Source organism: Pagrus pagrus, assembly GCF_965226575.1.
Source record: "Pagrus pagrus genome assembly, chromosome: 1".
NCBI lineage: Eukaryota > Metazoa > Chordata > Actinopteri > Spariformes > Sparidae > Pagrus > Pagrus pagrus.
This window is the reverse complement of record NC_140185.1, coordinates 5,905,612-6,175,648: the sequence shown is the minus strand read 5'-3', so window position 1 is coordinate 6,175,648 and position 270,037 is coordinate 5,905,612. Positions and strand designations below refer to the sequence as shown.

The 270,037-nt window shown below is 41.9% G+C and overlaps 4 protein-coding genes and 1 long non-coding RNA gene across 6 annotated transcripts; 3 read left to right on the top strand and 2 right to left on the bottom strand.

The window, feature by feature from the left end:
- The first annotated feature begins 26,939 nt into the window (after positions 1–26,939).
- On the top strand, positions 26,940–55,816 carry abhd17c (abhydrolase domain containing 17C, depalmitoylase). The gene is made up of 3 exons (XM_084359769.1): positions 26,940–27,792; positions 42,951–43,130; positions 52,782–55,816. The coding sequence occupies exons 1-3, from the start codon at positions 27,308–27,310 to the stop codon at positions 52,999–53,001; spliced, it is 885 nt and encodes a 294-aa protein (XP_084215895.1). The 5' UTR covers positions 26,940–27,307; the 3' UTR covers positions 53,002–55,816.
- Positions 55,817–80,887: 25,071 nt separating this feature from the next.
- Positions 80,888–241,392, top strand: cemip (cell migration inducing hyaluronidase 1). Of its 2 annotated transcripts, none has more exons than XM_084361131.1 (29): positions 80,888–81,019; positions 152,157–152,341; positions 163,609–163,746; positions 165,771–165,909; positions 167,951–168,187; positions 173,602–173,781; positions 178,338–178,408; positions 178,513–178,608; positions 181,958–182,079; positions 185,690–185,837; positions 189,003–189,194; positions 200,472–200,641; positions 203,453–203,662; positions 204,236–204,441; positions 213,197–213,266; positions 213,811–213,939; positions 217,619–217,704; positions 219,531–219,662; positions 219,937–219,972; positions 222,627–222,782; positions 224,979–225,159; positions 225,476–225,691; positions 227,994–228,205; positions 232,497–232,682; positions 233,615–233,819; positions 234,884–234,970; positions 236,916–237,073; positions 237,166–237,266; positions 238,243–241,392. In XM_084361131.1, the coding sequence occupies exons 2-29, from the start codon at positions 152,287–152,289 to the stop codon at positions 238,368–238,370; spliced, it is 4,047 nt and encodes a 1,348-aa protein (XP_084217257.1). In that variant the 5' UTR covers positions 80,888–81,019; positions 152,157–152,286; the 3' UTR covers positions 238,371–241,392. The 2 variants fall into 2 exon arrangements, with proteins under 2 accessions (XP_084217257.1, XP_084217258.1); XM_084361132.1 differs by lacking the exon at positions 80,888–81,019 and adding an exon at positions 81,533–81,836.
- Positions 241,393–243,328: 1,936 nt separating this feature from the next.
- Positions 243,329–247,576, bottom strand: mesd (mesoderm development LRP chaperone). Its single transcript, XM_084359496.1, has 3 exons — positions 247,386–247,576; positions 245,358–245,590; positions 243,329–244,179 (listed from the first exon to the last, which is right to left on the bottom strand). The coding sequence occupies exons 1-3, from the start codon at positions 247,539–247,541 to the stop codon at positions 243,912–243,914; spliced, it is 657 nt and encodes a 218-aa protein (XP_084215622.1). The 5' UTR covers positions 247,542–247,576; the 3' UTR covers positions 243,329–243,911.
- Positions 247,577–251,572: 3,996 nt separating this feature from the next.
- tlnrd1 (talin rod domain containing 1) lies at positions 251,573–254,829 on the top strand. The gene has a single exon (XM_084356346.1). The coding sequence runs from the start codon at positions 253,191–253,193 to the stop codon at positions 254,253–254,255; it is 1,065 nt and encodes a 354-aa protein (XP_084212472.1). The 5' UTR covers positions 251,573–253,190; the 3' UTR covers positions 254,256–254,829.
- Positions 254,830–264,748: 9,919 nt separating this feature from the next.
- On the bottom strand, positions 264,749–266,353 carry LOC311255991. Its single transcript, XR_014622427.1, has 3 exons — positions 266,193–266,353; positions 264,923–264,996; positions 264,749–264,826 (listed from the first exon to the last, which is right to left on the bottom strand). It is a non-coding gene; the product is annotated as an uncharacterized lncRNA (long non-coding RNA).
- Positions 266,354–270,037: the final 3,684 nt, after the last annotated feature.

Below are 270,037 nucleotides of genomic sequence, written 5' to 3'. Positions count from 1 at the left end.
CAGACGTATGGATTGTTGTACAGAGCCTTTGATTAATGTTAATAACTGACAGTTACTTTACACCAACACTTTTATGAGAAAATGAAATCTGTAAACACAAACGAGTGATGCTGGAGATTTTCTCGACCAGAGGAGCCCACAGAGATGAACATGTCCTTCCTTCACAGGACGTTTGATGGATGTCAGGAAGACATTGAGCTGCCGTCAGGGTGAAACATTCAAGGGCCTGTCTATTCAAAGTAAAAAAAACTGAGCTGTAATTCAGACAGAATGCCAAGACAGCTTCCTGTTCCTGTTTGTTTTGGTTTGAAAGTTTCCCCCAGCCATTTACTGTCCTCAACTGATCCTCAGATATGCTGTTTAATGGCAGCCAGCCAGAGTCAGACCCTGAATGCTTCTGTCAGCAAGATACATGTTTTTTTGCCAAAAGCTCTCAGCAGACTCAGATGTACGTGTGTGTGTGTGTCTGTCTATCTGTCTATTTGTGGTACTGCCTACTCAGTGAATCCCTCTGAACAGAACTGAGTGGTCCCTTGGCTCAGATCAGCTGTTGTGGTCAGCCCACATCCATGTAAACCCTCCTGCTGTTGCAGCCTCTCTCAGATGACGTCTGTTCAAGTCAAGTCAAATTTGATTTATATAGCCCGACATCACGAATCACAACTTGCCTCAAAGGGGTTTACAATCCGTGCAGCTTATGCCTGCCTCTGTCCTCGTGTTGTGATGGGATCACACCAGCAGCAACACCTGGAAACATGCTGACATTATTAGATGTAGTGCTCAGTACTCATGGTACAGCAGAAACAGGCCTGTGCTGGAATTGAACCGGGGCCACTTCAGTAAGGACCTCATAGTGTTCACTGAATCATGCCTCTGCTAGACTCAGTGCTGGAGCTGGAGGGCTTCTCTTGTGTATGGGCAGACAGAAGGTAATAACCAGTGTAAACAATACACTACATGCAACACTCACTTGGAAAATTGGTTACTAAAAAGACGTTTCACACTCCCCCAACATTAAGCTACACAGTAATAAGGAGCTTCAAGACTCTATTAATAAAATAAGCTGGCTTTTAGGACCAAAGACGGTTTGGGCGTGACACAGCACAAAAGTATTCAATCATCTTCTGAGGAGGGACTCTCTTGCCCAGCTCAATGGACAATAAAAGGTAATGGGATTTCTTGAAAGAACATAATAAAGATGAACTTTGTATGAGCAGAGCTAGCCCACTGGATGACTTTTCTCAGGAGGGGCTGAGGCCAGAGACTCGTCACTTCTGCTGACGTTGTTACAGACTGACGTTGAACCACAGCAGGAACAGATCGTTTTTAGCAAAGTTCGCCATAAGAAAACAATGAGGCTGACTGGTTTCCTGCCTTCGACTTAAAACATTCACACTGCTCAAGCTCTCTTCAAAAAGTCCATTATTATTCCTTATACCATGCCTATCTACCAACAATGACTTTAGACAGGTAGATGTAACATCAGCAGTTAGCAGACGACTAACTCCAGCCAGCAAATGTGCATTGTTTGAGAGTCATGGAAAACAAGGCTTCAAGCTGCTGTAAGTGATGTATTTTTATGAAAACAAGTGTTAAATAGCTCCAACAGTAATGACTCAGTGTTGGTCAGTAACCATGTATCCTTCTGCTCATGCAGTAAAAGAGAAAAGACATTTTCTAGTATCCCTGCCCAATTGATTTATTTATTCCATGTTTATTTGTATAGGGACATATATGTAGTGTTGGGACCCACAGATGAAGTCGTTCACTGTGGATTTCAAAATGGGCTCCGAACTGTACTCAGTTTCCCAGAATCTTCACACCTAGGTGCAAATTCAGCTTTGAGCTACTATTAGTCAGGGTGACAGGCCCCCCTCTGACCAGATAGTCAAAACTCCAGCTCCTTTCTCTCTTCTCTCTTCTTCTCTTCACTCTTCTCCAAGTGCTTCTTCACCTCTCTCCCCACGGGGCTGCCTGCCCTCAAGTTCTCTTCTTCTGGATTCTTCTGGGCCTAACAGCTGCTGAGAGCTGCAAGCTACATTCCCAGCAGGCCCAAAGAACTTCTCCTCACTGCAGTGACACGAGGTCCTGCTAGTATTCCAGATCAGTTAGCACCAGCAGCTGCGACGCAAAGCTTGCCAGCTAACTCCACAATCTGAGGAACACCAAGCCAGCTAGCACCGAGCTGCTATCCCTGCAAAGGAAAGGAGCGACCAGTTTCCTCCACCTGCAGTCTTTCATCAGACCTTGCACAGAAAGAACAGCATTGTTCACCATTGGAACAACAACCTTCTCCTGCTTGGCTTGTCAGCCAAGGAACCACCAGCACCTTTTCTTCAAAGACTGGTAACATTGAACTGGGCCTAGATAGCACACAGCATAGCATAGCACGGCTAAGCACAGTACCTTTTAACTCTAGTTGATGTAATGCACATGTGTTCAATCTATGTGTTTGTTCACTGTTTGGGTGTTATTGTGATCTCAGGTCAGGTTATTGCTAGTTTGCTTTGCTACACGGTTAATTTGACGTCAGTTGAATTTATGCAATGATGCTTCACACAGACTCAGGGTCTTTGCATGCAACTAACTATCTTCTATAACCTGGCATCATGTCACACACACACACACACACACACACACACACACAATCCTTCAGCCTGGAGCATATCACACCTGCATGTGATATCATTGATGGGAGAACCACCATTGTTTTCTATGTTCTACCAGACAGCCACACACACACACACACACACACACACACACACACACCTGTATATAGTACATGTTAGTTAGATTGTGTGTTTTAATTTTGTGTTAAATAAAAGACTTTTGAACCTTTAAGCTGCCTATTTAATATTGTACAAGAGTGAATGTTGCCAACCTCTACTCTGTCAAGGACTCCAAAATCCTTTGACCATTAATTCAATTCAATTCAGCTTTATTTATAAAGCGCATTTCATGCACAAGGCAGACTCAATGTGCTTCACAACAGGTGTACATAGTTCTATAAAAAACAATTAGAAATCGAATAGAAAACAAGAAGAGTGCTAGTGCAAGTAAACAATCATATATGTCATTTTCAGCACATACACACTAGACTCACACATGCGCACCCACTCACACAATCACATATGAACACATGCACACACACACATACACACACAGTTCAACAGAATGCTGTTGAGAAAAGATATGTTTTTAATCTGTTTTTAAAGATGGCTACTGATGTGGCATGTCTAACTGTGTCAGGCAAGGTGTTCCATTTTTGTGGGGCATATACACTAAAAGCTGCCTCCCCTTCTTTGGATCTGGTGCGAGGAATGAGTAAGTTGCCACTGCTTGTTGACCGAAGTGTTCTTGTTGGGTTGTAGGTGATGAGCATGTCTGTGATGTACTGAGGTGCAAGGCCATGTAGTGCTTTGTAAACCAGGAGTAGTATTTTGAAATCAATTCTTGTACTAACAGGTAACCAGTGCAAAGATTTAAGAACAGGTGTGATGTGTTGATATTTCTTGGTACCAGTGAGAATACGTGCAGCTGCATTTTGAATTAGTTGTAACCTCTGAATAATTGATTTTGGGAGTCCAGTGAATAAACCATTACAGTAATCTAGTCTACTTGTTCTAAATGCGTGGATTAATTTTTCTGAGTCTGATTTTGACAGGAAGCCCCTCAATTTGGAAATATTTTTGAGATGATAGAAAGATGATCTTGTAATGTGGTTGATATGACTTCTGAAATTTAGATTGCTGTCAATGATTACACCCAGATTCCTTGCTTCAGTTTTGCTGTCGAGAGAGAGAGTTGAGATGTGCTGCTATTTTCTGTCTCTGAGCCTGTGCAACAAAGATGAGTATTTCTGTTTTGTCTTTGTTTAGTTGTACAAAAATTTCTGACATCCATTGATTAACGTCTTTGATACACTGAGTGAGGGATATTATGGGTGATAGGTCATCTGGGTGTAGTGAAATGTAAAGTTGCGAATTGTCTGCATAATTATGGTAACTAAGATTATGTTTGCGTATGACATGTGAGAGTGGAAGCATGTAGAGATTGAACAGCAGTGGTCCAAGAATTGACCCTTGGGGTACCCCACATGTAATGTTCATAGTGTTGGAGTTGAATTCACCAATGGAGACGTAAAACTGCCTATCATGAAGGTAGGTTCTGAACCAATTTAGAGCTGGACCAGACAAGCCAACCCACCTGTCAAGCCTTTCCAGTAAGATTTTGTGGTCAACGGTATCAAACGCAGAACTAAGATCAAGTAGAACAAGAATGGAGATTTTTTTGGAGTCTGCGTTTATATGTAGATCATTTAAAACTTTGATGAGTGCCGTTTCTGTGCTATGGTGGGGCCGAAAACCAGACTGATAAGTATCTAAAAGGCTATTTGATGCAAGATAATTCTTGAGCTGAATGTAGACTGTTTTTTCAAGTATTTTGCTGAGGAATGGTAAGTTGGAGATAGGCCTATAATTTGCAATGACACTTTGATCCAGATTGTTTTTTTTCAGAAGTGGTTTGATGACAGCTGTTTTTAGTGATGTGGGAAATATACCTGACTGTAGAGACCGGTTAATGATATGTAGAACCTCTGATGCTAAGCAGTTAAAGACATTTTTGAAAAAAGCAGTTGGGAGAGGATCCAGGCAGCAGGTGGAGGACCTGAGCTGACCAACAATATTGTCAAGCTCTGTCAGATTTAAACATTTAAAGTGAGACATGACACAGGTGGAATTCCTGGAGAGAGGAAGGGCAAGTTCAGTTATCGATTTTAGAGCAGTGATGTTTTGTCTAATAGTAATGATTTTGTTATTAAAGAAAGAAGCAAATTGATCACATTTTTCTGAGGACAACATTTCTGAAGGAATGGTGGATGGTGGGTTAACGAGTCTGTCAACAGTGGAGAAAAGCACTTTGCTATTATTAATGTTTTCATTGATGATTTTAGAAAAGAATGATTGTCTAGCTTCATTCATTACAGCTGTTAAGGTAATTTTGGTTGTAGTTATTAAGTTAATTATTAATCAGAGTTACAAAATGACAGTTTAGTACCTTTTTATGAGACTTGGCTCTTTTCCCTTCTTCAAGGGTGGTGCCCCGAGGTGATCTAATGTAAATTGGATCTTATTATAAATCATAATAAATAATTATCCCTGATAATCATTCATTATTATTGATAGCAAATTTAACCCAAAACTCCCTTTTACTGTTGCATGACTACATAATGGTGCCTCGTGTGATGTGAGTACAACAGTAGCATAACTGCCACAACTACAGCATGTATAGCCAAAGCTAATATGTAATGCCCGTCCCTAGATGGTAATTTTATCAGTAAATTTTAGTCCAGCTTTGAATACACACCAACCACACCTGCTCATCCTGAAGTTAAATGACATGCAAGTAAATCCTTTAGTTTTTAATTGGTTTTATTCCTTCTGAACACACAGATCCCAACAGGTAGAGGTTCCCTCCTACAGATCAAACGCTAGTACAGGCGTGCCACAAGGCTCCTCTTCACACTGTGCACAAATGACAGCCAAATAATTACATCAGCAAATTTCAGATGAGTTATATCAAGCCTGCTGCGTGACTGCCCCTCAGGGTATCACATGGAGACTGCTACCTTTAAGAGCTGTGTGACAGCAGCCACCTCATTTTGAACATTACCAAAACCAAAGACTTGATATTTGACCCCAGGGAGGTGAGAGTCCATGAGCCTGTACTCATCGGTGACACTGTGATCCTCCCCTCTCACTGAAGTTACATAGAGCAGAAACAAGTGACAGAGACACCATTCACCCTGTTACAAGACACTGTGCCATTAAACATGACTCTGAAGCTGTTATTTTGAGGTCAAGAAGCTACATAATGTTGCTTTAATGTCTGTCTTAGTTTGAGCAGTTTACGTCTGTATGTGTAGTCACCAGAACTTATATTTGTACAGAGCCTCTCCCATGACAAACACAGCATGGTGTTGGATGTGGTCAGTAGGTTATTATAACCCACTTTCACTCCCTGCTAATTAGTTTGGGATGGCCCTTAATGAGGCTGACCCACTGCAAGAATGCTCAAACAGAGATGGGCAGGGAGAGGGTGTAGGGGGTAGTTTGAGAAAAGTTCTTGGTGACTCTTGTCCCTGAGGGTTAGCTGGATTCAGTACATGAAATTTTTCTTATAAGCTGCAAATGCTCACTGGCCTTTCTGCTCAGGACGGGCGTGTAGGAGGGCTTAGTTACATTAAAGAGGAGATTAGCCGAGACTTTTGATGTTGCACTCTGTAATGTGAATGGCTACAGTCTGAATCCTCCATAGGCAACAAGTTTAATCTTAGGGGGGCATAGTTGTGTTTTGCCATGCAGCGTTTGATCTATGGAGAGTGTTAGCGCATTCGCTTCAGCTCTCAAATCAAGCCTGAATTTAGGCATATTGTTGACACTTCAGTGGACCATCCATTATCACCCTCACACTCCCTGTGAGCAGTGAGTCTGGCTTGTGTCTGTGTACTGAGAGTTCATAGGTTTTCCAGCACCAAACACTCTATCATAGTGGTCATGTTACCCCACAGGTGTGACACGTAACTCTGTATGCTGGACAGTGATGTGGCTGATACACTTTTCTTATTCTTTTACACAGCGCAGCCTGTGGTGTGTGTGCTCTCAGACTGTCACTTTACTGTCCTTCATGGCTGTTTTTGTGACTGGGTTTTTCCTGCTGAATAGTGTAGCGTTCTCACCACATATATGAGATGTCATTACGCACTTGTTAGAAGGGGCAACACTGCAATGACAACGACTTAATTCAAGATAATTATTAAACTTCTTAGGGACGTGGACGATGAATAAGGACCACTAATCATATCTACATGTATCCAGCGAGAGTGGAGGAATGAAAAGGCATGGATTAATTCTAAATGTAGTTAAACTATTCCAGACAGAATTAATGAATAAATTGTTAACAAAAATTATTCAAAAACACAAAAAGGTGAATAGTTCACTTAGATCAATAAAAGCAGACAGAACACATGAAGATGGTTATTTCCTACTTTTCTCTAGTGATGGATGGGCTGATGATGAGGCGAACTTTCTGGAAAGCGACAAGCATGGTGAGCAGGCTCGATGATCCTTGGTTGCCAGGAGACAGCCAGATGATAACTGCTGTACAGCAGGTTCAGCCAAGCAGCTGGTCTCACTTCTTCAGGATGATGAGTCCAGGCTCAGAGAAGGCCTATCTGAGGCCGCAGAGGAGACTCGCAGCATGTGTTCTCCAGTCTAGTTCTGTTACCTTAAGTGCTAGCTTGTATATTTCTCTGAGTTTGAACATTGCTGGAAACATTTGGGAAAATGTAAGTTCACAACTTGCTTTTTTAGGAATAACAGTTCTATTGAATGCATGAAAGTACATTTGTCTCAGTGATGTAAAAAGCAACATTAGAACAGGGGGGATGTTCATATAGGGCAGATACTGTATGTTGACACAAGGACTAGACTGTTTTGAATAAATTGTGTAGAGATTAAGTTTACAGGATCAGACAACAAAGCTAGAGGGCCCCTCATCCCTGCTGTGCACAGACATGTTCAGTAATCCATCCATGACACTATACACGTGGTTATGATGGTAATTATACAGGGTTGTGGTCTGGTTGGTACTGGGCAATACAAATAGTGCAATAGTGCATTAAGAGAGTTCGCAGTTGCTCACACATTCAAAACGTTCTGTGGAAGACAAACAGCTCTGATAAGCTCTGGTAACTTACAGAAAAAGACAAAAAGGTAAAACTCTGTCCGAGCAGGTGCTGGAGATCAACTTTGGTTTTCTCCTAAACATCAGTGCAAACATAGCTGCTATACTTTAAATGTCTTGTAGCACTTCATCTTCCCACTCAGCCTATACCAGCTCCACATAAGCCATGCAAACTTCTCTAAAGCCTGTCAAGTATGTGAGGAATGCCAAAAGCTCAGATCTTTTTTTACTCATAAATACAAACTGGCAGCTCTTGGCATCTCTCCTGCTTGGCACTTGAACACCTTTCTTCAGTCTGGGTTCTTGAACAAACTGGTAGGTGATTTGAAAAGAAATAGTTTCCCACATTCCTTCCTGACATGACATGCACTCCGATTAGCCTCTTAAATTCCCCTCTGACATTTGCTAAGCTCTGCAGCATTTGTGATGGACTGGCAGGGACCGGAGAAAGGAACATTTCATTCTCAGGATGTCTTCATTCTGCATCTGCATGCTGCCGTCGTCTGGCTCCGCTCCACATCTCCTGCCTGATTGTCATTAGCTGATAACTGTCGAGATGGTGTTTATTTGAAAAGTCTCAACTCAAGTGTTGTAAATAGCGTTCGAATGGCATCTGCTCTCTTTACAGTGCCTCGCCTCGGGCCCCGAAACCATCACCGAGACGCTGTGCTGTGCTGTGTGTGTCGGGGTGTGTGTGTGTGTGTGTGTGAGATAGTGTTCAATTTGCATAAGCCACTGAGATGTAATGCAGCGCGTGTATGTGTGTGTGCACATTGTGGTTGGCGGAGCATAGCTGCATGCTTGTCTGCAGTCAGTGTGTCTCCATGCTGACAGGTCTATCTTAAATCATGCTGCTGTGAATCTCCTCCAAACACACTGACAGCAGCGTTGAAACCGCAGAGGGAAAAAAACAACCCACTGTTTTCCGTTCAGCTGCCTGTTTACCTGCACTTACACACACAACGTAACTTTATGGTTTTCCACCCAGCTCCATCCTCCCTTCATATTCCCATCATGCTCAGGCAGCGCACCATGTTCACAGTGTGCAAATGGGACTGGATATGAAAGCTAGCTGAGTGTAATCTGTCTGACCACAGGGCCTCTGGAGGTCAGGTGCTGTGAGGACTGAAGTGATGCCACAGATTTCAGTTTAGGGTTCAGGTCCCCTGTAACCGCCACAGATAGAAATTAACTGTACATAGAGTTCAGAAAGCAAGTATTATCCTGTCACATCCAAAATGACTACCCGAACAGTACTGACCAATGCAGATGCTATAACACTATTATACTTACACTACTCATAAACAAGTAGTCCAGTGTTAATGTTATGTTAAAGACGTATATTGTGTGTACTGAAGTTAGCATGCTAACTCTCTGTACTACACAGTGTAGTAGAGGTACAGGTAGATTGTGTGACGGCACCGATAGTTTCAGCTGGGAGACATGCTGGTGTAATAAGTAAGATGAACTCAGGTGCCTGTTAACACATCGTAAAACACACTTCATTCCATCCTACAATAACCTCTGGTTGAAATTATTCCTCAATTAAGATGTGAAACATTCCAGCTCTACATACCCTGTTATCCCCTGTCTTTAAACTGTAGTGATGTGTCGGTTGCGAACGAAACGGCTCTTAGAGCCGGCTCTTTGAAGTGAAAGCTCGGAGCCACTTCGTTTTTTTTTGCACACATACTATGTAAGAGATGCTCTGAAGGTGACGAAGCCCACTGTGGACAAAGTGAGGGCGATAGTGGAATTCTTCCACAGGAGCACAACAGCCACAGAGAAGCTCAAATCTACCCCACGACAGATGGGCATGCCTGAACTGAGGCCCAAACAGGAGAGTATTACAAGGTGGAACTCAACCTTTCATATGCTAAAACAGATTCTGGTGTCCAAGGATGCAGTCATCTCTACCCTGGCTGTTAGCAATGCACCTGTTGATCCTCTGAGCCAAGAGGAATGGGAGGTACTGCAGGAGGCATGCACTGTTCCCGAGCCATTTGAGCAGGTCAGAGTGAGATCAGTGCAGACAGGTACAGTGTACAAATGTTATCACATTATTATTATTGTTATTATTATTATTATTCAATTAAATTATTATCATTTTTATTAGTTGTTGTTGTTGCATTATTGGTATGAAAAGCAGATTAGACATAAATGGAAATAATATATACTGCTAAATAAAACAAAGCATCATTTTAACAGTTATTGTTTACTCTTTTTCAGCTGTTACAGCCTCCACAATGCTGATCCTGTGCAAGGGTCTTCAGAGAGTGACAGCTGAGCATCAGACCAGAGTAACCACAGGGAAAGTGACAGAGTTAGTGGCTGCTCTCCCCGTGCATCCATGGACAGAAAGTTCCACAGAATAGAATAGAATAGTATTCTCTCAGAAACCAGCATGCTTGACCCAAGATTCAAAAAGCTGGCCTTTAATGACAACAGAGTAGCTGATGAAGCTCTTCAGAGAATAACTGCAGCAGCAGCAAGATACGGACATCAGATCAGTCCCCTCAGAGAGAATCTTCTCCAAAACAGGGCAGATAGATGGGTATTTGTTTTTGTACTTTAAAATGTATTTTCTGTAGCACTCTGTTGTGCATAATAAGCCATATAAAATAATAAACATTTGATATAATGTATGTTTTGTACATTAGTAATTCATTCTACACATGATTTTACATTATTTTTGGTAATAAATTAATTTAAGCTACAAAAAATCTGAGGAGCCACTTGGGAGCTGAAAGAACCGGCTTTGTTAGTGAACCGAGCCATAAGAACCGGCTCTCTTAAAAGAGCCGGAATTCCCATCACTATTAAACTGGCATCTGAGGGTCTCAGAAGCTGTTTAGTTCCACTCTGGTGTTCACTGGTAGACTGCGGAGCTGGCTCAGCCCCATTGTCTGCGCCCCACAGTCAGCTAATAGGGCCATTTAGCTCCATGGATAGCTGAGCTGCTTCCTAACATCAGCTAGTGACTACAGCCAAAGATAGTCAAGAGTATAGTGAGCAGCAGTTAGCAGTGAAACCGCCCCCTATAGTTTTGGAACTACCTTTGAATTCTGGCCATTTCTTAGAAATTACACCATTAATGCCAACAGCCACAGAGAAGATGGCGTCGCAAGATCAGCAGCCAGTTCCTGCAGCTCCGTCTGTGAATTTCTCTGTTGTGGGATAAATAAAGACAATCTTAATCTTAACACATTATAAATGTATTGAACAAAACGACTGCTATAAATAAAGCAGAAGAGAGAACTTTTGGCAGCATGTTGCAGACAGCTGTGAGCTCAGGGCTGACACAAGTAGAGATGAACTGAACGTCTTGAACTCCTGTGTTAGCTCAGTACTGCTGATGTAATCATCTTATCCTGAGTTCCAAAGTCCTGTGCGAGAAATGTGAAGTACCTGATACAACACCAGCTAATTTTACGGCAAGAAAATTAAACAATTAGTATTTCAATAAATCCTCTATTAGTTTAATTGTTCTTCTTGGTTTGTAAAATTAAGGCAACAGCCTCTGTATGATGGAATATGATTTAAATTAAAAGATGCTGTTTGGCCCTGTTTGGATGTAGATGGGGCCACAAAAATCACAAGGCGAAAGTCCAAACAGCTCAGTACTCATACTCCTAAAAGCTTAATGCAGGTTTGTTTTGATGACGTGGATGAACAAAAAACCTTCTGGAAGAGAGTTTTGTTGTCAGGTGAAACAAAGACGGACATTAACATTTAGATTTATCTGTGCTATATCGTAGGCAACTGTCCTCAAAGGAATGATTTGTCTTCAAATGTAACTGGACAGCAGTCTTGACCTGAGGAGTTGGCCCTCCTGTGGTGGCCATATTTGTTTATGGAGAGGTCGTTTTGTCTCGATCAGATAACCTGATGAAGGTCTAAGTATTGAGACATTGTTGTCAATAAACTTAATCGCAAGTGAAGTGGACAGTGTGCAGGAGTCCTTTTCCTGATTTTGTCGGCCTTCGGTCTTCTCCAACGCACCTGTCGACCCTAAGGTGTGCAAAAGCTGCACTCTGTGACTCCCCAATGTACAAATCTGTGCAGTCCTGGCTGCATTGAACAGCATAAACTACATTACTCTGCTTATGCCTGGGTGTTTTGTCCTTAGGATGGACAAGTTTCTGCCTCAGTGTTGGTAGGTTTGAAGTGAACCGGGATATGATGTTCATTGAAGATCCTCCTGAGTTTCTCAGATGTTCCCGTCATGGGAAAACTTAACAACAGAGCAGACAGAGAGGAGACAGGAAAACGTAACATCGTCATTCCCTATGTGACAGGAATGACGATGTTGTCACGTTTTTCCTGTCTCCTCTCTGTCTGCTCTGGATCTTGTAGAGGTTTTGACAAAGGTCCAGTTTGGGCAGCCACAGGTTTTAAGTGCTCCCTGATGTGCTTCTTGTGCTCCAGTGGGTGATGAGAGTCAAACAGCAAGTACTGATCTGTGTGTGCAGGTTCTCTTCTTCAATGTGTACAGCACAGTCCAAGATCAGACTGTCTCCTCTGACATCTTGCTGTGTGAACTTGATGTTATTGTCCACAGCATTTATTTGTTCTGTGAAGGCTTCCACTTCCCTCGTTCTGATTTTGACTCTGGTGTCGTCCACATACCTGAACCAGTGGCTAGGAGCATTTCCTGTGAAGGTAATCAATGCTCTGCTCTCAACTTCTTCCATGTAGAGGTTGGCCACTATTGGGGACACTGGTGAGCCCATGGCACGGCTGTGCTTCTATCTGTAGAAACCTTCACTGTACTGGAAGCAGGTGGTCGTCAGACAGAGGTCAAGTGAGGCACAAATGTGGTCTGAGTGAAGTTGGTTCTGCTGGACAGAGTGCTGTCCTGTAGCAGGCGTTTCTTCACCATCTTTACCACTTCTTGAGTGGGAATGCATGTAAAAAGTGATGTGACATCATAAGAAGCCATTGTTCCGTCTGGGTCCAGTGTTATTTCTCTCACCTTGTTGGCGAAATCCTGTGAGTTTTTGATATATACATATAAACATATATGTGCTGAGCGTTACCGACCGAAGGAGCAAGGATACCGGCTAAGTGCTTGGATAGCCTGGCTCCTTTGGTCGGTAACACTCAACAGAGTTTAACAGGTTTAGAGATTGTGCCATTTCCAAAAATTTGGCTCAGATCAAAGGATTAAAAATTAAATTTGTAAATCTCCCTCTGAATTATCCACAGGCCTCACTGTAAACAATTCAGTATTTTTTCTACCTTCCGCAGCAATTAGTCTTCAGTTAAAATGAAAAGCCTGGGAGCACTCTGTGAATGTACATGCAGGGTTTGAGAGGTCTTGACTGACTGACAGCCATTATAATTGATAATTACAAAGTGCAGCTAATGTAGTGCAGCAGCGTAAAACAGCATCAGTTCCTTGTTTCTACCTCCGTCCCCAGAGCTTTAGGAGCTAATTGGCTGTGATAAATAAGCCTCCTGACAGTCGACTTATGGTTTCTGAAAAGAAAAGAAAGCCTGGCCTTGCTCACTTTGTTCTGACACCTGCTGTAAAGCTCCTACAGTCCTTTGCACTCCTGGCTGCTCCTCAGGCCTCCAATTACACCCAGTGTTACTGACTCCATCATCAGCTTCATTATGGTGCGGCTCTCTGGTGACTTTCTGAACTGAGAACTGTGAGGCTGTCACAAATAAATGTTTCCTTTTTAGCTTCTGACCCAGACTAAGCTGACCACTGTCACATGTGGCACCATTCAAATGCTGCTCAAGTAGTCAAGTAGTGGTTCTGGCTCATCAGTCTACATGGATGATGCTCTGCCGAGCACACCAGCTGGAGACAGAGTGTACAGTACCTGCCATGGGGGCTGGTACTTCAACCATGTCCCATGTCACACAGTGCTTTGTGTGTGTGTGTGTGTGTGTGTGTTCTGGCTCTGTCCAGGCTAAGCAGACAGCCTGCATGGAAGCAGGTGTGTGAGCTGGCACAACCAAATGGAGTCCAGTCCTCCTCCTCTGCCCCTCTGTTAAAGCTCTGCCTGCCCACACTGCAGATGGTTGCTGAGCGTTCGGAACTTTGCGGTACATGTGTGCTAGATGTTGGGCGGTCTGGCTCGGGAGTTAGAGTCAGTCACCTGCTGATCACAAGTTTGTCAGTTCCTCCTGTCCACATACTGAAGTGTGTTAGGTATTAACCCTCCTTGGTAGTTTGCTGCCTTGCATGAACGGGTGATTGAGCGGCAAAACCCTTGTAAATCACACTGTATGAAGGCAGTCATTCACAATGTATGTGTTGTTCCAATCGTCAGACATGAGAACACAATGATATTGTACAGTCATCAATTTTGCATTGGCTGGGATATGTTGTAATTGCAGTTTGATATTCACAGCTTTGTTTACTATGTTTTAACAGAACATGCTTATTATCGAGCAGATTGGTGGAGAGCCAAGAAATATCTTTCGGATGTTGGTGCCATGTATTTGTAGGCCCGTTCCCCCCTAATGTACACGGGGAGTGACTGATTCATGGTGTGGGATTACAGAAGGATACAAAGGTAACTTTAAATAAGGCTTAAATTGGATTAAGACTTCTGCTTGGAGGAATTACACTGTAGCTCTGGTGGTGTATATGATGGTGTGAGGTGTATATAGGCTACGACATAGCTGACACGCCTCCTCAGATATAAACTACACATCAGGGCAGTGTTGGGTGTTATCACATAATATGTTACTTATTCAAAAATTGTGTTGTTGCTTGCGTTACATGAGTTCTCTAATTATCTGCATAATGGATGGATAGGAATGAAATCATCAAACGCGTCTTTCCATGCACCTGAGCTCTCCTGATATCCATGAAACTCAACACAGCAGCATCGTCTAGTGCGCCCGAGGAGAGGCTCCTCAGCCTGGGCAGTGTTGTGCTGACTCTGAGGAGGAGCAGGTGATTTAGGAGGCTTCTCCTCGTGAGGTGTAACCACCGCTGAGCGATAAACATGTATAATCAGCTCAACAAGTCTACTATTATAAAGCCATGGTTTGTCTGAGTGCGTCGGGCTCTTAGTTCATTTGTCATTTAAAGAGAATACAAGAAAGACCTGGCATATGTCTCCTCATGAGGACAGGGCTGACATGTGGGCATATGTCAGGTTAAACCTTACATTCTTATGTGACAATGAATCTCAGGTGATGTTGTGGAGTAATGAAAACGTAATTTAACAAGTAGTGGAACAAATGACTTTATACAGGAAGCAAATAAGTAAAGTGATGCATTACTTTTAAAACAAGTAATGCGTAATTCTTTTTTTGAGCAACAACACCAACACTGCGTTAGCTACAGAGATGCCATGCGGGTACTGCAGGCACTGCGGTTGGTCAGCAGTGTCTGTCATGTCCTGTGTTCTCCATGGCTCATGAGTCACATCATATTCTGATTACGCTGTGAGCCCACACAGTCTGCAAAGTTAAAGCTCTGAGATCCAAAGAATCAAAGTTCACGTTGGCACCTGCTCAGTGTGAAACCGCCAGTTATCATCAGCACACTTGTCTCTGACCGCTGTGAGGTACAGGCTGTCTGACGCAGTAATGGGCTTTCAGTGTAATTATAACTCGATTAGCTGTAACAGTACAAAAAATCAGCTGGTCTAAAGGTAATGATACTCATCTTGCTGTGATATTTACTCATAGATTTCTGGCCCGCCATGTCAATGTATGTATCATATGACAACGTGGGCTTTCTACATGTGAATGCAGTACTGATGTGTCGCACTTCGGAGACTACAATTAATGGCACTTAGCAGCTTCTTGTAGTCACAGCCCACACATTCAATATAAATGCTCTCTGTTTGCTCTGAAACTCTTATTCGGAGGAGGAGCGTGAGGCCATTCCTACCAGCCTCAGTAATGGTCGCTCTCAGGAAATGAAAAGGCAATTTCATTTCCACCTTATATATTATCTAACCATATGTATTTTCACAGCGGGTGAGTTTAGATAACCTTTATTCGGCATTTCATAAGGGTTTTGCAATTTTTCCGTCCTTTTGGTATTTGAAAAATATTATCTGAATGTACTTGTAATAAATAACAAAGATACGGTCTGTGTGCGTGGGCTTGGACTAGCACAGGGTTTCTGATATCTACATCGATTCTGTTCAGGATTCAAGCTGCTGATAGCTGCAGCTTCACACTGCACATGATATCTCAAGATATAATACGTCAGAATTCTGCATTAAAATGTCTAATAAATGTTCTGAGAGAGCCAAGAAGAGCCCCATCATGCTGAAGTTGTGAATGTGAAATATTGGTAATATATTATTGGTAGATTATAGCTGCTTTGAACACATAAGACTTCAAAATACTTAGAACTCATCATCTCAGTACAGTTTGAATGTATAGAGACAGAACAGAGCTGAGGGGGGTTCAGAAAAGACAGCAGACTTGTGGCTCAGTGAGGACCTTTCTTTGTGTTGGACTCCACCTGTGCACAAACACTCCACCTCTCTCTCGGCCTCCGTCAGGTGCAGAGTAAGCCTTCAGAGAGGACCGTGACTGTAAGTCACAGAAACAAACTCTGATTAGATTCACAGCAGTTTAACAAATGTCTTCCTCTCATTGTCAGTGATGCAGAGGAAAGACTGAGCTGCTGGTCTTCCACTGAGTCATGTATATTTGTTTTCCCCTGTTGTTTATCTAAATCAGGAAAATGATGACTAGGAGACATTGTTATTGGTGTGTGTGACTGTTGAGAACAAAAAGAAAAAAACAGCGAGCCTGGCTCTATTGTGATGGTAAGCTGCTGAGTGCCAAGCTGCTATTTATGTAAAGCTACTTTCATTGCAGCATCTGGCTAACTTGGCTTTTATCTTATTATGCTAATACAAGAGGCTGGGGTTATAGCAATAAAAGCTGATTTACTGTCCCATTGTTGTAGACTGAGTGATGGGGAGAAGTCGTCAGGTTTGAGAGGGGATTGTCTGAGTGGGGAGCGCACAGCTGCTGACACGATGATGAAGATAAAAAGCACTGAACCAATTGAAACGACCGTCCCAGTGTGTTTTCATGTTTCACGTCTGGTCCACATTTTCTGCATGAGTGGTGCGAGTGTGTGGCGGAACGTCTTGCTTTTGATTTCAGCACCCATGTAAACAGGTTAGAGCAGACACACGGTGAGCAGGGCAGCTTTGCATGTCTCATGCCAAAATATACCTGAAAACAACATGTGGACAGTCAACACCAGCATTTCACTGCAGTGTCACGGCTGTATGTGTAGAATATGTCACAGGCATGAAGAGAATACATGCAACAGGTGAGGGGCAGAACTCTGCCTGTGCACTCTCTTTTTCTTTCTCTCTCTCTCCCTCTCTCTCTCTCTCTTTTTCAATGAGGGTAAAGGAAAATCAGCTCATCATCTTTACTGATCATTATCAAAGGTAAACTCCATGTAGAACGATAAGGCTGGCAGAACATCGCTGCAGCAATTCTGTCTGCGTGGACCCACACACACACACACACACATGCACATGCACAAGCACACTATATACTGCCCAAGCAGGCAATGTGGACTGGGCGTTAGCCCGACTGCAACCATGGTGTATGTTCATTACACCTCAATTCTAAGCACCCACTGGTGTTCAACCAGGTGATGTTGTTGCAGTCATTTGAAAATATACATGATTTCATCATGCAAAAACACACATGATCATTTAAATTTGGGGAAATACTGTTGTACAGGTTATGTACTACTTCCTGAAGTCTCTGCTGGTTGCCTGGCAACCTAACTGTGTAACCAAGACATCATTGATAAGAAGTAGTCTGGCACAAACCCCCTGACAGTACCTGAGCCGTACTGCTCCATCTACTCTATGCATGTACGAAAGGGGTCCTGTTAGTCGAAGAAGGTTTCTACAAATGTGCCTGTTCAATATTGCAATTATAAGACAGGAGAAGTATATGCTAAAAAACAAGATTATTATTTTCTTGAGGAAGTATAAATATAAAAACATATACGTATATAAAGTTTAATTCTTTGTTCGTTCAAAGCAACTCATTCTATAAACTGCTGTAAGTGTTATTTTCTTGTATGAAAATAATCTATTTTAAAACAGTCCTTGCTATTTTTCTTTTTAGATAACTAATTGTTAAATTGGTTTATACATTTCAATTTACAGTCAATACGATTTTTTATAATTTCATTCAATTCAAAATGACATATTGTTCTGCTTTCTGTATTAGACATAGACATAGTGTCCTAGTGTGCATTGAACACATGCAAAGGGAATCTACATTTGTTTTGTTTGTGAGAGGCTGTATGATGTATTCTTGATTTCTGTCAATCTCACATGTTGAAGATGTAAAAACAGAGAAACTGTCAAAACATTGGAGTCTTTGTATGAATGTTTTAATTTTTTACTGTGTGCCTCAGAACCAGGCCTGAAAGTTCTGTCATGTTGCCTTAGTGTGAAGTGGCATCAAAGCAGATCACAGCACTGCTTTATTTCTACTTCTACTCAGAATCCTTCTAAACACTTTCAAAGTCATTTAAATAACCTTTTGCTTGCTGTAGTCTTGGATTTCATCACCCACTTGCTGGTAATAGGACCTAATAACAACCTGCTCCAACTTCTCACCCAACCACAGCGTTTCCACTAACCTCTCATGAAAACAAATTCATCTTACATACACACATAAATACACACATTCATACCAACATAGTAAACTGCAGTTCCTAAGATTTTAACAAAATACTTGGATTTTTTAAATTGTTTTCATGACTGGCAGCGCAACCCTTTCAGTCCTGCACCAACATTAAAGGGACTAACAAGTGAATGGAATAACATTGATCATCATCGCTACAATGCAATGTTCTGCTGGGAAACATTGGGTCCTGGCATTCATTTGGTTGCCACTTGACCCACCCAAAGTGTGCTGCAGACCAACTACACCCCCTCATAGCAACAACACTCCCGATGGCAGTGGCCCCCCAGCAGGACAATGCGCCCTGCCACACCACAAAGACCTCTCAGGAAGGAAGCTACCGGGCCTCCACATTCGATTGAGCATCCTTGGGATGCGCTGTAACAAGTCCAATCCACGGAGGTCCCACCTCGCTAACCACAGTACCCAAGAATCCACCATCAAACCACAGGCAGAAACCACAGGCTGCCCCCAGGTGTCTTGTTTCCGTGTCTCAGAGCCAAGTCTAATCCTTGGTGGGACCTCCACCTTTTCCAACACATCCCAGGAATGCTCGATCAGATTGGGACCTGAATAATTTGGGTGCCAGGTTGACACATTCAGCTCTTTGTCACGGTCCTTGGGACATTCCAGTGCAGTTTTTGTGGTGTGTCAGGGTACACTGTCCTGCTAGGCGGCCACTGCCATCGAGGAGTGCCCTTGCTATGAGGTGGTATCCATATAAATACCAGGACCCAAGGTTGTCCCAGCAGAACATTGCAGTGTAACAAGATGATCAATGATGTTGACATCACCTGCCAGTGTTTTTTATGTTTTGGCTGATCGTTGCATGAACCTCGCTGGGAGGTGGTCGAGGTGGATGGCAATCAGACATTAGCCAGGAGTTCTAAGTGCTATGTGCTTATGCTCTTGCAAGCAACTGTACTTGTTTCAGTTTCTTGAAAAGAAAGAAACTGAAATACAATATTGTTTTCACATAGCAGCTCTAAGACAGGGTACTACCTGAATGTGCCAATCATCACAAATACTGTATGAGTCACACACCTGCACACACCTCTCTCAGTGTTGGATGGCAAAGTTGACAATGCCTCCTCAATACTTTGCTAATTAGCTGTGCCACACAGTTACTCACAGCATTTGTCTTATCCAGTTTGTGCTTCCCAGCAAGGAAACACACACAGAGAGAGAGAGAGAGAGCGAGAGAGAGAGAGAGAGACAGACAGACAGATAGACGCACACACACACACACACAAACCAGTGTATCAATTTGAACTCTACGACTCTCGCTGTTCCCTACAGACTCTTCTGTTTACTCGTTAATGACAGATGAACTGAAGACACACTTTACAATGATGAATGTTTTGGCATCACTGTCAAAATCATCTTTAAATCCAGATTACTTTTCACCCCTAGTTGGCCTTCATGCATTTGTTCATGCAGGAGGACTGAAACACTGTGACTGCAGTGAAATACTTTAGCTGTGACATGAGCGCTCAGGACTGCTGAGACTTCCCCTCCGGAATCAAGAGACGGGTCTAATGGAAGAATGTAAATATATTCTGCTTATGTTCAGTATATCCAGCTTGCTCTGATTCTCTCTGCTCGTTTGAATTGCAGATTTAAATCTCCTGAATCACAACTACCACTGCTATGTCTGTGAGTTAGGAACCACAATTCCAATGCTGCCATGTAAAAATATTGTTTTTGATTGTTAGATCGAGTATGTGGCTCCAAAATGACTGTTCACACAGATATTTGATATGGCGAATGTTTCTCTTGATTTCAGCCTTTATTTTATCAGATAGTCTTCCTGAGATCATGATCTGTGGTTCAACACAGTGCCGAGAACAAAAAACATCCATAAGAATAACAATGGAAGCACACAGAGCACTTGAGTCTGATTACAGGAAGCAATAATATCATGAGCTACATGTTAGAGTTGAAAGCTCTGCCTGCTGTTTCCCAACCAAGAGATAGCATAAGGTCTTTGTTCACAATTCAGCATTGCTTATCACACATTCTGTTTTCTAGCAGCCATTGGTATGAATTCATTTCATGTGACTATCCTAGAGTATGTATTAAAATGGAAAATATGCCCTCTGCACTCACTTGGTGTGAGGTGTTTAATTAACAATGCATGAGAAGCTGAAATGATGTGTTTTTGCTAATCCTCAGCATCTATCAGTTATCTTTTTTTTTTTTATCAAAAGCTGAACTCTACAAATAATGTAAATGTATTAATCATTACAGCTGCTGTCAATATCAAGTCATTTCTTGTTGGCATGATAGTTTAGCAGCTGGATTTTCAGTGCAGGACACCTCAGTCAGTCCAGCAATGAGTTTATCTTACCAGTAATAATAATAACACACATAAACAGACATGTCTCTGATAACAAATATCACCGTTGATTGAACTGGCAACCATTCATATTAACTTTGTCTCATCTGACCTACCTTAAACTACACTTAACACAAATACAAATGCAATACTTTTGTTTTAGCTCTACATGTTCACGAGTTAAAGTAAAACCCCTGTTAGTGAGCACTTCTCCTTTGCCAAGATAATCCATCCACCTGACAGGTGTGTCATATCAAGATGACGATTAGTGCACAGGCACTGGTCACAATAAAAGGCCACTCTGAAATGTGCAGCTTTATCTCCAAACACAATGTCACAGATGTTACAAGTTTTATAAGTGTGCTGTTGGCTGCTGACTGCGGCCAACAGCACACTTATAAAGTTGATCAGGTTGTTGATTGTGGCCTGTACAATATTGGGCCAGTCCTCCTCAATGGCTGTGTGAAGATGTTGGATATTGGCAGGAAGTGAAACATGTTGATCCAGAACATCCCAAATATGCTGTCTGTGACACGTGTGGTGAGTGTGCAGGCCCTGCAGAACTAGGATGTTCTTATTTTTCCAGGAATTGGAAACATATCGTTGCAACATGGTCTCATGGCATCGTCACACTGCACCATGAGGTAAATGGTGGACAAATGGCACAAACTGCACATTTCAGAGAGGCCTTTTATTGTGACCAGTCCAGAGCTCACGTGTGCACTAATCGTGCTGTTTAATCAGCGTCTTAATATGACACACCTGTCAGATGTATGGATTATCTCAGCAAAGTGCTCACTACTTCCTGCAAAAAGACTAAAGGACCTTCATTTCATGAACAATAGATCAGTTGACTATTTCTCAGCAAATTGTCAGCACCTCTGCAGTTCTCCTCAGCTCTAAAGAGCATTTTAGCATCTTTAGCTCATTATATTGGGTTTTCTGCCCACAAACTTTGCTCCCATTAACCAGCTGCTGCGGGGAGATGTTTCCAGTATAAAGGTCAGAAAACAGCACGTAGACAAAGTTAGAAACTAGCTGGTGAACATAGTGGAGCAGCCATCCAGGTCATGGTAATTGTGTTGTATCGTAGGCAACTGGAGTTGTTTCAGTTTCTTGAAGACGTTCAGTTCAGTTCAGTTCAGTTCAGTTATACCACTTTTCCACCCAAATTAGGTTTTTTTTAAACATGGGTACAGCCACTAAAAATCGACTGTTGACCCCATTCCCACTTCCTGCAGGCAAGGCAGCCCGTCTGTGATTTTTATCTGAAGCTTTGAGTTTACTGACATCATGTTGCACATCACGAATGCGCCAGAAACAGTTGTAACAGAAGAGAAAACAACAACAGACCCATTGTGAAAGAAGCGTCTGTAAAACAGTGGATAAATTCTTTGCCATCACCATCTGGCGCCACCACCAGATGTTAAGAACACGCCATCACTTCACGCGGTGGCATTTAGCGTGTTCACCCGGTCTTACGTTTAGATCAAAGCAGAGCCGAGTCGAGGTGAAAGAAACCTGAGTCTACTGCAGAGTCTACACATTCCCATTGCACACAGAAGTCCAATCTTAACGGGTTTAAGTGTGATTTTTGCTGTGCTGATGGATGACTTCTACATTTTTGTACCATTTCTCTTAATGTGTTTCAAAGCTCAATGTGAGCAGACAGTCCCGCTCCTCCAGGAGATGGTATGAATGAATGCCAACTTGTGCTGTGCTTCGGTCTCATTTAAAACCCAGTCTAGATGTGAGGCAGACAGGAAGCTTCAGATGTAGTCATAGTGCTGGAGTAATTGGCCTGCCGCCAGCCCCTGGTCCCTGCCTCCAGATAAACCAGTCTCAAGGAGTCCAGCATCCTGCCTTCCACTGTCCCAGCTGGGACCCTCCTTGACTGGATCTAATCTCTTAGCATACTCTTCAGATACAGTTTCTCCTCAGGCAGTCTGTGAGGAAAACCCCTAGAGATGGATGAACCTAAACACACCTGAGATCTGTCAGTGCACTGATGTCATAATTGACCCTCAGGAGCAACAGCTGCCCTTGTCAACCCCCCTCTTGCTGAAAGTGTAGCATTCAGCAGGGTTCATTAGCAGATCATTCATTGAACAACCCCAAACTATGTGTACACTATTTCATATGTGTGTTTTAAGTGCAGTCATCTTAAGTAATGCACTGGAAGCAGCACTGGTTGCAGTTACCACAGTTTTGATGGTAGTATATCTGTCACTCCCTGACCTGAGCTGATATCAATAAACTACAGTTCCTTTCAAACACTTGCCTTTTACATTTCTCTGATGGCAATTTAACACGTCAGTCTCACGACTGAATAAGAACCCTGGTTACTTTTATATAGAATTACAAGAGCAGTCTATCTCAGTCTGAATTGAAGATTAACGTAAATACTACAGCAGATTAACATGGAAGTCAGAGAAATTACCATCTCAGTCATCTGCTCTTTTGCACAATTTAATGATTTGTAAAACAGTGTTAAAGAGGTAGTTCTGAGAGAACCATGATGACAAAAATGTGCTCAATTTTTCATTAGAACTCAAACTTTTTACTGTTCCTTTTCATGTTATGGCTAGATATTTTTATGATGACATATTTCTCTTATCGCTACAATACCAGCACCAGTACCAAAGGAAATGGCTTATGTCTTTTAAAACAAAACTATTCAATTTATAAACCACTCCATTTTAAGTAAGGAGGGCCATTCATAGAGATGCTGGCATAACACAGATGTTAGCCAGCTACTTCATCGTCATCAGTGTCTCTCTAAAATGTCCATGTGGAAACAAGCACCGCATAATACCCCTATCATCTGCATTAATCAGCCATAATCTAAATACCAAAACATTCTGACAACACATGGCAAAAGTTCATACAAGGTTCATATGGTTTCCCAAATACATCCCACAGAGCAGTGTGTGTGTATCATCGTCCACTCTTATGAATGAATGATTCTTATGAAGCTGTTTTCTCATATTAATTTATCTCATTATATCTGCCGTTTGTTTTCTCGAGATAATGAGATACATTTACCCGTAAGCATCACTGGTACCATCTACAGAGCATCAGTGACATCAGTGAAGTGAGATGTCTGCACAGAGCCCAAAGATACTAAAAGACAACACCCACCCAGCCACAGTCTGTTCACCCTGCTGCCATCTGACAACAGGTACAGAAGTATCTGCTGCCACAACACCAGACTACAGAGCAGCTTCACTCCCCACGCTGAGACTCCAATGCTCCACCATGGATAGTTTATTTTTCTGACTGATTATTATGTAATTATTATGTATTAATTAGTCTGGAGTTTTGGGGGGTCGTGTATGTAGCTACTAACAGAAATGTCATTATACAATCTTGTATTGCATAAAGACAACTACATTTATCTTGAATCTTTGATCTCTTGAACCTTGTTATCATGAAAAAACAAGTTTTGTTGTCTCAACATAACAGAATAATTAACTTATGATTGGTTAGTAACATTATTAAAAACACACTTGCACGTACGCGTTCTTGTACTGCACTGATCATATCTAGAGTGACTTAACACCTTGGTTTTCACTGTAAAGTACTACTGTTGTGATAAACACCATAGACTGTGACAGTGTAGTAAAGTGAATGTGCATATATTTGAGTAACTGTTTTAAAGCTTCTCTTTAAATAGGCAAAGAAGTGAGAAACAGGGTTGACTTTGTGTTCACCATGATACAGAAGAGGAACTGACCTTTTTCTGTCATCCTAAGGAATCATATGTTTTCAGCTACACTTGCATGGACGCAATGGGGGCAAGGAAGAGAAAAAAAAAGCTGTTCAGTTCCACATTAAAATGAATCATCGGGTGATAAGGCGAAAGGCTGAATTTGATTGGACTTCCATGTTGGCAGGTTCATGATCCCGTATTGTCTTTCGTTCCTTTCCTTGTCTGACAGGCCTAAAACATGTCTGTGTACAGGCTTTGTAGAAGGCTCTGGTATAGAAGACATTTGTAAGTGTGAGGATTCTGAGGTTAGGTATCCAACTCATAAATATTCTACTTAGGCTTGTAAAAGCATAATTTTACCCTATCTAATCCAAATATCAGACATATGGTGCTAGGAGATTGGTACTTTTTTTCTGCAGTATTTGTATTGGAAGCTTGGCACAGACCTCATCTCTTGCAGTCTGTTAGTTCTGAACACATTAGAATATCTAGTAATGACTTTCCTCCTCCAGGCTGTGACAAATGCAGCCGACTGCTGTCTCCATATGGTTATTAGTGACAATGCTGAAATGTGTATGTGGAGCCGATCTCGTTCTCCTTCTCAGGTGGGTTTGAAGTTCTTCAGCTATGTAAGGAAAGACGTTTCCCCTGTGACCGCAATAAAGTAATGACATCCTGTGTTCTGCATTGTGAGTGCACTGCCTGTCAGGTGTCTGGGTTGTGAAGCAAGTCTCCAAATAATGACACTCATGTACCACTAATTTGTATTTACAAATGTGTTTTCTTGGTAACATACTGTACAGTAATGCTGCCTGGATTATGTTTTTTAAAATCATCACGACGAATAAATCAAAAGATGCAATGCATTTTTACAGTATATGCTTGTGGCAAGGATGATTAATGGCTTTGTGTTTCGGCAATTAGAAACACTTGTTTAAAGGATGAATAAAAACTGTGAGCTGTCACGGTCACAGGTTCTCATTTGTCATTGTTGATAGGTTGTCACTCTTTGGTGACTAAGTCTCAGCTAGCATTGGCCAAATAGAGGACGGATGGATATTTTATGTTTTGGCAAATAAAAGCACTTTGTTACTGTATAAATCTGGACTTTTAACAAAATATTTCACTCACTGTCAACTCTAAGGCTACTAAGAATTGAATTAGCAAGATCTCCTAACTGACGATGTCTACCTCAACATCTGGGGAGGCTACAGATGGTCAGTGTTTAACACCTTGTAGCAGGTCATTAACAGCAAATGTTGCTCAGTCAATATTCATGAGAAAAGGCAGTGACCACTGTGATGGCACCCAGTTGGCCTAAGAGGATCCAACCCAAGTGCCAATAGCTTCTGTCTTCATTAGGATGAATGCTGAGTTCCGTGTTGAATGTATTCAATGCAGCATGTTTTGGTGAAGGTGGAATTGCCCTTCACCATGTTCTCTAAATACAGCAACATCAAATTAATGGGCTGGATCTGAACCGCCTAAATGACAATGGCTATATAACATTCTTCAAAGCTGTAAGTCAGGAAATGAAGGATGAGCTTGCAGAGAAGCTGAAGAAGGCCCCAGTCATCCTGGTGATGTCATACCCAGTGTGGGCTGCTCCATTTAAAAAACAATGCCGGTGAGCCAAATGACAGGAAGGCAAGTGTAAGTGTCTGTCCATCAGAGCCTCACACAGCACCAGAGGATGTTTATTCACCTGATGTTGGACATCCTTCAGGAGCTGAAGGAACTCAGTCTGTTGTTCCAAAGGGAAGGGTTGACAGTACAGATGGTGCCTGGTAGTCTACAAAGAGCACCACTGTCACTTGCTGCTGTGAAGGTCAGGAATGCTTTTTACTGAAATAAAGTCAAAAATATATTTTAAATAAATAAATAAAATTAAAAAACTGACGCTTTGGAATTGTAGTACAGCCATCCCAAAGCATCAGGTTTTTGTTGTTTTTTTTCTTAATATTTTTTTTTGCCTTTTCAAGGTTTTATTGACAGGACAGCTTGAGCTGGGCGAGGGCAGGGCCTCTGTGCATGGGGCTGACGCTCTACAACTGAGCTACTGGGGCACCGGGAAGGATGTCATGGTTCCACTCATGGAAGCACTCATGCCTTATTGACGACTTGTGTGTATTTATGTCCTCACGCTCCTGAGGGCTGCTTCAACCCTGTTTGATCTGTGCAATTGGTGAGAAGGTGCACAAATGTAATTAAATGTCAACACAAGTTAAAAGATGTTGCAAAAAAAACCCTGAATTAGTTAAATGAATATGATTTGAATTAATTATATATGTAAGAAATGTTCCAACTTGTTTATACTCCAGTCATTTACTCTGTCTGAAGTAATGAGAAAACATAATAACAATTAAAATGAGGTCTCATATGCAATCAATCGATCTAAAATACACAATGAATAAAATAAGTTGACATAAAAAAACACAGCAGGAGCCCAACAGGATATCCGGTTCCGCCGGAAGACCGGCTTGTCTCCGTCCTACAGAAATGGCTGTTCTCTTTCTCACAATGCATTAGCTACAAACCCTGACGGACAGTGAGAGGTATGTCACAAGGGCGGAACTGTTGTACCGAGACCAGTCGCCGCACGGTGTTGTGATGCTAAATAACATATCGCTCGTTGTAACTTCGTAGTGAGTCTCTAATCTTCATGAGGTCTGAGTTTTGTTGTTAGCTACCTGCCAGTCGGCTAGCGCGTTAGCTGCACAGCCACCTGTCATTGAACGCTGCTCGTTAAAGTCTGTTGATGGGACATAAGTAGGAGCTCAAACCAGAGGAGAACTGCCTTTGTGTTTCAATAGCGGCCTATTTACTGGTAAACCCGCGCCTAAATGCCCGAGCAAGGCCCCAGGATGAATGGTTTTTCTCTTGGTGAACTGTGCTGGCTGTTCTGTTGTCCGCCCTGTCCGAGTCGCATCGCGTCCAAGCTAGCTTTCCTCCCACCGGAGCCCACGTACTCGGTGCACAGTGATGCTAACGGGGTAACTAGCTTACATCTGACCGAGCGGGCAGACTGGCAGTACTCCCAGCGGGAGCTCGATGCTGTGGAAGTGTTTAGCACCAGGAGCAGCCGGGGTAACCGGGTGGGATGCATGTTTGTGCGTTGCGCCCCGAACAGTCGGTACACGCTGCTCTTTTCCCACGGTAACGCCGTGGACCTGGGGCAGATGTGCAGCTTTTACATCGGCCTCGGCTCCAGGATCAACTGCAACGTGTTTTCCTACGACTACTCGGGCTACGGAGTCAGTACTGGCAAGCCTTCTGAGAAGAACCTGTATGCGGACATCGAGGCGGCCTGGCAGGTCCTGAGGAACAAGTGAGTATGAGCCATGAGAGAAGTGGATCAGCAAATGTAGTACTGTAGTACTAATACATGCTCACATTGTGGAAGATACACACACCTGTAATGTTTAACTAATTCTACTAATTACATGGCTGCCTTCCCCCTCCAAACATACACTCACTGTGCAGGTGCACTGGAGAGCTGTCACACACATGAAGGCGATGGAAACGTGAAACATGTTTTAAGCTGTAAACAGCAAAGAATTGATAAGAACTTCAGAAGGCCTGTTTCAGAGGAGCAAACCTTTCACACTGCAAGTGTAGTTTCTGCGGGTTAGTGCTGCCATAACCGTTGTTATATGTTGAAGATATTCTTCATTTCAGTTCATTTAAAAGTATTTTTGGTGCACAAGTGCAGTAGTCACATTGCCAGATGTGCACTTTCAGGGAAGGCAAATCCACTAAAAACACGCCAAGCTGCAAGTTTTTTGCTTCAAGATTGGCATTTCTGCTAATTATGAGAGAGGTTTGTATAGTTTAGTCCAATTGAAAGGTTCTTGGCTATGCTGGATTTTGTTTGCCAGAGAGTGACATGCAGGATCTCCATACACAGCGAACCACCATTCACAGCCATTGTTGATTTAATTTTTATTGACTCATCAAACAAAGCAGGGCGTACTTTGGTAGTTTGATAAAATACACCCTGATCATTCTAGGATGTTTAACTATTTCATAGAACTATTTTCTCTTGTGAATATTACTTAACTTTATCGTATTGCAATGTATATCGCAGAAACCAAAAATATTGCATTGACACTTTTTTTTTCATATTACATTTTAAATCACTCTTTCAACTCAGAAATGGACGAAAACAAGAAAGTTCAGAACAAACACTTGCTGCATCCCAATTAACTGATGTTAACTGCATCAAATTTCTAATTTCTTTCATAAGGGAAAACAAGCTAACCACAAGGCCCGCTCAGTTGCAGGGGTGGGACTGTTTGGGAATTAAATTTAAATCTAGTTTGTATTGTCAAGATTCGATTAAATATCTCGACCACTATTGGATGGACTGCTGTAAAATCTTGTACATTCATGGTCCCAAGAGGATGAATAGTAATCACTTTGGTTAATGACCAAATACCTGAAGAACTAATGACATTTCCATCAGCCACAGCTGTGCTTTGTGTTAACTGCTCATTAGTAAATGTTAGCATGCATGGCTCTTTTAAGTGTCCTCGTCAGCATCAGCTTCCAGGTCAGGTGCAAGTTAAATTGTGACTTTTGAGTCTGTTGTCAGTCTTTTCAGAGTTTCTGTGCAGATACACTGTTTGGGTGTCTCGGCTTCATAAATGACACAAAAATGCTTCAGTTAACTGGAATTAGTGAGAAAAGGTGCATTTCACGGTGATAAAGACATCCAGTGTGATCACCATCATTGAGTCTGCTGTAGGTTGGAAATAATATTGGGATGATTTTTGTAAATTCTAATTACAAAACCTGACTTTGAGCTTTCTATTATAAATATTGTCTTGGCATCAGGTCTTATAAATGTCACCAATTTCTGTAAATTGCTTTTATGTTTCTGTTCCTAATTTTCTAATCATTATTTCCTTGTTGTGATGCTGGGTTTTAAGCCTGTTTGGCTCAGTTTCGTCACAAGTAAAAACAAGTAGGGAACGCTGCTCCACCTGGGTGTCTCGTATGATGTGTGACTGACAGTCAGTCTTATTACCATTGACAGCAGGTCAACCGTAATAAGCCGATGTGATCTTCAACCAATGTGAAGTGTTGGATTTTGCATGACTGTTTCAGGTGAAACATGTACATTACATCTAGTGAATCCCTCTCCATACAATTTCCACAGAGTTTATTACAAGTACCAGAGAAAAGAGAGATTTGTGTGCAGTGTTGATTTCATACTGAGATGTAAAATGTTCAATTCAGGAGGCAGTACTGCATCCCTGGCTGAAATTTTGAAATCTGGTACCCTGCAACAGGTGAATTGTTATCTAAAGCAACAATATATTTGTATTGCTCAACAGCTTGTTGCATCAGTAACTTGTCCCATTTCTCTGATACTCTGCAAGGAAGAGTTTGTCATTTTTTGGGATTGTCGAGGCTGTTTGGGTGTTCTGATTGTTAGGAGCTCATCTTGGTCTCACATACAGTTTAGAGCAGTGACCTTTATACTGTCTTTTTTCCCTTTGTGGTTATCAACTTTATTTGTTTCTAATTGTAGCACCACTGGCACACCCATACTGTACTGGTATCTGGACTTCCATGCGAAAACTATAAAAATCACTGGCTATTAGATGTCTTCAGTAACATCAAATGCTATTAATGCAAAATGTCCATCACATGTATTTCTTTTGGATAGATTCAGAGGAAACGTGATTCTAGATCAAGTATACTGTAACTTTGATTAGGCGATTAGCCTTTTTTGAAAAATGCAACAGAGGAGTGAAGGAGCAGCTCATTGCTACCTAGCCTTTGACATGTAGCAGAGGGGAGACTGACTGACCACTGCTCAGTATAACATGAACCGCAGCAGTGCTACTCTGCTTTAAAGACACAACCCAGTGGAGGTGGGGCACTGTGTCACTAGAAGACCCTTTACGAGAGTGTGTGAGTACATACGTTGCAGATGAACTAACTAAACATAGAAAACCAAACAGACTACGGCTGTCAAGGGATTATAAAATGTATCTAATTAATTACAAGCTATGTGATTAATCCATCCAAATTAGTCGCACATACCACTATTTTCCATAAGCATTCAAAAGTAGGGGTAGATGGATTATCAGCTCCAATATCCAGCATCTTGCCAATTATCTGTATCTGCGTTTTATCTTTCTGATTGCCAGTAAGAATTGATTAATTTGCGCAACCTTGGCTCTGCTGCAGCCTCTGCCTCTCTGTCTGTATACAATTATGTGGTCTCACTTAATGTCCTACCCACAGCACTTTCTGATTGGCTATACGTCACACAAATAAAAGCCAATCAACACTGAAGTCTCTGTGCCACTAACAGGCACAGAGACACGGCAGAGAAAGGGGAGAACCTCTGGTGAGCTGGTGGAGCTGCATTAGGAGGGTAAGAAGGGTATTTCGGAAGTTATAAACATCACAGTCCTCTACTGTGACGTCCAAAAAATGATCAGTTTCCGTTGTGACAAGCATGCCCAGCTACCCAGTTACACCACTGAAAATTCCCAATTAATGCACTTGTAATGTTAGTGATAACATTAGCCTGTCTGGAAGTGATTGCTTGCCCGTACGAGTTGGTGTTTTCCCATTTTATTTGTATCGTTAGCCGACAGGGATGCAACAATAGACAACACTTTACAATATTGTGTTTAAAAAAATGCTGCAATACTGTGGGGCTATGAAAATCTCTACCGACATATGACCTGGCTATTTTGCTCGTGAAGCTCATGGATCTAACAAGCATAATCAGTAGGGCTGGGACGATACACCCATCTCCTGATACGATACTGTCACAATACTTGGGGTGCTGATTCGATGCGTATTGCGATTCTTCTTAAATATTGCAATTCTACAAATTGTGATTCGATATCATTAATGCATTGCTTTTTTAAATTAATTTATTTTTTTTTAACCACCAGATGGTGAAAGAATTTGAATCATACTACTGTATATCATGAGCTATACTTCCAAAAACACTGAACACATCACACCACTCTTTCTAACTTTTATTAACAATTTAGCTGCTCCGCTCTGTACATCTGCAATGTAATAGGCTGTTATGGGGATGTAGTACTCTGTGGCCTGTGAGGTCCATGAGTCCCAGGTAAGCGTGACTTTTTTTTTTTTTTTTTTATATAAATCTGTTTATTGAAACACATCACGTCATGTTACATGACCTTTACAAAAAGATGCATGATTTTTTTATTTTTTTCCAAATAAACAAACAAGTAGAAAACATACAAAACATTATCCTGTCCCCAACTTCAGTTGGTCTTCCCTTTTCAAACAGAATATCTCATCAACCACCTTACATTTGTACATTCATATTGATGTAAGAGCACAGCTGGACAGAAAAAACAATGTGTTGTTCACTCCTACACCGTAGGAGTTGTGGCTATATTATCGAAATATGAGATAAGAGGCTGCCATGTAGTATAGAATTTCTCAGTTGACCCTCGGAGTGAAAATTAGATTTTTTCTAATTTAAGGAATGACATTAGGTCAGTCTGCCAAGATTGTTCTGCTGGGGGTTTAGGCAACTTCCAGTGTAGAAGGATACGCCTGCGGACAATCAGAGAGGCAAATGCTAAAACATTTAATGTCTGCTTACTGAATTCTGAATAATTTGAGGGAACTCCAAAAATAGCAATGAGCGGACAGGGAGTGATAAGCGTGACTTGTTTGGCTCTGCTGAGCAGTTCTTTTACTTGTGACTTTACCTCGTTGTAGATTATGGGCACGGCTGACTCATGATGTGATAAGATCCACAAAAAGTTGCTCTTGATAACGACCGTATCAAGAGTTGAGGAATGACGTGCAAAATTTGGCTGCATGACAGCAGGTTTCAGCTGTGGAAGGGTTTAGGAGTCAGTAGAAAACAAAAATAAGGACGCATATCATGCAGTACGGCCTTTATAAAGAAACATATACCAATGTTCCACTCTAGGGTTCTACAAAGACTAACTGACTCTCTCATGCAAGCTGCAGTGATGTGTATGAAAACCTGAATCAGAGAGAAATTGCAATGCAGCATGAAACACTGAATAACATGATGCATGACACATTTCAGATAAGATGAATTTACATGCATATATAAAATATCACCAGAATCAATTGCTGATAAAAATGTCACTTGAAATCGTTGTTTCCATGCACCAAAAGAAAAAAGGTTTAATGGAAACCAACTTCACTCTGAGCTTTTCAGTAAGACACTCGATGTGAAGTTTGAAAGACAGGTTTTCTTCGTGGATAATCCTTGCTATATGTAAATTAAGACTCATTCAGTCAGCTTTTTTGTCCAAATCCAAACCCCAAGGTATACTTGTTTATTTTTAAGCAGAACAGCAAAGAATTTTGTATTTTGCAAAATGTTTTAGATATTTCAAAGGACCACAGGTAAGGTGATTTGTGTAGTTTGCATACTACTGAAAATGTGTTTCAGATGTATAAAAACAACAGAGGAAGAAACTTGCCTGCTCATCTCTGACATTGCAGGTATGAGTTGGTCTGATTCCCAACTGCTTTTGGTGATACAACTTTTTTTCATTGATTGAAGTCTATCCAGATGTATTGATGGAGATACATCAGTGTAATTGTACCATCATTATTATCACCTTGCTGTCATAATATAAGCCAAAGGCTGATCATGTTTTCATATAAAATTTAACAGCCCAGTAGATTCTGAACATGCCTCTGATTAATGTTCCATTTGACAGATAATCTGAAAAACCCTGAAAGGAAAGTGTCTCTTCCCACCTAGTATTAGACACTTTATTGTTCGTTGACCCTTTGGAGAGCGACCTGCCCAAGCATAAAACAGTGTTGATCATTAGGCCCTCCTTGGGGGAGAGAGCTAAGCACCTGAGGAGGAGGTTTATGTTTATTCAATATCTTTTTAATTACATTTTGTAGAAAATCATTAAGACGATGCCCTTAAACAGCAATTTCATTTCATAGTGGTTTTCCTGTTGCTCAGCCTTCAGGGCTCTGCTGAATTGTAAAAGCTCGAAAGACATTGAAGATAAAGATTTGTTTACACAAAGACCAGCTGGCTTAACATTTTGATAATTGCTAAATGAGTTTCGTACTTGTTTTTCCTCTTTGAAATTACATTTCCCCGCACCGAGCTTTAAAGACACACTCCTTTGATTTGTTGTGTCCCCACAGCTGCTACAGTTATAAATATATAGTGTAAGTTATACATAACTTGTATATCTCGTCCGATGCACTGATACATAACATCCCATAGTAGCTCAATTGGATCTAGGTCAGGGGAAATAAGAGGGCCACTCAATGGCATCAATGCCTTCTTCATCCAGGAACTGCCTACACACTCCGACCACATGATGCCAGGCATTGTCCTGCACCAGGAGGAAACCAGTAGAGGTGTGCCAGTAGAGGCTGGCTGCATTAGGGGTGGGAATCTCTTGATACCTCACGATTTGATTCCGATTCAGAGGTCAACGATTCGATTCTAAACCGATTATCTGTAAACCGATTGTTGCATCTCCATGCAAAAAATTTTTTGTGTACATTTCCATGCATGATTTAAAAATGAAATAATTATAATTAAATCTGAGTTTGCTACTCAGAGTTTGCTAATCACTTCCTACTTTTGTGATGATCATTAAAGAAAATCAGCAGATTATTGACCTTCTCTAATATTTTATTAAAGAAAAGGCTTTTCTTTGTCACAAATAGATATGACTTTCTATGAACACAGAATCCTCCTGTTACAGGCAATGAGCATATCCCTGAGAGAAAAACAGTATACTGTAGCCTATATATATATATATAAAAAAGCTTTCAATGCAATAATCAATGCAGCTTGCATTTCAACACATTATGGAACTATGTATCAGCTCTCATACTAAAACATGGCTACTTTTGGTCATTGATAATAAAAAAATAAACAGATTATTGTTTCCTTCTGTGTCATGAAAGAAAAAGCTGCTCTCAGTCAAAGATAATAATTCTCTTATCACAAAATCCTCCTGTTATGGGTAATAATAAGCAGCATATCCCAATGCTATGCTACTTTATGCCGCTTGCGTTTCAACACATTGTGAAAAAAGTATGGCTTGGAATTCAGCTCTCACACAAACACAGTGCAATTTGAGGTAGAACAATAAACAGAAATAACATAACAGTGCTCAATTAAATCATGGCAGTGTACAACATAGTAAAGGTGCTTAACTTCCAGTTAGTAACTGGTGGATGCTCATGGAATATGCAAGTTCTTGCAAGAACAGGAGCTGGTCGACAGGCTCTAGTGTGAGTGTGCTCCGTTGGGCAGTCACAATATCCCCTGCAGTAGAGAAGACTCTTTCTGCAGAGACACTGGTGGCTGGAATACAGAAGTATCGCTTGCCCAACTTGAAAAGCAGGGGATACATCACCTCATTCTTTCTCCACCAGCTGAGAGGGTCCTCAGAGAGAGGAATTGGTGGAGCACCACGGAACTTGCTAACTTCCTCCTCAGCTCTAGCATGGGCTTAGATGGGCTGCTGAGCTGTGGCACCTGTGAAGGTATTCCCCAGCAGATTCTCCAGCAAAGAGGATGGAGCTCTTTTCTTAGGAGGAGAGGGGCATTGCAAAGAGGATGGAGCTCCTCTTTTGGGAGGAGAGGGGCTTTGAGAAGATGATGGTGCTCTCTTGGGAGGAGAGGGGCTTTGAGAAGATGATGGTGCTCTCTTGGGAGGAGAGGGGCTTTGAGAAGATGATGGTGCTCTCTTGGAAGGAGAGGGGCTTTGCAAAGAGGGGGCAGCTCTTCTCTTGGGAGGTGAGGGGCTTTGGTTCTGCTCCTCTGTGGTGTGGGTGTCCTCTGTGTAGTGCTGGCTTTCCTCTTCTTCCACTCTCACCTCTTGCTGTAGATAAACACAATAAGAACAGATCACCACAGCGGCCTCATTTTCACATTTCCATATAATGTCAATATCTCCAATCCCAACCACATATGTAAAAAAAATAATAAAAAAATAGATGACTCAAACAATAAATTAGGCTACCTATATGTTCAATATTGTATTATGCATTAATTGTGTGTTAAGTTGTCAAATGTATCAATTCAACAAAGTAAGTCATATTAAGTCTTAGTAGGCCTAAGCCTTGAAAATGTTACAATAATGTTATATACAATAAAATGGCATATTTACCTCAAGTGATGCAGCCTCAGCAATCACACTTCCAAATGTCTCCACTATATCCTGCTCAGAAAGGAAAGGCAGTCCCTTGAACCTCGGCTCGGGAGCAGAAGCTGAACGAAGTGTGCTTCTCTTTAGGTCAGAGGTGTACCTTTTGCTGAGGTTCTCGTTGATGGCCTGCTTTATCTCGCGGGTAATTGATGACTCTGCAATGTTTCCCGGCAGAGTTGAGCATGCAGTGGGGCAATCAAACACACAGTGGGGATACTCTCCTCTGATATAAGTGTAGTAGCATCTTTCATTGGCTTGAGGGCCTTAACTACATCCTCTGCGTTGGAGACATCTGTCTCACTGAGAGTACAGAGGTCAGCTTCTCCTCTCCTCACCTGGGGAGAGAGTAAAGTGGTGCAGATAGCAGGCTTCTGTTCCAAAAAACGATCCACCATCTCGTACGCACTGTTCCACCTGGTGCTGACATCTGTTATCAGTTTGTGACACGGCAGACCTAGTAGCTTCTGCTTCTCCTCTAGCTGGTACGCGCCGACGGTGCTGCGGTGGAAAAAAGAAACGATGCGTCCGATCCTCGCCAGAAGCCTAGACAAAGCAGGCAACTTGAGTGCTTGCTGACAAGCCAGATTTAAGGTGTGGGTGTAACATCTCAAATGCACATGGTCTCTATCATTCAAATGCCATTCATCTGCTACGCCATCAGTGTATGAATGTGTGTGTGAATGGGTGAATGTGGCAAGTATTGTAAAGTGCTTTGAGCTGTCGGTAGACTGGAAAAGCGCTATAGAAATGGAAGACCATTTACCCTCTTCAGCAAATCAGCGATGTGTGCGCCGTGTGACTCTCATACATTGCCCTTGTTTGGAGCACAAGTGACACTAGCTGCCAATCGTTGATGAAATGCGCGGCAATTGATGTCCATGCGTCGCATGTGATCGCTACCCTACCTGCTTTCATCAAAGTGTCCAAAACTTCTGTTTTAGTTTCACTGTAGAGTGTCATATGGCTGTCAGTGAAGTAACGCCGAGATGGTATTTTGTATCTTGGCTCTAGAGTGAACACCATTGCCCAAAAACCCACGTTCTCCACAACTGAATACAGTCTTAAATCCAATGCAATAAAACTTGCAATGGATTTGGTAATCCGCTTCACTCTCAGAGTTCGGTGGAAACTGTGCCAGCGCCTGCTCGATCGTTCTTTGGCTAGCATCTGGAACAGGTCGCTGCTTCTCTCCCATCTCTGGGTGGTATCGTGCAAGGTGGTTTCTCAAATTAGTTGTGTTGCCAAAGTATTTAAGTTGAGTTCCACACACCTTACAAACTGTGTAGGTCTTGTCAATTCTCCCCTCGACTTCATGGAACCAAAAATGCTGCATACAGTAGCTTTCAAAGAAGTCGGTGCCGGTCTTATAGGCTTGGTGCTAGCCATTGCAGCCATTTTGTCGCCGCTCAAACATTTGTATATAAACAACTCGCACATGTGTGTTTAGTGCGCATGCGTGTACAGCGCTTTCTGTAGTACTCTGCAGCAGGCGAACTAAATGTTGCAGCGGGCAAACTTATTTCAGTTTTAAAATTCCGATTATTAACTTATCTGCATCGAGACATAATCATTCTAGCGAGAATCGCGATGCATCGAAGAATCGAATATTTTTCCCACCCATAGGCCGCATGATTCGATTTGATTACGATTCAGCTGATGATTCGAATGCAAAACGATTCTCGATGCATCTAAATGTATGGCATCCTCATGATCTATATTACTGCACATGGCTACTTTTTCATCATTTAATGTCCCCTGTTATTCAGAAAGACCTTCCAATAATCAGACTACAGCAGTCTACAAAATAAAGCTGTATATTTTCAGAACATAAACAAAACATTGATCCATCTGCAGTGACCTACACGTTTGTTGTAATCTACAAAAATATTGCTTTCACATGGCAGCTTTAAGAAGGCATTTATTGACTCTGCTGCACTCACCTATCGAGCTGAACGGTGCTGGGCTCTGAGCAGGTCCCACTAGAGGACGTAGGGCCCTCATGCCATCCTCATGGAGTCTGTTTCTGACTGTCAGAAACATGCACACCAGTAGCCTGCTGGAGGTCATTTTGTAGGGATCTGGCAGTGCTCCTCCAGTTCCGCCTCGCACAAAGGAGCAGATACCTGTTCAATTGTCTCAAACATCATTTAACTCTGTTTATCTGTCTGCAGATACTGTCAGTCCCAAATAACATTACAAAACTCTTGTTTCATAAGTTACAAGTACCATTTTTTTAATCTTACAAAAGATTACATAACTGTAGTTAAAAGAATAAAGTTTATCTCTTTAAAACTTTTCATCTGCTTTTTACCTTGTTCACTTGTCCATCAGTAGCCATTAAGCAGAATCTGAGAATAGGTGTATTGGGCTTTGTCCTTCTTCCTCCTCTTTTGGGAGTAATGCTGAGCTGTTGGCTGTGTTTTTTTTTAAATGGTTATATTTTCAGGCAGGGTTGTTTAAAATCAATTTGCATTGGGCTTCATGTCTCAGAATATGGATGTTGTTTACATCCTTCATAATGCTGCCTCTGGCAATCCTCCTGAATGCCTCAGGCACTGTGTGGGCACACCCACCACAAAGGCTTATTTACTCACATTAATAAAAGTGATTTGTAATGGTGGTTGTCGCCTTTCTCATGAAGCCCTTTTATTCAATGCCCCATAAGGCTTTTTTTTAAGTAGCATCATTCAATCTGCATAACACTGATTTGTATCTTTGCTGACCAGCAAACAAGGGGCATAATGTCTGCTGAATGAATTCTCACCTGAAATAACTCGGCTGGGTTTTTTTTTTCATCTTCATTCAAAGGCTCTTTTGTTTCCTGTGAGAGTAGGGGTGTCACAATTCTCCACATCCACCACTTGATTGTTGATTTTCAATTTAATTTATTTTTTCCCGCACTGCAGCTAGGCTACCATTAAACTGTCGCATCTGGATCTGTAAAGAGCTTTTTACATTTTCTTTCATGCATTTTATACAATGATGCTTTTTACGTGTTAGGTTAGGCAAATTCAAATTATATTCCCCAAGAATAAATATTCAATAGTTCAACAAAAATACCACCCTTTGGGGATTTAACAATAGAAAACAAAAGATAGAAATTCAATTTGTTACCAAGTATGGTTTTTTCTAATCTCTCTAGAGATTCTGTCTAGTGAAACTAATTTTTTCTCTCATCACACACTCGTATGAAGGGAGGGATGAAGAGAAAAAAAATACTGGGAGATTTACCAATCCTGCTTCTGATTTTGATGATCAAAGCTGAAAGCTCATTTTGATCGATTTTTGATTCATAATCAAATAATGACACCTTTATTCCAGAGACACCTGCCTGCCAAAAAAAATAAGTTAGACACATGTAACCTGCTCCTTTTGAACTACACCTGAGGCTTTTTCTATCAATATCTACAAGGTGTTGTTTACTGAAATGAAGCCAGGGCATTCATGTTCAGCTCCTGTTTGTTTCTGATTTTGAAACATGATTGAATTATTTTCAGGATGAAGGAAACGATTATGTTTACAGCATCAGTCTGTCTGTCTTGGCAGAGTGGCTTGTTCTACAAAATGCATGTGATCCAATGCCTTTATGACGTGCCACCTCTTTAGTTTCAAAAGCACTTAGGGGGTTCATTATATCCTGTGCATGCACCCATTCATTAACCTGCACTTTGTCTTACATTGACTGACCTGTAAGCTGCATTTTGAACTTCAGAAAATGTAATACTGCAATTCCAATTTGGAGACTGTTCTACTATGGCTTTTACTTCATGCCAGTCCTCTTGTTTCAATAAGGTTTCTACACAGTATGTTTGGATATGCCATTTTATACTGGCCCGAGTTTGCAAATAGAAACATGGTTCTCTCTCTCTCCTCTGTATCTCTACAGTATATCTATGGAAGTAGCTTTTCGGACACTGGAGATGCAAAAGCATGACACCTTTTGTGAATTGAACCTTGAAAAAGATGGTGCTGCCCACTCAAAGAATAGAAATGTGGCAAGTACCATGCCAGGGAAAGATACAAGAAAAAGATTAATCGTAACTACTTAGATGCTTACTTTTAAGTAGCTATGGATTAAAAGCAAAGGCACGTATGCAAAAAAAAAATGATGTTGCCTTGCCATATTAAAAATATAGTCCCAGATAAGACAGTATTTTTTTCTAGAAATTATGTTTTGGAAAAGCGGGGGATGTATGATATTTAAAAACTTTAAATTTCATTAGGCATTTTTTTATTATTCACTACATCAGATATTCTTTTAAATGGAAAGAGTGTCTCAGAGTGACATCAGCCGGCAGATCAGAGGCAGAGTAGAACGGATCAGTAGCGGGGCATGTTATTTAGCATGGCCACACATTTCTTTGTATAGCGTCATGTTACGCTTTTTAAGATAACATCATAGAGAAAAAGAGACGGAGTGAAATGTCAACCCTGCAACAAGTCACTAACCCTATGACCAACCATAAATTGCCTTCTTTTGTTTTCAAGTGTTCTGTTGCACTTTCTTTTTGCGACTGATTTTCAATGTTATTTATTTTGCACTTTTATTGTCTTGCAGTGGTTTGCCTTCGTCAAACAACTAACGTGGGTTTGTGATAGGGGCATGTATTGTGATTTGGGGTTATACAAATAAACTTGACTTGAAGTTTAAAGATATTACTCTTTTTGAAACCTTCTCATTACCAGAACAACTGACACCGACTGTCCACGTGCTTGATCTCAGACTGGCAGCCATGATGCCCAGTAATGGTTCTAATCATCCTCAAAGTTGTGTAGTGTTTCCCCAGTCCTAGCAGTGTGCTGTAAGATGCACCAAAGTCCAGTGTTTTGTGAGTCAGCTGGCAGCCAGGGGGGTACTTTGCCCATCCATGCCTGGTGTCCTAATCTGCTATCAGGACAACTGCTCAGTTCAGTTGCTGCTTATCAGAGACAGGATTTGTCTAGGCCAACAGATTAGTCACACCCAAGCTGTTATCTGAAGAGCTGTTATGATGGCATCACTTCATAGGACACTTACAGCCCAGCACCTCTTGTCCAAATCCTTTGTCATGGTTGTCTGTTAAGCAAGGGTCTAATCCTTCTGTGCATGTGTGTTGTGGCAGAGGGCTGCTGAACATTTCTGCTCGGCCTCTCTCTGCATTCCCAGCACTGTCTGGAGATGGGAGGGTTTGCTTCAAACTTCCTCCCAACATTGTGAGTTCTGGCACGGGAACATGCTGTCCCAGTCCCCCCCTCCATAAGAGGTCTGTTTTCTGTCAGTGCTCTCTTTCACCCAGCAGTATTTCAGAAGAGAAGCTGGGAAAAGCCATGCCCCACTGTCCAGGTCCAAAATCAAACAGTTCTCTACTGTGCACCCCCCAGTGTATATCTGACACCAGACATCCCCTTGGTCTCGAGAATGCTTTCCAAGTGCTCTCAAAAGCATTCAGATGTTGTCTCCTTAGCTTATTATTAAAATACATTTTTATACAAACATTTATAGCCATTTATAATAGGGATGGCCAGCATTTACTTCAAGGTAGTTAAAATATTTTTTCTGGGCAGGTTGGGGAAAATGTAGCAATTTTGCACAGCTTTCCTTGAGTTGGTTCACTTCTGTGATGAAAACCGTCTGATGCAGTTGAAAGTTCCTGAAAAGGCTAATAAGTTGAGTTTTGAGTCTCTTTCTCGGCTCGTCAGATACTAACACTTTTGGATGGCGGCCAACCTGACCCACAATCCCCAACCGCCAGTATTTGTGTATCATTTGTTCATTTGATCTTCAATTTAGAATCCAAAATCAGAAAATGAAAAAAATGACTCATTATTTCATTATTTGTTTATGCATGTAAGAAAAAAAACAAACAACGCTTCCTGAAACTAAACTCCTGTTCTTCTGCTGCTCCTCTCGGGGTCAGTCATCCTCCGGGGCCGCTCTTCACTTTAACTGCAGTGTCTCTCGACTCGTTAGGTAGAGCAGACAGGTTGTATGGCAGAGCAGCAGCAGGGCAGATAACATTAAAATTGCATTTAAAAGACAGAAAATAAATTTGCATCTTCGTGTGGAGTTCAGCTTTGGTGAACTTTGACCGGCAAAGTTGCAGCCACAACCAATAGCAGACGTGTGTGGATGACTACTCAAAAGAACGACACAACGGCAAACGGAGTTCACATCCTGCACTGCCCACATTCAGCACTGGCCTGCATTTGCATATGTGTGACTGCAGCCTGAAGCATTATGCCTGATCACTGTTGCCTGCTAAGCTGTGTCTGACAGATCCTGAGGGGATTGCACAGATTGTCTTTCTATTGGACACAAGTGATATTTTTCCAGTGTAAAGTTGGACCACTGTCAAACCTGGCGATTTGATTGTTTTGTTTTTAAGTATTACAGTATTAGATATAATGGAGACTCATGGTGGTGATGTCATCTGACCCCCCAACCACCTCAAGATCTTGATATGCTGTAAGGATGTTGGATCTGTAAGTAGGTAAGATGGGACTGTGTAGATACAGTACAGGAACCTGTGATATCTTGTATATCTCTCTGCGGATTTGGTGCAGATTAGATTGTGTTCCTGGAAGGAAGAATAATCTTCTGTCTTGCATGGCTCATTGTTTTTGGGTTATAGAGCCATGTCTGTGAACGTCTGCTGATTATCAGAGAGTATCATCTTCATCTTGATGCTGAAATAGTCCCATCACTGCGATACAATCCTCATCTCGTTTGGCACTGCCCTCACTCTCTTTTTATCTTATCTGTCTGACGGCCATTTCTTCTCCTTTCCCACATTTCTGCAAATTGTTATATTACTGACATGGAGACAGCCACGCTAGACTTTGATATCATGTCATTTGTGCTCTGGCATGAGCAGCCTCTGTGGTTAGACAGGTATTGCGCTTGATTAAAAATAGGATATTTACCAGTGAGTGCAGTCCACATCTGATATGAACAACACCATGTGTGCTAACATCATAATGGACAAGCACCACAGTACAAATTATTGCATTAATTGATTATGATTAGTAAAATGAACCCTTGGTCTGAATTAATTGTAATGTAACGTTTAGATCGGATTCCATACATGTTGACATTAGAAGTGTTTGCTGTTCCATTACAGAGATTAGTGGGCAGCCCTCCTACTTCTCTCTGTGCTAGCTCTGATTTGTATTTGGGTAATGTGTGATAATGTGCACCTTCCAAAACCACAGTCTCAAGCACACAGGTCAGAAACAAGAATTGAGAAAATGTATTAAGTTAAAATCACTTTATGAACAAAATTGGCGTGTGTGTGTGTGTGTTGTACAGGTATGGTGTAACACCTGAGAACATCATCCTGTACGGTCAGAGCATCGGCACTGTGCCCACCATCGACCTGGCTGCTCGCTATGAATGTGCTGCTGTCATCCTACACTCACCGCTCATGTCGGGGCTAAGGGTGGCCTTCCCTGATACACGGAAGACCTATTGCTTTGATGCCTTCCCCAGGTGAGTCTTACACACACAGCATCATACATGCACACCACAACAAAAGTTACCTGAGCAATGGAGGTCAACGGTTAACTGCCGTGAATATTTTGACTAACGTATTTCACAGTCAGTGGGTTAATTTGCATACAGACACGCTGTCTGCTAGCTGCTTTGCTAGAGCAGGAAAAAGTTGAGTAACACAGTATGGCACCAAAGTCAAAAGTCAGTTTTAATGTGTGATGCTACTCTTTAATTTAGTAGTACAGCACTGCTGTACCACAACAAGTACAAAGACCCTGCTGCCTTGTCTGACGATGGCTCGCAGCCAAAGATCAGGGTGGTAGAGGGGGAAGAATTCAAAGACCTAGTTTGGGCACCTCAAGTCTGAGTATGTTATGCCAACAAGAGCAACTGTGATAGAAGGATGAACTAAAAGTAAGCTAGCCAGGACAGACTAGCTAATGTTAGCTCTGATAAGCATTTGCTGGACAGCTCTCACAAACCAAAGTTAACTTCACAGCTTTCTGTAACTTCATCAGTGCTGACTGGGAGATGCAGTCCAGCGTGCTCTTTTCTCCTGCGCTGACACTGCCACTGTTGGCAACCAGACCAAAATACCATGCCCCTATCTCAGGGTTTCTAGCATATCCATAACATCCTCCAATTCTCTTATGTCATCTATCACTTTTTAAAATGTAGAATAAAAAATACACTGCCCGGCCAAAAACAAAAGTCACACACTCTAAAGTTTCATTTGACCACCTTTAGTTTTGATTACGGCACACATTCCCCGTGGCATCGTTTTGATAAGCTTATGCAGTGTCGCAACATTTATTTCCAGCCAGAGTTGCATAAAGTTTTTGCCAAGATCTTGTACTGATGATGGGAGAGTCGGGCCGCTGCATAAGTCTTCTCCAGCACATCTGAAAACAATGTCTCATGCTCCCTGAACCACTCTTTCACAATTTGAGCCTGATGAATAATGGCATTATCATCTTGGAATATGCCCGTGCCATCAGGGAAGAAAAAAGGCATTGATGGAAAAACATTGTTTGGGCACATAATATTGCTGAACCTAGACCTGAACAACTGAAGCAACCCCAGATCATAACACTGCCCCCACAGGCTTGTGCAGTAGGCACTAGGCATGACGGGTGCATCACTTCATCCGCCTCTCTTCTTACCCTGATGCCCATCACTCTGGAACAGGGTAAATCTGGACTCATCAAACCACATGACCTTTTTCCATTGCTCCAGAGTCCATATACCTAGTATTGCCTAGATGTTGATCTCATTTTAGTTTTGGTTTTGACCTCAGCTCTCGATTAATACAATGCTGTTTATCAATACCATCAGCTACCAGTATTTACTTCTCTTTACTATTTTACTGTTCTGTGCCACTCATCTTTGGCTAAGCAAGGCAGCCTATACGTCCTTTTTCCCACATCCTCCAGCTCCTCCTGGGGGATATTGAGGCATTCCCAAGCCAGATGGAATGTTTGATTCAGTCAGTGTTTATCTGGGTCTGTCCTGAGGCCTTCTCCCAGTAGGACATGCCCTGAATATCTCCAAAGGGTGGTGTCCAGGAAGTATCCTTGTCAGATAACCAAATCACCCCAACTGAGTCCTTTGGGCATAACAAAGCAGTGCGTCTCCAAGCTCTTTCTGCTGTCTGTGGGGGCGAACCCAGACACCTTGTCAAGGAAGCTCTTTTTGCCTTTTGGCCACTTTACTGTATCTACAGTCTCCGTCAAATGACAAATCATCATCACTAATAGAGATGTTCTGATCTGTTCTGATCTATCAGTACTGTTGGAAATGAGTATTGAAACAATTTCAAATATTCAGAATTGATGTGTACCGATACATCTATATACATGGCAACATTAACATCTGTATGATACTAACTAGTGATGGACCGATTATCTGGCTGGCTAGTGAGTCATCACTCTGTGATCTCATGTTAGACGGCACTAGTAACAGTCTATCAACACTGAAAAATCTGAATCTGGAAAGTAACTAGTAGCTATCAAATATATATAGTGTAGTGGAGTGGTATAAAGTACCTCAAAATTGTATTTAAGTACAGCACTTGAGTACATTTTACAACATTCCAACACTGGTCATTCTAAATTTTGGCACTCCGTTTTACAGCAAATGTGTTCCAATTATAGTTTAATGGTCTAATAATAGCTATGGTATTGGCCCTGAAGAAAGAAAAAAAAAAAGACACTGATCTACCCGTACTACTAACCCTGTATGGATGTTACATTATGGATGTGCCTGAAGTTGCATAAGGCACTTGCTTTTTATAGATATTGGCTACTTCTGAGGTATCTGGTAACGAGTATCTTAAATACCTGATAAGATGCATAAAGTGGTAGGCAATGCCAATGGAATTGGTGGTGTTGGGTCGGTGCATACACTCATGTACCCCCAGATACCCGATCCAGCATTCTAATCACAGAATACACAAGCAGTGGAAAAACAAAAAAAAGCTGCAGTCCCTAAAGTCTGTTTTCTAGGTTATTTTTCAAGAAGAGTTATTGTAGCTTGCACAGTTGATATCTATTGTGGTGTTGCACAATGTGATGGAATTTGAACATTTGTTATCCTGTCATTTATTCAGATTCTTCCCACCCCACCATGCTATGGCCAAACACAAAGTGCACTGCTTTATCCTTGTTACCTCTGCTAAGATGGTAATGTTTTCACCCATTTCCCTTTGTTTGTTGGTTTGTTGGTTGGTTGGTTGGTTGGTTGGTTGGTTTGTCAGCAGGATTACACAAAAACTACTGAATGGATTTCCACAAAACTTGGATGGAGGATTGGTTTCAGCCCAGAGTAGACCCTGTTAACTTTTGGTGCGGATCTAGATAAAGGGACATTATAGACAGTACTTTATTCAGACTGCAGGCTTGTGATTTATTTTTTTAAGGGATGACTGAAAAAGTACCAACTTGCAATTCTAGAATTTACAGCCACACGCGACAAAGTAATGGCTTTTAATATGCAGAGGTTTCAGTGGAACTGCTGCTCAATTAAATCCATCTTGCTGCAGATGGTCCATGTTATCGCTCCTGCTTAGAAGTCAGAAAAAGGGGCATGCTGTTACTGCATATTAAGTGTTGTCAAAGCAGAATATTGAGGTGGATTGATAATTTTAATCAGTTACATCAGTTCAACCATCTGTGAAGTTAGTGCTGATAAAACGGTGGGTGTTAGACAACTTAATGTAGCATATTTTATAAGTGCCACACTGGATGAGAACAGCTATTACTACACATTACAATGGTTCAGTTGCTCTTGATGCTGTATGTTAAAGTGTTTTTTAAAAGTGAATGGGGGCGTTTTAGACAGCTAGTGAATGCAGAGCATAACAGATTACAGTAAAACAAAGAATCAGAAATGAATTGGGTCTTATGTGGCTAATAGCATCCATACAAAAGCCTAGATTTGCCATCAATAATACCCCTATTGCAAGCCCTAGCCAAAAATTCTCACTGAGACACATTTTTAGTCCTGACTTTAGGACTAGGAGTAAAAGTATTTTATCAATTTGCTCACCTCAGGAAATCACGTCTGTCTCATCCAAAATGTATAGTGAGCTCCAGTTCATTCATTGTGTGACATTGTGCAATATGCAAAAAAGAACTCGTGTTTTTGCAAAAAACAAGGGTCTCACAAGGTTATACTTTCTGAAACGGGGGAAATGCAGCAGCTCACTAGTGATGATGTTGTCACAACTTGGGCAGCATTAATCAAACTTTGATCACACTAAAGGCATGGTGGATGCATGTCATATCATGTCATCTCACTAATAAACGTATTTGTTTCCCAGAATATCAATGAGGGTATCAGTAATAAAACACCCATACCATATACACTTTCATTGTTGCAGTGTCTTGAAGAAACAGATGTTGTTTGATAAACAAATGTAGCAGTAGTAATTGGAGTAAATTACATGAGGTAGGTGAAACTAGCAGGCAAGCATCAAACTGGAACACAGCATGTAATGGCTTAACAAAACGCTGCATGTTTCATCCGTATTTTAATGTTGAAATACTGAAGACTTATCCAGCATAATTATTGATCCCAGCCATGTGTCAGTGCACTTCATGCAGTCAAACTGGTAAGTCAAGTAATGAATGGTGCATGCTTTTGTTAATCATGCATCTTGCAAGAAATCTGTAGGAGGCCTACTGCAAAAAGATTTGCAAAAAAATGAACAGCTGTGGCTTCAGCACGAACTGTTTGACTGAAAACTTGTGCTTAGGCTACTACAGAGTTGGATTATGATAGTGTTGTTATCGAAGTATCATGCCACCTCACTGGGTTCATAATTTAGTCTCACAAGGGGTTACAGCCTTGTGACCAAATAATGAACAGTGTAACGATGTTAAAATTTAATGAGTCTTGGGTGTCTCCACAGATTTGTAGTCTGCAGTGTAGCATGGTGCGGAATATTAAGTCAGTTTCAGGCAAGTGTTGTAAGATTGGATCCATTTGCACATACATTTCAACATGCTTGTTTGTGTAAATCTGTGTATGATCATCATGTGTGTCTAAATAATAATTCTTTTTAATATATCAGTTCAGTATCAGCCAAGGGATGTTTGTTTATCCCTTTCAGACAAGCCGATTCAGCTAAGATTTAGTTACAATTTGATGTTTTTTTGATGTTGTTTTAATTGTACGTGAATTAGACCTAATGGTGCTGTGGAATTGTTTTGTGTTATACTGACGTGTCTTTGTATTATTTTGTCCATCCCCTTAAATCAATTAGGTTAAATGCAGAAATTAGCTGAAGCAGTGGCAGCCAGGACACAATAAGTTATTGCTGTACTTATTCTGACATTTCTTTTGATAGTCACCTGTAGTGAGGGTAGTGAGGGTAGTGAGCTGACGTAGGCAAAACGGTGTCAGTGCAGTTTATGTGGACCAGAAGCTGCAGGCCTAGGGCCTTGTTCTAGGTAGCGACTGCACTTGCCAATGGCTCTTGGGGCTGTTACTTCAAAATGATCTCGCAGGATTGTGTTGGTCAGACTGGATTACATTCTGATCCGGAAATTGGGTATTTCAAAGCAGATCAATTTGGTAATCCAATCCTGCCTTAAATCTGGATAAAAAATGCTGCTTTTGGGTATTTCAAACTTAAAGGCAGAGATTTAGATCAATTTGATGCCAAAATCCAGGATCGTTTGGATCCCACCTCAGAGGTGGATTTGAGGTAGATGGACAGTTATCCTCTGCTTCACTTCTCACAGATATTGCTACCCAAGATGTCGATTACATTTAAACTCTAAACTAAATGTGCCCTTCAAATGTAAAAGTGTTTTAGTTTTAAGAGAACCAAGTAGCCTTATTAAAGAAAGCACTTTCAAATATGCTTAGGTCAAAGGTCAAGTTTATTTCTATAGCACATTTAAAAACAACCAAAGATGACCAAAGTGCTTCAAAGCCTCAAGAATCAGCAATACACAAATAAAACGTCAAACAAAACAATAGTATGTGGAGGCAAGATGTCCATGTCTAACTTGAATTAAAAGCCAGTGAGAAAAGGTAGGTTTTTAGCAATGACTTGAAAGTTTCGGCAGTCCGAGCAGTTTTTATTTGCAAAGGCAAACTGTTCCATAATTTAGGAGCTGCCACTGAAAACGCTCGGTCACCTCTACTTTTGAGTTTTGCTCTGGGAACGTTCAGAACCATCTGATGGGACGACCTCAGAGCTTTAACCGGAGAGTAAATATGTAGAAGCTCACTTAAATGAGAAGGTGCCAAGCCATTTAAAACCTTTTAAAAACAAACAATAAAAATCATAAAATCAACCCTGAAGCGGACAGGAAGCCAGTGGAGTCAGGCTAAAAACTGGAGTGATGTGCTTGGGTCACATATCTCTCTGAAAACACCTAGAAAAACTGCTGTAAAGTGTGATAAATACAGACATTAGACATACAGAAAAGCATTTCTCAAAGTCTAGTTTCACTTAAACATTGTAACTTGTTGGTACCACAACATCCAACATATGTTTTTATTTGTGGTCACACTGAAGGCTGGCAGACAGACTTTTAATGGGACGTGCATCTGCAGTGGTTGTCTGTATGTCTTAACAGGTTGATGTGTTTTTCTTGCGGTTGCTTTGTAAAAACAAACAGCCAGCAGCGGAGCTGTTGAAGCTGATAGTGAGCTGTAGTTTCCTTGCTGGTAAACACACCGCCGGGCTGTCGCAGCTGCAGTGAGTTTGGGTTTGTTGTGCGACGCAGACATGCCGGGAAACGACACTAGAGACACTCTTGCAGCAAAAAGCGGCTCACGAGCAAAATAACCATGTGATGGGTTGATAGATATCGTCACAGTCCCAGCATGTGTGTCTGTGTCTGAGTGGGATGACAAGATGTCTGGTGTCAAAACTCCCCAGCTGGGTGTCTATAGAAACCAGCAGGAGAGCCCACTGTCAGCATATACCAGGGGTTCTCCAATCAAGTGTGATGCTGGGGTTTGGCCCACTTTTCATTCTCTGTACATCACACATAAGTCGTAACGTTCTTCTGAAGGATTTTTTTTTTTTTGTCAAAGTTGATTTCTTGGGTTAAAAACTTATCACAAGTGTCAGTTGTTTTTTGTTTTTTTTAACGATTTATCTTGGAAATCAGATTATTTTCAAAGTGAATAGCTGCAGGTTATTAGCTGGTCTTATGCTGGACACACTACATTCCAAATCTTGGAACAAGGCCCAAAATATGGCTGAATAAATGAGTTAATTTTTGAGCATGTTGAAGTGTCAGGTGCTGATGATCAAAACTCTCAACTCAGACAGTCTGTCTGTGAATGTTAATAAAAGATTAATTCCTTCATTTTGTTTCAATCAAAGTCTACAGTCCCATTAGTAATGCATGTTTATTTCCCCTAATACAATCTCCTCCTCATCTCTCTTTCGGCTGTTCCCTGTAGGAGTCAGCATGGTGGCTCATCTGTTCCCATCTCACAGGCTTGGCTGATGTCTGATAATGTGCTCTCTGTAAACTGGTAACTGTACTTGGTCTAATTGGACTGCAAAAACCTCTTCAGCCAGCAAAATGATCAGCTGATCAAGCCATTTGACGTTACAGACCTAGTATCCCTCATTTAAGCCAATCAAACACATATCACACCATCTAAGCCTAATCTAACCACAAAAGTCTAAAATAACATCATATTAAAGTCACTATGTTAATATAATTACAATTACTTTGAGCTCATCACAGTGAAACCACAGACTCAGAGAAGACAGCAGTGGGACTGTGTGGCTCTATTACTGTGATAAGGTCAGAGAAATTACAGAAGATGCCAAAAGTGATGTCATCTCCAGGCATGTCAAGCAGAAGTTAAAATGTTTGTTTAATCACCCTATTTTTCAAGCTGCTCTGTGATCATTCACTACGACACTGTAGCCTTTACAGGAGCTCTTATGTTTGTCCTTGTTGGAACTCCCCTAGCTCTTGTTCAGATGTTCTTTAATTTAAACTGTTTAGAAAACCTGGTGTGTGGAAACATTGTCTCTTTCCAAAGAGAATAACATGTTGTGTAAATGTGTGTGTATAACACTCTCACCGAGTTCGGTAAATGATGATCAGCTCTGTTTGGATGGAATTGTTCAAAGGTCCAGTCCCTGCCATGCATACAAATCCATTACTAATTATCCTCGCCCATAACTAGGTGCAGCAGCTAAGCCTCCGTACTGCCCTGCTGTTCAGATAGAGGTTAGGTGGAAGATTAACGCAGGGAAATTATTGTGAGCTAATTTCATTCCAGATGGGATAAAACTATTACTGCTGACTTCACAGCTGGGGTGCACAGACTGAATTATGGCAGACGTGGCTGTCACACATTCACATTATGTCTCCTAACATTTGAATGAATGCGAGGCTCACAGCTACACAGAGTAAACTTAGAGACAGAGGAGTGAATTACCCCTCTAACAATGGCAAATGGTCTACAGACACTATTAGGGTCAGGGTTTGATTTTTCTGTTAAACGATTCCAATATTTAATCAGCTTAGAGAATCTGAATCCTGCCAAAGCCTGCATAGAATCTAATTACATTTAGCTGTCACCATTAGAAAGAAACAGGCAGGTTTTAGTCTCTAACCTGTCACTATGACAAACTGTAACATCAGCAGCAGTAAATATGAAATCATGATTGAATATAAATCTGACACATTAGAATAACAGCTGACTGTTAACACCAGAGGGTCTCGCTCATCTGTGTTCCTGGTTGTACTTCTAATGGACTTCATCTATCATGGCCAAGTACTGGCCAAATTCAAACTTGCATTCACAGTGCAAATGCAAGGACGTGTTCTTGTGCAGCCTGTTTAATCAAGGATGATTTGAGAGCAAACTTGTATGTGAACTTGATGGAATCCCACAGTTAGTTTTACTATTCTAAGCAAAGACAGGGTTTCTCAGCATGAACTCGTGGCTAGACTAGAAGTTCCTATGGGGTCAGTGAATGTTACTTAAAAAACCTTTACAGAAACTGGATCAGTTGTATCCAAAGCACAATCAGGCAGAGCCAAAGTGAGCAAACCATCAAAAGAAAAATACATCAAGCTTAGTTCACTGAGAGATAGATAGAAAAGCAACTTCCTCACACAATTCATTAAATAAACAACACAAGAGTCCAATCAGCAGTCGCCCTGTCAGAGGAAGGCTGTCATTGTAGTGTCACAGAGGACAAACGGCAGTTTCTAAACCAGCCCCTGGTGGGAAAGAAGGACAAACACTTGAGGAGGGCTAAGAAAGACCAGAATTTCACAGTGGATGGTGAAAAAAGTCTACTTAGTGATGAATCACAGTTGTAGATTAGTGTCAGTAACAGAAGGGTGTCTGTAAGGTGACGGACAGGGCAGAGAATAATACCAGTGTTTCAAAGCCACAGTGAAACATGGTGGAGGAAGATTTAAGTCTGGGGCTGTTTTCAGACTCCTGCACAGAACCAACTCCACCCTGACCGAGAAGCAGCACCACTCTGTTCTTCAGAGACAGGCTCCGGCCTCTGCTTTGATCTTTGAGAAAGATTCATACTGCAACAGGATAATGAGCCCAAACACACCTCAAAGCTTTGACACAACTATACTGCTCAAAAAAATGAAGGGAACACTTTAATCACACATGAAGTTGAAAATCTTTAATGATGTCCATTGTATAATTTGTTGAAAAACAAAATGATGTAACAGTCAGTGGAAACCAAAATCATCAACCCGTTGAGGGCTGGATTCAAAATCACACCGCAAATCAAAGTGAAAGATTGAAATCACAGGCTGATCCGTGTTGTGTGAATTTTCTCACAGCAACTCTAAATGTGACTCAGTAGTGTGTATGGCCCCCGTGTGCCTGTATGCACTCCCGACAATGTCTGGGCATGTTCCTGATGAGTCTGGTACTGGTATCAGAACCGGTGTTGTTTCAAATGTGAACAGTAGCCAGCCCTAGTGATCTGAGACTTTTGGACCCTACTTTAAAAAACATTAACAGAGGTTGTGTTACGTTACATCTTGTTTTATTGTAAATGTACTTAAGATAACGGGTGGATCTGTTGTGTGTCACTGTAGAGTAAATTATATGGTATGGTACTGCAACAAGGTCATTGTTACCCATTGTCTCTTTTTGTCTCTTTCCTCTCCATAGTATTGACAAGGTGTCCAAGGTGGCGTCCCCAGTGCTGGTGATCCATGGAACAGAGGACGAGGTGATCGACTTCTCTCACGGTCTGGCAATGTACGAGCGCTGCCCCCGTGCTGTCGAGCCCCTGTGGGTGGAGGGAGCCGGCCACAACGACATTGAACTGTACGCTCAGTACCTGGATAGACTCAAGCAGTTCATCTCCTTTGAGCTTCCCACCTCCTGAGGGGAGCTTAGCACTCAGGCCAGGGTTCATCTCAACACACTCAAGAAGCCTCCTCCTTATCATGTCCCAACTTCCTCTCTTAGCAAATGGACGGGGCTGGACTAAACTGTTCTCCCCCTGTCCTAGGAACCATTTCAGGGTGGGAATATGTAGTGGACTGGAAGAGGAGGTGGTTTAAGATTGTTGAGGTGCAGCCGAGGGTCAGACCAGTACCGTACCAGTCAGGCGTTAAGCTTAGGCTTAACATGTAGTGTCCTCAAAACCTGGCTGGTGCTCGTACATGTGGACACAGTTTTCCAGTGAACCTGGGCCTAGACGGTGTTTGCACTTGCTGCTCAATCTGGATTCATTTCCCACTCCAGCTCTCAGCCTCCTTCCCTTTCGACTCACTCTGTCTGCCACACCTCTCACTGAGCTTCAATCTGTCACTTTTCCTTCTTTTTCCCTATGTTTCTCCCACAATCCCTTGTTTTTCTTTTGACTGAGAGTCTTTTCAATGTTCAAGCTTGATTTTTGTATTCTTTTATACCAGGTGAAGAAGTATCAATTTTGCACCTCAGGATGCAATTGAAGTTTTTTACTTTTTCTGTATTTTTAATTTACCATTCAGGGTTGATTAAACAATTGCACTTTTAATGTGCAGATATTTTCAGGTAATGATTTTTTCTGTGTTTGGATATGTAAATGTTGATTGCTTTTTTTTTTTTTTTTTTGGTCAGCATTCCAAGTTTTTCTTAATTGCAGGTAGAACTTTATGTTCAATGGGTGTATGTGCTTAAAAGCTGTTAACCAGAGTGCACCCCTGCACATCTGGCCTTTGTAGTCCTGATGCATGCTACTCTCTCATGCAGGGAGCCGTTCATCAAACTTTATTTAGAAACTAGCAATTTACCATAGGCCTTGCTTTGGCAAACAGATACAATTCTGGGAGAAAATACTTAAGTGACTTTACGATGGAGCCATTGGTAAATTCAGCACACAAACGGCAGTACTTATTTCAATAAAATGCCAACATTTAGAATTGGTTTGGCTGTTCAGAAACGTACAAATGATACACAGTGAGAAACATTATGATGGATGGATCTCCTGGATGCAGAATATAATGCTGAATTTACCACATGGCTAAATGATTTATAAAATGGCTGTACAGGTCGTTAGATACGCTGATTTATAGCAACCTGTGTTAGAGGAATACAAATACTGTTGATATTCCAGGACCTGGTGTGAAGCCATTGTTGATAAAGTGATTTTGCTCCATAAACCATAGTCCAGTACAGTCCATAGGTCATGTTACGCACCAAAATTCTCACCTAATGTATCTGTAAGCTGTCACACCAGGTGTGTACCTTTGTCACTAAGCAATGCAGCAATGAGTATCACACATTTTGTTTAATACAGAAGCTTACCTCAGTAGAAGAGAGAGCAGCATGTATCCTGGCTAAGTGTTTGTTAACTGGAGATCATGTGTTTAATAAGACTTGACAGTTGTTTGAGACGCACACTTGACTCAGTACTGTAAACTGAAGCCAGGGAGCAAGGTGCTGGATTTACCTGCAGACAGAACACACGCAACTGTGAACTCTGCTCCATTTGAAGGTATTCAAGGTGAACATGCTGTCCATGGGTTTGTGTGTGCTTAATTTATCATTTCACACTACAAATGAAGCCTTATGTTTGTAGACATTTCACCCGGTCCTGTCGACTACAGCAAGGCACTCGTGGTCTTCAGGGGGACTGATAACTGCTGCTATTCATCAGAGGAATCGATCAGTCAATCACTGTGAAAGTCAGACAGTTTGGGGAATACAGAAATGACAGCAAGGTACTAAAACCAAATTCAGCCTGATCACTGTCATCTCCTTTGTCAGCCATGTGTTCCTGCCTGCAGTAGGGGAGCAATCGGCCAGGGTTGCCCTCTTTTTCCAACACGTGTCTGTTGAACCCTGTGATGGTTTGCTCTTATCCCAGCTTGAACTCCAAAGACGTCTGAAAGAACCACGGAGGGGAAATGGAATGTGGAAGTAAACAACGCATGCAGATCACCTCTCATAGTTGTGGACATTTCAACTTGTATCAACTGTACTTGAATCATTTGTTCTTTTCCCCCTGCAAATGAAAAAATGAACTTAAAACACTAAATAAGAACACTTGAGGACGAAGTAAAACAATCACATGAAGTTAAGAGTCGTACGACACTATCACAATGAAGTAAGTGCTGAAACTGTTTTCAAAGAAGAATTGTATTTGAGGGATGTTTGCATAGCAACTTGTGATGATCGTTTGATTGATCCGTGTATTGCTGTGAAGTGGTTTGTCAGTTGGGTATTAGTGTTTTCTCATTATAGCTAATGTCGGCTGATGTTTTTGGATAACGAGCCCTCGATCATCTCTAGCATATTTCCTCTAGCTCCTCTTTTTAAAGGAAATGAAGACCCTGCTTTAGTCCTGATTATTGTTTTGATACTGACATTTTTATGAGGTTTTCCAGTCTAAATGTTGATAGATTTACACTGTCTCTGAAGCTGGTTTGTACGATAATCCTCTGTAATAATATACTTCAATATCTTCTCTATACATATTAGCCCTTAAACAGGGCACTCTAGTCACATTGATTTTAACACTGGAATCACAATATGCAAATGAAAGGCAAATGAAGCTTGTAGAACCAGATTTTGGTAATAGTGTGTAAAACATATTAAAAAAAGCCTTAAACACGCCGTGAAGCAGATTGTCATACATGTGGTTGTTGTTGCAAGAAAGCAGCACAATGGATGTTTTAATGCTTATAATGGAATAAAGGATGCATGGAAGTGTTTGTCTGACCTTATTGTTTCTGTGTTCTAGAGCTAACTTGCATCATTCCGACTAGGCTTTTTCTTAAAGGGTCAGTTCGCCTATCCTGACCTGCCATCTTGGATGGCACCTAAACAATCTGTAAAAGAACAGGCACTTTCAAAGTACCTGGTGGGTGAATGGATGAACCAGACACATGGTTCATCCATTCACCCACCAAGTACGACAGTATGGAGCTAACTTCAACCAATCAGACCAACAGTAGGGCTAGGGCAGTAGTAGCGCTACCACCAACCCTTACTGGAGCCAGTCGAGAGAAGAGCAGAAACATGTTTTCCATTTAAAAAAATAAAATAAAATAAATTAGCCTTCAGTGCTTTCAGTTCTTTGCACTTCTTTCAATGAAGTAACCTCTCCAGTTCTGACAGAACTGGTGCTGTAGCAGCTATGCTCGCCCCTGTAGGAGCTGCTACAACAGTAGCTGATCGTCATACCTCAACCACACCTGTAGCTGCCAGTAGTTCCTCCTATGATGTGAAATGGTTCACTGCCTGTGTTCGGCAACAAGTGCATACTGTCTGCGTACATCTATCTAATCCAGCTGTCCTGCAAGGTCACAGTTCTCCCTCATTTTGAACAAATAAACAAAATCTTCACAAAGTACCGCTCAGGAGAAAAGCTTCCAATCCATTGGTGCCTCCATCATCTGCCCACGCTTCTTGCACAAGAGTGATGTCAACAACCATGAAAAAATAGCAGCTCCACTATTCCAAAATAAACAATATATTGGCTGTGTCAGCGTCATCTCAAACAGCACAGCTGACAATATGTAGGTGAGGTCATGGGTGTAGGAAGCATTTACTGTAAAATGTGGGTGGGACAATGTTATCAGAGGTTGGAGGACTCTCTTTTTTTGTGTATTTGTATAGTGTATTTATCATTTCATGTATTCTGGTGCATTTTAACAGGTGACACTTTATCTAGCTATAGTAGCATGAGAGCAATGAACGGTATTGCCCAGATCCTATATTTGAATGCATTAAAAAGCTTAAAGTATGTCATTTGATTCAATGACTAATTTCTAATAGCTTGAATAGCTTCTGAAACAAAAATGGCCGTCAGTTGAACTGCAAGGCACTAAAATAAAAGCTTTTCCCAATTGAAATGTCCACAGATTTAAGTTACTATTGCGATATATCAATTTAAATGATGCAATGACACTTTATTTTAGAATTGAATACATTGACTTGTTGAGTAATAGTTTTATATTAACACGTACATTGTATTTTATTCCCATCAAATTATATTTTAATGAAAAAGTCAATGTATTTAATTGATCACTATTCATTTTCAATTCATTTTTATAACATCCAGCTCTCTTAACACAGTGTCATCCCATTACACCAGACAGCCCCTGAACATACAGTTTTGGAAATGTTGATGAAGGTTCTCAGTCATAGAATCACATTATATAACTCATTCTTGTCTCTTTTGTAGTCTGATTAAACAGTAGCCCCATTCACACTGCCTTCTCAAGGTGGGAATACGCCTCGCCGTCTGTGTGAAAGTTACAGAGGTGGAATGGGGGGACAGTTTGGTTCCGCAGAACAAGAGTGTGAGGTTCTGATGGCATTCAGTCTGACAACAAACAGATCCTTCACTCATCAAATAAAAATAAAGACTTCAACCCACTAAGCAATGTTACAGGACCAAACAACAGTATTGTTGGAGCAGGTTGTGTCTTCAACATCTTATATGAGGTAGATACTGAAATTATGTGTGGAAAAGTGTCTATCATCCTGTCTGTCCTACTGACTCTTCGTCACGTTTCTGCCAGATAAACGTCTGTCCCCTGCAGTTGAATGGCAGTGACGCGATTCAGAGCAAAAAACTTGAACTCACCATGTCTTTGTCTCCTTCCACTACTGTGTTGTTGTAGCTACTGTCTCTGGAAACTTATAAACAAAACAAAAAAATCACAAGACTTCAGTGTTTAGGTGTAGATGATGTCACACTCAAGCTTATGCTACAGGAAGAAGACAGACCATTGTTACTGATAGCGCTGAATCAACCCTGAATGCTAACAGTAATGGGTGCCACAGAGGTCTATTCTTGGCCCATTACCAATTCTATTGTAACATTATTTTTCCTCATCAGCACTTTAGCTTTCATTTTTCAGCAGAATTTCTCTGATCATCTGCTGCTGCCTTTGATCCTTTCAAATGACCTCTTGTTAATCATAGATGTACAATATTTGAAATGCAGATAAGACTATGAACATGGGATTCTCCACATCTACAAGTGGCCCTGACTATCCGGACATTAAAACTTTAAACCCGATCACTTTTAATGTGTGCTGAGTCATGCAAAAGCTATATATATATATATATATATGTGTGTGTGTGTGTGTGTGTGTGTATAGGCCATTGTCCTAGCATAACCCTCCTCCCAATCCCCTGCAGCCACTGAAGTCTGGTTGCACTCCACTGTCACTCACGTTTGTGTGTGTGGTTATGATATAAATCTGCAGACTGTCTATTGTTTTTCCAGCTGTTTGAGCAATTCTGTTGAAGTAGTTTTTGTGCTGAGATTGCAGAACCATCCGTAGATATTTAAAACCAAAATCTTCCTACCAGACTGCAGAATACTGACACTGGTTTCCTCAGTAATAACAAGTTAAAGCAGTGAAAATGAAAAACACTTTGGTTGTATGGAGCAAGTTGAATGAGAGTTCATCACTGTCAGAGAATAGGAATTTGTTTTGTTTTCCTTCCAGGCCTAGTAAGATTAACTTAGCCTGGACTTCATTTTGTACAGTTATTGAATGTTTCATATCCTGAATGAAAAAGTTAATATTACAAAGAGTTTTGATAGATTTGTCTGTTTGATTTGATCACTGCTATCGGGACTTTGTTGTGTACTTACATTATCCCAAATGTTCAAACCAGAGAAATCCACAAGGTCACTCAAGGTAGCAGTGTGTTTCATTTGGTTGCCCGTTTCGGGGGAGAGTCAGGGAGTGAGGAAGGAAGTCTGCAAATGAGAGTAAAAGTCAGATGAATAAAACTTTTGAATTCACTCACTGATCTCAGCACTCATCAGAGACTCTGGTTCTCTCTCCTTTCCCCCCTCTCTTCTCGGTAATGTTATGTTCATGAAGAAAAGTACATTTCCCCTCCAGCTCCTCCACAATGGAGGTCATCTGTTGCTGCTGCTGCTGCTGCAGTCAGTTTGATAAACAGGAGTGAAGAATTTGTTTTTTTACACTTTTCAGTCCCAACAGTTCAAAAGTAATCTCCCCTCCTGTCAGTAAACAGCTCCCAATCAGAGCAGAATCAGATGTGACTCTGGGTGTTTATTCCTCCAGAAGGTCTGGCTCCGCAGCGGACTCTCTCCTCCACAGCTGGAGCCTCGGGAGGCAACAGAAGTGACGTATTGTCTGTTGAACTCATACTACATAATCAGCCTATGCTCAAATACGGCCCCAACATGGTTGCTCACACTGAACAAGCACAGGAGCCGCTGTTTATATAGAAGATGGCTGCATCCTCAATAATGTTGACAAAAAGAGACAAAGACAGTACTGCTGTTATAACTGTCATTACTGTTATCAGTTCTAAAGTTAGTTGGAGGCAGGTCTGTATCCTCTCAGTCTTCCTGGCTATAGGCCACACATACGTATTTTAAAATTGTTCAGGTTTATGTGATGATTGTAGACTTCAAATAAATATGACAATGGTTTGACTTTGCTGAACATTATAAGGACGGTGTGTTTCACATTCTCAGAACAGCAAAGTAAATGTGTCTACATGAGCCACAATATCTCCACTTTGAAGGAGGCAGAGCTTGAAATGGGACAATGGGTGTTCTCTGCATTGAAAAGTGATGAATTTCCTTAAAAATCTCTTCTTGCCACTTCATGACTCCCTGTGACGGTTATGTAATCTCACATACTGTACAGACAGTAATTATCACTGACAGATTTCTGATGTGATATGTATAGCAGATGTTGAAATAGACTTGACATATAGGTATCTATCATTTAACAATGTGTTGTGGTCTGTCTTTGTCTCAGTTACTGTATATTACATATGTGGTGTTCGGGTCCCGAGGGTAATTAAAGTGTGGAAATTGTGGGTGTGTGCGTGCGTCACTGGAACTCAGATGCTTGATCAACTGTCAAACTAATCGGCCTCTGAGAAATGTATTTGAAGTTTGATGAATAATTCTGTCAGACGGCGAAGATCGTCAGCACTGCTTACTGTATTTTACTGTTGCCCATGTAGCACAGGGTCAAACTGTTATTGTTATTGGATTGTGTTGTTTCAGTTTGTTGATGAGACTGTCACTCCCCGATTGGAGTAGCACATCCCCCAGTGCATCTGCTGTCTTCAACAGTAAGGTACAGTAACACCACGAGGACACAGCAAACAGACACATGCAAGAAAAAAAGGAACATTTTTAGCTAATTTATGATTATGGTTACATTTGCTAATGATAATTTCATATATCACATAATACTGTAACAGACAGGTAAATAATAATAATTTAAATTCAATACACCTTCAATGACAGTAAGACAGCCAGTAATGGCAAGTGGAATCACTAACTCACTGATAACTCTGTTACACGTGGAGGCATACAAGCACCAGGCGGTAGTTCATATCTCACAGGTGCTTTAATTCATAATAAAAAATGTTCATGCATCACTAATTAATTTGTTCCTGATGACTTCATGTTATTGTTTTCTGTTTCTCTTCTGTTTCAAATTCAGCCTATTTAGTTTGAATGGATGGATCTAATTACTGAGCTCATGTTTGCCATGTGTCCTAATATATAGATAATTTATAGTAGAGGCACAGACGGACCAGAGACAGCAGGATTCTTAAAAACATTTGAATCATTACAAACACACCACCTGCACATTAATATTCACATGCAGGTCATATTCTGTAGCACTAGTGTTGTTGATGCATTAAAAATAAATATCCACTGCTGCAAACCTGGCTTTGAACCTGTTGCTTTGTACCTGCCACTCAAACTACTCAGTGTGATGTAGCACTCAACTTGATATTGCACAAAAACAGTAACTTATGATTAAGTAGTCTTATCAGTAATTAATGAGTCAACACTAGTTTGTGGCTTGTTCACAGTTAATCATGAGCAACTCATTCAGGAAGTGGTCTGTACGCTGTGAGCCCAGTCAGTAAACACACCGGCACTTTGACCGTCGCAGCTTCAGTGTCTCTTGGCACGTTAGGTGGCGCCTACAGGTCTGCTGTCCGTTGCCACTGCTCTGCCACCCAGCCTGTCTGCTCTCCCTTAGGTAAAGCAGACAGGCTGGGTGAAGAGTGGCTCTGGAGAATGAGTGACCCCAACAGAAGCAGCAGATGACTGGTGGAAAGGCTAAAGAATTCAGTGTGTTTGATCCATAACAACTTGCCTCAGAAGGAACGGATGGAAAGTATGAAGTACGCAAGGGAACACAAAACATATTTGCTAGGTAAGTTAACGAGAACTTGGCACTAGAATTTTGCCTCCTGAGGCCCTGTGGCCTCATTTGGGACATTACATTTTGGGTTTTCTGCACCTTATACTTTTCTGCTTTAAGTGATGGTTCTTTTGATGTGAGATTGTATGAGGTACTTATCCCCCCACACAGGGAGAGAGCTGATGGTCATCTACTGCAGGTAAGACACGAACCAGGGATAAGTACCTCATACAACCCCACATCAAAACACCCCAAACTATCCCTTTAACCTAGACCTGTTGCCCTCATTTGTGGACACCTGTTTCTGCCATCTAGTGGTAGCAAAAACACAATACATTAATCAGTGCAAAAGCAAGATGGCTGCCATCTTCTAAAGCCAATCCTGAGAGAAAAGTGGACAAAGTACGAAACCTCGTCAAGTTTTATGGTTGAAACTTAATTTACATTTTTATTTTGATGTGGGATCAAAATAGTAACAAGCTAGGATAGGTCTAAAGAGAAGGTCAGGACGGCTGTACCTCAGGAGGTAGAGCAGGTTGTCCAGCAATTGGAAGATCTCTGGTTTGATTCCCCTGCTCCACTGCATTTTTTATGTGTGATGACCAAGATATGTTCTCAGTGATGGTAATACCAAGGAACCTAAAACTGTTCACCCGCTCCAGTGATGCAGACAGGGGTGTGTGTCTTCAACCCATAACCAGCTCTTTGTTTTGTTAACCTGATATCTGAACAATGCCCACCATCATTCTCTATCCACCAAGTGGTTGTCAGGGTACCCTTGATGAAAAAAGACCCTTAACATGCTTTAACCATGCTCTTCCTTCTGATGCTTAGATCAGATATCAGATCAGATATGTTAGCCTATATCACTTAATTACACCAATAATTATTAAAGCTGGAGTGTGTTAGTTATTTCTGGCCTCATTTGGTCAAAAATCAATAATAACCTTTGAGCATTTTGTAATTCATAGTGTTATGACAGAACACTGGACTTCTGTGTCTCCTCTTGGCTCTGTATTCAGGCTTTAAAAAATCAGTGCCGTGACGGCAGTGTTCAGCCAATCACAGTTCATTTTACAGAGCAAGCTGTTTTGGGCGTTCCTATTAATTGCTCGACCAAAGTCGATGCGCGTTCACCTTCCATCGGTGGTGAAGATGCAACGGAGGACGTCCCGGCAGGAAAAGCTGCTATCCCGGCATTGCCAACAAAAGGGTACACGGCTAAGCAAGCCAAAAAAAGGAAGACCGATGTAGAGAAACGAGAGTCTAAGACGGAGAGTGACAATAGATGGAATAAATCGTGTGTAAACATTAGACAAGCATATCTGAGGTGGAGAGAGCTGAGCGATAGCATCGGGCTGAAGTTGGATTCTGAGCTTGCTGTTCTTCTCCTGGACAGGTGAGCCTCCAATGTAAGTTTTACATAGCTGATAATCTAAATGTGTGGTAGTAATTGGCTGTGTAGTTGAAATGACCGTCAATCTAATAAAGCAGGCGGTTTGTGGTCACAATTGATGAGTAATGCTGTGAGTTGATTAGCTTTATGCTAACTGTAGCAAAAGGCTCATGACAGCAAGCAAGTCAGAGCCAAAGTCAACGTCAAATGTATTGTCAATACCGATATATATACACGACATACAGAGGACGTGAAAGTGTGAAAGTTAGCAGCTATGACAGAAAAGTTCCGACGTGAATATTCCAAGTGCGTCCACGAGAGTGGAAAGTGAAAGTGTGGAGCTACACAGTCAAAACAGGGAGGGGAGGGGGGAGCGCAGTTGTTTCCATCCCAGTCTCATGCATTTTTCACATATTCTACAAACTCCAGCTTTAATGCATTCATGTATTGATTGCTTTAATATTATAGCTGGTAGAGGTGGAGCTCATTTTAATTGATATGTATATATATAGTTTATACATTACTTTACATACTGCTGGTGGCTTGTGAATTTTCCCCCTGAGCCTTAGTGCTTGACATTAACGCCTGCCTGGGGCAACTAACTCTGGATAAAGTGAAATGCCTGAAGCAGTTGTTCAATCAGGCAAGTGAAAAATAATGTGATGTCTGTTGTAAAGTGATCTGAAACTGAAGTGTACAGTATCACTGAAGCAGAGCTTGTCCAGCTGAGCTGCGTGTGCGAGTTTGTCTCACCACCGAGTGAGAAAAATCTGACATACTGACTACCCTGGAAGTTGACTACGGGATGTCGATGATGTATACGACATAACATCACTAATTTTAAAGATCTCTGGAACGCTGCATGAGGCAGACTTACCTTTTTGCCAAGAAGCTAGGCTAATAGATGCACCGTTCAAACGAGAGCTCCAGTGTGATCGTATCTCTTTCAGAAGCCCTGAACAGCAGTGTCTTTTTTAAAGATTTTGTAAAATAAATACAACACTGAATGTCTTCTGTGATTAACTATCCATCTTACTGTGTTAAAAAAGTTATTGCTGTTGTTAGCAAAGTGTCCTTGTTGTGTCCACATTGCTGTTGAATCAGAGGCTATGTTCCTGACATGTCCAGCAATCAGAACCTTTGTTTCAGAACCCGGGACAATCATTACTGTGTAATTCACTTGAGCAAATAAAGTGCCAAGTCTTGACATTACAAGTTCAACAATGAACGTTAATTGCAGCTACAGACAATATACATTTAGATGCCATGGTCTCCCACATTCCCAGTGCATCTCTGCAGTTTCCTCTGTTCTCCCTGTCTCTCTCTGTGTTGTCTGTCTGGGTGTGGTGCTTCATCTACCTTGTGCAATCAGTCACCTGCCTCCTGCTGCCATTCATCCTGCACGCCTGCAACCCATCCAGTAATCAAGCTCCTGCAGAATATACACCCAGCTCTTCGCTCCAGTCTTTGCCAGATCATTCAGATCGCCGGTGTGGTAGTAACACTTCCAATTCTAGCTTCCAAGTCTACTTAATATTCTTCATGTGTGTTTGTGATCCCCATATGCCTGCCTCACCAGTCTGCCTTCCAGCCCACAATTTAGCCCTCTCTGCATCCCCGCTCCCCTGTTTGACTGGATTAGCTCTACAAACCTCCACCCATACATCTGTGCAATAAATCTTTATTTTTGACCTGTTTTTATCTGTGCCAAAGTCCTGCTTACAACCTTACATAAATAAGTTTTTCTCCACTTCAGTAAAACCTCCATCCACCAACCTTTCAAGTTGTATTCCTATCTATTCTAAAGGTTTTTACTGAGGGGTTTGGTTATATCTGATGCATAGCCTGATTTATAGAACATTTTATTCTTGAAAACATGGCAAAAATTGCATTTTTTATGGCTGTTGATAGTCTTTTCTGATTTATGGAGTGATAAAAAGAGGAAATTCCCTCTGTAATACTCTAACTCCAATATATCAATAAAATGAAACAAGATTTTTGAGCCTGGTTTCATACAATGTTCAGATTTCTGCTCAGGAGAGTATATATTGCCTCATTTGTATTGTATTTGGCCCAGTGGTGGAAGAAAGAGACATGGAAAGTTGAAAGTCTTCAACTAGTACTTGTGTAGCCGACAGCAGAGTGCAGTTGTACAGATATACATTGTATTAATAACTGGAAAATGGAAGAAATACAAAAAATAGAAAGCTAAACTCTGAATAGGCTTCGGACAGAATCAGGCGTCGCAGTGATAAGCTTCAGAGTTGTGCAGCGGTGTGGGAGTGTCACTCCATGGCCCATTTGTGTGCCGTGATGTCAGGGCCGGGGTGGGACTCATTTTCAGCCCTGGAGCTTCATGCCTCAGACCGGCCCACTTTACATCACAACCTATTATATTAAGATAATGTAATTGTAACTTTAACACTGTACTTTCAGAAAGTAAGCAATTGCACTATCTCTGTTTCTTACTTTTTTTCGTGTTCCACTATTCTTTGATGAATGTGTTTCCAGTCTTTCATGCCTCCCTTTATGAAAGGACCATCACTATCCAGAGGTGCAAATGCTAGACAAACAGAGCGGTACAGAGACTGATTTTTTTCACAGTAAGTCAGCCACTTGCGGTTGGTTCCATCTTTGCTATTGAAAACTTTTGGTATAGCAATATTAGGGGCTTGTTGAGGATGATAAGAAAAAAATATATGTATATCCTGTGACTGAGGGCGAGCAAAGTAGTCAAAACTATCGACAGACTCATTTTCATCTGTCTCTTTCCTTACTTGTGGTTCAGGGTTCTGCTGCTGAGCTGCTGCCTCTGTAATCAGTCCCTGAGTAGACTCTATAAGGCTTTAGCATATTTGACATGGAAAACACATTTTGACTGAACCAATTAAGATTTTTTCAATGGCAAAATATGCAGGCTTATTCCATATTACGTTCATCCTATTCACTTTCAATTGTGTGCTTTGTTTACTACCTTACTTTTAATGATAAAAAGTATATCGGGCCACTACTATCATTTGGTTAGTAATATTATATTGGAACTGATGCTTGCTTGTTCACACACTAGCTCACCTGTTCCTTCCATGACAGCGGATATCCCTTCCTCACCAGTGGCTCCTGGCTCTGCCTCTGACACTAAATCACATTTTAAAAATGGTCATAATTCTCAACACAAATCTCCCCTTTTTCAAGTCAAAAATTCAAGTCAGTTTCATTATTGTAGTGCTGAATCATCTATCATCATCAATTATCTCAGGGCATTTTATATAGAGCAGGTCTAAACCATACTCTTCATCATATTAATTCTAATAATGTTCACTCAATGAGCAATCCTACCTGCCCACTCTGGACCTGTGGCGGGCTCATGGCTGGTGCTTGGTGCTGCATCTTGCATCTGAGGGGCTACAAGACAAAGTTTCCCAGTTATGTGGCGCTGCATCATACTATTATTTAAATTATGTAACGTTAGGTTAGGCAGGCTATATGTTACAACGCCACGCAATTCATTGACTTGATAGGTTAATTCATTAACTTGAACGGTGCAGGTTTTGTTCAACATCTTGCCTTACCCGTTCATTGGTCATTTCAGACCGCGAGCTCGTTTTATTAAAAAAAGCTGCCGATTTTTGCACATTTGGCTGCATCTGTCTCCAGTGCTTTTCTCTTTTTAATCTCTTCTTTTTCTGCGCCACCGTTGCTCTTTTTATTTTCCATTTTGCAAACACCCTTGCACTTCTGGGGCTGGAGCCAGGCTACAAACACCACTGACAGTGTGCGGTGTTGCTCGGACGTGTTATGGCTGCGTCTGCAAAAAAAAAAAAAGAGCTACCAGTGGAGATGGCCCAGAGACAGCGGTAACAGCATACAGTACATGTTATACCCACTCAGTGCCATTACTGAACACCGGCCCAAAATAAATAAATAAATAAAAATAATAATTGAACACCGGCCCTCACGGCCCAAAAGTCAGACCGGCCCACCGGGAATTGTCCCGGTCCCCCCAATTAGCCACTCCGGGCCTGCGTGATGTTGTTAACTTTAACCCCTGCCAATGTAGAAGGTGGCGTCAGTGCAACTCAAAGCAGTTTGTCCACCGCCAGTAAAGAACAAAGGAGAGCCAGGTCATTATAGTGTGATTTAAATTGGTGTCCAAACTGACTACAAGTGAAACACAACATTACTCAGAGAAATGTCCCGTCTGTTCCTTTTGTAGCATTTAGCTACGCTGCTAGTACTCCCGCGACTTCCCTGTGCTACTGCCTCTGATCTGTGGGTCATACCTCTCTGTCACAGTAAGATTCGTAGATTAGCATGCCGGTGCTAAGCTATAGTGATAGTCCACATCACCAGATGAAGAAAAAAAAGAAAAAACTGGTGTGCAAAGTCAAATTGAATTATGTGACACAACACTGTGTTTTTGGACATTCATTTCTGCTAGCATGATTGCAGGCTTATACGATTGGCTGCTGCATTGTGACTTCACTGATGGTCATGGACCTCGGCGCTTGACGGCATCACCGTCGTACCTTAAATGTCGTTTAAACTCACCTGTAATATTTCTTAATTTGAAGTCAAGGGGAAACCCCGTGACCTGCATATACAAACATAAGATTTCAGAAAACTTGTAATACAAATAATAATTGTCTTAATCAACTGGTGATATCTATTTACAAATATTTGTACCCTCTCCCCCCGTGGTGTCTTTTTAAACACACAGGTCATGTGGTTGAATGAGTCTCAGTGTGTCACACTGCAGATGCTCCAATTGAACGGGGGCTGCTGAGTCCTGCTCCCCTGTGCAACAGACACTGTTCATGAATAAAAGGGAGGAATTATCAGCATGGTTTGGCAGTTCACCAAATAAAGCTGGTCACCGTGGCATGCTTGAGTTAATGAAGTGGAAAAAATGACACCCATGCCAAGCTGATTTCCATGAAATTGCACTCGCTGTGCCACTGGCATTTTTCCAATATCATCACACTACAGTGAAGTCAAACGGGCTTTGTAGATGGATGTTTGTGGAATAGGCTGATCCAAACATTTCAGATCTTTCTGAAGTCTGAATATTAAAAACACAATATTAAACTATAATCCTGCAACTTCTAACCTCACACGATAAATGTTTGTTACACCTGGCCATCAAAGAAGGCATCACTAGAAACTGTTTTTTTTCATTATGCACTTCCATAAAAAAAAGAATAAAGCTGAAATACAACTGTGAATAAAGTTGAAATGTGGAGAATAAAGTCAACTCTTCTGGTCCATCGAATTCAGTTAGGGGAGCGACTGAAAGCTATGCGAGCTGCCCAAGCCAACGGTCTCTGCCATTACTACATCCTTGGAGCGTGACATTCTGTGTGTAGTGTAACAATCTCTTCAAAGTCCTCACACTGACAACTACACTGTGATTATGAGCTAAAAGACAAATCGTTTCTTTGTTACTAAAGTTGATTCTGTAGAACAGTTTCACCAGTTCATCACAAGGCTTTTTGTTGAGGCAGTGGTATGCACTGTTTGATGTTGTCTCATAAGGTCGGCTTTGATCTCGAAATGTCAACTTTTTTCTCCACATTTCAACTTTTTTCTTGACATTTCAAATTATGCATATGAAAAAAAAACTTCCTCCTCTCATTTTTTTCTCTCACCAGGGGCCCTAATACTCTTCCACAGTTTGTTGACTTCAGCTCAGCATTCAACACAATCTCACCATGAAGCTGATTGGAAAACTTAACACTCTGGGCTAGAGTTCAACACTCTGCAACTGGATATTGGACTTCCTCACAAGCAGACCATGGAGAGTTCTGATTGGCAGTCACACTTCCTCTACGTTAGACACTGGAGCACCCCAGGGCTGTGTGCTCAGCCCCCTCCTTCACACTGTACACCTGACATCAGGAGAACTCTACTGTGAAGTATGATGATGACACCACCATCATCTGCCACATTGAACATGATTAGTTCATATCAGGAGGAAATTAACAATCTTGCAGAGTGGTGCACAGAGAACAATCTACTGCTCAATGTCAGCAAAACCAAAGAGCTGATTGTTGATTTTATAAAGAAGGAGGCAAAGACACACACTCCTGTCTACATCAGTGGAGCTGAGGTTCCTTGGAACTACCATCACTGAAAACATATCTTGGTCATCACACATCAGCCCCCTGGTAAAACCTCCTACAGAAACTTAGGAAGGTTAAATTCCAGAGCAAAATCCTGGTCAACTTTTACAGAGGAGCAACAGAAAGCATCCTGACTGGAAACATCACAGACTGGCATGGTTCATCACGGCCCAGGACAGGAAGGCTCTACAGCGGCTGATTCAAACCACCAGAACATCACTGGTACCATCTACAGAGCATCAGTGACATCAGTGAAGTGAGATGTCTGGAGAGAGCCCAAAGATACTAAAAGACAACACCCACCCAGCCACAGTCTGTTCACCCTGCTGCCATCTGACAACAGGTACAGAAGTATCTGCTGCTGTACCACCAGACTACAGAGCAGCTTCATCAGGCTGAGACTCCTGAACTCATCCTCAACACTCCATTTTCCAAATAGATGTAGAACAAATGACTCAAACATAGTTTTGTTTTTTAAGCCCTTGTGTTTTAAAAAATGACAATAACCTTGTGACACGTTTGAACCATTGACTGTATAGTGGACAGAGTCACTGACATCATCCTTAGATTTCTGAAGAGCCAAAATGAAGCCCATTGTGGATCATACTGCCCATCGCCATCTTGGCAGTAGGGGAGAACAGGGTAAGATGAGCCATTTTTTTTACATTTAAGAATAAAGGTGCATTTATTTCAAATAATAGTTACTATATATACCTCATGTTGTTGTGCGCCAATGGAAATTAAAACAAGTGATGTAATTATCATGGTTTCAGCACAATGACCAATCAAAAAAATGTATGTCCTATGGCACAACTTGCTCCAAGGTGGAGCTACAATGAGCACACTGACACACAGGAAGTATGTGATTTTATATGTGATATGTGATCTGACCCGAGCACAGATATTTAAAATAACTATATAAGAATAGTCTGTCTTTTGGCTGATGGTCTCGTTTGCTGTTACAGGCCATTTATAATCATCAGAGGAATCGCCAGACTGTTTCATAAACACTCATTTCCTCATAGTCACTTTAACTTGGCACAACATCAGTAGCACAGCAGATCCACAGTCATGCTCAGTTTATGACCTTATTCTGCAGCTTACACTGACCTTCAGTAAATTAACATATAATAATGTCCCAAAACATTTCTGTTATATTTAGGATTGATAACCTTGGAAACATGATGAATTTATTTGGCTCTACATGTGCTTCAGTCCAACAAGAACTGAGTCTTGTGAAGTGTACTTCCTTAATGTCGTCACGTCTACTTTTGTTAATGATTACTTAAATACACGGTCTCACTCATTTTACCCACTGGCTGGACTTACAGCCCCGTTCTCCTCTGCCTGACTACTTCTAACTCCTGGCTAATCGAAAATGGGCAAAGAGGTGGAGCGTGGGTGGAGCTGAAGCGAGCCTAGTATCTATCTACAAGGCCTTGCTGCATGTTTTACTTGTCTGTCTTACCAGTTTAATATCATTCAGAACTTCTAACTTGCACACTTGTTCACAAGAGACCTTGATTTTAAACATTCCCAATCTAAGGACTGAATTGGGGAAGACTGCTTTTCAGGTCTATGCCCCTCAGAAGTGGAATGACTTACAGCGTGTTCTTGAACTAGATCGTCTTATTTTATTAGATAGTTTCAAATGCCTATTGTTCAATGTTCTGCAGTCTGAATGTAATTGTGAATTATTGTCATATTGTGTATGTTTATTCATGTGTTTTGTAATCAGGGCTTCATTGGAAAAGAGAGCTTGCTCTCAATTGACCTTCCCTGAATAAATAAAGGATTCATCAATAGTAACTTAAACAAGCACCTGTCTGGAGGCTACCAAGCTAGCTAATGCTAACAAGCTATCTGTGTTCATGTGACAGGTATTATGTAACAGAGAAGAGAAATTCATCTCCAGGTGTAATTTTTCATTTTAAAATGTTAATTTCATTTTCCCCTGTTACATATACAGGTAGCAGTATTATTTGTTCACAGCATGTCACCTCTGGTTGTTAATGTGTACTAGTATTGTATTTTCAAGGTACGCAGCCAGTGAGATAAAGCAAGGAACACAGATTGCTTACGTAGATCCTTGTATGAGTGGTTTGATTGTTCGGGGACCTGTTGGTAATGCCTCGGGGCTCCAGTAGGGGGATTGCGCTCTGCTTCCTCACTCAACAGATGAGTGAGTGCAGAGTAAACCACTGTGTGTGGTTTCCTCACTCCTCTCCCGTTACTATTCCCCCTGTCTGGGGGCACAGCATTCACACATTAACATTAGCAGATTTCAGCTGACGTTACTTGAATGAGTTTGACGGTGGCTTTATTTCCCCCAGACAGCCGGAATACCTTGTACACTGGCCACAAGACTCAAAGCATCGATCAATTGACATTCATTTCTTTCTGTTATACCACAGTGTCGTTTCCTTTAATCTTCTCTCTGCGCGTTGATGAAGTAAAGCACATAAACAGCGACGGTCGGCTGAGCTCAGAGCAGACAGCTGTCAGCTACCGGAGCAGACGGAAAGTTAAGCAGTGAAGTTGTCTAGTGGCAGTAAATGAACAGTACAGGTCACAGTTTGACCATGAACAAACTCTGCAGCTCCTCACTACACAAGAAGACCTCATGTTTGAGTAACAGCTATCACTATCCCTGCTAATATCCATGCAACCACATGTGTAGTGCTGCCAGAGCGCCGCTCCACCACCTCTTTTTCTCATTCAACATTTTGTAATTCCTTTTTAATGCTGCTCCTTCGAGCAGGCCTAACATGACCTCAGTATTTATAAAATCCTGGCTACAGCCCTGCAAGCAAGAAATGTTTCCACTTTAAAAGATGCCGGTAGACTTTGAGAATTACTCCCCCACAATGTTTTTAGCTTGCTAGCATTAACTAGTTAGAATGAAGACAGCAAAACATCCTTTCATTTTTTGGAACAGCTTAAAAGGTTAAAGTGTTTTTAAAAAATAAGGTAACAGTGTGCATGCATGCCAGCGTGCATCACATGGGCACGGGCACGTGCACGTGCATTTTACGTGCGCTCCGGTACCTAATCAAACAGCACTACACCCCTGGTGACAACCAGTGAGAGGAGTGAGAACACGTCCACATATTGCCACAGCAAGATGCTGCAGGAGGCCGTCATTGGACGCTCAGGAGGCACAATCAGCCAGTGATTGGCAGCATTTTAAACAACTGAGTATTATTTCATTACTTCATTGAATTATGCTGAACACAGCCACACAAAATTTAGGGAAATAGTGAACTCATTAAAATCCACTGCTGCTCCATCTTTCCCCCAGTACATCTCGTCCGCTAATGACCCCATTTTTGACAATCAAGAAAAGGCTGATATTTTTAATTGCCATTTCAAAGCAGCAGGAAATATCTCTGTGAACACAAATGATACTGCAGGTCACAATCAATAACCTCATGGGTCTATCATCAGCTCATCTAATCACAGAGCTCTGTTTTTCTTTTGGGAATTCACAGTAGAGGAGTTGTTGGACAAAACAAATAAATCTATCGGTGAGGATCAGTTAGACCCTGGATTGTCACGACTTGCTGCCCCATTGATTGTAAAACCAATAGCTCATATTTTTAATTCATCTCTTTTTACAGGAACTATTCCAAATGTATGGAAAGATGCACGTTTTACCACTTTTTAAAGGGGGTGATCCCAGTGAAGTAAATAGCTATCTGTCATGTCTCGCTCTGTGTTATAGTTTATGTTTTCCACTGTCTGTTACTTTGTAGTATTTACCTTTCCTCTCGTTTCAGATCCCCTCTCCCAGCTCTTGTGGTTTCTCCCTCCATTGTGATTGTCTTCCGCCGCCCCGATTACCTTCACCCGTTCCCTATTACGTGTTCCCTCTGGTGTATATACTGTATAGTCCCTGTGTTCCCCCTGTCCATTGCCAGTTCCTCCTTTCTCTCCGTAATTGAGTGTTTTTGGTTTTTGACTCCTGCCTGTTTTTCCTCGACCCTGTCTCTGCCTAACCCCTGCCGGATTTGTTTGCCTTCTCTGACTGACCTCCTATTTACCAAACCTTGTTAAATAAAAGACTTTTTACTTTATCTGAACTCTGTGTCGAGTCGTGCTTTTGAGTCCAAACGTTTTTTGTCACCCAGTCGTGATACTATCGTCCAATCTCCAAACTTTCCTGTTAAGCAAAGTTGCTAGAGTCTCTGGTAAACTGGCAACTGCACAATTTCTTATCCTTTAATGACATTCTTGACCTCCATCAGCCTGGTTTCAGATCAGGCCGTAGTACAATTTCTGCAGTCTCATAAGTCATAAATAACATCATAAATACTATTGACAAAGGGCAGAACTGCGCAGCCATCTTCACTGAGTTATCTAAGGCTGTCAATACTGTCAACCACTCAAATTTTTGTCAGTTGGTCTCGACATTATTGCTTGGAATTGGTTCCAAAACCATTTTACTAAAAGGACTCAAGCTATAGTAGCAGACAAAGTGAGGTCACCATTCCAGGTGGTTAACTAAGGTGAATAAATCCTGCCTAACTATGCTCAACAGAAAGAAAATTGTACAGGCAACTATGGACTATGGAGACACACTATATCCTCACGCACCAGTCTCAGTCTTGAAGCCACTGGATGCTGTCTATCAAAGTGCACTGTGTTTTATTGCAGGTGCTGGGTTTCAAACACACCACTGTGTTCTGTATAGAGCTGTTGTTGTCCTATGTGTCTGAATAATCTTTTGTCAACCAACAACCTTAGATATACAACTAGATCTCATGACTGGGTCACGATACAAACGCCAAGGTAAAGGAAGAATATGCAAAGGCTGCCTTCAGTATTGTTGCACCCATTATTTGGAATAACTTTCAAACTAAAGCCAAGTTTTTCTCTCTGGTATCATATGCTGTTTATAAAGAGCTAGTGGCTGAACTGCTTAAAGAAAATACAGTTTTTTTTTAATGGTGCACATACAGTATGTGTTGAGTTATGGGCTTGTATGAATATGTGTACATAAATGTGTATGTAAATGTGATGAACTGCTGAACTGTTATATTTCTAGATTTTCTTTTTACATGTTGCAAAAAGAGAGACTTCCATCTCAGTGGGTCCTCCTGCTAAATAAAGGATAAATAAAAATAAATAATCACGCTGAAACAGCAGTCTGTGATGGTTCAATGTCTAACTAGTCATTCAGTGGGCCTATGCTCAGCAGCATTTAGTCATCTGCCTCCATCATGTTTATAGACTCCAGTCTGTCATACACTAGATAAACCAGAGAATTGTAGATTCACATTAGGCTTCATGATCAAAGATAGTGTGTATATTATGTGGACATTGTTCATATTCTCACATTGCCTTGTTCTGGCTTGTCCACATGAGCATCTATACCTTTCCCTGTGCTGTAAGTCTGTGTCACACTGTTTTTCTATCAGTTGATGTGTTATTCTTTTTAATGCCTTGTTTTAGGGGATGCTGCAGCCCCCTCAGCACCCCTTCTTCCCCTACATATGCGCATATGCCTAAAAAGTTTCCCATCTTCTGGGTTTACATCCTTGTTATGCCCACTGAATATGTGCAGCTGTGTTTTTCCTGCTTGGCCCACAGACTTTGTTGTGATGGCTTTTCTCAGCTTGAGGAAAGTTTTATACATATAAAACCTCAATGGATTAAGTATTTATAATGCAGTCATTAACCTTGTTTGCAGTTGGAGGTGTCCTGTCAACGGTTTTACAGACATCTCTGCTCTGTGGGAATACTGCAAGTGGCCACTGGGCAGAATTGGAAGCAAGACTGAGGAGCTGAGCTGTATTCAGGTCTAAATATCAGATTCATGCTCCAGCTGCCAGTAATTCTTCATAGGACGCAGATTAATTCAACCCTTGTGTGTTTAGCCACGACTGCTTAGCTTGAAGCCTGGCAATTGGATTTACTAGATCACATGATTGCATGATCTTGAGAATCTAGCTGCCTTGCAAGGCAACTGCCTCTCATGACTTTACAACAAATGGTGCTTATATTTAGTTTAGTTACATTTATCTTACGATAGGATACTGTACTGTTATCCTGACTTGTGATAGTTTGGGTCAAAAAATGTTATTAGTTAAGTTTCGGGAGCGATTGGGGTCATGCTCTTAAAAAAAGCATTGCATTCCAACTGTTGGAAGTTGGAATAAACAGCAGTCTCCAGTGCTCCAGTGTACAGTGTTTTGTTGACCCATCCATCCATCATGACCTCCTTCCTACACCGACATGTCACTGTAATATTGTCACATGCCTTCCTCCCTCCTCCCATCATAATAACTATGGATGCTACAGGACTTTGTCACTTGTGAAGAGAGCACTGAGAAGGAAAGAGCTTTTTGAGACTGCAGTTACCTGATGGAAATACACGAGTGAAGACATCATCAGTCTTTTTTGTTTGACCAAGAAAACAAGGAACATGTTGAGACTGTATGCTGACTGTATGTCTGTGTTGTTAGACTCTTGAATGAACTTTCCCAGTAAAATGTCCTTATTGAGTTCTGCTGCAGTGAAGGGAGCTGAGCAATTTGATACAGTTGCCATATGTCTCGGTTGGAAATGTCTTGATTTACCCATACTGTATATAATTACAGATTAGTCCTGTTAAAGATGGTCAGGAACTACAAAGCCTTGTGCAACACAGACGCCTGTCTGAAGTCTGTTAGTTTGATCTAATGATCATAGTCAAAGTCTGAAGTCCAAAAGCCCCTGACTGTATGGACCAGTCCTGATCTCGATCCTGCTCTTCAGCTCAGGACATGTAGATCATCGCTCACTTTGGTTTGAAGCCAGTGTTATTTCCTGTCTAACCGTTCATGTCCTTTCTCAAACAGAGAGTGGGGGTGTGGTTGATGGTTGGATGTAATCCATTACTATCGCAACCAGACTACGTTCTAGCAAGATCAACATCATTATCATGGATAGTGATAGCATGGATATTAGCAGGGATACCGACATCTGTCACTCAAACGTAAGTTCTTCTTGGTTATTGAGAAGCTACAGAGTTTATTTATGGACAAACTTTATCCTGCTCTGAACATTTAGTACACAACTTCACTGCTAAACTTTCCCTCTGCTCCGATCAACACCAGTCTGCTTTGATTGAAGTCACAGTTGCACTTTATCGCTCAACCACAAACAGTGTGGCTCGTCAATTTTGTCAGGAAACAACAAAGAATGTAAAACCTAGCGCGGTGGTGCAGTGGTCAGTGTTGTTGCCTCACAGCAAGAAGGTCCTGGGTTTAAAACCTGGCTGGAGTAGGGCCTCTCTGTGTGGAGTTTGTATGTTCTACTCTTTCTGCGTGGGTTCTCCCCGGTCACCGATTCTTTCTCCTCCAATCAAAAGACATGCAAGTTATGCTGTTCACCCCATAGGTGCATATGTGACTGTGAATCATCTTTGCCTTGAACCAGCAGTATCCAAGGCTGTGCAGAACACAGCCAGAGGACATTCTGGCTGTTGTCCATCCCAGTCTGACTCAGTAAAGCCAGTCTGGGAATCCAACAAGCACACACACACACACACACACACACACACACACACACACACACACACACACACACACACACACACACACGCACACGCACACACAGACACACATACAATTGGTGAGAAAAATAAAGTTCACTAACTTGGTTAAAAATCCTCAGGAGCATAAGCTTTATAACATGGGAAATCAAAAGTTCCCTCTTAGCTCTTCAGCAATTACTTGATTAATTTAAAAATTGTTAATGGTTGATAATTATCACTGATAATAAAAATCATCATTAAATGCAGCACTTTAATGGGTTTGTTGTTGTTTTTATGCTCTAGGGAATATCTGTAGATAAGATTTAATCAATCCAGAGGCAGGGAGTTAAACGGTTGTAGATATTTGTACAAACAGAGAAAAAGTCAGCTTCACCATCTGAGATGTGATGTCGGTGTAAGAAATGGATGGTCCAGAGTCTCAGTGGAGACAGGGGTTTAGGGGTTTGCTTTTATTATTCCCAATAATTAGATTTTCTAGCAATATTGCTCACCTCAGATTCATACCAGTGAAATGAAATGAAAATGCAATGAAATGTCTCACACAGGGACAGAATACAGAGTCCCACAAAACAGAGAGTACCAGTACCTAAAAAGTGCACTTCAGTACTTTAGTAAATGTTAATTCTTCTTCTGTACCTTTAGTAATACAGGGGGGTGACAGTCAGTCCCACCTTGGCTACTAAGGAGTTGTTTCACCACGAGCCTTCACATCAGCTGCAGTACTCACAGTCTTCAAAACAAAAAGATATTTTATTTTCACCCGGAGATTCAACTGGCACGTACATGCACTTTGCAGAACTCCTCCGCTATGGTTTTGCTCTGTGCTTCGTCGTCCGTCAACCCCCAGCAGCTGCGTTTTGAGTGCAGCAAGGCGCAGCACTGCCGGACAGCTGGAGTGGTGAGACTGAGGAGTTCCTGCGATAATTACAGAATCACGCGTGACTGCAGTTATATGTATGTACTATGAACACAACAACAAACAGACAAAAGGTTAGTGATCCCAACCAAAGGATTAGAAGAAGGGTGGACTTCCTTGGATTTGTCTCTTTTTTGAGATTTTTGTGCTGGTGTCAACTGGCGCTGGCATTATTATGAAAATTAACTGGATGTTATGATGTTGTTTTGGTGTCTGACTTCCTGCTGCTCTGTGCTGAATTCGGCAGAAAGAGAAGCCTTGTGTATCTGCTACAGAGGGGTCCAGACTGCAGGAGCTGCAACAAAGTAGATACCCAACACAGTGGAGCCAGTGGAAGTACACACAAAGACTAGAGAGAGACCTATCAGCTTTGCTGCTGTGGTGGATTGAAGACTGAACAGGGATCCAGTGGAATTTAGGGGTCAGACTCTTGTTTTGATGATGATGGTGGAGTGCTGTCTAACATGTTGCTCCAGAGTCTTTCACAGGTGTTCAGTTGGGTTGAGATCTGGTGACTGTTTAGGTCATAGCTAACGATTCACATCATTTTCATACTTGTCAAACCATTAAAGCAACACTAGGTAGTTTGGACTCATTACTACCCCCGGCTGGTTGAGAAGCGCAATTATCTGTTACTAGAGTCGTAAATACTGTCCCTGTATGAGCATCCCTGGGGAAAATGAATACACGTGAATTTGTTGACAGAGCCGGCGAATCACGGAATCGTCTGAAAAAACCTCAACCGAGTGCCAACAACAAGCTAGATTCAGAGATAGCAGTTGGTAGTTTGTTAGCATATAGGTTGCACAGCACATTAGTATGCTAGAATTATTATCATACCGAGTTGGTTGTTGTGATTGCACCGACTAAGTTACTTCCAAAACACAACGCTTGGGCGTGAATGTGTTTAGTAACGTCTGAAAATATAACTACGTTTTCGGGAGTTACTAAGTACAATCGCAAGTTGACGTGTTTGGCGTAATAACTACAACGAACTCGGTATGACAACAGTAAGTATCATGCTAACGTTACCTCCCGATCCCGATCACACTGTTCAACAATTACGTTGATTATCTTTAGTAAGTTAGTCATCGTCTACAGTCACTACATGAAAACGTGCAAGCTGACGTTGTGTTCGGCGTAATAACTACAACCAACTCGGTACAACAGTAGCTAAGTAACATGCTAACGTTACCTCCCGATCACACTGTTCAACTATTGCGTTGATTATCTGCATGAACTAAGGAATCTGCAACTTTTCAAGACAAGACGTTCATAGTGTTTTAGTCAGTTAGTCATCGTCTACAGTCACTACATGAAAACGTGCAAGCTGACGTTGTGTTTGGTGTTGGCGTTGGTTTACAAAATATCCAAGTAGCTGCTGGCTAAATCCACCGACGAATAAACGCGCCGAAAAGCAGGTCGCACTAGACTTCTTTACGTCAGGTATGTCCCTACCCGCTCTGGGAAGTTACACAGTGCGGTTTCTGCCTGCGCGACCCCCCTCAGGCTGCAGAGGCGTCAACGTTCATCCTATTAACTGTTATTCTACCACTTAACTGAGTTTAGAAACATTATTTTAAGGTCAAAAAGCTACCTAGTGTTGCTTTAAGTGACATGTACATGAGGGCCCTAGCGCCCTCTATTGACCAGCCATCACTGGCACCTTCCGTTTCCGTTATAATGCGTTACCAGCCGACTTTGTCATCTGTGGTCAACTGTGTCATATAAAACAAAATAAACTTCTGTGGAAATCTGCATGATAAGACACTTATTTTTAGCCCAAAAGTTGACCGTTGTTCCATCCTACTGAGGGCTCCAGTGCAATGGTATCCCTTTCAGAAGCTTTGTAATCCAGCCTTAAACTGTGGTGTCTTTTTGGAGACTTTAAATAAATCCATAATGCTAAATCCTACATTCAGTGCTGGTCTTCCCTGATTGTTTATGCAGTTGTCCATGTTGAAAACAGTTGTTTTTATCAGGGGTCCACTGGCTATGAATCAATGATTCACTCCTAAAATATATTTAATTGTCACATGAAATGTCCATGCAAAGATAAAGATAAGTGCCACCGTGTGTCCTGACTGAGGAAGCTGCTGCAGTGCAGTCAATGCTAATGTTAGCCACCTAGCTTGCTGAGTAGCAGAGAGAAAGATCATTGATCTTGCTTGGAGAAGTCTCCTGGGACTTGGAATCTGGTGGTGGTTCAAAGAAGCAGATCCTGAAGTAGATTCTGGTGGTGTGGATGGAGTTTTTCCATATGTCCATTTTGTTCATCTTCGCTACCTAGCTTCATAAACAGTGGAAAGCATGTGACTGCCATCAGTCAGTGATGGTGACTCTTCTGTACAACCAGTCAGGCAGCAGCCCTGTCAATTGGGGCATTAGGTGGCCTAAGCCAACCTGATGCCTGCCCATGAGTATAACATGTATTTTTACCTCATGATTTAGGTTGCAAAAAATTCTTTTGATTATTTGTCAATCATATTTCATGTTTATTATGATAAAATGTTTTTTTTTAAATTATTTTGGGAGGGCAGAAAAGTTTGTTTGGATTTCAACATTCATCATTGTTGTGATGTGACTTTGAATATGGTTGGCTAATCACGAATGAGCTAGAGTAACAGAAGAGATAACAACAACAGATCCATTGTGAAAGAAGTGTCTGTAAAACAGTGGATACATTCTTTTGAGCATCACAACCCCCCAGACATGACTCGTTTTACTGTCAGAATTTGAGCCATTCGGTCCAATATGCATGATGCATGATTCAATTACTTTATCCCCATTCAAGTTAGCTGGGCTTTAAGCCCAAAGTTATCCGGTACGGTCGGCATTCCAGGTATTTTCATATCCGGGGAGTCGAGCTTCTTTGGCTTCAAAACACCACTGAGCAGCTTTCATAGGGATGAACAGGGCTCCACCTCCAACTCTGGGTCAAGTAATAAAACGTCCTTATTAGACCGCATCCCAAATTCCTTCCTTATTTGTGCCGGATGTTGATAACGTGCCATCACTTCGCACAGCGGAATTTCACCCGGGTCTTATGTTTCAAAGCTGAGCCAAGGTGATAGAAACCCCTGCAGAGTCAACTGACCTGGGGGTAAATGCTGAGTTTACACATTCCCATTGCACTCCAAAGACCGATTTTAGCAAGTTCAAGTGGGATTTTTGAACATAGAAAAGGGGTATCATTGTGATATATGAAATTCAACACATTTGTAACAGCAAAGTGTTGTTAAACAATTTGACACCTATGAAATATTATTCCCAGGTGCTTGGTTTTTTGTTAGGACATCCAAAAGCAGCACCAAAGTTTTGCATTTTCTACTATTGAGTGTGTAAGAACATCTCTGACATGATCTCTGTGGCAGAGGCAGAGAGGTGTCTCTCAAGCTCAAATGTCAGGAGCCAAAACGTATTTTCAGAAGAACTTTCAAAAGGGCCAACAAAATATTCTGCAGAATTAGGAATACCCCTCCAAAAAACACACGCACGCACACATACGCACGCACGCACACACACTCTCTAACACACACACACACACACACACACACACACACACACACTGTGGGCGTGTCTTTCCTCCAGCTGGAGTAAATAGAGGCGGCGCTGCACCGTGCGCCTCGGACAGGGAATGGCCGTGTCTCCGCGCTCAGACACCGGCTGACACACTCTCAGCACTCCGCTCCATCACTGCACTGCTCCGGGCTGCGCGGCTCCCAGGCTCCGGGACTGGACGTGGATTATATGCTCCAGATCGGTAGGTCTCCGTGGACTTCTTTCACATCTTTTCTGGGGAGGGGGGTTGTTGTTGTGTGTGTTGACATTGTGGCGCATCCACAGCGGGTACTTCGGGGCGTAATTTGGCCGCTGCGAGCCACAGGTGTGCTGGAAAATCTCCCTGTCGCTAAAATGCAGTTTCTATGCGGGCGGTGCGTGCGGCTGGAAGGAAGCACACTTCTGTCACTGCTGTGGCGCGGGGCTGAAGACCGTCGCGGTCCGTACATCTTATCAGCTTGTGCGCGCGGGCTAGACTATTGAACGCACGCCGCGTGTCCTGCCACGACTTCAGAGGCGAAGGTAAGTGGACTGTGGTCAGTGCGCGCCGATAGCATCGCTCCGTTTCCAGCACACTGCTGTGACCAACAAACAGCTCAGCTCTCGGTGTGCGCGCAGCTGGAGCTGAAGTGTAAATGACAAAGTGAGCGACAGTTGGATGATGCGCCGAGGAGCGCAGTCTCCAGCAGGATAGAGTGAGGGCAGCACCGGTGTCCTGCTGTGGCTTCACCTCGAGATGCTGCCCAAACTGTGCTCCTTGGAGAGGTGAGCCACACGCAGGCTGGTAGACCTGTAAAACAACTCGAGAGGAAGAGCTTGTGCTGTTAAAAACAAAACAAAACGATGCTGTTGTGAGAATACAACATGTTCGGATCGGCGCCCGGTCAGCCAGCAGCCGCCGGCGGGTCTCCCCTCTCCTCCGCTCTGTGAGCGCTGCGCACTGCTCAGCGGCGATTCCGCGCGGCTGTTCGGCTCCAGAGGAAACAAGTGCACTGAGCTCTCCAGCCTCCTTCCAGCAGGTTAGTGGACCATTTTCCTCCTTAATACCTGCAGGGATGATGCTTATCAGCTGTGTTGTCTGTAGATCTCTGCACATCAAGGCTGTAGCCACAAATACTGATGTGGAGAGTCCAAAATCCCCCGATGCAGCCCATTACTTACACCTGCCGCTCTCCACATTTCCATATAAATGTAACTTAAAAATATATTTTTCTGTAAATTGTATCTCCCTTCATAATTTTGCAAATGTCAGCTAAATGTTTGTGGTGGTGAAATATTGGCATCATTTAGTTTCTGGATGCATGCAGTCACACTGAACAGTTTTGACTGTGAAAGATATCATCATCAGGCTTTAAAGGTCAGCATGTGTAATCTGTGTGTAATTGCACTCTGATTAATTAAATCACCTACTATTAATACAATATATGACAAGAGTTATTGTTATTTAATCCCCTTTGCTGCCTCGGAGCATTTGACTGCCTGGTACAGTGTCAGAGTGCCTGGTATGTTTGGATATTGGTGGACTCTGACATTATGACTGATGATGATCATCACAGATACCTCACACTGCCTTTTACAGTAGACAATACACCTTTGTCTTTTATTGCTGTGGGTCTCGTCTGTGGTCGATGCTGATGACAGTGACTCTGTCTCTGGGTGCAAAATGTGCAGATCAGGTGGAATCTGTGCTCGAGCTGATGAAATGATGATGCCTCCGAGCTGTCTGTGGCTGTCTGCTGCCTTCCTGTGTTTCCTTATCACCTTCAGCGTCCTCCAGAGAGCATGACATAATGACGAGGAGGAGAATAGCAGTGCAACAAAGAGCAAGGGTGAGAGCAGGCAGGGGAAGAGTGGCAGTGATGGTGATAATGAGGAGGAGGAGGAAGAGGAAGAGGATGGCATTCTTGTAGACAACAATTTGTGTCTGAGTGACCTGCTCTGAGACAGATGAGCAAAGTTACACAACCAGTGCAGGCTAAAATAAGAGTCAGTGCTGGCAGGAGCTGGTTGTCAGTCTGTGGGTGGTATTGATGATGATGATGATGATGATGATTGCAGGAAATATCAAGATGTGTGAAAAAGAACCAGCTAAGAGAGAGAGAGAGGAAGAGGGAGAGAGAGAGAGCTGTCTCCCCAAGTGTGAAGCTGCATTACACAAGTTCAGGTGTATCTTCTTTCACCTACAGCTGTTGCAAGAACTGATGAGAGTGTGACTGGCACTGTGTGTGTGTGTGTGTGTGTGTGTGTGTGTGTGTGTGTGTGTGTGTGCTAGACACTTCTTATTATAAGCTTGCATCACTTATGAAACTGTAGCTGCTCTGATGTGTCTGCGTGAGGCGTTCGGTCGCCTGGAAGCCAGCTGACATTAGCACACCTGCAGCCAGCGCTGCGCTCGTTAACACAGAGCTGAACCCTCCTACATGAACGTTGAGGCATAAACAACGTCACCGACATCTTTATGTGATTAACTAGCTGTTTGGACGAGTTGTTGTTGTTGGAGATATCTCGGCCTTTTCACTATCTTGGCTGCGTCCGAGATGTCTTACCAGCATAACCCTTCAGTACACTAAAAACAATGCTTAAGGTTTTTTAGTATGTCTGACACCTTGGTATGAGACCAGTAGGACTGAACTGCAAACTTTATACGAATAGATAAACAGTGTTGTTTCTTCTTCTTTGGATCAGTGGACTGGACAGTGGCATTTTGCTGCTCCCTACTGGTTGTCATTAATGCTCCTTTTAACAGTCATTTATATTTTGATATGGTCCGATACTGTGTTGATATTCCATCAGTGTCTTCTTTTTAGTCCAGTTATCCAGGTTGAGTAAAGTGCACTGAGTAAACAGTTTCTCCAGCTGCTCCCAGGTCTGTACAGCTGGAAGCAGTGCCTGTCGTATTTCGTGACTTGTTTTTTACAGTTGAAAATACATCTTTGTTATTACAAAGAAAGTCAAGTCCTGGAAAAAGATACCAGCATCTGTATCAGTTCACATTAGCGGAACCCAACCCTACCAGATCAATGGATGTAGTGCTTGATTCTGCGGAGGAACACTATGTAACGTTTGGGTGGTGACAGACTCAGACGGTCTGACACGAGCCAATAGATAGAACTGAGTGGTGATCCAACGTAATCCAGTTTACGAAAGCTTTGACATTCGTCGCTCTAAACGCTGAGGGGAGTAGACTTCCCAAACCACCACAAACGACTGTTGAGGCCACAACATTTTGTGTCTCTGAATTTGTTTTAATTTGGCGGGGTATTTAGTTTGATGATGTAAATGAGCCAAGCTGTGGTTGAGTTAATTTGAATGCACTGCCGCTAATTAAGAACTGATGTTGGGCTGTTAGTGATGCATCTTGAGCATGTCTGACAGTTATGGAGCATGAAAGAGTGTTAAAGTTCTCTGCTGCTGAATCTGAAATATCAGCTGAACAAACCAGGAACAGCAATTACTCTGTGCTCTTCCTGCAAAGTAGAATGAAGTCTAGTGGAGAGACGATAGCAGTGAAATAATTCTGCTGGCTCAAATTAGGGTATAGCATGAGTGAGAAGCCTGTAAAATGTTCTCACATTCTGCTGCAAAGCCCTGAGTGCCTGCTGCACAGGAGGTGATTGCTTCTTCTTGTTAGTTGAGAGAACTGTGTTGCGAGCGTGAGCAGTGGGGATTAAGACAGGGGCTTCACTGAAAGAGAAAACCATCTACACAAAACCGCACTAAGATCAGCATCTTTTATATACACAAAGGATCAAATTACTGTAATGCTCAATATGTTGCTTGTAATGATGGAGCTCATGGTTTTGGTTCTGACAGCAGACATACAATGTTAGCGACTAGTTAATGAGCCACATACCTTCTTCAGGAGCTGGTGGAGGCCAAACCAGACTTATCAGACTGGCATTCATCAGGTGGGCACAAACACGACTCTGGATGGATGCTAATGAGGCTCAGTACTTCTTATTATAAGCTTGCATCACTTATGAAACTGTAGCTGCTCTGATGTGTCTGCGTGAGGCGTTCGGTCGCCTGGAAGCCAGCTGACATTAGCACACCTGCAGCCAGCGCTGCGCTCGTTAACTTTATTAGTACTTTATTGCCATTTCAACATAGTCGATCTGATAATGATTATGTCTTTGCTAACCTGTTAAGCTTAAAAAAAACAAAAAAAACCTTCGACTTAACCTCGATTTAAAAATGTATTGGTGTTATCTTTCAGCTTATTCTGTCGCCCTCATGTGGCCAAAAATCCATGAATGCAGCTATAGAATAAAATACTGCATAAAGTAGATATTTTTGTTTAGTTAGCAGTGAAATATCTTAAGGGAAGCGGTGTATGTTCTTGGATTACTTTGGAAATGTAGCAACATTTTGTAGCATCACTTGCGTTGTGAAGCAGTGATCAGCAGTGATTAGCAGTGATTAGCAGTGATTAGCAGTGATTCAGTGCATCATGTGATTTTACCAGTCTGTCTTGCTTGAGACTGAAAACACAGTGGTTGAACCAGTCAGTGTCCTGAGAGGTCACTCCTCACAAGGCTTGACGATGGAATCATTTTTAGTTTGATCTACCAATGGGCTCTGCTGGTGCTAGTGACCCCCCTACTGTTGATCTGATTGGTTAAAGTTAGCCCGTGATAGACCTCTACACATTCTAAAATCCACACAGACACACACACACACACACACAGACACACAGACACACACACACAGAACCTTTTGGCCTTCCTCGTATTATGTCTGCTGAAAGCAATTCCTTTCCAATATGAGGACGACTACTCTTGGCAGGGAGAAAGCCTTTACTTTCCAGTGTAGGCTGGACTTTCCACGCACACATCCACACGTCCAGTCAGAGACATCCAGTCAGAGGGAAGAACTGGCAGAGAGCTGCCACCGTGGATGATTGGGCCGGCAGCCAAAGGCCACAGTTTACTTGAGGAAACCATCAACTCTCTAGCCTCAATTGAAAGAGGAAAACTTCCCTCCCCTCTGGTCAGGCCTGCTGGCTGCAGGCTACTCTCTGCTCTCTCCTCTGCTCTGCTTTGGAGAATAATAGCTCCAGATTCATAGATGAAGTCTCCTTGACGAATCTTGTGATTTTCTTTTTTTTTTTTTTTAACCCATCCATCAGCTCCTTAATTGGCTGTGAAATAGTTTAGAACAGTTGCTTTCCCTTTTGTTCCTGCTACCCTGTAACCCTTCTCCATCCAGTCCAAGTTCATAATTAATGACATAAAATGGCAATGAAGGGCTTGCATGGATAACTTAGTGTAAATTAATTCCAGGCACTGCCCTGGCACTGCAACATACAGCTGCTCATGCTTTGTGTGCGAGTCTTGTTTTTTTTGTGGATTGATGCGATCCAGACAGACTACCACCTCTATCTGCACGTCTGCGTGCCACTGCAGCCGCTAAAAGCTGACATTACACAACGCAGCCACGTCCTCCACACTGTGATTTTCTTGGATCTCAAGAGTCCAATTTAGATCAAAGCACTGGGAAGAGGGGGTAATGTAGCACACACCCAATGAAATTCTTGTTTACCCATTTCACCCCATTGATTTGCAGGAATTGTATTTACCACCCTTTGCAGGCTGGGACCTCTGACAGATATAAGTACAGTAGCATACACATTGTCAGCAGAGGGAAGCTGACACACAGATTATCTGTAAAACACAAGACAGAAACAGATTTCCTTGCCACAAACTGGCGCCTGCCCCACTCATGTAAATGCAGCTGTTATTTCCAAGCAATTTTTGTCATAGCCCTGGCTGGATTTGCTCAGATTGGCAGGTTTCATTTAGTTTTGTGATGCACAGTTAATGAGCTAGGCCGAGTGTGTTCCTCTCTGTGAAGCAGTTTCTGTGTACTTGTAATGGACGGCTATATCGCCCACAAAATGGCATTGAAAACACTGATATTAGTATCCACTATTCATCGAGCTGCAGTTTTGAGCTTTGACGGAATTGTTTAGCAATGTCTCTTGGGGTTTTTCCAGTTACATGCTTGACTCTCTTTGACTCGGCACGTCAGACCAGTGCTGAAGAGATCTGCATCTCTTTTAAAACAGGGCTACCTACTTGAAGGTGTGTCTTTATCTGATGATGCACTTGTCTTGACTAGTGGTCGAAGGAGCGGTTGTAAATAGCTCCAGACAAAGCTCCACTAATACGGTGATAAACCTGTTTCACTTGCCATACATTCTGCACAAGAAAAGGCCCCTTGTGTTTAGTTATTTATAAAAGCTTTTATTATGAAGTAGCAAAATCAGCAACTGTTTTCGCCAGCAGTAAGTTAACACGACTGTTGAAACAGCTGAAAGTGGACGGTAAAATAAAGCAGATGTGTGGAAGTATGAAGGGGACTCAGGAGAGAACCTCTACTTCAAACCAGAGACTCAGTGTGAAGATACAAAAGTACTGAGAGCTTAACAGAGAAATCTTTGAAAACATCTTTCCCACTTGCAATTGCAAGACATGCTTGTTTTAGGGGGAGATGGCGGTTGGCCGAGGTCGCAGGACGTCACAGCAGCCCTCTTGGAGGCAGGGCTCTGTTCAACTTGGTGCAGTTAAACTGTAGCACTAGTTTAAGTGTAAAAATATTACTAGATATTTAATATCTTGATCTTTGTCTGAAGGTCATGGCCTCCCCTCATTTTTCAGCGAGAGCACTGGCTGCCAGTTATCGAGCCCCTAAACTGCTCTCGGTTCAGTTTCCAGCCAGCAGTCCTTCTCCATACGTGGAGCCTGTTTACCGCTGGATATCTTCTCCTCGTTCACACAGAGCAGACTCTGACACAGAACGCTGCTGGAGGTGTTTTGTAGCTTCAAGTGTGTGTGAAGCTGCTGCAGGGTCTTTATACAACAGGCCAAGAATGCCTCAGCAGTGATTAGTAGTTTTTAAGCAGAATCAGAGCAGGCGTGGAGCTGTCGACACAGATAAAGAAGCATGTCTGTGCTCTGGAAACAGCAGATCTCAACATGATACCACTGCACTGACCCCATATTAATGGTGGTGCAGATCAGACAGACACACACACAAACATAGACACACACACACACACACACACACACACACACACACACACACACACACACACACACACACACACACACTTCACTTTGTGTGCTAGATCCTCGGGAGTCCTGCTTGTGTATCAAGCCTTGCCTCTAATGTGCCAAGATATGTGTTTGCACAGGCAAGTCTCGTTATCCGCATATGGAAGGATTCTAAATTGTGTGTGTGTGTGTGTGTGTGAGAGAGAGAGAGAGTGTGTGTGTGTGTGTGTGTGTGTGTGTGTGTGTGTGTGTGTGAGAGAGAGAGAGAGAGTGTGTGTGTGTGTGTGTGTGTGTGTGTGTGTGTGCTTTTGGTAATGTAGGTGCTGACTAATAAAGGTGAAAGTGAGAGCAGTGGTTTAGCCTGCAACCACCAACCACAGTAGTGGTGCATACTTCTCTAGAATCTAAGAAAGAAATGAATGATGAATATGTGTGAGTTGTTATTGATAGACAGCATTAATTAAAAGTACTCAAGGACTGACAATAAGACCAGCATGCCCCCTGTGTGACTGATGAATATAGGGCTTTAGCTGTAACCACTGTTACTATAATATCACAGTGGAAACACATGAACTGTGTTCAGAGTAACACAGGGTAAGCAAGTAACTGAAAGGAGTCTTTACCAACGTGACAGTGGTACGGTAAATACACTTAACATTACCTAGAAACAAACTAGTTATTGCGCTACATGAACTCTATAGTGCAGAAATTACTGAAGTGAGTTCGGCACCAGTAACTCTTGTAACAACAGCAGAGAAACAGCTAATAGGAAATTAGTTGAAAGAGAAGGAAGCTAAAAAAACCTGTAATTTCTAAATAAAGATCTCTGAACCGTGGTAAAACCCTGGTGGACAACTCACTAACTCTTTTATTTGTTTGTTTTTTCAGTTCACACAATTGCTTTCACCTGGCAGGTTTTCACACTACAGGGGGAGTTCTAACAGGCTACATGACGGGACCAGGGGCGTGGACTCCAATCACATGACTTGGACTCGAGTCAGGCTCCACTTGACAGTATCATAAAAGACTTGGACTTTAACACAAATGAATTGGACTTTGGACTCGAAACTTGATAATTATTTATAGGGCTGTCAGAATAACATTTTAATTTTGATTGATTAATTACAGGAAAAATAACAGGTTAAAAAAAGTTATGCAAATGAATTGCGCTCCATGACGCCTCTTGACCTGCAGCTCTTCATGGAGGCAGATAACTAAACAGTGCCTAGCGTAGCCGCTGTGTAGGTGCATGCCCTAAGACATAGCCACACGTGCACCTCCCCAGAAATGTCTCGCTGTCGAAGAGTCTGTGGGTGAGAGAGCAGACAGGCTGAATGTCTGAAGGGCTGGCTGCCCCTCAACGAGCCGCCCAGTTTGTATGTATGGCCCTCCCTGCAGTCTCTCGCTAGCTGTGAGTTGGTGTGTTTAAAGGGGAAAGTACGGCTGGCAATCTGCTCACCACCGCCAACAACGCAGACACACCAGCACAACTTTAGACTCACTTGTGACTTGCAAAATACTGACATTGGTCCACCTCTGGACGGGACTATACTGCTTAAACATAATTTGATTATTATCTTTTTGTTAAAACGTTTGAACTTTAGTGGATTTTAAGCATCAAATGAAGGATTACCTGAGAAGGCAGGGAACAGAAGGGTCAGCGTCTTTTCTTTTAGGTCAATTTAAAATTAAAAACTCAATACACATCCATCACACGTTCACTACACCTTAACCTTAATGTTGTCAGTCCCAAAACATCACAGGAGCACAGGAGTTCAATCTATTGTACTAGTATACTCAGTGCTCTTGTAAAGGAATGTGATGCATTTGATGACACATACGTATAACAGTAAAAACAGAGCCACATCCTCTGGTAACAGGTACGTCATGGTGCAAGGTGTCTTTTAGATACAGTAACACAGCACTATTCACAGTGTGAAAAATAATAATACAAATGTATTATCTAGGTTTTCTATCATTGCAGTTTTTTGTATTAACAAAAGTTTCAGGAGCACGGTGGTATCCAACAACAGTTTGACATGCTGAGAAGAGTTGTGTGGTGTGACATAATGTGATTTTATATTTCATATTTTTATACCAACTGCACAATCCACATAATCTTGTATTCACATTATAACTTCAGTGTGAGATGGAGCTATGTGAATGTCTTTGACACCAGCTGGTGTCTGCGGTGGTTTGGTGGATATCTGATCCGTCTCTCTTCTTTATCTGGATTTTCACTTTAATTTCTCTTTCTCTGTCTGTGCTGTCAGACCTGGGCTTCCACAGGGATTACTTGCTGGAAGAGGGAGGATTCTGTCATCCTGACCAACTCATACACACTCTCACACACGTTTTCATATCATTGTCTTATCACTTACTCCCAGGAGCCTACGCTTTTTAATATTCATTCATTAACACAAAGGGTGTACACGCTGTGTTACCATAGTGTGTCCTTTGTGCCGTGTGTTGAATAAAACATACGACTCTGCTGTTGATGGGTTTCGTCCCTCATCTGTCTGCTGGCTGTCAATCATTTCTTCTGGCTGCTGTCACAACATCCAGCCCTCTCCTGTCTGCCCTCCCTTCATGCACACCGATATTTGGAATGGAGCTAAAAATACTTTGTGGCATTAAGTGTATGAAAGCAGTATGACATATTATTGGTAATTTATTTAAGTGGTTATTTGAGGGCTCAGAGGTCTGGTCTTTGAGAACTTTTACTGCAGGCTACTCATTTTCTGTTTGTGTTTAGAAATGAAAGCAGTTTGTGTCAATGTCATCATTGGAGGAGCACCCACCAAGTTTATACCTCAGGCTCAGTGATGGATGAAAACACTTGTATGATTTCTATCTATTTTTCAGACTTCTTGTTTTTTTCTGAAAGCATGTCTTCCAGACAAGTCATTAGTCAAGTAATTGTCTTCTTAAAGCAGCTGAAAGAGTAGAAAATCACAAAATCACATATTTGCATTAAAGAATAGATGGTAGGAAGTACAACATGTGTAAACTATGTTGCATCATGATCTCTTACATGTGCGTAATGTGTGACATCACAGACCAGTCCCGTCTTTAACAGCTTTCATACATACCTGGGAAACTTCATATCAGTATATGAGAGGACCGCCTGTTATTTCAGAGGAGAACATCACCTCCACACATCACATTAACACCAGCCGTGTTTGTCTTCTCCAGCTGGTCCAGGCTTTAACTGCCTCTCTCCTCATATATTCAGCAGCAGCAGCCACAGATTTAACTCCCCGTGTTTTGAATTAATGTTGGTGGTGAAAAAAAAACCAAGAATTGATTAAATCTCTTCATGTGTGCTCAGTCAGGGCTGCGCAGTCACATCCAGGCAATTGTGTGGATGCTTGCAGTGCAAAACGGTTTTCAATGCAACCCCTATTCATTATTTAAAACTAAAGCAAAAGATAGCAAGAATATTCAGCTCCCCAGCTGTGCTACGACCTCATGCTACCCGCATCACTGACCACTGGCCGTATGTGTGTGCGTTTTTAGAATAACTTGCAGTAAAGCAGCCTCAATCTGCCTTATAAGCCACAAATCCACCTAATAGTTCCAGTGAACACAGCGGAGCCGATATAGAAACAAGCTGGTAGCAAACAGGTTGTTGAGAATCAGAACCATCTTACGGGCCCAAAGAGTTGTGCTATAGGCCAGGGCTAAAGTCGTGAATTAAACTGGAACTAAAACAAAAATAAGCAGTAAAAAAAGAAAATTGTAATCTTAAACTTAACGACGACCATATCGCCTGGTTACAATACTAATTCTAATAAAAAGGGTTGAAATCCAGACCCTTCCCTTCATAAGCCAAGTGCTTGGTCTGGCTGAGTGGTTGGAAGATGCCGTGGGCAGTGATCCAGTGCATTTAATAAAAAAAAAATTAAAAATCTAATTGAAACTAAAATCTAGCAAAGATTGAAGGAGCTACTGGCTGCCACATCTGTACCAGGTAGCTGTTCAGACAACCATGAATACTTCTGATGTCTGATGTGGTTGGACAGTGTTCTTCAGCCTCTGCGCTCTGACCGGTCAGCAGACTGGTAAAGTGCAAAACCATTTACATAATTACAACTCAACCAACTGGTGTTGGTGTTGTCCAGGACTGTCATTTAGGAAACAGCGACTACATCTGGAACAAGCCATCGTGGTTGAGCGGATCATGTTTAGGACTCTCCCTTATGTGTCCCCATGTTAATATACTGTATCGTAACATCTTTTTACACTAAGTTCACGTATTATCTTCACTTTCTTTTCACTTTTCTGTTGCTGTTTGAGGTGTTGAGGTTGAGTAAAAGACACATGGTTAAATTATACTCTCTCACAATGTTGAATGTGTTACAAAGCATAACTTCTCCCATTAGTATTTAACTACACAATGAAACACAGAAACTTTCTCTCACTCACTCACTCACTCACTCACTCACTCACACACTCACACACACACACACACACACACACACACACACACACAGCAAAGGTACAGTTGTAATTTCGACCACATTCTTGCCCTTTTGTGCCAGTCCTCGAGAGCCACACTGGTAGCTATAAACATCTTTTTATATCCAGTGTTTATCATCCTCTGCACCCACCCCACCCCCACAGCAACCACACCAAGGCTGCCAAGCTATCCATTCTCACAGCTGTGTCCAATATTTAGAAGCCTTCTCGAGTCTGTGCTCATATTTTATTTTGCAACAGCATAACGTGAAGAGGCTCGTGACAGCTTTCTGAACAAAGACACGTTACTCTGAAGAAAAACAACAACATAGACCATGATCCAGATTTGAAACAAATGATGAAGGAGAGTCAAATGTTGAGAGAGATCCTCAGTTGGAAGCTACCTTCCAGTTAGACTGGACAAGACTAACTTGGAGGGTGGATCAAGCTTGACCAAACAGACGTGCAGGTGTATGTGTGGTCCCTTTATTTTGATATAAAAAAAACATCGGCTAGTTTTGACCATAACGATGGCAGAAGAGCAAAACCTCCTATCTGAAAAATGCACTTTTTTGAGAAAAAAAACCAACAACTTGTTTTCTTGCAGAATGCTATTTGTTAAGGATACCCAATACACAAAATCCTGCAGATAGGAGGTTTTGCTCTTTGGCCATCGATAAACACAACTGGTGTGACTCTGCCACTCAGTTTGAATATTAGAAGCATTTCAAGGATGTATCCGTGCTTAACAACGACAAGTGTTCCAGTGCTCTGAACAAAAGTCAAACCAAATCAACCTTGCTTTTTTACTGAAGAGTGAGTGATGCAGTTTTAGTGAAAAGATTCTGCAAAGGCATGTTGCTGTTGAATTTTCCAAATATAACTTTTCAGTGCTGTGAGCACATTTACCTTCATTGTAGTTGGGTTGAAGCAGAAAATCTCAAAGACAAAGACCTCAATACTTGGACAGATAGTACCACCAGAGGGGAGACAACCTGTTTCTCTCTAATTTTGTTGAACTGACCCTTTAAAATTCAGCAGTGGGCACTCAGTCAAACTCTTAGTATTTTGTATTCATGCTTGGACCCATAAGATGCTGTAGAGGGTTGGTTTTCTAAAGTTGACTGAAATGTTCCAGGTTCCTCTCTGCTACTTCTGCTACAGGCCTTAAATACTGTGTGTGTGTGTGTGTGTGTGTGTGTGTGTGATTGCCCACCTAGGGCGAGGGAGATGACAGGCAGAGATGGTTTCAGATTGAGGTACAAAAAGTACAGCAGTGTGTGTGTATGAATATAGACAGGCCATGAGAAGAGCTCGCTGTTTGCTTTAAAGTTAGTTTCCCCCTGAATTGGGAATTGTGTTTTGCTTCACGCAGGCAAGGCTTCAATCAAAATGGCAGGATTATTGTTGAGGCATTGCTTTGAAGTGTCTCCCTGAAACACACGTTGACAGATAGAAACATTTTCTTGAGCATTTATTGCTGAAATGGTTGTGCGGCTACAGACAGCAGCAGACTTTTGGTGAGGGCATTAACATTTGTCGATAGCAGGGAGGATGATGGCTCAGACATTTGACAATAATCCATTGAGGGAGAAGAGCATCCAATTATCTTCTATTTGTCTGATGCAGATATTTCCCCAATCCTCAGTCAATACGCAGCCATAGGATAATAGACATCTCAGTGTCGAGCTGCTGCCACCTCTCCTCTATAAAAGGTTTTTGTCAATAAACTGGCGCAGTCAAATGGAGGCCAATACATCTGTATCTCATAATTCATTCTGATGTCAAATCGATGGCTTGTGTTTGCAGTCTCGCATGCGTGAATTTGTGCACCATCTAATGTGTGTGTGTGTGTTGATAGCCTTACAGAAGCCAGCAGGAATCCTGTTGCATGTGAGAACGGAGTATGTGTATAACTGAATTAGTGAGCTACTTAGACGATAGAAGTGCAACCAGGTCCTCGTAGCCCGGGGCTCAAAAAGGATAAGAGACACAATGAATATATGTCAATAGCGTCCACTTATAGCCTCAATAATGAGGTAGAAAGTCTGTGTAGACGCACCCGAATCTGGAGCCTTTATTGCATTGTATAGTCACAGAACAAAACCTTAACAATATGGAGTAGGTTTCTACTTTTTTAAAATGGCATGTCATAACATCGTGCCGAGGCCTTTAGATTAACTTCTCATTTCAGTTGTCAAATGGTGACCTGGGTCTTTGTTTGTCTCTGCAGCAAATTACACTCAAACTATTTCAGTTATCCGCAAACACCCTCCATGTTACCTGTCGTCTTGATTAATTCAGTATCACGGACATTTCCAAAAGAAACAGTACTCACAGTGCAGCTCGGCCACTGGGGCTGGGGGATTGCTGCTGCAGCCTCAGAGCCTCTCCTGCGTCTGTGTCTGAGGGTGACCTGTCTGTATGGATTCTCCTCAGGATCAGCTGTGTCTTATGTGCGTGGCATCAAATTACGGTGGTCAGTGAAAACCTTCCCCAAAACTCACAGTTGATTGTCACACACTGCAGGGTGGATGCAGCCTTTAGTAAACACACGAGAGAGCACATGATGCGCCATATGTTCCTGAACAATCCGTGCTGGTTAGCTGGCTGGTGGGTGTTTCCTGGAGAGACGGGATGTTTCTTCAAAGAGAATTTTACAGGACTGCCTTTAATAATCCCACATACTGCAGGTTACCTGCTAGAGAATAAAGCTTCATGTGATTTCTTTTCATCATGCAAATCAGATCCCTCCTCTGCAGCATGATTATCAAATGAATGTCTGGATTTTGATGCATATAAAGTAGCTGTTCCCTTGTTTCACACTTCCTGAACTGTGAAGGTGCTCTTTAAGATATGAGTTTCATTTTGAAGTATTAATGTTATGGAATCTGAACTTTCCTTTGCGAGTTTCTTATCCATCTTCAGCAACGTCATCAAAAAAGTTTGCACAGAATTTCCTGTAGGTGTACGGTGGATGCTTAAAAATGCAGTTAGACATGAGATAGCAACTCCACCTCCTTGATTATGCGCCCCAGCTTTGCAAGTAGAACTGAAGTGGAGGGATGATGCAATAAGAACTGCCGGACTGTTTTCTTGGTCTCGCCAAATTGAAGTTAAAAACATCAAACAAAGATTTTGCTTGATAATTAAATGATGAATTAAAATGATTTCCAAATGATCTTTAATAATATACAATTTTTGTGTATGAAAAGCATTTCTGCCCATTTTCAGTGTTTGTGACCGAGCTGAAGATTTTCAACCAAATTAATTACAATCCGATCAAAGTTGATTCATTTGCAGAAGAAGAGCCTGCTTCTGGGCGTTGGTGGGGGCAGTAGCACGACGCCACAGGTCCATTTCCAGTAGGAGAAAGAAGAGGAAGCAGTCCTCTGTCTGTGCCGGTGCCAGGCAGATTTACTTGTGTCGATTTGAATGGCAGTCATTCTGGATGTAGCTTTTAAGCTTAGTGACATCCATCAACATCATATTCAGTTTCCTAATCTCTGATCTGGGTTTATTAGAGATATCCCTAAGAGAGGCAAACTTTTGGTGATCTTAGAGCCTTATCAGTCTCAGCACCACCTCAGGCAGGAGACGGCTCTTTCCTCTTTCTGTTGTCTCCAGTATCTACAAGGGCGTTGTCACAGATTGTGCTTGGTTGTGGTGCAGGCAGACGGTTAGGCAGAGCTCTGGGGGTGAATTTAATGTTTGTATTTTGTCAGTGAATCCCAAAAGAGGGGAAACAGGGAGAGAAGAGAGTGAGAGGAGGGGAATTAGAAGACTGATCCATGAGCTGGTTGTCAACATGCTGACATGGAGGCTGCAGTGTTTTGTCTTCTGATGCTGCTGTGTGCTGCCAGGGGGCATCATAAAAGTGCAAGTTACATTTATTTTTGTGTTTTCAACAATAAAAAACAAAATAATGGAGTTCTTGACTCCTGCTACATCTATTTCATGTAGTTTTCAGTGCTGTTGTGGAGGATGAGTTCAGGAGTCTCACAGTCTGAGGAGTGAAGCTGCTCTGTAGTCTTCTGGTGGTACAGCAGCAGATACTTCTGTACCTGTTGTCAGATGGCAGCAGGGTGAACAGACTGTGGCTGGGTGGGTGTTGTCTTTTAGTATCTTTGGGCTCTGTGCAGACATCTCACTTCACTGATGTCACTGATGCTCTGTAGATGGTGCCAGTGATGTTCTGGTGGTTTGAATCAGCCGCTGTAGAGCCTTCCTGTCCTGGTCGTGATGAACCATGTCAGTCTGTGATGTTTCCAGTCAGGATGCTTTCTGTTGCTCCTCTGTAAAAGTTTTTTAACAGTAATGCATTAAAGTGAAAGTAATATGGCCTATGAATTAATGATTCAACAGGAAGAAAAAACTGTTTGTGCAGCACTAGTCTGAGCAGACTGTGCTGACAGCGTCTGCAGTGGTACCGGGACAAACTGTTATAGCGTAAGTGATGTTTCCTTGCTTGCCACTGTAGTTATATAAATGTAATTTCTCAAGCTGTTAGATTACTGCTAGACCACAGCGTCAGGTGCGTGCGAAAATCCAAGAGCAAATGTTTTTTTGCCAGAGCGAAGATTTTTGTAAGGCTAAACGCCAACACGCAGAATATTTCCTTAGGTAAAAACATGTTGCGGATGTGGGAAATAATGTTACATTACATTACATTGATTTAAGTTACTTGTAGTGAATTTAAGAATGTGCTTGAGAGTACAGTTATAATCAGAAAATTATGAGATAGATATCTTTGGCATGATCTCATGGTCTCTCTGCTGTTCACTGTCTGTCACATGTCGAGACACACAGATTGCTTTCAGCTGGAGGCAAGGTGAGCTTCACACAACACTAGACAGAATGCACTCTGCCGATAATCACACCGGTCGGGCGGCCGGTTGCTGCTGATGAGCAGGTTGATAATAAATTGGCCCAGATTGCTGTAGGTCATGGCCAACATTCTCTGACACTGAGCTGCTTTGTTTCATTAACCACACAGCCAAAAGTAATATTATCATGTGTTTTCTTCTATACGGCAGCAACGATTTGCTTATGGTGTTTCTCCATGACAACCTGAATATTAGATGAACCAAGGCCGTGGGAGCTGCGACGTTATAGGCCACTCTGTTTTCAGTTGTGCTGCTTCTTGATTGAAGGGAGATTGTTTCTTCAAACTGAAATAAGACGTGTAATTCTATATACACTGTGACACCACAAACAGTTGGAGGAGACTGGGTTAAGTAAGATATTCAGTTTGTCTGTGATCATTTAGATGTGCGTGTGTGTGCGTGTGTGTGAAGCCCTGCTGTGGGCCTCTGCTTGGATTTGAGCATCATTCTCACTGAAAGCAACTTAATTTGCATCCTCTGAACCAATCATCATCACTTACAAGCTCTCCAAACACACCACTGGATCAATTATGCATGGAAGCTCAATGGGCCAAATGAGAGTTCCAAATCTCTCTCTAATGGAAATAATTTGTTACTTACGAGTTCAAAAATCATCCTCATGTAACTCTCTGATGAAGAAAAGACCAAGGCCCTGCTGTTGATGCTAATTCTCTGAACTGCGTTGCCAGTGGGAGGGTATATTTATTAGCGTGGAGGGGAGTCTTTTGTCGCACTTGTGTTAAATATCCTGCTGTCCTCTGATTCACTGACACATTCACAGGAAATTAAACATTGCCAAAGCTAACTAAGTGCCACCCTGCCTGAAAGTGTGTGTTAACGACATCTTTGGTGGCAGTCAGCTTGTCTTTTCAGCAACAGTCAGCTATACAATCAACAAAGACTGAAAAAATGTGCCAAGTGATTCATCTTGTAAGTAGTAAAATGTCAGTAACATGCAAGCTGCTCTGCACTGCACCGGTGCTCTGAGCTAAATGCTAACATCAACATGTCAATCTTAATTTATTGCTTTTTAGCACTAACTGAGCTGAGGCTGATGGAGTGTCATCAGTTTTGCAAGCATTTAGTGAAAAGAGATTGATTGAATCTTTGACCTGATGGCTCTAGATGAACTGTGAGGATCACAGGGTTTCCTCAGTTATAAGGGAGGGGATTATAAATGTCTGAACAAAGTTTTATGGCAATGCCTCCAACATTTGTAGACAAAATATGCCCATCAGTTTCCCAGAGCACAAGTCCAAGATGTTTTTAGATTCCTTGCTTTGTCCAACAACATTCCAGACCCCAAAGATATTCACTTTAAAATCACTTTAAAGAAGAAACTAAAACGGCAAAGTCACCGAGCGATGGCAGTGGAGCAGAAGTATATACATACAAATATCAGCATGCTGATTGTTAACATGTCCGAACATCGAAAACTGTGTCAAAATCACCTTAACTCAAGCATTGAGTACTATTTATATGGCTGACTTTCACTTTCACCAAGTGAAATTTCATTGTGAGTACTGAGGAAACTTTTTGCTGACCACTGTTGATTGCATGTAGGACACAGCTGGTCCTGAGGAGCCTCCACACAGACAAGTCACCCTCAGACATGACCCCAGCAAGGAGAGGGGCTGAGGCTGCTGCAGCAGCATCACACCTCAGTGTTAGGTGTATTATGTGTATTGTTTTTTTTTGTTTTGTCTTTGTTCATATTTATTTGTTTGTATGTTACGCCCACTTCCACTGCTCCCTGTCACCCACAGTATTTTTGTTTGAATGATTGTGAGCGGTGCAGTCCTTCCAGATGCTGTCTTATACTGTGTTGTTCATGAGATTCTGGTTGCTTTGGTGTTTCTGGTGATCTGTGGTGGCAGGAAGGCTTGGACCGGATGCAGACAGCCTCTCTAGCATGAACAAATTATAGTTCAAACGTAACTTTTAACCAACAGCAGCACTTCAAAATGTGGTATTGTACACCGATGATCAGCCTACAGCCGACATATCTTAATTATGCTGTTTTCATACTGTCTGAAAGTCTAATTAAGTCTAACGTCTAATTGATATTCTACATGGATGGTGATGCAACAGCCTCTCACAAAATTACATCATCTTCAGCAGTTTCACCCAGAAATCTGTCCAGCAATATACAGAAAAAGAAATGTATGTAAATAATATATTATTCATTATAATACTTTTAAGTTTTCTCTGGCATCACATGACCTACATATTTATGGAATTTGAACAGGGCTGCCTACTCTCGCAGATTTAGTGTGAGCCTCTCGCCTTCAGGTTGTGTGTCACGCTCTCACACTACCCAAACAAATCCCACGAGGAGGAGAGGAAGCCACACAGCCACTCCTTCATGAAAAAATATAGCTCTACAAGGTACACAGGAGACTTTCTCCTGTGCACATCACGCTGCAGATCAGGCTTTTCCACATTTCTGCACTAATATTGGTCCATAAACATTACACAGAGCCAAAAGACACAGTGTGCATGGTTGTAGCTGACAGAGGTGCACACACAGACCTCTCCAAAATCACAAACCACTCTTCATGTATGTTGAGTGTTGCATCATTCATTCAGCTCGACGGTTTTCCGTAGAAATACAACTTTTAATGCTGATAATAATGTCCCCTCGTGCCTGAATGTAAAGCCAATTTTGCAGAAACGTCAATAGGCCCACTTGAGTTCTGTTTGTTGTTTGCAGCTGTGTGTAGATTAATGTAGTCATTGCAGCAGGTGGATCGAAGTGTATCCTCGAAGTGAGGTGCCGTGCACAATTACGCTCATGGCAGTGATGGTAATTTCATTAATTACTGATCAGTATTAATTATCTCTGCAGAGGTGACAGGATCGGTCAGACTGTAATAGTACATAACATGTAGACAGTCGTGGTGAAAAGCTTACATCCACTCCCTAACCCTAACCGACCTATAATAAATTAATTATTGAACCAAACTTCATGAATGTTTTTGTGACAAAGTAGTTTGTGTTCCACTCATTCATCACAGACTCATGAGAGCTGTAGAAATCATTGGGACTGAAGACTGTGATATAGCTTTTCGAGCTGTGTCACATAATAACAGGTGGTTGTATGTGGGGAGAGATGGTAACCCCCCACCTCTGTTCAAAGATATCTCATGTGTCGGATGTGAATGTCCTTTTGGATCTTTCTCAGCCTGTCCACTGACTCCTGGTCGATGACCTTTGACCTCGGCCCAGTGTGGGCAGCTTTGGTCTTGTGTTCACAGACAGCTGATGTTGTCTATCTCTGGTGTTCATTCAACTATTCAGATTAAGATCTCTGCTGGTACACCGTAAACACGGCATTGAGCAGCCAGTGGATGGCCATATAGCCATGTGGGCAGCCATGTTTATTTTACATCCTGTCAGGAACTTGAGCTAGAGAAAACATCCCTGAATAACTCTTTGACTTTAAGATCAAACACAAGACAAAAGCTGTTTATGGTTCCCCAATATGACCCCTGGTGACTTTAGAAACATGTTACATATAACAACCAAAGTGAAATAATGAAGGTTTGGAGTTTTGTGGCCCCAGGGAAGCTACTGGTGCAGTGCCTGTTGAAAACATGCTGTTCAGCACAGATGATCTGGTAATGTGAGGGGTTCACACATCCAGTCTGAAGCCTGAACTGCTCACAGACCCATCAGGGGCGCCCCGATAACATCAAGCATGTCTGATATCTACAATTTAAGATCTGGATGATTACATCATTACTTTCTGAGCTGGACCAGAACAACCAATGAGAGAGGCATCCTGGAGCAGCTGACGGTGCTGCCAAGCAACAGTAAACATTCTCACCCTTGAAGCTAACGTTAGCATACAGCTGGTTACAGAAACTTAAAATGTCACCTCCAGTTCTCTCTGAACAAAACTAGTGTTGACCACGTCTCTCCACACAACCAGACTCTTTTTACCTTCTGCTTTTGTTTTTTGATCACTGCAACATGTCACTGCAGCAAGTTGTTGCATCTCGCTAATCTCCATTTAGTTTACGTCTGCTTCCCCATGAGCTCACATGAGAGGGATCACATGCGAGTCCAGCTTCAGTCTGCAGAGCCATGAAGCTACAGCGCAGAAGCCACATCCCTGCTGCTGCGCAGAGCGGTGTTTGCTGTTTATTCAAAATGTATTAATATTGAACGTGTTTCAACACTGCAACTCATTTGGTCCTCGGCAACAAACCTGCCTCGTGTGAAGTAGATTGTATTAACTGCAAATTACATGCACACAGACAGACAGGTTGTGAAATGAGTAAAGTCAAGTTTATTCTGAGGACTCAACAGTTTTCAGCGATGCAGCAGCTCCTTGTAGATATTTCTGTGTTATTACTTTACTCCCGGCTGAATCTAACAATGAGATATCCTTGTAATTGTTAATTCTTCCAGAAGTCCCGGATTTCTCTCTGAGGTGAACAGAGTTGAGCAGCTTGAAGTGCAATCAGCCATGTGTTATGATTTGCACAGAACACACAGCATATTAGTCCTACAGAAGACAGACAGCCTGAGACATCTATCTTCAGTCTGACAGATCCCGGGCACAGTCCTATATTTACTCTGTAGGTCTGTATTTCCTCCGCTAAGTAATAAGGTCACAGTATGACATCATTACGATGCTTTTTTAGACGTGACTGTCAGTTGCTCTCACACGAGCACTGAGCACACACACACAGAGCTGACACACTTCAAAAAGGGAACCCACAATCCAAGCTGTCTGAAGGGTCTACTTAAAAACTCTGCCTCTGTAATTACACATGTACAGTACTTAATCATGTGGTAGGTCAAGGACTGCAAGGAGCCTGCATCTATAGCTGCATGACACACACTGACTGCTGTATGCCAGAGAGACGAATAAATGCCAGAGCAGTGATGAAAAACAGCTGAGATGTTTTAGTGTTTCATCTCATGTGTCTTCAGTTGCTGGCAGCTTTCACACATTACGCTCTGTGAGTGCGATCGATGTGTTGATATTGGCCTTGATTGTTGGCAGCTGGAAGTGCTTACATTCATACAGGAAACATTCTTGTCATAGTTTACTATCAGGGCAAATACAATTGACCCTGGTATAATGGCTCCATTTAAAACAATCTTGTGTTTGCCCAGTCAGAGCCATCCCACATTAAGCTAGCCTTTTAAGGGACAATTCACCCACTAATCAAAATACAATTTTTTTTCTCTTATCTGCGTTCTTATTTATCCATAGATTGTTTTGGTGTGATTTGAGAGTTTTGGAGATATCAGGCCATATTTAGACGGTCTAAAGTGTAGCGTGCTCATGTGTTTAGGGCGTGTCCAAGTCCATTTTCTAGTTAAACGGTGGATAATCTGGGTGCAAAGAGGTGGTATTTAAACTCTGAATTAGTCATGGGTGTGTTTTGGGTGGAACACAGTCATCTGTCCCATCAACAACTCTGTTAGACTGCCTATGAAAAAATACTCTGATATTTAACTGAGGAGGCGGTTCTTCTGTGTGTGTGTGTGGATCTCAGTCCGTGGATCAGGAGGGACGGGATGAGAGGGGAAAATATGTCCTTAATGAGGAAAATATTAATGACATCACCTGCAGCGATCCTCCAGCAGCAGAAACAATATGTATATCTCTACATTAACATACACATTTGCACACGAGGAACAGCTGATAAACTATTTAAAACTTGTTTATAACTACGGCTTCTAGTTTTGCTGATTAGATGTGTTACAGTACATGACTGTGTTCATGGAAATGTATAAAGTAACTGAAAGCAGCCTCTCAAATCATAAAATGTATAGGAGCATCTAATTCGCCCTTTAAAAGCAGGAAACAGACTGCGCTTTTGCCTTCAGACCAGCTTAATGCAGGTCTATGGTGCTGTCGCTTTCTGCTGCCTCAAGATAGCAGTCAACCATCAGTGCACCTGACCACACCTCACTTTAAGACTAACACGCCCAGGGGTGCACAGGTGGACGTCTCACTTCCACTTGTTTCCAGTCAACATCCAGACAGAATGATCAATACAGAAGGTACAGTCAAATACTGGAACTCAACTGAAATATTTCCTCACAGAAAGCAGTTGTGTCATACTGAGCACCAGCGAGCCTTAACTACTGTTGGCCATGCGTTCCTAAACAGTCCCTGAGGCAGCGCCACAGGCTAGAGATCACATCAGCAGTGTGCTCTCTGCTCGGTCAACTCGGAGCAAGAGGAGGACGATTTACAGTTCTACTAATGGACACATGATCATTTTCAAAACCTGTAGGGGAAAAAATGAACACATCCAATTAAAAATGAGCATCCACCCTGCAGGGGTCTCTTAATGAAGAAAAGGAACTCGGGCTGATGTCGTCCAGAGGACCTCAGCCTCTTAAACACTTACCTACAGCCTAAACAATTAATGCAGCTGGATTGTTGACATTGTCTAAACCTCCTTCATTCTCTCCCTGCTCAATATTAACCTGTCTGCTTTTCATATGACAGAGAGAAAGAAGGAGATGAGTGGAGCGGGAGGCCAGACCTGATTATAAACAACAGTCTGTGTAATATCTCAGAGGAAAAGACAGCTGATTGGATTAGGCGCTCAGACAGGGTTTCTGTGCCTGCTCCCTCACCGTCTGCTTGAAAAGAAATTGGTCCCTTGTTGCAGTTTCAATAAAACTCCCTAACAAAGTGCAGCCAGGTGAGGTTTTGTTCAGTTAATGTAGTCACTGCTCTGCTCCAAAGAGAGAAGAAATGCATAATAAATATGACTTTGTTTCAGGTGCACTGATCAAAACTCAGAGCAGGAGTGAATACAAACCAATCCTCTGAACACTATGACTGTTTGGATCTCTCATCACAGTTTAATACTCTTAGATGACATCGGGCTGATGTGGCCTGATAGAGATGATAATAATAAAATACCATCAGGGACAAGCAGACAAAAACTTGATCAGGGAAAAAGTCACATTAAAGAATGACTGCTAAGAGAGTCATACTGAAGCACGAATTAAACTAGCTCTCAGTCTCAGGTATTCATGTGCATAAGAGGATATAATAATCCAGTCTGAGCTGTACGTTCAGCCACAGCAGTATAAGTGTCTGTGTCTGAAGGCCCACTGAGAACAGTAGAACGACGGGGAACAAACAGTGGAGCTTCTTGCAGACTGTAAAATGAAAGATTCAGGGTCAGCAGACAAGAGCCTGAGTGTTCTGGAACAACAGTGTCTGAGTGACTAAAGCAAGCAAGGCTAATGACGAATGGCTCCACTTTGAAACTGGTTTTGTGCTGCACACGTAAGCCTCCTGTAGCTGCATTTCCTATAGCTGCGGCACATTACATTTTGCTTTATGCTCGCTTTATGGTGGCTTCCATCCGTCCTCCTCTTAGTCAGAGGTAAAGACTCTTGAGGATTCACTTGTGTGGTAGCAGGCCTGAGCCTTGTTCTTCAAACGCTGCTTCACTAAAGCTCAGTGTTCACTGTACGGTTTCAGCCCGTTTCTGACAGTTTGAGAGTCGCACAACTCGTCTTGCAGCCGGACCTACATTAAGCCGTGTCAGCCATTGTTTGCTGTGAAGAAAAAGTGGGGAGCGAGGACTGATGAGCTGCTCCAGAGCATTAAAGAGCCAACATGGAAGCTACCACAGCCCACTTTAGAAACTATCTTCAGGATGAACTGGTACAAATGTTGTTTTTGACTTGATGGATAGAAAAGTGCTCGTCTGATCTTATAATGGCCCTCCTCTATGTGTGTGCTTTCTTTGAAAAAGGTCGTTTTCATTACAAAAGTTCCTCTGTACGGTGACAGTTCTGACAGCACACTTAAAGAAAACGTTCAAAGATGATTGCAACAGATACATATTTCCAGGGATTTACTGTGATCCCTTGACCTTCTCATTGATTTCTCCACAACAGTGTAAGCAAAGGATCAATTGAGCAATGTTTTCCTCTTGTTGGCTATCAGCGGGTGTCACTGATTGTTACAGCCCGACTCTCAGCTGTGGGTGGGCTGGTTCAAACCTTCATTTAGTTGTAATGCTTCTGCAAAAGAGACACTCACCTCCTCAAGGTTATACATACAGCACTGGGGCCACACTGCGACACTTCTCTGGGCTATCCATGTTAAACATGTCTCAACTTACTGATGACTAATACTACTCATTACATCGGTTTCAGCCAGCTGTACCTGGAGGGAAGTGAGCAGCAGCCTCCTACAGATATATGGTGAGCAACTTTATGGAAGCCTCCTCATCCTTTTCCTCTCCCTCGTGTCATGTACGGTACAAGGAGATCATCTGTGTAACCTCAGGTTACACTGCTAGTACCAATTAGACAGCTTGCAAACTATGTGTTGCGCGGCATCAGGACTGATGTGTGGCTCTTTGAACCCTGGCTCTCTCTGATACAAGTGAGCTTGAGGTTTGAGAAAGCGGAATAGCTTTTTATCTGAAGAGATCAGGTTGAAGGGCTCATACAGAACCAGTTTATGTGAGATCCTCTTCAAGCACAGTGCACACACACACACACCCACACACACACACACGCAAAAGCTAAAACAGTCCAGTATATTCAGCTATGCTAGGTAGTCTGTACGATTTTTGCCAACAAATATCCATCATCCGATTATGAATTCTGCTTTTAATAACATCACTTCATCATCATGCTAATGCTATTACTTGTAATTTCATTACCAAAATTCAGTGTGTGCATTTTGGATTAGCTGCAGGGACTCTTCAGGCCACGATAAATTAGATTCACTTCTTCACTTCTGTGTCTGAAGCATTTTCCTGTTAGAGAACTGGCACTGAGTCGGGAGGAAATGCTGGGAAATGGTGGCTGGAGTTTTCAGCTCCTGCGAAGGGGAGAGGAACAGGAGTGAAGAGTGAAAGGGCTTTATAATGCAGCTGCTGTGAGTGTGCAGTTCACTGCTTTTTGGGGGAAGCTTCCTAGAAGGACCATGGGCGAGTGCACAACTCCTCAATGTCCTGCTGCTGGGACAGGAAGGATGAATGGGTGGATGGGTGGTTGCACGGAATGACTGCATATCTGTCAGGGCTGCTGTCAGTGTGAGTGGTTATGTGCATGTGTGGGGAAAAAAGTGTGAAAAGTTCAATCAAGCGGGTGCTAACCTGATGGACAAGGGAAAATATTAAAAACAACGAAGGAGAAAAAAGGAAGCAGAGGATACACCTGCCTGAGATTGTTTTTCAGAATTAGATTTTAAATTATGTCTAAAACTTTTAAGCCCCTCTTGGAGCTAAAGAAAGTAAATAAAGAATAAAGTTATTGAGGGAGACTGCTTTGCTTTTCCATCCTCCTCTGTCATCTCTTCATTTTTATCTGTTTATGACGTTTCTGTCTGAATATTTGATACACATCGCACACTCAGAGGTGACCCCACTCAACTGTTCTCGCTGTGCTTCTGCCAGGAAATATTTGGGCCATTTTCTTCAGGAATGTTGGAGGGAAACTCTCCTCCCAGAGTGCGTTAGGGTTCAGCATGGTTACACTATGTTGTTGCCAAATTAAAAAGAACTGGCTCCAGGCTGCGATCCCAGCGGGAAGGACCGAGTGATCTGAGTACAGTTAGGGTTAAAGCTCCGAGGTCCCAACTCACTGGCTTGTTTAGTCATCACAGTGGTAAAAGAGACATCCCTTAGTTAAAGGGTGACTTACAGGTCTTGGGGAGTGTGCCAGGATTTGCAGGGGGAAGAATGCTTTGAATAAAATGGTTCTGTCGTATTAATTCTGATCATTTGTTTTTAAAATGTCCGTAATGAGTCCACTAGGAGTGTAATGTTGGACCAGTGGACTGTGCCTACATTATCCACAATGCAACGTGGCTACTGAGTGACATCCCTGGAGGCAGAGTAAACACACAAAAGGGGCATAATGTCAGATCATTTGTTGGTCACTCTGGTGCTGCCCCCTATGTTTTTGGAGCTACCTTCCAATTCTGGCCATATTTTAAAAATATAATCTTTAATGTGTAAAATTAGTGGAGTAACCCTTTAAGTAAGTACAATTTAAAAAAGTAAAGTAAAAAAGTAAAAAGTCCTGTATTTAAAATACGACTTAAAAGAACAGTTAAACATTTTGGAAAATAAACTTGCGTGCTGGAGGCAGCATGTGGTTAGCCTAGCTTAGCATACTGAGTGGAAGCAGGGGTCATTTTCTGTTTCATTTGTTGTACACTTCTACTGCTTGAACACTTACTACTGTTTTTATTATTATGGGTTAATTATAGGTTTTCTGGTAAGCTGCAACAAGGAACTTTAATTTTTCTGGCGGCCCCTGTGAACAAAGCAAAACAAAATAGACTTTGTCGTACCACCAGACTACAGAGCGGCTTCTCTCCTCTGGCAGAGAGACTCTTCAATTCATCATCAACACTCTGCAACCAATAAAACCAATTTTTTTCGCATGGGTTCCGACCAAAGTGACAGGCATCAACAGTAACTATAATAACTAATAGCCAGTCTTCTTGCTGATGATCTTGTTTATTTATGTAGGTCTTATAGAGGCATCAGTATTAAATTGAGACTGAGACTCAGACCAGTTTAAAGTTCCTTGTGATATATTTAACATTTAATGGCTGCGTGGGTCCTTGACTCGACAGCCTCTCTCAGTATTTTTATGTTGTGTACCTGCAGGCACTCGCCGGTGGAAACATAAGCTATCTGTAACTCAAACAAGCGTAGGTCCATTTTCCTCATTTACTTCACGCTCCACAAATGAAACGAGGATATCAGAATACAAATCCCCAAAACACATGAAAAACTCATTTGGATTGAGCCTTTAAGTGTTGTTTTAGTGTACATGCAGAGAACCAGAGAGGAAGGTGTTTGTTGTTATGAACAGTATAATCTCAGGATGCAGTGTGTTTACAGTCTGCTGCCGTCAGCTTTACTGTTTGTGTGCGGAAACTGAACAGTTCTGAGGCATCCACTTGTTTTTTCTGTTATTTATGTCCTCCTCTGTCACCTCAGTTTTTTCTTTTGATGGTTATCGTATTTAAAAGGCAGCCCTGGTCGTTTTTATTTCCAATGATAGATTCCTTTTTTCGCCAAGCACAAGATTGTTTTACAACGGGGAATCCATCTCCTTCTCTCTCCGTCAGACCTGATGGATTTGGCGTAGGATGCCAGGGCCGCTCCGGGGAGTTGCTGGCTCGCAGCCTTTATGGCCGTGATTGAATGTGAACGTCTTAAATCGTGGCACTTCACGTCAGCCTGGGATAAGATGACTGACTGAGCTGTCCCTTTGTGTCTTTGTCTGTCTTCGTCCTGCCTCTGCCATGCTTCTATATCAGTCATCGCTCTTTCACTTCACTTCCTTTCATTTTCATTCATTTTACTTTAGTGGCTCCTTTATTAACCTGACATGTGGTACCATAAATTGGAAGCCGAAGGGGACAAAATGAATTATATCCACCATAGAACAATACCAATTAAATGAAACAAGATAAGCTACGTGCTGATCTATACTTCGGCCATACTCACAGCTGTACTAAGCAAGATTTCTATTATATAAATACACACTCATAAGCCTAAAGCCCCATTCAGATGGGATTCATTCCTCTAGGGGAGGTTGGCTGATTTGAATACTTGCTACACTCACTGATTTTAATCTCATCCGGAGCACACGTCACAGATTTTTCCTCCTGTCCTCCAGTGTTAAACTGGTCCTGCCAGAACTCACACTGAGGTTGATTTACCAAACAAATTACTATCGGTGCTGCAGAATGTTGTTTTGCTGCGTTCTTTTCAGTGTAGTAGGTCATTTAAAGGGCTGATGACTTGCAGCAGATTGGCTCAGCTCGACTTTGTTGTTGGTGAATTTTCTCTGGTGTCCCAGTAAACTGACTGCTTGGGTTTTGGGGCTTTGGAGACTTCTTGATGGATACTTGCATGGCTGGGGTAACCTTAGGCTGCAGCACAGCCCCTTTTGACCAGGAGCACACACCATGTGAACATGATTAAAACAAAGAATTAATGGCTAAATACTATATTATATATTTTCATACAAGGACCCTCTGAGGACCCGGTTCACAAAGACTTGATGAAGTGGGGTCACCAATGCAGAGCTCCAGCTAAAAAGACTGCTGTGGCAGCCAATAAAATGCATGCAGGCGCACATCCCTGAGGGACAAACATGTGGATCTGTTTCTCAAACTGGACTGCTGGACTTTATTTCATCAGTTCATGGGTACCTGAAGCGTTGCACCCCCTCCAACACAAAGCCATCTTCATTCTGAACACCTCATTTATAAAACAGACTTATGACCAATTTGATCTTCAGTATGACTTAAGTAGAAATGTAAACATAAGTAATTATTTATAAAGCCTTACATGGGGAAATGATTTGATCTCTAAGTAAAGTCTAGCCATGACATGATTTTCCTGCTGGTTTTGTAGCTTGGGAAGCAAATGCACATGAGCTTTACCATTCCACCGACCATCGCCATAATCTTGTCTTTCAAAAAGTTTGATTTGATTATTGCCCATCCTGTCTGATGTGCTGTATTGGAAGGAAAAACAGTGCCAATTGGTGCCAATTGTAGTCTCAGCATATATGAACACCTAATTTGACATTTGAAAGTGATGAATCAGAACAATGACATATTGTGTAATTGATCTCAGGATTAGAGGTGCAAATTCCCTGACACACAGTGTCTAATAAAGCTTCCAAACCCTAAACGACATGCAGTGACCCTGGGGCTTTTAGAGCACTGGGGCAGTTGTTTCTTTCACCCAGTCTCTGACATTTGACATAAAGTTTTACAAACAAACTAAAAACTGCTGCTGCAAAGACATCTAATGATATTGAGACGATACGATGTTGAGTTCTTCTTCCCGTAGGAAGAAATAAAGCTAACGCTGTCAGCTCAACTAACAGGTCAGTGATTACATTCATTTGATCTGAAAACCTGTTGAGCATATTTGCATTCTGATAATGTGTGATTTACAAACAACCTGTTCTGTTTCAAACGTACTGAACCACGCTGTTCAGCAGCAGCGCTCCACATGCTTCATGTTGGACCTTCAGTCACAGATGTGATGCAGCAGTGCAGAAAATCTTTGTTTCTGCAGCAATTCGTCAACATTTCCAAGTCCCTCTCCAATATTTTGTGGTCTCCAGTGTGAAAACCCTGAAATATATATTGCATGAATCCAAACACACAACTTGAAGCCACGTCTCATTCTGCCAATGCAATGACTTTTAGCTCCATAGAAAATCTGTACAAATACATTCATTAGCATTTAGAACTCCACAGATACCTGTCTTGTTTTTCAGTGGATCTGAGCATCTGCACACTGAAAGCTGTATTTCTTACTGAATTCTGAACTCGTTCACCCAGACGTACCGTCCCACTCAGAAGCGGGTGGATTCAGTCCTCACAAACACATCAAACAAATTATATCAGCTACATTTTATTGTTCTCTCAAATACAAAAACGGCTGTCAAAGTAAACGCCATAATAGTGCGTTTTATTCGCAAATTCCGGCATAAATGTTTTGGACTTCAATAGATGTGTTGGAAATTAAAAAGGATTCCTCCAACATCAGAGCGTTTGAAGCCGAGCTCACGAGCTGAATGCTGAGTCCAAGACGAGATAGATACGTTATCACAACCAGCTGGACGGGAGCTTTACAACACATGGAAGCCGGTGAATTGTCAGGTTAGACGCTAAATGTTATAAAATAAACTGCATATTGGTATTTGCATATTTTCTAACTGCACACACGCCCATGTCCTCAAAGTAAGTAAAGGAGGGACAGTGCTTCATGGAGTCCAGGTGTGTCAACCACACACTGGCTTGAATAACAGCAGCCAGGGTTTGTTCTTGCTGTTAGGAGCAGTGCATCACCTGTTGTGTGCTCACACATTCATTCACTGCCTGTTGTTTGCTGCTGGCAGTGTGCTCTGTGTGAATGGTGGCTGGACCCCAGAATCTGTCCCAGAGGATGCTGAGCTTGTTGCTACTGGCAGCTCAAACCGTGAATCTCCCTGAAGTGTCAGGTGCTCTGTGATGAAGGAAAAACAGAGGATGACGCACTGCTCTTTGATTAGTGTGTGTCTGTGTGTGTGTGTGTGTGTGTGTGTGTGTGTGTGTGTGTGTGTGTGTGTGTGTGTGTGTGTGTAAGCTGGTATTGTGATTTCTGAGCATCAGTGTCGTCGGAATTTAAACAATTCTTCTTTCTTTTGTTCCAGTATTCTGCTGTATTTAAATGTGTGGTTAGAAATGGTAGACACACACACACACACGCACGCACGCACGCACGCACACACACACACACACACACACACACACACACATTATTCCCATAGGGAGAAGAGTACCGTAGCTGCTGTGTTCTTCCTCAGACACATCAGACAAGCCTGGTGAAAGGCTTTTTGTATCAGAGCTTTGTGCAATCAGAGTAACAGCAGCACAACAAGGTATTCACCACCAGCTTCCCATCGTCTCTCCAGAACACACCCTGCTCCAAATATATAGACAAACACATCCTGCTGTCTCTGCGCCACAGCTCTGCTCAGATACTATTTTATATACTGACTGTGTTCTCTGTGCTTCTTCACACACACTTCGCTACCCTATATTCCTTTTGCATTTTTAAAGCCATAGCTATACATGTAATGATGAATGTAGATGCTAGCTGGAATGCATGTTGTGTTAATATAATACACTAATGCAGGAGATTGCTCCTGGGCAGGAGAATATGCTGGATACTGTATACATTAAGGCTTATTGATAGCTTTTATCTCCATATGTTGTCTGAGCTCCTGGGAGGGAAATACTTCACTGATGCTCCTTGTGGCAGTGAGGGCCTTAAGGTTGGACAGGCAGGTGAGTGATGGGAGGGTCTCTGGTTCAATCCCATGACATCCTAGGTGAATCTGGGGGGTTGAAGTGAATGTCCAGGGCTCGCACGTCCACTTGAGCTGCTTAACAAAGCAGATTGAAGGTCAGCAACTAACTGGAGCCCCCTGAAGATAAGGACATTGCATGCAAGGTTTGTACAATAATGGACAATTGTGACCAAACACCTGCAAATCTATTGACGTTCCTGTCGACCTTTAGTTGTACTTTGTGTGTAGAGGTTATCAGCAGGAGTTTCAGTGTTTGTACGTGTGAAACCACTGGATGTTTTTAAGGATGTTTTTGTTTGTGGCCAGGTATTTTAAACCATAGCATGATCTTTGCCAACACTAACCAAGTGTTTTTGTGCCTAACCCTAACGAGAGCATTTGCACAGTATTGACAGGTAAAGTTTCAACATGTCCATGGTTTACAGAAATGTACATTGCGAACATTATTCTGGTGATTGGGTTGCATGCAGAGCATTTAGCTCGTAGCACCAGTGTGCTTTCAGATAAGCAGATCCCCACAGAGTCAGAAACATCCTTTCAGACAGAGAGTGCACTAGAAGAGAGAGAGTGGCTGCCACTCCTGTCACGGTGCGCAGCTATTTACCGTCAGAGTCGACCTTTTAACCATCTCTGATTTCTTTAAATGATACACCTCTTCACCAGCTGAAAGCAGACAGATCAATCAAAAGAATTAAACATTTGATTACCCATTAAACATTTCTGCAAAACGTACTATATTAATCATGTCATATTGGAAACAGTTCCCCCTTCTTCATGCCGTACCCTGTTCTGTTTAGCTGCTTGATGAGAACATGCTCGGTGGATAGAAGCAGCCCGAGGTGTGCAGACTGCTACAGATTGGAGGTAGCTGGGAGTCTTGGTGGCAGTGTTGTGCCCTGCTGCGATTCAAAATGCAGAACATAAATGTTGTAGGGTGGCAGCCGCAACCGTTTTTAGTCTTGTTTATTGTAAGAAGACAGTGTGCTGAAATGTTTATTCACATACAATATTTAAACACTGTGATGTATCGCAGAGTATTCCTTTAAGACAGCATGAGGCAGTCTTATCTGCAGGCTTTGATGGACTTTTGAGTACAGTCCTCCCACACATATGTAGGATCCAGCTAATAAATGGCCCGTTTCTTTGTATTTTTGCTGTTATCTAAATGAATGTGAAGGAAGGGAACAACCGAGGCACACACGCCATCTCACCACAGCCACCTTCTCTGCGTCTGGTGCTGTTGGAGGCAAAGGAAAACGGTTGGAATACTAAATTCTGTCAAAAAGTGTGAGGGTGGGTATAAATGCAAAATCAAATCAGTGAAAACTTGGCCTGTTCGATCTTCATGAAAGTCTAATAAGCAGGACGGGTTGCAATGAGTCGATACGAGCAGCCGCTATCGGAGAGAGCCTGAGCCGGGAAGAGATGGGGATAGATAGAGTGATTGTGGGAGGAGAGGACTGAGCAGTTTTTTTTTTCTTTGCTCCAAAACTAGAACAGCAGATCGATGTACACGATGCAGCGTTCATTAATCAAAAAGATGCTCTATTAATTTCTGGGTGCTTACTTGAAGGGCAGGAGAAGGAGTGCATTGTTTGTCCCGTCTTCTCAGCCTTGTAAGATAAGCTCAAGTTCCCCTTCGCCTCTGTATCTGTGGTTCTCATCTCTGGCAACCGTGTCATGTCACGGACAAAGAAACAGCCTCTCCGGAAAAAAACTTCAGTGTTTCACTCTCAGAAACACTTTGTCTTGTCTGTCAGACCAGTGTAGGTCAGAGTGTCTCGGAGGTAACACAGTGTTGTTTTGTACTGTAATTAAATACAGCTCTGGATGTTGGAGCAGGGATGATTCCATTATTTAGTTTTGACACACACACACATGAACACACGCAATTATTTCCAGGCCAAGCACTGTTTGTTCAACTCTATTTTTACTCTATATTTTTCAGCATGCCTCGGCTTGTAACGACTGAGATCAAGCTCTGAACAATGTTATTATGATCACGTTGAAACTCATGTGAGTGCTGCATGTGTGTGTGTGTGTGTGTGTGTGTCTGCACGCTGGTACGAGTGTCGACAGGTCACTGAATTGGGGATTAGACCTGTGAAATGACAACAATGCAGTGAAGGTATTCAGACTGTATCTCAGTAGCAGGGAGGCAGAGCGTCGGTATGTGCAGAGATGGTGCATATTTAGCAGGCCAAGGGCGAAGCAGCAGGAGCATAATTACCTGTTTCGAAGGGGAAATGGTTGTTAAGGAACATCTGGATGCTGGTCCATATATGGAGGGCAGCAGGTGTGTGGTGGACAGGTTTACAGAGCTGCAGGATCCAGGTATTTATGCGTTCTCCCTATAACATTTCTACTGTATTACAGGACTGATAATAGCACAGGTGGGAGGTGATATTTCAGGCGTTCATTTTCTGCATAGCCTATGTGAGCTGAGTGACAGTGGGAGCGGTTGCAAGACTTCGATGGACATGACACTGTCCTGGTTAAATCAACAGTGCAAAAGATGAACAACTGCCTCAACCAAGTCTGAAGGGTCAAAAAACTTTGTAGGTGCACTCATTTTCAGTTTGATCTCCAAATCATGTGGTGTTGATAATCTGGATGAACTGTTTTTAACAGTTTCTCGGTCAGATTTAGGGATGTTGCTACTTTCCCATAACTTAGCAATTAGTTTGTTGATTACAGTGTTATCACAACTAGTAGAACCAATGGCCTGAGCTAAGACAACGCCCAAGCTGCACTGCTACGGCAAGTTGAGGCTATAGCTGAGCGTGTTAAGGAGTCTGATATAACACTGTTCCCAGCTGCGACAACAGTGTGTTCTGAATCAGCTATGATTCACACCTCTTCTTTTCCATAGCAGCTGCAGCTGAGGCTCATGGGTATTGTGGTATTTAGAGCCATCCACTATGCCAACTGGAAGAAATTGTGTCAGTGCTTATCGATCAAGAAGAGAAAAAAACTCTGAATGAGCCAGAGTTAGCGTAGGAGGTTATTTTCTGTTTATCGGTTGTTCCCTGAATTTCTTACTTAGGTCTTTACTTTTTCCACCTGTTCCCAACGAGGGGAGCACGTATTCAGCAGCACGTGGCCACCTAGAGAAAAGGTGCTGCACCCAGCGTCTTGTTTCAGAGCGCTCCACTTTCATCGTGCGGTCACTCCGAGCACTTCTGGTTGAATATGTTAGCTTGTTAGAAAGGCGCTGGGGTTGTCACCGTCATGCTTTCTCTGGCAACCGATCAGAACGTGCAGGACCTTTCTTGGTTACCCGTTTCCCTGATAGCCAAGAAAATGCAGGGAAAGCTTGTTGTCTGACCATCCTGAGCCAGTAAAGCCTCCGAGCAGATCGTCTGTACACTGCATGTTGCTGCTGAGTGTTGTGCTTTTATCACTCTACGTGTTATAAGCTTGTTGTTAGCTGTCTCAACCCTCTGTTACCATAGCGTTAGCTAATGTCAATGAAAACCAGCATGCAGTATTTTTCTACTCTCACAACACAAGCACTTCAACTGAGTGCTTGAAAGCACTCTGCCAATGTTTTCTGCTAGAAAGAAATGTTCTGTGAACATGGGCCCACATTTGAAATAACCAAAACTGATGGACAGAACATAAAACAAAAAACGTCTATAATTTATCTAGAATTTTTTTTCTTGTTCAGGCGAAAATTAAATGCAACTCTGACCTTTGTCTCTGTTAGAGGTGCTTCAGACTGATTAAAGATATTACATCTGCCTCCATTGGACTCTTTGTTTTGCATGAGGGTCAGTGAAATATCCCAAAGGCACAATGCAAATATGCTTCTTTATTTTAAGTGCTATACTGTAGGAAACTGGACTTGTTTCAGTTTCTTGAAGACGTTCACCTCTCATCCAAGAGGCTTCTTCAGTTCTAACTAACTGGAGGGGAGTTGCAGGCTTTTGAACTCTGTGTGGGAGTGTCCTTACAGTCATTAAGAACACATGTGAGCTCAGAGTTTCAGAGTCGTTAGGATGAGTTGTCGACCCAACTGGCCTTCATGTGGGTCATTAGGGCTAGGTGAGTCCAGGTGTGAATGGTTGTTAAGCTGTCTGGGGAGGGAACACAGGACAGCATTGCAGGTGGGTGAGTGTCATTGATGTTATTGTCCACAGCATTTATATGTTCTGTGACAGCTTCCACTTCCCTTGTTCTGATTTTGACCCAGGTGTCGTCCACATACCTGATCCAGTGGCTAGGAGCAGTTCCTGTGAAAGTGATCAAGGCTCTGCTCTCAACTTCTTCCATGTAGAGGTTGGCCACTATTGGTGAGCCCGTGGCACAGCCGTGCTTCTGTCTGTAGAAACCTTCACTGTACTGGAAGTAGGTGGTTGTCAGACAGAGGTCAAGTAAGGCACAGATGTGGTTTAGGGTGAAGTTGGTTTCTTCAACATCTTTACCGCTTCTTGAGTGGGAATGCATGTAAAAAGTAATGTGACATCATAAGAAACCATTGTTCCGTCTGGGTCCAGGGTTATTTGTCTCACCTTGTTGGCAAAGTCCTGTGAGTTTTTGATGTGGTGTTGAGTGTTACCGGCCAAAGGAGCTATGATACTGGCTAAGTGCTTGGATATGTTATAGGTAACTGAGTTGATGCTGATGATGGGTCTGAGGGGTGCTCCTTCCTTGTGTATCTTGGGTAGTCCATAGATACATGGGAAAGCTTCCCGGGGTACAGTCTGTAAGATAATGGCCTGTCAATGGCTTTGTCCTTCGTCCTCCAGTTTTTGCAGATATTCTATTCCTGTAATCAGCCAGCTTCCTGGATGTCGTTCTGTACTCCCATACCAGTTGAAGGACGTTCCTCCCAAAATGGTTAGCAACATGTCGAAGACTCTCAGTTATCCAGGTCATGGTAATTCTAAGAATCTTCTGAGAATGTTCACAAAGATATGCTTCTACATTTTCCTTTTCTCTCTCTCTTGGATGATACACTATGCTTGTGGGTTCTCCCTCACACATGCACACACACACGCACAATGACTGACTGACATGAATGGATGAACATAAAGGCCAGCATGGGTTCCAATTAGACTGTGATATTGAACTGTAGGTGGAATATGTGTGTGTGTGCACATATGCGTGTGTGTGTGTTGGCTTGGCCTAGTTTGGAGAGCAGAGGCACCTGAGGATTGCCTCCACAGGTGTTCTACCTGGCTGCAAAGCTTTAACCCTGCTGAGCCCAGCTGGGGGCACACAGATATAAAGACACATCAGTGTGAGCTCCAGGAAACACTGATGTAATTTCTATCAAGTCCATCAAATCTGCAGGGAAATTCTCTGTCGGTAACATTGTAGAGGAAATGCTGATAAATACAGAATAGTGTTCCAAAATGAGATCCAGTGTACACCCAATGAAGTTAACTGACAGCCCATGACTAACGATGTCTAACACAGAATTAATATTTAAGGTTCAGTTCTCTCAGATAACCACACAGCATTTTTTCCCACACATCCTTAATGATATCTAATGATATCTAACCATCCAAATGATTTTATTAGCTGATGTTTATTTAGATATTCTGTGTTGAGCTTGTGCTGCTTACCAGCAGATAGAGAATAGAGGTGTCAGGTTCATCCAAGCATGAGTGTATGTGCATGTGTGTGTGCGTGTGATCTTTCCAACCACAGTGTCCCTAACCTACATAAGATGCAGGAAAAAACCCCTGACTTCAGCACGCTCCCTTATTAGGTAAAGGCTCACTACGTCCCTGTGATTTATGTATACTGTCAATGCCAGGGACAGCTACAGCACACACACATAACGACAACCAAGTACATGTACACACACACACACACACACACACACACACACACACACACACACACCAAGTGAGAAATACACCCGGCCTGTGGTGAATAAAACCCTCTTTGTCCACTGTTGACCCTACAGACTTTTTCTAATTGGATGTCTGTGGTCTTAAGCTGGAGTTTGTACAAGTGCTGTGTACAGCTGCGAGGAACCACAGCACCTCAACTGTGCAGCGACGTCCAGCTTTTTCTTTAAACAGACACACTGAGATTTGCTCCCTGCTTATTTTGACATTTAAAGACCTATATCCCAGATCACTGTTGGTTCTGGTGTATGCTGAAGGCCAGCTTCTGTCTCCATACGCCACAAAACACCTCATGTCGATTCAGCAACTGGTGGACAAACTAGAGCTGAAATTAGGTTTCTAAGTCTTGCTTTTCCTTTGAGGGATTAAATGAGACTGATTGCTGCCACCTTCATGTCTGTGCTGGACTATGGTGATTTTATATGCATGCATACATCTTGACAATAAACACACCGGACACCGTCTAACATGGAGCACTGAGATGTATTATACATTTAAAAAGCCTTACTCACCATTGCTCTTTGTGTGCTTGCACTGGATGGTCCACTCATAAACTCAACCACTGGCATATTCTTATCTGTAAGGCTATTCTTGGTCAGACCTAACTAACTGTCTCTGAAGTCCGTACTGAACTGAAGAAGGATGTTTAATAATGCTGCTTCTTTTCTTCTCAATCACAGTACCTCTACCAGTAAATGCCAGAAAATAAATGCTGTACTCAATGTTTTGGTTGCGGCTATTTATTTTGACATGCGTAATACCTTCATGTTGCTCTGTTATTATTTCTATTAGAATTATTGAATTAATTCTATATTCTTTTTGGCTGTACTTGGTGCTATAATGACTTAGTATGTTATGATGGACAGTAATGTAAGCCTTAGTATTTACCCAGCATACAAGCAGTACTCTATAGAAAACGAGGCTCCTGTGTGATCCTACAGTAGCTGACCTGACATTTCATTTAGCACAATATAATTAGTTCTTGTCTTCTCTTCCTGCCCTCTTCCACTTCCTCTGAACTCATTCTTTGTCTTTCTCAGAGAGAAAGACACAAAGGAAGAAAGATTGGGCTGGAAAAGTTTAATGAGGTGCGATTGCCCTCACACCACTGACATTTTACTCCAGTAGTATATGTGTGAAGTGTATTTCTGACCGCGATGCCTGCTCCAGGGGCTGAGAAAGGCATGGTGTGATCAGAGTTAGCTGGGCTCTGACGTCTTAGTATTATTTGACATTTACTAGCTGAATTATCACATAAGCCCTCCATTTTCTGCTGTTGTCTCTCCCCTACATTGTCTTTCATTGGATTCATTCTACTTGTATTGGATTTCTCCTTCACTTCCTCTCCTCTGCTACCTGCTCATCAGTTAATCTCTATTCCCCCAAACAGCAGAAATACTTATCTCAGGTATGTAACCCAACATGGACATTGAGTTTCAGTATAGTTTAATAATATCTGTATATCTTTATTTTCTTTTATTGCTGCTAGTGACTGTTCTTTTCTTTCTTGTTGCATTGCCAAGGATGGTCATTCAGTGTCATTGTACATTGTGCAATGACAATAAAGGCATCCGTCCGTCCGTCCGTCCGTCCATCAAATCATTCTGTGAAACACCAGACTCATGAGTTTGTTTGCTGTAGCTTTAGTTGTGATTTCTGCAGATACCCCAGAAGGTTCACTTCCTCAAAGCTCTGAAAAGGCTTTTCACTTTTTCTGAACACAGTCATTTTCTGATTAATAACATGCAATACACAATCTGTCTCTGCTAAAATTGCATTCTGTTCCATTTTTCATAATAAGAAGAGCTACTGAGTGCACCAGACTCACAATTACGGTCTCTTCAATATGCACAGCAAGACTATTGTGAATGTGAGCGATAAATTGCCTTGTTTTTTGTTAAAGCTTGAGTGGTGTGCACAACATTTCTCTCAGTAGTTAATGTTGGCATTGTACAACTGTTCTGACCTGACTGGTCTGAACATACGCATGATGTCTAAAGAAACATACAGTATGAGGAAAGAAGGAAGTGGATCTTTAAAGGAACGCACTGACACAAGCTTCAAGCTTTTTACTCAAGCAACAATCAGTTCAAGTGTGTGTGTGTGTGTGTGTGTGTGTGTGTGTGTATGGCTGAAACAGTTGGGTATCCAAGGTCTAATGGGGAGCTTGTTCCACCATCATGGAGCCAGGACAGCAAACAGTCTGGGGAAACTTGGGGAGGCTGAAGAGGCTGCATTCTGGATGAGCTTCACAGGTCAGATGGCTCGTGCAGGCACACCAGCTGCCAGGAGTGAGTTGCAGTAGTCTAGGCAAGATATGCCGCCTCCTGGGTAAGGAACAGATATATCTTCCTGATGTTGTGGAGACTGAATCTGCAGGAGTTGGTTGTTGCAGCGATATTGGGAACAAAGGACAGCTGGTCATCCAGAGTCACACCCACGTTTCTCGCAGTCGAAGCCAGGGACACCACAGAGCTCTCAATGTTAATCCTGAGTCTGGATGGCAGATGACTTCCCTGGAAGTTGAGTGGCCTGCCACAAAACCAGACGGGTGGAGGTAAAGAGGGTTGTTCTGATGGAGACTTGCTGGAAGTTTGATTAAGACAGCACATGTGTGCTTCAAGGAGATGAAGAGGTGGATATAGGACAGGTGGTGTTAGCAGGTGGGTGGGGAAATGAGGAGCATAACTTTATTACAAAGTATTAAATACAGTCGCTCAGTAGACGGTAGGAGGGAGGTGGGGGATTGGGGGGATCAAGGAGAGTAGAGAAGATGAAAAGGAGTTTTTGGGGTTGGAGAAGGAAGATAGATGCATGACAGCCGGAAATCTGAGCAGACAGCAGAGCAGAGAAAAACAGCCCGTACAGCATAAAGATCCTCGTTAGTCGCTCCAGGGCTTACTGAAGCACCGCCAAACATCTCAGCACAATTTCCTTTTACATGCCACTTCACTGGAGATCTAAGCTGTGTCTGTTCATGGGCCTTTTTTCATTCTTTTCAATCTCTGTCTGTCCGTCCATGAGGTATCTTAAGTGCAGACAAACGCTGTGAGACAAAACTGTCAGCATGAGTTCTGTAGGCTGAAAAGACAAATCCATCTTGTAAAGACAAGTCTGGACTGTGAGTACACAAAAGCACAAACAGCTAGACTGGAAGGTGCAGTCACCACTGTGATTACATGGACGATATTTCTTTAATCCCATTGAACTCATTGCGATTATACAGTAGAGTCGATCTTTACTGTTCACATGGACGCTAATTAAAGTGATCCAATAAGATGTGTGTTTACATGCCCCAAAGCTTTTAATAGAGTCTGAGTAAGAGTTTTTTTGCCAACTTCATTGAGAAAATTCAGCTCATTCATTCATTTGCCCCCGTTACTACAATTAACAGACCCACACCCTGTTTCTGTTTCGGTGGACTCCGGCTTCGTCCATCTTTTCAAACACTTTGCATATCTCATTGCTTTGAGCCTTTCGACCATCAAAGCATTCAACAATCCTTAAATCTTTTAGCTCTCAGAAGAAGTTGTAGCCTATCATTCACAGACCTGTTCTGTTTTGCTACTGCCATGTTTCTGCCTCGGATGCTACGTCTAATGTTCACCCCACATGAGACCAATATAACTCCTGTGCTCTAAGTCCTCTGGTAGCTTTCGACAGGGCCAACATGATCCATGCTGTCAGGACAATTTTCTGTTCTTTCCAGGCTCACAGTGAGTGCTTTGTGACAGCCTCTGCCATGATTTTCTAACACTTTTGTTTTTGACTCTAGCTTTAGCTCACTAAGTGGGCCTTGTCAGCTGATTGAAGTCTGTGAGACAGAAGTGAAAGTTACAGCAGGGAAATCAATTATCAGGACCTGAGAGAGGTGAATTGGTTGTCAGCACGTGCTCTGCCTCTGAGGATCCCCTGCTGGTCACTGTTTGAACTAGGTGTGTGTATGGCGTGTGTGTGTGTGTGTGTGTGTGTGTGTGTGTGTGTGTGTGTGTGTGTGTGTGTGTGTGCACGTGCCTGTGTGCATGTAGAGCCCTATATGAGGCTGATTTTGTCGGCTAAATAAATATTAGATTAGTGTGTCAGCACTCATCCGATATTATATCACATAAAGACCACAGCTGCTCGATGACATTTCAAATACATTTTCACTGGTTATATACTGTATGTGTCTTTTGCTTGGTAGGTTTTCGGGGGATTTTATCTTGTATGCCCGAGTCTTTACCATCCTATTCTTCTGTACACTGGCCTCGCTCGATGACGCCACCCTTCCTGTATTTTGCTCTCATCCTGCTGAGTAAAGTGAAGGGGGCTCTGTGCTTCCAGACCACGATCTTCTAGGAAATCCGTAACCTTTATTAAAAATGTATGCCATTAAATGACAATGACTTTGTGAATATGATTAATATTAAATTGGTTGTTTGTCTTTTATTCAGTGAACTGTAGAATTCAGTTGTGCTTTCGGTGCAGGAGGTGAAAACAAGACTTTCAATTATCTGTAAATGAGTCTTTGTAGCTTAACAACAAATTCATTTTCTTTGACTTTATTTGTTGATTGGACATTATTGTCAGGCTTGTTAATTGATGGATTAACGTGCTGTTGGCATTGTAGTTCCCTCTTTATTAGGATCTATGCAGGTCGACCTTGTATCCGATCTCATTATTCTGTGGACTCCGTGGGTCAGATGTGGCTGGACCCCTTCAGATGGGGTGTCTCTTTAAAAACATTTTTTTTTTTTTATTATTCACTTCTTTTAGGTTTTGAGAGTTTTACCAAGCAAGGTCCTTGTTTCTTCTAAATCAGACCTCTCTTGATATTCTTCGTCCTTTCTTTGCTGTTCAGGGTGAGCAGATAGCACTAAGAGACACTTCTACTGATTCAAAGTATCTCCATGTAACAAGCTGTCTTTCTTTCTTTGAGCCAGTGGCCCTTATTGTCTCTGATGCAGGAAGAGGTGACATTTAAACGCTCATGACTAGCTATTCATTGAGCGCTATACATAGCCACCAGCTCTAGGCTATTTCTCTTTCATTACACTGACTGAATCACTTAATGAGGCTTCACAGGGGGATGGAGACGCAAAAGGAGAATGACTAATGCCTCAAAAAGAGAGAGGTGAGGAATCCTTCGTGTCTGTCTCTGTGCCTCTCCCATTCTGCCGTGATGGCTTCATTGTCTGTGATTAAGGGAACGCTTGAGAGTGATGAACCCATCAAAAGAGCTTCTATCTCCTCTCAGCCTCGTTGTCTCTCTCCCTGCTCTCTCGCCTCTCTCCCAGGGTTCAGAGAAGACTGTCTGACAGATTGCGGCCGCTGAGCTGCAGATAGCCCGTCAGTCCTGACACCTTACCATGCATGGAGAAACTCTGCAAAACTCTCCTCTTCCTGCGGTGTGTGAATTCACTGACATCAGTATTTCACTGCTGGTGCCAGCTATAATTATTTACCTGCACAGAGTATCAAGTATGACTTGTTTTCAGTTTGATTTGTCACATCCAACCTGTCTGGATCAAATGTCAGTCCGCAGAAGGTTTTCAAACACTACCTCCCTATAAGCCAACTATCAAGCCATTTTCTGAAAGTATTTTAACATCTGTGTAGGATTAATTGAGTCCTGCCAGTGTTTTTCGAGTTCTAACCAATGGGTGGGAGCTTTAGAGACGAGAAGGAAAGGAAAGGCATACCTTCCAACATTAGGCTGTGAAAAAGAGGAGATTTTCTGGGGTATCTCAAATACCCACCCCTCAACGCCTCTGCATATTTATTAATGTGTGATGTAACCCTTCATCACACATTAATAAAGAAATGGAAGGATGGGTAAAATAAATTACATAAAGACACAAAATGTGCAAAAAACATCACAAAAAATATCATCAAATGCAAATATTGTGCAAGGGAGAGTGTGAATAGTGTATTTCCTCTTCCTGGGATCTATTTCATCTATTTTCAGTGACAAACTGAGTGCAGCGGAGGGCTTGAGCGAGCGCAGTGAAAGTGACAGGCAGGGCCTGCCTCTAGGATCGGTTGCCAGGTTCCATGACACACATCCCACATGGAAGCTGAGAAGCACTCAGTTTGATTTGTGTCTCTATGAAATCAAGAGACTTACAGGAGAAATTACCAATCAGGAGCACAGTGGGAGAAAGGGTCAAAAATGGGGAGAATCAGGAGTGTTGGCAGGTATGAGGAAATGTCCTGATCAGACAGCACAATAGGACCGAATGTCTCTGACTGACTGACTGACTGACCGACTGACTGACTTCACACTGTGAAAATGGACATGTGCCAAAAGACTGTCCTTGATTTAAAGTCACAATTGGAAGGCTTTTTTAACTTCAGGTTTTCCACAATCACCAACATTCAGCTACTTTCCCTTTGACTAATTACATCTACTGTATGCATATATAATCCTATTATTTCTTCATTTATAACCCTCATGCAGGGGCTGAAAGAAATGACACACAGACTGTGGAGCCATGCTGTGGCTCTGAAGGCTATAATATGAGATTGTAAAATGGTTTGTTTGTGTGAATGTACAAAGAAGCAGTAGTTGTCATGCTGTTAAGGTCACAATAACAATGTTAACATGCTAATGTTTGGCAAGTACATTGTTGACTATGTCCATCATCTTAGTTAAGCATGCTAGTGGGCCCGACTAACACAAAACACGAAACAGCTTCGACTGATGGGAACTTTTAGTTCAGCTCATCTGTGCTCATTAGCTCGCCACTGTAGTCACCGCATTTTCCGACCATCGCTCTGACAACAACCTCCACCTGTCTCACCCGGCAGAGACAACTGTCTACCTCCACCTCTGACTTTCATCCTCGTGCTGGGTTTAAAAGCATCTTCCACTCTGCACCACATGTCTACAGGGCTCAGTAGGTGCTGACTGACAGTCATCGACGCATTAGATAGTATTAGTCTCAACCCTAATTACTAACTTATTATCTGGTAACCATGAATCTTTTCACCCATGTTGGTGCTATCTATTACAAGTAAAGAAATGTCGGTGGATAAGAGAAAAACTTGACATGCCGGTGGCATTGCTGGACGAGTCAGGAGATCACTAAAGTCAGTAAGATTCATCATTAGGGAACATGAATGTCTGTACCGAAGCTGTCATGACATCTCTGTACCACAGTCTGTACCACAGTCTGTAGCACAGTCCGGATGACCAGCTGACTGACAGTGCTATCCTGAACCAGCATGTCTAAAAACCCAGGAGCCGGGAGGAAGCATCCAGCCAATGCCAGCTGAAGCATTATAAAATCCGACATTTCAGATGGAAATTACAAACAAATTGCTGGCACTAAAGATGAGTCACATTTGTCCCTGTCTTTCATTTCTCTTGCTTCCCTTTTAAAAATTAGTAGCATTATTGTAAATAAATGAATGATGGTTACAGATATTTCAAAATGGCTTCAGGTTTCCACTAGTGAAGGAAAGACTCTCAATTACCCAAAACATTTTTCTACATGGAAGAAATAATGAGTGTAGCTGTTTGAATGATAAAAGGCATCTGATTACTAATATTTTTTTAAACATGGAGAATCTGATCATTTCCAGTCTGTGAGTATAATGTCGACCATGCCTTATAATAATGCCTGTTGGTGGCTAGATGAAAAAGCCCTTCACAGATCAGACAAATAAAAGATTGCCAAGATTAGATGTGGTTATGTGTCTCTTTTGAATTTTATGACGAAAAATCATATTAAACACGTCAAGTTAATGTTTTTTTCAGTAGTATTGGAGCAATAATGTAAAATCTTGGCTATTACAGAGTATTACAGGTAGTAATGATAAAATAGGGGGAAACGACAGAAGTATCAGCCCACCGTGTCAAACACAGCAGCCTGGTCAGTGTCCATACGTTTGGCGCTGTAGTTACTCCTCTACAAAGTACAAGGTAAATTTATTGTCAATTTTTAAATCATAAGGGTTTAAAAAATGAAGCAATGTTTGAGTCCTTTTTGCTACAACTATTTTAGAAGAGGGAGTGTGGATGATGAGCTCAGGAGTCTCACAGTGTGGGGAGTGAAGCTGCTGTAGTCTGGTGGTACGGCAGCAGATACTTCTTGAAGCGCCCCTCTAGTGCAGTAGAATAAAGAGTGAGAGAAGTCCAAGTCAGGGAGTGGATGTGGTGGTTTTCACTCTGGAGACCAGATTCATGTCCCATGTGACCAAGAGTCAAAACAATATTTGATAAGTTGGGAGTGAGAACTCGTTGGAAATATATTTATGTATTTGCCCTACTCTTACCTTATAATGGGCAAAAAAAACCAACCTATATTATGAATTCACAATCATATGTAAGACAAAGAAATTCAACACATCTTCACATTTGAGCTTGAATCAGCAAATGTTGGCATGTTTGCTTGAAAAGTGACTTGTTTAACCTGTGAAGAACTAGCCTCTATTTTGTGTCTCTGCTCGATAATGAACAGAGTGTATCTCTACAACTACAGGGCCTATTTCAATAATCAAGGTATCATAATAAAGGGAACACTTGAAACATTTGTTTAAATGTGTAAGTATAAGTATATATGTCACTGGGTCCGAGTAAATGAAATTGGCCCTAAAAAACCTTTCTCTTGATAAATTTTCCACTTGTTGTCCCTAATGTGGCAAATTACTCAAAGAGTGCATGATTTTGTTAGAAATTGTCCAAATAAAACAACATAGAAATGTAACTGATGCTGAAGTTTCCTTGCTCTCCCTCTAGAATCTCATTACTGCATATAAAGATCTTGGGATAATTAATAGCTTTAGGGAAATCCCACCACTGCAGGAGTATTTGCATTAAATAAATAACCATGAGGCTATAAATCATCTAATGTTTCAGATAATCTTTAAAGGAAACACTTTTCAGCCAGTGTACCATAAGTCTTTACACTGGCACGTGTGCTCAGCGGGGATCAGAACATGTTTTATCTGCAGCCTTCTCACATTTCTTCTCGTGTCCTCCCAGGGGGTTGTCAGTCTCTCACGCTGTTTATGAAACAACGTCAGACCCCCGTTGTCTTCAGCGTAACACGATACCAAATTTACCAAGTCAACCAGCCCCAGAATGACCATGAGACACATTCTCATGTCCTGGAGGCAGATTATCGGCACGCAAACCCCCTAATCCTGTCTCTGGTTCTGTGTCTCTGGTGTGGGTCCATGTGACCCGAGACTGTAGTAACCATGACAAATCGAGGTTCATGTGTAGAGTTATGCAAGACCTTCAAGTCATTGGTTTTGCACGATAGACTGACGATAAGGCATGGCCAAGTTCAAACAGCAGCCCAGAGGATTAGAGTTCTGCTGTAAGCCGTTGCTTTCAGTCTTTGTGCTAAGCTAAAATAAACACATCCTAGACTAGACACACTAAGATGAGAAAGATATTGATTTTCTCATCTGTGGGTCTGGGAAGACTGAACACAGGAGCCTTTCCTTTGCTCAGGACTGTAAATATTTGGGCCTCAGCTGACCCACCAAGCACGTCCAGAAACCAACCGGTGCTCCTGCTGGAACAACACCTGCCTCCAGGTTTCCTGTGTGTCACTTAGTTTATGCTAACAATACCAACCAATATGAAGGGGAGGGGGGACAGGGCCCTTTTACAATATTAGACAATATATACTTTAGTTGTGTAAATTCTCAAACTAACTTCTTATTCATTTTGTAAAATTGGGGCCTGCGGGGCAGATGCTAGCAGTGCTAATTCAAAGCTAACAAAACCTGCTGTATATTTCTTGAAGACATTTAGACTCTAAATTTCCCTTGAACCTTAAACTTGTTTAAGAAGCTTACAAGAGGTCCAGTTGTTGTTGCTAGTGCTGGTAAGGAGGCTTGAATTGATGTGAAAACTGATACATGGAGGGACAGGAAGTGTAGTATGTGAGGTTTGGAAAACTGTCTCTGGAGATGACTGTTGTTTTTTAAAAAAGGGCTGCGTTGTACTAAATCACATAAATATTGTCTAGTCAATGTCGTATTTTGCAGATACACAATGCCTGAGTAAGTGTCGAGCCACCCTTGCGAGGAGTGGAAGGCCGATGACACGTTGTTGTGTGTTAGCAGTGAGTTGTCACTGTGAAGTGAGGTAAAAACACACTTATCAGAGTCTGGAACATTTTCCCACAGCGTGGTGGTGTCCAATATGACAGGGATGAATGCACTGTTATTAGACGTGAGATGTTCGGGTTGGGACTCAAAAGCATTTGAACAAATGCAAATCCAGTATTGAATCAACACATGAAATCCTTTGCAATCCCTCATCAACTCTGATTTGAGGTAGAAGTGGTGAGTGAAATATAGAAATACCTAAAAGCTAAGAGCCCTACCTCAGCTCACAGTGTCAGAGTCATGAGCTGACATGTGTTTCTCAAGAAGACAGCCACAGTAAACCACAGCAGCTCTTGTAGGCACTGTCTTTATTAAAAACCATAAAATATTCTGTCCATCTGTGTTTCCACTCCTGCCCCTGGTTGGACGGAGATCTGCATGCAAGGACTCATTTAGAGTGTAACCTAAAGACAAGGAGTGACAAAACTAATTATTTCCCTCAGGAATTCTTAGATACATTTCCTCATGTGTAACTGTGTATTACTGGTAATTATGTACAGAGGGCGTTGCTGAGCAGCAGCAGTGGTTTCAGCTTAAACATCTGGTTCAGAGCTGTGATGTGTTCACTGACACGTGGCAGTGGATTTCAGTTTGCACTAGTTGTGTGTGTGTGTGTGTGTGTGTGTGTGTGCGTGTGCGTGCATGTGTGTGTAAATTCCACCTTCCAAATAAATAATACCCGCCTTAATTACTTTCCTCATTTCTACATTGATTTATCAGTTTGCACCCCAGCCCGCCTCCTTGCTCCAATAAAACTGCAGTTACACAGCTGATGTGCACATACACACACGCACACACACACACACACACACACACACACACACACACACACACACACAGAGGAATGCTAAATTGAAGGATAATTGTTGTTCTAAGGCCAGGAGAGATTGCAGTGATTTAGTGTGATGCTGAAAGGATAGCATTGACTGTCTTAAGATCTTCCTGACACCGCTGTGTCATTCCAGTCTTGATTGCTCAGATTTACTGTCCCCTTGACAGACAAGTAGCTTCTCCTGCCTCCAAACATCTGCACCGTGTGTTTGAACTTGTATCTCAGACACACACAGACAGGAGCTGACGTTTCTTGTTTTCTCACATCTACATGGCTGTAAAGTTAATGGCATGCTGCTTTTATGGGTGGTGTCTCCTATAAAAGCCCTTTAGCTGATATCTGCCTGTCTTGAGCCCTCTCATCCTTCCAGGGGAAGTACCTACTGTACAGTGGCACATACACACATACTGCTCATGCGAGCCAACATAGCGTCTCGCCTCAGTCTGTGCTTTTCATGTGATCAGCAGTTTTAGATTTGACACTTGAGCCTTCATGATTGCATGCCACTCTCAGAAATGAGGTTAGAACTACAGTGACTGCAGGTTACTGAGCAAATCACAGTTTGAAGTTGATCATATGTTAACAATTCCTCAATCATTCTGATTTGATTTTAGGGCACAGCACACAGCCTGGGCTTTCAGTGAGTTGGTATAAGAGCTCTTTAGATATGTTCCATTACCGCCTTGATAACAGTAAGAATCCTGCTTAACCAAAATGTTATGTTACGTACATTTATTATTATTATTATTATTATCATTATTATTATTATTAGTGTTAAGTTCTTGACTTCATTCTTGATTGTGATTGTTGAACAGTGGTGTAGTGATGGTAATACCTTTCCATAGAATAGCCCTGTGGCTCAGACAGTAGAGGGGGTCATCCACTGATTGGAAGGTGGGTCAATCCCTGGCTCCAGCTGCACGTCAAAGTGTCCTTGAGTAGGACACTGAACGCCAAATTGCTCCCCATGGCTGTTCCATCAGAGTGTGAGTGGATGTGTGAATAGCTGAGCATAGAAATATCGTAGAGCTCTTTGGACATGAAGCACTGTATCACTCCTGATGAGCAGGTCAGCACCTTGCATGTGTATGAAGAGTGTGTGTGTGTGTGTGTGTGTGTGTGCGTGTGCGTGTGTGTGTGTGTGAATGGGTGAATGTGGCATTTAGTGTAAAGTGCTTTGAGTAGTCTGCAGACTAGAAAAATGCTGTATTAATGAAAATCCATTTACCAATTCTTTATACAATTGAACTATTAGTCCATGTGTTGAGCCGTGCTTACAGCGTCACTCTTTGAATGAAATCTGGTACAGACAAGTTGTCAAGAGGATGAATCCGCGAACCCTTCTTCTGGTCCCATCAGCAGGTCAAATTAAATATCTTGATATCATGTCACTAAATTGTGTCCAGACATTCACGATCCCCAACAATGATCACGGTGATCCCCTGCTCCTTTCTCCAGCGCCACCTTGAAGTTGACATTTTGGTTTAGGGTGAAATGTCCTCACAACAATTGGATGGACTGTCATGAAATTTGGTGCATGGATATTTGGTAGTGTTTAGCTCAAAGCACCACTCTGACTGAGAGCTAATGAACTTCTTCACTACATTTTATGAGTGATTCTGTAATGAATTGGATGAATCTTGTTCACATACTTAATGTACCTGATGAAGACATTACAGTATGCATATATGTGTTTGATGAGCTTTAACCTCAACCACACATATTATTTGGGTGCACATGCTGTAGTCATGCAGATTGTGCAGTTAGGCTTTTTGTTGGGGCAGCTACGAAGGAAGAAACGATATTTTCACATCACCAGGAGCTCCTCTTTACAGTAAAACATCTTGCTATCTCGTGATTTGTGCAGCCCATATGGTATCATCAGCTGAGGTTCACTTTGGAGCTGGTGCAGTAAAGTCAGAGTGACCACAGCCCTGCTGGATCATCCTCCACATGAATACCACAGACACAACTGTACACATAAGATTCTTTTCATGCTTTATTCCTCCTTGCATGGCAGCCTGAATCTATTTTCCTCTCACGCTCTAACATGTGACATTAATTTGTGAAAAATGTCTCGTTGTGTGTCATTTCTCCGACAAATGATGCGGCAGGTGTTGAATACCGAGTCAGAAGGATCTGCAGTAAATTAGACTGAGAGAGTCATTCCCCTTTAGTTTTTGCCTGAGAAACTGCATTTCCATTCAAGCAAGACACCAATGAGCTAAATGCAGAACCCTATTTTAATACTGCCAGCATGCTGGTATTGTCCATATGAATGAAATCAATTTACAGAGAAAATGAATTGCAGCCAGACAGATTTGACAGTGGTGGTGAAAGTGGAGACATAAAGCAGCAAACACTGCAGCCAAAAAACAGACATGTAACTGGTGATCGACTTTAAACAACATTTACTACACTTGATTGTGTGTTGACTGAAAATCCTGCACATTAAGGTTAACCAACACATCCTCATACCTAAACAGCTGAACGGGTCAACTGCCAGTGACTCCCAGAATGACAACGTCACATATGAAATACAATTAACTACTTAAGTAAGTTAAAATAACTGGTTTGACTTTCAAAATAAAGCTCAAAACAAAACAGTTCACATATTTTGACATATCATGATTTTTGGACTGTTAATAACATTGCAGTTTGGTTAGGTTTGGGCACAAAAACTACTTGATCAGGTTTAGGAAAAGATCATACATTGGGTTAATAATTAACTAACTAATAAGTTCAGTCACGTCACTAACATTATTACCTTACGTAATTTACATTTATGTACTTACGTAACAAACAAATCAATCTTGACTCTTGGTCACACATGGACGTCATGTGTATGACCCATCCATCCACCCCCTGACTCCTACTTTTCTCTTACAGTAGATGGACTCTTTATACTACTGCTTTAGACGGCCGCTTTTAAAAGTGACGCTAGATGGATTTAACAGCCTAATTGTATAGTCTGAATGGGAACTGCCATCCCCTCTGCATTCACAATGCAGAGGGGATGGCAGGTTGAAGAAGGTGCGTTCGGGTCAACAGGAGCCTCTAAGCTTACGTCTGACAGGTTAATGTGACCATGTGTGAATAATCTTTGCTTAGTGTGATAACACACCGATCACTGTTCTCTATCACTCAATCACTTAAATAGTTACAGGAGGCTGTTTAATTCTTGTGTGTACACATTTTAACCCTGACAGACTGCCTCACTGTAACTCACTACTGTTTAAAACACGTTATTCTAATTGTTAAAGCTCCCACAGTGAAGCCTGTAACACAGGTTGGCTCTCTTTAATGACATCCAGCAGTGCTCTGTTGTTCTTAATGACCGACTGAAGCTCATCAGATTAAAGCCCAGCATCACCCCATGTTTAAGACTAGTGAACGTCATCTAATTTAAGCCATTACACACTAATACACCGTTTCCTCTGAGGACTAAATGAGATTAAATTATTACGCTTCCGAGGATCACTCCCTACATGGGCATTAAAGCTCGAGTCTTAAGAGATACTGAACAAAGAGCTAGAAAAGAACGAGAGAGGAAGTTGTGTGCAGAATCATATTTGGCAGTTTTGTATTTGTGGTTAAATCTCTGGATTCCTGTGGGATTAATTTTGTAACTGTATCACTACAAATAAGAGACATGTCAGCGTGTGCAAATGTGCAAATGTGTTTGGCTTCACGGATTCATGTCCTGTCCTGTCACACAGCACTGATGTGTCTCTGTAGCTTCCACGGCAGCTGGGCTGTGGTTGTGTAGGTACGCTGCAGGATGTGTTATACAATCTGGATATGTGATGTGCCCGGGCAGACACATTACAGGTTTAAAGATCAACAAACCTGTCAGGCAGATGAGATTTAGCCAGATTAATAGAAGAGAGCTGAATGTTCCATCTTCTGCTCATGACAGGCCAGTTCAGCGAACCAACAATTTCATAGCTCACCTTCACACATTCGACTTGCTAATATAGTGTGGTTTGGCAGTGCTGACTGTTTCACTGAGCTTGCGTGTGTGTGTGTGTGTGTTTGAAAAAAAAAAAAAAAAAGCCTTCCTCTCATCTGACTTTCAAATGTTGGACCATTTGGCAAGGCCCCCAAAGAAACACGGCACATTGAGATGAGGTGATCTCATTAAAAACCATCCGCAATGTTTCCAGGAAAGTTATCAGAGCGGCTCCCTCCTGTGTCAGGAGTCATTTATCAGGAAATTGAGATTTGTTAGCTCTTTAGTTGCGCTTCTCATCAAGCATGTAAGGAGTTTTGTTGCTGTGCGTGCAGGCCGTGGGAGGAATGAAATAAATAGGTAGTCGGTCTGTTAAATGTTCTGTTGGTTTAGACCAGGAACACCTCCACAGGATCAGAATTTATTTCCACGCTCCGTCCTCACCTACCCAATCTGCCCACCTCCACACACCCACTCTCAGTCAAAATCAAACTCATTTCTGCCGCTGTGGTGCATCCTTTCAAAGCGTTGCTTGGCTGAGAGCATGTGCAGAGCTCCAGGCTCACACTTCTCTGCATCTCCTGGTTAATTCACTTGGTTTCGAGCTGCATTCGATGAACCTTCTGGTTGCATGTGGCCTGCTAGGTATAGGTTGGCCACATACTGAGGATTGCAGAGACTGCTGGTCTAAAAAAAAGGTGTGTTCATGTGTAAATATATAAAATAAAGCGATTGTCGTTCAGCAGCTTGAACTAAGAGGAAAACCTCTGTCCCTCCACCCACAGAGAGACAAGCGAGAAAGACTGAGTACCTCACACTGTCACAGTCTCTCATTATCTCATTGTGAATGGTGCCTCAGGGAATTTAATTCAAGTAGCCACGATGACTCATGGTAAGAGCAGGCGAGCCATATGTGCTTTGTTTAAAGTTATTATTGTTGATTTTGGCAGCCCATGTGCACAAAAGATTTTAGTACCGTACCACCTGACTACAGAGCAGCGTCCTTCCTCGGGCTGTGAGACTCCTCTATCCATCCTCACCTTAAAAAATAGTTTTGATTTCATGACATAACCTGCCTGCATGAGTCGGAATCCGACGCAGTGACAGACATTATACAGAAATAGCCATTTTTCTTGCAGATGGTCTCCTTTGCTTACGTGCGACATATAGAGGCGTCGGTATTAAGACCTTAGTGAGACTGTTTCATTGAAAGTTCCTCTTGCGGGGGCGTGGTGACAGTAACTAATAAATACTTTCCCTTAAAGCAGTACAGATCTCTTGATTATACCTGACAAGATACTCTGCTTCATCAAAAGGCCTATAAACAAGGCAGGATGACCTGTCGCATTAGTTTAATAGTGTGTTTGCCCACAACAATGCAACATAATGTAGTTTATAAAAACTATGGAGGCTTCATAAATATACTGTACTGTGCTATTCTCATTATTGAAAGTGGAACATGTGTGGGGCATCATTCTATGCATATTTATACAAACCTAAGTTGATATATTTGGAATCATATGAAACATTAGAGTTTTCACTCATGACTTTGCTCTGCTAGAAGATGAGTTTGTGAAGAAGGACCAGCAGATGGGACTGGCAGAGCTCGGGGGTTTCATTAGAATAAGGCAGAATGAAGTAAATAGATAAGGAAATAATCTCAAGACACCAGAGCCAATAATAAGCACTGACTGGTGCTCTGGGCTTGCCTCACTGTGTTACAGACAGGACATGGGGTCAGAAAACATTCTTGGTGTATTGTGTCAGGATTAAAATGCATGTGCAGCTCTGGCAGATTCCCAGGGTTGCCAGGTCAGTGAAATAGGAGTTTGTCATTCATGGACATGGGGCAATGCAGGACACTCAGCAGCAGTTTGGACAACAACTTTATGCTGCGCGTGCATGCTGAGGAACATCAACATCTTTCACTGCTGGGTCCGTCCTGTCAGCACTGCTCTCACTGTCCTCCTTCAAGAGACTTTTCTTTTTGTATTACAGCAGCAGAAAGACAATCAGCCTGTTGCTGATGTGCCTCCAGCAATATACAGTGTGTGGCTGATACTGGTTTACATTGCGGAGCTGATCAATACTTCAGTGTTTGTCTCTGTTCAGTCCATGGCGTGTTTTTAATGCAACATTTTAAGCAGATTCAATGAAAATGGAGCGAGGCTTTGTGTTTTGTTTGTTTCTGTGTGTTGCTGAAGAGGCATTTCATCCTGACATGATCAATCTAGTCCAACTCTGACAACTTATTAAGACAGATTTGAAGTCAGTCTTCATGTTGATGGCCAGATTCAGATTTAGATATGAAATATGAACACATTACTGCGGTGTAGATGTTAAGTTTTAATACTAGAATAACAAGTCGATATGAGTATTGAAGCCTGAAAGCAGTAAGTTATGAATATTTCAGACAATATAGTGCTCGTATTTTGAAGAATCCACTTTGGCATTTCATGGAGTATAGACAGAAGCCTTCAGTGACAGTCTATATTTCTCTTTATCAAGAAATGATCAGTGAAAAGACCAAAAACATACATGTTCCTTCATCAACATGAACACACACACTGTACTTTGTTTGACTCAGTGCCCCATGTGCTCACTAGAGCACCAAATGTGGATAAATCTGAAAATAGTCCCCAACAAATGCATTATTTCCTCTCGTTTGAGTTACGTTTAATTAAATAGGTAGTCGTTTTTAAATATCCTTCAGAAGGAACCAGTGGGCCGCAGACAGGGAAGGGAAGTCAGAGGGTATTTCTGCAGTAGATGGACTCATTATTCTGTATTTCTCACGTTATCACCAAATCAAATGAAAAGGCAAAAACCGCTCGGACGATCAGAAACCAGAGGAGATCCAGGCACTCCAAATAAAAGAAAATGTATCAAACAAGGAAGGAAATATTAAAAAAGCCTTTATTGTAGTTGTTGAATTATTAAAAGGCCAGTCATTAAAAAAGCCAACATGTTTCCACCACTAGGTCTGCACCAGGGCTCCAAGCAGAGCCACTATAGAAAGCCTTTTTACTAGATACTTCATTATTTGATACATTTCCTCACGGTTGGAGAGCCTCTTGTTTTGAAGTACTCTTTTTCCCATTTTCTGAGAACACCTGACACAATTTGTATCTACACTGTATTACACCGAGCAGCCAGCCATCTCTTTTTTTACTGTAAGCCCTATCCTTGAAGCTTTCAGAGCCGGCTCTGATGGTAATGCCGGGTGTGTTTTAATAACACACTGCTCTGTGGGTGAAGACACCTTTTTCGATCAATGGGAGAAGCAAACACACGGAATGTGTTAAAGCATGAAAAGTATCAAGGTCCCATCTAATTGCGATCTTTAAATTCAGGGCCTGTTTTTTAATGCGTGCTTGTGTTGACGTGAGGCTGTGACCTGTATCCAGTGTCTTGTTGCTGGGGAACATGTTTGTGTCCTAGTTAGCACTGCAGCAGCTCGCTGGTTGTATATCTGTATGACTGCCTGTCTTGGCACAGCAGGTCTCTGTCTTTGAACCCATGAGACTGTCAACTCTACAGCCCTCTCACACTCCGCCTCCTCTCTTCCTCTCAGCATGGCTGCTGCTCCTCACCAGGAGAAAACTCTTAATTGGAAGAAGTAATTAAACGAAGAGCCTTATATATTTATTTAGCGTATCAGGGGAACCTACTGGCTGTGTGCTCTGTCAGCCACAACTGATAATCACAACTGCCAGACTGGGAACATCTCAAGGCACCAGGCACTGAGTCGTTTCCTAGTCAGACCGGTCCCATCGACATAGATTGTCATCAGCTTTGAGTTGAAATGAGGCTGATTTGGATTAATGGCCTAAATATGTGGGCCGTGCTTTTAGTTAATGAAGCCACTCAGGAACAATAGATGAAGAGGAAACACTTGTTTTGTTCCTTATTTAACCTTATACAGTAAGTGGCAGCATAATGTGTATTGGCCAACCAGGGCTCCTATCAGAGAGCACCAAGCCACCGGGTTTAACTCCTTTACTTTGTTGTGAGGCAGTAACATAATTACAGGCAGTCACAGGCTGCACATATTGAGAGTAGTGTCTGAAACATATAAGGAATATCACAGCTCTTACATATCTGCTATCTCTTATCAATGAGTAAGCTGTTACTAACACTAATCATCAATTTCTGAAATAAAACGCACAACTCTCATTCTGTGCAGAGGAAAATAATGGCTCCAAAACATCATATCACACATCAGCTACAAGCATACATGGACAGGTACAATATGAAGTGTGCAAGCGAGCCAATTACTGATGAAATAGCAGCGCTACTCTTAAGGTGAGTAATGACATCCATCTTAGCTTAAAGAAGCACATTTACAGCGACATTCAGTATTTCTCCCTGCAAACTGAAAACAAGTTAAGAAGAGCGTCGTCAGCTGCTTAATATGAAGAGCCACACTGACAAACCGCTCTGACTTGTGTACATGCCGGGAAACACAAACACACTCTATGGGATTTATAATGCTTACTCTAAAGAACTGACTTACATGAATGGTGTAGCAGGTAAATATATACAATATAAGCCACGTGTTATCTGTACAAAGGAATTTACAACAGTGCTGCTCCTGCAGGTAGTTCCCTCACTTTGACTTCAAATTTCAACATTTTCTTTTAATGAACCACGACTGCTCTGCAGAAAAATGCCAGTCAGAGTTGTGAATCCAAACTAGCAACTTGAAAACACTACATGACTGAAATTTTCAGCAAAAATTTGCACCCCGACTTCATGACTCTTGAGTGCATGCTCTAAAGAATATGATGCCCTGTGATTATTTGATCCTGGGGCAGCACAGGGGCTCCTCACAGCAGGAAGGTCTTGCTTTCTGTGGAGTCTGCACATTGTTCCCATGGGACTCCCCCAGGTGCTCCGGTCAGTGCCCCTGTCTACTGTACCCTTCACTATATTTAACTATGTATGATTTTGTCTGTGATGGTCAGTGTTAGGTTGATTCATTAAAAATGTACAGCGTTACAGTAATATAGTTCTTTTTTTAAAAGATCTTGGCTACTTCATTGTTCTATACAGGTTATTTCGGCATTTTGTTGAAAGTAACTACAAAGTAGTGTAATAAGTTATTTATTACTCTATGCAGACAATAATATTGTAACGTAATATATTACTTTAAAATGAAGGTAACTAGTAATATGTAATATATTGCATTTTGAAAGTAACTTTAGAGACTCGTGGCCTTCTTCAGCAGCACAAAAGCTAAATGTACCTTGTGTTTAGTATATGTAGAAAAGATATGTGTCCTCAAGGTCAAAATTGCAGACGTGAATGTCCCTGCCTTACAATTCAATTCTTACTTTCTAACTGTGCAAGACATTTATGTATGTAGTAGAAAGATTGTGGTTACGGCACATAAACTATGCTTAAGGTTAGGTTAGGACTGGGCAACTAAAGCATACAGTTACTGAATAGAAAAACATTAATTGCAGTAAAACGCAAACTCTAGTCTCCTGCAAAGTCAGACATGGTGCACGCCCGTCCACCACCGTGTCCTCCACCACCAGGACACACTCTGACCTGCATTGACATCGTATGGTGCCTGTGGAGCCCAGATAGCAAAATTGTCATCTGGCCCACATAAGGTGTGGAATGATGGCACGTGTGCAGTCTGCTCCTGTTTGCCAGATGAACTTATATCTAGTAGATGTAGTTCTGTGATGTTTATCATTAGGTGCGAACCTACACAGCACACTCTACATTGGATGATGTCTTCCTCTCTGTCTTTAGGCTCTTTGTGCTCATCAGTGCCATCAGCTCTGCCTGAAACAAACCAAAGTGTCTCCTTGGTTTTACTGTCCATTCCTGACTCAGTGTGATTACGTGTTTGTTGTCTTTGATGAGGGATGGACTGTGATGGGCCATAATGACTAAAATGCAAGGAAGGCCACCACATTGTTCGAGTGCAGACAGCACAGTGACAGATATGAAACATATCTGGGCTTTTTATAGATTCAAAGGGATGTAGATCAGTACCAGTTTTAGCCACATTACTATATTTTGTTTTATCTCCAGTGTTGAATACTTCACAACTGCAGCGCTACAACCTCCTCTTCCCTACAGTGCTTTTGATTCTCTGTATTGTTTTTGATCTTCATGCATATTATTTTCCCCAGTCAGCATCTTGACAGCAACCCTGACACAGTGACGGTTCTTTCAAACATTCAGGAGAAAAAAAACAACAACAACTCCCCCTAAAACCTGGCACCTTGCCCCCACCTTCACCACCACCACCACCACCGCTAATGTCAAATACATTTCATCATTTGCAGCATGTGTTTCAATTTCATCACACTTACATGTTCAGCTGCTGTAATCTCTGGGCTGTGCAGGGATCACACAGTGTGACTGCAGGGCTCGCTGAGAATCCTGCTCCGCGCTGTTGGTGATGCTACTGCCAGCGTTAATGAGGTCATTTCTCCCCTTCCTCCTTTTTAATGTAACTGTTGAGAGATTTCATCATTTCACTGCAGCGACAGAGGGATTAGAGAGAGACAGAAAGCTGAAAGGAGAGCATGTTGGCCTGTCAGTCAGTCTCAGATCACCCAGCTGCCTCTGATCTTCCACTGTAGCCAGCAGGTGTCAACACCAAGCTCGCTGCTGTGTTAGTGTGCATACTAAAAATTATACTTATTTCCACGTATTTCAATGTCTATTTCTGTCTAGACAAAGTGTGTCTTTAATCATATCCGCTAACATCACTTTATCAGGTTATCTCAGAGAGAGCAAGATCTAATTTACAGGAAAATCATCTCAGAAAAAGGGTTAAAAAAAAAAAAGATGACATGAAGATGTTCAAGTGACAAAGATGTAGCGGTATAAAGTATAACTGTGGTCTGATTGGGACAAAGCAGGGAATCAGGTGACATTATAGAGCAACAAAGTCCACAGAGGCACGAGAGGTAAAGCTGGGTCAACAAGACATCAGACTTTAAAATGGGGGACCGGTGTTTGTTACCATGTTCTTTACCGACAGTCAACGTTGGCCTTTTAACCTTAACAGCATGGCTACTATCGTAAATGGTTAGGGGAGCTTTGGAGAGCCCCGTAAAAGTGTTTTCATAAAACTTTCTGTTTCAACTCAGAAAATCTGACTCTAATTCCAAAGCTAACCCTGCCTGATAAAGCACCCTCTGTACGTGGTTGATATCAGCTGGGGCACCATGTAGCAGTCTGACGTTACTGGACACAGTCTGGCAGCTGTGGTGTATTTAGATATACTGTTGTCTATAAGTAAAGCCATTCCTGTCGGTCACCTGAGTGCCAGTGGATTTTACCTACTGTAGTTATCACCCACATCTATCGTCCTCTTTTACCAGTATTAGTATCAACCCACGATTTTACAGCAATGGAATGTGCATGGACATTAGGCGTGGTCCAGGGAAGTGCTGTAGCTGCCTGCTGAGAAGCTTTCTCACATACATTGCTGGCTCTCATCTCAATCATTAATGAGATGGGGCTTGTATGACACACATAGAAGCCAAAGCAGCTTATTACTCTAAATAAGTGTGCTAACAAATAATTTTAAAAAATCCACGTACTAATAGCAGAATCATTCTTTAAATCTAAACCTGTTTGCACTAAGTATCAAGTCAAGGGAAGCTGGAGTTGTTCATTTGTATCGTCTTACCAAAAAGATCATCCAGACAGCTTTGCAGGTAGTATTATTCCCATATATGAACTGTTCAAACATGCAGACCATGTTAAACTTGTGACATATGGCCTTTTATTTATGTTTGCCTGAGGCCTGCCTTTATGTGTTTTTTGTTGTGCGCACCACTTCATGCACGTGTGTATGTAGTTTTGTGTGTAAAGCGGCCGGCATGACAGGCAGTACCCCCAGTGAGATTCTGCGTGTGTGTGTGCGTGCATTCTTGTGTGACAGTGTGTGTTCATGTGTGTCTCGCCACATGTTTTCATGCTCACGCTAACCTTGTTAAGTGTACCTGGATCAGGTTGAGGACAGCATGTTCAGTATGTGACCAAATGTTTTTTTTCCTGCAACCAAATCCAGACTGGGTTTCAGGAAAGACACACACACACACACACACACACACACACACACACCTGCACCTACCCTCCCTGCCTGTTACCATGTGTGTTCAGGCAGGTCTGTTATCAAAACTGGCTGACTGGCTGCTGAGTGGCTGCTGAGTAGTCCATTGTCAGTGCACGCCTCAGGATGTTGCTAATGATATACATATTTTTAGCTCTGCGGGCCGAGTCGTCTGTCAGTGTGTCACAGGGCTGCGCAGAGCCTTTGTAGGGCCTTAAGAAGAATATGATTCCCACCTCAACCTACCCCCCAACTAATGATAGCAGCACATTGACTAGGTCATTCACAATTTATTTTTAGAAGAGTATTCACTGTCAATAAAAACAGAGATTTTGATCATTTTCTACCTGAAAATCATGCAGATGCAGTAGTTTTTACCTCTGAGGGACAGGCACCGACAACCTTCACTGACAGGATAGGGCAGAGGCAGTACCTGGGGTAAATCAAAGCTGGCAAAAGCACTCGCTGCTACTGTGAGCGTACATTAGGGTTGAAGGGTTCTCCTGTAATTGGTGAGTCTGCAGATAATTATGAAATTATACTGATTCTAATTTTCTGATGGTTTTCTTCCATCATCTTTCTTTTGTGCGCTCTTTGCTCGCAGTGTTTACCAACCAGTTGCTGTTCGGAAATGTGGCTTTTGGCATTGAACAGTCTCCTGCATCCTACCGCGGTTACAGTCCAATGATTTGGTTCTGCTGTGATAAAGAAAACAGATACAGGTTGTTTATAAGTCACCGATGCACTATACTGTTGTCGATAATTGTCACATGTCTGATTTCAGGTCATTTTCCTGCCTGTTTGGTCTTGGTCTACTTCCCTGAAACAGAAACTCTGCTGGTTTTCAACCAGCTTTGTATCACTACAGTGTAGGCAGTAATGTTAAACCTCTCTTCAGTTCGCCTGCACCCAGAACACTCTTTTTCCAGCAAAAAACGAAAGATGATGAAGTTGAAGCGTTTTGCATTGGCTTCATCATTTTAGGGCTGTCGTTTCTACTTTGTGTTTGGGCATTTTTGGATGCCCAAATCCATGAGCACAAAGAGTACAGTCGGATCGAGAGAGAAGGCTGCCCTTCTGTCTCTCCGTCTCTTGGATCCAGTGAGGGGCGTCTCACCAAACTCTGATTAAGCCGTTGAGCAAGGCAGTGCTGATCACATACATACAAAGTTTATTTCACTTTTATTTAACTCACCCCCAAGAAAGACTTCTAGTAAACAACAACAGTACACAATTGTGTGTTTAAAACTGCTCTCACTCCAGTAAGAGGCCCCATTTTGTATGTTTTCAGTTAACTTGGTTTGTTGCCAGGTCTTTAAGGTTGTGTCATTACTTTAGGTTGTGTTGTTCTGCTCTTACCTTCCACACAAAAGGCTGTTAGTAATGACTTGTTTGGTCGCTCTATCTCAGCCAACACAAAGCTGTAATAAGGCTTCTGCAAAGGGTGACTGCTGTTTGGAGAGGAACACTGCAGCACGTCACCCCTGGAGGAACAATACCAATTCAAATTCATTCATCCTCCTGAATACTGCACCGCCCCTTCATTTCCTGGGTTTTTTCAAGACGGCAGACAAGGTCTGAATTCATTTCCGCTTGAGCCTGTTTTTGCTCGGCTGGAATACCAACCTGAGCTGAATGGCAGGTATATTAGAATAACCTTTCTTATTTGAGCTGGGTGCCACATTATATACAATTCTAATGTAATAATGTCACTGGCTGACAAGAAAGCAGGCAGAGGGGGTTCTTTTGTGTGTCATGGTTGATGTGTTTTGACATTTTAAATGACTTTTAAGTAGTCGGATATCCCCATTTTTCTACCAGGTCTAGAATCATTTTAGATCCAATCAGGATATCCTCCCCTTGCGCCACCCTTTCATCCAAATGGTTACTTCTGGCTCTAAGAACCCAAGATGGCGACGCCCATTATGCCAAACTCAAGGTTTCAAAACCGTAGTCCAAAAACCAATGAGTGACGTCACAGTGGGTTTACACTTGTTTCAAACATGTTGACAAGTTGATATGCTGTGCTAGCCAGTGTGTGCGCTGCTAACACTGCTGAACATACAGAACAGAGTTATATTTGATAGTCTGAAAAATCTAATTATGACATAAACATTGTTAACACAAACACTTTTTGATAAATAGACCTGTCGAAGAATTGTGACCAAGAGATGTAGTGATGAGGACATTTTAGACTGTATGTGTATATACTTGTCAGAAAAGCTAAAGTTGGGCACCAGTGTTGACCCAGGCAATCTTCAGTTGGCCTTCTTTTTGCATCTTGATCAGATATAAAAACACTGTCCAGGCAGCGTTGCTGCTCCTGCTTGTGCAGTTGTACTGCAGAACTCAGTTGGCAGTGGTTATAGATGGGAAGCCAGTGAGGGATCATGACCTGTTGCTGCACTAGTGACCCCTAATGGTTGTTTGGAGGGCTGTACAGAGGGGTTAGGATGTGACTCTTCATTCTGGCTCCACACTTCTGATGAGGCAGGAAGGTAAAAGACGTGGACTGAAACATCACAATGATGCTAACTACGTCCTATCAGCCGGGACATCTGACTGTCTCCTTTAAATGGAATGTGAGCTTATGAAAATGTTCCGCAGCAGCAGCAGCAGCAGCAGCAGCAACGTGTTATTCCTGAGGCTGTAATGGGATTGGCTTCCTGTAGACGAGACCAGGATAAAAACATGTATTCAGACATAAATGTAGGTGGAAAAAGTAAGTGTGTGTGAAGTCAGCAGATTTTCTTCACCTCCATATAGCCGGTGTTTAGCTGGACCCCAGACAGAGCTGCAGCTAATGCAGCTAACAGAGCTCCACCCAACACTTTGAACTTCCCCAGAAGTATATTATTACACACTATTCATGGACTTAATGCTTGTTTCTGCAAGAGATTAATTGCAAGTCTTTGTTACTGGGGAAGTCATAAAAACATCTTTGAAAATGTCCTCCACCCTCAGTTAAATTTGAAGTTCACTTAAAATGTGTTTGTGTGTGGCTGTGTCACTGTGTGTGTGGCAGGCAGTGTGGTTCCACAGGGAAACTGGTAATTTCTCTCAGAAGTTCATATTTTAGAAAGTGTGTGTGAGTGTTGTCAGAGCACTGCCAGCTTGTGTTTGAAATTTCACAGCCGCTTTGAGCTCATAAAGTGTCCAATAACCAGCAGGGCCTGGAAGCACATAAGCTACCGTATGGCCTCAGCCTGGTGTGCTGCCGCGCACATAAATCTGAATTTACAATGGATTTCCTAATGCTACTGTTTCTCTGCACCGCACTGAAGGATTGCACTGTTTTTGGAATACGACACCAATAGAGACATAATCTTTAGACATGAGGATGTGAATGGGAGGTTATCTGTCCCTGCCGGCAGAATGAGCCCCCTGCTGTGGATCAGAGACCTGAGAGCAGATATTGTCTGCAACAGGAAAGTCACAGTCTCAAGTCACCGTTTAAGTCACTTATCCACTGCCTGTCAGACATTTCCGCACTATTTTGGACAGAAATCAAAAATTTAAAACAGCATTTCATCCCTACTTGTTTTTTTTTTTAAATTTTAAATAATTACTAAAATCTCACAGTCCTCAATGAAACACTGGAATAAGAAAGAGTCAAATATCATCTTCCTCCTCCGTTTTGTTGGCCAAAATATAACCTATGTGTTGCTGCCAGCATCAATTGTTTAAGAGTAAGATACTAATTTTAAGTCATTTCTTTAATCGATAGTCGGCTGCCTGAACAATTGATTATCGATTAATCATATAATAATAATAATAATAATAATAATAATAATAAATAATAATATATGAAATATGTTGAACATTTTTCCTTTAGAAAACAGTTTTAACCACTGACATGATCTATGTTTGATGTAAATCAGAGTCGGCTACATTAGGAGTTAAAAGAACAGGTATAATAAACATAAAGTTACCTGAGTGATGGAACAAGCAACCCTAACCCCTCTAACTGCCATCAAGATCTTCCAGTAACTGTTGGCTGTGGTAAAAGTGGCTGCTTATCAGCACAAGATCCATGTTCTGGCCTTACAGTCGCCGCTACACAAAAGTACTTGATCATAAGAAGGACAGTAGCTATTAGCCAGTGAGCTTTGAAACAGTAACTTAAGGATGCAACTAACATTTTTTTTTATATTGGATAATTTCCCAGTTTTTTTCTTGGCTAAATGTGTCCATGAGGCAAGAGAGATTGGTTTACTATCATAGGAGATGAAGAAAACCAGCAAATCATAGTAGTTCCTGAATAATTCCAAATACAGTTGTGTTAGTAGATTATTCAATAAATCAATTAATCTTTTCAGTTCTACAGCAAAAAAAGCAGTAAAAAAAATGAATTAAAATCTGAAACTAATTTAAAGTAAGTTGTTAAAAATGTACTTTGGTGGCTAGCCATCCAAAACCACGTAACCTTGCTTCTAACCCTGGTTATGAGTCCGAAAGGCAAATTGGAAAAATCCAAAAAACAAAAAGATTAATTTTAAAATAAATTGATATGCAATGACACAACCACCAGACACACACAAGCTGAGATTTCAACCTCTACCCCTTGTAACTCTGCTCTGAGTGCAGGCAATTCAAATGTTGTGGTGAAGGAGGGGTAAATACCAGAAACCACAGCTGAACTAAAAAAACATCCTTCCAAGCTGAAAACCTATTGGCATGAGTTTGAAATGGAACCTGTTGGTTTTTCAGTTAAATGCATCTGTTAATCCATCACCACGAGCTGCACAGCCTTACTTTCTTGCACCCTGCTTCAATGTGAAACTTGTGTTGATTCTTGTCTTGAATCTTTTATGTAATCCTCTCCTGGTGGGGGACCACATTTCTCTCATGCAGGGAACATCAATGGCTATGTTTAAATGCACACCAGTAATCCAGTCATAATGCGATTAAGGCAGTAGGGCAAGTGCGCTGGAACTCATAGAAACATCATACTTTGATTAATACGCTTCTGCTCATAGCTGCAGTAAACAGAACTGTAGAAACACACGTACAAGTCTTTATTTTGCTCATGTTGATGTTCATCCAATCCTTTTTTTCTTTGAGTTCGCAAAAAACAAACACATGAATCAACTGCTTGATGATACTTCACTCTGATCTGTAGTCTGGAAATAGGAATGTTGACGAGTAGGCGACCCATCCTTTCACCATTTTGTGCCAGACAGGATGTGTCATCCCACCATCGTGCTCTGGGTGTCCTCCAAGTTGAACATTTATAGAATACCTTCACAGGAATGCAACCGGGCGGCATTTTGATCAGATGTCCCAACCATCTACACTGAACCTCTTAAATGTGAAGAAGCAGCGCTTCTACACGCTCTGTTTCAGAGTGTCTAAGGTCCTCACCCCGCGTTTAACAGAACATTCTGGTGTATTCTGACGTTAGCAGGCCAAAGCTTCCCTCCTCCTTCCCTGTGGGGAGCAGTGACCACTATTTTCTGCGGTAATTTCCAGTTACATGTCTTTTGGGATTGTCCTCTTGTCTTCCTGCCTCTGTCGTCATTCTTCATTTTTACTTTCATCATACCTCGTCTATGTACAATGGATCAAATAAATACAGCTGGCTATGACTCACAGTCATCCTCATGACAGTCCATGGGATAATCGGTCATTGCACTTAGCTTTTTGAGTTTCCTTCATAGACAGTATGAATGCAGTGAAAGTTAAGTCACACATGTAAACAAACCAACGTGCACAGATGAATGGCAAGTTGGCCCAGATATACTGTAGATCAGATCCATATATCTGAGCAGTTATCCATCATGACCAGCCAAAAGGGCTACTTCCTATCTACTCTCTCACTCTGTCTTGTGTGTCCTTGAGTTGTACCTATGGGCAGCCCAGTATTCCCAGGAACCGCCTCTGGCCAAAGTTCAGAGCCAGTACAGGAAGTGATGTGTCCTGTATGTAGAAACACAGAAAATAAGGCTGTGGAGGTCAGGGTGGTGAATGGGTGTGTAGTATATCTCACTTTCATGCAGTAGACCCAGAGGAGCATTCAACATCATCATGAAAGTGAATCCCAGAATGAACCATTTTAGTTGCCAAGCACAGTGACTGTAGAAAGCAAACATTTGATAACATTGGGTTTGGACATAATGTTTCACAGAATCATCCGATACTGAAAGTGTTGTCCCTCAGTATGATTGATATTAGGCTACGTCACATACTTTTGTACAGTCACTCCTCGAAGGTACTCTGTGTTGTTGCACTCAGTTGTATGTCCTCTGTATGTAAAGTTGGCATGACTGTCAGTCACACAACTGTCACACAGGTGCCTCAGACACTGTTTCAGATAGTTAAACAATAGATAAACCTAAATATATAAAACACAAGATTATATTGGTATAATAATATTTTCATTTTCAAATATGTATTATTTATGTTGTTACTCAGGAGCTCTTCTGCTTCTCAGGATTATAAGACCTATGTTTTACAGCAGTGATCAGAAGCGTAGTGTTTTCCTCTGAGGCTGCCCTGCTGACTGCGAGCCAGGTACACACGCACTGAACCAGCTTTCACTGCCAAGTCAGGAGCCTTTCGGCCCTGAGAAGGAAACATGTGAGCCCCCTCATGAGACAACCATATTCATAATGCATCAACGGGAATACAAGCACAATTACTTTGAGCAGCCCTGTAATCAGTCTCACATTTATTTCCACACTACCAGATGTGTGGGTCACTCCAGTCCGTCAGGAATCTGGAGAATCTAAATCTGCCAGTCTCACTGCAATGAAGGTTCAAAGTGTTCCACATAAAAGGCTTCATAAATGAACAGAGCTTCTTTTTAATATGAATCCATAATGTCAATGAAAATGAATAGTCACCTCACAGTTTTACTTCAAGAATATCTACAGTGGATCTGACAACTTGCATCGTGTTTACACAACATATCTGAAGTTTGTTCTTGTTCTTTCAGGATCACCATGAAGGATGTTTCCATGTCGCTGCCATGTGCTGCTGATGATCAGTGTTTCATAACATTACTTTTAAAAGTAACTCATTACTTAACAAGATTACTGCCATTAAAAAGTAACTTAGTACATAACTGCGTTGTCTACTTAGAAAAGTAGTAGGAGTAGTAAAAGAGTACATCAGTTACCAAAAGTGACAGTAAAACCCCTTTGCGACTTGCTGCACATGTGGGTTGTATTGTCCAGATGGCGTGTAGCCGACTGTACATGTACCTTTGAATGTATTGACTCTATCGTCATTTTGTAGCCTTCTCTATGGCCCACAATCAGTAACTCAGCAGCCTAATAATAGAAATGAGAGAGGCAATATAACATTTACATCTTTATTCTGCTAACAATCTGACAGTGAACTGGGCAGAGGCATACAGTATGAGCACAGCTGTTTCCATTAAAACAATACAACATGGGCTCTTATAGCCGAGTATATGATGTTTGAACATGCAACTAATGAACCCGTAACCTGAGTGCTGACATCGAAACCATAAAGGCACAAGTACTCCACGGGCACGGTGGATGGCAGCATTTTTTTCCAGTAACAGATTCATTTTATGAAAAACTAACTGAAAAACAGATTGCTTGAATTACAGAACTAACACGTTATGTTACTCGTTACGAAAAGAAAGTAATCCAAGTACTCTGACAGATTACTGCTGATGATCACAAGTTACCTGACTGCGTCCCGTATGCTTCACTCATTCATTAGAGAAAACTAAAGATATGAAGTTAATTGTATGTGTTCAGATCGCTTTGTTATTTGCTGGTAACCATGTTTTTAATGGAATAAACAATAATCTATGAACATTTTGTGATATCTTTTTATTTGTGTTTCATATTACACACTTTGTGCATGTGTGTTATTTTCCAATAACTCAACAGCAGTGTGGATTATGTCATACTTATTTGATCTAAAAAAAGATCTACTGTAGGTGCCATCAAGGCACAGTGAAAGCCAATTAAAGTTACAACTGGGGTGAAACACCGAGCAGTCAGATGATCGGACAGGTTAGATGAAAATGAATACAGACATTAAATACCCAATCAGCTTGACTGTCAAATAAAGTTTAGATAATCTGGATGAACATGGCTAACTGTCTGACTGCTTGTGTTTCTTGCATCAGTGCACCTCATTTCAGTTCCAAAATCCCAACAATTACTTTGGGGGGAATGGTTTTATCATAACTGATATGATGAATGTTCAAAACCACGAAAAAAGCTAAATAAAATAAGTTGTAATAAAACAAACCTTCGATTCTCATCACGGCAACACTTAACAATAAGAGACACAACATTTCGAGTGGTTACTGGGGAACAAATGAGCAACTAACTGCTAGCTAACCACTAGTAGTGGAGTTGTAAACTTTCCCCTTTCATTGCTGATTCTTTCATCGCTCGTTCCTTAATTTACTAGTCATTAACTGGTCATTAACTACTCCATAATATAGGATTTGGAGTTAATAATTAACTAGTTGTTAACTGGCAGTTAGTTCCTCATTGATTCGTAATTTGTTTCCCTTATTGTAAAGTGTTACCCTTCACATCCCATAATGCAACTGAAGGGCAGCATTCACCACAATTTCTATGAAGCACAGCGAGCAGAGAAATGATACAATGCTATCACTTACATTCTCTGAACTCAGGCGTCCTCAATCATCTGTTCCATTTGATCAGATTTAGTCTCAAAGACTATATGAGAGATACGTTGTTTGTTGTTCGTTTGATTGTTTACAGTCTGCTCCGTGCATGTGCTAATAGTGCTCTGTGATAACCGTGGGGACAGCAGTCATCTTTCTACATCTTTTCTGATGAAAGCCATTATTCTAAAATTGAGCTGTTCCTAGTTTTCCTTGAGACGCTGTGGATTCCTGCAGGACCTAAACTGCTCTAAACCTCTCCAGCACCAGGATATATCTTTAAGTAGAAGATTAGAATAAACAGTGATTTCCATATGGAAATTTAACTGCTAAAATCATTAAATATACAGTAACCAACCCACAGAAGTCACATATTTGCTAAAACGGGCACTTTGCCAGCAAGAAAAAATTTAATCTTTCATTCTCTCTTGTTGCTGCTGCAGCTCAGGGATTAATCTGCTGCTAGACAAGATAATCATATGATTCCAATATGCAGAGGAGATTACCTGAGAAATGTTTACCAGTGATTACATTACAGCTGTGACCTGTGAGTGTGCACACACCACACACATGCACACAGTGGAATTGATGGAGCATATGCACACACTTGCATTCATAAACAGCAGACATCTGGACAGAGATGAAGTGTGTTGGCAAGAATGATAGACGGACAAGCAGCATTAGCAGCATAATGTCTAGTGAGCTCACTGAACGGAATATAAGGCTCATTAAGTCGGCACCAGTGTGAACAGTGTATCTACAGGCACGGTAAACAGACCTGCGTTTAACATCTGACTACACAGAGACACTCCCACTAACTCTGTCAGCAGTAGTCAAACAGCAAGCTAATTACATGATAAAATAAACGATGATTGATTACTATTGTGTTCCTCTGCTCACAGCCTCTCACTGAGCTCTCCACATGGCAGCACGAGCTAATTAAATCTAATCAAAGCCATCATCAGAATGCTGCGCAGTTTACAGCCATTCAGACAGTTTTGTGGAGGTCACACAATGGTAGGAGAATCTTCATAAGGCAGAACTACATTAGGATTAATTAATCCGCAGTGAACATTGTGAAGTCATTAAAAAAGTGAGTAATTAAAAAATGCAAGATGTCACACCATGTTTAACACTTATTCATTAACTTATTCATGTAGCTGTAGCCAAGAACCACCAGTCACTGCTGCCAAGTTGGCAGCTTTCAGGGAGACTTTCCGGAGCAGTTATTCACAGAGCAGGACAGGGTCAGGGTTGGTGCCACTGTCTGGACTTTGTTGTATTTGGTGACAGTGTTATGTGTTTGTCTGTCAAACACATTTCTGAAGATCACTGTATCTCCCATTAACAGCAGAGCTCCTTCTCCAGCACAAGTTATTGTGTGTACATGTGCACATGTCATGTCTGGCAACTTCTAGTGTCGGAGTCTCCTCCTTGACCGGAGGGACCACTTACTGTTATGTGTCGAGCCAAGTAAGGACCAAGAGTGAAAAACGAAACAGTGTCCATTCAGTATTCTTCATCCAGTTATCTTATTGCTGTTCATATTGAAAAAAACATCTGTGTATATAACTTCATATACCTTCACTCAAAACAATTATTGCACACAAGTCAGTAAAAACTAGAAGAATAAATGTTATTCTTTTTTTAAATTAAAACGCAAAAAATAAAGTGCAATATCTTTCCACACATTGGTGCATATATAATATATACAGACAGGTCTAATATGAGACATCCTCAGAAAATAGGCATTACCTTTACTTGTACTGTATATGGCAGTGCAGAACAGCAGCCTCTCCAGTCTGCTATGACGGATGAGAAAAGCAGAAGAAAAGCCACTGGACCCAGCTGAGACCTAAGTGATAGGTAGAAGATCACAGAAAATCTTTGGTAGACTTGAGACCCATGCACCAGACACATACTATATACTTTAACAGTGCACAGGCAAAGCGTAGCACTGGATTGCAGCAGCAAAGTACTGGAAAATACGAAAAACAAGAATACCACAGGACATCAAGGCCGAGTTAAACGCAGAAGCATTATTCTGCAATTATTTAAGACTTCGTGCCAAGATTGAAATTGTTGTTATATTTATAACTATCCTGAATAAATAAAGTTTATATAAATTATAATTCAAAGTGGTGTTGTAGAGTTCTGAAAACTCTGAATCATAGATGAGCTTTTTGTCCATAACAGATTTCTATCAAGTTATATGGTCAGCAGTAGTTAAGGAACACCTACAAACAAGGTTTTAGCACAGTCGAAGCTAACGCTGCTTTGGCATTTGCATCAAAAAATCAGTGGCCAATGCAACTTAAAGTGTGTCTTCTTTCAATAAGAGTAAAGTTATCTCTTCTTTACAAAACAATGGTGTTTATCTTAAACAACCCTGTGATGTTGCCTTGCCATGTCTGCCTTTATTATATTATTGAAAATGAAGCTAAATAAAAAATTAAAGCTTGTGTTCAGAAAGACTCCTCCACTGTGTTACAAGTCCGTCCAGAAATGTGACAGGCCTCCTGCTATTCTTGTACACCAAAGAGTGCTTTAGTATCACCCATTTGTACATGTCTTGCTGAGCTTTCTGCATTTCAATGTGAATTTGTAGGTGCCTTTGGTGGCCTCCTACTGTGAACTTGGCACTCGAACTCTGAAGCCCCCTCTGAAGCCCACTGGGAGGTCTGCTGCAACCTTTGAAGGCCTCAGGTGTGAAGTTGGTCAGCGGCGGGCTGAGAGAGATGAAGACATGCTGTGTGTTTCTGGCAGCTCTGCTGCTCCCCTGCATCCAAGCAGGTGAGTTAAGGACTTTTTTTTTACTGATCTTCTTCTCAGTGGGCTAAAGACTCTTGATGTCATGAAATACGAACAGTCGGTGCCATTCAGTCAGTCAGTAATTCTACCAATTACTGTACACTCAGAAAGTAATTTGCCCAAAACAGTGACTTAAAGTATTTCATTTACATCATGTACATTTTCCATCCAATTTTATTACATTCATTGTAAAGTGTGACATTTAATTCACCACTGTCAAGCTAATATGAATAATTTATGTAACTGACTCATTAAATTGAACTAACGCAGACTTAATTCCCTTTGACTTTAACATATAAAGTTGAAAGGAACTTCTACGCAAATGTAATGGGCTCTGTCTTACTCCTGATGCAAAGCATGATCAGAATGATTATTGTTATGACCCGTTCTGGCTGATCCACGGACTGAGATCTGCACATCACCTTGTGCCCAGATTATCTGCCATTTGGACACGACCGAAACGCATTTGCACCTTTAGACCAAACGCTGTAGATCGTTCCCAGTCGGCCCAATGGGTTTTTCAAGTGTTTGTTATCCATAAAAGTAATGCATTTCAAATTGGTTACTCTTCCTCCTGTAATAACTCACACATCTAGTTATTTAACTTATACACACTGATTTATACAATTGTTGTGACAAGGAAGCATACAACACCACCAGAGCAAGACTGAAAGCTGGTATCAAGGAGGCAAAGAGACATCAGCAGACACTGGAGAGGGACCACAACAACAACAGAACTAAAAATATGTGGCAGGAAATTTAAAATGTCACTAGGTACAAAAGCAGGAGTGCCCCCATCATGTGTGTTAACATCTCCTTCCCAAAAGAGACTGTTCCCTCTTGCCTCAATACAGCCATCATCGTTCCTGTACATAAAAAGTTGGCTGTGTCTGAGTTTTAATGACTACTGCCCTGTGGCTCTCACCCCCATCCTGTTGATGTGCTTGGAGAAACTGGTTCTCCAGCACATCAAAGACAACATCCCTGCCAGCCTGGACCCTCACCGTTAGGCTTGAAGAACCAACTGATCCACAGAGGATGCCATATCTATTGCCCTTCACTCTGTCTTCACACACCTGGAGAATAAGAACAGCTACCTCGTCAACACACATCACCACCCTGGTAAAAAAAGGACAGAAAAAGCTTTTACAGAGGAGCAATAGAAAGCATCCTGACTGGAAACATCACAAACTGGCATGGTTCATCACGGCCAAGGACAGGAAAGCTCTATAGTGGGTAAAACCACCAGAACATCACTGGTACCATCTACAGAGCATCATTTAAGTTTACATTGAGGGCATTTAGCAGACGCTTTTGTCCAAAGCGACTTACAGTAATTCATACAATCATCAGTGACATCAGTGAAGTGAGATGTCTGCACAGAGCCCAAAGATACTAAAAGACAACACCCACCCAGCCACAGTCTGTTCACCCTGCTGCCATCTGACAACAGGTACAGAAGTATCTGCTGCTGTACCACCACACTACAGAGCAGCTTCAAAGGTTGTGAGACTCCTCAGCTCATCATCAACAGTCCATTTTCTATAATAGATGTAGAACAAAGGACTTTTCAAACCCTTGTGTTTTAAAAAATGACAATAAATTTACCTTGTAACCTTAATGTGACCCTTTTATAATGAGCGTATGTCATAGAATTGGATGGAAAATCTACATGAAATTGAAATACTATAAACAATGTTTTAGGCAAATTATTTAGCAGCTAAAGAGCCAGATTATTTCTCAAGAGTTGGCAAACAGCTCTCACTTGCCTGGTGTGAATCATGTCATAACAGCTGCCAGACAGATGTTCAACAAACTTTCATGGCTTTTTGAATCTAATCAATACATACATTAATAAGTCTGTTAAATGCCACAACCATATAAACACAGGTAAAATAGCTGTCATAAATGAAACTCAGTCCTAAAAGGCTACCTGACCTAGTTTGTGCTTTGTGCTAACGTCAGCTGCTGAACAAGTCTGTTGCTGGTGCAGCTGCACTGTTCTTTGGCTTAGGGGCTGTGTGCTTTGTGCTACTGAGTTAGCAAGCTCCTGAACAACAGGCTCAGTGTCTGTGTATCGTTGTCATAGCTAACCCTATCCAACTACCTGATGTCTCACTCATGTAACAAAAAAAACACAGAGCATCATCACAATGTACATAAACAAAACATAGCTATTGTTAATATTCACCACTGTCAAGCTAGCATGTGAGTGGGAAAATGTGGCTGCACTTCTTCTTTCTTTATTGTGCGAGCAGCACAGGAAATGTACTACACAGAGCAGATCTGTCTGCCCTAGCAGAGAAAAACACATTTCAGTTGGACTATATAGTTTTTGAACAATGGAGTCTTGTGGCACAGACAACACTTTGTAGCTCACTTTCATTGTGTGGTTAATGGTGTGTGTAGTCTGTCATGCAGTGTGACTCTGTCGATGTTGACCATTAAGATAAGCACTGCTAGCTGACTGCACCCTCTACTTCTCTCAGCTATCCAGCCAGCTCTCTGTTGCCTTTTTTCACTTTATCATAGCTTGCTCCTTTGTCTTTGAGCCATCACTGTGCATGATTTCAGTCAAACACCTGCAGTGAAGTCTACTCATATGTGTAGCACCTGTGGCATCTGCTACATATGGAAATAACAGCTGTCAAGGACTATGATGGATTAGTCCATGAAACGCATGAATGCAGCACGATGTGTTCACGATGACAAAGCCCTGTCATCAAATTGATTAAGAGTACTTTCTTGGTTCAGTACATGAGGTCCATGTGTATGATACTCTGTTGGTATGTGGCATTAAAATAACTGGTTATTAAAGGGTTGGTTCATCCAAATGACACATAAAACAGAGTGAAACTTTATTTTCGACCCAGGAAAGAGAAAACAGCACTTAACTCAAGGTCAACTTACAAGTCTACCCAGTGGTTTAACAGCATCTGATGGTCTCATCAGATGGTCTACTGTGGGATGCAATTGAATGCGTCTGCAAAATCTAGCATGTGGAACTTGACTTAATATTGATGCAATGGAGCATGCAACAATAAAGTTGAAAAATGAACATGTTTACTCTGAATACTACAAAGAACACTGTTATTTCTTGGTATAAACTAGTTCTAGTGAAAAACTTAGGAGTATATTATTATTGATTAGTGATCAGTGATGTGAAAAATCTTCTATGCTGCAATCATCACAAGCCTTGTTCACCTCGATGCATGAGGTTGTGTAATACTACTACTAATTGATCTTTTACAGCCACCACTCACCCACATCACCTCCTGCATCCACTAATAAATCATAGTACTTCCTTCAATGAAATAATAAGTGCCACTGATCAAATCCAGGAGGAATTATGTTTCCCTTAAAACATTTCCTGCAAAAGATATTAGTAGTTAATAGAGGTGATTTCTGGGTAAGAGGGTAGCTGCAGCACTTGTAGTGAAACAAAGCACTCACAGTGAGGGAATCTAGAGCCTCACCACTGGAAGCCGCTAAATACTCCATATATTACACACTGTACCTTTAAAACACAGGTAATTGCATTGTATAAGAGAGTGCACAAATTCTGTAGGACTGTGAGAATATGTAAATACCTCAACGGTATTTTGAGGAAAAGATGAAGACAAACCTGAAAATATAATCTGTACATAGTAAAGGTATGTGCCTATCATGTACTCACATAGGATAGGATAGGAACTTCTAATGCACTGCACACAATTTAGTGTAATTGTTTAATACTGCTACACAGGCAGCATGTACTTCTTCTCCAAAACATTTTAGGCTCAACCTGTTCTGTGTAGCAAAATAGTCAGGACCCACCAAGATCTGAAAAAATACAAATACAGAAAAACAAAGCCGATACACAAAAGCTGAACAAAGTAAATCAAGTGAATCAAAATGCGAAGCACAAACCAGGAAAAACAGGAGGGATATAAGCCGGAAACAAACCACGGTGGAAGAGACAGGAAAACACAGGAACAGACTCGGGGGAACAAAACAGACAAACTGACGAAGACAGCAGGGGGCACACAGATTATATACACAGGAGCTAATTAACTAACAAAAAAAGTGCGGGGAATCACACAAAGGGAGGAAATGAAAAGCAGAACATGACACATGAGGGCAGAACTTCAAAATAAAACAGGAAACAACAGAACTACAAACGCAAACTATGACAAAACCATAGGAGACTGGCCAAGCAGTGACAATTCGCAAAAAGTGGACAAATAAGACCTGCAACTAACATGGTGTGAGAACAGAGGAAACTCAGGATGTGCTATTTATTTTGTAATTTGAATAAAATGACCCTTTAAATGGCCTTTGAATTTAATCGCTGCATTTTGTGACTTTTTTAAAATCAACATCAACTTGTTATAATCAACATTAGTCCGCCTGCACAAGGTGACAGTGGTGCACAGTATTCACCTGCAGTGCCCAACGAACACGTGAGTCTGAGTTTATGGATTTTTAGCTGAAGAGGTGTTGAAGGAGACTAATCCCTGCATCAAATTCATTTCCCAGGACGAGTGAGGGAGCTTTGACAGAGTGAGAGACAGAACTGGAGTCTACTCTCACTGAACTGAACAGAGGGACTGGGTCTTTTAGGGACACTCAATTCTATAACTGAGTGATGAAGAAAAGCTATACTTCAGGTCATTGATGAATATAATGATAAAAAATGATCAGCTCAAACTGAGGTTATCTGCATATAATGGTTATATTTCGTCACAACAGTCTGCTCAGAAATGTTGCTCTCTTTGTCTCAACTTACTGTACATATCCAGAAATGTAACATAACTGGTCATATCAGATATTTCAATTGGTCAGTCCCACTGTGTACATTTACCGGATTGAAACAGTTTGCACACATGATATAGAGAGCTAAAGTCATGCCCCTTTCAGTGGACTGCAAATACAAATCTCAGGTCTGTAACAGGTAACATAAGGTACGTGCTAACTACAAACAGAACTCGTGACATCGTAACAATGTTATGTGTTGACAACGTGTATATATATTCACAGTAAACATATTTATGTACTTTCAGAAGAAAACACACACACACACACACACACACACACACACACACTGCAGGGCTGTGTTTGTCTGCATGCTGTGTGGGGAATTCTTCTTCTCCTGACAGTCGTGCAAAAAGGGATCCAGCCAAGCAAGACCACCACAACCGATCCTGGCTCTGCTCTGTCTGTGTGTGTGTGTGTGTGTGTGTGTGTGTGTGTGTGTGTGTGTGTGTGTGTGTGTGTGTGTGCGTGTGTGTGTGGAATAGTGCTCAAGGCATTTGAATAGGTCTTCCACTATAAATCTATATATATATCTATACATCTCTCACTGGCTCTTTTTGCTGCAGCGTTATTGTGACTGACAGAAGAGGCTTTTCGAGAGAATCGTTCTAATCAATGACAGCATCTCAGTCTGAGGCAGATTGGCTTGGCTTAGTAATTGGCCTGCACCTCAAAGAGAAGTTCAAGTCACACAGATGCATGACATAATGCTAAAGGTGCATAAGTGGCTGATACAAACAGTGACTTTAAATTGGATTACAAGCTCCTTTATCAGTTTAGCTTATCGTCACAGCCTTTTCATTATCACCCAGAGCTGGGTAGCTAATTAGCTCAGTGCCACAAGGTATTGACTCCCTGTGTTTTGTTGCGATGTACTGCAGTTGAGTTGTGCTCTCGGATCACAGATGTGCTGCTCTCACCGCTGTCCACAAGAGAGAAGTCGGTCATCATCAAAGTCATCAGAATTCAAGATTACTCTGGAAACTATGAATGCGCCAATTTTTAGTGTTTCACTCATCACTAAAAATGCCAGAGGATCACCACAGCCGGTATACGTGATCCCCCGGAGAACTTATATGTCCGTGCAGAATTCCACTCTGCAATCAAGTCAGCAGTTGTTGAGATATTGTAGTCTGCACCAAAGATGTGGATCAACTGCCAGACAATCCATCCATAGAGCCAAGCCCCTAGTGTGGTTATTAACACCAGAGCTAAAGCTGCTGCCAGAGTGGTGTTTGATTTACTGACCAACTCTAAAGATCTCTCTCATGTAGAAATTGGTCCATTAAAAAGTAAGCAGTATAGAATACATCAAAGAGAATCAGAAAAACATATGGGGATGATATATATACAATCTTCATAGACACGTTAAGTGTGAAATATGTACAATATGTACAAAAATAAGCACTAAGCAGCTTTCAGCTCATGAGAAAGTGTTGTTCAGACTGATTTGTTTTGTTCAGACACGAGTTAATGTCTCCACAACAACACTTTTCATGTGAACACAGACACAGCAGAGTTCAATTTTAATCCTTACAGTGCTGTCAGCACTGCCTAGATGAAGCAAACCCTTCCTTTTATTGCTTTACTTCTTTTCTTTTTAAGGAAGCAATGCTGCAGTGAATCGCACTGGAAGGCATACTTGGAATGAGTGACCAAGAATGGGTCTCAATTGTAGCTTCAGTGACGGATACAATATTCCATAGTTCATTCATTTTAATTCATTGACCTTGGCAGGCATGTATTGATGTTCATTCACAACACACCTGGGCACGTATTTATCAACACAGTTGTGTATATCATATTTAAATATATGAATCAGAATGAGTTGAAGAGAAATGGAACATTAAAGAAAACCAACCTGGAGATGGAAAGTCCAGGTGCAGACAATGAAGATGTTTGGCTGGCGATCGCAAACAAAATGAATGAAAACTTAATTTTGACACCTCTGCAGCGCTCTTCAATTTTAAAGGAACATGTTAAGCTTATTCTCATGTTCACATTTTTGAAATTCTTCAGGTCTACGAGCAAATACTTTTATGCTTTAATGTTCAAAAGCAGGTATTTTTCTCATTCTGACTGCTTCAGCACCTCGCCTCAATATCCACTTTTCTCCAAACTGGTTTAGTCTTTTATCTTTTTCTTTTTTTTGACAAAAAACATGAAGTACAATATGAAGCCAAAGGCTCTTGCTGAGTAGGCACCAGATGGTCGCACCAGGAGCTCAACTGTGTGCTCAAGTGTATTTGGCCTCACCCACCCTTGAAAAAGGCAAGTACAAGCTCCCAGCATGAACACACCACATGTGAACAGTGGCAGCTCAAGAAAATTACACAACAGCTCTCTTTAAAAGATCGTTGCTGCGTTAGAGTCAGTTATTATCCTGTCCTCGCCTGTGATTAGACTTGTGAAGAAACTGGGTGTAATGCTCAGAAGTTTCCATCTCACCTGGTTTGTTTTTGTGGTGTAGTTCTCCCTGACTCACCTGTGTTGGCGGTTTTCTGGTGAAGTTCAGCCGCAGTTCATTGTGAATTCAGTAAAGGAAAGAAGCAGGTTCAGCACTTTTTCTCACAGCAGCTGTCAAACACTCCAGTAACAGGCAGCCACACATCTCCAAGGACTGACTTCAGACGCTCACTCAGAAATGTGTGTGTTAACAGCTGCTGAAGAGGAACTTTTTGCTGTATGTTGTGTTTAAGGTTTTGCCTATTCTTCCATTTTATGTTAGGAATATGAGTAAGTCAAATTTTTCCAAATCAAGGATTCATTTGGGGTCTACTGAAATGAAAGCAGCATATGGTCAAAAAGGAAAAACAAGACAGGGCAAGCTGAGTTTAGTGACCGCGAGAGAACGTGCAGAGACTTGAATGTAAGTAACATTAAAGTAACATTTGTCACAGGGAGTACAGTATGTATTGCTTCAGTATAAATAAGAGTTATGTTAGATCTCTGTGTACTTACATTATCCTAAATGTTTGCAACAATGTTCAAACCAGAGAAATACACAGGTTTATTCAAGGTAACGGTGCGTTTCATTTGGTCGCCCGACGCAGCCTAAACCTAACGTGAATGAACCTCCAAAACATTACCTGTTCAAGAACATTTGTGCCAGAGTCACATCAGACAGATTTTATATCAGCAATGTTGGTGAATCTGTGTATTCCTCCCAAACAGTGAGGTGACTTCAGTGTGCATTAGCAGTTCAACCTCTCACTGAACCCAGCACTCAGCAGAGACCCTGGTTCTCTCTCTTCTTCTTCTTCCCCTCTCCTCTCTGTAACATTACGTTCATGAAGTAAAGTACATTTCCCCTCCAGCTCCAGTCAGCAGTCAACATTACAGGATAAACATCCGACAATGGAGGTCACCTCCGCGGATCACTGCTGCAGTCAGGTTGATAAACTCCTCCGGTCAGTAAATGGCTCCATCTGGCCGATCCTAAAGTGAAACCCTGCTTTATAATTACTCTCTTAAACATATTAAGGGAACAGAATGTTCAAATCACAAAAACATTATTTCTAAACATTTTTATTTTTTCAACGTTGAGGTTTATGACACAAATGTAATGGGTTATTTTATGACATGAGATTTTTCAATTAAAATGGTGTCCATAGCGTAAAGCTCCAGATAAAAGCAAGTTTGAGTTAGGACCGTTTCTTCAAACACTTCAACACTTTGAAGGTCAAGAATGAACCTCGATGCTCAGTATACTCAGTAGTAATTAAATGTTACACAATGCTGTTCAGTCTATGCTAGACTAAAGATGGATAGTTTATTAACATAACTGAGAGGGAGGGGATAGTTTCTTAAAGTCACAGCAGGACAGTAGACAGACTGACACTTCGCAGACTCTCTGAGTCCTCCAGGGCCAAACAGCCATCACTCACTGACAAACAGAAGGCCATGAATCTGTGTTAGCCCTCTGGGAAATCAACTTGACAATTCAGGTCCCTTGCCAGTCAATGCCATTGACAGATCTATTAGGTGGCAGGGAGAGGAGGTGACCACCGCACACACCAGAGAGCAATGGATTGAAACTCTATCGGGCAGGCTGGACATTTACACAGTGTCTCAGTGCTATCCTGACAATAACAGACATAAACTAAAGGGGTTTATCAGTCACTCTTACTCTTGAGCGAGCAATCCAATAACCTTGTGTGCTATTGTATCCCCATTTAGATAGCTGGGGGTGCTGAGAAAGTTACAGAGTAGACAGGGGAAGAAACTAACGGGATCTGCAGAGAACACATTGACAAACCAGAGCTACTAACCGCGGCGATCTTTTTCTAGTGTAGCATAGAGGCACTACAGCTGTATGTCCCCGTGCTGCAGGATGATAGATGAACAAATAAACTTTTAATCTTGAGGATAATTATACAAAAAGTTTGTCTGTGTTCCAGCAGATTAAATTACTTTGAACCTGTAAAATATATATACACAGAATGTATACATAAAAACACAGTGATCCCTCAAATGTGTTTATCACTTGTGGCAAAATGTGTTTGTAATGAAGGCAGGATATTTTACAGTTTATAAATAAACTGACATTAGTGCACTAGTGTAAGATGTTCTGATGTTTGATGTGTTTAAACTTACATTATAATGCTTGTTCATACATGTTAATGGGAGCATTATCTAGTGTGCAGACTATTTTTCTGTCCAGCTATTTGTGTTCAACATTTGAGAACTTTCTTCCTTTAACACACACACACACTATTTTTTTTTACCTTGATGCCTCCTCTTTACAGTTGTTTTCCGCTTTAAACAAGTGTTCTGGTATATCAGATTTGTCCTATAAAGAGCAATGTTCCAGCTGTAAAACATTTCTTCAAGGCGACTATAAAGCCTGCTAAAGGCTGCAGCAGCTGAAGCCTGCTGTAAAAGGTTTAATTTGATCAAAAAGTAGCTGAATGCTTTCCATCAATTCTTGTGAGTCTTTCACATTAGAGAGAACGGAGGGTAGCTACAAGGTTGCTTGTTGATTTTGTGAAGGCCAGGGACAGATAAGAAAAATGGTGACTCACGGACACATTTTTATTTTATTTCATTTCTTGTATTCTTTCAAAGGGTTTGTTTGGTCTTTTATCACCACTCTCCCTGAATTGTCAATATAAATCAATGCCTTCACTTTCTTTTGTCAGCCTTGATTGTGAAATGTAGCACTTGTAGTGGCCACCTTTTGACTGCAGCAGCAGGAATGGCAGCCCTGACGTCCCTCTACCCAGCAACATTTCCCAGCTCCTCCTCGGGGATCCCCAGGCTTTTTGAAGCCACATCAGATATGACAAAACAAACACAACTATATCTTCAGCAAGGAGCAGAGATGCAATTCTGAGGTCCCCAAACCGAAGTCGGATCATCACAGCTGAGATATCTTCAGCATCTGACTCCTTGGTGCTGAGGAGCTTCGTCTTACTTCAGAGACATCTGTCTTCCTCCACAGAGGATGTGGTGGTTGTGTCCAAGAGTTCCCATTCCTGAGTCGTCTGACAGATTTCCAGAACTTGCAATGATGACATGATAGCCTCCCTCGTGCTAGATCACAGAAACTGAATGAATGGTTTGCGGTAAGCTGAAGTGGTGGAAGAAGGATTCAGATCGTTTACTTAAATAAAAATACCGACACCAACGTGTAAAAATCAAAGCATTTAAAGTCTAACTAAACACTACAAAGTACTATTACAAATAAAAACACCCTTTCTGCAGACAATCTGATTCTACACACCACTCACTGGCATATTATTATAGAGTACATTAACAGGTTGTTGATAACAAAGCTTAAGTAACATTTGACTGTCGTAGCTGTAGCTGCTGTAGTTTTAACCACTTCATTGTAAAAGTTAATGATATCATGTGTAAGTCCCCCTGAAGGTAATGGGGGAGGCTGTTACATTCACAGGGGTTACCAAAGGTGTTGGCCTGGGGCCTCATCCGCCAAAGGGCCTCTGAATATCTGGACTCTCACACTGGTCTTTGCCTGGGGCCTCCAATTCACCACACCTGCCCCAGGGTAGGAAGGGTGAAAAGAAAAAATCAAACAACGTTCTGCTGCACAAATCTGATATTTGTTAATATTATTTTATTTTTTTCTATTCATTCTTCACTTTTCAGTAATCTTTTGTGAAATCATCTATGATTTGTCCTCTTTGGGTCATTAACAGTTAACTAATGAAACTGTTTAAGAAGTTTTGAGGGGACAGGTCTATTTGATGGACAACTCATTCATGTGAAATTATTTTAATCTTGAAAAATGTATTTTATAAGTTTATCATATCTATGAAGAATCAAAAGTAACCAGCAACCATAGCTGTTACATGTGTGTCCTTGAATAAAGACTGTATCATTTCTCTCTGCAGTGTAGTGGAGTATGGAACTGAACCTAAGCACTTTCCACCGCTGGTGAGCTGATTGTGTCTCTAAAAGTGAAACGTTTGTGTTTTTTCTGCCTCCTGCAGTGTGTCCAGATAAGGAGCCAGGACTTCAGCCCTGGATGCCAGGACACAGTAAAGACCACCGTGTTACAATCGGTTATGGCAGGAAGGTCCTCCTCACAAGTTCAGCTACGGTCCACTCCATTGAGATTCACAGTGGAGGTAAACTACACTAATCCATCTCATGTTCATCAGTCAGAGTTTTTTTATCTTCTGTAATGGGACATATCAAACAGAAAATGCCGGTGGTGTATAGTTGAGAAGGTGATTTAAATCAAATTCTTTAAATATGATTGGAGATGAATGGATATAAAGCGAATGATTTAGAGATCAACCACGTTCTTCTGGAAACAGATGGGCTGGGTTAGCTAGTCACACTAAATCAGATTTAATTGGATAAACTTCTGTATATAACCCAGAGTTCAAGATGATTCACCAGAAATACTGTAACATTCTGCAAGAAAAAAAAAGAAAAGAAAAGAAAAGAAAAGAAAAGAAAAGGTTTCCACATAGAAACACTGAAACATGATCTTCTACATGTGGAGTATTGTAGCACAGGTACATTTCACTGCATCGTTAACTGTTTAATAAAGCATTCAGTTAAGGCACAGCACTGACGTTAGGTTTATATCAGCTGATGGTCAGCTGTTTTATTCATGTGCGGTATCATTGGCTCATTAATGCATCATGTGTTTGGCGACCAGCTCATTAGTAAATTCTAATCCTACTCATGGAAGAGAACCAGGGTGCCTTTATAATCAGTCAGCCCCAATATTCCCCCAGTACCTTCGTGACAACCCTTCTTCCTGCTGCTACGGCTCCCTCCACCACCCATCGTCCTCCTCACCTGATTCATCAACCAAATCCAACCAAATCCCTGATGCTTGACTTGAATATTTCATTATCTGACTCATCATAAGGTGCACAAGGGTTTTAAGAAAAAGTAATGCCTAAAATTAATACAATGTAATATATTAAGGTATACAGTATTCATAGCATCTAGCGTTTCCTTTCTTTTTCACTTGCCCCTATGGGCAGTGGGTCAGAAATCTTCTTGCCTAAAGTCAATATTCACTTCCTCTGTACAAATTGTCGTATTTACCACAGCTTTTTCAAATAACAACAAATCGTCATGTCATGAATTTTTTTCCACCTTGCTCTTAAATTCGCACGATACATAGTTGACTTGTCACTTCATAAACTTCTTTACCTGCTGCAATTTTCTTGTAAGTGCCGATCGGTACTGCGCGTGTGCAGCTCTCAACTGAGATAAGGAGGAAGCGTAATAGCTCACTCTTTAGCTATCGTCAGCTGTGTTCAATTATTTTTTGCTGTTTGCCCGATTGGGAGTTACATAGTGAGTTGCTAAGATTACTTGTCCTATATAGCATTTTACATAACCTGGGCAGTTGGGCAATCCCTGATCCCTGCTGAGGTTTTCAAATGAAAGTGTATTTCATGGTTTAATTTTCCATTTTCCAAATGAACAGGAGATCTCCGGCTACAATACAGTAATGCCCCATTGTACGTTCTGTCATAGTAAAGATTCAGATCTAGCTGTTAACATACATGAACATCAGATCTTGGCAGCAAATGAAAACACAGCAGTCACCTAGATTAAGACATCTACTGTAGCTTTCCCTGCAGAATCTCCATGGCTGCTCAGACTGTTCGAGCAGAGCCTTCTCTGTCATGTTTAACTGGAGAACCATTTGATGTAAGTGGTCGATTCTTTGATGGAAGTGTCTCTGACTGAATGATTTTTCAAAGTAAAAAGATTTCTATGAATACATTCAATCTGGCTTTCAGTCTTGTTGAATGTATTCTGAAGAATGTATTATGCAAAGACACAGAGTGTCATTATTCAAGACAAAATGAGGTGAAAGCAAGAAAAGTGGCACAAGTGATGTCTGCTGTTCAGCAGCTACTTCACTACTGAACTGGAATCATTGGATTGAAAACAGGTGGTTGGCCTGCTACATCTGGTGTGTGTGTGACTGTGTGCGTGTGTGTGTGTGTGTGTGTGTGTGTGTGTGTGTGGACAGCCTGAGCCCAGGGCCATAAATGGTTGGAAGATGGGAGGTGTCTGAGGGCACTGGGGCATGAAAGACCTGCCAGGAGACTTCATCACCCCCCCACCTTTCTCTCTCTGTCTCTCTCTCTGTCTCTCTCTCTCCGTCCTGTAGGAAAGCTGGTGATTGCTGACACCAACCGGCCCATACTGCTTCGAACAAAACACATCCTGATAGGCAACAAAGGAGAACTGCACATCGGAAGCCCTGAATGTCCTTATAAAGGCAACCTCACCATCTCCCTCTTTGGAAGGTACACTTGTATGAAGTTTAACATGCAGCTAATCAATAACAACACAGGTTCAGATCAACCAAATAAACATTATCTGATGTATCAACCTACAGTATACTGTATATTGGACCGTCATTAAAATTCCGATCTACCTCGACAATGTGTTCCTTTTCTGATAAGATAAGAGATAAGACAAGACCTTATTAATCCCTCACCAGGGAGGGTCACTGTAATGTAATATCATTTGATTGTTAAATATCTGTTGTAAAATGGGGGTATATTAAACTTGATGTCTCTCAAGCATTTACTGTAACCTTAAAGGATGAGCCTGACGGTGTTTTTCTTCCAGACTTTTACCTAATGTCAACATATACCAAGAAGAGACCAAAACCAACAATGTATTGATCTGAGCACTGATCAAGGACTGTCACAGCTCACAACATATATTAACTGGAAGAACGTTGAAAATAGTCTTGACATTCAAAGATGCCACCAGTGCTGACTTCGATGGAAGAAATGTTTCTTAGTCTGGCTAAATTTAATTTTGTAGCCTTTCTCTCCCTGATGTAGTGTTTTTCTCACTGAGTCACTAAAGTTCGTATTTACAACAATCATCCTGTAACAAATCTTATGAGTCGTTCAGTGATAGAAAGATACAGGAATCAGCAATGGTCCACGACTGTGATACAACCTGGATCTGAACTAATAAAGCCGAGCTTATTGCTCTGTGCCACTGAGCTCCATGTTCCTAAATTACCACAAACCATAGGCTCTGGTTTATTTGGACTCAGTCCCACATCCACCGCCCCACTGCCTGACATATTCACTAGAGCACCAAATGTGGATCAACCTGCCTCTAAAGATAATGCCCCACAAATTCATTATTCTTCCTTCTAGATTATTTGTTAAAAACTACGGTCAGCCACTGTTTTAGGAAATTACCCAGGGATTTTTTAAAATGAAAGTTATCAAACTATATAGCCTATTTGTCAGCCACTTTTAGCCGTGCTCAAGGGACAGCATTATTGACTGGTCATGAAATGTTGTACAGACATCCCTGATCTCCACATGAAATCTGGTGACTTTTGTTGATCCTCTAGCGTTTCCTCTAGTGAAACAAAGTGAAATGTCTTGTCTACGGATGTCAACGGTTAACCCTTAATTGTTTGACTGCCCAGAATTTTTTTGATAGGTTACGCATGCTAAGCTAGTGCAGAGTGCCAAAGAAGCTCAGTGTAGAAATATTCCATCAAGAAAGGAAACAAAGTCAAAAGTACCACATTAAGTACAAACACCCTGCTGCCATGTCCGAGGCTGGCTCACAGCCAAAGATCATGTTGCTGCCAGTTGGGTGGAGAAAGTGTGCGTGCCTGTTGGAGAAGATATGCTGCTAATGAGTGTAATCAGTGTTGGGCTGTCGAAAGCAAAGTTAACCCAAACTGACATCCTTAGTCTTTAACTATTGAATGCAGTTCAATGAAATTCAGAACAGATCTCCATGGTGCCCAGGTGATGTCATTGCCACTATCAGGTCAACATTTGTGGTTTACAGTAAAATATCTCATCAAGTATTAGATGGATGGAATTAAATGTGGTGCGCAAAGTCATGGCCCTGTCATGATGATTTATAATCCCTTTATTATTCCTGGCTTTACATCTGCATACAGCATCATCATCAATTAAAAATTGGTTTGTGACCAAATACCTGCAAAAACCAATGAATCAGCCTCAGCGGTACTTTGTGTTTAATACTAATAATGACATTTAGCACACTAACATCCCAAACTAAGATGGTAAACAAAGTGAACATTATACCTGCTTAACATCAGCATGTTACCCTTCTCATTGACTAGCAGGCTTTAGGCTGACTGCTACAGACAGCTATGGGAGTTTTTGGTCTTAGTCTTTTCACAGGATTTGTGGACTAAATGAGTGATAAGACCTCCTTAAGATAGGCATGTGTGAGTCATGAACACAGACACTGATGCATATTCCCTGCCCTAAATATCAGTTGTAGAAAACTTGTATTTAAATCTTTATAATTCTCTCACGCTGTTCTTAGATTGGATGACAGTGATCAGGAACACAGCTACTTTGGAAGAAAGTACATTGGTGTGGGGACAGGAGGGACACTAGAGATCCATGGAGAAAAGAAGCTGTCTTGGACGTTCCTCAACAAGACTCTACACCCCGGAGAGAGCAACCAGAACAACTACCTGTTCCAGAGGAGCTGGGGGAACCGAGGCATCATTATCCACGTCATTGACCCCAAGACTGGAGAGGTGCTGCACGATGACAGGTAAAGGTTCGGGCGAAGGAGAAGCTGTGTCTGGGCTGCTGAACAATCATAAGACTCTTAATTAGAGCAGAAATGATGTGGTGGCTGACATCTCCTAAACTGTGTAACCACAGGGTTGTAAATGAGGAGACAAATAAGCCTCTAATGGCTCTGGCACTGTTTCACACAGGGATATTAAATTTAGAAATCAATGCCATCCTTTATATGCTTTCATGATTCATTATCCACGATGTTATTATTCCAGATGGAGGTTAGATAAATTGATATACAGCTTTTAGTGTGGTAAGCAGATAATTGGGTGATTTTTAGAGGAGGAAGCAGGGCATTAGACTGTATCCTGTCTCCACTAATTTACTGCCATTAGACGTTGACTGATTAAAGGTGACATTCGTAAAATGCACTTAATAAATGATTATTATGGTTAAACTATTAATATGCAGACTGTGCCAATTTCATTAAGAGATTAGAGGAAAATGTAACAATAATTATGATGGATAAACAACAAATATTGGTTTGAAGTAGTTTTTTTAGTATCAGGTTTCTTTGTAATGTTATAAGTTTCAAAATGTGGAATATTTCCACAACATTGTTCCATTTGTAAATACCTGAAAATATGGGATGGCTGATTTGCAATTTTTTCTTTAAATTGAATAAATGAAGAAAATACATTATCAAGATACAGATATTTCACTGCAACCAGTCCTTTTCCATTCCCGAATGAGAAACTAGCATCTAATTGTGAGGGAGGAAATGCATGATCATAACGAATGGGAGCTAAGACAGAAGTAATTTGAATGATTTTTTTTCATTTGGTAACATACGCTTAAATGAGCTTTTAGTTCACCAATATTCAATATGACTTATATCTCACATCTCTGAAGTTCAATTTATAAAACAGGTCTGATTGTTTGGGGACTGTAGTTCCCAGATAGTTTATGTGATTAGTAACTCTGACTGGAAGGCTGCTGAGAAAATCAGGGTCTAGATCCACGCTCAGAGGCATAATTTCACATTTTTGCCAGTTTATGGTATATCCTGATAGTTTTTCAAAGCATTTAATAAGGTCTAGCAATGGAGGAACAGATTTCTCAGGCTGCGACAGAAACGAAATTATGTCATCAGCGGAAAGCGCTTTGTAAGGATCTGTTTGGCTAGATGTATAGGAATAATTTTCGGGTTATTTCTGATGCTTACTGCTACGGGTTCTATGCACAGGGCAAATGGCAGAGGCCTCAGGGGCAGCCTTGCTGAACGCCACAGCATGGGTTAAAAGCACGGGGCCATGTCGTCGGCATATGCATTGTAGAATTCTATACAGAGGCCATCAGGGGCCAGCTGTCTTTCTAGTCCAATTCTTATATTGCAACGAGGACCTCCTGTAATGAAATTTCAGCGTTAAGCTCATTTTGTGCATTGGTATCTAGTTTAAGAAGTGGAAGAGAGCACAGAAATTGAAGAATATAATCTTCTTTTGCAGGACTGTATACAGTTGTTCTCAATATTTCTTGAAGCAATCATTTATTTTAACACGGTCAGTAGTAATAGAGCTCAGAGGTGGTTTAATTTTATGAATGGCTCTGCTGGTTGGTGCACCTCTCAGCTGATGTGAGAGCAGGGGGCCAGGCTTCTCTCACAATTCAAACTGTTTGTGTCTCACCTTCAGAAGTAAAGTGCTAATTTGCTGAGAAGGAATATTTTTATATTCATGTTTCTCTGAGTGCCGGAGGAGATGGTGCCTCGCTATATTGTTTGTCAAGCGAAGCAAGCTCGTGATCTATTTCTGATAATCTCTGTCTCCTTTGCTTTTTTTGTGTGGCTTCATATGATATGACAAAACCTCTTAATACCATCTTGAGGGCTTCCCACAAAATTGAATCGGAAACATTCCCAGTATCATTAAAAGCTAAGGACTTTTTTACTGAGGCTGAGCATTTTTCAAAGAATACTTTATCGTTAAGGAGGTTTGACTTAAACCGCCAATTGTAGTGTGGCTTTTCCCACCCAACATCAATACGTACAGTACAGTAACAGGGCTGTGGCCTGGGATTCAAATATTATGATATTTTGATGAGGTGGTTGCTGCTGTTGAATTAGAGTCAATTAAAAAGTAATCAATCCTTTTATATGTGTTGTGGACTTGTGAAAAGATGGAGTATTCTTTCTCTATGGGATGATGGATCCTCCAGATATTGACAAAGTTCAGGGATTTCATCAGATTATTTAGCACAAACTGTAGCGTCTAGAGGGTTGACTGGGCGTGAGGAGGACCTGTCCATTAATGTATTTAAAACACAGTTGAAATCACCACTGGCAATCAAGTTAGTTGTCGCCAGATCAGATATTAGACTGAAAACACCACGACAGAAGCCAGGATTGTCAAAATGTGGTGCATATATATTGAGCATGGTGACATGAAGAGTCAGAATAGTGTCACAATTAGAACATTTGGGTCTGTTCTGGTGGATATGTGTTGAAAAGGGATGTTCTTATGATTTAATATGGCCATGCCACACACTTTAGCGGAAAAAGACTGAAACTTTTGTCCTATCCAGCTACATCTCAGGGCGTCTGTGTGTTTAATATGTGTTTCCTGTAGAAACACGATATCAGCATGCAGGTCATGCAGGTGTGAAAATACCCCGGCTCTTTTGGATGAGTTATTTAAGCCTCTTACATTCCATGAAGTTAGGCTGAGAGTATTATTTGCATTATGAACATTTTTGGGACCACTCATGAGACCACTACAACACCTAAATGCAGGATGCCGTTATAAATAAAGTATTTTGAGTACAACACCTTTAACTAAAAAGTAAAAAATATTCCCCAGACTCCCTTTCTCTAACTCCCTGAACAAACAGGGGTAAGTGGAACCGACAATGACAACGGAACTGCTGAGAGATGAGCCTCCACATAGGAAACATTAAAGAAGCTACTCACAGAGAAAACTAGCACTAATCACCAATCTCAGCCCCATATAAAAAAACACCCATATAAAAAAAATGTCATTATCATATGGACAGTGTTCAAACCAAGAGTCTTTTTCCCCCTTTTAACATCTATAGAGATGTCAGTGATAGACATAAACACCAGCGCAGCAAAACACAAATTGTGTGAGTGGGTCTGGGACAGATATTGTGAATCAGTAACGTACTGTATGAACCAGTCATAATGACAGCTGTCCCGAGTGATGAACGTTAACATGGTACAATGATAACTTGACTGGAATTAAACATTGAACAATAGATCTATGACACAGACAAAGCAGTTTCTTACTTTCCAGGTCATTTGGTTCATTCGTCCCAAGAAAAAAAAAAAACGGTTATATTTGGTGCAGTCAGGCTTGTGAGGGTAGAAGTTGGTCCATGGCACTGCCGGTGACTGGTCCCTCAGTGTTTCCGGCCGCGGCTGCCAGCATGAGTCGACGCATGTGCTTGCCTCCTGCTGTGAGTCAAATATTTTGGTAACTCCTCCACGTGTGAAAATCAGATGAGCAGGAAACAAGTATCCATGCCAAATGCCAGCTTCCCTCAATTTCAGTCTGGTGACATCAAGGTCTGTCCCTCATAGTTTAGCGGGCTCTTACTCCGAGTTATTTGCATGATCTTCTCTTTCACAAGATCATAATGTATCTTGACAATCATGATTCGTGGCCTACTGCTGGGTCAATTCGGTGAGCCCGGTCCACCTTGATTCCCCGTGGAAAATACACAGTTGGAGAGCCTTTCTCAATTCTCTCAGGCAGACCCATTACTTGTATATGTCGTCTTCTTGAGCTGCCCTCCAAGTCGCTCAGTTTAGTGTTTAAGAGTTTATCACCTTTGTTCTACAACAGAGTATCCTGAGTCTTCTGGGTCGATTTCTTAGTTTTACCCATCATTTAGAGCTTTATTAGTGAGTAACCACTGTCAATTACTGTAAGAACCGAGTGTTGAATGTTAATATTAAGTTAGCTGACAAAAACACAACCTGCTCCATGCTCTGCTCACTAGCGCCCCTGCTTACAGTATTTTTCTGACAAATTCTCCAGGAAGATTCTGTAAAGAGCGGTCATGTTTCACTGCGTACACTGAGTTTTTTCTGTAACAAAGCAACCGACCAGAGTATGCAATCTGTCTTTGTTTCTGTATTCAATCAATAGGTATCGTTTGGAAGGGTTCATGCAGTGTTTTGTGTCCTTTTTAAAGGTCCATTGTGTAGAATTTAGTGCCAACTAGTGATGAGTTTGTAAATTGCAACCAATGGAGTGCCCCTCGTCTCACCCTCCACTATGATGGCCCTAAAAATGTGAAAACATGAAAGCCCTCTTGGTTTGTCCGTCCTGGGCTGCTGTAGAAACATGGTGGTGCGACATGGCGGAGAGATCTTTAGATATAAAAGTTTCATTCTACGGTCACAAAAACACAACTCTTAGTTTCAGGTGACTATACACTAATGGAAACATAAATGATATATTTAATTTCTGCCCCTAAATCCTACTCACTGGGCCCTTCAGTTCCCATGGGTCTACATTCAGTGTGTCAGTGACTATGAGCACATGCCCTTTCTATAAATGTGTTGCCTTCATTTTTCGTATTAATTTGAGAAATTGCATATTTCATTGTTGCAGCAGCAGGTCTTGCAGCAGTTTTCTGCCGGCACAATGTCCCCAAAGTGTCCAGTTTCCCTGATGGATCTGTGGGAAAGTTCCCTTGTTTAATTTCATTCTTGTGGTCCTCCAACAGTTGTGTTTGACCTGGGGAGAAATAAATTAAAGTAATTCAAGTTTTGATTTTGGAGGGCCTTGGAAATTAATTCAGTAACAAATTCTTTTTTGGTGCCTTGTTGCGCTGTGAATCACTTCAAGAGCACTACTTTCTCTCTTGAGTAAATGTTATTTATCTAAATTCTAATCACTTAAAGATTTCCATTCTTTTTCATGTCTTATGTGAAACATGTTCAATTGAAAGATGCCACACAAGTAAACATGTAAGGAAAATCCTTCTTTCTTCACTTTGAATAATTCCCAGTAGTGTCAAAATATTTGTTTGTTTCCACCATTAAAGGCTGCATATCAGCGTGCAACAGTCCTTTTTTCCCTCTTCAGTTTGCTGTCATTGTTTTGAGAAGCACCTGATTCAGCTGCAGAACCTCCTTTCACAAGTAAACTTGTCACGCTCACTGTTATTACAGTCTCCTTATCCAGGATGCAAATAAAAATACGTAGAAAAGTGGTTTTGTGACCAACAGATCACAGGTCTTTGCAGGTATACCTGCTGATGCATTTTTTCAAATATGGGAAACGGATCTGTTCTTACCACACAGTGTTTTTTAATGTGCAGAGTGACTCTGTTCTGTGTTTCTGGATGAATGGAAGACACAGAAAAACATTCCGTTTCTTTCTCCTGTTCCTTTTTAAGCTCCCTTCTCTCCTACAGGTTTGATACATACCGCAGTAAGGATGAGAGTCGTCGCCTTGCTAAGTATGTGGATGGTGTGGAGGCGGGGCTCATACTGGCCATGGTGGTGAATGACGAGGGCTCCAACAACTTGGAGGACTCTGCCAAGAAGAGCCTCTCCAGGCTGGGCAGCCAGCACATCAGCAGTCTGGGATTTCGGTGAGCTCCTGATAACTGTTCTTGAGATGATGAAATAATGACAATAACTGTTGGTTACACTCTGCTGATTAGTACTATGAGCTCAGCGTCTCTGCTCAGTTCTTCCAGTACAAACTCAGATATTCAGCTCACACCGGATCATGAGAGAAAATGTTTGTTTTTTAGGCCCGCAGCACTGGCGCGTTCTTTTTATTGATTGCTGTAGATTAATAACAACATGTTGGAACCCCAGGTGAGTCACAGTGTATAGTTGTCTTTTTAAATTAATGCTTTTTGGGAGCCTTTAGTGGGTAATGATTTTCAATAAACTATCTCCAGAGAACATTCATAATACACTCAATGGCCACTTCGTTAGGTACACCTGTACAATGTATTACAGGTCAAAACAACAACTGCTGTAAATTAAACATTAATGAAGTTTAAATTCTGGTAAACGTGTAGATTAAATGATTTGTTTATTATTGTTGATTACGGTGGTGTTGTCCTATGATAAATTATATTGACAGGTGTTTCTATTTTTGTCCTCATTTACATACATGAGGTGGACAGAATAATGCAGTCGAGTAAAGGGCTGCATGATATGGTTATAAAAAAAAAGTATTGTGATTTTTAATCGTCAAGCTATTAAAATCAGGATGATGTCACTTTGTCTGTACCAAACAAACCATCCAGAGAACAACATTTGTAGTCCAGAGCACCTCGGCAGCACTACTGTACCTCATCATGCTGTTTGTCACATAGAAATATATCTCTCCTCTATTTTACCAACTTGAATCAAAGAAAGGAACATTATATTATATTTATTTATATTTATTATATATATATATATAAAGTTGGCGACCAAATGAAACACCATAAGCCTGAGTAAAATAATGGATTTCTCTGCCTTGAACATTGTTGGAAACATTTGGGATGATGTGAGTCCACAACTCAACAACATATTGAACAAAGCTCGAGTCATTTTTAAACATTTTAATGCACATATGTTACGTAATGTATGTTGAAAAGAAAACAATCTGGACTGCATTATGTTTGCTGCAAACCTCATTTGTGGCAAATTAATTGTATATACACATTATTTCAAGGAGAAAGGGTTGTTAAATCAATCAATCACTCAATCAATCAGTCAATCAATCAATCAATCAATCAATCAATCAATCAATCTGTGTAGAGCAGGGGTAAAGTTGCATTAATCGATTCTTTAGTTTGTTAATCGTACACTTTGGTGCGGAGGAGTGACTTATAAACACAATATCGACATATAAAGTGTATGGTGAACATGTCAGCAGACAGCTGGCTATTTGTACATCCAGCAGACACAGAGCAGTATCAGCATCCATTAAGAGTTGTGTACTGCATGTGTTCACCTCAACCAATCTACAGTCACTCCCATATTCACTCCCCTTTAAGCTCTGGCCTGGTTCACATCAACCCCTGAGAAAAATATCTGGCTCTGAAGCTGCTAAATGTTCACCAGCTGGTCTCTCCCTTCATCTGTCTGCTGTTTTTATGTGAGGAAAACCCAGTGCAAGAAGTTTGCTCAGCCCGACCACGCAGCAAAGATGTAGACATGAAAACTAAAGATAAGCCTGGGTACACTCACAGTATGTCATCATTTACAGTGCGTGCGCATAAACACACACACACACACACACACACACACACACACACACACACTTCCACTTGTTATGGAATGCTGTAGCAGCTAATCCTGTTGTGTGTTCTTTAGTGATGCTGTATCTCACTCTGCAGAAAGTGTTTAGAGGAAAAAGTGCAGGTCGTGTGTGTGTGTGTGTGTGTGTGTGTGTGTGTGTGTGTGTTACTATGTCAGGAATGCATGAGAAATGGAAACTGCATCATGGCATGATAACAGAACCCCGGAGATGTCTCAAAGTTACTGACATAAGGGGCATCGGAGCAGACAAGAATGTGTACACGTGTACTGATGCATTCCTCAAACAAGACTCGACTGAGCTCTTGTTTTTCACACACGAGCATGCAGAATGTTGGATAGGAGACTTTGCATATCAAACCACAAGCTTGTGTGAGTGTTTTGTTTTGCTCAGTGCAAGTCATTACAATATCAGAGGCCTTGTTGTGGGCTGAAAGAAGATGCTGGCAAATGTTGGCAGGGCAGGCCCTGTGGTTAACCTCCGGGCCGGGCGCTGTTATGAAACCTAATGCTGCTGAGGAGACCGCAGGAAACACTGGGAGGGTTTTCATAAACGGCATGAGGACAGAGTGTGAGTTCACATTCCCTTTCCCGGTTTGCACGGCTGTGGATGCTAAGGACGGAGTAAATGGATGGGAGCGATGGTGAGGCGGCAGAGGGATTCCTGCCTAATGACTCTTGTCGCCTTCGCTCGTCACATTGTTGCCAACAGGCCAGCACTGGTGTCATCACGAGAGAGAGGCTGTGTAATTTGCGGCGCACCCAGAGACATTTTAATAAGCTGGAATTTATGAGATAGTGTAGACTCTGCAATACATTCTCACTTATGTAATTTGCATATGTTTACTGCAGCTGCCACACTGGTGCTGGTGGCGGCACGTGGAGAAATACTACATCACACCTCTGGTGCTGCTTTTTAAAGCTCAGCGAAAAGGCATTTAAACTCAGTCGGCAGCTGTGGTGAAGCTGTGACGCGTCCTTTGGGTACGAGCTAAATCGCGTCGTCTTCACATAAGTTGGATGTTAGATCACCTGTCTGCTTCCTTACTCTCTAATAAAACATTCCTGTTGATGGGGGATACAGTAACGTTTTACTGACTCACTGACAGGATTACCACAGTTAATCAGCAGCAATTCACAAGAGTTCTGGATCAATATCAGTCGCTCCTCTTCGTCTTCGGCGGCTGCTGAGATTCGAGCATTTCCTGCTGCCAGGCTGGCCCTGCTGGATGTGTTCAGTGGCTCTTCCACCTAAACCAGCCACCACGTGTTCATCACTTTACTGAAGTTGCCCTGTGGAGTTTTCCCGTAAACATGTTATTTTCAGTGTTCAAATGTATTTCCTTCCTCAGAAAACATTCTCGAGGCTGATTTTTTGGACTATTATGAATCCTGCTTGATTTACGTCCATGTTTACTAGCTCGCAGTCTTCTTCCCTGCCTTTGCTTTCACATTGCTGCCATCTGTAAGTGCAATGGAGTGAAACCATTGGCAACGTGTATCCCTTCGCCAGAGTCACCTGCTAGCTTGTTCCACGTCACCTGAACCACTTTGTTCTTGGCAGATATGTGGATTTTTGTGGTTTGGGCTTAGTCTGACTCACCACATGTAGACTGTGGGTATAAGCCTGCCATTGGCAACTATTACAGTTGGCCTTCTCTTCCCTTCTGCTATCCGCATCTCATCATATTAAATGTGGGTAGATACACAGCTGGCTAACATTTATAATAACCATCATTTAGTTAATCGGTGATCACCTGTTCACAAACAATGAAATGCTTTAGAAACTAGTATTATTAAGCAGCTGTTTATCATGAAGTTGCAAAAGATGTTTATCTGACTTTGTATAATTACTGTAGTTCATCTATAATCATTATTCAGATGGACGTTATAAAGTTGCATCTGATTAATAAATTATTATAAAACATTTAATTGTTTGTGATTCAGTGAATTATCATCAAGTTTAATTAACTTTAAATGTATCATTTACTAATGATGGCTATTAAGAGGTGTTACCCACAGCTTTAAGGCTTATCTTCAGAGAGAAAGCAGAATAACAACAAACATGTTTGCAGATGGGATAGTTGTTTAAGTGTGAGCACCCTGTCTTAGAGATAGCACCTTTAAATTATATATTATGTCATGTTTGTTTTTGAATATATTTTATCAAATGATGAAATATTGAAGTTCAAAATGTGATTTGTGATGTAGAGTAAAGTGATGCTGAACTGAATGAAGTTCATAGTGCATCTTAAAAGAGGGGACAAGTAGATGTGAAGCCATTTTGGATCATCACTGACATAAAATTCTTAAAAACCGCTGGTTCACACAAGAGTGTTCTCTGTCGGCTCAGGCAGCAGAGACCCGACACTGCACCTCCATCTCCCCAACACCATGTCCAAGCTCTCTGCTGACTGCTCCACACTCTACACACACTCATTTCCATTCACACACACACGGTGACACCTCAGGTACCCACATGGAGTCACACACATGCACAGAACGTCCTCTTTCCTCACTGAGAGCCAGCATGTCAATGCCTAAGTGATGCATGCTGGGAGAGCTCATTTAATTACCCAGACTCCCCACTTGTGGATGTCAGCCGCTCCCTCTTTACATCAGCACTATTAGAAAAATATCTCTTTACGTGTGTGTGCTGACGAGTGTCATACAGTGTGTGTGTGTGTGTGTGTGTGTGTGTAGTTTAGTGTAATGTACTGTAGATGTTTCACCTGTTGCTCTGCTGCTTCTATCTGTACATCCTTGTCTCGTTCTGTTGCTGATTTCATCTCTTATTCACTAAATATGCCTCTGTCCCCTCTATCAAATCCATCGCCTATTTTTTCTTTCCCTTTTTCATCACTCCTCTCTTTCTCCTCTGCAGGCATCCCTGGACTTTTATAGTGACAAAAGGTGACACTTCTTCTATTGTGGAGGACCACGCTGTCTATCAAGGTAGCAATCAGTTTTTACATTTTGCTACAATCCTGATCTTGTGTATGTGGTAAAAAGCATATATGATGTAAGTGATGTGTGTGTGTTTGTGTGTGTGTTGTCAGGGACCAAAGCCTCCTCTGAGGCCCTGAGCTCTCGTGCTTTTCAGTCCAGTTATGGGGAGCATTTCACCGTCAGCACCAGCAGCCAGTGGGTGCAAGGTAACTCTACACACATGCACAAGCTCACACGTCAGGGTTAGTTGTACGTAGGGCTGTCAATGAAACACGTTAATTGATTAATTAATCATCAAAACGATCTATTAAAAAAATGTCTGACGCCCTTTGACCAGCAGCTTCGTAAACATGATTGAGGCAGAAGACTAAACGCTGCCGAGCACCGGCCTACTGAATTGAAACCTATACCTATGTTGTAGCCTCCAATAACGGGGGTTGTGACCTGTAGTTTCCCTGTTGAATACGCTAAACTCCTTGGCTGTTGCAGTCCTTCCTGACCAGCAGGCTTCTGCTCCTCTTGGATAAAACTCCTCCAGGCCGAATGTCTGAAGGGCGGGCTGCCCTTAACAAGGAGCCCGGTGGCAAACACCAGCTTGCTGAAACCAAGTCACAGCTGTGAACCGAAGGAGTTGGTGTGTTTAAAGGGGAGCTGGCAATCTGCTCACCACCGCCAACAACACAGACACACCAGCGCACATGTATAAATCCTCACTACGGCGTAGGTCACTTGTGTAGGTTAAGGCGTCGGCTCTGCGTAGAGCCCACATGCAACCATAAATCAGCCTTTATTATAACACCCGAAGCCAAGCTTGGTGGAGGACCTAAACGTCCCAGATTCTACTGTAGTCCACTCACTTTTAGTGACAGCTTAATTTTTTTTAAGTTTGAGCACAAAATTAAAAAACTTGTCAGGAAATACCGAACACACTGAAGTGGGACTTCAGAAGCGCCCAGACGGAACCGTTGACAGGAGCACCGCTTTGTGCAGTTTATGCAGCGAGGAATTTACACACCATCGAATCCTTCAAGCTTAAATTATCTCCATCTCCATTTATCTCCATCTCTAATTCACTCATCTAATAAAATACATTTGCAGTGAAATGTCTTGAATGCTTGCAGCAGATATTGGCATGTGCGATTAATTTTAATTAACATCACATCAAAGCCTGTACTTAATTTGATTATTTTTTTAATCCCTAGTTGTATGGCATGTATCTGTCCTCCATTTTGTTTTTCTTGCACAGACGTGAGACATTCTGCCCCAAACACACGTGCTGTGTGTGTCAAACAGACACACCAGGCTAGAGTCGCAGTTTCATGTGTTTCTCTGTCCTGTTATACATTTAAGGTAAATAGTACGAACAGCAATAGGAGACATGAAAACGAAGGTTAATAATGTATTAGGCCGTATTTACAGGGATGACGCAATTTGCAACAATCAGTTTTGCGAGAAAAAATGAGTGCCTCTGAAGAGCAGTCATAAACATGGTGCAGATGGGATTTACATAAGCCACGAGGAAGATCATAGTGGCAGAAATACACATGTATTAAGTGCAGACTTATATAGAACTAAACATATTATTAGAAACCTGAAGCAATTAGGATTTTTTAATCAGCACATTATCTAATTACTGTAACACAAGCGGATAGTGGACAGCGATGTGTTTTGGTTTGTGCTCATAACACTTCAGTTTGTAAAATCACAACATGCTGCACCTAAACATCTCTGTCTTTTGTTAGATATTTCTGTGTGTTTATCAGCATTCACCCCACTACTACATTCAGTATCATCACCCCCCCAAAAGAAAAAAATTACAACAAAGGAATTATATAAAATTAAATAGCTGCAATTGCATTAAGATCAGCGATGATGTAATTAAGTAACTAGCTAAGTTTATCTATTCCAAAGACAAACTTACTGACTAACTGATTGGACTCCACACTATGACAATGCAGAACAAATCCTAAACAGTGTTTCTGGGTTCAGTTTTAAATATGTCATCAGCATTTATTACATGATCACTGCAAAGCCTTCAGAGCTGCGGTGGATCCACGTTTCATCAACACTCTTTGTAGTTTTCTCCACCATAAAAATCACTCTGATGTTTATTGAAAGGAAAATGATGAAATGTAACTCTAGGCACTGTGCTAATCATGAAGCTTTTTACTCTGTGTGTGTCTGGCACAGGAAGTATCTCTGATAACAAAGGTACTGTAGGTACTTCACTGGTCAATGTCTATGCCCCGGTATGATAGTGACACTCAAGGGCCGTCCACAACAACAATAACTATAAATATATTATCCACATCACAATTCTACACTGTGGCGAACAATATGGTTTGTATGACTTTCAGAGTGATGTGATGACACACTGGCAGCCAGTAAACATCCATTTGAAGTTACATGGCCATCACTCAGTTTGATTTTGTGGACATTTTGATGGCATTTAGCAAATACTTTAGACGGCCTCCCCTTTAATAACTCATTCTTAGTTATTTATACAACTTAATTATAATTATATTAAAGGAGACCTATTATGCTCTTTCAGTATTTTCCTCTCCTGAGGTTTTTGTGCGTGTGAAAGAGCCTAAAGGGTAAAAGTCTGCACCTAGAAGCTCCTCTCTCCCACAGAAAACACTGTTCCTGAAGTGCCCCGCCTCTAATTCCATGATGTTGTCACCATGTCACACATTTGCATAATTGAATGCCTAGTAAGTTGATTAGCACAGCTGCTCTGTTGTTGTTAGAGGTGCTGGCTCAAGCGTGTGCGAGATAACCAATCAGAGCAGACGATTGCGTGGATAATTGATGTTGACTCATACAAAAGTATTCTCCTTCTGGGTTTTTATACATTTCACTGCGTACCGTTCAGCAGTAACAGGTAATTCATTAATTTTTAATTTCCGAATCAATTTCCTAATCAGTGTCGAGTCTCACGTCTTTATCACTATCGTTATAGCGATAAGACACAGGCAAAATTAAACTATTTTTCCATCATCTCAGTGTGGCTCTTTAAATACTTCCTGAACTGTAACGTATCATATCATCACCTCATCAATACGCCTGCCTCATATCCTACCATCTCGTACGCCGGTGTTATCAACCCCTCCTTTTTAGTTAAAAGCTGACTCAAATTAGATGCTTCTTCTTCCCATCAGATAGCAGCTCATTTAATGAAACTGCTGATATGAATGCATGTACATGCACACATGCAGACATACATGCAGTCTCAGGCTTCCTGAGAATGGTTGATCACAGGTTTTACAGCCTCTTCAGCCATATGTCGAGCTTCAGATTGAAATTCAGGCACACAGTCAAATGCACATCCCCACTGTGGCCGGCCGGCAGACAGAGAGCATAATGGGAGGAGAGAGCGCCTCAATTACTCTGCTACAAATGCTCTCTGACAGCCTAAATGGACTGCGAGTCAAAGCCTTGACGTAGATTAGTCTAATATCTACCGCTTGGCTGTCTGACCACTAAACTGGGAGCTACTGGTGTGTGTGTGTGTGTGTGTGTGTGTCTCTGTGTGTGTGTGTGTGTGTTCCACAGAGGCAGAGTGGACAGAATGGTTCGACAGGGATGATGAGAGGGGATCTGGAGACTGGGAGAAACTATCTGACCTGCACGCGGCTTATCCAGACCGACTGTGTAGCAGTCCACTGGACATCCAGGTACATCTCCTCTTACTTCATCAAACACAAATACACATGAGAGTGTGTGCGCACAGTCACACACGCCTCACTGATAGCAAACGCTGTCACAGAGCCCCAGCGATGAGAGCTGCTGATGCAGCTGGGTCATTATCTTATTCCTCTAATGCAACATGAAAATCCACTGATGGGTTATCAGTAGAAGTTGAATCCAGTGCAAAGGTATCATTTTTTCAGCGTTTACCCAGAAACCCTGCCGCTCCCTCTCTTTAAATGTTTGACTGCCTGAACTGTTTTCAGCACCTTGCAAAGGTGGAATATCGGAAGACTTTTTCAGTTTCATCTTTAGATGAAACAATCATAACTGAACTAATCAAATGCTTGTGGCATTCTGACGTCTTTAATTTATTCATCACTTATCTGTAGGCCCGCGTCTCAGCACGTAAAGTAGCATTCCAACATTTTTGGGGAATATGCCTTTATGCCTGCCTGCGTTTGTTGTCTCACCCAGATTAAGTTTGGAGGATTGATATTACTGTGTCCTCTGCTTTATGATTCCAAACAAAGACCAGTAGAGAAAATAAAAAGTTCAATTTTTGAATTTTTTCTTCGAGCAGGAACGACTATCCAGCATCGAAATGCAGCCATTCATCAGGGACGGGATGAAAAGCATTGTTTGGGAAGTCACATTTAATCTCAAGTGTTGGCTATAAAGAAACCAAAAAACTGAGCGCAGACTTGTACTTTGCTCTGTGATCAAAAAATACCAAGGAACACTGCTTTGCACAAATGAAAAGCCTTTAATAAATGGACTTAGTGCTTACGCGTCTCAACTCACAGCCTTCATCAGGGCATATTATATATGAACAGACGCCCTAAAGGATGTATACCACATAAAGACTCTATATTAAGACTCATCGAATGGACCCGAATGGATGGAATATCGTTTTCCTTTTTCTAGACGATATCTATCAACAACCAAAAGGCACAGCTATGGGAGCTTGTTACGCTCCAAGCCTTGCTAATCTATTTATGGGAGGAACAATATATTTGCTCTCCCCACAGCCAGTCCAAAGATAAGATCAAGCTTAATGGCCAATACTTAGATGACCTCATATTTATTCTTTTCAGGCACTGACCAAGAACTATTGTCATTTCACGGATATTTGAACAACACTAATGACCAAGTTTGCAATATGATTTTGAACAAACTGATTCTTTGGACCTCACACAGAGATGGACACCAAGCCAGCTGACAGAAACACAGTGCATAGCTTTCATTCTCCTGTTATTAAAAAGAACATCCCAAATGGACAGCGTCAGTGTCTTTAGAGGATATGGGCTCAAGAATCACATTTTGGAGTTGAGTATGGTGTGGTATGTATGGTTTCTAAATGGAGGCTACAAAGTATTAAAGTACTAAAGGATAGAAGCTGAGAAGACAGGGTCTCTTCCAACAAAAACAACAGCAGATATACTTTGAGACACAGAACAATACTAGAGTGAACAAAATAATCATCAATAACAACTGGATCATAGAAAGTGATCCATAGCTTAGAGATTTATATTCATCTGCACCACCCATCAGCTTCAGGAGAGCACCAGAGAGACAATGAGGGCACCTGGCTCGACGCAGGCCACAAGGCTTCTTTAACTGTGGTACCTGGAATCACTGTGACGCCATGTTGCAAACTAACAATTCAAGGATGTACACGCATATAAAACTTATACCATTAAAGAATTCATTAACTCCAGCACAACTCATGTAGTATACCACATCCAATGTCCATGCTGTTTTTTTTCTATGTTGGAGAACAAAAAGAAAACTGAAAGAGTGAATCACTGAACACAAATACGCCATCCGAACAGGAAATGAAGACTACCCAATGGCCAAACATTACGACCAGCACCATGGATGGAACCCAGACTCACTCAAAGCAGCAGAGGCCATTGAACTGTGTAGGAGGGGAAGAGATAAACTGATAATATGGAAACATTTTGGATCTTCAGGTTAAAGGCCATCATGATTCCAGTTTAGTTTATTGTATGAGAAACTGGCTGCACAAAAAATAAAATTGCCTCATAAATATATTCCTTAACTTCAATCTGCTGGGAACTCGGTACAAAGGAAGGTTAGCATCCAGGCTGTGTTGTAGTGTTTCTGAACAATGGGTGATGAGTCAGTACATCTGTTCTCAGCTCTAACCTGAGTGATGCGTCTTCACAATAAAAAACAGCCAGTGAAAAGCAGCAAAAGCATTTTCATTAGCAGCATTAGCGCTAACTTAATACAGTTGTTACAGTGTAAAGAGAGCGACTCGTACACAGTGAGGCTGTTACCAGTTAGATGAGATGACACTAGATTATGTGCTGCATTGTTTTCTGTGAACCTCTTGTGCACGTGAGGTACATTTGAATGCAACCATATATAGCACCTCCTCTTTATCACATAGCACCTTTTAAAGCTGGATAAATATAACTTTAAACCCACATCTACACGCAGCAACAATCACGTAGGATTAATGGCATAAAGAGGAGCCGCCACTGCTTCTGTGTGCAGTTTTGTCTGGGGTAGGTCTGACCATCAGCGCCAAACCGACCTGCCATCACTGTGCTGCTGGGACATGACACAGCCCCAGAGTGTAGATCCAGCCTGGCACCATCAAGCAGCAGCTGTTAGCCTTCCATGAAGATAAGCAGTGGTGCCAGGTCTGCCCACACAGAGTCCAACACCCTTACCATTATCATAAAAAATCACTACTATGGGCTGCAGCTGTTCTTTGTTATGCCGGCTGTGCAACAATATAACTTGATCAATGTGCTTCGTTGCTTCTCCCTCACAAATTGCCCTGTCTGTTCTCTTATTCTCTCACTGGACTGTCCTTTTTCACTGTTTGATCAAATATAAATCAATAGCAAATGGATTGTTACAATAATACAATAATAGACTAATAATAATAATTATTATTATTATTCAGCGCTTCAGTGTCTGAGGCAGGATCAGCACTTTCCTGTTGTTGTACTGTAACGGTGTCACTGAAGATCACTGTGTTGTTGCTCCTGGGTTTTGATGATTAGGGATAAACAGAAGTTCAAGAAATGATTAGCATATTCATTTTGAGACATGAGGATCATTAAACAAATGAACCCACATATTAAAGCGAGGAGAATGGCCTTTTGCTGTGTTATGCCACCAGCTCTGTTCTGCAGGGACATTTGCTGGATTGCACAAGAGTCATATTAGTGATGTTGAAGACATTGCAGGAATTAAGAAACATTGAATCAGAACAGAGGTGCATAGTTACTTCTTATGTCCAGACAAAACTCTGAGCTCTAATCCTCAGTACTGGTGGCCTTTATAAAATTCCTGCTGTTTGCCAGCAAAGCCAGACACTAGACAAATACCAGATGTCTAGTGCAAAAAACACATACTTGTAGTTGCCTGCAAACAAAACATGTCCTGATGCCAGGAGGCCAGACATCCCTGTGTGTTTCTCTCAAGCTACAGACGATCATATTTCCCAATGTTTTGCATCTGCAAAATGATAATGTTTTGGTGTGTAAGAATTGCTTTGCAAATAGTGTCCATTGATTCCTCCGTTGAAATTTGTCCTTTTTTCCCCTTGTTCAGGCTGAGACCCACGATGGCATACCATTCAACCAGACAGGAGATGTGATCCACAAGAATGACAAGGACTACGGCTTTGTCTGCCTCAACAAAGACCAGGCTCATGGCCTCTGTCGCAACTACAGAGTCCGCTTCCTGTGTGGAAAACTGGGTTCGTTCACCACTTACCGTCTGTGTGTGTGTGTGTGTGTGTGTGTGTGTGTGTGTGTGTGTTTGTGAGTATGGTATGTGTACGGCTTTCTTCTGAAAAACAGGAGAATGTAATATTTGACACAGTTGGCACACTCAACGAGGATTGATGGCCTTTACAAGTACAGCATGGATAGAGAGGTGACGCTGATTGATGTCTATACATATAAAGACACACTGTCGCTGTGCTTCACAGAGTGTGTTGTGTGTGGGCAGGCTGTAATGGCTGGAATGCATGGAACCCACATCATGGTGCAGCAAAACACTGCCACACAGCCAGCTCAGAGCCGACGAGCACTGCTCCGACCACACTGAGATATCACCGACTCTGTCTGGGCCTGTCTGCGTGTGTGTTTGTGTGATATGTAGAGCGTGCTAGGCTGTGTTGGCGTGATCTATTGTCAAGGTTGACGCTGGCACGTCCCATTGGCATCACCATACAATTACCCCCCACACACAAACACAATGTGACATAGTACTGTACCCACCCACTAATTCCAGGAAGCCCTTTGTTTGCCTTCATTCTCTTTGAGACATGCGATTCAGACCAACTTCAATGATGTTGAATCACATTTTCATAAAATTGCATAAACAAATGCATTCAATCACGACAAATTGTCAAGAATACGGGCGTAGGCTCGGAGGTTACGCCATAGCTGATGTGCGCCTTCTCAGAAATGTGGACTGACACAGAGAAGCCACGTGGGGACCACAGCCTTATTGCTGCGCTTGTCTTTTCTCTTCTCTGATGCTGGCGGAGAGTGAAGACAATATAACTGAAGTAGTGTTCTCCTTTTCAGTTACACACATCCAGTGAAGCCATCACACTGCAGACCTTATCTTCATTACAATCCCCTCTCTGTATGAGTGAAGGAAATCTGAACTGTAATTACATGCCATTAGTCTTCTATTCAGCAATGAAGTGGGCAGAATATCATCACTTTGTTTGCATATACTGTCTGTAACATGCTACCAGCTACACCTCTGTTGAAATGGGCTGACTTGGTTCATGATCAAAAACTAATGAGTGGATAACTTGACTAACTCAGCCAAACATCAGGCAAGTGCAACAACACAAGACATATAACTTAGCATGTGGCTAATATCACTGACTATTCAACAGCAACAAGTCCAGCTCCACGTCTGTCTGCAGCCCTTCATGTAGCGAGGCTGACACCGACGACTCAAAGCCAGTCTGACACTTGTCACTGTGTCTTTTCCTCCATCAGCGTCCTCTTCAGTCTCTTCACCTCTGTCATGATGTCTGTAGAGGCTGCTGAGCCCGGTTCTGTTGCCTGCTCGCCCAGCTCCGGTTCTGGTGCCCATTCTGGTCCCACACCCAAAAACCTTGTGTGCTCTGAGCAGAGTCAGCGAGCAGAGCTAACCAGAGAGGAAACTCTGTGAATCACAGTTGAGGCCCAGCAGCCGCAGGTCATCAGAGGGAACCTGTAACCATTTTCTCCAGAAAATATAATCTGGTTTCACTGAAATCAGTGATAGTTGGTGCTGTGTGTGATGTACTGCTGTAAAGTTCTACACACTGTGATTCTGCCCTCTCACTGAAGATACACACTTTAGAAACAAGTGACAGGGAGGCAGAGTGACTGAGACAGAGACATTCACCCTAATACAAGTCACTGTAACATTAAGATGATCTGCTGTTATTTAAGGTAAAACACATAGTTAGAGATGTCAATTTAACAGAGGTATGTAGATTTGATAAGAGTAGACAGAGGGTGGGATGTTCTGCTTTGATGTACAACAGAGAGACCACTGAACTGATCAGTCAGGCCATCTGGCCTTGTGTTTGTTGTTTGTGGAGAGTTTATGGGGATGGTGGCTTTATAATGTCTGCTCCTGTAAGATAATGTCTTTGAGGCCTGGAGGTGATTAAGTGATTTGAGTTCTAGCAGGTGGTTACAATATGATCTACAGGACAGTGACTTTAGAAACCGACTATAATCCATCCATCCATGCATGTCATTTCATGTTGGCTGTCATGCTTCAGGCATCAGCAGTCAAATCCTTATCTGGCTCCTGTCCATGAAACCAGCTCCGGTTACTCACGATCTTCCCTGACACTCAAGATGATCAAGTTGCAACAAAACAAATGTGGAAGAACATTAATCTGTTATTCAGTCAGCCTGTGGTAACAACCACAGAGCCCTGGATCCTCTCATGGATCACGAGTTTCTCTTCTTGTCTCACGCGAAAACACACAATAACATAGAGAGAGGGAGCAATAATATCTATGATGGTGTCTGTGTTTAATGTTTTAATGATGATTTCTTCTGCACTACACTGATGGTACCAGTAAAAGACTGGATAGGATACTCCAGCCATGTTGATCAGGATCAGGAGGAACTATTTGGAGTCCTCTGAGGTTGAGAGACACTGGATCAAGGTCATCGGGGGATTCATGGTAGTTTCCCAGTCCAGGTTACACTTGGTGTAGTTGGAGAAGGCTTCTGACCGTGCCCTCACAGAATCCTGCTGCCGGTGCTGGGGAAATACAGGGTGCTATGAGCCATCTGGTGCTTATCTAACCAGAGTGGGTTGTTTCTGTATGCTGAGTGGGAAGTCAAGCACATTCTCTGTGGGCGTTGTGCTTTACCATGTTGTTCCTCATCACTAATTCTGTTCTTAAATTTCATGGACAGAATTGACACAGCTGGGAGGCAACTGATGAATTGGCATATTCTGTCCATAAACCTATAAGCCAGCAGCTGTGAAGTTACCTCACGTGATTGTCTGTCATTCTGTCTGTCATAAAATATTGCCACAATGTACAAAAGGTGATGCAGAAGAGCAACGATTCAACTCCAAGTGGACAGGAATGGAGCTAGCCTGAGATATGGGTATCACAGGAAACAGACGTGGTGTTCTAGGTGTTCTCATTATTTTGAGACACTTGCAAGCCAGATCAGCTAGGTGACTCATGTCGAGTTAGTTTAGAACAAAGAAAAGAAAAGTTGAATCACATTGTTAGACCTCCTACACAGACATGCTGCTGATTGGGTTCCACCTTCCGAATGTGTTGCAGTGTGTGACTGTGTGACGTGTGAATGCAGCTGTACGTGTCAGCGTTGCTGCTCTGCGTGTGCTCTAACACTTCTCCCCACTGCAGTTCGTCCGCAGGCCTCCATTTCCATTGACATTATGTCCAACAGCAGCATCCTAGAGCTGGCCGACCAACCAGAGGGCTGGCGGGCCGGGGATCGGGTGGTGGTGGCCAGCACTGACTACTCCATGCACCAGGCTGAAGAGTTCACCCTGTTGCCCTGTCCTGCCTGCACATCCAACCAGGTCAAGGTCCAAGGTGAGAGAACCAGTGACCAACAGTATGTTAGCATGCAGGGCTGGAATGAAAGGTTTTCTAACTGTTGGCATGAAGTCTGTTAAACAGTATTCTTAAACATGTTTGAAAGCTGACTATGATCACTAGCTTACTTTCTTCACTCATATCCTCCAATAAAATAGATGGCATGCATTCATCACTGTGAATGACAGAACACAGACTCCAATCCAAATGCAAATATGTCTAAAATCTGGTCAATATTTTTTTCAGTACTGGAGTTTGAATCATCAGGAAAATAAAGAATGGCTGCAACTGGATGGCTTAGTGCTTCAGCAACAGAGTTGATAACTCGATTAGTCAAACATTAATACAATCATCAGATAATGTGATCACTGAAGTTCATTTCTTGAGCGAAAATACAAAACATTCTCGACTTCATCTTTTCAAATGTGAAGATGTGCTGCTTTACTGTTCTACAGATAAACTACATTTATTCATATCTTAGTTTTAGATCATTGTTCAGACAAAATATCTAATTTGAACTATTGTCTGGATTCTGTAGACAAAATTATGCAGTTCAATGTATATACTGTGTAATTACAGACCTAAGTGCTTTTAAGAGAAGTGCCATAATGGAGGATGCCAGAGTGCTTCATGATAATGTACTTGAGTGTTGCAGCGCAGCATGACTGACCTAATAAAATCAGGCCTGCAGAGATGGGAGACCAGATTGTTTCTGAGCCTAAAATAGAGGAAAGGTACCTTAGCTTTACATGATTCAGAGTGGTGTGCTTTAAGGTGTGTTTTTAATTCACTCAGATATTCCAAAACATAATTAGTTTGTTGTATTTGTCAGTAGGCGGCCCAGCTGCAGTAGAAGACCTAGTGTTACACAGCATGCAGTTTGCTTGAATAAATCTAGATGCATAGCAAATCAGCTACTATTATTCACTCTGGAGAGACAGCAGCTGAATTGGTACAGACGCCCGAGACACACTGCCTACATGAACAGAGCTTGTTTTTCATTTCAGGGCTCATTTTATGGTTAGAGCAGCCCCACGGCCTGTGTGGGCAGGTGGGCCCTCGCGTGGCTGTAGAGGCCTGTCATCTACAGATTTGACCTGTCGCCTGTTTTTTCATGTGATGTCAGCTGTTCTCAGTGAAAACAAACAGTTAAAGTGATCTGTTGATAGTCATATTGACATCACAGCGGCAACATTACATCTTTCACTACAGTTTCACTGTCGATATATGAAATAAATGTCACAGACATGAAAAACAGATAAACACCAGGTGAAGGTCAGTATTTTTCCAGTGCTCGCTCACTCTCTTCTCTGCCTCTGTCTCTGAACAAAGGGTAAACAAATATCTAGTCGTCATTATTATTGATGGCCAATCTCAAAGGCAAACTCAATTTAGAAGGATAAGGCCGGCAGTAGCAGCGCTGTCTGTGTGAGCACCACACGTGTCAGCCGCAGCAGTTTAGCAAAGTAGCCGTCACACACAGGAGGAGGTGGGCAGTGTGTCCCAGGCGTGGCTCCTGTTTCTGTTTATGCTCAACATAACATCACCAGGAAACACTGCAGAAATTAACTCCTTGATACAGAGCCGCAGTGTGAATATTTCATCAGGAAATTTGTGTGCACATTCATGAAACTCAGTGGAGATGAGCCATCAAAGGTGCTCTGAGACAGTGAGCGGATGCTGTCATGGCGTGCAGATCAGGACAGCACGTTGAAAATGTGTAACCACCATATAAACTCTGAACAGCAAAGAGCCGTGCATGTTCACCCCTCCTCTCGGCAGCATGGTTGCTACTGTGGTTACATTAAAAACAATGGAGGCGGTGGAGGCCACCAAGAGCTTTCTGGAAGAACCCTCACACTTCCTGAGATAGAAGTTCACCTCCTCTCTTTTACAATGGGTAGATTAAAAAAGGTAAAGGTATGTAAACACATTAAATGACTAAAAAGAGATAAAAAATAGTTTCTTCATATGAAAATCAAAAGCGAAATATGTTTCATTCAGTATGTGTCAGTCAGTCAGTTGGCTGTAACACTGCATCCGCTGTTAGAGTGTCACTACAGTTAACTGCTGAGTTTCAGAACATCAACAGTGAGCAGGGAGCACATATTAGGACATTTGTGGTGAGGCTACAACACAATAAATAAAGAAGTCTCAGGCAAGAACATTTTCAAACACAAATCTGTCACTTCACTTGAAGGAATTTCAAGTGGCAAGCTACGTAACATCAACTTTACTGTAATAGAACTCAAAACATAAACCACTTGTTGCAGAGTGCTCCACAAGGTTAAAAGCAGAAAGTGTCAGAAGAAGAAACAAGCTGAACTAATGAAAAAAGACCAAACACTTAAAACAAGCAGTGGGAATGCATCAATCACAAAGGAAGGCAAAACTGTTGCTTGAATCATTTTTTTAAAAGGGCAATGCATGTTGGTAACCTTCAGCACAGTCAGGCACCTTGTTCACAGTTTGGATGGTGGTACAGCAAAAGCTTAATCACAGTTTGAGCCTGGCTGGACTATAGAGCAAGTCAAGCACAGAAAACACAGACACATTATGATGGGTGGAGCACTTTTCAGTTTATTTATTGTTACGTGACCTGACTTTTGCCACTGTACCCTTCTTCATCGCTTTCACTGCACTGATTCCTCTAGGCCGTCTGGCCCCACCCGTCAAAAATATCCAGTGCAAAGAGCAGACCAGGCAGTATTTATGGTGAATTTGGAAGATATGATGAAAGGTACATGGCACACATCTGAAGACATACACACACAACTCTCATATAATAGTGCAGCAATATTAAAGATAAAGATGACCCAAGCTCTAACCATCTACCTTACTTCACTATTACTCACAAAACAAAGAACAGACTCTTCAAATGTTCATTTTGGCGGCTCAGGAGAGAATACCTCCAACTGTGCCATTAGTCGAAATCCTCAGTCACTGGCTAGAGCATTCCTGTCCTGGGCTGTGATGAACCATGCCAGTCTGTGACGTCTCCAGTCAGGATGCTTTCTATTGCTCCTCTGTGAAAGTTGACCAGGATCTGTCTCTGGAATTTGGGCTTCCTAAGTTTCTGTAGTCCAGCCTTTTCTGTGCTTTATTTTTCATGTATTTTTTGTTTTTTGGTGCTGATGTATGAGACCAAGACAGGAGTGGGTGTCTTTGCCTCCTTCCTTGTAAAATCAACAATCAGCTCTTTGGTTTTGCTGACGTTGAGCAGTAGATTGTTCTCTGTGCACCACTCTGCAAGACCATTGATTTCCTCCTGATGGTGGTGTCATCATCATACTTCACAGTAGAGTTCTCCTGATGTCTGGGAGTGCAGTCATGGGTGTGCAGTGTGAACAGGAGGGGGCTGAGCACACAGCCCTGGGGGGCTCCAGTGATGAACACTAACGTAGAGGAGGTGTGACTGCCAATCAGAACTCTCTGGGGTCTGCTTGTGAGGAAGTCCAATATCCAGTTGCGGAGTGTTTACTGAAGCCCAGAGTGTTAAGTTTTCCAATCAGCTTCATGGTGAGATTGTGTTGAATGCTGACCTGAAGTCAACAAACAGCATCCTGATGTAGCTGTTCTTATTCTCCAAGTGTGTGAAGGCTGAGTCAAGGGCACTAGATATGACATCCTCTGTGGATCAGTTGGTTCTGAAAGCATACTGGTGAGGGTCCAGGCTGGCAGGGATGTTGTCTTTGTAGTGCTGGAGTAAACTGGTCTCCATGGCATTATCTGCAAGAACAATGTTATCACAGCTGATACAACCGATGGCCAGAGCTATGAGAATTATCAACTGGTGGTTTTCTTGTACTGCAACTTCCAGAGCACATTTCAGCATGAAATATGAATAAATTATATCTGGAATTGGTGACTGCTCCTGCTTTGCAACTCCATTAAAACAGCACTGTGTTGTATTCCTGACTCAAGGTGTGTTTGCTGTGCGCAGTGGTCAATGCATGTATCATTTTGAGCAGAGCTGTTATTAAAAATGTCCTTGCTGTTACCACGAGATACCACAGGTGCTGCCAGTTCAACAAGGACTTAAATCTTGAGCGTTATAACTTTAATGGCTTTATGACAGTCTTTGCTGGCAAAATGCTTATATTTTTTCAGGATGAGATCATTTTTTATTTATTGAATACAGGGTGAGTTAATGCATTCCTCCTTTAGATGTAGCCTGTGGGGATTTGGAATGAAACCCTATAAAACTATGGCATCTCTATCTGCCTAAACAGATTAGAGTCACACACTGAAACCATCTTCATTCCTAGGAACCCTTCCATGAGAGCTGAGGCTGAGGCTAGAGAAGTGTCTGCACACAAACACTGATAGTAGCCAGGTAGAGACAGCCTAGAGCAGTGTGAGGGAGTAAGTGGAAGATGTTTGGACTGACTCAGGGCCAAGGGAAAGATTCAGCCTGCATCCTGGATACTGACTGGGCCCATTCACACTGACACATACATACACAGCACTGACATGCATGCTAGTATGCACACACACACACCTGCATACTTCTTTTCATTCTTTCATTCTTCCTTTCTGCATCACACACACATTCAGCAGGGCTCTTCAGGTCAGGCCTGTCAGCCCTTGCTGGTCTCCTGCATGGTTCAAATGGCCTTTGTCTTTGTGTCTTGGAAAAACCCTCAGTGCCCGCAGCAGCTGAAAGTCAGCACTAACATGACGTGACATGTTCTCATAGCTGTCGCCTCCCGACACCAATTCACACACCGCAAAAAGTCAAGTTTGCGTGTCTTCTGATTTATCCTCGGAGTGCAGGATTTCTTTAAAAATCTCTGCCTGAGCTGCTGGCGTTTCTCTCCTGCCCAGCCGCATCAGAAGATCAGTCCATTATACATCCTCCACCCCTCCCTGCCAACACACACAAACACACACGCTCCTCTCTGTTCTGCCTCAGCTCTCTGACATCACAGGTTGTTTGGCCATCCAGAGTGGAAATCCTTTTTTTTTTTGGTGGGCCCGAGGCTGCTCGTCAGAGCTCCTGTCACTCCTTCTGACTATAATCCATTTCATTTATTCCTGCCTGCGTGCCACTTTGCAGCAGCGTTTTTGAACATGCAGTGATAATCAAGTCTTTTCCCCAGCCCCTGAGGTTACGCACAAACAGGGAGGGTGTGTTGTTTTTGTTGTTGGCAGCCGAGAGCTGGGAGAGACACAGAGACAGATAGCCCTGGGCTATTTATCAGTTTGAGTCCAATAACTTGTGCCTAGGTTTCACATGTTGAACCTTTGACAGTTCTAAATGGCATAAAAGATGATGAGTGTGGAAATTAAATGTTGCAGGGTGAATCACTGGCCTGGAGCGTTGTAGAAGCATGTAACAATCTTCAGGGCAGTTTTCAACATGAGAAGTATTGACTGGAAACTGATCATTCTTGACAGTGCTGCAAAAAAAACAACTCATCACTGATTCCCAACAAATGAACACCGAGCTAATCAACAAACTCCAGAGTGTTTTCATGATGTCCCCTCTCAAAACCCCAAGACCCCATTAACGTCTATTAGAGCTTGGGGGAGTAGATAATTACATGGTCAAAAGTATGTGGACACAAATTCATCTCAAATGTGATTATGTAACGTGATTCTGACACCATGGGCATTAACGTGTTGCCATAGCAGCCTCCAGTCTTCTGGTTTCAGGCTTTCCACCAGAGGTTAGAACCTGGCTGCAGGGATTTGCTCCCACTGAGCCACATGAACATCAGTGAGGTCTGACACTGGTGTTGGGTGTTGAGGGCTGGCTCAAAGTCAGCGTTCCAGTTCATCCCAGAAGTGCTGGGTGGGGCTGAGGTCTGGGCTCAGTGCAGGCCAGTCACGTTCCTTCACACCAAACTGGGACAAGCATTGCTTTATGGACCTGGTTTTGTGGATTGCTTGCCCAGAGATGCGGTCACACTTTTGTCGAAAATATTGTGCTTTAGCATTAAGATTCATCTTCATTAGGGGCCCAGACCAAAACAGGAAACACAGTCACAAAAAAAGCCCCAAAGCTGTCCACTTTTGGCCATATGATGGTATAAAATGAGGCAATTCTGACTTTGCACGTTGATATACTCAGAAACTGATTTTGGTGGATAGTTTAAGTTGCCAGTAGACATTGGTGACTTTACCTTACTCAAATATCAACAATGATAATGTCATTTTGAAGTGGGACTATGGTAATTATTTTTCTGTTTGCACCGGCTACAGCGATGACGTATTTTTGTAGATTAACCCTGAAGTTAGCATCGCCCTGGTTCCCTCGACAAAAAGGGGTTTTTGAATTGGATTTTGGATTATTACAGAAAATAATCTCCTTGTCAAACACAAGTTTATGATACTTTCAGGTTTTGTTCATCAGGATAATCTTCACAGATGAACACCACTTTGTGATTTTTGAGTTTAAATTAAATCTGTAGCAGTAAAAAGCTAATGCTAGGCTATAAACAGACTACATCACGGTCACATGACTCAAACGTCACCACCACTAAGTGTCTTACTACATACAGGTTTTCTATTAACTGATCAATGTACAAGTTGTAAAGTCAGAGTTAGAATAGACAGACAGAATAGTGAGTAGATGAGTCTCTGTGTTCGCTGTGATGACGTTTAATGTCCTCGACAACCTCTGTAGTCTCATTTAGACACTTGTTAGCAAACACCTTTTTTAATACACAAAAAACTCAAAACTCAAGAGTTAGGTATTAACATGAAAGTCTCTAAAGCTTGTTTTAATTGCAGACCGTAGTTCAGGCATTTGGACGTAAACCAATTAAAAAAACTCAGACTTAGAGACGAGGGAAGTACAACAATTCTCACTTGCTTCTGGGTTTCCTGCAGCACTACTGATGACAGTGACATAGTTGTACACTCAGTAATTCTGACAAACAGTTTCATTGCCTGCTTGCCCAGCTCCTGTTCTGGTGCCTCATTCTGGCCCCAGATGTGAACACGTCCTTCTACCTGTCCAAAGCACCTGTGATAGCAGCGTAAACACCAACACTTCCAGGTGGTGTGCCGAGCATGAGCGAACTGGGAATGAAACTCAACAATCCCCTTTGATGGTGTTTTACAAACAGCAGTTGACAAGTCCTGCAGTATGCCTTAAAGAAATGGTGAACAATGTTCTAGAAAACACAGCTCATTAAACCCTTTCAAATCCTTTTGTTTCAATTTTGTCTTCACATTACATATTGGTGATTCCTGCAGCAACTTCACATGAGGCTGAACTTTTGCATATTCCATATTCGCTATCAGCTGAGACACTTTCTGCGTGAACAACGCATGTACATGGCAGGATGTGCCCATGTAAACAAACAGTCATATCAACATCATACCAGTGTTTCACTACCACTAAGTGTTTCAATGTCCATTTGTGTAGAATATGTCGCAGACATGAAAATAATTTACACAACAGGTGAAGGGCAGTATGTTCCGATGCACTCTCTTTCTCACGGCATCATCTTCATCGATCATCATCAAGGACGTACTCCATGTAGAAAGCTCGGCCTGGCAGCAGCTACGCTGTCTGTGTGGACAAACACACGTGTGAGCCGCAGCAGTGTGTCTCAGCCGTAACACGATCTCTGTACTCCCCTCCTCTGGGTGTATGGAAGGGTGGCACCTGGTACAGTAGCATCTGCTGATCCCCCATGAAGAACTAGTCATCAATTTATGAGCAAAAACTCTAAAAGTACACTAAATGTTTCCACGGGAGTTAAAATAAATAACAATGGCTGATTAGTCATTCCCAAAAAGCATATATTAGTTGAGGCAAAAACAGTACAGTAGGCACTAAAAATTGTAGTAAACTGGGATCCAAGTCTTTGTATTCTGGGCTTTTAAGCTGGAATGAAGGTGTTTGTTTGTACTTTTTGAGTCCTCTGTGCTGATGGAGGGAGTAGGAGCAGAAAAAGAGATTAAGCGTGTGGGTGTGTGATCTTAACACATTTCTGTGATTTATTTATTTTTTTCTTCGGCATCACTTTGTTTTTTTCTAATCAACACACTTGCGTTGTTCAGGACGTGAATGTGTAGGGGTGGAGGACACGTGGAACAAAGCCCTTATCGTTCCCACACCATTCTTCTGCTTCCTGTGTTATTTTGCAGCCCTTATTCTTCTCCTCCCTGCCTTTCATGGGATCCTCTTTGTTCTCCTCAGCCTCACCATCACTTGCTGAGGTGTAATTGGCTTTCCAAGGAGCTACATTATGCAAAATGCATATTAGCATATCTTTCAAAGTTGCTGAGGCCAAGTATGAGTGTGGGTGGGTTGGAGCACTGGAAGGTTTCTAAATGTTTTGGTGTGCTTCAAAAAAAACTAGGTCATACGACCCCCCAAAGTTCAGCATGGCTACATTTTTTTCTGTCCTGGTTTCAGGGGGAAGCTTGACCAATATGTGGAGTGAGTGGATGATTACATTTCATGACTTCAGAGCTACTTTAAGAGGAAGTCCTTAAACAGAAATTTTAAATAAAAGCATATTGCACAGAACACATTCAATATAAATGTTGTTCTTTAATTGAATTTGTCCAAGAAATATACAACAAAAATAAATAGCCTTATGTTCTGTCCGGTCCGATCAGAGGACTTGCACCACATTACATACACAGAGACGCACTGCAGTGCTCCTCCTCCTCCAGTTAAATAGAGCCAATGCCCTTATACAGTCAAACAGGGTTGTTGTCATCATCTGTATTGACTATTGATCACTATCAAAGGCAAACTCCATGTGGAGAGATAGGACTACCAGTAGCTGTGCTGGGCTGCTTGTATCCATGGTGCCTCCGGCTGATCAATGAGAAGAGGGCAAAATCCATTCATATGGATTGTGAATCTGTTCCCGAGGATTTCTACATCCAGTTTTGTTTTTTTCTACCACGTGACCCTAGGGTTGCTCCATAAGATTGAGACAGTGTTAGTGGCAATGAATGTAGATTGCCTGAGGGAACTCCTCTCTGAATTTCTTCCAGACCCCATTGTGCATGCCAGACATCGTGATGACATCATATCTGCGAGCAATACAGACAGTGTGATCAGTGTTACATTTACTAAGAGTGTCTTTGATCATTTCGTTAAGCATCCAATCCGTCAGCTCAAGTGATAACAAGAAATTCCTCAACAACAACCTCAATAATACTGGTAATGGTAATACTTTGAACACTTTGAAATGCAGCACAAAACACTTATATACCATATTAACATGTTAAAAATGTTAACGTGACTTAAGATGGAAAAATTACTGTTTAACTGCACGGCAGCAGTGCAGCCAGTTTGTGGAGGAAAACAGAATAGCAGTGATCGCCGGCTCCCTGAAAGCCCAACAATGTGGTTTGCAATCAGCCGGTGGTCATACTGTATACCACGAAAAATACTGCTCGGAGACTCATCTACTCACTAGTTCGTCTTTACAGGCCAATTTTTGGTTCTTTCTAACTTAAAGATTATTATAATATATTATAATTAATTCAAAATCCAATTGAAAAATCCTGTAGGCGTTGTGCTGAGGGAACCAGGGAACCACAGCGGCATTATGTCTTGAACAAACTTGTTGTCTTCTTCCAGTTGTGGAAGCCATCTTGGGTAAATGCTGCCTTCTTTCTGTGTTTCATGTCAAAAGTGGCAGCACAAAATAGTATATTCCAGCATTGTCTGATCCTCATATCATCTGATTGAAGTAGCAATCCTGCTGTCCAACTTTTGTGGCCGGGTGACGTTGAAGAGGGCGCCTTGCTTCTTCAACAGGTGACAGGCTTGCATCAGAAGGAGCTAACAGTCACTGTGGAGCACTCCATGCTCCCTCACATCGTGGGTCACAGGTTTCTCTCTCTGACTCATCTTTCTTATCACCTTCTTCTTCTGTGGTCCCCTTGGAGACAGAGTCTTGGTTTGGATTTTCAGTTTGTACCAACACGCTTCTCTTTATCAGATAACATTTTATTGCTCTCGTGACGTCACCTAACGTGTACAAGCACAAACACCACACACTCCCGAGGGCACACACACGTTACAAGCACACAGCCAGGGATCTGATTTGGAACAGAATGGCTGCTTCTCTTTTACATATGTGTATTATTTAAAAATTGAGAAAATAAATATTAATTTGCTTGAGAGAGGGCTTAAATTGAGCTACACAGTTTTGTAACATGGTTATAGCACCGCCTAGCCCCGCTGTAGCACCCTGCCTGGAGTTCAGTGAGCATCCAGAGTGCTCTGAGGTCAGTTTAACGTTGAATTTTGAGTAAACAGATCGACTGTCAGCTTCAGGAGAATCTGATGACATATCTAATAAATTACAAATATTGTGGGGAACAACTCCCCAACCTTACTACACCTGTACAATCTGTAATGTTTATAATGTCTGAATATTTAGTTTGCTCTTTTTAAAAATTCAGCAGAGTGTCAGTTGAGTGACGTGTCCAGAAACAGACTGAGACATCTATTCTCAGCACAACATTCAGGAGCTAGTTTCCATCAAAATACCAACAAATTGTTTTGTTGTCTGATGAGCATTCACTCAAACTGGACTTCTGGATTGACTTCACATGTACCTGAAACAAGCTCCCACCATCACATGCTGCATGCTGATAACACACGGCTGTTATTGGTATGAATGGCAGCTTTGTGCGATCGCACTGTGAATTTGAATGTGAAAGTGGTTTGGTTTCTAACTTTGGTTGACTTAGGGATGAACTCATGGTCAGCATTCTTCCCTCTCTCTCACACACACACACACACACACTGCTCTACATAAATTCAGGTTCAACTGTCTGTGTTATGCATCGATGTATGTTCCCTCTGTGTGTTCACCATAAAGTGCTGACCGCCCTCCTTTAAAGAGAGGAAAGGTGGTGCTACAAACTCGGCTGCACAATAATGTCCTCCATTTCAATTATCTGAAACATCTGCTCAGTCATCTATACCCCCCCATCACACACACACACAAAGAAAAGCAAAGCAAAGCAAACTATCAACAAACTGTACTTTCCCCAGTCTCTGGTGAGAATGGGCATCTGTTTACACTGCTCAGCTCTGTGGAATGGACTGTTTAAGGGAAACAGTAGAAGCTTCAGACAGCACTGTCAGCAGATGAGTGTACATCCATTCAGCAGTTTTCAACAGATGTCTCCATACTGTATTTGTTGTCATGATTAAATGTTGAGCCCTTGAGCTGAGGTACGGTGTGTGTGTGTGTGTGTGTGTGTGTGTGTGTGTGTGTGTGCGTGTGTGTGTGTGTGTGCGTGCGTGTGTGTGTGTGTGTGTGTGTGTGCACGCAGGTAAGCCCCAGTTCATCCACATGGGTGAAGAAGTGGATGGGGTGGATATGAGGGCGGAGGTGGGCCTGCTGAGTCGTAACATCCTTGTCCGTGGAGAGATGGAGCCTGGCTGCTATGGCAACGAGGCCTGCAAATTCTTCAGATTCGACACTTTTGGAGGACATCTGAAGGTATGCTGTTGACCTGACCTTGTCATTTACAGAGCAGGCAACAGGGTGAGTCACATATGACAAGGCAAAGGCTGCTGAGCCAGATTCCATTGCCAGCTTGCCAAACCCTCTTTCGGGTGCACATTCCAGTGGTGCTCTCCGACAGCATTTCCCACTGGGGCTCCCTCATCCCTGGCCTGCAGACATCCTGCAAACAGCACCAAAGCTCCCCCAGTGCTCCAGGCTCCAAGTCCAGACAGCTAGGTTCAGGGCTAACGGAGCTTCAGGGGGAGTTTGGGGAGGATGGTGGGGCGAAACACATTAACATATGTGATGATTCAGCAGCTCAGGGTTGGATGTCAGAGTGATTGATGGGCGTGTAGTGCACCTGACTTTCACCGTGTTTCCATTGCCTAACTCTAACCAAACCTTACGTATAGTTATTTTGCCGTAAGGATCACCATACTGTAGGGTCTAAATATTTTTAAAAAGCAGGGGTTTTAAAAATGCCATTGCACATAATCAGAAAAGGTATGTGGACAGTTTTGCACCTTAAAATGTACTTTCAGTGCCAACTTATGCCTTTCATGCAGTGAGTTTGGGTTGGATTGGTTGGTTTAACATAACTAATGTAAACCCTGCTATATTTACCATCTATTGCTATGTATAGTAGTAGGAAGCAAGCATTTGGGCATTGGACGTAAAAGAAACTCGACACTGAATGTAATGTGTGATATTAGATTATTATGCAAATATCCAATGTTCTTGTTTGGCAATATGGTTGCAAAAATGTTTTTTCTCCTCCCTGGTAATATGCTGTATAACCATGTACACTCCAACTGTTATTAGCAAAATAAGAAGTGGCAGAAATTGATGGATGGACTTACTGTTTCTGGAATTTTTAATGTAATATAATTTATTTTAGTAGTTATTGTTTCAATCTTTCAAGTGTTAATTTGCTCACAGTTGGAATCTCCTAAACCAAGATGCCAGATGTGTGACAGAATGTGTGCTGGCTACACTGTCAGCTAAGACCAATTAGTTTCATTACACACTGATTTTCACATCAGACGACGGTTTGTGTCAGTGACAGTGCCCCAACAACCCTCGACTCAGGCTAATTTATCGTGGATACCTCCTCTCCTGAGGACAGCTGCCTGTTGAGAAGTGGAGAACAGCCCACGCCTCAAGCCTGCCCCACCCCCACAGTGCCTCAGTACATCACCATCTGAGACAGCATTTTAATGAAGCAGTGGTCATTAAGTCCCAACACTGACCCTGGTCAAAATATCTGTGTCAGACATGAATGGCCACAGGATAAGGAAATCAGTTAGGCTACAGTAAGGGAACAGTAAGGCCAATTGAAAGGTAACAAAAGGTAAAGGAACAGTTCGGTATACTTTGTGAATAAACCCATACCTTCCTGTTTTATGTAGAATCAGAAGAGAGGATCATTATTATTTCATTCAGTGTTTTTCCAGTGCAGTAGACAGATCCAGGCCATAGCTCATTCTGCACACACACAGGTGAAATTCAAATGATTTGAATTTGCATTGGGAAGTCATTAAATCTGAGTAGGGTGCTATGACCATGTTAGCATCACCGCTATCACGGAACAGAGTTGGGTCCATATTTTCATGAATGTCCACAATAATGTTTACAGTGTAGAAATTATATTTTGAAGTTCAGCTCAAACAAGTCTTACATGTAACATGTGACGCTACTCAACCAATCAAATGTGTGCGTCGCTTTAAACATTGTGATTCACAGATGAGAGACAACAGTCAAAACAGAAAATCGACAGTTAAAACAGCTTTCAATCAAGGATGGACAGCATGACTCATCTGAGACTGTGGCTATTATTAAAAGCAGCAAAGTGAAGCGCCAAGGCAGCACAGAGCATGTTTTGAGCAAACATTATATAAAACATCTTATATGGCACTGAATCATAGAAATGATGATGTTCTGGCCGATTATAAGACTATAAGGCCCCAGGGATGTGCAAAACCCTATGGTGGCCATTTGCACACACATTTTTCAACATTTGGCAAATCACATTTTGACACATTGATGTACTTTTAGAAGTAAGATTAGAGCAGGTTCACCTGCTCAATAAAACCGACGCTGTGTCAGCCTGTTGTCCTGCCAACAAGAGGAAAGAAGACAGCGGAGAGAGACGTTGAGAGACAGGAAAGGACAGAGAAACAAAGAAGGAAGGAGAGAGAGAGGCTGCGGTTGTATTCCTGATGCCTTCATGCCTCTCTCTCCCCAGGGCGAGCTATCATATCCTATTATAAATTTCCATCTCAGGCTCATGTCACATATTTCTCATATATGGGTGTGTGTACAGCACACACACACACACACACACACACACACACACACACACAGAGAGAGAGAGAGAGTGTGTCAGTGAGATTCCAGTGAAGCCCTTCAAAATGAACGCCTCAGAGCACACTCTCCCCCTGACAGTTGTGCCATTACTGTTGTGTTAAACTCTTGTATCACCAGCAAAAAAACAGGGCTTTGTTTCAGCCTGTATTTGTGAAGCATTTTCTCATAGGCTGTAATCTTTCAACTGAAGTTACAATGAAAATCAAAAGTGTCGGTTTAGAGGGTTTCTCATGATGTGGCTCTGGTGTGTGGAACAAAGCTGCCTTTTATCAGCGAGTCACTCTGTTCTCGTGTCTTTTATTGACTGATGAATCTCTATCTTTGCCTTTCAATGCACCCATCAGATGTTCGTCCAGTGATTATGTTTGGAGCCGCTGATGAGTTTGGTTAAACAACCTGATCTCCCTGCAGGAGTGACTGATCTGTTGTCGTTGTCAGGTGGAGCGAGGCTTCAGGGCAGTTCATATTTCTGGGATGGAGCTGCAGCACATGGGCCAGCAGACGATGGGACACTATCCTGTCCATTTCCACATGAATGGAGACGTGGATGAGCAGGGAGGCTACAGGCCCCCGACCTCCGTCAGCGACCTTTCCATCCACCACTCATTCTCCCGCTGCTTAACCATCCACGGCTCAAACGGACTGCTGGTCAGTGTCGACTTTCAACTGAAGTTTTTTACTTGTATGCGTGTTAGGGACGAGATGAAACAGTTTGGACAGGCATTTTGGGAAAATCAATACTACTCTCATGTCTGTAAAGTATTATAAAGCTACTGCCAGCATTCAGTTGGCTTAGCACAAAGCGTGGTTATCAGTACATGCTGTCATTGAACAACCTTCATCTGAATGTTTGGGGTGCCATCTTAGAACAAAGTATCCAGCTCTCTCAATACATCCATGACAGAGTCCGTGCCCAGAGAGTCCAAGATGGAACGATACTCTGAACTGCTTTTGGACAGACAGGGGCAGACAACAGTCTTCTTCCTTGCAATGCTTCGTCACTTGGCAAGGAGTCAGCTTTTGTAAGATGGATAAAGGACATAAAGAGAAACCCCTAATGTTAGATAACAGAAAGTTGTCCAGAGATGAGGAGTAAGGCTTTGTAAAGTTGATTCTTTCACAGCTGACTGAGCTCTTTATTGGCAGTTATTCTCCCAGTTAGATTTGGGGCAGGAGCCCAGTCCCCGATCAGTAGAATTTAACTTGTCCATTACCTCCCAGGTAAAGAACGTGGTGGGCTACGACACGCTAGGCCACTGTTTCTTCACAGAGGATGGTCCAGAAGAGAGGAACACGTTTGACCACTGTCTGGGTCTGATGGTGCGAGCCGGGACTCTGCTGCCTTCAGACAGAGACAGCAAAATGTGCCGTGACATCACTGAAGGAGCTTACCCAGGATATGTGCCCAACCCACGCCAGGACTGCAGGTAAAACACGTGGATGAGCTGCATGCACTCTTTGACCTCTTCAGTCTCGTGGAGGGTCTCTCATGGATCTGCCAGCTGGAGGTTTCCAAAGATGCTAAATATGTCAGGCTGAACTTTGATGAATCAGTCATAATAATAACATCACAAACTATTACAGCTGTAAATCTCAAGCTAGCTTTACTAACTCTACTCACTCTACACTTCTTCCATCACATTAGTACTGTTAAACATTAGCACAGTTTCTCATTAGCAAAGTTTCACATTAGCACAGTTTCACATTAGTTCTGTTTCACATTAGCACAGTTTCACATTAGCACAGTTTCACATTAGCACAGTTTCACATTGGTCCACGATCAGAGAACAGCAGAGGGACTCTGATAAGGTGGGTTCGATACAGCATGTGGTGGTTGGATCACTCATAATGAGAGGAAACAGCAGGATGGAGACGGATACCTTTCTCCAGCAGTACTTTACTGTTCTCTACACTAGATCAGTGTCTCAACAGCAATACTGTCTCCACTCACATGTGACTGAATTATAATCAGAAGCTAGAAGGACTCTGAGGGCTGAGGTAAATGTGAGGGAACCACATGGTAAATCCAGCAGATTATTGTAACTGTTTTAAAGATGCAGATATAAAGAACTAAACTTGTATATTAGCAAGTAATAACTATAAATTTAGACATGTTACTAGTTAGATGATCAAACACTGTAAATATACTGTAGTTATAGTGAATTAACTGAAATTATAAATGAATGAACCTTTAAAGGTCACACTCCTAAAGCTGATGAATCTGTTTTGACCTGAGAAAACAAGAGCAGGCGCAGAGACAATAAAATAAATTCATGATTTCCAGACCACATACTGAAGAAAATAGACTATAAGTAGAGCCAGAATGGATTTGATGGAAAACAAATCTTTTAACACTGTGGAAGGGCAGAGGCTGAAAACACCTTGACAATGTGCTAGTGATCATTTGGTAACATTCTTTCCCTCTCTGTCTTCCTCTCTCTCTCTCTCTCACTCACACACACACACATACAAAAAAACAAATTTGTGACTCAGAAGTGTTAATATGGTTGTAAACATTTTGTGGCAGCTGTCGAAAACCACCTCGATGTAGCAAATCTGCATCATAAAAACCAGGTTTGCATAACAGAAGGGAGGGAAAAACAATTTCCATCTACGTACAGAGATGCATATATTTAGAGCTACCAAATTGTATTGTGAAGAATATATACAAGTTCTCTGTCAACACTTACTGTCAATTTGGATAAATGGGCCAGATGCAATCAGACAGGATTGACCGAACATTTCTGGCATGTAATGCTGCAGTTAGTCCTCCGAGCAAATAAGCATGTTACTCTGAAATCAATTTATCATATTAGATGTCTAAATTGTATAAAATTGGCTGAGTGCGTCATCAGCTCCTGAGGACTGTCCCTCAGATAAAACAGCCTGACATGTTCTAGCATACACATCTGCACTGGTGAGACCTCTGAAAAAAATCTAAATTAACGCCATGTTACTCTTGTCCTTGCATTAAAATGCCTTTATTATCACAGTGTTCGACCTTAAAAACAAACTCTGATAGGGTTCAGCACAAGCCTCTGTTTTGACTTCCTGGTGGAGGCTTGATGCAGAAACACAATAGTGACGACATTGGTCACAACATGATGAGCTCCTCTATCAAACTCCAACTCAAACAAAGTCTGTGTTGCAACCGTCCTTTTGTCCCTGTCCTCTCTATTAGAAAACTACCGGCATTAGTGAAAAAAAGAAAATGACACAGTAAATATGAATAAATACAAACAGAATTATAAAATAATGTAAGCAAAATGTCCCCTTACAAGAAACTGGTCCTCGCAAAGGTAGCAATGCACACATCAGGCACACAGATTTGTCAGCTGAGGTAGCCTGTTCCCCCCTGCACCTTCACTCTGTTATTTTCTAAGCGTGAGGATGCACCTCAGAATATAAAGCAGTTAAATCCGGGTCACAGGACTTTTTTATCTCACCACACTGCCTCTGCGTTCAGCGGCAGAGGATAAAGGCCGTGGTTAGGGATGCACGATGGCACCGGCTTTCACTGATATGGAGTCATCCACCTGCTCTCCAACACGGTGCTACTGGGAGGATTTGCTGTGTCTTACGTTATCTTAGCCTCGACTTTCTGCTCCCTTCATTTTTCTTTCCTCCTTTCCTCCGTCCTCTCCTAATTTATCCAATTACACCAGCCTGGCAACACACAATGCACTGAACTCCTAATGAGGCTTTTTGTCCAATTTGTCTGGATCAATGTATTCTGTAATAATTTCCAAATCCCAGTGTATTTATTACAGCGGTTGAAAAATTCCAATTTAATCAAACATGATTGCACTAACAACGTTCCCCACTGTACGATTTATGATGATTAATTTCCAGTCAGCTTTATAACGCTCCCTTGTGGCTCCTTCTGTCTCTTCCCCTGTCATTGTTGAGTTGTGTATGAGATGAATTTAAATACTCAGATGAGAACAATAAATTTCAGTCAGATTTGCCAGGAACAGGGAACATGTGGGCTGCATGTGGAGGATGAAACTGTCATTTAAACCGAGCCAGATGAATGTGCTGGGCCTAATGCTGTGCTTATTAAAAGAGAGAGAGAAGGAGTGTGTGTGTGTGTGTGTGTGTGTGTGTGTGTGTGTGTGTGTGTGTGTGTGTGTGCATGTGTGTGTGTGTGTGTGTGTGTGTGTGTGTGTGTGTGTGTGTGTGTGTGTGTGTGTGTGTGTGTGTGCGTGCGTGTTTGCTTGAGCATGCATTTGACATAACAGATTATCTATCCATGCTTCCTCCTTCAGAAGGAACGGCAAGAGATGGCAGACAGTTTTGTTTTTCATGGCTCTCTTTGATATAAGACCTGAAGCAGGAGAGTGACAGGGAAAGCGAGGGGGGGCGACATGCACCCTGGGCTGCTGAGGCGAGGACACAGCCTCCATGCACGGGGCACACGCTCTACCAACCGAGCTTCGGGGGCACCCCGCTTATTTATGTTACCATTCACAATCACACAAAAAAGGTCTTCTTTCATACATCAACATACCTGCTTTTAATAACCAGCCATAAGCTTTTTCACTACAATGTTTGTGGCTTTTTCATTTAGCCTGGCTGAAAACAGTGTTGAAGTTTCTGGATCTGTGAGATGGATTGCTGTGGAATTTTGCACAGATTCCTGAAGCTTCATATCGGAAACCTGTCCGAACTGTTGATGAAGGTTCTCAGTCATTCTGTAATGAGGCCCCGAGTCCTCAGAGGATGAATGTAGAGGTTGGTGATCCCCAACTCTTCCCAAAGCACCTGCATGAGGTTGACTGGTTTGCTTTTTATCAACATGTCTCGACAACTATTGGATAGATTGCTGTGGAATTTGGTTCAAACCTAAATGGTCCCCAAATTATAAATTATAATCAAGGAGATCCCCTGAACTTTCATCTGGTGCCATCATCAGGTCAAAATTTCAGTTTGTCCACTAATTTGGTTTTCAACCAAATAGCTGCTTAACAGAATAAGCTCAGATGCTGAGAGCCTGATTGGTTATCTTGCCTAAACCGAACCAAACTGTGACCTGACAATGAACGTGTGTCACTGTTATGCTGCTGTGGTAATGATATTCCGGGAGACGCTGACAAACCACCTTTTGGTATGAGGGTGTTTTTGCATGGTGAACATAGTTGACATTATACCTGCTAAACATCAGCATGCTAGCATTATCACTGTGCACAGCCCACTGATTTTACCATTTAGCTAACATGGCTGTAGACTTTTTGTCTGGTTTTAATGTTCAATGCAAAATTCTTTATTTTTACAATATCAGCGTATGGCAGTGATTGTACGGTGTAGGTGAGGAAGAGATTGTGAGTATGGTTAGAAGGACAGCAGACATTATTTCAAGGGCTGTGACAGAACTTCAGGCAAGCTACACATCCATCTACTAACCCGACCTCCACTGCTTTTCTTTTCACTTCTCTCATGGACACACGGCTACTTCCTGTGTATCCCTGCTGTTTTCATTAGTTTGGTCGGTGTCCGGGTCGGTGGCGTACGTGTCAAACAACCCATGTCTTTGCTATTGGATACTTTTTAATGATGAACAGATTTAAATGAGAGAGTTCTGTCATGCTACTTGACGCTGTCCGGCAAAAAGGCTGCATTCTTATCTGTGTTTGACATTCATTCAAATTCTGGCAGTCTATCCTAAAATTAAAGTATACCTCCATGAAATCCACAAGTTGGTTAACCTGCAGCAACAGAGTCAGGGAGGGTGTAGGAGAGAGAGAGAGAGAGAGAGAGAGAGAGGGAAACAAAGACTCAGAGAAAAGCAAAAGAAAAGGGGAGAGGAGAGGAGAGGAGAGGAGAGAGGAGAGGAGAGGAGAGGAGAGGAGAGGAGAGGAGAGGAGAGGAGAGAGGAGGAGAGGAGAGGAGAGGAGAGGAGAGGGGGAGTGGGGGTTGAAGGTGTAGTGCCTCTATGTGGTAAGCTGCTGTGGAGATGAACTGTATATTTTCCATTTATATTCATACTCATTACCCTAAGCTGCTTTCACTCACATACCTGCAAACTGAACTATTCTGATTTTCTCATAATGCCTGGTGGTGCATGTGTGAAAGCTGCTTTCTGAGGTGCAAACATTCACACAAAGAGAACGGCAGAAGAATTTATGAAAAAAAAAAAGGAAAAATTCAAGAGAGGTGTCTATGCTGGAAGTAAAGGTTGTGTTGTAGAAATATCATTTTAAAAAAAAAAGAGCCAACAATAATTCACTATTTAAAAATCTAGAATCCAAGAGGGAGATGCAGACATGTACAACAAGAGCTAAATGTAAAAGCAAGTGATGTACATGTGATGGGGAGAGCATGAAGATGACGGTCTGTTCTACAGGAACACAGACACACACTGAGTGTCAGTGTCCGCTCACTAGTTGTGTTGCATGGATACCAAGGCTCAGCTATCCGTGGCTCACTGTGCACCCCTATGCTCGACATACTAATACATAGCAGAGTGAGCTGCTGCAGGTAGGTGTCCACGTCCGGATCCTCTCTGACAGCCAGCAGTCAAAATATTGTGTCATGAGGCGGCAGCTTTTGTCTGGAAATGTCTGAGTCATTTAACCATGAGAGCAGAGCTGTGGGTGAGAGGGTGAAGCCTGCAGGTATGGGGGGTAAAGCACACTGACAGCTACAGGGGCACTTAACTGCTCCCTGTCATTTTTGGCATTAAAACATATTTCCCCTCTTCCCTCTAGCTGTCTCTGCTGAGGAAGGTCATTTTGGTGATGACAAAAGTGAGACAAAGTCAACTTTGTTTAAGTGCCGTACCAGCAGACTACAGAGCAGCTCCTGTCCTGAGTCCAGCTCAGTCAGAGGTCCCATTAACCAAATATATGATGTAAAAATCTGAAGGCTGTCTCTGTCTCAGCTCTGAGGGCTATCTACAGTAACGACAGTAAATCACAGGCAGCACTGTCAATACCAACATGCACGCCACCCGCTGAAAACCCTCCTCGCTATGCAGGTTTCTGACGGTGCGTTGACGAGCTGCTGACTGGGGTCATGCTGCGGGATTTATCCTGTTACATGCAGGATCAACTTCAAAACTCTGCCATAAGAGGCTGTCTGTTTAAGGCAAAGATGCAGTAATTACATCCACCTCTGTAGCAATCTCCCTTGATGCATTTGGTTCCGCATAAGCGAGCACAAAGTTACAGTCCATGTGGACGAGGAGGAAAGTTTGAGTTTGAAAAAATGAAAATGGGGGTAATGAATGATTATGAATTGTTCCGAAAGTCTAAAGCAACCTCTGCCTTCAATTCATCCTCAGCACTAAAAAAGTAGTTTTCATTTTATGACTTATTCAACACAGATAAATCAGAATCTGGCCCAGTGACAGGCATTATGAATACCTGTAATAATTATAAAGAGATCTTCTCTTCTACCATCTTCTTGCTGTATGTAGGTCGTATAGAGGCATCAGTGTTAAACTGAGCTTGTTTCATAACCAGTTAAATGTTTCTTAAGGTAAAGCAAAAAAAAAAATTCAAGTAGGCAGAGTAGATCTACTTTTTCTGCATTTTTCCTCTTCAACTTTCATTATTTATTATTCAGTTATTTATTATTCAGCTGTCATTATAACCTGAAATGTTTCCCTCAATGGAAACTGAGTCAGCTGAAGGACTGTAGTTTCTCCTCCCTCGAGCCAAATCCATGTTCCAGTGTGTTTTAATGTTTCCAGTGTGTGTGACCTTTACTCTGTATCAGCCTGCTAATCTTTCTGTCTCTCCTCTGTTAATCCCCTTCGTAATCCAACTTTTCCAATTTCTTTCATTTTTGTTTTAGCATACACACCTGCACACACCTCAATAGACACACACCTGCCAACACAGGACCTGTAGACGTGCAGTCATTGTGGTGGAGAGATGCTGGAGTGATGGTGCTGCCACAAAGCACAGCTGCTCAAAGGTTCTCCTCCTAATCTGTGTTGGACCTTCCTCCCTCATACCCTCTCTGACAGAGAACACATCAAGGAGCCTGGGGGGGCTGAACCTTGGTAGGGGCTGGCTGAGACCTTGATTACACCAGAACTAATTCCTTCCTCATCCAGACTGAGCCGCAGCAGGGGCTGATGGGTAGAGGAGCGACTGTCCTCGTTAAGGCTGCATGACTGATAAGAGAGGTTAACAGATAGGTCAAGATGAGGGATGTCGCAGAGTAAATCCACTTTGCCACAGTTTGTTTGCAAATGAGTTTGTCACCTTTCTAGGCTGAAATGATATGTTCATCGTTGTGGCAATTTGAGCAGGACTTTTATCCTTTCAAGTAAACTCCAGAATGTCCACTTATACACATTTGATTAAACACTTGTGCCTAAGCATTCACAGGCGAACCAGGAAGAAATGACTGCGTACGCTCTGGATAAGCAACTTTAATGGAAATGATGAGGTGCAGTCTCAGAATGCTGTGTATCCTTTTCATAACACATCCATACTTTACGCCAGCAGAGCTTTTCCCTGGATGTCCAACGGATGTAAACATTTCTACCTAAAGCAAGAAAAAAAGAGAGGAGGGAGACGGAGAGAATGCTGTGGTTCCCGTCTTCTAAAATACATGACTGTTAATTCACTCTGTAAATACTTAAAGTAGAGAGAAGAGTGGGATGTAGTGCCCAAAAGCATCTGTTACTTCATAAACCAAAGCTGTAATGTCATGTGACAGACCGAATAGCACATGAAAGCGAGGCTTATAGGGAACCAATCTCTCCGCCGATGGTGTCGTTTTTCTACAGCCATCACACTGTGACTGGGTATTTACTTCAGAATGAGAAGACAAAGCAAAAAAGGTTGTCTATTACAAGTTTAGTACGAGATGTGAGGTACCAGTAAGAAAGGAAGAAAAAACAACAGGACTGTTAATATCAGTTGTCATTAAAAACATTTAGATTGAATTTCAAGAAAAAATATTCCCAAAGATACTACAGCATGAAGAATAGTCCATTAGGGGGGGTGTTGTGTGTCACACGCACACATGACACATGCTGGCTTTAACAACAACATTGTGAACTTTTACCTTTTTAGCTTCTGCCTACTAGTTAATGTCAGCGAGCTGCAGACTGGGCTGAAAAAATGAGTTCACATCTACCAGCATCGTGTACGGTGGAACATTTTCTTGCTTGCAGGGCTAAAGCCAGGATTTTATACTTTAATACTGAGGTCATGCGTAGGCCTGCTAGAAGGAGCAACATTAAAAAGGAATTCTAAAATCTCGTTATTAAAGAATCTTTAGCGGCACTCTGACCCAGAGGAGACGGACTGCTCTCATACATGACTCATTTATCGATCCTTCCTATGGAAGCCTTTTTCCACCAGTTCAAGACAGAAAATTGATGAAAACTTAGCCTTGGTAAAAATATTTATTCCCATAGTGCCAAATGTGGGTATGGAACATTATTATGAGGTATAAAGTGTCATTTATGCAGCAGGTAGGCTGATCATTAATTCAGAGCTGCTGCTGTGCACTGTTACTTTCATCATAATGTTCGTCCCACTGTGAATATTTTTGCCCCTGAAAATGTCAGAGCAGAAACCCCTGACTGACTTTGTGCACAAAGCCTGAACATGTCACGTTTTAAATGATTATAGGTTCAGAGTTTTTTGGCTCTAAACACAGTCGCTGCCTCTGTTCCTGCTGTAACTCTTAGTTAGTTGTTCTGAGTGTGTAGGTGGGTGAAATGCAGCCCCTCGGCCCTCGCACACAGTGAATGACAGGACGTTACTGTACGTGTCCAGCTCCTTACATATACGTAACATTATGTATGTGTTGTGTATGCAGAGCTGTTCAGCTTTGCTGATGACAAGATGCCAACCTTTGTTCAAAATATGCCATAAAACAAAGTAGTTTTATTATTTCATCACTTTAATCTTTTAACATTCAACCAGATTGTACAAACTGTGAACACTTTATTTCCTCACTTGGAGAAAGAAAGTGGCAGAGCGGAGCGGAGCAGCGCTCCGATGTGCTCCAGCAGCACTACACCTATTATTAGTAGTCCATTTGTGTACCACAGATCTGTTGTGAGTACAAAGTCATTTTCTGTCCCTCAGTTACTGTCATTACTGCGTTTTTACTTTCTTTATTTACCACTACTTCACTGTTTCAAACCATTTGTGTGTAATCTAATAACCATGCTCTTTTCTCTTTTGCCTCTCCCACTCTCCCTCTTTGTAGCGCAACTTCAACTTTCTGGATCGCCAACCCCAATAACAACCTCATCAACTGTGCTGCTGCAGGCTCAGAGGTGAGTTTCTCACTTCTACTTTTCACTTTCTCTTCCCTCACCCACCTCTCTCCCCCCATCCCTCTCCAGGTGGAGGTCTGTCTCATTACCACGTTGCCAGGTCAGATTAATGGCTGTGTACTCCTATTAACTTCAGAATCAAGTAGACAACAGACAGAGGCACTGCCGCACTTTCACTATGATAGAGTGCCAATTATGATCATACTTCTGGGATTTCACAAGGGTACGTCTGGTGGAATGGAGCCTCATTTATCCTCACCAATGTAATAACTACTCTCATTTGCATACCTGCAAAGAACAACACAAAAACAGACAGGGCAACAAACAGTGATGGCTGTGGCCGTGTGTGTGAGGGAGTGTGCACGTGTTTATGTATGAACAGAAAGATCTACACAAATCGACTCGTGTGCACAGGTTCTTTGTGTTCTGCATTTATTCTAATTAAAAACATACGTCTTGACAGTTTCTTTGTGTGTGTGTGTGTGTGTGTGTGTGTGTGTGTGTGTGTGTGTGTGTGTGTGTGTGTGTGCGTGCGCTCCATCAGGAAACAGGTTTCTGGTTCATCTTCCACCATGTGCCCACTGGCCCCTCAGAGGGGCAGTACTCCCCAGGACGCACTGAACACACACCTATGGGCCAGTTCACCAACAACAGAGCCCATTCCAACTACAGGGTGAGTCTGAGGACGGACGCATGCTGGGGGGAGGAGAGCCACATGGAGCAGTCAGAACCTGAAGCAGCAGTCAGACGTGCCAGTAGAAAATGTTCACACCACAGTCACATATTGCGAACACTGAGGCATGCACTCAGCAGCAGCATTTACATAAAATACACATGAAGTATCCATCAAGTGAAAATCAATGTTTAGTTGTTTTTATCACAAAGTGTTTATGTCAGTATCAGGCCCGATACTATTCTTAATGGTATATTAGAGTTTGCATCTTCCGGGAAAAAGATTTTTAAAATGTTCATGACTCATGCCGCTCATGAGGGCGTACACAAATAAAAGCTTTCTTAATTTTGTGACGCAGTCCAAAAAGAGGACGTCGCCAGAGTGAGCAGAGTTTTTTTTCTGGGGACCGGGTCTCACAGATTTCTGGACAAAAACACATTATTCACTGATTTGGGTGAGATTGGATCATATTTTATGGAGAAAGTGTTTTGTGGTTTTCCTCTGGCTGCTCAGCCGCAGCTCTAGCTTTAATAGGTAGCTCTACTTGTTGCTAAAGTAACTGCTGACTACTGCGAACAGCAGCCTCCCTGTGAACACCTCTGGAGTAATAATAATAATAATAAACGTTATTTGTATGACACATTTCAACACATGGTTACAAAGTGCTTTACAGAACAACATAACAACAGTGCACATCGTCAATATAAACATAAAATAGTACAAGCAGACAGCAGGCAGCAGCTTGGGGCTAATAGAGCATATGTATGTCTATGATGTGGGCAGCAGCGAGGCCGTGTGTCCATACATGGGTTAAATCATTTTAAGGGGAGAAAGTTTGTGAATGCATATAGAATATAACAATGATGGACTGTGGCACAGTTCCAATACTTTTGAAAAGCAACTTGCCCCGTCCAGCCCTCAGCAAGCCATCGCAGCACCAGGCAGCTGGAACAGATGTGTCCACTGGTCTGCTGCTGTGTGCAGCGTGCCCCACTGAGGCTGAGGTTTAACATCAGGATGTTTCACCAGGATGACCAAAGGTCAGGGTATCTCTGTCTCTGCTGCTGTTCTTTTTCTTGATCGATCTCTTCTGAGACTCTCCGCTTCATCAGAGTGTAGTACTAAATTATTGAGGTGCCATTTAAATTATTTCCATGATGAAATTATAAAAACCCTCCAAATGTTCAGCCTTTGTTCAGTCTTGGGGAGCAAAGCCTCTGAGGGAGCATGAAGACACCGGTTCACTAAACGCCTCACAGTGACAATATCAGTGCAGTCCCAGGTGTCCTGCAGTGACACAGACCACTTCTGCTATGGCTTTCTATAATTACAAGTCCGTACATCACAATGACCTAAAACATTCATTACTGATTTATTGGTGTTGTTTTTTGCGTTTGTATTAGAAAAACACTGCTACACTGACAGCTAAGAGGGGGGAAAAGCAAGATTACAGTGTAGAGTGTGACCTGCTAAGTGACAAAGAGAGGGAGAGCAACAGGTGAATAGTGAGGGTAACACAAATCAGGCCAGACAACAGAAACAGAGCAAAGTGAGCCAAAGGAGAAGGATGAGACGGAGAGGACAGGAGAGCGTGGAGGCGCCCGCGGCATCAAGCCGAGCCCAGCGCAGCTCGAGCAGAGAGAGATTTATGAGGCGCTGGTGGAGAGGAAGTGTTATTGTTATCTCCCTCCTTTCTCTGCCCCCAACAGTGATCTCTTTTCTCTCCCATCTCACTCTATCCTTCCCTTCTTCACTTTTAATTTGGATCATCCTAATGGGAGCATAACTCATGTCAGGCTGCCGCCCCGGGATGTTTGTGAGAGAAGAGGTTGTGTCAGGGCTGCAGGTTGGCCGTTCAGAGCGGCAGCACCGTGCTGCTGCTGGATTTGTTTTGAAGCAGCAAACCGACTGAGGATGGCTCTTATCATTAACACTATTTTTGTTTATCAAAGGAAGAGTTATGGTATTGTGCACTAAGGGCTCTCAGACAACTTAGTGTTATTGTTATTGTTAGTTTCCAGCCTAGTTAAAGCGGTTTAAAGCTCCAATAGCTGACATTTTACATCCTCCTTGACTTAAAGCCACTGATATCCAGTTTTTGTCTAAATGCAGTGTCACCCTGCTTCAAAGCTCTATGATCTAATATTTCTAATATTGAAATGATGTCATGTAATGTGGTTGCTAGTACTGCCAAACCTACTCGAACTCATATCCAGCCCTTTATTGTTTTAGTTTTCAAACTTCCACATGGGTGTTGCTGTTCCTGACGAGCTTCCTCTCCAGTTGTGCTTATGTGAAGTTTGCAATGACAGCAGTGGCAGGTTTTTCTCATTTAGATTCTAGAGAATCCTAGACTTCAGACAGAAGTAGACACAAACAGGCTTCTTGCTTTTAACCAAGGGCTGTTGATCTTCAGACTGAAATGACAAATGTTGCTACCAGCAGCTGGTCACCAATTAAACGGTGAGAGCTTCCCAATGACCATCGCTCTTTCAGAATGAAAAGGTGTGTGACGACGGTGAGATTGAACCTGGTGACACCCTATTTCCAGCTGCAGACAGAAAGGCTTGCCCTGACATTCTTCTTGGACCAACCTCCTACTCAGACTTGGAGGCCTTTATCGATCACCACCACCTTCAACAAGACAACACGAATGGAAATGCTGCCAGCAACACATCCACCAAGTCTCCCAAGAATGAAAAAACAAGACTCATCCATGGACACAGAGGAGCTACTGATGAGAGCGGGGATAGTGTCCTGTCCAACTCAATACTGACATTTGTTAAAACACTCACCAAACAAATTGACAGTGTCCCTAGAGACAGTGGAATTAAGACAGACACCATTCTAGACCTGCAAGATAATCTAATCTAATCTTCTCCTGCACAAGCTGCACCTGACAACCCTGAGACAACGACCAAAGACACTGATAGCAGAAAGAACTGGTCAAAAGCAAAGATGAAGAATTGAAACAGGGCTGTGTAGCAGTCAGTATATTTGGAGTATGTCTGCTCTGTTGTTGTCAAAAAACCCTTAACAGCTTTAAACCATTACACACACAAGCCAGGTTATTTAAAGATACAATTTCCCTTTATGAAGCTATAAAGCTCCCCACTTACGTTTTAGCACCAGAGTGAGAAGCGGGCAGGTCAAGATGGATACACGGCTTCCATTTAATCTACCACAAACACTGTCAGGGCCACATATTTCAGCAGGATGCTCAGTGACACTGATGATTTAAATGAGAGCGGCTGCAGCTGATTGGATCTGAATGCACTGCTGCTAATTCAGACCCGATGCTGCACATGTGTGTGTGCAACATGTGTCTGGAAAGGATGGCGAAAGAAGAAGTGTGAGTCCTCTGCTACTGAGTTATTGCTGTCAAAATTAAACTCTTCCTGCACGAAGGGAGGAAATAACATTCAAATTATGGTTTCAACTCAACTAAAAGGTCAGCTTCTGACAGCTGGCTTAGAGTGTTTTCATATTTTATTCAGACTCATTTCACATTAAAAATAGAGAGCAGACTGTTGTAGTGAGGTAGAAACTACTAACAGTCTGTGTTCTGTGTAAATCAACCCAGGGACAACTTATTTCTAATACTGATTTATTCTTTATCATTTGTGTTTGTTTGTTTTTTTCACTGCTTGACATGTTGTTCATCTCCTTCCTGTCCCAGGCTGGAATGATCCTTGATAATGGAGTAAAGACCACCCAGGCAAACGACAAGGACAAGAGACCCTTCCTGTCTCTGGTCGGCGCCAGGTCAGACCCTGTAAATCTCCTCACCCTGTAGCAAACAAATACCCTGCATGACAAGCTGAAGTCACAGCACGCCCAGTGTAATCCATCATGATGGATTACACTGGGCGTGCTGCTCATGTTTCCTGTTGATGTTTTGTAACTGACAAATATTTGCTATAATATAGAACCGCAGTGGGGGTGTCGTTTACCACGGGTAGTTCAGTGATGCTCTTCAAAGTGAGGACATCTTGTCTCTCTCAGGAGGCTTTCTCACAGACTGCCTCGCCTCAAAGGGCGTCACGAGCAACTTGTAATGGAAAGAGTTCCTGAGTGGAGACCAGCAGCAGAACCATAGGCTGCTCCGTTAGTCTGTCCTGCTGAGAGGTCAGACCAGACCAGGGACCAGTTTGTGCTTCCACCTTCTAGCATCGCCTGCATTACTGCGGTGACAAACTCAGTCTGCTGCTGCCTGTGACAGCATGGGGGGTTGGAATGACGTTGTTAGGCAGTGGCTACTTAATATAGGTTACCTTTCTATGGATGATGATCTTAACAATATTCAGATTTTACATTAGACATTGGGTATGACAATACCCCAAATTGATAATGGAGGAATAGAGACAAAACTTGCCCATCAGTCACATTTTAAGTGAAAAGGTACTGTGTGATATACTAACATTACTGTACCAGCATGCATAATCAAATAAGAGTTGCATTTAATCTGATTTTTTTTTTTTTTTTTTTTTTGCGTCTTGGTCCTCTGCACGTCCAGTCAGTCTATGTAAGTGTGTGCTCTTAGACAGGAGCAGTCTTCATGAGGTAAAGGCTTGTGTATTTCACATTAAGGTTGTTCCAAAGTTGAAGTTCTTCTCGACTGTCGGAGCAGCTGAGAACTGCACCGGTTCTCCCTGATGTCCGAGACATCGCTGTCAAAGTAACAGCACATAGAAAGTGTTCACTTTTGTAGGAGAGCTTGCATCGAAGCACACTGATATTGCAGGGAGTCGCCGCCGTAGTCATGGCGACCTGTCTTCTTTTGATGCGTCATTGGAGTTGTGTGTGAACAAAACGCTTGATGGCAAATAAATTCATCATTTATCATCCTTAAGATTTTAACCATATCAGTCATTGTACAGTAGCCTCATAGGACACACCTACATGTAGCCAGACAGCAGATGGTGGCGATGTGACAAATAAGGAGCGTTAATTTAAGCATTAACAGTAATTTATTATGTATATGAATAATGGAGTGAGTGTACATTCAGCATTTGTGTTGAATTTAAATGTATTAATTATTTAGTTTTTCCTTCTCTCTGCTTGGAGGGGAAAGAATCAGATCAGGGTCGTGAAGCTGGGCTGTTGACTGGAGTGTGTTAGCACTTTGATTCATTTATTGACATAATCCAACAGTCTTCTACAGTCAGTGCACCAAACTGAACAACAACACTGCCAGTCTGTAAGCGGGAGGCCTCAGCGTCTGTAGCCCCACTGGGAACAAAGACAGTAGTGGGTGAGACGGATCTCAGGAAAAACATCTTGAGACTCGAGTAGTACAGCCTTGAGTCATGCATGAGGGATTCACATGGAACTGTGCATGCCTCACATATACTGGACATGATGTGGGAATGACGTGTGTATTGCATGTGATACTGAAGAACATTTAGTCTTATGTTCATTATGACTGCGTAGGCAACATTGTCCACTGTCTACTCATCTTCTTCATTAAAACAATGTGATTGGAATCCTCTCAGCCGGATTTGTTTGGCGGCTCTGTAATCAGATACACCAGTTCCTCTTCTTCTGTTGAATGTTATCAACACTACCACTACCACTACCACACTGTTTAGGTATGGCCCCCACCAGGATGCTGACCCCTTCAAACCCAGAGTCCCTGCTCTGATCCACCACTTTGTAGCCTATAAGAACCAGGACCACGGAGCCTGGCTGAGAGGAGGGGATGTCTGGCTGGACGACTGCCAGTGAGTACTGCATGCATGCACAGAACCACTGAGTGTAGTTAAATATCCTTATGATGAGTTTGAGGTAGCACAGGTCGTTTCACATTGAAGACAGAGATGAAAGTGAGAATTCATCCCTATCTAATGAACCTTTTATCTCCTCCAGACTGTGTGTGTGTGTGTGTGTGTGTGTGTGTGTGTGTGTGTGTGTGTGTGTGTGTGTGTGTGTGTGTTCCCTGGAGACCTCAGCCTGTTGCTGTGCTCACAGTAATAATATTCTCTCCTTCTTGTTTAGATTTGCTGATAATGGCATTGGCCTCACTCTGGCGAGGTAAGACCCCCCTATTAAATCACTGTTCACTCTTCTATGGGTAGAAATAAAAAGCTGCTGTTTGCATCAACTGGTGACAAATGCAAACAGCTCTCTTTCCCTCTCTCCGGCTCTGTGTGAATGGAGTGTGAATTGAAAAAGGCCCTACAGGGAGTCTGCATGTTGCACTGGGAAACTGAGCGTTTAGTGTGAAAAGTAATTTTGGGGTGCGATGGTCACAGAGCTGCGAATGGGTGAGAAATGTTAACTGACTTTACAAAGCAGGGTGCATAATGTACAAGCACATGGACTCATGTATGATTGTAAATGTTTGGGTTTTTTCCTATTTGAAGCCCTCTGCTCAACAAACATCATCATTTCCAAGTGTGTGAATCTGTCAGCGTCGGCAGGCCATCGAGGGTTGGTTGAGGTCTGCGTGCCGGTAAAGTGGAGATGACCTTTATCTTTAACTTTCTATGTGATCCTCGACATTTTAAATGTCAATAAAGCTGAATACACAGCAGAGCGGCTGTCATTCTGTTGTGCTGCTTCCATTTTTGTCAGATGATGTTGCGATTATGAAACAATGATTTTACCGCCGCAGCTTGGAAATGAAGGCTGGTTATCATGTTGTACTTAAAGGCCATGATTAAATCACCATTTCACACCTGTGTAGTCTGACAACACATGAATGAAAAGCCGTGTCATAAATGCTGCATGAGATCACTGCGATGTGACCAGAGAGCAGGAGACTGAGCAGTGATTGAACAGGCTGTCGCTCAGCAGAATAATTGGTCTGAAGCTGCTCAGTCACTGTGAAGCCACAAAGACAGTTCTGTCATCTTTGACTTCCTCTCTGATCGCTCTTTTAAATGTCACTGCAGCCGATGATGCAGCGCAGCCGCCGTCACCAACCTCTTACTATGTTGAGTTTGTCAAATGATGTCACGGCCATAAATAATGATTTGGCTAGCTGGGCTGTCACACATTCTGGAGCTCCCACATGACCTGATAGACAAGCACAGGATCTTAAAGGGACACTTAAGACATTTAGAGGTGCAATAAGCGATCCTGGAGAGAGGTAGTTGATTGTTGAGTTTCCCAGGTCATCAAATCATGACGCTTTGGATCACTATCTATCTTACGTATTGCACCTTTAAAAAAACATCATTGTCCAGGAGAGGTTCAGAAGTTTCTGGAAGGGGTCAAGCTCCAAATACACTGGATCCTACACTTCCCATAATGTAACTGGAATAAATCTCTTTCTAAGAGCCTCCCTGTCTGGTGACATCTACATTTTACATCTATAAACTTCCTGTTCTTCAAAACACAAGCTGAGGAGACTCTGAGGGCATCATCCAGTTTATTTTCTCAGTCTTGACAACGTTCTCCCAGAGCCAGTATACAGGTTGACACTGATCTCCCTCTGTAAAATGTGTGGCATCCCCCTCTAAATGCCAGGGTTGCTTGCTTTTATAACAGGCCGAGAGGGTCAGTCATCATTAGTTCACTGAAACGAGGAACATTTATTTTAATAAATTCAATTTGGTAATCTCAGAGTTCAAAGAGCTGAACAACATATCAGAATTAAAAATACTCCTGGGAGAAGGAGACAGGGCATATCTGCTGCCAATATGTGTCGACATGCCACAACCTGAGGGACAGCGAATGACCCACACACACACACACACACAGGCACACACACACACTGTATATACTGTTTATATAATTAATGTAAATCAATCTTGGTGTTGTGTTTGTGTTGTTATTTGTTGTGCTATGTCGGACAGATGCTGTGGCAACATTGTTGTTAAACTTTCATGCCAATAAAGCCCCTTTGAATTGAATTGAATTGAAAAATTAGTTCACCTGTTGCTTCTGCTGAATCATGAGGGTGAGATGCAAATGAAAGAGGGAAGACCGATGATCAGCTGAATAAAGGCTCTCTGTTTATGTCTGTGTGGTGGCATGATATTAATATCAGCACAAGATGCTCAGTAGTAGTAAATGATGACAGTCAATGAGCGATTATCAAAATAGCTGACAATTAAGTTATTATTGTAGTTCTTATAATATTTGACAGCTAATCAATCAACCATTGCAGTTCTAACACACGCTCACAAACATGAACACATTCGTTAAACAGTTGCTGATTAGCATCAAGCTGGCCTCGTGTGAGGTGTCATGGCTGATTATCTACTTTCTCTCTGCCTGTCTCTCTGCCTGTCTGTCTCTCTGTCTCTCTGTCTCTCTGCCTGTCTGTCTCTCTGTCTGTCTCTCTGCCTGTCTCTCTGCCTGTCTCTCTGTCTGTCTCTCTGTCTGTCTCTCTGCCTCTCTGCCTGAGGCTTCTGTAACGTGTCAGCTCAATGTGTGCTCATCACCTCGCTGTCACTGAATGTTCCAGATGACAGTTACCATGGTGATGACATCGAGATCATGAACCCACCCGTAATCTGTGTTAGTCATGATGACTAACTTGGCCTAAAATATTCGAGCTGTATTTACTCTACAAAGAAGTTCCTCCTAGATGTAAATGATGTGTTTGTCCTGGTGTTTGAATATAAAAGGCAGTTCTCAGTGTGGGATCAATGAAACAAACAGTACTGATGCTGCAGCTACTGTACATCTTCTATCACTACACTCACTGCTGCTACTTCCTCTGTCTGTGTGTGCAGTGGAGGGACGTTCCCAGATGATGACGGCTCCCATCAGCAGGTGAAAAACTCCTTGTTTGTGGGTGAAAGTGACAATCGTGGGATGCCCGTGCCTGACAACCGGATCTGGGGCCTCGGGGGCTCTGACCTCACTGGCAGGACCCTGCCACGTGGCGTGTAAGTGACAATTATTGCCTATTTTTGCTCGCTGTTTTGGTTTTACAGCCCAGAAACTTCATCCAGATGAATGGAATGTTGCCATGAAACCTTAAAATGATCATTTGTCAGATGTTACACTCGGGTCCAAAAGTCTGAGAACACGTTGAAAATGTCTAATACTGTCACATAAACCCAGAACTAGACTGAACTCAGAACTAAGACACCAGAGCACATGTAAGCTTTAATGTAGTCAGGAGATGCTGTTCAGACACTGTTAGTGTACATGTAACACAGACTAAACACCTTTCCCTTTTCTGCCAAATTTAGCCTGGTTTTAACTTCGATGAGTGATTTTTGCATATCAAACACTTAACCCCTGGTGGCCTGACAGTTGGCTGTAAAAAGAAGATATTTTTGTTTGTCCATAAAGAATTGTAGATGTGGTGAGCTCACATTAAAGCCAGCTGGAACAGACTCCTCTGCTGACAAGTATTGCCAACTTATGGCTTGAGACACTGCTTCTGTGTCGTGCTTTATACAGTATGTAACTACGTGTTTAGAACGTACACAGTATGGATGGACAGTGAAGACGTAGTGATGCAGGGGTTTGAAAAGCTGAGCACAGCTGCTGCTTGTCATGAAGGATCAGACTGAGAACATTTGACAGCTACTTTTCAAGCCAAAGTATTTAATTCCCCCAAAGATAGATTCTGGGTGGAGCACCAGTTTAATGGAGGCTGGTATGCGTGAGAGCCAGACTTGGTATGCTAGAATCAGTCCCATGCCCCGGCCCAGTTGGAGTACAACCCTGCTGCTGCAGGAAACCGCTCACCCCCACACTGGAGAACCATGTAATGGCTGAAGACCTAAAGGTGTTTTACCCCGACTCAGACATCACACAGCCAGCTCTGCTGTTGTTTACACGTATGTCTGTTCCAATCTCTGTTTCCATTTGAACTGGGTCTAACTCTGAGAACAACTTGAAACCAGAGTCATATTCCTTGTATGTGTACGCATGCTAGGCCAGCTGCTGGACTGTCTCAACAGCAGTGTTTTCAGAGATTCCTTTAGTGTGTGTGGGAAAGACACGTCTACATAACACACTTCTGTGTGAATTCTTCATCTTCAGCCTGACATTCTTTGATGCAGCTGTATGAACACAAGTGCTCTGGTGCTGAGTAGTGCTGAACATTGGATGAGGCCTCTGGAACAGTTTTTCATCACAGCCCATGGCCGGGACTTAACTAACGCCAGTCCAGGAACACAGAATGTGGCAGTCAGCCTTTCTCCTCTTTTCTCACATCACCACCACCTCTCAGTGGGTCTGAGCTCGAACATATCAGACGGTCAAATGGTCACATCGACATTGTGCATGTGTGTGCCAAAAGGACACTTGATAGACATAATCATAATATGATTACAGTAAAATGTGTACTAATGAATCATTTTATATTAATAATGGGTCAAGTAGTGAAAAGCCCCACACAGATTGTATCACCAACTCTGCAACCTTCAGTGACAGATTTTAAAATGGTTTTCTCACTCACTTAAGTAAAAATATTATATTAATATTTGAGAGATGAAAGCCTTTTTACAATCTGTATTCTTCAACTTCAGTCTGATTCCACCTTAAACACTGTCCAAGTCAACAAGAGCTTATTCTTAACCCAGCTGTCACACTATTGTGGATAGACATAATGTGAAATGGGTGTGATGAACACCATCGTCGCTGGAAACAATCAAATCTAGTGTATGTTCAAATGAATAAAGGTGTAAGGAAGTAAGTGTTTCCAAGGTGGAAGATTGGTTGAAAACCTGCTTGTTAGACTAAATTTGGTGAACAGAGACCAGAGCAGCTGTGGAAAATAGTCTTTAATCCCTCACTCTGCCTTCAGTCAGGGATGAAAGTGCACCAAAGTCAGCCAATAAAGCGTGGACTCTAATCCTGGATCAGAGCTAATCTTAATCTGGTATGGAAAACCAGGTTAACATGAGCCGACTACAAAATACTGTAAATGAATGAGATGGGACTTGAGCCCATGCATTCACAGTGAGCTGTATCAGCATCACTTTACTTTTCACTTGGCCACTAAATAAATGTAAATCGCTAATGGGCTGTAATTGGGTTCTGTGTGTGTGTGTGTGTGTGTGTGTGTGTGTGTGTGTGTGGGTGTGTGTGGGTGTGTGTGTGTGCGTGTGTGTGTGTCCCTGCAGTGATTTTCCTATCCGGGGCATGCAGATCTATGACGGGCCCATCAACATGCAGAACTGCACATTTCGCAAGTACACAGCGCTGGACGGACGACACACCAGCGCCTTTGGCTTCAGGCTCAACAACTCGTGGCAGAGCTGCCCCAATAACAACGTCACTGACATCACCTTTGACCACGTACCTGTGAGTCCGCCTCTGCGTGAAATACACAAAACAAAACAACAACTTGATTTGATACAAAAAGAAACTTTGACAGAAGAATTCTGAGCCCTCCTCACCACTAACAGTGAGGAAAAAACAGTCAAAAAAGAGCACTGGTCTTTTTTTTAATTAGTGTTGGGATCTTGTCCACCTTGACCAGAGTCAAAACTGGATTAGTACAGAACGTTTGGGAGCTTTGGCATTTTCAATATAATCATCAGTGATGTATAAGAGCACAAAATACCCCTTATGAGCAGCTTCACATGAATGCCTACATCACTCCATCCCTCTACTGTAGATCACGTCGCGGGTGTTTTTTGGGGAGCCGGGTCCCTGGTTTAATAAGATGCAGATGGATGGGGACAAGACGACCATCTTCCATGATAAAGACGGCTCGGTCAGCGAATATCCCGGATCCTTCCTGGTGAAAGAGGACAACTGGCTGCTCCGTCACCCCGACTGCATCGACGTGCCCGACTGGAGGGCTGCGATCTGCAGCGGCCACTATGCACAGGTGGGTCACTGGATGTCACATCTCCACACATTCATTCTCAAAAATGAGCCTTCACAAACACAAGTCTACCTTATGTCACACGCTTTTTATCCATTCAATGATCACATGCAGCTTCATATCCCAATTAAAGTCCTTTGTAATTATAAATAAGACGTATCTGTTCTGTGTGAAATTAGAAATCAGTCATGCATTTCTTGGCATATTTTAGAAATCTTAACTGTTCCTAAGTGTGTGCATACAGTCTCCTGTGGTAATGTGCAGGTGCATCTCAAAAAATTGGAATATCATGAAAAAGTTCTTTTTCCCCTAATTTAATTCAAAAAGTGAAACTTTTGTATTCTAGATTTATTTCACATAAAGTGAAATATTTCAAGACATGATTACAGCTGACAGTATCTCATAATATTAGAATATTACATAGGAACAATCAACCAAAGGATTTATAATACAGAAATGTTGACCTTCTGAAAAGCATGTTCATTCATGCACTCAGTACTTGGTCGGGGCTCCTTTTGCCTGATCATCAATGCGGCGTGGCATGGAGGCGATCAGCCTGTGGCACAGCTGAGGTGTCATGGAAGCCCAGGTTGCTCTGATAGCAGCCTCCAGCTCGTCTGTATTGTTGGGTCTGGTGTCTCTCATCTTCCTCTTGCCAATACCCCACAGATCCTCTATGCTTCTTGTTTTTATGTCATCCTCATTATTTATGTTTTTTTTTTTTATCTTGTGTTTTGTAATATTCACTTTATACACCACAGATTCCACAACAATGGCGCTGTGTAAAACATAAATTAAACCAGAATGCAATTATTGACACACAAACTATTTATAATGTGTTCCTGAGACCTGAGTAACATCCTTTATACAACCATGTTTGACAAAGTGTTGAACCTCACCCCATCCTTGCTTGTAAATGATTGAGCCTTTCAGTCATGACACTCTCACCTGTTACCGATGAACCTGTTTACCTGTGGACTGTTCCAAACAGGTGTTTTTAGAGCGTTTCACTGTCTTCAGCTGCTCCTGTCACAACTCGTTTGAAACGTGTTGCTGCCATCAAATTAGCAATAAGTATATTTATATAAATATATATATATTTGTACTGGTTTCAATTGAGTATTCGTCAGAAATGATTATTAAATCATCAGTTTTTTTGCTTTGTTCTTCTTGCACAGCATCCCAACATTTGTGGAATCGGAGCTGTATTTCAGTTTTACCTCAGTGTCCAGTACAGTACAGACTGACACAGGACATGCTCTGCTTAGTATAGCACAAAGACTGGAAGCAGGCTAATCTGCTAGCATAGCTCTCTCAAAGGTGCCTTTCAACAGCTTAGAATATTTAACTTTGCTGAACAGCTGCCACTGTGTCCAAAAGAGACAATGAGAGGATCATCTTACATAACAGCACAACAAGGAGAGAAGATGAGGTCACCAAAGTGTCACAGTAACATCAGCTGTAATGTTAAAACTTAACGTCTGAAGTTTGGTCACATTAAATTAGCCACCATATACCAGACCAAGACAGATGTCACAGAAAAGTGTATTGAACTGGATGAGTGTTAAATTGCTTCAACACTTGTACGATGTGCATTACTGTGTTACTATTCCCTCTTTTAAGTGTTACGTAGTCTCAAAACAACACTTCATGTTTTAATGAGCAGTTATCCCACACATTGGAGTTCCAGCTGGCGCCCTAAAAAAGTTCACTTGTAAGGTTGTAATTTGCAAAAATCAATTTGTTTCAGTGTTTTCAACCATATCCATTTGTTTGTTGGTTTGTCAGCAGGATTTCTGGGTTCTATTCTGGGCCTCAGCCCATTGACTTTTGGTGCAGATCCAGATAAGGGACGGATCCAGGACATTTTTTTTTTTTACTTTATTTAACATTGGGAGATTTTTGTTAGTTTTAAGGGAATAATGAATGGATCTTGATGAAAAAAAGGCGTACTTATGTGGCTGCTATCAGAGTGAGTACAGTTTCATGCTCAGCCTAAATTATGGTTAAGCAGTTATGTGTGGTTTAAATTTCGAGTTGAGTTTGATGTTGGATTGGGCTTGATTGAATTAAAGGGACCGTTGGGCCTGTAAATGGATAAAATAACTGAAACACCCACACAGGGGATGTTAAACAAGGTTATAAAACATTAGGTTATAGCCCACAGCAAGGGAGTCCAGGGGCAAATCAAGTCAAACGGAATGAGATGAACACAGAATGACACTGATACTGGATAAGCCTGTTTTTCACCGCATTAATAAATATTAGAATCAGCCTTCTAACTCTATGGTCTTGTTTTCTTCAGATCTACGTCCAGACACGTAACCCTGCCAACCTGAACATGCACATAGTGAGGGATGACTACCCTGATCGGCCCCTGACACTAGAGGGCGCCCTGGGTAAGAGGAAGCACTACCAGCAGTTCCAGCCCGTCATCACACTGGCCAAAGGCTACACCATCCACTGGGACCAGGCGGCACCTGCTGAGGTCACCATCTGGCTCATCAACTTCAACAAGTCAGTGGACACATGAGCTGCAGTCGTGACAGTACACACCTTCACACAAAGCATGTTTACAGCAATTCTGGGTTGTATTGTCAGACCAGGTGAGAATCATGGACAGCACACATTAATATCCATTAGTGCGTTGTAGATGAGCCAGATTTAGTCAAATGGATAATTTTCATTTGCAGTCTCTGGGCAGATTATAGAAAAGACACAAAGGCAAGTACATAGAGCATGCACACAAGCCAGCTAACATCAGAAATGATCAGCAGCACATAAGATCTGGTGGTGGACACCAAGAATAGTGTCACTAATTCAGTGTCTGATCAAATGTGAAATATGGTCATGGTCTCCCTTCTGTTCCTGAGTTATGGTGTGATGTCACAGTGGTATCCTGTTGGATGTTAAATGTCATCGCTTATCATTTCATCCGATTAGACATTTATGGCAAATGTTGTTGCAATAAGCATCAAAGTGACCTTTGACCACCAAACTCGAATCAGTTCCTGTATGAGCTCAAGTGGATGTTTGTGCTAACTTTAAAGAAATCCCCTCGAGGTGTTCCTGAGATATCACATTCACAAGAATGGGACGGATGGGCAGACAACCTGAAAACATAATGCCTCCAGGCACGACTATCGCTGTCAAGAGGCATAAAAATGTCTGGACTGGTGCTCACGTTATCAGTGAAGATAACCTCTGAGTACTAGAATGAGTAAATTACAGCTAAAAGAGCTCCATGCTGAACTACAGTACCCCTAAATTAGATGATGAGAGCTTTTAGGACTCCATACTTATCTCATGCCACAGGCACTTTGAGTATTTTTGACTGGGACAAATAGAAGTAAATGTAGTAGTGGAGTCATGGTCTATATTCTGACACTATATGACCGAATTGTAAATGTAAAATTTTCCAAAGATGTTGTTGCTTTAAAAGAGAAGGATAATATAAGTCTGAACAGACAATAGAGTCTCCCCAGAGAAACAAACTCACCTTTCTGATCCAGTGAAAAGCTTCCAGAGCAGCATTTGATCTGTTTACAAGCCCGGTTCTTTGGCTTCACCAGGCAGCCTGAGGGCTTCATCTGGTGCGCTCAGCCATCCATGAAGTGAGTTTAGCCTGAATTTTACTTTTAACTCTCCCATCACACTGTTATTGGAGCGGCACCGAAGCAAACAGAGAGGGGAGGAGGAAGACTGTGTGTCAGACAGTGAATGGAGCTACTTTGGTCATGTGACAGCAGGTGAACAGAAGTCTCTCTGTGTGTCCGATGCGAACGTCCTCCTTATCTGTCTCCAGCCGAACGCTGTCTCCTGGTTGATGACCTTTGACTTCTTGCCACTGCAGTGAGTGGCTGCAGTTTGGTGTCCACAGACCGATGATGTCCTTGCTGTTTGACTGATGAAGTGTTCCTCATAGAGTCACATGTGATGTCCTGATGACATCATACACCACATCAGTCTTCCTGTCCTTGGGGTTTGTCTTTTGAGGATGTACCAAAGTCTTCAAGAAATTCAAACACAGTGCTCGTCAGTTTGTCGAACAACTTTCCATAACTGACACTCTGCTTCAGATCCTCAGACACCCAGTTCTGTCACTTTTCATGCATGCAACTGAGAGCTATAGATGAGAGACCGTTAGAAAACTGTCATTAACCCCATTTGGATGATTCATCACTTTGACAAAGACACACAAAACACACAGAATTCTGTGACAGAGCTGAGGGCGCACTGGGACACAGCCAGGAGGGCACTGTGATGACAGGCTCCACCCCGCCTCCGAGAAGGACCATGCAGAAACAGAGCGAAACGTTTTCATCTGTAGATGTGATCAAATGACTCATCAATATCATCGTGGAAGGATAATGACACTCCATCAGTTTGACAAATCAAAGTATGTTGCAGGTGATGGGGAGTATGTTGGTACCTACAGGCTGAGAATTGTCTGGGTTGGCATGGAACGTCATGGCGTGTGGTAGGACGACGTGCCACAGGTCAGTTCAGTAATAAACTAGTCAAACAAAAGTTTACAGGGTGGCTGTGGCTCAGGAGATAGAGCCGTTGCCCACCAATCGGAAGGTTGGGGGTTTGATTCCAGGCCCCTGCAGTCCACACGTCAAAGTATCCTTGGGCAAGATACACAACCCAAATTTCCCCTATCGGTGTATACGTGCATATGAATGGTTATCACTCCTGTATGGTAGCCTCTGTCACTACCATGTGAATGCTTACTTGTGTTGTAAAGCACGTTGAGTGGTCGCTAAGACTAGAAAGGCGCTACAGTACATTTACCATTCCTTTTGGCCTATAAGGTGCAATGCTTTCCCTACCACCCTGGCTGGACGGGGTTCGTTTTTGCGGTCCTTGGCTCTGGGTTCTTCAGTCCAGAGGATCTAAAGGTCTCGTTGGGTTGTTTCAACATAAACTTGCAATGAGCCCAAGGAGAGCATATGTATCTGTATATGTGGAAATTAAATCAGTGAAGAATGGTAAAGTCTGCACCCCAAGTGAACTCTCCAGAAGTCAGCAGGAGAATGTGGGTTTTGGCAGCCCTCAGCACACGCAGACTTCCCACAAACGCGTTCACCAGTCTGCAAGAGTGTTGAAGTCCAGAAGCAACCTTTACCACTGAGGTGAAACAACAACCTGGAGAGCTGTGGTAGATATGCTGCAGGCTGATGGACTGAAGAGAGCAGGTGTGCAGAGCAGGAGGAGCAATGAGCTGATTGTAGACAGGTGTGCTCAATAATCACAGCCGAGAGGCCAGGAGAACCGCAGAATAGCAAACAAACTAGCTTGTACCAAGTGTACGTATGAATGAACGTAAACAAGAAGAGCCACAAAAACAAGCCTAGAGAGGGACAATATGATGAATCGTTGCAGTGTGGTTAATGGTGTACCTGTAAGTGTCTCGGAGGAGGAATTCATGGTGTTGAACACACAAAAGGGCTGGAATAAGTTATGTTAAGAATGAAATAGACCATGCTTCCTTTGCACACCCGGCCAAAGTCCTGCTTGCAGAATCTCGACAATGAAAAGTGGAAGTACTTTGTTTCTAGCATACTGATGACCCCTCAGAGGTGAAGGTACAGCATGCATGTACAGAGGCAAAATGCAGGAAAATGCTGTGGATGACAACATGGGAAGTTGGTCCTATCCCATCCTTAAAGGCTCTCTGTAAATGGCAGGCCGGCTCTGAGCTCACTCAGCTAATGCACGATGAGTGAAGTAAGCTGATGGAGGCCGTCAGCTCATTCCTGTCGCTCCTGATGTTTAACAAGACTGACCACAGAAATGGGGAGAGTCTCACTCTGTGCTCCTCCCCTCAGATGGTGTTGACAATGAGGTCTGCAGATATTTAAACTACCCAAAGGCTGGTTGTCATTTCAAGCATGCCATCTATTCCCCATAGCCGAGTCCACCCTGACATGGACAGTACAGAGGCAGAACAGTACATTCTCATGGTCGGTGCATATACTGTACCAATGGCCCCATCTACAGTTCAGAGGAATATAGCAAGTGAGGTTGATTGTGTGCAGACAGCTGAAATATGACCTGTTTATGTTTGACTTGATTCAGAAAACAGCTGCTCTCTTTTATGGGGAAATTAGTGATCGTGTTTTAATGAGCCTGCTTTGTGCAGCAACATCTATAAAAATGTTGCCACCTCATGCTGATTTTAAGCTCTGATGAAGGACTCAGTGGAAAGCTGCTGAGCGAGATAGATTAACATCTTTTAATTTTCCGTCTTGTTAATGAATTGTTGAATTCGGGGGAGTTTGTTTAGTAGATTTTAATTGTATTAATTTGGACTGCTCTGTTTTGTCCTGATTCAGCTTATTTGGACACGTAATTAAAGCTGCAACCAAGAGCCCTTTATTTATTCTAATCATCTCTATCTCTGTCTAAAAAATGGTGAAACCCATAGACTGGATTTAGGAAGTGAGAGACTGAATTATTCAACTGGAAGTTCAGTATAGCGATCGAGCAGGTGAGAGTAGACACAGCCACGCCAGAGGAGAGGTGGCCCCGCCCAGCCGCTCACAGCACCTCTGAAACACAGAAAACACAGAAAACCACCACAAACTTGTCCAAACTGCAACATACTGTTTGTGAATATTCATGACCGATACTTTTGTATCTTTCGCATGGTTAACTATTTTGTTCCTCTCCATTCACAGTGACTGTGACATTGACCTGAGCAGATACAGCTAGAGACAGTCGTGTGTGTTGTTACTGTGGTTCTGAGAACAGAAGATGAAATCAGTACTATACCTACATTGTGCTGTTTGTTGTGTCCTAGAAATGACTGGATCAACGTTGGCGTCTGCTACCCACAAGGCACCACCTTCACCGTCATCTCCGACATCCACAACCGCCTGACCAAACAGACCCGCAAGACCGGCGTCTTCATGAGGACGACACAGAGAGAGAAGATCAACCACTCACACCTGGCCAGAGGATACTACTACTGGGAGGAAGACACTGGGTCAGACACACACACACACACACGCACACACATACACACACACACACACACGCACACACACACACACACACACACACACACACACACACACACACACGCACACGCACACACACACACACAGACATACACACACACACGCACACACACACACACACACACACACACACACACGGACATACACACACACGCACACACACGGACAGACAGACACATACACACACGCAAACACACACACACGCAGACACAAACACAAACACACACAGACAGACAGACACATACACACACGCAGACACACAAACACACACAGACATACACACATACACACACACACACACACACACACACACAGACATACACACATACACACACATCATTTTTAATGATTTTTTCCATAAATCCATGACAAGAACTGGGAAAATGACTGAATTCAGTGTGAGTTGGCATCGAATGACCCATTAGGGACCTAATCTCATAATAATGACTTCCATATCTTATCTTATGACTTATATTATATTATCTTATGACTTACTGTCTATTAATTATGGGTAATGATGTCATAATTAGGAGGTAACTGGCGTCAGATTATGTGACCTGATTAGGAATCTCAGTTTTATTGCCAATCCAAACAGTTTTAAATACTTTATTGCATGCTGTTACTAAGTGGTACCAAAGTATTTATTTTCATATTTCATAAACCTGAGATATGGAAGTCATAATTATGGATACAGCCTCCAATTGTTTCTGTATTTGGTGAATGAAATCCAGAGAGATAAAGTAAGGAGATGAATAATCTAAAAGATAAACAGATTAAGGTCCTATTAATCGACTGTGCTGTAATTTCATGTTAACAAAGATAAATCTGCATTTTCTCTGTGGGGGCAGAGTTTTAGAGGAAGTGCGTTATGTCTAAAGCTTTCCTGTGTGTGTTGCAGCCTGCTCTTCCTGAAGGTAAAGGCCCATAACGACAGGGAGCAGTTTGCCTTCTGCTCCGTCAAAGGCTGTGAGAGGGTGAAGATCACAGCCGTCATCCCTAAAGGCAGTCCACCCAGCAACTGCATGGCCCAGGCCTACCCCAAACATGCTGAGCTGCCCGTTGTGGATGTACCCATGCCCAGAAAGATACCCGACGCCAGGCTGGTGAGAAGAGGGCAGGAGCAATTCAACTGATTTAAAAATGTCTACCTATGGATAATTGTCTACATTATCTGTGTTTACTGACGACTGTAATTAGAGTGAAACTTTTCACACTTTGACGAGAGCGTCAACAAACCAGGAGGGAAGAGAGGTAGAGAACTACTTGAGAATCTGAGGCTACACTCAGACTCTTGTAATGTTGGCATGTCAGGAATACAGTCAGGAGCCAGGCTGCCTTATGGGGAGCATTAAAACAGTCTTGGTGTGCTCGAAAACATGCAGTGAGAGTGTGAGGGATTCAGACACAGTCACAGACAGCAGGCATGTTGACATCGCAGATACAACCAATGTAATTAATAAATTAGTTTTCATCTAATCAACTTATTAAAGGCACAAAAACATTACAAGATAAATAACATCACAAATAAAAACAATAAAAACAATACACAGGTTAGAAAAATCTGATCAAGAAATACAAGAACAACCTAAAATATGAAAATGTTTCAAAAGCACAGAAATGTAAAAATCAAACAATTAACAAGAACAATTAAATCACAAAATTGGAACTGTACAAATTCAAATCATTTGACAGTCTTGTCTATACTGTTTGTTAAGATGAAAAATTACTAAAGCACACACACACTGTGTAGTATGTCCATAGATACTACACAGTGTAGTGTCTGTACTGTTATTATCTTGATAATTACACTTTCAAAAACTTTCCTCTGAATAAATACTAGCTTTGTATATTTTTATAAGTAGTTTTTCATATCTTTATGTGTACACTGATTTGGATTACATTTTTGCACAGGTGTCAGACTTTGAAGGCTTGTCCCCCTTGTATTTCTAAGAAATACATTCTACTGTAATTAATGCGACCTTTTATTTTCATCCTCTTTTCCCCACAGCGACTGCTATAAATGTAATCTCTTCCTAATATCAAAGCGAGAATTGCAGCTATGATTATTTCATCTCATTTGTCATCTCAAAAATCAAGTTGTTTCTGTGAAATGTCAAATATTATGTATTGATTCTAATCTCTTCTTTGTTTGCTTGTTTCCTCTCAGCACTCACCAGAGCACTTCCTGGAGGTCAAACTGGAGTCCTACAACACTCGCTTCTTCCACATCAAGGAGGACTTTGCTTTTACTGAGGTACCCTTTGTCTCATACAGGAAGTAAAGCAGGTGTAACGTTGCTGTCACTTTGCACTGAGCAGCTAAGACCACTGCTTGGGTTATGGGTCACTGAACAGAATGATGACAAGTGAAGTTGTCTTAAAGGAGCACCATGTGGTTTTGGAGAAGAAATTCAAACTCAGAGTTTTAATATTTCACTGATTCTTGAGACTTCACAAAAAGCATGTCCCATGAAGAAAATTGCTAATTCCGTTGAAGATGAATAACATTTTCTTGTTTAAAATAATCATGGATGATCATCTGTGGGTTTTTTGCACAACTGTAACATTTTCACATATGTTTGTTTATAATTTTATAATTTATTAGCCCATGACCCAGTAAAACCAAGAGAATAACATTTCAATTTGATAAAAAACGGTGAACAACTCATGTAAAATGTATAAAACATACTCCAGATGAAAGAGTAGAATGTAAAACATTCAACAGAATTTTCAACAATTTTTATTCTCACGTTGTGGTTTGTCACAAATGTGTCTCTAGTTTCTGTCAACACCGTCAGATATTTAAGAAAAAGTTATAAAATCAGGCCCCGGTGTGGTCGACTATATTCCTGAGGACCTCCTTTCCACCCTCCATGTTTACTAAATGCAACAAGGTCAAAGAAGCTGCTTTAAGTTTGGTATTTTCTCTAGAATTTTTACATATTTATTGCTGTGTCCACTGTCACAACCATGACATGTCAACAGAGTCTCTTTTGTATAGAAAGGACTATTTTAAATTATGACATTAATGTATGCATTTTAAAAAGAAGCCGGAGGCAGCAAGCAGCAAACAGAAAGAAACAAGATGGCTCCTGTTTACAACTCATGAGTTTCAAATCATCCCTAAATGGAGCCTTGAATATAATTTAGGATCACAATAAACAGTAATATGGCTTGTAATGTTTCATGTTAACCTCGTTATCTATAATATACATGATTTCTCCCTTATTTCCTCCATAAACAGGCCTACATATCCCAACATGAGTGTGATTCCCAATGACTAACACTATAAATGACTGTAGTTGCACCATCTCACAACCATTTAAAATGTCACCAAACTCAAACATATGAAACATAATTAACTTCATATAAACAAAGTAAAACAGTATAAATTGTGTTGTCAGTTTGTTTATTCAGTTTATTCAGTCATGAAAACAAGGAGAGTTTATTTATTTAGTTTGCTTAGGCAGAAAAAAAACAGCCAATGAAGATCTTTCTCTGCTCATTAACATTTCTTCACCAAAACTACAGAGTGCTCCTTTAAGTCGTGTGTTATGTTAGCGTTCTTAAAGGGGATCTGTTTATTCCTCATGGTTAGTCACACTCATCCTTTGAAAATAGTGGTATAATGTGTTCTGAGCCCTCCCTCTCCAGACAAACAGCCAAAAGCAGGTCATTACGATCATACACATGTAAGGATTCCTCTCACTACACAAAAATACAGCCACCTGAATCAGTAGCAAACAGGGCTCTGCTGTCAGTCATGACGTCCTCTGCCTTTTCATAGCATCAAATAAATTATTCACTGAATAAATGTGTGCTTCGTACTTATGTTAGTTAAATTACAAAGAATATATGTACTTATTTGAACCCCAAACCATGATTTGTTCCTTGAAATGTCCAAACTGACCATTTTACAATGTCAACCACGTGACCATGAAGGTCCGACCCGACTGTCATCGGTACTATCCAACAGTCACATACTGCAGGCAGTGTTGTTTTGGAAGTCATTGGCCTACAGTATTCAGTGGCTTAGGTATGACGACGTGTTGGTGGCTCTAGAGGACTTTGTCTAGTCTCAGAAAATAACCCTGAAGATGTCGTAGTGAACAACAAAGATGAGACGAGCCCAGCTGTTGGCTGAGTCTGAGCAGGATGATTCCGGAGCTGTCGTGTGATTGGCTGCCTGTGTTTTGGCAGGTGAATGGAAGAAAGTTGTACCAGCCAGAGGATGGGGTGCAGCTGACAGTCATTGACGGGCATGATGGGAAGTTGGTGGAGAGCAAAGACTTCAGGAACTCCATCCTGCAGGGTATCCCTGCACAGATAGACAACTACGTCAGTGGACTGAGAGACGGGTAAGAAGATTGTTTTCTGCAAATTGTATCCTTATTTCTATTAGCCAAATGTGAAGTCTATAATAAGGTGCTGTTTCTGACCCTTTCTTTAGTTCCATCGTCCTGATGACGTCCAAGGGCCGTCTGATTACCAGAGGATCCTGGACCAAAGTCCTGGAGAAACTTGGAGCCGACAAAGGCCTCAAACTGAAAGGTAACTCACTTTATCTGTCCCGAGGTCTACTGAGATAAATGTGCTCAGAGTGGAGCACTTCAGCATCATCTTCAGTGTCAAATAGTGTTGATGAAGGTTCTCAGTCATCCAGGTCATGGTAATTCTAAGTGCTGTATCGTAGGCAACTGGACTTGTTTCAGTTTCTTGAAGGCTCACCTAGCCCTAGCAACCCACATGAAGGCCAGTTGGGTCAACGACCCACAAGTGGCCCTAACCACTCTGAAACTCTGTAAGGACACTCCCACACAGAGTTGAAAAGCCTGCAACTCTCCTCCAGTTAGTTAGAACTGAAGAAGCGTCTTGGATGAGAGGTGAAACGTCTTCAAGAAACTGAAACAAGCCCAGTTGCCTACGATACAGCGCTTAGAAGTGTCCAATAATGATATTTCATGTACAATTATGTACAAACTGATTCTTGAGCAATTTTCTTGTAAAACTTGCCAATGCTCATTACCTGAAAAATTCCATAGTTTATTTGGACACTGAAAATGTTAACAGGTTTTATATCAACAACTGTGAAACAAGCCAACCTGGCCGCTCAGTCCGTTCATTCAATTACAAGCACACAGCCATCAAAAATGGTGCAACCAAAGACAGCAGAGGAAACAGCAGACCATGGTCTGCGTTCAGTTCCAGACTTCTGAATAAGCAGATGTGCATTATGGATGCACGTGGGAAAAAAAAAAAAAACACAATCAGTGTTGATTCATCCATATTATAAAAACGTTCTTACCTATAGAGCATATAGTCACACAGATCGTTGTATTCGTGCATGGTTGGAGACAGATGGAGGCCCGTCTCTGAGAGTTCTGCTTTAAGGCTGTGTGAAAAAAATGTCCCTCTCTCCATCTTTCATGGTCAACAGTTTTACTGGTTCATATCTGAAACCCTGTTATACACATTTGAAACAAGTGAATGAGTGATGATTTAACCTCATTTAATGTCCTCCCTGCAGATAAGCTGGCATTTGTAGGCTTCAAGGGCTCCTTCCACCCTGACTGGGTTCACCTGGAGGTGGACGCTGACCGAGCCAAGGTCCATCAGGTCATGCCTATCCCTGTGGTCCATAAGATGAAGCTATGAGTTGCAGGCAGAGTGGGGAGGACAGCCAAGAGACTTTGTAGCCCCAGATACTGACTCACATACACTCCCCCCTAAATAACATGTACAGACACACACATACACATACACACTGCCAGCACTACAGAGTCAGTGCTCCAAGCCATTGGTCCAGGATCAACTGGTGTTTTTTTCTCGGTTTGGCGGTGAAAAGAAAAGATGTGATTCGGTGTGTTAAAAAGGGGAAGACCAGGGCTAGCACTAGCCCATCATGAGCAACCCCTCAGCAGAAGGCCTTAAGGTGACAACACATCCTCTGGCGGCCATATTGGAGGTCCTCAGCTCTTTCACAACAGTGGTGTCAGCTAGTGGTGTTTGCACAAATGTGGCAGTCTCCACAGACAGTTATAGACATGACTGATATTTGTTCTGTTTCTGACTTGACACTTCCCTTGTGTCACTTACATCATTGTTATGTTTCCATGTTAGCTTGTCACCGATTTGGTAAGCAAACCGTGCTGTCAAAACATGTCCTTGTGCACCAGCTAACATGAACATGAACCCAGCATCGTGTTAACAGTAACATTACTCAGTAGACATGTTTGCTCTCTGAGGCCAAAAGCATTAACTGACTCTTCAGAAGCTATACAAGGTAAAGCTTTAGAACAGAAAGGGTTCTTAGTCTGTCCTCTAATGGACTTCACTTTTGGTTTACACAGGCACTGTAACATCTACAGCAAACATGTCAGTACCCTCTGCCATTAGATAACCCTGTTGGACAGATGATGCTATTAAGGTCAGGTTATGTTTGGAGCTCAGAGCATGTAGGCAGGCACACCCAGCAAGGCTCCTGCGTGAAAACAAATGAGTTTGTCTGACCGCATCTAAAGCACAAGTGTAGCTGTTTGCTACACTCGAGCTCTCAAATGCTGTTTGACAATCTGCTGAACACTTTGTTTGAAGCATACTGATGCCTTCAGAGCTTTATGTGCCCCCTACCCCAATGGCACTTATTCAGCTGTGTCACTAGTTTACAGCACAGAAATTAAGTTCACCTCAGTCATGGGTGTTATCGGTTCCAAATATAGCGTGGCCTAGGAGAGTTGAGGGTTTAGTGTCTGAATGAGAGCGTCATAATCTCGTAGGATTTAGGTAAAGTAGGGAAAGTGCCCCTTCCCCAGCCACATCCTACAATTCTTCCCACAGCTCTCCCAGGTCAGATGGGACATATAAACCCTCAAGTTTATTCTGAGTCTGTCCTGGAGTTCCTAATGCCTGTTGGACGTGCCTGAAATACATCCAGCTCAGATGCCTGAACCAGCTCAACTGAAGCCTTTCAGCAACTCTGATGAACTAGTCAAAAACTGAGAGAGGGAAGGCTGTAAGCACTACTGAGCAAAGTACAGCCAACTGGTTAGATGTTCTTTGCAGAGGGTTCAGACCTCTTCAGTCAGGAGGTTCTCTAACCAATAACGAAGTCTATTACAGATCTATGCAGAGGCTAAGAGTTATAAATGACTCGGACCTCCTACCAGTGACAGTCATACACAAGTCTTTTGTATTAGCAGAGAACATGTTGTCAAGCAGGTTGAGATAGAATAATAATAATAATTAATATTCTGTGCAGAGATGCATAACAACTACAAAGTTACACAAAACGACCACAAATAGACGCAAAATGGCTGCAAGGAGAAACTAAACACCTACAGTTGACTTCCCTGAGTTGTTGATGTCTCTCTGAGAGGTTTGGGTCTGTCCACAGGGTTCTCCTGAGACAACCACGGTCATGGTCCAGAAACTCAGTTTTTCTCCAAACAACCTGGTTTTCAAGAGTATGAGTTCATGCTACTCTTCATTGGCACAGAACTTAATACATGATAATAATAATGATGATAAGATAAATGGCTCTTACAAAGGTCTGTGTATGACTGTAGTGTGTAGGAGACTTGGTTTACTATCTCACCATCACCCACATATTAGAGGTTTTAAATGATTCACTCTTCCGTTGATCTTTTCCAACAGTCTGTTTTCAGCCTGGTTGTTTGATATTGTTATCACTCACTACTGGCCGATTCTCCAATGGACCTCCATGATGTCAGCCACAGTTGCCAGGTGATTTATGATGTAAATGCACAGCATTTCTACAAAGAGGGAGCAAATACTTAAAGTGTGGGCCAGCCAATCAAACGCATGTATAATGTATGTGTATCATCCCTCCTCTGCGGGTCTCTGTGATGTGCAACAGATCGTGTAAAAGTGTAAGAGTGATTTTATGTCCTGCTTCGTTGACCAAAGTGTCTAAAGAAAGAAAAGAGAAGAAGAAGAAAACAGAAACATTCCTTGTTTTGCAGTCAGACCTGTGGTTGTTAACGTGCTCCGTTTCATTCTGAGCACTCGCTCATTTGATATTGTGATGTTTTACTGCCATGTCTGTTTTCATACCAGTGTCTGTGATCCATCCATCTGTGTTTTTGGAGTGAACCAGCAGGAAGCCCATAATAATATAAAAGATTAAATTAAATGATCAACTGAATGTTAAATCAGGGAGGTTTTCAATGTGCAATGTCCCCCATCTCAAAATGACGGAGAGATCTTCGTTTCAATCTGGCGAAAAAAGATTAAAAAAGAATTCCTCCTCCCTTTGCCGAAATAGCTGGTCTTTTTTCGGAAGTTGTAGCAGTAATTTAGTGTTTTGTATGTTTAATGTGTTTTTAAAAATCCACAGATTGCTAAGAGATATATTTTCTACTTATTTATTGTACAGACACAGTTCACCCAAATCTACAAGGGACATCTTTTGAGTTGTAATGTTATTACTGTCCTCTATGTATACTGTACGTAAGAAACCATTATAGCTCCATTTGAAAAGATTTGTACCAGACACTCGCTGCATACATGCACATGACTCTTGGTATAGTTGGCTTGTTTTAACTGTACACCAAATTGATTTGTTGTATATGTGGCTTGGGCTTGTAAAGTAATGAAGCTCCATGACTTTGAATTTCTTTGACAACTTTTGTACAGAAATAAATAATGCTGAACAGTTTGTCCGAGTGTCACTGTGAAGGTCGTGTCTGCACACATCAGCCTGCTGCAACACACAATGCAATATACTGTAGTGACTCCTAGTCAGTTTCAGTCAGTCTCTTCAGTGAGCTCAGAGTCGTTATCACCTCGTTTTCCATAAGTCTGGATAAAGTTATCATCAGGACTACATGCAGATAATCCACTGTGAGGTGTAAAGTGAAAGCTGTGGATTGTGCTGTAAGAGCATGTGTGTTAATGACACAGTATCTTATACATATATATATACATATATATGCCTGTATGTATGCAAACATATAGCTATATAAACTTATTGGTGTGGGCATAGAGAAGTGCAGCATAGCAGCCTAGTGGTTGGTGCCACTAGGAGGGAAATGTAGTCTTTATTTAATACCACCCAAATGAAAAGAATCTGACTGCTCAGTGATGAAATGAGTGAAAAAGCAGAGGAGTGAAATAGTTTCACCATGTTGTCAGCATCCTCTCTGGATTTCCTCCCTCTATCAACTGTGGTCAGTACTGGCCTCTCTGTGTTACCAGTGTGTTGAGCATTATTGCTCAACACTCATTGAGTCAGCAGTCCGAAGAAGTTTAGGATGTCATTAGACTTTGTTCATATTCCTTCCTAAAATACCCCCTCAACCAATCATGGGGTCTATTTAGGTAGAATTTTGCCAGAATCATTTTACATGCTTGGTTTACCACTGGGACTGTTGGACACACGAACACTGCTCCTGCCCTCTGGTGGTCACACCTCATATTGCAATGCTTAGATACTGACAATTTAAAAGCCACTGTCAGGCTTCATCATCTGTCATGGTTGTATGTCGAGCCTGAAGAGCTGTAATATAGAAACTAGACGTCTAGACTGTCTAGACATCACTGCGGATATCTAGTAAATTACTGAAATATGTTAAAGTGCAGAAATATGCCTTTGCTGGTCTACTGACCAATACTTTCATGCATGTGTTACTTCTACTGTGAACCGCTTGGTCATCACATCCACGAGATATAGCCTGATATTTTGAAAACTCCTTAAAATCACTTCATACATAAATGTTAGAACAGGGTGACAAAATATCCCCATATTTTTGACCAAACACCTCTATATTGTTACTGTAGGGATGAATACTGGTGCTTTAACAAAAACTGAACACATTTCTGATCAATAATCATCAGTAATGTGGATATGATGACCCAGTGTGTAAACAAGTAAAACAGTGTGCTGAGTTCATCACTTTACAGCCCTTCATCATATAATCAGAGTAAAAAATAGATTATAGATCAGCCATGTATTTGTTTCCGTCAATGGTGCATCACTATACCTGTATGCCATATATATACACAACATGGCCCAAAGTATGTGGTCACCCAAACATCTGACCTGTGATAGAGTGGCGTGTCATTCTGACACCATGGACGTTACTGTGCTGCTCTGACAGCTTCCACTCTCTTGGGTTCAGGCCCTCCACCACATGTTGGAGCCTGACTGCAGGTGAGAGCATCAGTGAGGTTCAACGCTGATGTTGGGCATTTGTGGCATAAATAGTGTCAGTGTCATTTCACAAATGATCATCGCTGTCTAATTGATGTGAGTCCTGTAGGGCTGCAGCACGCTCATAGACGGGTCACAATCACGTGAAATCTGCTAAAATCAACACAAGAGGAAATAAACTCATGCTTCAAATCAAAGCATCATTATATTTGATTTTGTCTGCATTGTGTAATTCCATATGCATGCTTCTCTTATGTAAATACTGCACAGTCTGGGATATGAAGAAAACTGATTTTGTATTCAGGTGATGACACTGCAACCATCACAGTAAAGCCAGTATCCGTGCTATACACCGGACACCAGCAGGATAAGACGTGAAATGTCCTCACACTGGAGTTCCAGAAGACATGTGACTCAAACCAAAGCAATGAAGGATATCTCATACAATTATATACAAAAGTTTATTTCTGTGTTCAGTAAAAAATTAAACAGAAAGCATGGGTGCTACTTTTGAACCAAATCTTGACGTGCTGCTAACACAGACCAGGACCTGAAGGTCTGATGACAGACTCCATGTTTGTTCCAGAAAAATAGAAAAGAACAGAAATGTTAATCATCCTTACCTTGAGTAGCGTACCCTTCAAACAATATGTGCACGTATCTTTTTCATTGGGTGATAATCGAACAAGAGAACATAACTAAAGAAACCAGGTATCATTGATATTACGACTGATTTTAAGAGCTTGTTCCCACTCAGTGATAAAGTGAAACATGTTCCAATGAGGGAGAGGTGGAGAAAAGACAATACATCTTTGAGTTATGACACCAGCTCAGCAGCTGAGATGAGCGTACTCAACAGGATTTATGAGTTTTCTCGTACCACTGACTGACTCTGAACCAGTGTATCTGCACGTGGTCCTGCAGTCCCTCGTGAGTTCACTGCTCACAGATTGGCTGTGACAATAAACACTAGACGTGTAAAGAAAGGGGACCTGTAACTCTTCCTCTCCCTCAGTGTTATTCCATCACAGCTCCACTTTCTGACTGCTGGCGCTGTTCCCTTCCAAGTCGGGCTTCTTGCCCTCACTCTTCTTCTTGCTCTTCTTCTTGGAGTTGACCTCGTTCTGCGGCTTGTGTTTGGCGTCGTCCTTCTTGCCAGCCTTCCCGGGGAACACCTGTCCCTCTACAGTGACTTCCATGCAGCGGTCCTGGGATATGAGGAAATCTTTGACCTCCCAGGCCATGCTGCCATCCCGCAGCATGAAGATCACCCTGTTGGAGCCCACCACGAACCTGCAGGAGGACATGTGGATGAAACCAGGTGGTGCTGCTCACTGCTATAGATTTCTCTTCATTGCTGTTTTTTTAGGCTGCATTAATTAATTTCAACGTATAAAGTTATATGCCATGTTCCAGTGACATGCAATTTTGGAATAAGAAGAGAATAAATGTGAGGAATGGAGTGGTTAACTACAGCGACATGTTGAAAAGCACTGGAACAATTCAGCCTGATACCAACTAAGAAGACTGAGCACTGATGAGTGTGTGATGTACAACACTTACTTTACATTTTCCTTTTGTTTTTGTATCTTGTATATAAAAGAACATATTTGAAAAACGTAATATCATCAAATGTAAGAAAGAGTTGCCTGAAATAAGGAGCCAACAGGATCTGATGTGTTGTGATTCTGACAATATGTTTTTGGAAGATGAAAATATGAAGGGTTGTAGAAGAGGTGCTCACCCATACTACGTTACAGTATGAGAAAGAAGGATAGATTTGAATAAGAATGGGAGAGAACACATTGCTTGTTCAGAAAATAAACTGCTCTCCTAATGATACCAACAGGTTTGGTATACAGTCATCAGAATTCAGCTAAAATGATAACTGTTAAGGGACATTATAAAAAACAGCCAGTTAGTTGGAAAAAGTCACCCAACTGGTTTTAAACTGTCTATAATGAGGTCCTCATTTAGTAATAGATATATTATCATTTGTCCAAAGTTACATTCTTCTGTCACCTGGTCTTTCCACTGATGAAGACAATGAGATGTAGCTGAAAGCTCCAGAGAAAAGCTAGTAGGTTGACTTGTGCCAGTGTTTTGGCTCCAGTCTTGAACAGCTGCTATAATGTCTACAAACCAGCAGATGTCACTGTGCTCACAGTGTTTCATGTTTAAAGCCTCAGATCTCAACAGGAGGAAAGCCCTGAAGCTTAATCAGGCTTTGTTCACACATGACTCCTTATTTCTGATAGTTAATGATTTATTGGCTAGTCCAACTGACAGAAACTTGCAACAAACACTGACTGCAGGCCAAGCTGGTGAGAAGTAAGCCTACCCTCCGAAAAGCTGCTACACAGAGTTGTTGTTTATCAAAAAACCTGTGGTAACCTGCAGTTTACGAGCTGCACTTGAGAGAAGCACTGATGTGCATGGGGTGTGTTTGACTGAGTTTGGTGAGTGACTACCTCTGGATGTCAAAGTTGGCGTTGAAGAGGCTGCCCTGCCACAGGCCTGTGATCTCCTCCGTCTCTTTCTCTGTGGGATCTCCTGACACTGTAGCAAACACCATCAGAGTCCTGCCCTTCTTGGACATCTTGAGCAGCTCCTCTGGCTTGGAGGCGTCCACCTTGGAGAAATCGATGGGGGGAGGAGACCTCTTGTGCTCTGGGAGGTCACCTTCCTCAATGTCATCATCCTCCTGTGGAACAAAGAGGACAGATTCTGTACAGTGAGTCATGAGAGGTTAAGATGGCCGATATGATGAACCACTGGAAAACAGTGGAAGTAGGCTGTAGTGTCTCACTCTCCACATGGCTGCAAGTGTCGTAACAAACCCCATTCAAAATACTGTGGCCTCATACACTGCTCAGACCTCTAGAAGTATATATTCACAACATTTCCATCTTCACATACACCACTCTTCAGCGTGGCATAAATACAACCCAGCAGTGGAATGCAACACTGAAAATTTATTTACTCAAGTGGTGTACTTGAGTACAATTTAAGATACTTGTACTACCATTTCATAGTACTCAGGCCTGTCATGATAATGACGTTATCAACTGGTCTTACTAAAGCTGGACTTGATGAGCCGGTATGTCAGCTTTGTTTAAAATCAGTGGCAAAGGAAAAGAGGCAAAAATGGCAGACTGAATGAATGACTCTCTTTATCCCTGTGTCAAATGTGTAATATCTATTTAAGTTCAGTTTGTGTTAACGGAGCTGGAGAGTCCCTTTCATTTAGTGATTTGTTTTCTTGTCTGAATATTGACAACACATCATCAGATTATCGCAATTATTTATTTGACAATATACCGTCTCACTACTTATCATGACACTAGCATAGGTACCTTATACTTCTTCTTCATGACATTTCAGAGCCAATTGACTTTACCACTTTGTAGCCAATCAGTTATCTGCATATATTAGCTACCTGCTCATTTTTCAGTTTTCTTAAATGATTGGTTACACTTAATTCCCAGTCCAGGGTTTTCAGATTGCTTTACAACAGTTCCAGAACAGCACAACACTTCAAAATGCAAATTACTTCTTACATCCAAGCAGAACTCACACTCACACATTTGTCTCCCAATAAGTAAACTCAATCATTCACTGATAACATTATAACACAATATCCTAAAGGCACTGACATTAGGTAGTATTACTATCTTCTTCTTCTTCTGGCTGCTCAAAGCATGGAGATCTAATTTGTGATCCACATGTCTGATTTACCACAGGGTTGTTATACGCCCGTTATATGACCTTCCTGACGCAACCCTCCCCTTTCATCCAGGCTTGGGAGTGGCAATTAGGAATGCACTGCACTGCCCTGGGGTTCAGTGTCTTGTTCAAGGACACTTCGACATGTGGACAGGAAGTGGTGGGTTTCAAACCGCCGACATTGTAATCAGCAGACAACCCGCTCTTCCTCCTGATCCACAGCAGCCCTCAGCTGGTGACTGCTGTGATCTGAGTCACTAGTATCAGCACTGCTGTGGTGCTTGAGTTTCAGTTGAGTGGGAAGAGTGTCAAAGTACACTCAATAAGAAACATGTTGGCATGGAAAAATTAGAATGTCTATTAAAAAGGTCTATCTACATTAATAAATCAGTTATAAAAAGAGGCCAAGACTGTGAAGTGATGTGACCTTTTCAGCCTGAACTACACCTCTGACACTCCAGTGCAGTGGCTAGCTGCATTTCACTGATGACACATTTAAAGTGCAGGACTTGTACTTATAGCAGTGCTTTTAATAGTGGTTACTGTCTAACACATAACTAACAATAACACTACAGATCTCATGATGGACATTTAATTCTATAAACTACTGACTGTTGATCAACTATTGCTGCTGGCGGTCTAACGTTAGACACTGAGAAGCTCATGTTACTGATGATGTGTGATTAGCTAACAGTGCATACCTTGCTAACGGCTAGGCTAGTAGCTAGCTAAAGTCTGAAGGCTGACTGACTGAAACCAAGACGTGAACGCACCTCCCATTGTTCCAGGAGCCGTGCCATGTCTGCATCATTGTAGTCTCGGATATCCTTCTTTTTCTTGGGCTTATCTTTGCTTTCAGCCGCTAAAATGCAAAGCAAATATGTGCAAAGCAGGAGCACCGAACATCTCCACCTGAAGTCGGACGCCATACTTACAGATGGAGCGTTCTGATTGGCTCTGGAGTATGCCGGTCACGAGACAGGAGGGGCGTGTCGGAGCAGTAAAATGCCGACCGGTAGCACGAACACCACATGAGGGAATTTCAAAATAAAGCCAGAATGAATCAAATATAACATCTTGCTCTCCTTCTGCTGAGCTGCTTACATTTACTGTTAGACCCGCCATATGTCTTAAAGGCCAATTAAATTTAAATTTAAATTCTCCATCCTCCTGATGTTACACTAATGGTGATATAATAAACTCTATTCGCATAGCACCTTTAAAAACATAGTTTACAAAGTGCTTATGATGTTGATTGTGAACGTTTTAAACACATATCTAACAGATAAAAACATTTGTAAGTGTGGGCCCACTTATGTCTGAATGATCACAATGAACACAAAGTGATGGTTGTGATCTCTGACAATAAAAAAAAACCTGATTACACAATCCAGTTAACTGAAGCTCAGTGAATCTAACAAATTAAGTTACTCATCTACATCATTTTAGTGTGATCCAGTTCTATTGCTGTTCTGTTCAGTCCACATCAGCAACTGTTTATAGCTGAATGTGCCGTCATCCATTTGTTTCTCCTGGACTGCGATCAAAAGGACAACAGTCATACACAAATGGGAGATAGACACCCTTGGCTTATATCCTGTCCATTAATATCACAAACAAGAGGGGTGACAAAGTACACTGGTGCTTGTGAGACTCCAGTGCTCACACTGAACACTGAACAATACTCTGTGTTAAGCATGTAACAACTCCAGCTGGTCTGGTGTGTTTTACAAGGTAAATGTATTGTCATTTTTTAAATCACAAGGGTTTAAAAACCGAAACAATGTTCGAGTCCTTTGAGTCCAGCTTCATCTATTTTGAAAAATGAAGTGTTGATGATGAACTGAGGAGCCTGGGGATGAAGCTGCTCCATAGTATGGTGGTCTGGCATAGTATTGTTTGTTTTTGGACAACAACGGAGCTCTGTGGCACAGAGAGAGTGTGTATCAGGCTTTGGATACATAGACTTGTTTGTAGGATCAATAGAAAATTACCAGATCTTTCCTTTATATACTATAGTTTTGAAGAAAGGTGCTTTTTTGATTTATATCACTTTAGCACTTTAATGTAAATATGGTCAAAAAGCACAATAATAGAAATATGTGCATTAGTAAGAGTCAGGGAGGAAGCTCCATCGTAGGCAGGAAACACAGTGGGCTATAAAATAAAGGTAAAAAAACTGAAACATTTCTTTTCCTCATGTGGCTGTATTATCGAGACGGTTAGAGAGCAGTGTGAGAAGGTCACCAGAGCGCAGGGTCGTGCAGATCAGAGATCAGCCTAGCTGACAAACTGTGGAGCTGTTTCCTTTCTGGCCGACTCCACCCAATGGCACTGTGCCCTGTGCAGCTGCAAGCCCCACTGACAGTACAACAGCACTCACATTCACTCACAGTGTGTTCGTCATAGCCTCTTACCACCAAGAAAAGAGGGTCTGATACCGTGCAACATACCTGAGCTTCATTATTCATCAATCCCTATGTACAAACTATAGAATCTGTGATTCTTTGAAAGATACTACAGCTATTCAGTGAATTACACATGCCCAGTATACCCAGCACACACGTACCATTCCTGTAATGTTCACCAAAAGCTACAAGTTAAGTCTCTGTAATCTCTGTATAAATGTGAATTAGTCCATTCACCCTAATACATGTAAACAGTGATGAATGCCTTCACATCATCTCTTAACATGTAAAACAAAGATAATGTCTTTACTACAATCCTTTGTCTGCTCATTCATTCAATTCAGAACAAAATTACTAAATTCATGACCATGACACAACAATTCACAGTAATTGTATTAGTTTTGCATACTTCAATAAGAGGATTGTAAACATCTATTCCTTATGAGTCAAACACACATTGTATTAGTGTCTCTGTGCTCCATTAAACACAACCATAGAGCCATACTAAAACTGGACTGGTTTCCTTTATTCTTAGCTCATATCATCCACATCTGTGTCGGGTGACTGGATGACGTCTCTGACATCATTATTCTCAACAGATACAGGATTCACATTTCACTGCCCATGAGAAACACCTCAATGTGAGGTTATGGAGCAGTCATGTGCCAACCAGCGCAAACATCCAAATATATTTTACTAAATTATGTGCCATTTAATACGGTCAAGAGCCAACACCAAATCTGCTAAGATTTTTTCAAATTTAGAAAATTTCTACTGCTGTTTCCTCACAAAGCAACACATTTGCTAAAATGAGTGATGTAACCTTACACATTTCAAATACACATCCTGAAAGAATGTGAACACCAAGAATGTGAACACTAATGAGAAGTAGTCGGTCCAGTAAAGTTTCAAGTTTATATTATACTTACTATTACATAGCACTTTTAAAGCAACACCAAAGTGCTTCACGAAGACAGACATATGTATATAAACAGAGGCATAAAGACACATATGTGCACAGTAAGGCAAATATTGAAATAGAAGCAGGTTTATGATAAAGTGTATTTACGCTGTGCTACTCTACTTCACTCCCACCTCATGCTACATCTTCTTTATATTTCAGAGGGAAATATTGTACATTTACTCCACTAGAATTATTTAACATACTTAGTAATTACCTCAGAGTTTAAAGTGTCACAAAAATATATAATCATCATAGGGCCTTCAAAATAATGGTTCTTTGCAATGTCTCATTTCAACCAGCTACAATAATAACATGCTGACTACTTAATGTGTGTTAATATATCAATAATAATAATAATATAATATAATATAATATAATTTGTATTGCAGGACTTTGACTGACATACTTACTTTTACATAATGGAATTAGCATAATTGGGTTCTAATCATTTTTCCATCACTGACTTTAACAGTTAAGGAGTCCGAGTGCCCACTTCCCTCAGCACATTTTAATGAGGCGTCTCAATACAGCGGTGGAGTCTGTAGTCCTTAAACTTGGAAATCAGTTTGCATGTTTGCACATCCGGTTCCCTCGTCTCACAGTCTGTGAGGTTTTGGAATGAGTTTTTAGTTAAATGTGTGAAATAAGGTGTGTGGTTACCAGGCTGAAGATATTTACATGTTTTGTTCTACTACATAAAATACATCATTAGATGTTCCACAGTTTAATAATAAAGCTCTTATGTGTGTTAAAAACAGCAGTTGCTAACAAGTGTCTAAATGAGACTACAGAGGTTGTCGGGGACATTAAACGTCTTCACAGCGAACACGGAGACTCATCTACTCATTAGTCCGTCTGTACAGGCCGACTTTAGTTACAAACTATTCTAACTCTGACTTTACAACTTGTACATTGATCAGTTAATAGAAAACCTGTATAGTAATTGTGTAGTAAGACACATGTGACCGTCATTAGCTTTTTACTGCTACGGATTTACTTTAAACTCAAAAATCACAAAGTGGGGTTCATCTGTGAAGATTATCCTGATGAACAAAACATGTAAGTATCATAAACTTGTGTTTGACACAGAGATTATTTTCTGAAATATTCAAAAATCTCTTTTTGTCAAGGAACCAGGGCCATGCTAACTTCAGGGAACCAGGGCCATGCTAACTTCAGGGAACCAGGGCCAAGCTAACTTCAGGGAACCAGGGCCATGCTAACTTCACAGTTAACCTACACAAGCACATCATCCCTACACCACACTTCAAAACCTTTTGGTAAATATAAATGTTTTATCATTTATAGTTAGATAGAGTATTAAAAATGCTCTAAACGGTTTATAAAATATCTATTCATCCATCAACCCATCACTCAACTTTATTATAGTTTGATATATACTCTATGTTTTTAAATGTAGAATCTAAACTCTCCTCCAGGCTCCTAAAGCCCCCAATTTCCCAGAGAAACATCGAGGAACGGAGGACATCTGTGGTCAACAGTGTGGTCGTGGCTGTAAGCTAGGGTGACCACAGCTCTGATTTTATTTTGAAAAGCAGGCTTCCGGTGTCACTGTAGCTAGCTAGGCTATCGGCTCACTTGACGCAGCAGGGATGTCTCATGGCAGATCAGCAGCCAGTCCTGAAAGTAAAAGCAGTCGTAAAACTCCCCGGAGCTCTGCCGCCGCCGTGTAACTGGAATCTTCACTCGCGTCGTCGTAAACGTGAGACAACAACCAGTTGACAGACATGGTGGGAAGCTAACTTTTAGCGATGGGCTACTTGTGTTGTTCCGTTGCTACAACTTCGCCGAGTCCAGCAGCCGTTCAGCCGCGACCACACCCTCCCCGCTTCCTCATAGTACTGTAGCGGGAGCGCGCAGCTCGACTTTGAATCTGTGGGAATAACGGCCACTACTTTCAGCTACGTTCACGGTGTCGTGGCCGTCAACCTGCCAAGACAAGTGACTTTAATTTGCAAAAGAGAACCGACTGGTATGGATGTAAGAGGCGAGTCCCCACAGAGGATATGCGGGGCTACACAGTCTCTGGTCCCGAGTTAAGACGCGGAGGAGCTGGAGGGCGGACAGACGGACGATGCATATGGAGTCGCAGCGACCGGAGCAACTGCTAGCTTCTCACCCAGGGCTGTGTTTGAAGAAGAAGAGGTTGAAAGTGGATTGAGGGGGTTGTGTTGAGGGAAAAGTCGGCCTCTCGGTGGATTTTACTTGGGAGGACTCATGAAATGATGGTGCTGGAGGGAAACACAAGTCTTCCCGCTGTCCAGAAGAGCTGCCCGGGTGGTGCCCTGTTTGTTACCAGCATGAGGACGCCAGGCCGGTCACACTCATCGGGAACAAGTCGGACGAGGTCTTGGTGCTGTTTCAGGCTACTTGCTGTGATGCGAGTGGACACAAAATGACATCCTGTTGAACATAGTCATAAAAAAGACCCCAAGAAAAGGCATCTAACGTCACAAAAGTAGTACAGAGGCAGTTCAGCAGATGTAATTCCAATTGGGAATGTGGTCTTGATTGCAAAGATAAGGAGCTTTTGACATTATTTTTTATAATTCTCAGTCTGCACTTTGCCTTCTAGAAGGCACCTTGGTGGCACTGCAGTTTGTGTGTGATTTTCTTTTTTTTAACTCAACAACCTGTGAATTCTTCTGGGACTACAATGAGGATATTGACTTTTTGGATTATGGTGTTCAGGGCATTTAAATTAACTTGTCAAGATAAGAGCATTTAGCTTGTTACACTGATTACTCAGAAGTTGTGTTGTCATTGTAAAATTACTAATAACCAAGGCCAATAACTGGGAATATGCCAGATCATAGTTTCGACTTTTATTTTAATATGCTTTAGAGACACATACATTGATGATGGGGATGTCACTCAAACATAAGTAAATGCAGTAATTGAGTTTTGCTCTTTCTACATGTTTACATTGAGAATACATGTCCTGTGTGTCCGCAGATAATGTTCAGTTGATTTCCTATACTCTGAAGGAATTTAAAGAAGACTGTTTGGCCAGTTGTTATTTAAAAGATTTTGTAAAAAAAAAAAAAAGCAGTGAGGTGAGGCTTCATGGGAATTTAGAAATGTCTTAAACAGTAAAATGCAGTGTGCAGCAGCAGGAAAATATAGATAAGCGAACCCCTCCAGAAGAGCAGTTTGACCCTCTCTCCCCCACTTCCCTCCTTATTATGGCTAGTGGTGGTTCTGGCAAATCAGCTAGCGAGGGATCAACCAGCACACCCACTGGCAGTTTGCAGCAGAGGAAGCGTCTCTCCTCCATCTGTGACACATGTAAGGGCAAGATGCAGCTGGTGGCCGACCTCCTCCTGCTGTCCAGCGAGACCAGGCCGGTCATGACCTCTGAGGGCGTGGCAGTGGCCGACACCTTCGACCAGTGTCGCGACACGGTCATCGCCAGGACTAAAGAGCTCTCCATTCTCACCCACGACATTCAGAGCCAGCTCAACATGGGCCGCTTCACAGAGGTGGGGGACCGCCTCCTGGAGATGGCAGACTTGGTGGTGTCTTTGACAGAGTGCTCAGCCCACGCCGCTTACTTAGCAGCCGTGGAGACCCCCGGCTCGCAGCCCTGCCTGCCAGGTCTGGTGGACCGCTACAAGGTGACCCGCTGCCGGCACGAAGTGGAGCAGAGCTGCGGCCTCCTCCGAGTCACGCCCTTGCCAGACCTCACTCCACAGCTCCTCCTCGAGCTCTCCCAGAACATCTCCACCAACCTCAAGAATCTGACGGACATCTCGTCACTGGCTAGCGAGAGGTCCAGGGACCGCTTTGCAAAAGAGCAATTCAAACTGAGCGTCAAGAGCATGAGCACGAGCGGCACAGCCTTCCTGGCATGTGTCAAAGAGGTGAAAACCCAGCCCAGTGAGCTGACCAGGAACCGCTGCGTCCTCTTTAGTGCTGCTCTGGTCCAGGCTGTCAGCGCCCTGGTCGGGTTCGCCACAGAGCCCCAGTTCCTTGGAAGAGCTGCAAGTATCTCCACTGAAGGGAAGGGGGTACAGACTGCAGTGTTAGGGGGGGCCATGAGTGTGGTTTCAGCCTGTGTCCTCCTCACTCAGGGCCTCAGGGATGTCGCACAGCATCCTGAGAGTAGCTCCAAAATGGCAGACTACCGTGAGCGCCTGCGTAACTCAGCGTGTGCTGTGTCAGACGGCTGCACTCTGCTCACTCAGGCACTCAGAGAACGCTCCTCTCCAAGGACTCTGCCGCCAGTCAACTCTCATTCTGTGAATTAGTTTAGGAAGAGGCAACATGAGCTCCAGTCGCCTCTGTCCTATTCTGACGTACCAAAGAGACTCACCTGGGTTGTCCCTGTTCATCAGGTGTAGAGTCAGAGTAACATCAGAAGAAGGCTGTCTGTGGGTCTATTCATGTGGTTGAAGAGGAGCACTAAAGCAACCGCTGCAGGGTTTAGTGTCGCGCTGGATGCGACTCAGACCTTGTTAGAAACTGACCCGGGCTCAGCTGACAGCCCGCTCTCACCAGCAGGCAGCAGCCTTCAAACCTGAAAAGTTTACCTCAGTTTTCAGCTCCGGTGAAAACACCAGCCTTGATGATGGATGTAGCCTCGCTGTGTGAACCTATGGTTGGCTGACATGTGCTTTGTGAGATTGGAAAGAGTGATCTGAGTGTCTCAATGCTTGTTTTTTTTTTTTTTTTTCAATGTGTGAATTCTTATTTGGTAAAAGCTGCTGTGAGTGTGTGCCATAGGTTTTACACTATTTACCAGACTTCCCATAGTATTTTAAAGTGTTTTGATCGTGCATGTAATGGAGTATTTATTTCAACTATTAAAAATGTTGTTTCTGATATGCTGTTGTTGGGCTAATGTGCTTTAAAATGCCAACTTTATGTTTAAATGATCTATTCAGACGAGTGACAAACAAACATATGTCCGTCAGCTCTGGTGATCTGTCCATGCTGATAATGTGTCAAGTTCTGGTGATATGTGTTCGTGGGGTTTCTGCATCCACCCCAAAAATGGAGGTTAAATGAACTTTGTGGTATTCATAGCATTAAAAAATACATTTAAAATACAACACTCTAATAAGGCACCCTGCATACATGTTTTTTAAAAAAGATATAACTAATGATTTAGTAAAATAATGTTTTGTAAATAAGTCATAAGCTGTAAAAGGGTAAGTTTACCCAAAAGTTAGCCCTTTAGTTCATCAACTATTTGACCGGCCAAAGGGATTATTAACAACCAGGTAATTCTAATGAATATTAGAATATAATATTTCTTTTCAATCTTGTGAGCATAAGTTGTTAACTTAATCAAACAATGTAATCATCTATCAGGACTTTATATTGATATTGATATTTGTACTTTCCAAAAACAGTATCCCTATGTAGTACTCACAACATACTGACAGCAGTTTTACTTTTTCTTCTGAGAAAAAAACAGCTGATTCACCATTATTTTGGTGTGAAGACATGTATCTCAAAACCTCAACTAAAAATAACCAGAACTATCTGCTTGGCTAGATAGCAGTAGAGGAAAGAGAGGATTGTAAATATGGGCACTTTTTTGTCATTTAACCCTTTCAGTTCAAGTGTTTGATGATGGAAAGTTCAGTCTCTTTCTGCTGCTAAACTTGTAGAATGAAAGAAATGGTAAAACGGGGACACACACACGTATCACTAAATAAGTAGTTTTGTTAATTTTACAATCTAACTATTTCTGCATCTTACTAACGATAATATCAGGGAACACAAACTAAAACTCAATGTCTTTCTTGCAGCATGTCAGTAGTGGAAGTTTTCAGATCCTTAACTTAAAATAGCAATAAAATACAGTACAAAAGTATCATCAATAAGATGTGTAAAAATCATTAAAGTCATCACAGGAAAGCTGTTCCTGTCAGTGTTATATTGTTAGATTATTATTACAGATGCATTAATGTATACATAGCATGTTTTAGTGATAGCAGGTTGGGGTGCAGCTAATGTTAATAACTTTGGATTGTGCTAGTTTTATCTTCAACAACACATTTAATAGGTTAATATAGGTTTTGTGTGTAATATTGTAAGTAATGTAACTAGTAACCAAAGTTGTCAAATGAAGGAAGTGGAGTAGAAGTGTGGTATTAATCTGAAATGTAGATGTGTAAATTGTAAAATATAAAATGCAATTATTTTCATTTTTGGGTTAGCCTATACTTAAATAATTGTTTATAATTAGGCAAAGCAGTCAATTTTATTTACTATTTTCTGAGACTATTATTCAATTGATTAATCAATCAAAAGAAATTTGAGCGGTTCCGAAATGAGAATGAGTTGCTGCCCTGGTCGACATGGTTATGTGCTTTAGTGCATACATGCCTCACCTAGACCTGGGCTCATGCAGCTTTGTCAGTGAACACCCAGACAAGGTGTTGTTGAGTCCAGACCGGCTCCAGGCAGTTACTCTGTGGCTGACCTGACCTTTGACCTCCCCGTAGAAGAGGAAAAATAGATCAGTGTAGTATCACACCCTGTGTGATTTTCACTGTTACTGACTTTTAGGTCAAACAGTCAGAGTTTGCAGCTTTGTGTTTCAGGTAGTTCTCATCTGCATGTCAGACATGTATTAGACTGAATAAGAATGGCCGTGACTCCAGCAGTATGTGCTTAATTAGGCTGTATGTGTTTTATTAACATTCTCAGGTCATGTCAGAGACCTCAGGTTGTGTCAGGCCTTTTTCACAGCACATTTTGACATGTCACAGCAGGCAAATCACAGGTGTACATAATCCCAGGGAAGATGGCTGAACCATGCTGTCTCACTGCGACACTGTCATGGCCAAGTGGGGCACTTAAATAGAACAGAGCCACTGTTAATGTTTCTTTCCCTAGAGTGACAAGTCAAACCGCTGTTGTACAAAAGGTCTGAAACACCTAATTGAAATGCAGCATTTTAAATTAATAGTTCAATATTTTGGAAAATATGCTAACTTGTTTTCTTTACAACAGTGAAAGATGAGTCTGCGTGTTTCGTGCAGAGCTGGATTAAGGGCGTGGTTAGCCTAGCATAGCATAAAGACTAGAGGCGGAGACCTCTAAAGATCACTAATGTGTACCTCATGTTTAATCTGTACTCAAACAGAAATTGAAAAAAATGACCATTTGTAGGTGGGGAAGTTCTGTCCTGTCATTTCTGAATGAACAACAGTTTATCCATCTGCAGTACAGTGAGCCATATAACAGGCATGCATTGTGTCTCTGAATGAAGACATGAGTCTGGGGAAGCAGGTGTGCAGTGCTCTTTATCTGAGGTAATAAAGTGAACTGATCACGCATAAATGTCATCATTGTGCAGCGTATTGCCCACACAAATGTTAACTTCACCACCTCCGATAAAGTGCAGTGCTCTGCTTCCCTAAACTTCTCAAGGTTCATTTATTTGCCAGTTTAGAACACCGGGTTTCACAACGAAATGCATGTCCTAGTCGCTTTATGTTCTCCCCAAAAAAATCTTTTTGGTGGCGTGTTGAGGATGACTTCAGCAGTCTCAGCCTGGGGAGTGAAGCTGCTCTGTAGTCTGGTGGTACAGCAGCAGATACTTCTGTACCAGTTGTCAGATGGCAGCAGGGTGAACAGACTGTGGCTGGGTGGGTGTTGTCTTTTAGTATCTTTGGGCTCTGTGCAGACATCTCACTTCACTGATGTCACTGATGCTCTGTAGATGGTACCAGTGATGTTCTGGGCAGCAACCATAGCCAGAAGGGTCAGGCTGCAGAACTCCAGACTCCGGCCCCCTCCGGCGCTGGGACCCATCTCCATCATCAGGACCGATTGTGGGAGAAGTTTTTTATCGCACTTCCTTATCAATAAACAACATTTACCCCGTTGAGTACCAACCAGGATTTCAACGTTGATTGCAAGTTGAAAACTGGGTGAAATGTGGTTCCAACATGAATGTGCACAAAACAAAGTTGTGTAATTGTTTTGATAATCTGTTCGTTTGTGGGGTGGAAGAGAGAAAAAAGGAATTTCACTAAGGTGTGTGTAGAGGCCCTCTTGGCTGAAAAGGTAGGGCTGCTGGTCATTACTGTGAAGATTCACAGTTTGAGACCCACCCTCTCAACTATATTTCTTATTGCCGTGAAACAGCTGAGTCATAGGCTGTGAAAGGATACATTTTCCCAAAAATGAAAATCCAGTCCAGACCTAGTAGTCAGCCCTCTAGTTCGTCAAGTAGACTGCTCGACCAGCCAAAGGGATTATAGGTAGCTGTAGGGCAAAAATCATCAAAAATGTTTTGGAGCCTTAGAAACCACATCTATCTGTTGAAAGCTAGTATCGTTCAGTTCTGAACACCTTTTCAGTGGTGATGCTTTTTAAATGTGTATCAATCAAAACAAAGCAGGGGTCATGTGGCATCTGCTCTGTAGCCTGTCATACATCCAAACATAGAATACACCTTCAGCATGACAAGCAATATAGGCTAATAGCCTAAACGTGAAACCAAATGTGATCAATCAGCTTAAGTGATACAACATGTAGCAGACCCTGTCCTGGGCCGTGATGAACCATGCCAGTTTGTGATGATCCCAGTAAGAGTGCTTTCTATTGCTCCTCATGTAAAAGTTAACAAGAACTTGACACAGGAATTTAGCCTCCCTTTTCCTAAAACTGATGGTCGGATCCTTGGTTTTGCTGACGTTGAGAAGAAGGTTGTTCTCTGTGCACCACTCTGCAAGATCACTGAAGTAGGCGATAGACTGTCAGGAAATTAGAATTGATATGGAAATATGCACATATATTCCAATCACTTTTTTTCTCGAAAAATTACTGCTTCTCTCAAAATATCACATGTTGTAATATTATAATGTATTTCTCAAAACCTCAGATTATTTTTCTAACAGTGGCCTGAATACTCCATTTCAATTGTGAGGGTTTGAGCTAAACAAATAATGGTGAGGCTGGATATATTTCCCACAGCACTGTAATAATGCTCCAAAAGTAACATATGTAAAGGTCTGGTGCCATGTGCATTCATAACCAGTTGTGGACAGGTGAATACTGTTCACATCCAAGTTGTGAATACGACTGGAAGATCTACTCATTTAAACCACATTTTAATGTATACAGTGTTACACTGTCAGTGCACAGTGCGTAGTGTAAACCCTCATACAGCCATCTCTGTAAGCAAACAGCCATCTTACTGTAAGTTGTCTTGTGATTTAAAAACTTGCATGTTGTACAAATGGGAATCTTTCCCATCACTACCTCTTATCTCAGCATTGGTCTTGGCCACACATCCCAGTACACAGAGCAGCATCCTGTGTTCTCCTGCCCTGCCCTCTCCAGTTCAACCCAGGTCAAACTCTAACTCCTGGAGTAAAGCCGTCCTAAGGTCTGGGTTGTGGTAATCTCACAGAACCCAAATCCTCTTTTAATGAAATGTATTATATAGGGATGTCTTCCATGCAGCATTTGAAGTTGGATCTGAGCTGGATCCTTTTTATAACACAGGTCAGGTAACCCTGATATGACTCTGGATAGCATCTGCCAAGTTTAGCATTCTGGGTGTTGTTAGGAATTGAGTTTGCACACAGTCGCTCACTGATAAACGACCTAAACAAATGGCTCCACTCTGGCTGTGAATGATCTCAAGATTCACCACTGACTATTTAATGATTCATTCTGCTCAGTTTACTAAATGTGTCTACAGACATGACAGATGAGATCAAAACACGGTATGCTTACACAGTGGGCCTCTTCATAATAACAATCAAAGAAAATACATAAAAATACAAATGTAAAACTCACAAGATAACAATGCAGCAACGATCAGTCAATGATCATATTGCATCATATCAAACAAAGAAAAAAAGCTTGAATAGGAGATAAAGTGTGAAAACAATGAGTTAAATGTGAATCTGTGCACCACATTGTCTCAGCTCTGGTTTTACAAAAAGAAAGGTGAAGATGGACAACCTGGCTGCTATTATCAGAAATAATACAACAGTTAATGAAACATTATGTAACTATTTGACCTTAAAAGAACCATTTTAATGGTACAATGACTTGAAATAGGGTGAATGGTGTCTCTGTCCCAGCCGCCCTGCTTCTGCACAATGTAACTTCAGAGAGCAGGTAGCGTCACAGTGAGCGACAGACTGGTGTTACCTCTCGCTTTCATTCCAGCGTCCATGTTAACAGGTTCGACCGGCCACACTGCTGTCCCCTGATGTATGGGTTAGGGTTAGGGTTACCAGGGGACAGCACCGCCTGTCATCATGCATACGTCAGGGGACAGCACCGACTGTCATCATGCATACGTCAGGGGACAGCACCGACTGTCAGTCATTTTGACTTTCAACTGTCTGGTATTTAGTTTCCTGAAAGCAATCTATCTGCTGTGTACTGTAGCTACAAGTTAGCTATGCTAGCTGGCGAAGAGGACGCTGGTGAAGAGAAGAAGAGACAGTGACCGAGCGAGAGATAAGAGTAAATCTTAGACTGTTCTATTTTTTCTCATTGGCAGCCTTGCTACATGAAGGGCTGCAGACAGACGTGGAGCTGGTTGCTGTTGAATAGTCAGTGATATTAGCCACATGCTAAGTTATATGTCTTGTGTTGTTGCACTTGCTTGATGTTTGGCTGAGTTAGTCAAGTTATCCACTCATTAGTTTTTGATCATGAACCAAGTCAACCCATTTCATCAGAGGTGTAGCTGGTAGCATGTTACAGACAGGTGTTATAGTCTCTGGTTCAGGTGGCGTTAGCTTAGCGGGCTGTGACTCTCTTGAGCTGTGTGTAACGGTTCTGCAAACTTTGACTGCCGCATGGCAAAAACGCTGGGAATCAATGTTGACTTCAGATATACATTTTGAAGATATAACATTGTCATGAAGTGCCGGTTACACTACATCTGACAAAACACGTGGTTTGTATTTCACTAAGAAACGGCGGTCTGCGCCAAACCGCACAAAATACAAATTACTACATAACGTAGCTTTAAGTGTGAAGATGTTAATAAAGACAAAAGTGGCGATAACGCATATTCACATAGAAACACACATCAGAGGAAAGTTGTATTCTGCAATTATGAAAGTGTTTTCTGAGCTCATTGACAATCTGAGAAAATCTGAAGTCCAGGACTGTGTCTGAAATCTCTGTCAGGTTTTCACTCAGTAATGCACACTGCCTGCTCACTATGTTTTGTGGTTCAGTTATGGAAAGTTTCAGGGCACCATGTGACCACATAGTGAATAATTAGGATGTCTAATAAACTGGAGGTATGTATTGATTTAACAGTATTACCATAAATCAAATAAGAATAAATCATGGCATAATGTAGAGGTAATTCTGTTGTACTTATGTTTCACCATTCTGTTATAACCAACATCACTTTGGTGTGAGTAAGACTCATAATGTCCACTTAGACTTTCCAGAGCCTTGAAAGGCATCGTATGGTCTTCCTCAACAGATTAGATTTGTGTAGTTGAGCTTCCAAAAAAGCTTGTAGGTGGACTGTGAGTTAATTTTTTTCCTTTTCTTTTATCCTACAAATACAATGAAGTTTTCCTTTTTTTCAATATTAAATGAATACTAATGAAATGATAAAACAACCTCGCAACTCGCAGCATTTCCTTCATTCAGATCTTATCACTGTTATAAAATAAGAAGATTAAAAATACTATATGAATACTAACTGAGATGAAACTGCAAACAATCTCATCACAAATCAGCATTTACTACTAGAACAATAAGATAAGAGTGGAGTCTGAACTCCTGCCTGCATGCATGTTACTGTATTCCAGTGTCAATAACTCTAAACCTAACAATAAAACAGTATCAAACAGTTAACAGCTTGTAAATTCAGCTCTTCAGCCTTTTTGTGGCATGATACAAAGCTGGGAAGGCTTTCAACGGTTCTTGGCCCACAACAGGAAACCTATAGCCTGTGCTATCAGGAGTGGCTTCCTTCACACGACAACATGCTGGAGTCATAATTTCAGGCAAGGTTTCGCCCATTTCCTGCTGCAGGAGGGAAACACTTGCCTATCCTTTTCCCCCGGGAAGCTCCCATCCCCGCAACGCTGACGACACCCATCTCTGAGGAGAAGGAGGCCGCCTGTGGACGATTCTGATTGACATACACACAGTCATGCTAACCTGGTCTGGTGGCCAGCTGTACTGTAGCTGTGCTGTATTTTAATGTGGGTTTTATTTTTAACTCTCTAGTTTAGCACTGCACGAGGTGGATGTCCTTCCTGTTTGCCAGGCAGGCTAGCACATTAGGTTTCCAGGTTTGTTGTAGTAACCTGAGAGGAGCAAACTGATCCTGTGTACATTATTGATGGCTGATTGAATGACACAGACACAGTGAACCTTACAAACACTCAAACAGAAAGACAGCATGTAATGTAACACCACTGTTATCTTATTATGCTCCAAGCTTTTAGATGTGCAAAGTAAGTGTTTTCAGACTTGGCTTGGGTTTCGTTTGTTTTTTGTTTCATGTAATGTTTACTGTTCACATTTAAACCTGTAATTCTTATTACCATAACCGCTACTAATGGCAGCAGCAGGGGCGTAACCAGGATTTTAGATATACCGAGGTCACGAGTCCAAGCCTCCCAACACACTCTGTGAGGCTGAGATTAAGAGACAATGGCATGGAATTGGCATGAGAAAGTTTTGATTCCTGCCCTGTGCTTGATACACACACAATATTAAAATCAATCATCTCAACTCATTCTCCGTAAGATAGCAAATTATCGTGTATCCCAAAATCTTAAAAGGTTTCTCACAGGATGTCATGACACTATGGTGGGTGGACCTCAGGTCTTTCCAGGGGGGTCCAGGGGGCATGCTCCCCTGAAAGAAAATGTTGCACATTCTTAAGTTAAATGCATCAATCTGGTGCACTTTGTTATCATAAATAACATGAATATAAATGAGAAATAGAAAATTTAGAATGTAAAAAACACTCAAATATGCTCTGCAGGCTCTGCTGCCTGGTAATTAATTAGTTAATTATCACAATTCACTATAAAATACAGCTTTGGCTATACACTATTAACACAAGCCTATAAGCTATGGTCATTATCAATCCACTGTAACTAAACTTTGTTGTGACTAAACCGTGTTACCCCTGAGAGACTATCATTGTCTTGTTTCAAAGTGATTGGGCCTGTGAGGAGAACCATCTTGCTTCTCGTCCCGTCTGACTGGTTGAGGTTGCTGCTGGAAAATATGAGGGGCCATACAAGACATAATTCATTCTGGCCCTCTCACACACACACATTCTCCTCTCACATACATACATTCTCCTTTCATATACTTATGTTTTCACTCTCACACACACATACATTCTCCTCTCACAAACACATACATTCTCCTTTCACACACTTATATTTTCACTCTCACACACACATACATTCTCCTTTCACGTACATATATGTTCACTCTCGCGCACACATACATTTTCCTTTCATTCACACATATTCTCCTCTCACACACATACATTCTCCTTTCACACACTTATATTTTCACTCTCGCGCACACATACATTTTCCTTTCATTCACACATATTCTCCTCTCACACACATGCATTCTCCTCTCACACACACATACATTCTCCTCTCACACACACATACATTCTCTTTTCACATGCTTAAGTATTTTTATGAAAGCAATGCAGTTACAATTTCAAGTGATTTCAAACTCTGAAAACACCACATTAAGATTCAAGCGTTTAAGGATATCAACCCTGATTTATTGTGCAGATTGTTTGATACCCTTTCAAAATACCATACCGAATATTCAATACAATATATTGTGTCAACACAATAATAAGTTTGACATGTGATGCTTACAGAGTCACTATTTATTAAAGGATTAATGGCAAAACTCTTTCCAGACTTTCTTTTCTCTAATGCCACAGTGCCCTGAGTGTTGAATTCAAAGAAGACAAAAACTTTCATTAAAAACAAATCACTTTATTCAATGCCAATGAGGATAAATTAGGTATAGAAAAAAGTTGGAAACACTTTAATTTTATGTAAACTGTCCAGATCATGTCCTGAAATCAAGTTTCTTTTTTATACTGAAGTTGTGTCAGCTGATAATGGAGCTCTCAGGTCACACAGGTCATCCTGATGCCTCTTCGGTGGATACTGATACTTCCTGATGCTGCTGGCCGTTGTCTTGCGGGCTTTTGCTTGACTGAAGCAACACCCGCCCAACAATACCTTCCTCCTCTGATGGTTTCTCATACTGCAAGGAGAGTCTGGCGGGGTCCAGGAAAACCTCAAACACAGCATCATCAGGTCACTCTGATGATCTGTAAAATATGGCAGAACCACTGTTACTTATATTATACGGTCATGATTAATCAGTCGCAACCATGCACCTAACCACTGCATAAATTTGGTTTTGAATGAAAGAGAAGCATGTAGTGGTATAGTGATCTCAGTACTCAAGTCAAGGTGATTACAGTATTAAAACCCAAATGACAACAACATGTTGTTGACAATTACATTTAAATACTTTCTTTGTTCAATTGTCCTTCTGTAAGGATCACTCTTTGTTGACGTGGCCTGATAAAAGTGTTGTGACATTTGGAAACATTTATTGGTGTGTTTATTTTAGTGCAGGCATGTGAATTATTTTGAGCACTAAAAGTATTACTCCTGTTTAATTTGAACATGGTCGTGTTCTCTGTTTCTTTGAATATTGTCAGTAGTTGCACCTGCCATGCTTTTATGCAGAATCACAGGATTACACTGTGGAAGGCCTCAGTAGTGTTGGCTGAGCATCTCCACATCACTTAAGACTGTCCGAGAGACAGGACTGACTGCCACTGAGCCTGAAAATAATATAGATTAGACTGTGTTAGTTTAAGCGAATAAACAGGCAACTAATAAATATATATACAGAAATGAAGGGATATTTGGAAACTCACAACATGTTTGTCAGCTCTGTCAAAGATGTGGTGGTGTCTGCAGGGTCGGTCTTGTAGTGGTACGGTATGTAGGCCTGTGTGCAGAACAGTTACAGTTTACTCCAAAATCATCTCAAAAATATGCAACAGCTGCAAACAGTTTGCAAAAAAATTATTACAAATCATTGTTTGCCAGTATGGAGGAAGAGATTGATTAAATAGAGCATTTGCTTTAGACTGTGATCTGTGTTGCGACTGACACTCTCCTAGTGATGCTCTGGGTTGTTTAAAATGCAATTCTGGACAACATGACAGCAACAGGGGAGACAGTAGGGACAAGCAGAAAAATACACAGACCCCCCATAATGACATTTTTAGTTGAAACTGGCCTCTGCAGGGGGATTTTTTTAAAACAAGGTCTATTTTGATTCTTTTTTTATGCACCCAAGCACTCATTTACATTAGAGTAGATGTCTTAATCATTGTGGCTGCTTATGTCCATCATCAGCCATCTGACCATGACTTACCTGCTTACTTGTACTCAACTAGCCTAGTCCCATCACTCCCTATTGCCATGGTCAGGTGGCTGATGGAGGACAGAGGCAAATTTACATTTAGCCAATTATATTGCCCTTTTTTGTTTTTACAGTTCATTCTGATGTGCTGGAAATAAACAGAAAATGATCTGAAATTAATCTAATTTGAGGCTAATTTATTTTAATTCATCAGTCCAGTGTTGAAACAAACCGAAGCACATGGCTAATTATTATGCAGAATGACGTCATCGAACCGTTCAGTAGGATATTTAGCTTAATCAACAATCCATTGTCAAATGCAATACTGATATTCTGAGGTTAGTGATGGTTTCATGTCCTGCATTCATCATAAAACGTGCCTCAGGAGTTATCACTGTTTGACTAACAGACTGATAAAATGTAAAACCTTTTGACTAACTTACAGGAGGCTGGTTTAGTGTTGCGCCTGGGAGAGACACAATGAGGCTAACGGCTTAGCTGTCTGTGATGCCATGCTCAGTAACTTACGTTAGCTGCAGCGCTGCAACTTATATACCTCTACTGCTCATGTCATGTTCACGAAACTTAAAACTCATACAGACATTTTACACACCACCTCATCCTCCTTTAGCTGTCCCTCAGTAACGTTTTTAAATACTTAATAGGTCCAGCGATGCTAAATTAGCCAGGTTAGCCGCGGACAGTGCTGATGCCTGGCTCAACAGGCTAACATGAAAAATAAATAGTAAAGCATCATAAGAAAGGGCAAAACTTACAGCTTCCAAGTTTGAAGTGAGTATCAATCGATCCTTGATCTTCATTAAACCTTCTTTGTACTGCCACAGGAAAGCAGTCTGCAGTAGTTTTCACACAATTTCCATTTAAAATTAAGTGAATCCACTCAGCTCCTCTGTCCTCTGAGGTGGGGGGCTATTCAGCCGACAAAAGAGATGTTTGAGTGATTACCTCTCAGCTTCTACACAATGCTGGTAAGGCCATCACATGCCAGAGAAAAAATGGCTCCCTTCACTAAAGTAGTTTTCAGGGAGTCCCACCCAGTTCCACCCGAACAGCCAATCACAGCACTTTTCCACTAAACTACTTCCTTTTCCACTATACTTTCTCTCACACACACCTATATTCTCCTCTCACTCATATATTCTCCTCTCACACACATATATTCTCCTCTCACACACACATATTCTTCTCTCACACACATATATTCTCCTCTCACACACCTATATTCTCCTCTCACACTCATATATTCTCCTCTCACACACACATATTCTTCTCTCACACACATATATTCTCCTCTCACACACATATATTCTCCTCTCACACACCTATATTCTCCTCTCACACTCATATATTCTCCTCTCACACACACATATTCTTCTCTCACACACATATATTCTCCTCTCACACACACATATTCTTCTCTCACACACATATATTCTCCTCTCACACACATATATTCTCCTCTCACACTCATATATTCTCCTCTCACACACATATATTCTCCTCTCACACACATATATTTTTCTCATACACACACATATTCTCCTCTCACAAACATATATTCTCCTCTCACACACCTATATTCTTATCTCGCACCCATATATTCTTCTCTTACACACACATATTCTTCTTTTACATTCATATATTTTCTTCAGACATATATAGACACATATATTTTCCTTTACATGAAAAATGAAAAAATATATGTGTGTGAAAGGAGAATGTATGTGCGTGAAAGGACAATGTAAGTATGTGAAAGGAGAATGTATATGTGTGAAAGGAGAATATATGTGTACGCAAGAGTGAAAATATAAGTATTTGAAAGGAGAATGTATGTGTGTGAAAGGAGAATGTATGTGTGCACAAAAGTGAAAATATAAGTATGTGAAAGGAGGATGTATGTGTGTGAAAGGAAAATATATGTATGTGAAAGGAGAATGTGTGTGTGTGAGCAGGCCAGAATGAATAATGTCTTGTACGGCCCCTCATAGGAAAACAAGAGTTTCATTTCATTCACACGTATATCTTTAACAAGCTGCAGTTCATAAACACCGTTACCCGTAAATGCTTATCAAACGTAATAAATAACGTGAGCTGTATTTCAGTGTCATGTTTGTTTGTCAGGCCCAGAGTCACAGAACAGCACTGGAAGGCTGCTGAATAAAACACAGGCCAAGGAACACAATTACCCGCTAACATCAGCTAGGTTAACAAGACAGACAGACTACAGATTGACAGACTGCAAGCTAACACATCAACTTAACATTACTGTTATTTGAAACTATTTGAACCTACCTGATAGCTGTTCCTGTAAGTATTTGGGCTTCTTCCTTGACATTGACACTGCGCTCTGATACAAGGGGGGAAGAGAGGAAGGGAGGGAAAGTGAAAGAGAGTGCACAGGAAATAAACTGTCCCTCACCTTTTGTGTGTATTCTCTTCATGTCTGTGACATAATTTACAGATACAGGCATTAAAACTGTAGTAAAACATGCTCTGATGTCCGTATGACTGTCTACAGGTCATTTTCAGGCTGAGAACCGCGCGTCTCGCGGTAGAAATAGGCGAGACTCTGAATCTCTGGATGACAGGACGCGGCAGCCTCACTTGACACGCCTCTCAGGCGTCCTGTGTGAACAACCTAACCTGTGAACATAGATGATGAAATGGATCGATCCGCCCACCCCTAAAAGAATCCAGCATGGTATACCTTTAAAAAAATTGTGGAAAATTGTGTTTCTTCTCTTGAGAGAGAGAATATTTGAGTTTCACTTCAGAATGATGTATGTGCTGAGTTTTAGACTCGATGCTGCTTTATCATTCATCTGGCGACGAAGGAAAGTTTCTCTGTGCTCAACTTTTAGACGTAAAGAGGATTTTGTGACATTATAATCATCATTGTCAAATAGCCAACTGACAACAGCGTGATGTGAAAACTTTAATTGTCCAGTTGACTTTTGGGTGAGGCAGGCGACACCTTGTGTCCAGTAGTCAAACATTTTGAAACACATATTTGCACATGAATCAATTTTACATTTTCATATGAGTAAAGTGTGATTCTAATCATTTTCAATAACGTCACTGATGCATTTGTGTTTTTATGTAGAAAAAGCCTATCAGACACATGGAGCATCTAACATGAGGCTGGTCTCCAACACAGAAAATACTGTAAAGAGACGTGTTGACAGGCTTAACAGGCTGAAAATATATCTAATTTTAGGCCCACTCAGAAGATACGTTCAGATGGGAGTGATACAGTGACGGGAGGTGATCCTCTGCTGTTATTGCAGGTGATGGAACCAAACAGTTGTTCCCCAGCCTTGACATCTGCTCTATTTTACTGAAAACACCCTCCGTTCACATTCAGCCGCAGAATGTGGAAACTTGGCTGTCTCTCAAGTCCATTTTTAATTCCAGGCCCAGCCCTTCTTTGGCTCCCACCACAGCACACGGCTGACCTTTTACCTTAGCCATGTTCAGACCCTCTTTTTGTTTTGGACCTGCCTGCAGCGAAGAGACGGTCGGCTGGATGCTTTCACACCCACACACTGACCTTTGAGCCACAATGTTTCAGGATCTTTTTTTGGACTCAGTCGTTGGAGAGCTTCCTCCTGATGAACAGTGTACACATTGTAAAGTCAAACCCACTCCCCCCCCCACACACACACACTTCATATCCTGTCCCGACCCCACCCTGCTCTCCATTGTCCTCACGCATAAACACAAACACTACACTGGGCAGTGACTCAGTCTACCTCTGCAGACACAGTTTTGACTTTATGAGGGATCACCTCAGTGATCAACCCAAAGTGTGTGTCCTTGTGGGCTTTCCCTGCAATGGGAACACGATTTATGTATCCTGCATGTATTTGTAACTTCCTCTTGTCTTAAAGCCAGGTGGAGGGTGAGTGACGTCACTGCCATTTGGGTATGGAAACAAGATAACAGCAGCTCTTGATGAAAGTTGGTAGCTGCTGCTGTTTTTCCTGCTAGCTGCTAAAACAGCTGAAAGAACAAGACTAACAGCTCAATTCCAGCGAGGTGGTTTGTTCTGTCCTCCTCATGGCCTCACACTGGGAGCGTTTAAGAAGCAGATCATTTTGGCAAACCGATATTATTGACTTGATCAGATTTTATTTATTTTAGCATTTTCCTTCCTTTTTGTGCTTCTACTATGGCTAAGTCGGTAGTAAATTATTTTCTTTTGTCCGCACAGGGTGTTTTATTTTGAAAATTGACTGAATGCTCGATCTATGCCATTCCTGAGTCTGACTACATATACCGTGGCTTCTGTCAAACACTGACTAGGCGCACATTTTAAGCAGAACAGCAGAGAGCCTCTAGTCCGGCTACAGTCTGTCTGGTGGAATGACAAGCATAGTCTTGCAGCTGAACGTGGAATCGAGCTGAAACACTGTAAGTAATATATGGGGCATGGATGCAGCGTGACACACAGCAGAGTGAACTGAACTGAGTCAGCTCAGGCTGCTCCACTGAACACGGAAGCTGGGCACACCCGCACAGGGATCAGGCTTCATCTCCATTGTTACACAGCTGGTGCATTTTTTCTTTACACACAGTACATGGCCCTCCAAAAGGGAGA

Bases quoted from the DNA above. Each gene is read 5' to 3' on its own strand.
- abhd17c (XM_084359769.1), top strand. From the start codon at position 27,308: ATGCCCGAGCAAGGCCCCAGGATGAATGGTTTTTCTCTTGGTGAACTG. The intron at 27,793-42,950 runs GTGAGTATGAGC...TGTGTTGTACAG, and splicing joins TGGCAGGTCCTGAGGAACAA to GTATGGTGTAACACCTGAGA. The intron at 43,131-52,781 runs GTGAGTCTTACA...TCCTCTCCATAG, and splicing joins TGCTTTGATGCCTTCCCCAG to TATTGACAAGGTGTCCAAGG.
- cemip (XM_084361131.1), top strand. From the start codon at position 152,287: ATGAAGACATGCTGTGTGTTTCTGGCAGCTCTGCTGCTCCCCTGCATC. The intron at 163,747-165,770 runs GTAAACTACACT...TCCGTCCTGTAG, and splicing joins CATTGAGATTCACAGTGGAG to GAAAGCTGGTGATTGCTGAC. The intron at 178,409-178,512 runs GTAGCAATCAGT...GTGTGTTGTCAG, and splicing joins GGACCACGCTGTCTATCAAG to GGACCAAAGCCTCCTCTGAG.
- mesd (XM_084359496.1), bottom strand. From the start codon at position 247,541: ATGGCGTCCGACTTCAGGTGGAGATGTTCGGTGCTCCTGCTTTGCACA. The intron at 245,591-247,385 runs GTGCGTTCACGT...TTTGTTCCACAG, and splicing joins GGCTCCTGGAACAATGGGAG to GAGGATGATGACATTGAGGA. The intron at 244,180-245,357 runs GTAGTCACTCAC...GTCCTCCTGCAG, and splicing joins GCCAACTTTGACATCCAGAG to GTTCGTGGTGGGCTCCAACA.
- tlnrd1 (XM_084356346.1), top strand. From the start codon at position 253,191: ATGGCTAGTGGTGGTTCTGGCAAATCAGCTAGCGAGGGATCAACCAGC.